Source organism: Carettochelys insculpta, chromosome 3 (genome assembly GCF_033958435.1).
Source record: "Carettochelys insculpta isolate YL-2023 chromosome 3, ASM3395843v1, whole genome shotgun sequence".
Lineage (NCBI taxonomy): Eukaryota > Metazoa > Chordata > Testudines > Carettochelyidae > Carettochelys > Carettochelys insculpta.
The window spans coordinates 129337688-129626045 of NC_134139.1; positions in this window are offsets into that span (position 1 = coordinate 129337688).

Below are 288358 nucleotides of genomic sequence, written 5' to 3' on the forward strand. Positions count from 1 at the left end.
ATTTCTTCTACTAGTTCTTCCCTGTTTGTGAGCAGCAGGTCAAGTTGTCCATGACCCCTGGTCAGTTTCTTCAGCTCTTGTACCAAGAAGTTATCCCCAACATTCTCCAAAAATTTCCTGGATTGTCTGTGTGCTGCTGTATTGGTCTCCCAACAAATGTCCGGCTGATTAAAGTCTCCCATGAGAACCAGGGCCTGTGATTTGGAAGCTTCACTAAGCTTCCTGAAGAAAGCCTCATGTAGCTCATCTCCCTGATCTGGCGGTCTATAACAGACACCAACTACAACATCACCTCTGTTACTTCCACCCCTAAGCTTAACCCAGAGACACTCAACTGGATTTTCTCCTTCGTCATATTGGAGCTCTGAGCAATCATACTGCTCCCTCACATAGAGTACAATTCCTCCTCCTTTTCTCCCCTGTCTGTCCTTCCTAAACTATTTATAACCTTCCATGACCGTGCTCCAGTTATGCGAATCGTCCCACTAAGTGTCCATTATTCTAACCACCTTATACTTGTTTGACTGTGCCAGGGCCTCTAATTCTTCCTGTTTGTTTCCTAGGCTTCTGGCATTAGTGTGCAAGCATCTTAGAGAAGGGGCCAATTGCCCCACTTTCTCCTCTTCACCCAGGAAACCCACTTGATTGTTCCCTCCTCCTTACCCACTTACTTCAGGGCTTGTGTCACTTTCTCCAGACAAACCTAGTTTAAAGACCTCCTCACTAGGTTTGCAAACCTGCCCACAAAGATGCTCTTTCCTCTTTTAGTGAGGTGGATCCTGTGTCTTCTCAGCAATCCCTGTTCATGAAACAGAATCCCATGGTCAAAGAAACCAAATCCTTGCCTGCTACACCACCTACGCAACCACGCATTTACCTCTGTGATTCGACGATCAGGTTTATTGCAAATTGCTACACCCATTGCAAAACAAAATTGCTACCTAATATTTTTTATTCATCAGCATGGAAATATTTATAGGTACATACAGTTTTCCTAATTGGGCCACCATAATCAGGAAGGAAATATTTTTGAAACTATACTGTTGTCTTTAGTATTATGTTTTTTTTCTGGGTTCATCATTCATCCCATTTTTATATTTAGGCATCATCTGCATGTTTCTTTAAGTTCTTCTGTGTGTTGCATTTCCATTCTTTCTTTTCCCCATGGTTGTTTATTTAGATTCAGGCTGGAAGAGAGTTATAATAATGCCTACAGGAAAGTGGCTCACCTGCACCATCAGGATTTCCAAATCTGAAGAAGTGGGTCTACCCCACAAAAGCTCATCACCTAATAAATTAGTTTGTTAGCCATGGGAATAAGGGGACTTCGAACTAGGTGGGGTCCTTTCGAAAAGGAGCCTCGTCGGGATGAGCCGTGCGGCGGCAAGCCGCATCAATTTCGAAGAGCCGCGGCCACCCGCATGCTAATGAAGCGCTGAATATGAATTTCAGCACTTCATTAGTAAACTTCGAAATGGCCATTTGCGTGGCCATTTCGAAGTCTGTGGCTAGTGTAGACATGGCCCATGTGTTTCTTATCTTGAAACTTTCTTAGGAAGGTATGATGGCCACATGGTGATATCTTAATTAATATAAGTGTGGGTATTCTTCTTATCCTTGTCATGCTTATTGCCTCTTACCTTTTGTACTACTCCATGTTGGGTGGGACCAGAATTCTTTTGTCAATGGTGCAGATGTCAGAAGAGCCACTTATGTTACTATCTTTGCTCAAATCATCCTCTGCATTATGATCCTCTTAATATTATTATGTGCACTTCATCCAGTGTGAATAGAGATTATATTTTTCCTGTTATGCAGCTTGATTGAGGGGAAAAATGAGGATTTTGTGACAAAGAGGAGTAACAGAAAGTCTTTCCTACCCATTCTGCTGATTTCTATTAGGTGTTCAAAACTAATTTCTTCCCCAGCAGGTGATTTCCAGTCAGAAACATCCCTGTTGACCTTGGTCTTCAGTTCCTGTTTAAACTGTTTGCGTGCCTTTTTTCCCTTAAATTCACAAGTCTAATTTCCTCCCCAGAGGGTGTTCACAGTTTCTTCAAAGCCTTCATTTCTTATCTGCTGGCTGAAATATTCTTTGACAACACTCACACTTTCTGTTTTGCAGGTCACCCTGGTCAGTCAAAGAAGAGGAGGTGGTTCTGGTTAGAGCTGCACTGAGTTAGCTGATTCTAATTAGGGGAGCTTAGAAAAACACTCCATTTCAGGCTGCTGCTTTCATTTCAGATCGTTTATCCAATATCTAAATTGGAAGCAGCAGGTATCTGATCTGAAAATAAATTGTTTTTCCTTACATCTCAACCTTAGTGTTGTGGTATTGTTTCCTCTATCTCATTCTGATTTAAAGGGAATAGCAGCATCATATTCTGTTTTGAAATTTAAAAGGGCAGTCTTTAGGTCTCACAGAGGGCTTTCAAGCATGTTTGGGTCATTATGTCATAAATGTGCATAAAATTGAACTGCTTATTAATTACTTTGAAACTCGTTTTCATAATAATGCTACCAGCAGTACAGATATAGTATGAAATCCTGACCTAGCTGAATTCAAAGTCAAACTTTTTATTGGCAACAGTGAGGGCAGGATATTGTCTATGCTACGTTGTGCTTATATTCTGCTACTGGCTGTTTCCCATTTTTAAATTTCAGTAAAAAATGTGTGGAACCAGTCAAGTGGCTCAGTAATAATGCTTTCTGCAATCAAGCAAGGATTCTGGGTTCAAATACAGCATCAAGCCTGCAATAAAGTATATTTGGGGATTCAGGCATGCCACAGAGGTGATATATTTAGATGGCAGTGATAGGAGTTGAAGTTAAATGGCTGATTTACTCTAAATTGCATTTATAATACTAAGATGAATGTGTTTAAACATTTTGGTCAAACAGAAGCCAGTGCAGACAGAAACATTTATGCAGAAATAAGTCCAGACACTACAACCTTATTGAAGTGAACACAAGTTAGCACTTAAAATAATACAGAAGGTGCTCTTGAAACACTCATTTGGGTTTAGGAAATACAGATTTTCAAGATATTCCCTATGTTTAAAATGTGAAGCACAACTCTCACGAATAGTATCTCTTGAACCAGAACCAGAACAAACTTTTTAAATGGGTAGTGTCAGCAGTTAAAAGGCATTAAGAGGAGGCAATCATAGCATCTTTTCATTCTGCAACATTTGGTTCTCTTTCTAGCAGAATGTCAGTATTGACTTCAGTAAAGCTACAGTGGTTTACACCAGGTGAGATTCTACATCTACATAAGACAGATTTTTGCTTTTGTGACAGGGTATTGCTGAAGAGTTTCTGATGACACTTTTAAAGAAGTGCCCACTCATTAGTAATTTATTTAGCATCTATTATAATAATAATGTTAATATGATGCTCTAATATGATTATTGTTGATGTAATTACTGTTAAAAATCCTCCATTTCTTGTTTCAATTTAATCACATTTGTCTGTGTTAGCATATCTGGATTTGGCAACATTCCAATCTTTTTGGTGAATTTGGTAGAAAGAAGACTTTGTAAGCAGGTACTAGTGTTTAGGGATGAGCAAAGCTGCTGTTCATCCAATTTCATTTAGGTTTTTTCTTATTTGGTTCAGGTTCGGCAGTTTGGTTTTGTGTAATGTCCCTTCTGTCTTCTACTTCTGCTGAAATTTAATTAGTTTCAGGATTATTAGGCTTGGAAAGGAGACCTTCACATTTAACATAAACACGTAACATTTCAGCTCTTTGCTGTTTTGGTGGAAAAGCCAAAAAGCTTTTCACAGTAATGGAAAAGCGAATTTGCATTTTATCAGCTATGTTTGCCTGTCCTGCAGCTCTCTTCCAAACATACAGAAAACTGAGAAGCCCAGTTCCAAAGAATATTTTCAAACCTACTTGTAAGAGCAGCACAACACCTCGAAGTCATCTCTTTTCCAAGATGAAAAGTCCCACTCTTTTTAATCTCTCCCCATACGGAAGCTGTTCCTAATAATATTTGTTGCCCTTCTGAGTTACTTTTCCAATTCCAATATATCTTTTTTGAGATGGGGTGATCAGATCTGCTTATGTTATTCAAGATATGGGTATATGGTGGACTTATATAGTGGTATTATGATATTTTTCTATCTTATCTATCCAGTTCCTAATGGTTCCTAATACTTTGTTCACTTAGGCTGGGTCTACACATGCCCCTTCCTTTCAAAGGGGCATGTTAATAAGCAGGTTTGAAATATGCTAATGAGGTGCTGCAATGAATATGCAGCACCTCATTAGCAGAATGGTGGCCACAGCGATTCAAAAGTGTGGCTTTTCGAATCGCAAGCTGCCCGTGGAGACGGGACCTTCCGAAAGGACCCCCCCAGTTTTCAAAAGCCCTTCTTCCTTCTGTGATAGGAAGGAAAACTGGGGGGTCCTTTCGGAAGGTCCCATCTCCACGGGCGGCGCGCAATTCGAAAAGCCGCATTTCTGAATCTCCATGGCTGCCATTATGCTAATGAGGTGCTGCATATTCATTGCAGCACATCATTAGCATATTTCGAACCTGCTCATTAACATGCCCCTTTCAAAAGGAAGGGGCACATGTAGACCCAGCCTTATTGTGATTGCTGCTGCACATTAGTGGGCATTTTCAGGGAATCATTCACAATGACTCCAAGATCTTTTTCTTGAGTGATAACAGCACTTTCTGGCTGGGTCTACACTTCGTGGCTTTTATGGCAGGTCCATGCTAATGAGTAGCCTTGAAATTGCAAATGGCTGCTTATTAGCAGAGTCCCTCGGCTCATTAGCATAGCTTAAAGATCTGGCGACAGAGGGGCTTCTTGCCGTCAGGGGCACATACAAACGGTCTCTTTCCTGCAGCACTCCCCCCTGCCAAGACCAAGACCAAGACCAAGCTCTTGCGTGGCTATGCTAATAAGCTGCAGAACCATGCTAATGAGCAGCCAATTTGCAATTTCCAGGCTGTTCATTAACATGCATCTCTGGGAAAGCTGTGCCATGTAGACCCAGCCACTAAGTACTGTTAGGGTTATGTTTTTTAGTGCACATTACTTTGCACTTACCAGCATTGAATTTCATTTGCTGTTTGTTGTCCCATCATCCAGTTCTGTGAGGTACCTTTGTAACTCTGTAGCTCACATTGGACTTAACTGTTTTGAGTAATTTTGTACTGTCTGCAAATTTTGCTGCTTCACTGTTCATGCCCTTTTCCAGATAATTTATGAATATATTGAGTAATACTGGTCATGATACACACCTCTTGCATCTGTTCATTTCTATACATTCTGAAAACTGACCATTTATTCCAACCCATTTAAGGTGTTTAGATAACTCCCAGAAAGTTTTTCATATAAGTTTTTTTTAACATTTTTTATGGACCCATGAATTTCACCTACTTGTAGTTAAACACGTGTTAGTTTACTCACATTAATAGTCCCTCACTTTGATTTCAGCCAGGCTACTCACACAAGAAAATTTATGCACATGCATAAGTGTTTCTAGGATTACATTTTATACTAGGCAGGAGGGCTTGGCTATAACAACAGTGTAGCTGCCTTCCTACACATCTATCCCAGAAATTTGCTGACCCAGTTATGTCCTAATCTAATTTTAGAAATAATCTATCTATTTAACAGCATATTGCATTTTGATTTTCATCTTTTGTGTGTTGCTTTAAAACTGGTGTTGGACATGGCTTTACAGCCTCAGGCTGAAGAGGGGCAGCAGGAAATGGAGAGGCAGGAGACCAGCATTACTTTTTTTCTGGATGCCTGTTGGCAATGCCTGAGTTAAGCAATGTTTATATCCCCCAAATCAGAGCTGAAAGCCTTCATAGTACAAAGCTGCAGTGGAGCAGCAGGAATGCAAGAGTCTAACTTTATTCAGTTTGACTACTTACTTGTTTATGAGGCAGCACCATGTGTATGGGCCATGGAAAGGACCATCCAGACAAGTCACCAGGAAGTTCTTTATTAAAGAATTTTATGTCAATATCTGACAAAATACAAAATAATAAAACTAGTTAACTGCCTGAGCTACAGGGAACAACCCTGATGGTAGGTTACTGAAATAAATAGAAATTTGCAATTGACTAGAGTGGGAGCATGGTTGGTTCCTAAAATTATATATGGCTGTCATGTTCCTCATTCAGGCATCAAAAATAACAATGTTAGAAAATTATTATTGTTTACTTTATGTTGCCCCAAAGGCTAGACACTTACCCTGTGTCTAAAGAGCCCCTTCCTTTGGGAAGGGGCATGTTAATCAGTGGATTCGAAAGATGCTAATGAGGCACTGCCATGAATATACAACACCTCATTAGCATAGTGGCAGCTGTGGTGATTTGAAAGTGCAGCTTTTTGAATTGTGTTCCGCCCGTGGAGATGGAGACCTTCCAAAAGGACCCCCAGTTTTCAAAAGCCCTTTCTTCCTAACACCAGATAGGAAGAAGGGCTTTCAAAACCTGGGGGGTCCTTTCAGAAGGTCCCGGTCTCCACGGGCGGTGCGCGATTTGAAAAGCCGCACTTTTGAATCACTGCGGCTGCCATTATGCAAATGAGGTGCTGCATATTCATAGCAGAGCCCCATTAGCATCTTTTGAACCCACACTTTAACATGAGGGCTCATGTAGAGCCAGCCTTACTGAACAGAATAAAAAGAGACATTTTGGATGGTACTGGCTGCTGAGTCACTGGGTTGAAATTGAAGAGAAACAAATTCAGAGGTTATGAAGTTAATATGTCAAAAAGGTTGTAGCATTAATACTTCACCTACAGATCGGACCTTTCAGGTCTGGCACCCTTGGAACATGACTGGTCCTTAACGAGGGAATTTGGTGGACCAGTGGAGGTCCTCTACCTCCATCCCCCAGGCTGACTTGGCCCCAGTTAAGCCCTTGATGGGCCCTCTACCTTCAGCCCAGGCCTGGATGCTTTCCCTACAGCCCTCTGCCACCAGCCCCACCCTGATTATAGCCTTCTTCCATGCCAGGGTCTCTGGCCTCAGTTGTGGCTCCCTGGCCTTGCTTTTGCCACTGAGGGCTTCAGCCAGGACCCTGATGCCATTGACTCCCACCCAGGATCCCCTGGTACATAAACATCCATGATACTGCCGGACAATAGATGTTGCCAGATCAGAGAATCACAGATTTTAGCAGGTACAGCCTATACTGGTTCTAAATCCTGGAGGCAGACCGCGACCTTCTTACACGTTCTGAATAAAGCCTTACACTGGTAGTGATTTTACTGAAGTCATACCCATGTAACTCCAAATGGCTAAGGAGGTTAATTGGAACTGTGGAAATATGGATTTAGTCTCTGGATCTCTCTCAGCATTTTTGTGCAGTCTTGGGGAATGTATTTAATGCCTCTGTGGGTCACTTTTTCTTCCCTGAAATTGGGATAATACTTCCTTTTCTTCATTCTTTCCCTGCCTTGTCTTTTCAAGCAGGAACTAGCTTGTACTACCTGTATGAATAATTCCCGGCAGAAGGAACTGCAAACTGCAAGAGTAACATATGCACTGCTATAATATAAATGAAAATGTGAATCATAAGAAAATTGGCACCTGCTCATCTTCGCAAGTTAAAATTTTCAGAAAGAGGGCAGATTAGTTACATATAAAGGAGTAATGAACACTATGTAATAATGATTTGTAGGCCAAAGGAACAATGTAAGGTCAATACCTTGCTTAACAGGTATTCAGTGTATTGATTAACAACTACCACTGATACACTGTGATTGCCTGCTTTCAGCCAGGGTAGCAGCATTGTGAACCATCTGCAAATGTTGGAGAACCTTATCAAAGTTGACAGCAGAGTTCCAGTAATCAAGCAGAAAAACTACAAAACACCATTGCAATCTCCTGTCTATTTTAATGTTAAGACAGTAGAAGAGGCAAGGTAGCATTTTAAAATGCATCTCAGGCAGCCAGATTGAATCAAGAATACAAATAATAATACTTTTCATTGATCCAGCATGCTGCATTTGTCATGGTTTAGACCAACTTCACCTCTTCTATGGTCAACCAACTTTTAGATCTTTGGGTCCCCAGTCTTTACCTCCCCATGCAAAGAATTACATTGCTGACCTTCCTGATTAGAGTTTCTCTAGGCTGCACCATTTCCAGTTTCCACAGTGATACCCACTTCAAAGCAACCTGCCTGTAAAAGCCTTCTTTCACTTCCGCCAACAGTTATAGAGTATCATTCAGCAATTTCTGCTTCATGTTTATTCTTCTGGAAAAAGCATTAGAGGGAAAAGATGTGCATGCTTATTAAGGGACTCAGAAGGGTAGCTGTATTGGTCTGTAGCTTCACAAATAACAAGCAGTCCTGTAGCACCTTAAAGACTATCACATTTTTTATTATACAATGAGCTTTTTGTGTGTGTGACCCACTTCCTCAGAGTTGGAGTGGACAAATAGAATCCAGGGTTTATATAGGTGAGGGAAGTGGGGCAGGAGGGAAAAAGGGGGTACCTGTCACCAAGAAGACTAGTAAAAGAAGAAAATTAAGTAAAGTGGGATGTGTGTCATTCCTGCAAATGGCAAAGGTGGGAAAATTGCCCTTGAAATGTGCAAGACAATTGAGATCCCTGTTAAGGCCTAATTTAAAAGTGTCAAATTAGCAAATGAGTTCAAATTTAGATGCCTCCCTCTGTAATCTTATAGTAAAATCCTTTTGTGGAATAATGGCTACTTTCAAATCCTTTATTGAATGTCCAGGGAAGTTAAAGTGTTCCCCTATAGATGTTGTGTATTCTACTTCCTGATGTTGGATTTATGTCCATTCATCCTTTGGCACAGAAACTGTCCAGTTTGTCCAATGTACATGGCAGAGGGGCATTACTGGCTCATGATGGGATATATCACATTAGTAGATGTGCAAGTGTATGAACACCTGATGGTGGGGCTGATGTGGTTACATCCAGTGATTTTGTCTCTAATATAGATATGTGCATAGAGCTGGTGGCGGTGTTTATTGCACCGGTATGTGTCTGGATTAGTGTGTGGCTGCTGGTGATTATGTTCTTGAGGTTAGGTTGCTGTCTATAAGCAAGGACAGGCCTTTCAGCCGATGCATGCCTATTATTAGGATCACCCCAACTCCATCAAGGACTTCTTTCTTCTGTTTACAAGTGCATAACTGTCTTGGCAAAATAAGCACACCTATGAAGCTGTCAACGACCTTTTATGTAGTTCCTGTTCTCATGCAATGAGATGATCAGCAGATGGTTTTCTTTCAAGGGCAAAGTCTGAGCTCTAATATTTAAGCATTAATCTTGACTTGCTCTCACACTCACAATTCATCAAGGTATGATGACAGAATTGAGAAAGTTTTGGTGGGAACAGCTAAAGGAGGAAACTAAATCTCTATTAGTATAATAGTGTTGTCCAATTGGTCCACAACTAAATTCTGCACAAAGATAAAGCAAATGGGCCTACATGGGGATTTCTGTGCATTCTGGGAAAAAAGGATAGAATTATCCTTCGATGTCAGGTCACTGAATACCAGAAAAATTTTGTCAAGACTGTGGTCCTCATCTATAAAATGACTAGGGACAGATTAATCTGTATACTGGCTGTGCGTCTATGAGCAAGCCCTCCTCCCCTGATGGTAGGAGTGCAAAGAAAACCAGGCCACAAAAGAGTGCTCCATGGAAATATAGTATGATGGCTTTCTGCTTGATGGCTTTATTGCTGGTAACTTCCCATGCCAGACCTACTCCTTCAGAGACCTCCCAAAAACTTCAGCAGCATGAAAAGTTTGGCTGCCAATGTGTGATGAGAGGTTTGCAGAAAATGATGAATAAGGGACCTAAAAAGGAGGGTAAATAACTGTGACTTGCCTAATTGAAAGGGATGGAAAATAGAGAAATATTTGTTCCATATGGAAAACTATAAGCATTTGGAAAGGGTGAATTGCTTCAGGAAAAAAAATGTACCACAACTACCTTGCCAAGCCTTTAGTCAGATTTATAACTAAGTTTGATGTGAGGTGTTTTTTGAGGTTGTGAAATATTCATATAAATGCCTTTCAACTTGTGATTTGGCCCAGAAGTGGAGTTGTAAAAACAAAGAAACAAACTTCTGAGACGTTCTTGTCCACTAAATTTTAAACACAGTTTTTAAGACTTACAGGGCTTGTCTACACTACCTCTCTACTTCAAAGGGAAGATGGTAAGTAGGGTATTGGGAGTTTATCAATGAAGTGCTGCGGTGCATATGCAGCACTTCATTTAGCAAATTCCCCCTGCGACAACTCCGAAGTGCTAAACTTTGAAGGGCCAGCTCCCGCCGATACTTCTAAGTCCCTGGGGAAATTTTTGAAGAATAAAGGGACTTTGAAGTAGCCCAGGCACTTCAAAGTACCGGCAGGTTAGCCACGGCTACACGCGAGCTGGCACTTCGAAGTTTAACACTTCAAAGTTTCCGTGGGGGGGGTGGAATTTGCATATGCACTGTAGCACTTCATTAATAAACTCCCAAAAACCTACTTACCATTCTCCCTTTGAAGTAGGGAGGTAGTGTAGACAAGCCCACACAGTTCCAATTGGCATACAGACTTTTGGATGCTTTCCCTGTTCAAATCCAAACCCTGACATGTTTGAGGTATATCAATTGATAATTAAATCTAGGGTAAGTCAAATCTAAAATGTCTGTGAGCCGTTAAAATAAGCTAATGCCCAGCAGCAGCAATCATGGCAACCATCTACACACTTAAACAGACATGGCATCAGAACTGCCCAGACAAGGACAGCAGCCCAGGCCATCACTGGCCGTTTCTACACAGGCCACTTCCTTCGGAAGTGGCATACTAATACAAGGAGTGAAATATGCTAATGAGGCACAGATGCAAATTTCCCACGCCTCATTAGCATAATGTCACATGATTTGTAGTCCAGAAGACCATTCTTCTGGATTCCAAAACACCATGTAGAAGCGTGGCCCTGGGGGCGCTTCCGGAAGGACGTGCTTCTTACAGAGCCCCCTTCTTCCCAAAAATTTTCTCTCAAGTCCTACTTATTTTTGGTCAAACTCATAATTTTGACCCTCAAGTGACACACGCAACTCCTCCATCTAACTTTTAACCTCCACTTGCCTCTTGTGTGCATATAGAATGAGGGCCCTGTAGTCTCTGTGGTTACCACAGTACACACTCTTGGAAAGTGGCTTAAATCAACCTTTTGATGGGTGATCACTATTTATTTGTTCCTAATTTTCTGGATGCCTGAGTGGAAACCCAGGGTCTGATTTGTGGAAGTGCTGGGTGCTCAAGCTGTAACCAAAGTAATGGAGAGCTGTTCTCTGAATATATGGGCTACATCTACACTAGCATTCCTCTTTCAAGAGATGCATGAAAATGAGGGAAATCAAAAATGCAAATGATGCACAGATTTACATATCCAGCACCTGATTTGCATATTCTTCTTTTGAAAGAGCTTCTTATGAAAGGAGAAAAGCAGTATAGACAAGGCTCTTCCACAAGTAATCTCATCTTTGAAAGAACCCTTCTTCCTATTTCTTTTAGGAAAAAGGATTCTTTCAAAGATGGGGTTTACTTTCAAAAGAGCCATATCTACGCTGCTTTTCTTCTTTCATAAGAAGCTCTTTTGAAAGAATATGCAAATGAAGTCCCAGATATGTAAATCTCCACTTCATTTGCATGCCTCTTTTGAAAGAGGAATGCTAGTGTAGACACAGCCATGAAGTGCCATCAGGTTGTCCAACAGGGGGAGGAAGGGGATAGTTGCTCCAGGGCATAGCAAGATCCTGGGTCCTTTAAATAGTCAGCCAAGCTCTGCACCTCTTGCTCCACATGGATGTCAGGGCAGGGGAGTGGGGTCGCCAGCACTGTGATGCAGGTGGCTGTGTGGGCTGGTTGCCCTGGCCCCTCCCTTTCCTTTGGTGGCCCTGCTGCTTCCAGGGGCAACGAGCCACTTCCCCCCCTGACCTTGTCTGGGAGGCCCGCAGAAGCTCTCAGCTCCTCCCCACTTCCCCGAATGCCATGTTATGGTATGTACTCCAAAAAAAAATAATAATTTGGGCACCCAGAATTCGTGGAAACTTTTGACTTCATTCACTCTTTGCCTCAGTTAGCTATATGTAAAACTGAAATAAGACCATCCACCCTCCCTGCCTAGGGCACTTGTGAAAATAAATTCCTCAATGTTTGTGAATCACTTAGATTAGATAGTGAAGAGCCTCATAGAAAAGCCACAGACAAATAAGGAGGGTTAGAAAAATATGTGGTAAATATGGCCTGGATATTACTGCACACAGAGAAAAAATGTTGCATAGCTGTGTCCATTCTGTGCACTGACTGAAACAGGAGCTCTCTGGAATAAAATAGTATGTGACCATGTAACTAAAGACTATATTATAATGCATATCCACAAAGGAGACACATTAATGTTGTCCAGAGAACCCAAATTCTGACCCTTCCTAGCTTTTGAGTGCTTGCCTTTACAACTTTAACAGAGCTATTGTAGTGAAGTTTTTTGCATTCAATTTTGTATCAGCAGTGGTAAAACAAGAGGCAGATTAAGAACCCTTTTACACTTAGTAACATCTTATGAGTGTAGAATAGGGTAGGCATTGTTACCTTATTTCCACCAAACACCACTGCAAGGTTACATGCATATGTATTTTACTATCTGACACTATTGAATTAAAGGAGAAAGGGGAATTAGCTTTCAATGACACATCCACACACACTCATACCCTCATGCAAGTACTCAGGCAAACTTGTGCAGGTGAAGAGTTGCATAGGGCAGTGGAGGGAGCCAAGGCATAGCGGGTCCAGTAAGTTTGGCTGCAGTCATGAATCCAGGGTGGTGAGCTGCTTGTATGGACCCCTTGTCAGTTTTGATCTTCTCTTGATGGGGCTTCTTTCTTTCTTGGGCAGATTCATTTGCATGTTTCAGCTCCTATTATTTGCTGGTCACCATGGTGCTTCTGACAGCTGGTTGTCCAGACAGGCTGGCCCCAGGGACTGATTCCATTGCACAAACACCCACATCCACGCTCTCCTCACTCACACAAAGAAAAGCTCACTTCAGAGAAAAACAATTTATTTTATAAAAGAACAGCCAGGATTTCTTACAGACTTAAGGTTTCTATAAACAATTTCTTAGTAGTTTATATTACTGAATATAGACCTAGCAGCTGCTACAAGACAAAGCTTACAGAAAGTTACAGGACTTAAAACCAGAGATGACTGGAAGTTATAGAACTTACAACTGCATTGTACTGGACTGAGCAGAGGCTTTATACAACAGACATGGAGTTGTGTATCAGTACACTGTACAGAATGCAGATCACCTTGCTGTTTTACTTTTAATCTAGATCATTTGAAGATCACCTTATGTGTGCAGAGCAAGGAATTCTAAAATGCTTTTCTGTTTAGCTTTCTCTTTGGAAGTGCAGGTCATTGATACAAAGGCAGGAAGGGGCTCAACCTACTTTCCTACACTGTGCTTTCTTTTCCATTCCCAGCTGAGAAAACTATATTTTCCCTTTCACACTTAGTAACATCTTATGAATGTAGAATAGGGTAGGCATTGTTACCTTATTTCCACCAAACACCACTGCAGGGTTGCATGCATATGTATTTTATTACTCGCCACTATTGGATTAAAGGAAAAAGGGGAACTAGCTTTAAATGACGCACCCACACATGCTCATACCCTCCTTCACTCATGCAATTACTCAGGCAAACTCATGCAGGTGAAGAGCTGCACGGGGCAGTGGAGGAAGCCAAGCCAAGGTGAAGAATGGTTTTCTTAACAATACATCCTTGACCTGATTGGGTTGAGCTAGTTGTGGGATGCATTCTATCCCAATTGTTTCTCAGGCCACCTCTCCCTGCAAAATAGTGCCGTCCATATGCATAACACAATTTTATGGTCCATAATTTCGCAAGCTGTTCTCAGCAACTCGGAGGTCATTGTCAATCAAAAACAGATTCATCCCACAACTGGAATTTGACTTGTACCCCAAATCAGAAGAATAAATTGTAAGACAGACATCTGGACCCAACCAGCCAAAATTCAGTGTTTTGGTTTAAAGTTTTGAAATCATCTTTAAGGGAACCTATTTTATGTTATATAAATTCTAACTGTAAATAGTTTACTTCCTTTCTACTAGGGATAGTCCCCAACAATTGAATACAGTACCTTTTATTCCCACCTTGAAAGAGTCCAGATATGCCGAGGCTCACTCACTGGGTATGAGACTCATGTAATAGCATGTGGTCTAACTACTCTACACATTACTAAGCTTATCTCACTCATTCTGAGTAAATACATATTTCAAACATATTAGAATCATAGAATAGAATCATAGAATTCTAGAGCTGGAAGAGACTTCAGCAGGTTATCAACTCCAGCTGCCTACCCAAAGCAGGATCAACCCCAACTAAATCATCCCAGACAGGACTTTGTCAAGATCAGATATAGAAACCTTAAAAAATATATTTACCCAAGAGCTGCAAGATACAGTACATCCTGGCACATGGCGCCATAAAGATTCAACCTACAGGAGCACAGAGGAAGTTTTCAGGGTGTGGTGGAACAAGGAAAGGTAACTGGATCCATATTGCGGTACTAGAGAACCCCTTTGTCGGGTGCAGAGTGGCCATAGTATAGCCGGATTGATTCTATGGGAAGTGGGATTATAAGGATTCTCCTCCATTCCTATTCATCCCATTCAGAGAACACTTTTTATTTTTTTGTGAGACCATTGTGGGAGAGCACAACAGATCACAAGAAGTTAATACCCCCTGTCTAGAAACAAATTAGGCTCATCTTTAAAATATGCCTGGCTTTTCTATTTCTTTTGATCTGTGGAGTTCATAAATTTATAATGTCTGGGGGTGTTGATTTTCTTTTTCTTTTTGTACTGTGATGCTTATATTCAGAAGCAAAAAAAAATCAATACAAGCATGAATACAAATGTTTTGGGTACCATAACCTGTTCCTAAGAAACAAAAAATGTATGCCATATTTATGTCCTCTGAAATCCTTTTGTTTTTGTAACAGTATGAACACACCATTTGTGAGATTTTTCTTTTTGCCAATAAATATTAAAGCACTTGAGTATGTGAATTTGTGTGTAAAGAGAAACAATTACTTCTATTGCCTGAGTGTTATAGTCAGAGAGAAATATCGTTTGTTTCAGCTACTCTGGTTTACACCAGTGTAGTGCCATTGACTTCAGTGGAATTCCTTTGAATTAATTCCCATGAAACTGAAAGTGGGCAGGTGCCTTCTGCCACTCATGAAGTATTTTTGCAAAAAGACTATTCATGATAAGCAATGCAGTTCTTTTTTATACTGTGCATGATGTTTTTAAAAATACAGGTTCTGACTATCCTACAACTCAGATTGAAACACTAGAGCTGCGTCTACACGTGCACGCTACTTCGAAGTAGCGGCACCAACTTCGAAATAGCGCCCGTCGCGTCTACACGCGTCGGGCGCTATTTCGAAGTTAACTTCGACGTTAGGCGGCGAGACGTCGAAGTCGCTAACCTCATGAGGAGATCGGAATAGCGCCCTACTTCGACGTTCAACGTCGAAGTAGGGACCGTGTAGACGATCCGCATCCCGCAACGTCGAAATTGCTGGGTCCTCCATGGCGGCCATCAGCTGGGGGGTTGAGAGATGCTCTCTCTCCAGCCCCTGCGGGGCTCTATGGTCACCGTGGGCAGCAGCCCTTAGCCCAGGGCTTCTGGCTGCTTCTGCGGCAGCTGGGGATCTATGCTGCAGGCACAGGGTCTGCAACCAGTTGTCAGCTCTGTGTGTCTTGTGTTGTTTAGTGCAACTGTGTCTGGGAGGGGCCCTTTAAGGGAGCGGCTGGCTGTTGAGTCCGCCCTGTGACCCTGTCTGCAGCTGTGCCTGGCATCCCTATTTCGATGTGTGCTACTTTGACGTGTAGACGTTCCCTCGCTGCGCCTATTTCGATGTTGGGCTGAGCAACGTCGAAGTTGAACATCGACGTTGCCAGCCCTGGAGGACGTGTAGACGTTATTCATCGAAATAGACTATTTCGATGTCGCAACATCGAAATAAGCAATTTCGATGTTGGCTGCACGTGTAGACGTAGCCTAGCTGTAATGCCATTTTTATTCATTAACTTTCCTCCTGCCAAGCTAAACAGAAGCTTTATAAATGATGCTAACAAAATTCCTAAGAATTTCATATTATTCAAGTATTAACCAACATGAAGACCGCTAGTGATTAACTGTGGAAAAATGAAGAGACCTATTGCTTGTCTTGAGAAGGACAGCCATACTGTTAAGTTGAGAAAAATCATATAAAGATATGAAATGGGACTCTAGTTTTATTCACCACTCTGGTTTCTGCAACTAGATCCTTTTGATGCCAACCTGCTTCCTCCTAACATGAATAATGAGAATGGTTACTGGATAATATTTCATACTGCCATGTTCCCATGGAAGCGCCTTCTACTTGTATGCATGATTCCAATGATTACACTTCGATAAAGTGGTAAAAAGAAAAGCACATAACTATCTAATTTCTAGATACACAAAATCCTGGAGCTTGGTGATATATCAGCCTGTGCAAAATTACTCTTTGCCAATACAGTGGACCGGTTTATTATATCAGGCTATGCTTATTTAATGCCTCTCATCCACAGGCACTTAGGGTGCTTTACAAATAATAGGCAATCGCCAATAATGTGTTTTTGCAGGATATAACTTTTACACAGATTCCATTAATAATCCAGAGTATGTTTCCAACTTACACTTAGAAATAGTCCAAGTTCTCTGTTCTGCATATGGAAAGGATTCTGCAAAGGACATGGTAGCTAACATCTCTCATTCCATAAAATTATTAATAGATCACAGGAAAACCAATAGATTCACTTTAGTTGTTTTTAGTAGGCGGCTGAGCATATAAAAATACATAAAATATATAAATACAGTAAACCCCTAATAAGCACGATTTAGAATTGTGCTTAAGTTGCATTAACTCTCACAGCTCCATTCTCTAGCCCCTGGCTCCCTGTTCCAGTCCTCAGCACCCTGATCTGGGGAAAGCCAGAGAGAAGCTTCCCTGCCATGTCTTTCTGTTTGCCTGGGGCAGGCAGACAGCTGTGGTGGCTCCCCTGCTTCCCCTAGCTGGGAGGAGCTGCTGCGCAGGAGCTGTCTGCCTGCGGGGCTCCCCCAGTGGCTTCTCCCTGGCTGTCGCCTTGTTCCCAGCTCCCACATCCCAACCTGCGCACAATTCAAGTTATGCGAGGGTATGCAGGAGCGCAACCCTGGCATAAGTGAGGGTCTACTGGATGTTAGAAGCCTGTAGGGCTTTTTGGATTTTTTAAAACAAGAGGCTTTAAAATCAGCACATTGTTTAAGCAGCAAGTAGTCAATATATTACTATTAATGTTCCCCTTTTTGTGAAGAATTTGACAACTGCATTTGCACCACTTGGCGTTTATACATGACCTTACTGAAGTAGGCAGTGGGAAGTTGCAATAATCAAATATTGAGGTGAAGAAAGTGAGGAAGCCCTTTTCAAAGTCTGAATAAGAATTAAATGGCCATAGCATAGGGAGAGTTCGGGTCGAAGGCACGCCTGTATATTTCTCTAAATCAAAGGGTTTCTCTAGATCACCCCCCATTCTTTTTGCTGTTTTCAATATTATTTATCATGCTTTTCAGAACAAATCTGTGACTCCCACACACAAGAATTTATCTTTAGACAAAGTTTACACTAGCAAGTTCTGCCAGCAAAACCCTGGTTTTGTCAACAAAACTGGTGGAACATCCAAAAACAAATGTGTTTTGTCAACACTTTGTTGACAAAACTTAGCACTTTTGCAGACAGTGTTCTGCCTCTCAGCTATGAGGCACAATGCTGGTGTCGACATAGTCTGTCAACAAAAATGATGCGTGGATGCCCTGTGCGGTGTTATCTCAACAGACACGACAGCCAGATCACTGGGCTGCCCTGTCTGCTGTGCTTCCGGGGGCCTGTTTTGTTGAAAGAGTGGCTGGGAAGTCCAGCCTCTCTGTTGACAGAGTGGAGTGGTCTCCCAATTGGCTTTTGTGTGTGGCCACGCTCTGTCCATAGAAAATTTGTTAGGAAATCTCTTCTGACAGTGACTTCTGTCCACAGATTGCTATAGTGTAACCTTAGACAAATTGGACTCCTACTGCAAACAAAAGTAACAAAGAACAGAAAGAGGATCAGATAAAGAAAGAGAAGGGTGACAAGAAATGAAAATCACATGATTATTCTGATTGGACATATGCACATGCAGATGGCTCAGTTAAAATACATTTATATATTTGTTAATAGTTGAGTCATCATGATTATCACAAACGAATTTTGTAGGTTAACAAAGGTTTGAATAAATGGAGTAATGAATTGGTTGGGCTAAAAAAATGAATGTGTTTCCTGCTTTGGAGACATCATGAAAAAATGGTGCAGAGAGAGCAGTGGGAGAAGGATGTTGTAGAGACAAACTAATTGCTCCCAGAGAGAACCATAGTTAAAGAAAAGTGAGTTTCAGAGAATATGGTGGTAAAAGAGGACAGGGACATTGGAATAAAATCTCATGGTTTCTTTACTGCCTGTTGTAGGAAGTTGCCTTGGTTAAAAATCTTGGTTTATGTTGTTTTGGCTTTAAATAACACATTGGTATTAATTCATGTCCGGTAGACGTTCCAAGAAGTGCATGTTTTCTATGGAAAACCAGCATAAACAAGGGGCTGCAAAGCACAGGTCATGATTTAATAAAAGGCTTAGTTGTGGAAGAAGACAATGTAATTCATCCTGAAAAGACTAGATACTGAAGAAAAGAGCTGGTGTATAAGGCTAGATGCCACTTCTGTCTTTGCTCATCTGAATGTGAATATTGGACTGAATGTCTATAATTCTAGTACTACCAGTGAAACCGCAGGACAAATATCAGAACACGTGCAACATAATTGGTAACCCCAAAAAGTAGTTCTTAAGGCAAGCAAATTAACAAGCTAAGATGCCTAGTGCTGAAGATTGAATCATGCTTTACATTAGAGTGGAACAGGAGCAAAAGGAATATTTGAGATTAGAAGCCTGAATTCCATCGAGAATCTGGGTCTAGTTGCCCAACTGTCATTGATTTCATAGGGATTTGGTCACTTTACCTGTCTAGGTATCTCCGATAACCAGAGCCATAACTATTAAATGAGAGCTACAAAAGGCAGAAAAATCAAGAGACAAGTCAGCATGGAGCCCTGAATACTTACAGGTTTGCATGTTCAATACTTGCCAGACTCAGAATAAAACCAGATCTATTCGGGGCAGGATTAACTCTTCTGGGGCCATTGACTATTATATTTTGTGCAGCTCCCATGCCTCTGGATTGGGTTGAAAAATGAGGGGTTTAGAGTGTATGAGGAGGCAGGGGTTGGGTGTGGGAAGGGGTGATGGTTACATTTGGGAGTTCAGGCACTGGGATGGCTGATGTTGAGGCATTTGGGGTGTAAGAGAGGGCTCCAGGCTGGAGACATATGCTTTGGCATGTGGGAAGAAGCTCAGGGGAGGAGGTGGGTGTTCAGGGTCTGTGGGGTAGTTGGGGTGCAGGAGGGGGCTGAAGTCAGGAGGTTGGGATGGGGGTGCAGGGTGTGGTCAGGGGTTAGGGTGTGGAAGGAGGCTCAAGGCTGGGGCATTGGTTGGGCTTCAGGGCTTCTACCTGGGGCATCTCCCTATTGGTTTCACAGGCCAATGGGAGCTGGCAGGTGGGGGCTGAAGCTTGCAGGTGAGGGAAGCATGCAGCTGGAGCTTCCTGTCACTTGCCGCTCCTGCCATGTCTCCCATGACCACTGCCAGGCAGGGAGCTACAGGCCAAGGCCTCAGGCTAAGAGGGCCCCACAAAAATATCTGCACTTTTGGTGGCCTTTTTGTGCCCCCCACACTTAGCCCAGAGCCCTGTGCTGCATCCCCTTAAGTCTCTTTCTTAATCCAGCCCTGGATCTATCCAAAAGCTGAATCCAGAAATGCAATGAAGATTGAATTTTAGCTGTCCCTGAGGTGGTAGAAAGGATTGAGAAGGGCCTTTCCTCCAGCACTTACGCAAACAAGTACTATAATTTGAGCATTCAGTGGTAGGATGGGTACTGGGGAAGGCTTGCCAACACTGCTTGCTGTGTTTGAAAGGACACGTGTGGGACAAGGCTTTCCACACAGCACACATTGCTCTGGTTGAGATATCATTGATATGACATCTCTGAGGCCATTATGACTCTCTGCCACCAGGAGACATTATACCATTCAGTGGAATAATGCCACTCTTTCCAGTGTTTAAGTGCTAAATCTGTTCCCCCTCAGCATTTTCATGTCTCACAAAAGCCATCATTCAGACGAACTATTATTTGTTGAGCTTCATTCTATCTCTCCTGGTCCTTAAGGAAGAGATTTCGATCAGGAGGAAATTCAGTTTTATCGGACTTAAGCTTATGAAATCTATTCTATTATATTCCATTCCATTCTAGTCTATTTTAGTTCACAGAAAAGCAAATTGCTTCTCCGGCATCTGAGCTTCAGGGAGGATATGCCTCTATGGAATAACAGCAAGATGGTTTTCCCTTGCTCCGGGAATTCTGAAGAACTAAAGCATCTTTAATCTGATGATAGGCTGGAGACGATGCTCATGAAATATTCTGAATCACAGCATGGAATCAGCTGCTCCGGCCCGACCTCCTCTCCAGCCAGTACTGACCACTTTGGTCGTGTCTACACTAGCCCAAATCTTTGAAATGGCCATTCCTTTGGAAGTGGCATGCTAGTACATGTAGCGAAAGATGCTAATGAGGCATGGCCCAGGGGTGCTTCTGGAAGGATATGCTTCTTCCAGAGGCCCCTTCTTCCCAAAAATTTTTGAGAAGAAGGGGCCTCCAGAAGAAGGACTTGCTTGTGGAAGGCCTCCTGGGGGCTGCACTTCTACACAGCGTTTTGTAGTCCAGAAGTACGGTCTTCCAGATTCCAAATCACAGGACGTTATGCTAATGAGGTGTGGGTGAACTTGTATCCGTGCCTCATTAGCATCTTTTGCTCCATGTGTTAGCATGCCACTTCCAAAGGAAGTGGCCTGTGTAGAAACGGCCCATGAGAAAATTAGTAGGGACTTTAGGAAAAGCTTCAGTGGAATAGCCCTGCAAGATTTTATTGATATCTCTGTGTGAATCAATGCCCTGCTTGAACATAACACTAAGTGAACCAAGCAGGGCTTAGCTAGCTGACAGAAACACAGCCACCAGTCACCCCATCTCCTCCCTTCCCACTGCTACAGAGCAATTTACCCTGCCTCTCTTCCCTGGCTTCATGTTCTACATCTAGCTGCTGCTGAGGCTCAACATTACCCTTGGGACTTGAGAGCTGTTCCGGGCTGCCAGCCACACTGGGAGCCCCTGCCATTAGCCCCCATCTCGTCATTAAGCTCTACCTTTTATCAAGATCATCTTCTTCCAGGTTACATCCTGTTTCTGCTTTCTTTGGGAATTATTCACAGAGTTTGTGGCTAGGGACGTGCGATCCCCATCAAAGATTGTTTCTAACTCTTTATAAAACTAACATGTCTTGGGTGCAGCACCGGAACAGCAGTTTGCCATCCTCACCTTACAATAAAACTGAGTTCCTTCCTCTTGACTCTGCATTCTAGGGTGTCTCACTCATAACCCTTCTCACAAACAGGGATCAAGAAACATGGTGTACATGTCCTAGTTCCTACAGGTCACTTGCGTTTGTGACTGAACTGTTTCTTCAATCCACACCCTGAGAAGATCCAAAATCTCTGCTGTTCTCCAGGAGAAGAGCATTTGGAGCAATAGCCACCCCTGAGTACCCAATACTATTTCAAGAGAACACTCCAAACTAATCCAGCCAGCAAGAAATGAATTTTAAATGTTCCCAGGTCTTGTAGGAGGGACGGGCACATTTCTGTTCGCCTGGCTACAGAGCAGCAGAGTTCAAAGCATTAGCCAGAGTGGCTAATTGGACATCGTGGGAAACATCCTAGAGTTCAATAAACTTGAAAAAAAACCATTTCCTGTGGTACACATGGCATGATTGTCAACAGTAAAGGGAAGAGGATGGACAAAAGTCCTTTTTGGAAGTGGAATTTTTTTGTTGTCAAAACTGGGTGTCACATTACAAAGTGAATGCACTCTGGTTTAGTCACTGAAAATGTTTTTTGGTGATGAAACTTGTGAGTTTCCAAATGTTCCATGTTGTTGAATAACAATAATGTTAACAATACCAATTTTGTATTTTAGAAAACTTAACTAAGCCGTTAAAAAAACACCTGAAAAAATTAAACTGATGTCATCCTTAATATGAAACACACTTCCCCTATTTGGGTCCCGGTTCACATGAATTTAAGTTGATGCACACAAGTGAAATCATTATAAGAAACAGTAAAAGTGGTCTATATGTATATATTTTAGAGGATTACACCAGTTTAACTAGATCAGTTTTTAAATTAGTCATTTTAGAATGCAAAGTCTAAAAGGACAATGCAAGCTTGTTGCAAAAACAAACAAAACAAAAAAAAATTGAAATCCAGTCCAAAGGTGTGATTTCATAAGTAGATAAGATTTCTGAATTCTTTTTCACTGGTATAAAAGAGCACAGTTCTGATACTTTTAGTATCATCAGATCCAATTTATTTTTCAATATAAATAAAAATAAATTATAAGAATATCTTTTTTTAGTGTAGGTCACAGAGATAATATCAATATAGTTATGGGGCATGAGAAAACCACAGGAAGAATGTTATATAGATATAATGGTCTATCTCAGTAGAGAAACAAAGGATGCAGATGAAAACAAATTACAAATGGGTATTTTAACAAAAAGAGTTGATGGTTCTCTGGCTATATAATTGACCTTTTCTATTAATATGATGAATGGAAGCCAGATAGTGCAGAATTTATTTCAAGTGTCTCTCTCCTGAGACTAATTCTCTTCGCTACCAATGGAGCCTATGCCTTAACAATCCACCTGTCCAGGGACAGGGCCCTTGGACTTCACCATTCAGTGATTATAGGCCATTCAGCTACAACAATAAAAGTCTTATCTGTGGTTGTTATCTATTCTTAAGCAAATTATTATCTATACCTCAAATAACTAAATCAGTTTCAGTGAAATTTGTTCACCAATAATTAGTTCAAATTGTGGGAAAGTCCTGTTATTTATTGTTTTAAATGAAGATCTTCCTTCCAGCACTGCTTATTACAGAATCTGCATGTTCTATTTTATCTGTTCGTCTTGAGGTCAGCCCTGTGCAATGTCTGATATTAGGTGATGAAGTGGATCGTGAAGACTGAGGTATGTACCTGTATTTTATGCACCTCAGTCAGAACAGAACCTGCTCATGCATCATATAGTGTCTAGCACATGCCAGATTGTCAAATGTGTGTTCTCATTAGCCTGGAATACTAGAAGTGAATGCAATTGAGTAATTGTCTCATATTATTCCTGATACTTTGAAAGAAAAGTCATATGAGGCCTGATTTTCAGTAATGTTGAGAATACATTTGGAGTTGCGTTTCCGCAATTGGAAGAAATTTCCAGCTGAGCCCTAGGAGGCAGAGAGTCCATTTGTGAGGAGGTTCCTTGCTGTTGTTTCTCACCTCTTTAACTTTTTCTTTATTTACCTTCTTGTTTGATAACTCTGTTTACTGCTTAAATGAAAATAAAGCAGACCACACTTTCCTTGGTTTAGAACAGACCTGTTTGCCAATATCTGTTTGGGCAGCTAAACTTTGTGATGTTTGGAACATGTTAATAACATGATTCTGGGAAAGCTTAAAACTTTACATTCAGTGTTTGAACACATATTTTATAAGGAAAATACCGAGTAGCAAATTATGAGCTTTCAAATGGTACCTTTCAAGACGTGCCTTCTACAAAATTATTGCAATAGTGTGAAGGCTGTGGATATAGGGTCTATTCTGGAACACTTGCATAGGTCCTCAAGCCTCAAACAAGCTAAATCTGTAATCAGGATCTTAACTTTGAGTATGAGAATATATACTCACTAACTTCAATGCAATTTAATTTCAGTTAGGACTGCTCATGCATGTAAGTACTTGCTGAATTCATGCCGAAAGCATCAGTTCAAGTAGCTAGGTCAGTAGCTTGGCATGGATGTTCAGGATGATTATTTTTCTGTTATGCTTATAATCATTGTGGGCACAGACTGTATGCTTACAAGCCAGCAAAATTTATAAGTCACTAAGGCCCAATTATTTCACTTCAAGGAGTTTACAGACTCCATCACAAAGTTCCTCAAGTGCAAAAAAAATCCAGAGTGAGTACATCTGAACATACCATGAAGCTTATAAACTTAAAAGTCAATATTCAGACATTAGAAACAAACGTTCCCATTAACATTAATTCAGACAGCATGTATATATTTTGTATTGTCTTTTGTATTCCCTTGTTGCTCTTTAGATAATTATGTTAAAATGGAAACATTCAATGCATACTAAGAAATATTCACAGTGGGCAACATTGCTGGGTTTATGTTGTTGTGAAATCTTTAAGTTTTTTAGCTCTTGATTTTTAGGTAGAGCTGAGTATAATAGGGATGTGCCATGTTGTTGGAGGCTCTCTTCTGGAAGCATTGCCATCCTATCACACCTCGTCCCAGAAAAGAAGCAGTGAAGGTGGATCTAGAAAGAATTCAGGACAGCAGCCTACGGGAGCCCAGCAGGTTCGGTTAAAAGAAGCTGCATGCCCTGAGCAGATCAGTTGCTAGCAAGGACCAGAAGAGCAAAGGAATGCCAGGGTCAAAGGAAGAACTAGAAGGTAGCTTCTGGTGATGCTGCTGTTGCATCAGGAAGAATTTTACCCCTGAGGTAAGGGAGAAGAAGATGGGACTATCAGGGAATTTGCCCAAACAACACCAGCAGCAGCAGCAGCAGCAGCAGCAACATTGGAGTTAAAAGAAGCATTACGTGGATGCTTTCTTTAGTAGTTACTGCTATTGCATTGCCTGGGCTGCTTCACACTGGATCCAATCACCTTCACCATTTACTTCATTCTTTGTGTTCCCTATCCATTCCCTCAGAGTCTCTCACTGGGCTCTTGTCCACTGGCTGGGTCCCTTTTTGTCCTTCTGCTCATACTCTCTGGTTTTCAGCAAAGCTGTGCTGCTGCTGGACTCACAGTCTTATTAACTCCTCCATTGTCCTCTTCTTTTCAGAAGCTACTCTGAAAAGACTCAACTGCCAGTACAAGGTTGTGATGGAGGACACTCACCTCTTGACAGTGCCTCCTGTCAGTGGGGGGGTGTGATCCTGAATTCTATAGTCATGGCACCCTCTGTTGGCTGTTAATCTCATCAAAAAATATCTTCAGTGGTTCAGTCCTCTACCTAAGTCATACATAGTCTAACACATTGTCACAAGGTTTGCATGTCTGTCCCCTGGGGAGATGTATGTTGGGCCTTTTCGGTTCCACAAACGGTGATCAACACCATATGCATACCAGGTTGGGAGTGGGACTGTACCTCAAGTCCTGACTACCCCAGTAGTTCATCGGGTCTACCTCAGTCCTTGACCAAACCATACTCATGCCAGTCTTCATGGTCTGGCAGCCAGAATTAATAGCAACATCCTTTAATCCACAGGGCCGTGTTGCCTAGGGGCCAGAATCAGTAGCAATTGAGTATATGACTGCATTTGGCCTTGGTGAAGATGAGGTAGAGGGACCTGTCCCTGGCCTCTCCACTGAGTCTCAAACCAGGGCCCTGGTATCAGCAGTGAGTTTGTCTATTACCATCTCAGTGGGGATCCCTCCCCCAAAACACACTCAGCTCCCAAGTTTCCACTCCTTGCCCTGGGCTACTTCCTACCCTTCTCTGTTGTGCTGTCTTCTAAGGCTCTTCCCTCCAGGCTGAGGGCTTCTATTACAATTCCCTGCCTACTGGCATCATCATCTGAGTGTACCAGTGGTTACTCTTCAGCAGCTTCTATGGCTCCTCATTGGCAGTCAGCCCCAACTGAGCTGCTCCATAGACCTTTATACCTGGCCTCCAGCTGTAGCACGCCAAGCAAGGCTGTAAGAGCAGGGTGTCCCCAGGTAGGTGGAGAGGGTTAAACCTTGTAGCCTCAGGGTAGGGTTGGTATGTCCTGTCACACACATCAACAAACAAAACTTCTTCATCAATATAACATCCAAGAGCACTTGTCCCTTATTACTATCTTCAGACCTGTCTCTGGGCTCAGTTTTCCACCCCTTCTGGGCTAGGTTTCAATTTGTCTCTGACATCTTACAGAACAATGCCTACAGGGCTTTCTCCCTGCAGACTGAGAGATGCTGTTCTCCTAGGCCCATAAACAACACTTGTCTCCTTAGGGCCTTGGCTATGTTGTGGCTGGTAGGAGAACCTGTGATCATTTAATCTGCATTCTAACCCCAGTGCCCTACAAATAGCAGTCAAGTAATGCTTCATTTAAATACATTGCTGCTGCTGTTCCTAGGACATTCCCATAAAGCTACTTCCTCTTCACTCTTGACTCAGGGATGAAGGTCGCTTTCACAGAAAGTCAGTGTCACCATAACCCATCTTCTGGTGTCTCCCTGATGTCCAGCAAGAACACCTTCCTTGTTCCTCTGGTCCCCACCAATAACTGTTCTGCTTAGGTCTTCAAATCCTTTGAACATAAACTGCTCGGCTCTGATAAGCTGCTTCCTCCCAGCCTTTTATGTAGACTTGGAGTACCACAGAAATAGAAATTCAGTGGTTTTTTTTAGTGTGAAAAATACCCAATAAACAACACAATTTTATTCACATCAAACAAAATATTTTGTTCTACTTAAAATGCTTTTTTTCTGCTTTTTTCTGTTACTCTGAAGACAAGAAAAAGTCATTTTAAGTTTAAAAGGAATCATTTTTAAGTTTTGATTCAGCTCGCAAACTGAAATCCATTATGCACTTGTCTCTTTTTTGAAGCATTAAAATACATATTGAATTCATGTAAATATGTACCATTAGACATAAAATATACCCAATAACTGATTTCACCTACTTTTTGCATATGTGACTCAGGCTATTTCAAACTACATACCTGAGAAAAGTGTTAAATTGTAGGAATGTTAGGCCTGGAAGGAGCTTTGAGAGGTAATTTAATTCACTCCACACTGTTGAACAGGACCAGATTTAGTTGTTCATCTGAGACAGGTGATTGTCCAACCTCTTATTAAAATCATTCGGCAAAGGGGATTCCACAATTTCCCTTGGAAGCCCATTTCAGTGCTTACCTATCCTCACAGTTAGACATCTCTTTTTTCTAATTGTCCCTTACTACAGTTTAATCCCACTGCTTCTTGTCCTACCTGCACTGGACATGAGGATCAATTGATTACTGGATGGCACTTTGACTTAATGAATTTCAATATGTTGATTTCAGATGAGATCTCCAATTTAGCTACATCATTTTGATACTATTCCTGTCCTCTGAAGTGTTTGCAACCCCTCCCAATTTAGTGTCATGAACAGATTTGATAAGCATACTATGCATCCCATTATCTGTTCCATCATTCCATGTCCGTAATGAATATGTTGAATAGCACTGTACTCCTGTAGTACCTCACTAGATATACAATTCCAGTCTGACAGCAGACCATTGATAACTAACTACTTTTTGAGTATGATCCTCCAATCAATCGTGCACTTCATAGTGTTTAATCCAGCATCAATTAATACTTATAAAATATTTTTAAATATTCTGATGAAATATGCTCTTAAAAGTATAAATTACTATCGTGTTATTGTTATTGTTTATTCATCAGTTTAGATTCCCTTATCTATTCAATTGTGAAGCAGTCTATCCCCACTTGCCAAATGCTATTGGTGATATGATGTTCACCTGCCATAGTGAGAATTCCATGTAAAGACAAGCATTCATACACAGATAGCTTATTACGAAATCTTGTTGACCAATATTAGTAAAGAAATGTTGTTCCTAATCAGAACAGACACTGGTATCTTTCTGATATAAATTATTACTTCTAAATAGCACTTCTCAAGTTATTACAATCCACTGTTGGATTTGCTGTGAGAACATGGAGTTGCTAAATAACATGATTGGTCAGCTGCTTTACTCTATCTGAGAGCTGTCTTTGAAACAAGATTTCTGTATTATTGTCTGAAACACAAAATATCATCTCAAAATTTGATTCCATATTAAAGATAAAGTTTCCTTTGAAATGACAAAAGCAAGAGTAATTACTTAAATTTTGCTCTGGAATTCCATCTTTTTCACTTATTGGGACAGTTTCCACTGCATTTGTTTGTGCACAAGCATAAGAGGACATTAATTAGTATGTTATTAGGATGTAAAGGGTTTTAATGGTGCAATTGGCAGGTTGCCCACATGTCCCTAGAAAATTATATGCAAAGATTTTCTAGATAAAATTTATAACCAGATGGATCAGAATGAAGCTAATGTTATTTCTTCTGGGGCCAAAATGTCAAAATGAATACTTAATTAGGGGGTTTTGGTGGCAGTTGTGTGTGGGGTGTGTGTGGAAAGTTGATGAAATTCCATGAACCACACGGAGCAAACATAAATAAAGTAACAGTTTAAAAATTCATCTGGAAAAATAGTAAGTATAAAAATCATTTAAATTTATATTAGAAAAATAGAGTGCATAGCAAGAGATTTATTATTATTGGAAATGAGTAAATAAAGTCATTAAGTGATTGTAGGCACGCTGGAATACTACTGAGTTTGGTTTCCATTAGAAATCAGTCCAAGCACTAAACCTCAGATCAAGATCCAAACTTTAAGGATGTCTCAGTCCAGGGTTTGGTTCAACCCAACTACAAGAGAAGGACTGGTTATAGAGGGGCTAAGTTTGATTTCATATCAATTTCACACTTGAGCAACTTCATTAAATAGGCTTATTTCAGATTTATGCTGCTATCTTAAATGGGTCAGAATCAGGCCCAGACTTTGGATACAGATCTGGATCTGTAATTTCCACAAATTCAAAGATACTCAGAAATATCATTTTGGTTCAGATCAGTATCTATGGGATAGTCATCAAAATGCATATCCAAGACATATCTGAAAGCACCTCAATAATAACTATAAATAATGGTTATGAGGTGACCATGTAGCCAACTTAGAAAAACTGTGGTATGCGCAACAACAGCTCATACACACTGCACTGCACACCAGCACTTGCATGCTTGATAGATGGCAGAAAGACAAGGACCTTGGGATTCAGAGAAATGAAGACAACCCAGGAAACTGAAGACGAGTCAGCCTGATTTCTGTACCAAGAATGATAATGGAGAAAATAAGTAAGGAATCCATGCAAACATCTAGAAGATAATAAGGTGGTAAGTAATAGTTAGCATAAATGTGTAAAAAACAAATCATGACAACCCCTCAACCTTATAAGGAGTCTCACCAGGAACCACAGGCTATACCACAATAATACCAGTCCTGGAACTTTTCCCTGCAACAAGCCCCATTGCCAGCTTTGTCTACATATCTATTCTGGAGATACCATCACTGGACCTATCCAGGTTATTCACAGAATCACGGGCACATTCTAGTGTTCCTTTACTAACATCATATATGCCATCATGTGTCAACAATGCCCACATACTTTGTATATAGGACAAACAGTAAACACACTTTGACCAAGAATAAATGGACACAAAACAGACATCAAAAACCTCTTAACTCACAAACCTGTCAGCCAGCACTTTAATGGAGTGGGCCATTCTGTTAATTACCTGAAAGAGAGAGTGCTGAGCTGAGCTCTCTTTTATATTCCAATTTGACACATTAACACGTGGTTTCAACTGGGACGCCAATTACCTACCCCATTATAAGGACTCTTTTACATACTTTGTTTTATCTGACTCTTGACTTCCTGGCCTCCTACCTCCCCTCTTCTCTGCTGATTTGCCCAACTTGATTACAATTATTCTGATTTGTCAACCTTGATAACTATTTTTGGTTCTCTGTGCCTTAAATATTGCGTCTGTTCTGGTATGGCTATGGTCTGAAGAAGTGGATCTATCCCATGAAAGCTCACCACCTAATGAATTATTTTGTTAGTCTTTAAAGTGCTACTGGACTGCTCCTCTATGAAGGACTATTTCAGAAAGGGATCTAGGGGTCATAGTGGACCACAAGCTAAATATGAATCAAGAGTGGGACACTGTGGAAAAGAAAAAAAACAAAGACCTTCCTGGGATGTATTAAACTGAATGCTATAAGCAAGACAGTAGAAGTCTCTAAATCTGCCACTTCACGCTGCACTGCTTAGGCTCAATTGGAGTATTGTGTCCAGTTCTGGGTGCCACATTTCTCGAAAGATGTGGAAAAATAGGAGAAGGTCCAGAGAAGAGCAAGAAAAATGATTAGATGAAGGAAGTAAGAAAGAATTGTGTTTGTTTAGTCAGGAAAAGAAAAGACTTGACAACAGCTTTCAAGTACCTACAAGAATATTCCAAAGAGGAGGGTGAAAAATTATTCTCCTTTAACTCTGATGATAGGACAAGAAGCAATGGACTTAAATTACAGCAAGGGAGCTTTAGGTTGTAAATTAGGAGAAACTTCCTAACTGTCTGGGTGGTTAAGCCCTGAAATCTGTTGGTTAGGGAGGATGTGGAATTTCCATTGCTGGATATTTTAAAAGCAGGTTAGACGAATAGTTTTCAGGGATTGTCTAAATCATGGGTAGACAAAATTCAGCCCACAGGCCACATCTGGCTTTCCCAACATTTCTTTCTGGTCCATCCAGCTGATTAGCAGAGTGTGCATATTTAGACTTGGCAGCATATGTTCAGCAGCCCCTTCCCTCACCTTTCTCTATCCTGCAGCTGAACTGCTCCCAGAACCCTCCTGCTAGCTGCTTGGAGTGTGTGGGCTGCAGGAGGGACGAGAGAAAGGGGGCAGTTCTGAAATCAGGGCATCTCACTGTCTCTGTATCCAGTCTCAACAGAGCAGTGGTCAGGGAGAGGGACACACACAGCTGAGCTGCTCCAGTCTAAAGTATGGTGAACGACTGAGAGGAGTTCCTTTTAAAGAGGCAGTTTACTGTTTCTCAGATTTTTCCAGTGTCCATCTCTCTCTGTCAGTCCCCCATACTGCATCTCTGCAGAGCTGGGGAGAAGAGACAACAGAGTAGGACAACTTTCCCTGCCTTAAAGAGAAAGTGGATGGTGTCTCAGAAATTTATCCACCACCCACCAGAACACACTCTGTGTCACATGTACACTCTCTCATATTCCTTGTCTCTGTGCCACACACACTGTCCCAATCTCTGTATCTCACACATGTCCACACTCACACATGCTCACGCTTTCTTTCTCTCTAGCCCTCCCCACCGCTTCCACCCAAGGTCCCGTTCCTTCTGCTCACCTGTAGCCAGCCCAGGAGAACTTACCAAATTTTTTGGAATGGCGCTCCTGCAAAAATTACTGCCCACCCCTTGTCTAGATGGTACTTGGTCCTGCCCTGAGTTCAGGGGACTGAACTTCATGACCTCTTGAGGTTTCTTCCTGTTCTAGAACTCTATGATTAATATTACTGTAGTAATACTAGGGGGTCTTTTAACTGCCATCTGTTGAGCCAGGCAAGCAGATGTGACCGAACAAAAGGGGCTTTCCTTTAAATTCTCATTTATGGAACAGCTGCTACCACAGTGTAGTGCCCTGGCAGTGAGCATGCTTGGTGAAAATTGGCACGATTTAACAAAAGAAAGTCACACCTTCAGAAACAGCTAAGGTACAAATTATGATCAGCCATATTATACCTACAAAACAAATCAAGGTAGACACATGAGAATTATTTAAAGAGGAAGATTCAGAATTCACAATAAGGTCAATATTTCCTTGCATCATCTGCACAAAGCGGGTCTTTGCCCACGAAAGCTTATGTTCCAAAATATCTGTTAGTTTATAAGGTGCCATAGGACTTCTTGTTGTTTTTGAAAGCACAGAAGGTCAATCAGATTACTCCCAATTGCATCTTATTGAAATGAATCTGAAGAAGTTAATTACCAGCAGTAATAATGTCACTACCCCACCCAACCCCTCAAGTATTACTCCTGTCTAGCAATGCTGTGGTCGTGGAGTGGTTAATTTCTAGGAGCAGTGCCACACGTTTGATTCCTGATTTTAACCTCAATGTGTCAAGACTAAAAGTTGTGCCACAGAGCAGTTGCTAACAACTGATACATTCTTCAGTGAATGGTGTGAAAGGTCTTTTAATAAGCGGATAGAAGTTCAGATCTTCTGCAGTTGTCACGATACTGCACATTGTGGTCCTTTAGAAATTCATGGGCATAGAAGGGAAACAATTCCTATCTTTGTGCTAAAAAAAGTATAGATGAAGGTGGGGAAACTCTGGTGCATGTGCCACAGGTGATTTGTAAGAGTTTGCCACTGGTGGGCCTCCAGATGGTTTGTTTATCCGAGTGTCCACAGGCACAGAGACTTGCAGCTCTCATTGGCTGGGAATGGTGAATTGGGGCCACTGAGAGCTGCAGGTAGCCATGCGTGTGGATGCTCAGGTAAACAAAGTATCTGGTGGCCTGCCAGCAGTTAACTCTGATGAACTGCATGTGTCCCAAAGGCTCAAGGATCCCCACCCTGGTACAGATCATTACAATCTGAGCTCAAGGGAAAAAAACTCATCTCAGCTACAGTTCAAGATATATGAGACAATGCTGAGTTGTTCTGAGCCCATCTGTTAAAGGGCCATGGGTCACATGCTCTTTAGGCAATTTGGTACACCAAGACTGAAATAATCTTTCAAGAACACTGAGATGCTGATTCTGCCTCCCTCTACCACCACTTATCACCCACTTGCCCCAATGCATAATCTGTACAAGACTTCCTCTCAAGAACTAACTCAGCTGTTGCTCTTGTTCTTAGTCCTAAACAAGATGCCAAAGTGAAGTAGACTGAAAATTTACCTTAGAACCATCTCCTCTCTTTCACTATCTCCTACCCCTATGTTCTATTTTTCACTACTCCAAAAATTAATTTTGGGATTAACATTTTGATTCAGTGGATCTGTCAAAGCAAGAGACAATCAGGACTAGTCCTCCTGACAGTGTGAATCATGGTGGTTAGCTTGAAATATCATTATCATTTTCCTTCAAAATAATGCCTTTGAACTCAGTCACTGGTAGTAAGATGAGAAATGTATGAACAGTGAAATCTTTGGTACCGGTGGAACCATTTTCACTAATCAAAGCTCTCTTATAGTTACCATTAATATTTAGAGAATGACACCTATAATAAACAAAACAAAACAGATCTCAGAAAAGATCTTTTACCAAGTGAGAAAGAATGAAAACTTGAGGGTAAATACAGATTATTTTGTCACCGAAAAGAATTATGTATACAAGAAAAAAACTGAAATAAAAACAATTAAAATTTACATTTTTTTGTTTTGTTTCTTATGCATTACTTCTGTTTAGTCTTTGCAATTGACATTTCATAAATGTCTCGTTAATGATGACTAGCATACCGGTTCTGATTACTAGAATACATGACACATGATGTATTTTAACTGTGCTAATTGGAAAAGCTTCTTTTCTTTTCTTTCACTATAATGGTAAGTTTCATCAAAGTTTTGCTAATTATGTGGGTGTCCAGAGTGAGGGAGAATTTCCTTATTCACATTTATGTGGTGATTCTTCGTTGTCCTTACAAATGCTGAATACTCATCAGCATCAAAGGAAATGTAACACAAATTAAAGTACCACAGTCAAAAATGGACATACAGATTTGAAAGCAGAATTTTGGCAAGAGCTATATACTTGCTTATGATTATTGAGAGAATTTCTCTTCTCCTCTAACAAGCGTTCTGGAGTGCATGCAGGAAGAAAGTAGAATTATTAATTAATTTTTAGCTTTTAAAGAAAAGAATTCTTTCATAATCACAGTAGAGAAGAGTGTGTGGCACCACTTGTTAAGTAACTACTAATTGCACTTCACTTGAAATGCTTTTTCCTGAAACATAAATGGAATATTTCATCAGCACAGGATTTCTTTCTGCCTAATGGGGTCATATTGTGGACTGAGCTTGCTGTTATATCACTTGAGGGCTTATTTAGCATGGCCCATTACCTCTCCCCACTGAGTGTCTAATGCTAAGGAGGGTGTTAGTGGGGAACAAACACTGTGCTCAGAAGAGCATAAAGACCATCTATATGTACAGCACAGAAAGATCAGATTACCCGTCCCTCCAACCACTTATGTGTCTTGAAGATGCCTAGGATCTGGTCTGAAGTGGTTGATCTAGTTGTGATTCCCCTTTAAGGGTCAAGGGGCCTGGGAACCCTGTTCAATTTATCAGACCCATCTAGGAAGGGATCAGATGAGCACTGTAAAGGACTGAGAAGGAGATGGTCTCTCATAGTAGAGTCATGAAGCAGAAGGAATGGAAGAAAGGCAAAGGGGAAAAGCTCAGCTCAGAGTAGGCCAAGAAAAAAAATTCATATTTTGCCCAAGTCTTATGTTTGGAGAATAAAACTGTCCCTTGAAAAAGATTCTGAATATGGCAGTGAGTCCTAAATTGCATGGGAAGAAAGGCCAGAAGTTTGCATGTGAGCAAGAATGTGGGGAGGTTATTGGCCCTTGCAAAGGAGACTGAGGCAGGTGCTAGCCTGAATTAGATTAGGGAAGGAAGTTCTGGGGTGTTCCAACAGGCTGAAGCCAAAAATAACCTCCCAAGAAACAAAAACACCTGCCACCAATAACCCCTAGCTTTTCTTGAAGAAGTGTTTTTGTGAACTCCAGGGAAAAGTCACCTGTGGCTAGGATAATTAGGCAGTACCTGTACAGGAGGTGAAATCCACCAGTGAAGGAGAAATCATTTTAACCCTGCCTCCCTTTCTGATGATACAACTGTAATGAAGAGCTCTGGTGAATCATTTGCAGTTCATCTCTGATTACAGAATCATAGGGCTGGAAGAGATCTCAGGAGGTCATCTAGTCCAGCCCCCTGCTTCAAGCAGGATCAACCCCCACTAAGTTATCCCAGCCAGGTTCTTGTCCATCTGGGACTTAAAAACCTCAAGGGATGGAGAATCCACTATCTCTCTAGGCAACGCATTCCAATGCGTCACCACCCTCCTGGTGAAGTAGTTTTTCCTAATATCTAACCGACACCTCTCCCTCTTCAACTTCAGACCATTACTCCTTGTTCTGCCATCTGACACCACTGAGAACAGTTTCTCACCCTCCTTTTTAGAGCTCCCTTTCAGGAAGTTGAAGGCTGCTATTAAATCACCCCTAAATCTTCTCTTCTATAAACTAAACAAGCCCAAATCCCTCAGCCTGTCCTCATAGGTCTTGTGCTCCAGCCCCTTAATCATTTTTGTTGCCCTCCCTGAACATGCTCCAGCAAATCCACATCCTTTTTTATACTGCGGGGCCCAAAACTGGACACAATATTCAAGATGTGGCCTCACCAGTGCCGAATAGTGGGGAATAACTACTTCTCTAGATTTGCTCGAAATGCTTCTCCTAATGCACCCTAGTATGCCATTAACCTTCTTGGCTACAAGGGCACACTGTTTACTCATATGCAGCCTTTCATCCACCATAACCCCTAGGTCTCTTTCCATCATACTGCTGCTGAGCCAGTCGGTCCCTAGCCTATAACAATGCTTGGGATTCTTCTGCCCTAGGTGCAGGACTCTACACTTCTCCCTGTTGAACCGCATCAGATTTCTTCTGGCCCAGTCCTCCAATTTATCCAGGTCACTCTGGATTGTCTCTCTACCCTCGAACGTACCTACCTCTCCCCCTAGTTTTGTGTCATCTGCACACTTGCTGAGGGTGCAAACCAGTCTCTCATCCAGGTCATTAATAAAGATGTTGAATAACACTGGCCCCAGAACCGAGCCTTGCGGCACTCCATTTGAAACCTACTTCCATCCAGATATTGAGCCATTGACCACTACCCGTTGGGCCTGACCCTCAAGCCAGCTTATAGTCCATCTTATAGTCCAAAGATCCAATCCATATTTCCTTAACTTATGGACAAGAATGTTGTGGGAGACCATATTAAAAGCTTTGCTGAAGTCAAGGAAGATAGCATCTACCGACTGCCCCATGTCCACAGAGCTTGTTACCTCATCACAGAACCTAATCAGATTGGTCAGGCAGGACTTGCCCCTGGTGAATCCATGTTGGCTACTTTTGATCACTTTCCCCTCTTGCAAGTGCTCCAAAATGGATTCTTTGAGGATTCCCTCCATCATTTTCCCAGGGATTGAGCTAAGGCTGACAGGTCTATAGTTCCCTGGATTGTCCTTCTTTCTTTTTTTAAAGATGGGCACTACATTTGCATTTTGCCAGTCATCCAGGATCTCTCCTGATCACCAAGAGTCTTCAAGGAGAATGGCCAAAGGTTCAGCAATGACCTCTGCCAATTCCCTTAGTATCTTTGGGTGCATTACATCCAGACCCATGGACTTGTGAACATCTAGTTTTTCTAGATAGCTCAGAACTTGTTCCTTCCCTACAGATGGCTGCTCTTCACCTTCCCATACTTCATTGTTGAGGACTATCATGTAGAAGTTGACTTTGTCCATGAAGCCTGAGGCAAAAAAAGCATTGAGTACTTCAGCTTTTCCTGCATCATCTCTCACTAGGTTACCTCCCTCATCCAGTAATGGCCCCACACCTTCTCTGATAACCTGTTTATTGTTAACATGCCTGTAGATACCCTTGTTATTACTCTTCACATCCCTTGCCAGCTGCAGTTCCAATTGTGCTTTCCCTTTCCTGATTACTGTCCGGCATTCTCCAGCCGTATGTTTATGCTCCTCCTCAGTCAACTGTCCATGTTTCCATTTCTTGTATGCATCCCTTTTTGAATTTAAGCTGAGTAAGGATTTCCCCATTAAGCCAAGCTGGTTACCTACCATGTTTGCATTTCTTACTATGCAGCAGGATGGTTTGTTCCTGTGCCTTCAGTAAGACTTCTTTAAAATACTGCCAGTTTTCTTCAACTCTTTTCCCCTTCATCTTCATTTCCCAAGTGATCCTGCTCATCTGTTCTCTCAGGGAGTCGAAGTCTGCTCTTCTGAAATCAAGGGTGTGTAAGTTACTGCTCACCTTTCTTCCTTTTGTCGGGATCCTAAAATCTACAATCTCATGATTGCTACGGCCCAGGTTTCCTCCCACTTCTATTTCTTCTACTAGTTTTTCCCTGTTAGTGAGCAGCCGGTCAAGTTGCACATGGCCCGTGGTCAGTTCCTTCAGCACTTGTACCAAGAAGTTATCCCCAACATTCTCCAAAAATTTCCTGGATTGTCTGTGTGCTGATGTATTGGTCTCCCAACAAATGTCCGGATGATTAATGTCTCCCATGAGAACCAGGGCCTGTGATTTGGAAGCTTCACTTAGCTGCCTGAGGAAAGTCTCATCTATTTCATCTCCCTGATCTGGCGGTCTATAGCAGACACCAACTACAACATCACCTCTGTTACTTCCGCCTCTAAGTTTAACCCAAAGACACTCTACTGGATCGTCTCCTTCCTCATACTGTAGCTCTGAGCAATCATACTGCTCCCTTACATAGAGCGCAACTCCTCCTTTTCTCCCCTGTCTCTCCTTCCTAAACAGTTTATAACCTTCCATGACCGTGCTCCAGTTATAAAATTCGTCCCACCAAGTCACCATTATTTGAACCACCTCATACTTCCTTGAGTGTGACAGGGCCTCTAACTCTTCCTTTTTGTTTCCCAGGCTTCTGGCATTAATGTACAAGCATCTTAGAGAAGGGGCTGATTGGCCCCTGTTCTCCTCTTCACCCAGGAAACTCACTTGATTGTTCCCTCCTCCTTCACCACTTACCTCAGGGCTTGTGTCACCTTCCCCCGACGAACCTAGTTTAAAGCCCTTCTCACTAGGTTTGCAAGCCTGCCCACAAAGATGCTTTTTCCTCTCTTCATGAGGTAGATCCCATCTCTTTCCACACAGTTTATTACCTGAGAATCAGACTTGTATGCCGTAAAGCTTTAATGCAATATACTGAGATTTGTGGGAGGAAGGATTTTCAAAATGTGGATCCAAAGTGGGAGGTAAAATGACTTACTTTCCATTGCCCCTTCTCATATAACCTCTTTCTTCCACAGACCTATCACCATAGGCAAAAGCTACACAGGAAAGTAGAATAGTAATGTGTAATAGGAAATTTTCCTCCAGCTTTTGTCTCCCTAAAGGGAACCATTGGGTCTTTCCCCTGTTTCCTTTTCAATAAGCCAGGCTAGGCTGGTAAGTACCATCAGAGCTAGAACTCCACCTATTCCCCTAGCTCATGATAATAGTCGTAAGTTCTGCTGTCAAGGGGCTTCTTGTATAAAATGGACTAACCATCTTTCACAATCAAACACAGCTCCTGGCATAAGGAAGGAGTGAGAAGATGTTTAGATCAGGTAGGTTAGAAAAGAGATATGGTAAGAGACTGATAAGCTGATAAACACTCACTGGGCCAGAGCATATCCTTTCTGTCCAATGTGCTCACATCTAGACGGGTTAAGAGGAAGTAAAGGCATAGAGAAGATAAAGAACAAGAAACCCCTATTCAGAGTTTCTGGGACAGCGGCCATATTTGGCCCTTCCGTCCAAGGAGTAATTGCTATTTCCAGAGAATGTCCTTTCTCCCAATACACATTTGCATATGTTTTGCTCTGACCATCTGGTAAATTAAATAATGCCTTATTTATTCTATTTCACCTTACACTTGTTATGATATTCCCAGTAATAATATACTGTAAAAAATTAGGGACAAATTCTCAACTGCATAAATTAGCACAGTTCTATTAACTTCATTTACACCAGCTGCTGAATGAGCCCCTTAGTTTCCAGTACACCACAGACTAACAGGCAGAACATGTTACAGACAGCAATACTGTATGAAATACTGTTGGCAAATATCTTCCTTAGGACCAAAATTCAGTTCCAAAGCAACTACAGCAACTCATGAGCAAATACCAATAGCTGTATGGCAAATTTTAGTGAGTTCCACTACCTGTGTATGACAGATTCATAATTCAGTACTTCGCTGTAGATTCAATTGTTTGTTTTGGTTCTGTTTAACCATTTGATAGGACTTGAATCAATCACTTCAAGCAGGCAGGAGGCTGTCTATTACTTTAGGTTTTCACTGTATGTAGCACAATGGGGCCCTGGTTTTGATTAGTTCCTAGTAGAGGTGGGAAAAGTATGCAGAAAGTTACTTGAATAAAAGCACAGTTGCTTTGAGTGGTGATGAGGGAAATGTACTTAAGTACAAGTTGCCAATTTCCCTCTGGAAAACTGCTTGAGTAAAAGTACACACACACGCACATGCACACACATCACATCTTGATTGTACTCAGGTATCCAGAAGTGAAAGCAGCTGCACTTTTACTCAAGTAACTTTTCGGGTACTTTTCCCACCACTCGTCCCTAGGCATTATCATAATGAATGTGATTAACAATTTGTTTACACCTATCTTTCAACAAGGAATAAATTGCACATTTCTTATAACTGTTTCAGAATGTCTCTCTCACACACATTACTATAATATAAAATGTAAGAAAATGATTGATGTTAAAGTGTGGCTTTTGGACCTTATAGTAAATAGTTCCAGTTTTAAAATAGTCTCCTCACCTGATGAAAATTGTCTACAAAGAGGGTATAGTTGGTGAAAGAGACTGATGGCCTTATTCACAACACTTCAATCTCCCTGTCAAAGATAGTTTAAAAATAACAAGACAGTGTTTTTGACACAGATTGCTGCCAGACTATAAATGTGTAGTTGCTATCACTGAATAGAAACCAGGCATTATGATCTGAAATGCATTTTCTTCAAGTATGTCTGAGGCACTTAGGTTGGAAAATAAATGTAATATTCCATACAAGAAATCTGATTCATATGAGCTATACTTAGGGTTGAATTTATAAGTGTGTGAGAAATTGCTTCTTGGCATTCCCAATCTATTTTGTTGTGCAACAGTCATGGAGGACTAAGTGCCATGAACAGCCCTTTAAGCTTAAAGCTAACTATATTTCTGTTTACAGTCACACAGCCCATGCTCTGTATCTTCTCAATTCAGTAACTATAAGTAGCAGATTACGGAGGAACTAGAGTAAACCCAAAAAACTTGTAATAATAATATTTGTGCAAGTAAGTTCTTCTGATATGTGTATCACATGTGTCTAATGGCAACACAAAATCCTCTCTATAGTAATGGATCCAAAGTGTTGCTTCCATCCTGACGACTCGAGCTAGGTGAATCTTCTAGTAAAAGGTCTGTGAGAGGAATGGAGATCCCAAAGCACTGGAGAAGGGCAAACATGTCCTGTCCTGCTCTACTTGGCATTGATGATGCCTCAGTGGGAGTATCGTGTTTTGTTCAGGGACTCACACTTTAAGAAAGACGTAGACAAATTGGAGAGAATCCAGAGAAGCCCAATAAATATCATGACAAGTTTAGAAAACCTCATCTATGAGGAAAGGTTAAAAAAAAAAGGCGTGTTTAGCTTTCATACAAAAATTTCTGGGGGACACCTGATAGCAGTTTTCAAACATGCTAAGTGATGTTACAAAGAGAATCAATTGTTTTCCATGCCCACTGAAGGTAGGATGAGTTGTAATGGGCTTTATCTGCAGCAAGGGAGATTTAAGTTACATATTAAGAAAAAGAAATAATATAAGCCTGGTTAAACACTGGGATCAGTTCCAAGGAAGGCTGTGGAATCCCATTATTGGAGGTTTTTAAGATCAGGTTGGACAAATATCTATTAAGGATAATGGTCTTCGTGTATGCAGTCCTGTCTTAGCACAGGCAATTGGACTAGATGATGATTCAAGGACCCTTCCAATCCTAGGTTTTTATTTTTCTATGGTTTTATATTTCTTTGAAAATTTAAATGAAGTCACTTTAAATGTGTTTACTTTCCATGAATATGCAGGTAAATGAGCATATTCAGACACCATCCCTGGCAAATATTAAGCAAATATTGAATAATAGAGGTAGGAAACAAATTTCAAATTCCCTCTTACAACTGTACACACAGAAAACCTGGATTTAACCTCCCCCAAGCCTTTATCAGAGAATCAGAGGGTTGGAAAAGATCCCAGGAAGTCATTGAGACCAACACCTTGCTGAAAGCACAACCAATCCCACCTAAATCATCCCAGCCAAGGATTTGTCAAGCTGGGACTTAGAGAGAAAGATGATTCCATGACCTGCCTGGGTAACCATTTCCAGAGCTTCACCACTATCCTAGCGTTCATCTACACTATGAACTAACTTCAAAGTTAACTTCAAAGTCAGCAACGAAGGGTCCTGTGGCACCTTATAGACTAACAGAAAAGTTTTGAGCATGAGCTTTCGTGAGCACAGACTCACTTTACCAGATGCTGGTCTTGGAAATCCGCAGGGCCAGGTATAAATAAGCCAGAGCAAGGGTGGGGATAACAAGGTTAGCTCAGTCAGCAAGGGTGAGGCTTACTACCAGCAGTTGATCTGGAGGTGTGGATACCAAGGTAAGGGAAGCTGCTTTTGTATTTAGCCAGCCATTCACAGTCTTTGTTTAAGCCTGAGCTGAGGGCATCGAATTTGCAGATGAATTGTAGCTCAGAAATTTCTCTTTGGAGTCTGGTCCTGAAATTTTTTTGCTGTAGGTTAGCTACTTTTAAGTCTGCTACTGTGTGGCCTGGGAGATTGAAGTGTTCTCTTACGGGTTTTTGTATATTGCCATTTCTGATATCTGACTTGTGTGCGTTTATTCTTTTACGTAGAGACTGTCCAGTTTATCCGATGTATATAGCAGAGGGGCATTGCTGGCACATGATGGCATAAATTACATTGGTAGATGTGCAGCTGAATGAACCCACGATGGTGTGGCTGATCTGGTTAGGTTCTGTAATGGTGTTGCTGGTGTAGATATGTGGGCAGAGCTGGCAACGAGGTTTGTTGCATGGATGGGTCCCTGAGTTAGAGTGACTGTGGTGTGGTGTATAGTTTCTGGTTAGGATTTGCTTCAGGTTGGTAGGTTATCAGTGAGCAAGGACGGGTCTGCCTCCCAAGGCCTGTGACAGTGGGGGATCATTGTCCAGGATGAGTTGTAAATCCCTGATGATGCGCTGTAGAGGTTTTAGCTGAGGACTGTAGGTGATGGCTAGTGGTGTTCTGTTGGTTTGTCTCTTGGCCTTGTCCTGTAGTAAGAGGCTTCGTGGCACACGTCTGGCTCTGTTGATGTCAGGCACTTCTGTTGATGTCAGGCCTACTTTGAAGTAGCCAACAGAGAGTCTACATGCATTTTTTCCCCTTATTTTGAAGTTAACGTGAAAGTATGGAGCCCAACTTCCAAGTCCTTGCCTCATTCCTGGGAATGGTGTGTGTAGACGAAGTAAGCAACCTTGAAGTTATTTTTGTAATGTAGATACAGTCCTAGTGAAATAGTTTTTCCTAATATCCAACATACTTCTCCCCTACCACAACTTGAGACCATTGCTCCCTGTTCTGTTAGTCCTCTTTGGAACCTCCTTTCAAGTAGCTGAGGCTGTTATCAAATCCCTTCTCATTATTCTCTTTTGTAGACATAGTAAACCCAAATCCCTCAGCCTCTCCTCATAAGTCATAGGTTCCACTTCCCTAAAAATTTTTGTCACAATCTGCTGGACTCTCACCAAGTTCACATTCTTTCTGTATCAAGGGACCCAGAACTGGAAGAACACCAGATGCCACTTCACCAGTGCCGAATAAAGGAGAATAATCACTTCACTGGATTTGCTTGGCATGCTCCTACTAATGCTCCACAGTATGGCATTAGACTTCTTGGCTACAAGAGCACACTCTTGGCTGATAGCCAGCTTCTCATCCACCGAGTCCCCAGGTCCTTCTAGAACTGCTGCTTAGCCAGTCAGTTCCCAGTTATAACAGTCCTTGGAATACCTCTGTCCTAAGGGCAGGACTCTGCACTTGTCTCCTTTGAACCTCAGCAGATTTCTTTGGACCCAGTCCTCCAATCTAACTAAGTCTCTCAGGATCCTAACCCTACCTTTTAGCATATCAATGTCACCTCCTAATTTAGTGTCCTGAAAATTTCCACCCGCTAGTCGACTGGTCATTAATAAAGATGTTGAACAAATCCTCCCCCAGAACCAACCCTTACTGTGCCCTATTTGATATTAGCCACCAGCCAGATATAGATACCTCGATAACTATTCTTTGAGCCTGACAATCTAGCCAGACCCTATCAAAGTTTTGCTTAAGTCAAGGTCTTTTACTTCCACAGCCTTCTCCATATCCACAAAGCCAGTTACCTTGTCATAGAAAGCAATCAGGTTGATCAGGCATGACTTGCCCTTGATGAATCCATGTTGACTATTCCTGATCACTGTCATCTCCTCCAAGTGCTTCAAAATGGATTCTTTGATGATCATCTCCATGATATTGCTGCGGACTGAAGTGAGGCTAACTGGTCTGTAATTCCCTGGATTCAAACCCTTACCTTTTTTAAAGATGGTCATTACATTTGCTTTTTTTTCAATAGTCTGAGATGTCCCCTGATTGCCAGGAGTTTTTAAGGATAGTACCCAATGGCTGTGCAATCACATCAGCCAACTCCCTCAGCACCTTTGGATGTATTTGATCTGGCCCCATGGATTTGTGTATATCCAACTTTTCTAATTATTTACTAACCTGTTCTTTCTCTACTGAGGGTGCCTACCTCCTTCCTATACTGTGGTGCTCTGGGAGCTATCTTGTTTGTGAAAACAGACATTAAATGCCCAGGCCAGTAACTCATGGTTTCTGGGCTTGTGCTTTGTGGCTGAAAATAGCAGTGTAGATGTTCAAACTAAGGCTGGACTTTGGGCTCTGAAACCTGAAGAGAGAAGAGGGTCTCTGAGTTTCACCGCTGCAGACTTTTTTTTTTTTAAGGCTGCAATGTAGTTTAAAAAGAATTTGGAAGACTATGGCTGCGCCTACACTGGGAACTAATGTTGAAGTTAACTTCCAAGTTAGGGACTACCTCAAAGTAGCCAGCAGAGAGTGTACACACATTTTCCCTACTTAGAAGTTAACTTTGAAGCCCAACTTTGAAGTCCTTACTCCATTCCCAGGAACGGAGTAATGCCCTAATTCAAAGTTTAACTTCCAAGTAGGGTGTGTGTAGACGCTCTACTTTGAAGTTGCTTACTTCGAAGTTATTTTTGTAGTGTAGACACAGCCTATATTAAACAGCACTTCATGGTGACATGTACAAGAACAATTGTAAATACTTAAATGTTTGCATAATTTTTTGTCACAGGAGAAGTCTCAACAGGTATTTAAGTGAGAAAGGCTATATATGTTTAAGTGTTTGCAGGCTGAGGACCTAACCAGGAAACAGAAGGAAACCACATAAACTATTTGGCCAATACTGAACAACAAAATATTAACAAAACTGATACAAACCAAGGAGCTGATCTTTACCTGTGTAAGTAATTTTATTTGCTGAGCAGTCCAAATATGACTCATGTCTTGTTTATGTTTATAAAATCAGACCTCCCAAAATAGTCACTGAATAATTACAGTAATAGCTATATTCCAGAAAATTGAAGTGAGCTTGACAACTTGTGAACAGAAAAAGATCAAAATCCATCCAATAATAATTTTAATGAATTATTTGCCAACCTCAACTGGGATCTTAGAACAAAGTGCCATAAATGTTATTCAGTGGAAATTAGCATGCAGTGCTCTGCACGAGGGATTTTCTACAGTATAAACTTTGTTCTTTTCATAACTAGCTTGTCTGCAGATGTAAAGGATTTGTTCAGTGAAATAAATTCCCATCTGAATTCTGTAACCATTTTGCTAGTTTTGTAAGATTAAAAAAAAAGGGGGTTTAAAGGTAATTTCATTCTACAGAGCTTGAAAAATCCTGTGGCCATTGGAGAGTAGGAAGTGTTTCCTAATGCAATTGAGGTGTTTAAACTATCATCATTTTCTGAAATGCAAGCCCCCAGAAACAAACAAATAGCCCCCCACAAATGTATGAGTGCAAAGATAACCTCCTGAATACACATGGAGTCAACACCATCTTCCTAAATTGTAGGCTATGCAGCTCCAACAATCCTGATGCAACAATGCAGCTGAGTACAACTGACATGACCCATTTCAGAATTCTGTGGACAGCAATCAATTTGACAATAACCAGGATAGTTTTACTGTGCTACACGCTAGGAGACACTAAGAGAAGTAGCAGGGTCAGGCTCTGGAAGCAATAAGAGGAAGCGATATGAAGGAACCAGACCCAATATTAATACTACTCTGTGTGCTCACCAGTAGCAGTGAGGAAGCTGGGAAGAAGATAGAAGAGTGTAATCTCTTCTACTTTGGTCCCTTCTTTATCTTCCTGGTAACCCACATAGCAATGGTGGAGAGAGTAATGGACCACTTCTGTGGCCACTGTGGCTTAGTGCATCATGAGCAAGTTGGAGAAAAGGCCAAAGCCGTGGATTTTTAACCTCCCTTGCAAGATGGATCTATGGTGGGAGTGAAAGATCTTCCACCACCCAGAAGAGATTTACTATCCTCATGCCTATTAAACATTTGCTGGGAGAACAAATGGTGGAGCACCCAGTGAGGTTTCACCCTCTCAGACTTTCAGACCAGTCAGCTTTGACACAGACCACTCAGTAGATTTAGACATCTAGGGTACAGCTAAATCTTGATATTGCTGATGCTGCCACCCTAGCGTTTCATAGTTCCCTATGTTTTGTTAATATTGTGCTTGCAGCATTTTGGTGGTTGGTTGTGTATGATCTTACAACCTATTATCTTCCTACAGAAAGACCTGTTGTTTTGGTAATATTGCAAGGAAACGTGATTTCTCAGAAGTCCAAAAGAAATAGCTACTTTATGCTGTCTTCATAGCCAAGAAAATAATTTTGCAACACTGGAAGCCAGACAAATCACTAGTACTGAAGATTGGTACAGTATGTGGCCCAGACTGAAACAGATACACTGCACAAGATGGCATTTTAGAAACTCAGTAAACAGCAAGGACATTTGCTCTTGAGATGTATACGCAAAGTGTAGCCCTTCTCTAAAAAGTAATTCAAAACAACATCCTGTGTGCTCTAAAACACACGATCTATATTTGTGTAAAAAACCAAAACCAAAACTTTTTAAACTCATAGCCATACAAACTCAGCTTAGAATCTGAAAATCAAGTTTTTCTTTGTTTTTCCTCTGGCTTTTAAAGTATCACTAAAGGCAGAAACCAAATAGGGATAAGGGGATTTCAAAGTGTGCGGGGTCCTTTCAAAAAGTATCCCTTGTAGACAAGCCGTGTGCAATCAAAAGTGACACTTTCGAAGTGCCGCGGCTAACATTATGCTAATAAGGTGCTGCATATTCCTAGCAGTGCCTCATTAGCACCTTTCTGTTAGGTTCATTATCATGCCCTTTTTGAAGTTTTGGGGCTAGTGTAGACATAGCACTTGTGTTACAAGGCTAATACAAATGTTGCTATAGTTCTTTTTTTCATTTTTGTAATTTCTTCCTCCATGCTCTCAGCTTCCTGCCACATGATCTCTGGGGCTCCCTGTGCCTTTAAGGTGTCCAGATGCATAGAGCATAGAGCTCCGACACCTCTGGCCAGGGTGTCTCTGAGCTCCAACTGGCCAGCACCCTGGAGAACTCTTCTTTTGAAAGAAGGGCCCCCAGAACATATAAACCTTTCTTTTTGAAAGATTCTTTCAAAAAAAAAAAAAAAAAAGCTCTCTTCCTCATCTGGGAGTGGAAAAGGGCACTGGAAAAAGTGCAGCGTTCTTTCAATTTATTATTCAAAGAAGACATTTTGTGTGTAGGCACTCTGCATTGTTTTTTGAAGGGCCAGCTTTAAACAAAAACAAAACAAAACACAACAAAAACATTAGTGTAGTTGTAGCCAGTCTGTCTACCTGCATAATTTCTCCAGATTTTACACATGGAGTGAGAAAGACCCTTTTTCATACAGAAGATCATAATTCCAAAAATGTATATTAGTCAAATACAAGACACAGATAAAAACAACAAACAATAACCCCAAAATCAAGAAAACTAATAAAAAATAATGGGGGTAAATGGGAGAGAAAATGTTCTGAAAGAAAATATATTTTGCAACTGAAAAGGAAACGGTACAGAATGCAGATAAATAAAGGAGAGAAAAAAATGACTTCATTTATACAATTGATGGTAAGGAAAATGGCAAATATACCTTATGGTAACCAATAAAACAACAGAAAAAAAGGAATTTAGGTAAAACATATAATCATCTTAGCAATTAATTTTGCATTTCATTTGTTTCCCTCTGGTGTAGCTCAAGATCACTTTAGGCAAAAGAAAGAAGCTCATTAGAATTAGGATAGTATTTATTTTCTTCATCCTTTTTTAGCTTAAAGCTGCCCAAGCTGACTGCATTTCTTTGTTATGAATATTTAGATTACTGCACATAATAAAAATTACATTTTATAACAATACTTCTTTAAAACATAAGGTAGGTTATATGATTTCTTCACAAACACAGACTTCAAAAAGCCACTTCCAAAAGCTCCTGTTATAAAGTACTTTCTTTATACTGCAGATCATCAGCAAAATAATATTCACTTTAAGTACACCTGCATTTGTACTAATGCTGTGTATATAGAATATGCAGCAATATCCATATATGAACAGAATCCAGCAAGCAGTTCTATGAATTATTGAAATGTCCCACTTTTCTCTATTTTATCTCCCCTTATTCTCATTTCTACTACTGACATTAAAATAAGCAGCTTTTTCCTATAGCTTTGATTCAGTGTAATTTTTTCTGCCAAATTTTATACTCTATATGGAATACAAAATCTTGATGCATTCTCTGACGGACTGTGTATAAAGAAGCTGTACAGACAAGAGCAGCTGACCTGGTAGTAGAAATCACACACTGAAATAAAAGAACTGCTGGGTGAAGTCTTTGATCCATAGCGGGATGCTGTAAAATGATCAATTGCCTGTCCAGATCTGCTCTGTTCTTATTATTTTTGTGGAAATTCTTTGTCTTGACTATACCTAGGTATTCTCTGCCTCATTCTGTGCCCCCTCCATATCTTTCAGAGCGCTAGCTGCTTCTCTGAGATTTAGTAAAATAAATCAAGCACAAACAGTGGCCTTTTGCAAGATTTTATTTTAGTCAGACTGCATTTGGAAATCAAAGCCATTCCTACAAACCTGTATTAGAAAATGTTGATTGCACTGAGCTTAATGGAAGTGCCCTACTTTCTAGAGTCATTTGTTTTGATGAGAGCCTGAGTGTAAATTCTGTGCAGAACATAGACAGCTATTATGCAGTTAATTATGCACAAAGTAAACATGTACACTTGCAAACAGCAAAATGCCACCTAATAATGGATAACCTGAGATTTATGGTATGCATGCCCAATCCGTAAAGGCCTGCACTCGTGAATCTAAAATGAATGGAACATTACCTAAATGATCCAGAATGAAGGATTTAACACTTCATTCTACCCTTATTGCTACTTATTTCCTGTCAGCAGATTTTTCAGTTTGCTTTAATTTATTATACATAAACACTATGCAAATGATTTGATCATATTTAAAAACACATGGCTTGTGCTTATAATTACTGGTTATGCATTTTACTACCAATTATTTGTTAAAGCAATCACTTTTTTAATTAGAGTGGTCAGTAGATAATGACTGTGTCTTCATTTACATGCAGCCAAACTGTAGCAAAGTTAGCATTAATATGCATACCCCAGAAAAAGATGGTGTTGTCTTTTTACACATGCTTATTAGTCTACAATTTTTACTGGACATATTCACTTCAGATATAAAGTTATTAATTACACTTGTTGTTTCAAGTTTCTCTGCAACTGGCTTTTAAAGACTCAGCCGTTTGGCAGAGTTGTGTCTGCAACCCCAGGCATTAGAGGGTGTGTATGCTCAGGACTGATTAGCTCTCCTTATTTTCTCTGTTCCTCACCTGCCAGGAAAGTGGTGAGTTAAAAATTTCTCACTAATTAGAAAGTTGCAAAGAAACCTTCTACGCTGTGAGACCAGTTTGTCTGTAATGGCAGCTGTTTTTATAATTTTTTACAGCCCTTTAAAAATAAAACTATGCACAGGAAACCAAATTTTGCAGTTTAATCATACCGGTGAGCTGACATGAATGGTAAGTCAGTGGGAGGACAGCCTAAATGTGCGGCAAGGCTGTGGGATCTGTGTTGTTCCAGTTGCTACAATATGTATTCTCCATTTATTTGAAGAAGCAGTAAGTGCATGTTCCTGTTCCTGTTGTGATCCATTTTGTCTTCGTATTTGTTTTGTTGGCTATGGGAGACTTAAAATAGTCTGCTGACTTGATTTTATTGTCTTGCACTTTTCATGTGGAGTATCATTAAACATGAGAGGAGAAAAATGGATCAGGAAAACACTTATTCTCATACACACAAAAAACATCTCTACAGAGTGCAGGGAGAGCAATCAGTTGGCATAACAAAGAAGAAAGGATTTTACAGGTACCTGGAGGGATGACTAGATGGAGACAACGCTCATCAGTGTAATATGAGCATGTGACAGAATGTGGGGAGCCTAAGGCTGACTCACCATCCTGGACACTTGGTAAGTGTTTCCACCTGGGACAAATTAGGGAGATAATTTGTTAGGAATTGAATGATTAACTAGTTAACAAGACAGCATGGCTCATTATCGGAGGACAAGTAAAAGAGAGACAAACTGAAGGAGAGGGGGATGCTAGAAGGAAGAACCAAGAAGATCTCAGAGAAGCGAGAATGCTTTCCCCTTATCCTGTCTCTAGGAAGATGTAAGACCCTTGAGCAGTGGGGAATTTGTTCTGTTATGGTCACACTATAAATAAATCACTTGTTGTTGAATTTGCTACAAGTTCATTGTGAGAACTGTTTGCAGCAAGGACTCTAAGGCTACGTCTACACGTGAAGCCTACATCAAAGTAGCTTATTTCGAAGTAGCGACATCGAAATAGGCTATTTCGATGAATAACGTCTACACGTCCTCCAGGGCTGGCAACGTCGACGTTCAACATCGACATTGCGCAGCACCACATCGAAATAGGTGCTGCGAGGGAACGTCTACACGCCAAAGTAGCACACATTGAAATAAGGGTGCCAGGCACAGCTGCAGACAGGGTCACAGGGCGGAATCAACAGCAAGCCGCTCCCTTAAAGGGCCCCTCCCAGACACACTTGCACTAAACAACACAAGATCCACAGAGCCGACAACTGGTTGCAGACCCTGTGCATGCAGCATGGATCCCCAGCTGCCGCAGCAGCAGCCAGAAGCCCTGGGCTAAGGGCTGCTGAACACGGTGACCATAGAGCCCCTCAGGGGCTGGAGAGAGAGCGTCTCTCAACCCCTCATCTGATGGCCACCACGGCGGACCCCGCTATTTCGATGTTGCGGGACGCGGATCGGCTACACGTGCCCTACTTCGATGTTCAACTTCGAAGTAGGGCGCTATTCCCATCCCCTCATGGGGTTAGCGGCTTCGACGTCTCACCGCCTAACGTCGATGTTAACATCGAAATAGCGCCCAACACGTGTAGCCGTGACGGGCGCTATTTCGAAGTTAGTGCCGCTACTTCGAAGTAGCGTGCACGTGTAGATATGGCTTAAAGGTGAGGAAAACTGAAGGATGCATTTTTACTAGTGTCATCCTCACCAAAATAAGCAAGGCACTGCTAAGCACAAAAAAAGGGTGTACGGCTGGGAAAAAAAAGCAGGAGGAGGAGGAATTAGGCAACATCTATTCTGTATATCAAGTCCCCTTACCAAATAAGTTTAATTCCTGTCAGAGATGAGCCGCACACATTAATGTTGCTCAAAGCAGTGCTAGTAAATCAACTTACATGCCCCATGGCTCCTTTCAGACTGGTCATGTTGGGGAAATCCATAAGGGATGATGCACAGAGTAGTTTTCACCTGTTTAATGTACTGATTTGCAGTGTGTTAGCCCTACTTTGTACAGCTGCAAATGACAGCCCACAGACCCAGGCACGGGGAAGCAGGCTCTTATTTTCTAACCAAAGAGCTTCCAGGAAGCCGCAAAGTCAATAGGCCTGAGTTGAAATCACAGTGACAGAAGGAGGCACAGCTGCAGCATTCCCCTCTGGCTTCATGGACCCTGTGACTCTAATAGCGTCTTCAGCTGCAGAAATGACTGCCATACAGTCATTTAGGGGTAAGGGTGACTGCATGGAGCCTCAAGCCTACAAACAGGTTTCCTCTGTTAATTAAGAGAGAACGAGGAGATAAAAGCATTAAAAGGTGTAAATTGGTATCACTGACAAATGTTAGCAGCATCTTTTCCCAGCTAAACCATTGAATATGTGCTGCCACCACCATTGGCAAAACTTATTAGGTTCTGTGCCTGAAGAGGACATGACAATTCCTCAGAATGGCGAAGAAAACAGCCTAGTTACACCTTAAGTGACCAGTTTGGAACCAGCTGAGACTGGAAGTGACTGAAAGTCATACCAGCTGATAGCCTATGTAAAATAAATTCATAATCTCCCACAATTTCCTAATTGGACAGCAGCCAATAGAATACACACTTGCTTTTAGAAGTGGTATTCTGCATGGCACAGAACGTAACATGCTGGGCTTGAGCTGACTGGTTGAAGGGCGAGTCTCCTACGATCCTCTTCTATGTGATCTTCCAGATCTCCCCAAACAAGGGTGTACTGAGAAAAGGTGATAGGGGAGCACAGAGACTCCTCCAGCCATCAGACAGGAGCAAGGGGTCCAACTGCTTGAGAGGCCCCTTGGCAAGGTGTGTGTGTGTGTTTGTGTGTAGATGGGGTCCTAGCTCCATGCTCCCAAAAGGTGAATGGCCTCAGTGCTGTCTCAAGCACACCCCCCAGACCTCAAAGCCTCCTAGAGTCTGCTTTGGTGTGGTGCTGTGGTGATTTAAAGGGCCTGAGGCTTCAAACACTGCTACACCTGCAGAAGTGGTGGCTGGGAACCCTAGCTCCCTTTGAAGCACTGAGCCCCAGCACACTTTCCCTTCTTTGCTCCTCCCCACTAAGCACGTCTGGACTGGAGCAGCCTCTGCAAAGGGAATAAGGAACCAAGCAGCAGCTTGAGGATGAAGATTCCCCATCCTCTCTATTCATCTGTTCAGCACCAATTGAGCATTCTGGGTGCTGGGCTCTGGATTTGAGCTTTGGCATCTGAATGAACATTTCAGGCACTAGTTTCATCAAGTGTCATGGATTGTACTGTACTCTGCATTTTCTGCAGCCATGTGTCAAAGTTTAAAGATCATTAGAATTTGGAATCTCTTTCATGTGTGAATGTCTTGTCCCACAAAACATTTAAAATTTCAACCTGAAACAAAAACTAACACCTTTATTTAAGGAAAACACTCAGAGTACGTGGGAAAACTGTTGCAATTATTATATTCCATCTATAATTTTGTTCTTACTGTGTTCTGAGAATCACATTGCAGCTTTTAGTGTAAAAATAAATAGAACTAGGGAGAAAAAGCTATCAGTGAATTTCTTTTACATTCTTTATATTTTAAAGTTTCATTGTAACTATTTCTACCAAACTCATACAAACTGAATCTCTGTCTCAAAGATAGATAACTATCATCTGGTTTTTTTTTTTTATGTTTCTCCTGTGGCTTTAGTTTTTTATCGTTTTTCATTTAACTATCATTATTTTAGTAAACAGTTTCTTCCTTTTATTGTGTTTCTTTACATTTATCTCTACTTGTAAAGCATTGGCCATTACATGCAGTTTCATTTCTGTCTTTCTTTTGTTTAATTTGACTTGTATTTGGCATCTGCCTTTGTTCCATTTCCATTGCTCTTTCTTCTTTTTAGGGTAGTGTGTTTTTAGTTTTTTAGCTGGTTTAACTGTTCAGTTTTAATTGCCTCCGTTCTTTTTGTTTAGCTTTTATTTTAGACTACATCTGTTTCTTTTTTTCATTACTCTTTTATTTTTAAATGTACCTTGTTTGCAGCACAGATCTTAAATGTGTTCTGCCTTTTATGTGGGCTTGAGTTAGTTGCCTCTGATGCTGATGGTATTTGTTTGTAGATATATCATCCCATTTTAAAGTTTATTTCATATAAGCTGTGTCTACACATGCACGCTACTTCGAAGTAGCGGCACTAACTTCAAAATAGCGCCCGTCGCGGCTACACGCGTCGGGCGCTATTTCGAAGTTAACTTCGACGTTAGGTGGCGAGACGTCGAAGTCGCTAACCTCATGAGGGGATCGGAATAGCGCCCTACTTCGACGTTCAACGTCGAAGTAGGGACCGTGTAGACGATCCGCGTCCCGCAACATCGAAATTGCCGGGTCCTCCATGGCGGCCGTCAGCTGGGGGGTTGAGAGATGCTCTCTCTCCAGCCCCTGCGGGGCTCTATGGTCACCGTGGGCAGCAGCCCTTAGCCCAGGGCTTCTGGCTGCTGCTGCGGCAGCTGGGGATCCATGCTGCAGGCACAGGGTCTGCAACCAGTTGTCAGCTCTGTGTATCTTGTGTCGTTTAGTGCAACTGTGTCTGGGAGGGGCCCTTTAAGGGAGCGGCTTGCTGTTGAGTCTGCCCTGTGACCCTGTCTGCAGCTGTGCCTGGCACCCTTATTTCGATGTGTGCTACTTTGGCGTGTAGACGTACCCTCGCAGCGCCTATTTCGATGTGGTGCCGCGCAACGTCGAAGTTGAACATCGACGTTGCCAGCCCTGGAGGACGTGTAGACGTTATTCATCGAAATAGCCTATTTCGATGTTGCTACATCGAAATAAGCTATTTCGATGTTGGCTTCACGTGTAGACGTAGCCATAAACTCATATCCATGGTCTACTATACATTTTAGAAAGTTTGACTGTTTCTTTGTGATCTCCTCCTAAATGGTAAGAGCTAGGACCACTAAATTCAGTATTCAGCTTCCCTTATTGTCACTTAAAGCAAGGTAAGGGTTTGGTTGTACCAGGAAAATGGGGTGTTCCTGAAATGGAATTGCTTCTCCTAAAAACAAACAGAAAAGAGACAGAATCACCAGCTCAAGGAAAGCCCTCAAAACTGACATAGCTGAGCAAATGTTGACAGAGACTGAACCAAAATGAGCCAGAAAAATAGGATGAACCTGGAATAGGATTGGTTTTCAAGAAATCTTACAGAAAAGAAATTAAATGGAGAAATTTGGAATAGTGCTGTAATAGTGCACGGCTAAATCATTTCTTAAAGTCTGGAACGTAGAAGAAAATGTTATTGGAAACCAAATTGACTACTGTCATTTTCATTTAAAACATAGGCTCATAAGAATAAGGTGATTTCGATGTTGGCGGGGTCCTTTCAAAAAGGACTCCTGTGTAGACGAGCCACACAGGAGCAAAACGCAGCAATTTCGAAGTGCCATGGCTGGCGGCATGCTAATGAGGTGCTGAATATGCATTTCAGTGACTTATTAGTATTCTTCGATCTGGCCATTAGCATGGCCATTTTGAAGTTTTTGGTAAGTGTGGACATAGCCATAGTGAATGATAAGTGTTTATAGTGATGAATTAAAAATACACTTATTGAAATTCCCATTTCAAAATTTACTAAAATTATTAAAGAGAACAATTTTAACGATCACTTTTTCAAAAATGCAAAATAAAAATAAAACTCTGGCAGTATCCTGCGGGGGAGTCTCATGGCCCCAAGGGGGCTGTTCAGATGTGAGAGTAGCTTGGGAGCAGCTGAAGCAACACTGCAGAGCACTGCCAGGAGTGTCTTCAAGATGAGGGTGTCCTTCTCCAGGAGCTGCTTTTGAGACTCCATCCTAGAGCACGAGTGGCCTCTGCTTGGCTGGGGACAGCTTGGCAGCATTCAGCTCGTGTGGGCTAGAGGGAGGGGTCGTTTGAGGTAGTGTGTGGCTGCGGCCCTGGAAGATCTTGTCGGCCATGGGACCCCGTCCGTGGTGTTTTCTGCCTCCCTTCTTTTGAAGAAGTGCTTGGAACTGTGTGGACGCTCCCTTTCAAAAGAATGCAGCAGCCCTGTGAAAGGAGAGATCAAACTGTTGAGTAACTGACAGCAGAATTTGGCCTCCTCTGAGTATAAATGGAAAATTGCCTACCTGAAGAATAATCCTGTGGATAATTACAAAATTAAAAAAAATCATCATTTACTTCACATTTAGAATGTATGCAGAATGTCAAATAAAGCAGCATGCTTCACAACATAGATTGTGCATCCAATTAAACAAAACAAAACAAACAAAAAAAAAAGCACATAGGCCGTGTCTACACTAGCCAAAAACTTCGAAATGGCCATTTCGAAGTTTACTAATGAAGCGCTGAAATACATATTCAGCGCCTCATTAACATGCGGGTGGCTGCGGCACTTTGAAATTGACGTGGCTCACAGCCGCGCAGCTCGTCCAAATGGAGCTCCTTTTCGAAAGGACCCCACCCACTTCGAAGTCCCCTTATTCCTATGAGCAGATGGGAATAAGGGGACTTCAAAGTAGCCAGGGTCCTTTCGAAAAGGAGCCCTGTCTGGACGAGCCGTGCAGCAGCGAGCCGCATCAATTTCGAAGTGCCGTGGCTGCCTACATGCTAATGAGGCGCTGAATATGTATTTCAGCGCTTCATTAGTAAACTTCGAAATGGCCATTTGCATGGTCATTTCAAAGTTTTTGGCTAGTGTAGATGTAGCCATAGAAAATCTTTCATGCTTCGGTCAGCCTTTAAAATTCAAGATTTGGGCTTAAGAAGCGTGCCTAAAAGATGGCCTAAAGATCCTAGACAAGAAGTACATTCCTCTGGCACAAGAAAATGTTAATAGAAAAGCAAAAGCTTGTCTGTGTAGGAAAGAGAAGTTTTGGGGAGCTCTTACAAGACTGTGGAACCAACTCCTGCCAAACCTATGCACCACCAAAAACTACACTGTAATCTGGAGTAATCATAGACTCACAGGGTTGCAAGAGACCTCAGAAGGTCATCAAGTCCAGCTCCATCCTCAAAGCAGGACCAATCCCGATAAAATCATCCCAGCCAAAAACCTCTAGGGAGGGAGATTCCATCAGCTTTTTTAGGCAACCTAGACCAGTGCTTCACCACCCTCCTTGGCTACATCTACACTAGCCAAAAACTTCGAAATGGCCATTTCAAAGTTTACTAATGAAGCACTGAAATACATATTCAGCGCCTCATTAGCACGTGGACGGCCACGGCACTTCAAAATTGATGCGGCTTGCTGCCGCGTGGCTTGTCCAGACAGGGGTCCTTTCGAAAGGACCCCAGCTACTTTGAAGTCTCCTTATTCCTATGAGCAGATGAGAATAAGGGGACTTTGAAGTAGCTGGGGTCCTTTCAAAAAGGAGCCCCATCTGGATGAGCCGCGTGGTGGTGAGTTGCGTCAATTTTGAAGTGCCATGGCCGCCCGTGTGCTAATGAGGTGCTGAATATGTATTTCAGCACTTCATTAGTAAACTTCGAAATGGCCATAGTTAGTTTAGACATGGCCCTAGTGAAATAGTTTTTCCTATTATCCAACCTAGACCCCTCTCACTGCAAACTTCTGGCCATTGCTCCTTGTTTTATCATTCGTCACCACTGAAAACATCCTCTTTGTAAACCCTCTTCAAGTAGTTGAAGGATGTTGTCAAATCCCCCACTAACTTTTCTCTTCTATGGACTAAATAAATCTAAATCCTACAGCCTCTCCTCATAAGTCATGTGCTCCAGCCCTTTAATCTTTTTTGTTGCCCTCCACTTGACTCCAATGTGTCCACATAATTTTTGTAATGGGGGGTCCAGAACTGGACACAATATTCCCAATGAGGCCTCACCAGTGCTATATAAGAGGGAATAATTGCTTTCCTAGGTCTGAGGGCAATGCTCCTACTAATGCAGCCCAATATACCATTATTCTTCTTAGCTACAAGGGGACATTGTTGACTCATGTCCAGTTGCATATACACTGTAATGCCCAGGCCTTTTTCTGAAGAACTGTTGCTTAGCCAGTTGTTCACTAATTTGTAGGAGTGCAGGAATCTACACCTGGCTCTTTTTAAACCTCATCAGATTTCTTTTGTCTGAATCTTCCAATTTGTATAGGTCTCTCTCAGCCCTATACCTACATTCCATTATATCTACCTGTCCCCCTCATTTCAGGTAATCTGCAAACTTGCTGAGGGTGCAATCTATCCTCTTGTCCTGGTCATTAATGAAGATGTTGAACAAAACTGACCCCAGGATTGACCCTTGGGGTACTCTGCTTAATACCAGTTGTCAACTAGACATTAAGTCATTGCTCAGAACCCTTTGATCCCAATAATCTAATGAGCTTTTTATTCATTTTACAGTCCATTTATCCAATCCACACTTCAACTTGCTGGAAAGAATATTGTAGCAGACCGTATCAAAGACTCTGTAGTTCCCTAGATTCATCTTCTTCCATTTTTCTCCTGCTACCAATTCCTACCTGTTTGTGAACAGCAGGTCAAGCTGACCCTGACCCACAGTTGGTTTCTGCAGCACTTGCACCCATTAGTTGTTCCTAATATTTTCCAGAAACTTCCTGGATTGTCTATGTACTGCTGTATTTGTCTCCCAGCAGATGTCTGGATGACTGAAATTGAAATCTGCTATGAGAACCAGGGCTTGTGATCTGGCAGCTTCTATTAGTTGTCTGAAGAAAACCTAATCTACCTTGTCCACCTGCTCTGCTGATATATAGTAGACACCCACCACAACATCACCCTTGTAAGTCCCAGCCCTGATCTTAACCCAAAGACTCTTAACAGGTTTTTCTCCTGTTCTATACTGGCTCTCTGAGCAATTGTACTGCTTTCTTACATACAGTGCCAGTCCTCCACCTTTTCTCCCTTGCCTGTCCTTCTTGAAAAGTTTATACCCTTTCGTGACAGTGCTCCAGTCATATGAGCTGTCCCATCAAGTCTCAGTTATTCCAATCTCATCATAGTTCCTTGACTGTGCCAGGACAATTACTCCTGCTTTTTTCCCCAGGCTTCTTGTATTCATGTACAGACACCTAAGATAACTACCTTATTGCCCTGCATTCTCAGTAGTGTTCAGGGGTCCACCTCTGTTGCACCTTCTTCCTTTGTTTCTTTTTGATATCCCACTTCTCTACTTACCTTGGGGCTTAGGTCACTGTCCCCCGATGAACCTGGTTTAAAGTCCTTCTCACTAGGTTTCCAAGCCTGTCTATGAAGATGCTCTTCCCTGCCCTTGTTAGGTGGATGCCATCTCTTCCTATAAATCCTTCTGCTCTGAACAGCATCCTATGGTTGAAGAATCCAAAGTCCTCTCTTCAACTCCACCTGTGCTACCATGCATGTACTTCCAAAATTTGTCAATCTCTACCTGTGCCTTTTCCTTCAAAAGGGAGGATGGATGAGAACACAACTTGCACCTCAAACTTCTTGATCCTTCTTCTCAGTACCACCTAATCTGCAGTGACCCATGCAACGTCATTCTTGGCAGTATCATCTTCCCAAGTGAAGATGTAGGAATGGGTAGCAGCCCAAGTGCTTGACCATTCTTAGAAGGATCTCAGTCACATCCCGAATTCTAACTCCAGGAAAGCCACACACTTCTCTAGTTTCCCAGTCAGGATGGCAGATGTGTGAGTCTGTCCCCCTTTGGAGAAAGTGCCTGACCACCGCCACCCATCTCTTCCTTTTAGGAGAGTTGGTCATAATTTATAAAACTGACTCATGGCTAGTCACCATCTGAGCACTTTACTTGAATGTTGTACTATTCCCCTGTTTTTCAACTCTGTGTTGCCTTTTTGGGGTGTAAGTAACATAGATCAGTGGCACGCAGAGACACAGAAATACACATGTTGTTCGTATATGTGGGGATGCCATCTATATGGTGAACTGGAAAGGAGTGATTAAAAAATGCTAGCTGAGCTTCTTTAGACAACACTGGGACTCCAGTAGATGCTATCAGCTAAAGGCTCACAGAGATCAGTGGGCTTGGCTGAGAGATTCACCCACTTGTGGATCCAATTGTTATTCTTCCACCATACCAAAATTGCTTTCCACTACCCTGGATGAAGCCCATAGGAGCATATATCTGCAGAGCATAGGAGCTGCAGATCTGCATGAGTGTCTTCCTTCCTCCCTTCCCGCCCCCAGCCCCATACCCCTTGATTTTGTGCACAGAAACCATATTGCCTGTGCTGCCTTTTGGCCTATTTCAATTTGGAGTAGGTTGGCAGATTTTGCTTCCCTTTTGAAAAGGAAACAAGCTAAGTGAGAGTGCCTTAGGAGATATGGATTTTATTGCTTTTACCATATAGCTGTGAAGGTTTTCTTATAACCTAAGGACAATAAATTGCTAGTTCCAGAGAAGGGTTCTGTGGATGAGGATATGACTTTGCTCATTTTGAATCATTAGGATGACAGTATTATGATCTAACTGTATAGAACAGAAGAGAAAGTCTGGTGCAAAGGGGTTAATATTGTTTATCAGGTTGGTTGGGAAGAACAGATATGTATACTGAATGCAAGTTACATGATAAATAGTTTTTTGAACTTGTTCTAATACATCACAGTTGAAACTGGTAGCTCCCTGACAGGGATTATATTACTATTGGTTATTGTTGCATTTTAAGTTTTCTTTAAAAATGGGTTCTTGGAATATCTAATGAAGCGAGATGGGACCACCTTCTCCAAAGCCAAAAACATCTTCAAATGTATTTGAAAGAGTTCTTTGGGCTGTTTAATGAATCCTTTCCTTGTGTAACCCTACAGTAGTTAATACAGATACCTAGTTTTATTTCAGCTTCTGAGTATATAAAACAAGCATAAAAAGACTGATAGAGGTGTAAAAATACCATAATCAGTCTAGAGGTAAAATGAGAATTAAAGGGTTAGGCTTCAGTGATTTTCATAATTTTGCCAAACTTTCTTTTTAAATTTAATATTTGTACCTTATAACAACATAGCAGGCTATATTTTGATTGCATCACACAAGAGCTAGCACTGATAATGGTATTTGTACACTGAATTTCTGAGTAGTGCTGTGGACAATTACCCTATCAGTGGCATTTCATGATGACACTAAATCTGCATACAGTTAACACTATGACTTGAACAAATCTCTGTTACAAATTTTAAAGCACCAGATGTACAGATGTATGATTATGTATCAACAAACTATGCACTGAAGCAACTCAATGGCTACGTCTACACGTGAAGCCTACATCGAAGTAGCTTATTTCGATGTTGCGACATCGAAATAGCCTATTTCGATGAATAGTGTCTACACGTCCTCCAGGGCCGGCAACGTCGATGTTCAACTTCGACGTTGCTCAGCCCAACATCGAAATAGGCGCAGCGAGGGAATGTCTACACGTCAAAGTAGCACACATCGAAATAGGGATGCCAGGCACAGCTGCAGACAGGGTCAACGGGCGGACTAGCGCTTCCGGGGCAACAGCTAGCCGCTCCCTTAAAGGGCCCCTCCCACATACACTCAGCCTGCATAGCACGCGGTCTGAGGAGCCATAGGCACACAGACCCCGGGCGCCGCAGTCATGGACCCCCAGCAGCAGCAGCAGCAGCAGCAGCAGCAGCAGCAGCTAGAGGTCCACCCAGCCCTCCCGGCAGGAGCAGGGCTTGCCCTGGCCCATGCCATGTGGGAGGCAGCTGAGTACCTCCTTGCCCCAGGGGAGGAGCTGCCCCCAGGGCAGCAGGGCTCAACCCCTACCCCTGCAGCACCCCGCTCCACCCCCCGCCTTACACGCCGGCGGCTGTGGAGCTACCCCACCAGCACCGACTGGTGGGAGCGGCTGGTGCTTGGGGAGTGGGACGACGACCGCTGGCTCAGGAACTTCAGGATGAGCCGGCAGACATTCCTGGAGCTGTGCCAGTGGCTCACCCCCGCACTCAGGCACCGGGACACTGCCATGCTGCGTGCCCTCCCTGTGGAGAAACGGGTCGGCATCGCTGTCTGGAAGCTGGCCACTCCGGACAGCTACCGATCCGTGAGGCAGCAGTTTGGTGTCGGAAAGGCCACCGTCGGGGCTGTCTTCATGGAGGTAAGAGAACCCAAAGGGGGAGGCCAGGGCAGGGCAGGGGGGCCAGGGCAGGGCAGGGGGGCCAGGGCAGAGCAGGGGGGCCGGGGCAGGGCAGGGGGGCCAGAGCAGGGCAGGGGGGCCAGGGCAGAGCAGGGGGGCCAGGGCAGGGGGGCCAGGGCAGGGCAGGGCAGGGGGGCCAGGGCAGAGCAGGGGGGCCAGAGCAGGGCAGGGCAGGGCAGGGCAGGGCAGGGCAGGGGGGCCAGGGCAGGGCCACGCACACCCTGCTCACCCCTCATTGGGGCTGTCCCATGTGCTTTCTCTGCAGGTCGTGCGTGCCATCAACGCCATGCTCCTGCACAGGCTCGTGAGGCTGGGGGACCCACATGCCACTGTCGCCGCCTTTGCCACCCTGGGCTTCCCCAACTGCTTCGGGGCTCTGGATGGGACTCACATCCCCATCCACGCCCCTCATCACAGTGGAGGACGATACCTCAATCGGAAGGGCTACCATTCTGTCGTCCTGCAGGCCTTGGTGGACAGCCGGGGACGTTTCCAGGACATTTACGTGGGCTGGCCTGGCAGCACCCACGACGCCCGGGTTTTTCGGAACTCGGGCCTGTGCCGCCGGCTGGAGGCGGGGACCTACATCCCCCAGCGGGAGATCCCTCTGGGGGACACCACCACGCCCTTCTGCGTCATCGCAGATGCGGCATACCCCCTCCGGCCATGGCTTATGCACCCCTACACGGGCCATCTCTCCGCTAGCCAGGAGCGCTTCAACGAGCGCCTGAACCGTGCGTGCCAGGTGGTGGAGCGCTCATTTGGCCGCCTCAAGGGACGCTGGAGATGTCTCCTGACCCACCTGGATGCGGGCCCCAACAACATCCCCCAGATTGTGGGTGCCTGCTGCGCCCTGCACAACCTCGTGGAGAGCAAGGGGGAGACCTTTCTGCAGGGCTGGGCCGCGGAGGCCGGCAGGGCACACGTGCAGCCACCTGCTGCCCCCAGTCGGCAGGTGGACCCCGAGGGGACCCGGGTCCGGGAGGCCCTGCGGGCCCACTTCGACCAACAGGCCGCGGGATGAACTCTGCCCAGGCCCACTACTGCCCGCCCCTTTCTCCCCCACACTCCTGCCCCAACGCCCACACCATGGAGCACCCAACCGCCCCCGCCCCCACTTGTCCTGGACAAATGACAGCACGAACTTGTGGCTGAACGTAAATTTTTTTTTTTCTGGCCAAACCTTTTTTTTGGGGTGTAAATAAATATGTGAAGCACAAACAGAAAACTAGGTACAAACGTTCAACCAAAGCAATATGTACAAAAATAAAACAATCCAAGGAAACAACTGTGTGGCATACATAATAAAAAGAAAACCAGGGAGGAGAAAGGGGAGAACTATTTACATGGGGGGGACGGGGCAAACGGAGGCACCAAAAAAACAGGGTCCAACTATATACAAGGGGGGAGCCACGTCCCGGGCCCCTCGCCCCTATAGCCCGGCACTGGGCGTGCCCGGCCGGGAGCCCTGCCGCGCCTGCAGTCTGGTCCGTGGCTGGGTGGGAGTGGGCTGGACCGGAAGGTATCGGTGCCGGCGAGTCTCAGGTGGCTCCAGGGGTCCCTCGGCGCTCTGGCCCTCGCGGGTGGGTGGTGGGGCGACGGCGGACGGGCTGGCGACGGCCGGAGCAGCTGGTGGTGGGGCTGCAGGAGTGTGCAGGGCGGGCGATGGGTCGGCCGGCACGGCATGGGGGGCCAGGTAGTCGACGAGCCAGTTAAATGTCTGCATATAGGCCCCCCATGCCTCCTGGCGCCAGGCCAGCGCCCGCTCCTGCAGCTGGAGGTGCTGCTCCGAGACCTCCAGCTGCCGGCGGAGGATGGCCAGCAGCTGGGGGTCCGTCGCCGTCGGTGGTAGTAGGCGCGGGGTCCGCCGTCTAGCCCTCCGCGGGGCCGGTCGTTCCTTGGCCGAGGGGCTGTCCTGGAGCGATGGTCCCGGAGGGCTCTCCGGAACAACTGAGGCCTCGCCGGCGCTCTCCTCCGGTCCTTCTGATGGTGCAGGTGCAGGTGCAGGACACAGGAGAGGAGGGGGGAAAGAAGAATGGAGACAGGCGTTAGTGTGGGCCCCGAGCCGTGGCCTTTGTCCCCCCCGCCCTGTGCTGCAGGTTCCCCATCCCCGTCCCCGGGAGATGCTGCTGAGATGGATGGGGTTCAGGGGTCCCCCTGCACTGCACCCCATCCCCTGGTGGGAGCGACTCTCACTTCACCCCGCAGGGTCTGAGAGCAGGAGAGGTTTCTTAGGCCACAGATGGCCAGTTTCTGCCAGGAGTGACAGCACCAGCTGTCGGAAGAGACAGTCCTTCCAACCCGTCGTGGGGAGAAGACCCCAAAGGGGGCCTCTCTGGGATGCAGCTTTCCCCCTCCTCAGGCTGGCTGCCTACCAGCTCTCCCTTCCCCTAGCCTCTACCTGTGGCCCCCGCCCTCGCCCCCCTATTCCAAGCCAGCTCGGCTCCTCCCTCCTGTTGCTTCAGGGCAGAGGTGTCACCTGCCAGCTGTAGCGCCAGGATCCTCCTTTGGCCCTGGGAGCTCTTCGGCTCTTGTGGCTCATATGTAGCCTGAGTCTCCCTTTGGCACTCCCCCCACTCCATCACATGCTGCTGCTGCGGGGTGTCCCACCCCCTCCGCCCGGGGGCCCCTCGAGGTTCCGCTCCCCCCTGGCCCGGGGATGGGGCATGGCACTGTCATGCAGGGTGTGGGGGGGCAGGGGCTGATGGCTGCAGTGCTGTGAGGGCCATGGCCCTGGTGTCCTTGGGGCCATGGCCATGTGAGCATGTGGGGGGCCCTGGACACATCTCTGTTACCCCCACCCCTCAAGCCCAGGGGTGTCCACCAGAGAGGGGTACCTACCTGTGGGTCCGCTCCCACGGTCCGGAGATCCCCGGGGGTCAGAGGCCCTGCTGCTGCTCTGGGATGGCAGGAGGAGGATCTGCAGGCTGGATTCTGCGGAGGAGGAGCCCCCCTCCTCCTCCTCCTCCTCCTGCCGTGATATCCCGGGGATGGCCTCCGGGGGTGGCCCCCGGGGTGCGGGGCTTGCCTCCAGGGTGGACTCCGGCTGCAGAGCCTTCTGGGGCTCGTCAGCCGAGGTGTCAAGGGTGGCCGGAGGGGAGGAGGTGTGCCGGGAGCCCAGGATGTCCCTGAGCTCCCTGTAAAAGGGGCAAGTGACGGGGGCGGCCCCAGATCGGCTGGCCGCATCCCGGGCCCGGGCATAACCCTGCCGCAGCTCCTTCACCTTACTCCTCACATGATCAGGAGTGCGGGCAGGGTGACCCCGGGCAGCCAGGTCATCGGCCAGCCGAGCGAATGCATCCGCGTTCCGCCTCTTGCTCCCCATTTCCTGGAGCACCTCCTCCTCGCTCCAGAGCCCCAGCAGGTCCCGCAGCTCGGCCTCCGTCCAGGAGGGGCCCCGCTGCCGCTTTCCAGACTGGCTGGCCCTCTGGCTGGGCTGGCTGCCCTGGCTCCCCTTGGGGGGCGTCCCCTGGGGGCGCTGGGGGGGCTGCTGGCTCGCCATCGCCGCTGGGTGGGTGGCTGAGGGTGCAGCAGGCTGCCCGTGTGTGCAGGCTGCAGCCTGCACGTTGCCTCAGCTTCCTGCAGAGTCAGGGAGGGGGAGGGGACCTTTAAGGGGCCGCTCCACGCGGCCACCAGTGAGCTGAGGGGCTGGAGAGAGCGTCTCTCAACCCCCCAGCTGATGGCCGCCATGGAGAACCCGGCAATTTCGACGTTGCGGGACGCGGATCATCTACACTGTCCCTACTTCGACGTTGAACGTCGAAGTAGGGCGCTATTCCTATCTCCTCATGGGGTTAGCGACTTCGACGTCTCGCCGCCTAACGTCGAAGTTAACTTCAAAATAGCGCCCGACGCGTGTAGCCGCGACGGGTGCTATTTTGAAGTTAGTGCCGCTACTTCGAAGTAGCGTGCACGTGTAGACACAGCTAATATGAAAAAGCAGCCCTGGAAAAAAATTACTTTCTTTCTGGAGAGACTGTCATCTTTGTACCCTTGGAACAATGCTAATAATGTAATAAAAAACATGATTTTGCATACTGATCTAAAAAAAAAAACCTGTCCCTTTCTTCCCTCTCCCTTAGGTTAAGGTTATGAAACCTTAAGTTTGATATTTAATGACTCTTGATCCATAAACAGTAAATTGATGCTAGATAGTAATTTTTTTATTTCTGTGATATTTACCTTGTGTCAGTTGACATGTGTCATTATTTTATTCCATATTTGTAAACACCTTTAATAATATTGCTAACAGATAATCAGAGTCCGTTCATAGCAAAAGCACAACCAATGTCAAAATCATGCAACTGACATTCATGATGGCAACTGGGATCTTAACAGATTCTCTTTATGGTTAGTAATGTAAATAAATTATGTTTTATTGGCTGTGCCATGCCCCTGAAGCAAAACCTGACATTTATTTAAGTGACTTAATTCTCTATTCAATCTTAGATGATATGCCAGAAATCAGAGTGCTTCTGTGGTTGTTTCTTATAAAGAAAAAAACAAAGAAACAGTGACATTAAAGGCAGATGCAGGAGTTTGGGCAAGACTCAGGTATAACACTTGAGGGGGACCTCAGGGAAATACTCTGTCTCACTGAGACTCACAATAGTCCATACTCACACTAATTTTGTGCCAGGGTCACCTATTTGCTTCAGCGGGAGCTGTCTCTGCATTACAGAGATTTTTATTGACACATCTTCCTCAATTTCATTTCACTGGTGCATTGATATACAGTGTGGCTTAGTTTAGAAATTTTCCTACTATTGATGTACCTTGAATTACTTCTGGTTTACAGTGATGTCAACGACAGAAGAATCAAGCTCATTGCCTCAAGAATGTCTGAGGGTATGTCTTCACTACCAGCCGGATCGATGGGCAGTGATCCATGCAGCTGGGGTTGATTTATAAAGTCTAGTATAGTTAGGTTAAATTGACTGCGGAGCACTCTTCCATTCACTCTACTGCTCCACCAGAATGAGAAGAACAAGGGGATTCAATGGGAGAGTCTTATTATCACTGTGGCAAGTAGATACAAGCACATCAAATGCAGCTACATTATCCGTGTAACTGAAGTTACATGACTTAGATCAACAGCCTGCAGTAATGTTGAGTAGGCCTTAGGAAGTGATGTTGCGCTCTCTTTAACATGTATGATATAGGGAAGCGCCTATTCTCCTTGCTGCCTTTTCAGAGAAGGTAAGTTCATTCGCTCTGTACAATCTTTGGCCTAGGCTCCCCCACATCTTTAACTGCTTTTAAACTAGAGTAGCACTATTAACATTAATGATGGGAAGCCACAGTCCTTGAGTTCAAGGACTCCCATGTACTTGGACCCTGTGTAAGATATGCAAGGGGTCTTCTTTCTTGTTGAACTTCCATGCAAAAGCTGTTGGCATAACCTGACCATCAATATTATCATTTATTCTTTTGCAAAAGGTCTGGTAATTCTTAGAGCCCCTTGGTGGTAAGACGCTGTTCCATTTACAGGATTGTATGTACGTCTGTCTCTGACATCTGAGAACCTAGGAGTAAGACTTAGACAAGGGAAGGCTTTACAGGCAATGGAAAGGGAGATTGGCAATTTGTTTGGAATTGTTAGGGAGAGCATGCAGTTTGCTGCAACAAGGTAATTCAGATCATAATGAATTACTCAAAACCCCTCAGCTGTGAGCTGGTTGGGGTTCAGAGCCCCGCCAGCATCCCCGGCTGCGGGAAATGCAGTGGGAGAACATCGATACAGAGGTGCTGGTACTGCATACCAGAATATACCTCCAGAACAAAAGCCCTGAAATGACTGCAGTCTTTTAACAAATCAACTGAAGGGTTTTAAAAAAAGGTAGCTGTTGTAAAGGACACCAGTCCTTGGGAATTCTGAAATTAAAATATGTTGGGGCTGTTTTAGCAAAAGAATATATTAAAGCTTTGCGGTCACAATAAATAGTTTGATCTATGTCTTACCATACTTTCCTCCACACATATTTAATCAGCAAATTATTCACAGAACTCAGTTCACTGTTACACAAATTAATGCTATCCTGGGATATGAGCTTTCAACAGGATTTTGCAAGGAAAAGTTATTAATACAGTGGAGTTTTGTTAAACTTTAGCAAAAGATGGGTACTAATGAAATATCACACTAATGGGACTTGCCAGAGTCTTTACGCAATAGGATTTTCACATAACAACTGAAAGTATTAGAGAACACTACTGTAATATGGGGCAAGGCCATTACAGCGAGTCATTGAACTACCTGAAGGGCTTCCGATCAGAATACCTGTTTGTGTTTCTTCCCATAGGGTGCTGGTGGAGAAAGAATGCTGGTGGAGGCCAGAATATTCCTGATTCAAGGTCAAGACTGAGCCTTCTCTACTGTCCCGTCAGATAGGTAAGGTGCCAAGAGTGCTAAGTGGTTGGCTGACCAACCCTCAGCACAACCTAACACAGGCATGTTTTAAGCAGAAGTATGGTTCTAAATGATTACTGTATGTAGATGACAGATGATAAATCTGAGGTACTCACAGTTAGTTGCTACCCCGTATACTGAAACCCTTTAAGAAGTTACTCTGCTGTTAAAATGTCTAAGGTTCCATGTCACATTATTCCTCAAACTTTTTTAACCTGCAATTTATTATTACTGAAATGAGGGTGGTAGAAAATATACTGCACTGCCTGCAAGCTCAGGGATAAAAAAAAATCTATCTTCATACTATTGTCCATCAAAACAGGATAGAATCTGCACAGAAAATTCTAAGGCTACAAATGTTTCCACTGGAGATGAGGGATATTCCCGCATGAGAATCAAAGGGGTGCCACACCAAAACACTAGAGCTGGGTCTACACGTGAGTGCCCTTTCGAAAGGGCGAAAATAGAAGTTCGGCAGTCGAAATAGCGGCCGTCAAAAGGGAACACCCGCTGCCATTATCTGATCGGCATTTCGATCTGCTCGTTTGAAGTGCCATTGCGGTCTTTTGAAAGAGAGCATCCACACAGCTCCAGGCCCTCTTTTGAAAGAAAGGAGGCAGGCAACTCCACAGAAGGGGTCCCATGGCTGACAAGCCCTCCCGGGGCCGCAGCTAGCCGCTCATTTTAAAGGGCCACTCCCTCTATCCTCCCCTCCACACAAGCCGAGTGCTGCCCAGCCTTTTCCAGCCCAGCAGAGCCCACCCATGCCCATGATGGAGGCACAGCAACAGCTTCTGCAGAAGGACACGCTCATTATGGACACCCTGCTGGCAGTGCTGTGCACCATTGCCGCAGCTGCACCCGATCTCATTAGGTGGCTGGGTGGTTCCCCTGGGGCTGTGGGGCTCCTCCACCCGGGGCACTGCTGGGCACCCCCCCAGGTGCCCCAACACCTCTGGACCCACCCCGGTACCATGGACAAGTGGGAGCACCTGTTGCTGGGGGAGTGGGGCGAGGCAAGGTGACTGTGGAACTTCTGCATGTTATTATTTCTTTAAGAAACTGTGTATAAATGGAAGGCCTCAAACTGCTGGAGGCACGTCAAGATACTCAAACAGACATTCAAACAAAGTTGAGGAAAAGAAAATTCATTATTAGAATAATTAGTAATTAGCTGTATCTGGTAATGTGGTTTTGGACAGACACTTGTAATTGTGGATGCTAATGGTAATGTTTGTTTGAACTGTAATGTACTTTCTACAGAGGTCATCCCAGCACCATCTTTCTCTAACGTAATTTTTCCTCCCCTCCTTTCAAACCCTAGGCCCTCTGATCTTTAATAATACTTGGTGGGGGGACATGCAGTACCCCTTGCCTCAAGGTAGCTCTTCTTCATGGAAAAGACAGGGATCCTTCTCCCAGGACGGCCTTCATGTTCAGCAACCTCTGTTTGGCCTATAGATGATCAATTCAAATTCTCTCAAGTGTATTTCATGTAAAGTGCTACTTTGACCCCATGAATTGTTTTTCTTTTTCATTGTCCTTTAGGCATAGGGACTGAGTTTGACTTCAACTGGGGATAAAATGACTGATGGAAAATCATGATAAGAGATGCCCATCAAAAATCATAAGTGAAATTAATACTTGAACTTTAAGCATAGTTCTCTAACTTGCCCAGGTATACATCAAGAAAGATTATCTACATTGACATTAACCTGCCAGTTTGGTACAGCAGGACCCATGACAGGATGTGTCAAGGATCAGGAATTTTATGTAGGACATTCAGGGGAGAAACACAGTGAAACTTCAGACACACTGAGCTGCATGTGGAGCAGCAATCTCTATGGCCGTGTCTACACTAGCCCCAAACTTAGTTTGCGGCTAGTGTAGACACGGCCTATAGCATGCCTGCCAATTAATTTCCTTTCACACATATATAAATTTGGAAATTTACTTCTAGCACTGAAATTTTAAGGGATTATTTCCTAGCAAGAAGTGATTTTCCTCCTTTTGCTTCCTTTTATGGAACATTGGAGGAAATTCCCCCTCCCCACCCAGTTATTGACAGGATAAAATAAATTCAACGTTTTCCCCATTGTATAAATGTAAAATTATTGCTCTTTGTTTTTGGGAGAATAGCTATAAATAGGTGAAACTTTAAGCTTCACATTTTACTTGGATCTAGTCTTTAAGGAGTTGTCTGCTTGAAAGAACAGACTGTGAAAAATAGAGTTACTGAAGGTTTTGAAATCCATCATCTCACATGACTCTGTGGAAGATAATCTTAGTTTATATGTAGCTATCTTAAATATATGGGCATAGCTATTAAATCACTAATAGAGAAAATGCCAAAATCTCATGTTATTGGCTATTTTTGCAGGATGGGGAGATTGCTGATTGATCTTACTATCTCTAATTTTGTGGTGTCTAAAACTCAAGTAGGAAACAACAGAGCATGGAAGGCTCTTACTATTGGAAAGGATCCCAGGAAATACTTCGAGAAGGTGAAATGGTCTTTTTCATGAAGATGAAATGCAAAACTAATCATGAATGTCACCCCAACCTTCCAGAATTTGACTTAAGTCCCAAAACAAAGATTAGTTATTGGGGAATCTGGCACAGTCACACTAGTAACCCTTGGGTTTTAGCAGGCAGTGAGGAACATGAACCGCTTTTTTTTTTCCATGAAGCTGATACTAATGCACCTCTGTTTTGTTTCCTGAAATTCAAGTTCAGAGATGATTACATGAATGTGTTCTCCCTTGTTCCCTAATTTTGCTTTATGGGAAATGTCACTGGCTATGTATCCCTGTAGAAAACATGGAACAGCTACTTTTATGGTGAAAAAATATAAATTTGAGAATTTCTTAGTTATGAAGCTACCCTCCCACAAAAGTAAATCAATCAAAAGTTTGAAAGTGTGTAGGGTTTAACTTTTTTTTATTTACAGAAATGCTCACTTCCGAAATGTGTTTGTAATTAATTTTGCATTTCCATAAAAATATATGTTTTAATTCCACCAGTTATTAGTGGTCCAGAGAACTGGAGAGACAAGGTCCTACTAAATTAGGTCCCCATGTGTCAAGTGGGATCCATCCACTGAGGAAGAGGAAGGATGGTTCAATGATCAGGGAATTAGTCCACTCTGACACAGGCATCCTGTGGGACCATGCAGCAAATCCCTTGACTTCTCTGTACCTCAGTTTCTGATCTTTGAAATTAGAATCTTTTTCTTCTTCAAAGCACCCTTGTTAAATTGTTGAGTTTGGATATATTATAGAGCCCTGCAAGTGCCTACAGTTGGGTTTACTCTCTACTAGCACTGAACATTAACAGAACTGTCTTGTGTCATCTCAACATTTTCATTACCTCAAAACTTGAGCACATGATATATATAACTCCTTTATAATAACTTTGCTGGAACAATGACATATATATGATTGGTGTGTCCAAAACAACAGGCAAGTATCCTCAAATTTGGTACCTGATTGAGCTGTTGTAAAAGCAGAAGTATTGATTCACTGGCCTTGACATATCATTAAGGAGAGTGTGGCAGGGCCAGGGCAGAAGGCCTCCTCAGAGGGAGCTCAAACAAGCAGAAGAGATGGCTAATTGGGGCCAGATGACTCCTTGACTGGTGTAAGATGAGGCCTTTAAAAGCCCTTCACAGTGGGAAGGGCAGGAAGAGAGTGTGAGAGGTGAACGGAGAGAGGTGAGGAGACCAGAGTAGTAGGAGACAGCAGGTTTGAGCAGAGCAAAGCAGAGGATCAGGAATTCCAGAAACCACAGAGGGAGAGGGAGAAGTTTCAGCACATCAAGAGTGGGGGGTCGCTGGAGCCTGGAGAAGGTACCAGGGGGAATCGTCTGGGGAAGAGGCCCAGGGAGAAGAGCTGCTGCACCAAAGTCTAAAGGAGTCAGCCCTTCCCACTAGCGGTCGCTTAGGATCCCTGGGCTGGAAACCAGCATGAGTGAGTGAGGACTGGGTTCCCCTCATACCACCTCTAACCCCACCAAGGGCAACTGGACCCTTAAGTGGAACCAGTGGACTGAATAGAGGCCAAAAGCCCAGGAACAAGACTGAGTTTGTCACAAGAGTAATTCATCTTCTGATATGCTGACACTGTAAATCAGTAGAAAAAGATATATGGTGGGTTACAAGGAAATCACTTTTGGGTAGGCAGAGGTAGACGTCTTCTTTTTTTTTTTTTTAATTGCTTGTCTGATTTTATTACTCCTCCAAAACCTATAACCCTCCCTCCACCCAAAAAACCTTCAAAGGTAGGCAATGCAATTCTTAGAAATCCTGGAGGGTCACTACAAACATTATCTTTCAATTGAAACTTTGACATTTTTTGAAAATTACCATTCTTTTAAACACACACACACAAACTGGCCGTTTCTACACAGGCCACTTTCTTCGAAAGTAGCATGGTAATACATGGCCCGAAATATGCTAATAAGGTGCAGATGCAAATTCCCCATGCCTCATTAGCATACGGTCATGTGATTTGGAGTCTGGAAGACTGGTCTTCCGGACTGCAAAATGCCGTGTAGAAGCGTGGCCCCAGGGGGGTCTTCTGGAAGGAAGTCCTTCTTCTGGAGGCCCCTTCTTCCTGAAAATTTTTGGGAAGAAGGGGCCTCCAGAAGAAGGACTTCCTTCCGGAAGACCCCCTGGTGGCCGCACTTCTAGATGGCATTTTGGAGTCCGGAAGACTGGTCTTCCAGACTCCAAATCGCATGACTGTATGCTAATGATGCATGGGGAATTTGCATCTGTGCCTCATTAGCATATTTCGGGCCGTGTATTACCACACCACTTTCAAAGAAAGTGGCCTGTGTGGAAATGGCCACTGTGTTTTAGTACCTAACATTCGCTGCATCAATCACATTTAATGGAAGTTTATAAGATGTGACTGGGATAATGTGATGGTTTGCAATCTAACTCCCTGGCAACTTTAACCAAAAAGAAAGGTGATTTCGAGGAAACTGAATCTAAATAAATGTCTTTTCAATCAAAACAAAATAATAGACCAGTGGACAGAACAAGGAGCTGGCATTTTGTATTTACCTGAAAATATATCACAACAGAGTCTCAGCTGCACCCAATAAGATTTGTCACAGCTTAGATTGTGAGAGATGGGGATACATGCCTCAAAAGAGTTACTGTCCGTGTAAAGTAAGGAACTGAAAACATTAGAATTGTCTAAAATGTGCTCACTCTCAAAGCAGTGATAAAACCACAAAAGAGAAGGGGTGGATTGTTGTTTTCTCACAGCTTTGGGAGTGTTCTGTCTTTGCAGAAATTCAGCATTAGTAGTTTTGCTGAACTCTTTGTTACCTTTATCATATCTAGAAGCACTAGTGATACATATTTTCTTGGGCATCTGTTGAAGTAGTATTTAGAAGCATTTTGCTAGAGTGGGAGTAATCCATGTCACATGGATGATTATTCCAGAACTTTTTTCTTCTCATTTGAGAAATGAAGACCAAATAAAGTTGCTGTGGGAAAAAAGAAGCTAAATAGTGTGTGGCATTTTTTTGTCTGACACCAGCAGATCAAATTATTTATTTAGAAGACTGAAGTTGAATGATTTTTGAGTGTATGTGTGGGAACTTCAGGAATCGGGCAAATAAATATCAGCACATTAAGAAAAAATATTTTCATCGCCTACTCTTCAATTTTGATTTAGTTTAAGTAAAATTAAAATCATACTTGGGACTGAATACATTGCATCTGGCTTGATATTGGTTTTTCTTAAATAGTCTTGAAAAACATCCTCCTCCTCATCATCAAACACACATTCACTTTATTTTTGGATCAAAACAAGAAGCACACTCCTAGGCTACGTCTACACGTGCAGCCAACATCGAAATAGCTTATTTCGATGTTGCGACATCGAAATAGTCTATTTTGATGAATAACGTCTACACGTCCTCCAGGGCCAGCAACGTCGATGTTCAACTTCGACGTTGCTCAGCCCAACATCGAAATAGGCGCAGCGAGGGAACGTCTACACGTCAAAGTAGCACACATCGAAATAGGGATGCCAGGCACAGCTGCAGACAGGGTCACACGGCGGACTCAACAGCAAGCCGCTCCCTTAAAGGGCCCCTCCCAGACACAGTTGCACTAAACAACACAAGATACACAGAGCTGAGAACTGGTTGCAGACCCTGTGCCTGCAGCATAGATCCCCAGCTGCCGCAGAAGCAGCCAGAAGCCCTGGGCTAAGGGCTGCTGCACACGGTGACCATAGAGCCCCGCAGGGGCTGGAGAGAGAGCATCTCTCAACCCCCCAGCTGATGGCCGCCATGGAGGACCCAGCAATTTCGACGTTGCGGGACGCGGATCGTCTACACTGTCCCTACTTCGACGTTGAACGTCGAAGTAGGGCGCTATTCCTATCCCCTCATGAGGTTAGCAACTTCGACGTCTCGCCGCCTAACGTCGAAGTTAACTTCGAAATAGCGCCCGACGCGTGTAGACGCGACGGGCGCTATTTCGAAGTTGGTGCCGCTACTTCGAAGTAGCGTGCACGTGTAGACGCAGCCCTAGATTCTCATCCTGCAGCTGGCTCTGTTTGGGTGAAAACAATCACAATATTTGATCTTTAATCTTTATAACAGCTTGGATGCTATCCATACAGTGTAATCTAGTTGCAGAATGCAAAACAGAGGACTCAGACTAGTTCTACACTTGCATTCTGCTTTTGAAAGAGGAATGCAAATGAGAGAAATAAAAAATTAAATGAGGCACTGAAATACATGTCAGGCACCTCATTTGCATATTCCCCTTTTGAAAGGAAAAAAGCAATGTAGACAGGGCTCTTTGAAAGTAAACTCCATCTTCAAAAGAACCCTTCTTCCCATTTGATTTCAGGAAGAAGAGTTCTTTCAAAGATGGGGCTTACTTTTGAAAGAGCCCCATCTACGCTGTTTTTTTTTGTTTCAAAAGAATGTCTTTTAATAGGAGAATATGCAAATGAGGTGCCTGATATGTAAATCAATGCTTCATTTGCATTTTTGATTTCCCTCATTTGCTTTCCTCTTTCGAAAGAAGAATGCAAGTGCAGACGTAGCCTCGGTGTTATATAAATGGGAAAAAATGGGCAAAAAAGCCCTCCAAATTCTCCATTAATTGGAATTATGCCCAATCATTTAATTTAGCTTTATTACACGTGAATCTAGAGGGACATTCCAGTGGCTGGGGAAGCCATTCAAACTACTGTCAAAACATTCCACCCATAAAATCTTCAATGAATGTAATGGATTTGTTCTTCTGAATGAGAATATATGAGATTGAGGGACTTCATGAATATATTACAGACACAAAGCCATCTTGGTATTCACTTCAGGTTCACACTCACTGGATGAAAACAGTACTGACTTGTGCTTCAGCTTGTTGGCAATGCACTGTAGCTATTTCCAAGGTAAAACACAGTCCACAGCAAATGTAGCTTTTACATGTTTTCTTTTGTGTGTTATGATTTCAGTTTTAATTCTGAGATGATTTTTGCATGCATGTAATTACAGGATGAATAATACTTGCAGGTTATTTTTATCCATTGCTGTAAGATGTCCATGCACATTCATTTTACTGTTGCTGAAGAACCTCAGAATAAGAGGTGAAAAACTTGCTTTATGAGAACCTGTATTACAACTGCTCAAAGCACAATGCTTCCTGTTACAGATAATAGTTTTTGTGAGGGCCCCATAGCATGGTGCTTGCAAAAGAAATGAATTTCAGTACACAGGAGAAATGCATTTCAAGAAAATACAACTGTCGAATATGTGAATTTCAGCACATGAGAATGAATTTGTATTGAGAACCCTGCTCCACTTCCCACTCAAAGCTCCATTAGGAATTATAAAGTTTCTTTGTATATAAATGAGTCAGAATAAATGGGAGAAAGAAAAAATGCAGCCTAAAGACGAGAGAGAAGTAAATCTTATTTTATAGAATACAGGGTTGCACAAATAAATAAAATAAAAATATTCTAAGTAAAACCTTGATGTTCCAATTGCCCACTTCCCTGCCTCTTGTGAGGTCGTTCATACCTGTGCAAACTCAGCCCTCTTGTTTATTGGTAGATTGCAGTTTTTAAACCAAAGCAAATTATAGAAAATGTACATCTGCCCAGGCATTTCAAAAGGGCCAAGGGCTCCCGGCTGCTACCAACAGGCTCTGCAGCACTGAGAAATGGGGGAGCTGAGTGCTTGGGAAGTGCTGAGGGCAGGCTGCCCCTGGCCTTGCTTCTTCTGGGACAGTGCAGCGCGGCACACCCATGTTGCCCATGAGCCTGGCAAGTCTGTCAGTCACCCTGTATCTACCACTCTTCCTTATATAAAGACCTTGACAGTACAATAGTCAAGGCAAATTACTGATTGCTTTCTCACAAAATAAGGTGGTAACATCAAAGATGGGTCACTTTTATTATGCAGTACGCAGTGTTTCAAAAGAGATTGCCCTTTCTTTTTCTCTTGCGAAATACAGGACTCTTTATGTTGCTCTGTGTGGCTATTACGTGCATGTGCAATGTATCCCCTAGATGTGGAGACTTAAGGACTGGGAAGAATTCTAATCCCTATGGTGTCAGGAACTGGGATGATTCTAGTGTCATGCAACAATGGGTGAATGGAGTTCTGAAAAGGTGAAGAAGCAACCAGAGAACATAGGCTCTGCCCATCTTCCATATCACTGTTTGAAGCTGGATCAGAAAAGTTGGCTAATACCTTGAAAGTCTTTTTCTTTTCCCCTCCACTCTCCACCTTCTTTTTCTTTTGAGTTTCCCAGAAAGAGACAGGGTGTACTACAAACTGGCTTCATATAGCTTTTTCCAACTTCAGAGATTAGGGGGTTATCAAAAAGACCGGGAAATGCTTTTAGTCATTTTGTATTTAAAATCAAATGGTATCTTTCACTGTGAAAGCATTTACAAGCAGATGTTGAATCAACCACAAAGGGAACTTGATACATTTTAACTTGATTAAGCAATGATTTCTTAGTAAAGCAGTTGATTCTTTACAATGCAGCTCTCTGATATGAGAAGCAGATAGTTTCCCTCTCATTTAAAGATGACATGCAATAAATCTATTTAATACCTGACAGTTTTATGGGATTCTAGTTGAGAATTTTCCCTGTATAAATGATACTCCAGAACACATGCAATGTTTGTTCATACTCTGGCTCATCTTCAAATTTGAGTGGTAACCATCTTTTATTGTATGCACCAGTCACTGAATGCAGGAACTGGAAATTTTTCAATGCAAGCACCATATAGCTGTTGTGCAACCCTATCTGCTTATTTATCAGATATTTTTCTCTACGAGCAGTTGCAATTGTGACTAACTGATATTTATCCACTGGGATCAGATGTTATTTTGATAAGTTTTTATGGCTTGTTTTAGTTTAGCTTGACGGCTACTATAATTACAGATAGACGCATAGTCCCTGTCAACCAATGTTTACAGTTCCTGCAGAAAAAATATTTTCTGTGATATTGTAAATCTGTTTCTCTCTTTCTCTCACCATCCCGACAAGTAATTTACAAATCTGCTGAAAATGGTAAGAGAAATAAATAAAACAGTTACTATTCTGAAGACACTGATCATTTGAAGGTCTGCACACCTGTATTGTAACATTCAGAAAACATTTCTTTCTCTATTGATGTATCCTAGAGGGACAAGAATAAGTTAAAATTAAAGTTCCCAGTATTTATTTCACTTTAGTTTTCTTTTTCTTTATAATTATTATCAGAAACTAAGCACCATCCCAGGTACCTTTCACAACAACAAACAATAAAGCCAGCAGAGTCCCATCTATTGCAAAATCAGAAAATAAATTATAGATGAAAATCAAATGCACACTTGAGCTAAAAGATGGTCCAGTAGTTAAAGCATTAACGTAGTAGTTGGGCAATGTGAGTTCAAGTTATCTATCTACTACCGGATTAATCTGTAATCCTGGCAATCTGTAATTTTAGCACAGTTATTCTCATCCAGAAATACATGTACTCCTGGGGTTACTCAAAGGTCTTCCAGGGGAACTCAATTATTCTATATCAGTATTTCTCAGCCTTGAGATTACAGTCCCCAGTGGGTCCACAGGACCTATTAGGTGTGTTGAAAATGCAAGACCAGAATTAAAGGATAGCAGGTTGGGCTTCATTCCTGAATATCAGGCTGTGGGCTTCAGAGAAGCCTCAAAAGTGAAAAACAGTCTCAAGTATTACACTGAAATGGAGATACAATAATTATATTTCAAGTATATGATAAAAGTAAGAAAGTAAGCATTTCTTCAGTTATACTGTACTTTTGTATTTTTATATCTGGCTTTGCAATCAAGTAGTTTAAGTGAGGCACATGGAAAGGCCCTGGCACAGTCACACAAGTATGAGGTGGTTGGAATAATGGAGACTTGGTGGGACAATTCGCATAACTGGAGCACGGTCATGGAGGGTTATAAATAGTTTAGGAAGGACAGACAGGGGAGAAAAGGAGGAGGAGTTGTGCTCTATGTGAGGGAGCAGTATGATTGCTCAGAGCTCCAGTATGAGGAAGGAGAAAATCCAGTTGAGTGTCTTTGGGTTAAGCTTAGAGGCAGAGGTAACAGAGGTGATGTTGTAGTTGGTGTCTGTTATAGACTGCCAGATTAGGGAGAGGAGATAGATGAGGCTTTCTTCAGGCAGCTTAGTGAAGCTTCCAAATCACAGGCCCTGGTTCTCATGGGAGACTTTAATCATCTGGACATTTGTTGGGAGACCAATACATCAGCACACAGACAATCCAGGAAATTTTTGGAGAATGTTGGGGATAACTTCTTGGTACAAGTGCTGAAGGAACCAACCAGGGGCTATGTGCAACTTGACCTGCTTGCCAGGAGTAGGCAACCTCTATGGTGACTACTGCCATATGCCATATGGTGGCTACTGCCCTCCCTCTTACCCCAGGTAATCCCCAGCCGTGCCGGTTGGGGACAGGGACAGGGATCAAGGTGAGGGCAAAGCAGGGAAAGGGTGGGGCCTGCAGCATGCAGGGACTGCTTGGGGCCCCACACCAAAGACATCGAAGTGGGTGGTTGCCTCAGGATCTGGCTCCGCTGTCCTCAGTATGGTCCTGCTCTAATGAGTTTCATGGTGATGTGATCTAATATTCCAAACTGTAAGGAATCTTCAGATACAGTCATTGCCATTGTTAACCAACCAGTAAAAGGTCTACTGTTTATTCCCATGGATGTAGAATTTCTCCCCTAAGATACATGCTTTCTGAGGGCTGGATGGGAGAGTAACTCATGGTCTATTTGTTGTGAGAAATTCAACATTCCTAGACTCATGTTGATAATACTACATGGAATATTGAAGATTTTTCCGGGCACTGCTGAGGGAGACAAATCAGGAAAAATTGCTCAAAACAGGGCTACTTACAGCCCAAGACTGGGGGTCTTCCATTATAAGGTACACCAAACCAGTCATAAAAAAAACCCTTCTCTTGCCATATTGGCCAGCAAGAAGTCACACAAGCAATTCCCTCAGACACTTCAGCTTCCCTTGTGCCAAAACCAATATCCTTCCTTAAACAGATCAGAGATAATGAAAACCAGCCTCACCAACTTAGAACAGGTTCTTCCAGTCCCAAAGGACCAGCCACATTCCCAGGTCAATGTATGCCTCAGATTTTACCCAAAAAAGCATGCTGTGCCAATCCTTTAGAATCTAAAATCTAAAGGTTTATTAATAAAAAGAAGGAATAGGGTGAAAGTGAAATTGTTAAAGCAATCAAGTTATACCTCCACAAAGTTCTTCATGCAGGCTTGCAGCAGTAGTGGAATAGGCTGCTATCTTAAAAGTCTCTGGAGTACATCCCTTGTTAGCATGGGACAGCATTCCTTCTGGGCTCAGTTCATATGAGAGATGCTCCTGAAGTGATGATCTGTATTGAAGACAAAAATGGAGAAACCACTGGGTCCTCTGTATAATCTTGCCCATGTGGAGGGAATTCAATTTTTCCTCCCTGTCTGGAAGCATGTCTGAGACGGAGCCTGTCACATGAGCAGGTCACCTGTCCAAGTCCTTTAGACAGTCAGCCATTGCCTGTCTGCTGGGTTACTCATTACAGCCAGATTCCTCAGATGTTGATTGGAATCTGATAAGGCTCTTTCTCTGTCTAGTACGACTTCACGTGACTAGGAATCCTTTCACAATAGGTTGTCAAGCCTCCTATTGCAGTCTCCCAGAAACTAAATCTTCAAATGCAAGCCCAGAGACAATGCTTATAACTCCAGATATAAAAATGATACAAGTATATGAGCAGTATAAATAGATTCAGTGAATCACCTGCTTTCATTGGATGACTCACTTGAATTTGGTGCAAACCTAGGAAAGTGGTTGCAGTAATGAATTGCAGGTTCATTTTAAAATCCAATAATGTCACACTACACCCTCCACTACTTCTTATAGGAAGAGCTGTGCACAAAAGGGAATTGGAAATTGTTGCCTCTGTGTTTATAAATGCTTCTATTACAAAAGCAAGGAAACAGTATTTTTATTCATCTTCACTAAGGGAACGCAGTACAAAAGTCCTGACCTGAAATCTGTCAGGGATTGAATTGTCCAGCTCGTACTAGTATACAGAATTCCAAACATCAGTGTATAAAATGGACATGACATGGCTGTGGATAATATGCTTTTTATTGGCACACGAGACATAATTTTGACTTTGAATGTGATTTTCATATAGTTGTGGCATCTCCCTCACTCTCTCATGTCAGTTATCACTTGCAGCAGTCTTTTCTAGGCATCTCTGCACAGTTTCATAGAAACTTATAGATGATATTTCAATTTACAAAACAGAGGCTATTGTCTATTGTTGCATATTGAAGGGATGTCAGAAAATGTCAAGTCTGTTTTATTCAGAAGTTGGTCACTTGTAAGTGGGTTGTGGAACTGCTCATTTCAGCAGCTGTTAATTATTCTCTGGATATTTTCTTAATGTTCTCTAATATTTACTGGTTTGCCTTGCAAGTTAAAAACATACCCATTTATTTAGGTGTATGAGATTTGAAGTCCTCTTACATTAAAGTCGGCTTAAGTCAGTAGGCTGCTACTAAATACAATATATATATATATATATATATATATATATATATATATATAATACCACATGTAGAAAGATATTGTGGACTTGTACACAGAAATTATTGCTCATTTGTATTATTATTTTGAAATGATGATACCTCACATATCATTCTGCAGCAGATTTTATAGAGCCTGGGGTGAATTTATATAATTAGCTTGGTTTTGTGCCACATTTCTCATAGGTCAAGCCAATTAAAGGATAACTAAGTGAGACAGAAGTCCAAACTGTGGCATATGGTACGATGGCATAAAAGCACAAGGGATATGGGGAAACAAATTGGCAGGGATTATAGTTTTGAAATTACATGAAATTAGATGTAAAACACTGGACTCTGTTTTTGGATTTCCTTGAAGTTTCTTCATTTCTTTTGAACTGTTCTCTTTAGACATAGTGCCAATATTGTCCAGTGGAGTGGACACTGGGCTGGGATTTATCAGAGGTTTTATTCCTTACTCTTCCATTGATGCTGTGTGACCTTGCATACGTCACTTTACCTCTCTGAGCCTCTGTTTCACCTGGCATCATTTTTCATAGATTATAAAGCCTAAAGGGACTGCTGTCTTTGTTTAGCTTGAGCCCCGTGTATAACACAGACCAAGAGACCGCCCTAAAATAATTCCCTTTCTAATTAGAGCATATCTTTTAGAAAACAAACAAACAAAAAAAAACAAACAAAGAAACAACATGGATTTATTGTTTCTGTCTTGACTGCTTAGATGCTCATGGCAAAGACTCTCTCTTTCTATGAATATAGACAGCGCCTAGCACAATGGGACACTGATCTCATTTGGGGCTTCTACACTAAACACAAAGCCTTAGGCACTTGGTCTCAACACAGGTCATTAGTCTCCAAAACAGCAGCATAGCTGGCTGGGCTTGGGCCAGAACCTGTGTTCTGAAAGCTGTTGCGGGGGAGGGCCTGGGATCCCAGGCTCCAGACCGACACAAAGCTCTACACTGCTTTTTTTTTTTTTTTCCCCCCATAGCTCTGCAGCCAAAGTCATGCAAGCTTGAGTCATCTGAAGCAGGCTTTGAGACTCACTACCATGGCTTTTTCTTTCTATAGACGTACTTTTAGTGCTACTGACTTTCACAAATATGATGATGGTGATGATTCAAATGTTGAACTTAAGTACTGTACTTTCTCTATTTAGAAGGTTCAGATTGTTCTTTAGCCTAGGTGAGGGGTTGGCAACCTGCTGCTCCAGAGCCACATGTGACTCTTTTAAGAGCCAGTTGAGGCTCTGAGTGCTTTCTGCTGCTGACACATCTTGCGGCTCCCTGCCCTGCCACAGCCTGGCCAACAGCTCAGCGCCCCTGCGGTAGTAAGGTGCAGCTGCCCGAGCACTGTGCGCAGACAAAGGAGCATAGCCTCTGCTGGGCTGGCAAGAACAGCCCTTCCACCCAGCCATGGAGCTCCCATCAGAGCCGTCCAGGAGGGTGGCACGGCCAGCTGGACTGCCCAGGAAGCACGGCCCCTGTGGCACAGTAGCACCAGGCTCCTTCCTGCCTGGTAGCAGAGCCACGAGCACCTGCTGCACCCCCAGTACAGCCCATCTGGGACCCACCAGGTTCCCACCTCCAGGGCAGAGGCTGGGGCCTCTCTCGCTGTGTCCCTGGGGCAGCCAGAACTTCTGCTCTGATGGTGGCTGGTGTGTGCAGCCAGCCTAGTCAGGCCCACTCCCCTTCCCAGGACAGCTCATTACTGCCAGCTCCTGAGGGTGTGGCTGCCCTTGCCCAGGCCAGGCAGGAGCTCTCCTGTGGTAGGGTACCCAGGCTAATGCCCCCAAGAGGCTGGGATGGAGCTCACTTGATGAGGGTTGCTGATCTTTGTACCCCCATCTCTAGGGCAGGGGGCAGTAGTTCCACCAGCTTGCCCTTGGGGAAGGTTAACTCACCCTTGGTTGGGAGGGGCTAAGCCTGGGGATGTGGGGGCAGGTTTGGGGCAGAGAGGGATTAAGCCTGGGGAAAGAGGGTTGGATTTGCGGGATGAGGGGGTAAAGCTCAGGGATGGGAGTGGATTTGGGGGCTGAAGAGGGTAAAGCCTGGAGATGGGTGGCAGTTTGCAAGGGGGGGGCATGGCCAGAGCCTGGGAATGGAGTGTTGATTAGAGCATTGCTCCTTCTTGCTTAAGAGCCTATCCCCAGGCGCAGTATTTTCATTGTCCTAATTTGCTCCCCAATCCAGGGGTGAAAGGAACTTAAACTTTCTAACTCGTACAAATCATTTCGTGTGCTCTGTTCTTAAAATTGAGGTTACAAAAAGTATGGTTTGACATTATTTATTAAGGACTGTCTCGTATTCACATGCATTGCAGCTCTTGAAGTATTGATTTTGTAACCGAATTTGTAAAAATGGCATTTCTTGCTATTTTGGTTGCAGAGCCGTGGCCTAGGTTGTCTTCTTAAATTTTGTGTCGACTACATAGCTTTGGAGGATATTTATATTTTCTTAAGTTTTCACATAAATCCAACTTGCAGTGGGTCTCACAAGTATAGCTACCTGAGCAGCTATCTTACCATCGCTTCATTCTTAAATACCCTAGACCTAAAAATTAAGCTACTGGGCCTGAGTCACTCCATTTCACAACAACATATGAAATAGTTTTGAATAACTATTGACAGTTGCACTAGTGTAAAAACAGATTAACAAAGTGGTTAACCTAGTCCATTAAATGCCATATGTTCTGAAAACTTTTCCAAAGAATTTGGAAACAAAATTAAAATAATAAATATAAGCATAATAAAACTCCTTTAACAGGAAGATTTGCTTTTTAAAGAATATGTTATCTATCTGTACTATTCACTATCCTGTGATAGTCAATATGTCACACAAATGGCCATTTTGAAGTTTACTAGTGAAGCGCTGAAATGCATGAGCAGATGGGAATAAGGGGACTTCGAAGTAGGTGGGGTCCTTTCGAAAAGGAGCCCTGTCGGGATGAGCTGCGCGGTGGTGAGCTGCGTCAATTTCGAAGCTCCGTGGCTGCCCGCATGCTAACGAAGCGCTGAATATGCATTTCAGCGCTTCATTAGTAAACTTCGAAATGGCCATTTGCGTGGCCATTTTGAAGTTTGGAGCTAGTGTAGACGTAGCCTATGAGCGTTATATGTACATAGGAATCTCACAAATAAGCACTGGGGGGAAAGCAAGACTGCTTAATTTTTAATCTACTCTGCTTGCTGGTCCATGTAAAATAATAATGATTATCAAATAAGATACACTGAAAGGATGAGCTTGTCAAACTTGCTTTATCTGCCAAGGCAGTTGATGTCAGTATAATAATCCTATTTCATCAAAACTGAAGTTAAGAATTTATCAGTGGCCCCATGATAAACTTTCAGGTTTTTTTTTTCCAATCCAGTTCATCAAATTTTGCAGGACTGACATTCAACATACTGTAATCATAGTTTTAATGGCTCTTTTGCCTTAGACTAACTTTAGGAATACTTTAAAAATGAGGGGTTTTTTTCCAGTGTGCACCATGACAATGGATCAAGTGGGTCTGATGTTAGCAAGTACACCCTAATGAGAAATATACTATAAAAATGCAATTTGGCAACATTGAGCTAAAGTTCCAGTGATGCCCCACTGCTCCCCTGGATCTCTGGGGTGTGCTGGGGACTCGAGAGGAGGCTCCATGTGCACAGCAGGGCAGGGAGTGAGCAGTAAAGGGCACAGAAGAGTCTATGCAACCAATCTGTTACTGGTCAAGAATGAGAGCTGATTATTTCTCCCACCTCTAGAGCAAGGGTAAACCCTTGGAGCAACTGTGACTCTGCTTTATACCTGGGGATATATGTAACATCATAGTACAGATGCCTTCTTTGATTTTGTCTCTTTCCTACTCACATTAAAGCTGCGTCTACACGTGCACGCTACTTCGAAGTAGCGGCACCAACTTCGACGTTAGGCGGCGAGACGTCGAAGTCGCTAACCTCATGAGGAGATAGGAATAGCGCCCTACTTCGACGTTCAATGTCGAAGTAGGGACCGTGTAGACGATCCGCGTCCCACAACGTCGAAATTGCTGGGTCCTCCATGGCGGCCATCAGCTGGGGGGTTGAGAGATGCTCTCTCTCCAGCCCCTGCGGGGCTCTATGGTCACCGTGGGCAGCAGCCCTTAGCCCAGGGCTTCTGGCTGGTTCTGCGGCAGCTGGGGATCTATGCTGCAGGCACAGGGTCTGCAACCAGTTCTCAGCTCTGTGTATCTTGTGTTGTTTAGTGCAACTGTGTCTGGGAGGGGCCCTTTAAGGGAGCGGCTGGCTGTTGAGTCCGCCCTGTGACCCTGTCTGCAGCTGTGCCTGGCATCCCTATTTCGATGTGTGCTACTTTGACGTGTAGACGTTCCCTTGCTGCGCCTATTTCGATGTTGGGCTGAGCAACGTCGAAGTTGAACATCGACGTTGCCGGCCCTGGAGGACGTGTAGATGTTATTCATCGAAATAGACTATTTCGATGTCGCAACATCGAAATAAGCTATTTCGATGTTGGCTGCACGTGTAGACATAGCCTTAATGTGCTAACTATTTGCATGCAGTTTCTTTATCTTAAGCTGTAGTATTAATTCTTTGTGCACCAAATTCCCCTACCTAGTTTTTCCACAACATATATTTCACTGTGCTATTGCATTTTATTTTCAAATTTCAGTTCTTTATAAATGTGCTTGTCTTGTTCTCTGCACTTAAACAATTTCAGTAACCCTGCCAGCATTGCTACCAATCTCAGACCCACTGTATCAGATTTATCTTCCCAGTCTTTTAGCTAATACATTACTTACCAGATTTGCTCCAACCCCTGCTCCCCTGGTATAGAGCAGAAAAAAAACAAAACCCGTGTATTGAGACAGTTTGTTTTTAAAACAACAATTCCCATAAAGCTCCACCTCAGTTGCTCGCAAGGGTAATACTATCATCTTTCACTGGGTTGTCTTGCTTTATGATATCAATTAGCAAACAATCTGTTTTGTTGTCAGGTGATTCAGTAAGGTTGCAAAATGGAAGGTCTGTGAAGCAAAACATTTTGCAGGTAGAATGCCTGTTCCCTCTGGTAGAAGAGTGGTATTGCCTTTTCACTGTGCCAAAGCTGACACGCACAAAAACATCAAAGACTACCATTAGGTATTATTACACAATATCTTGGAATTCTCTGGGAATTATTTTGCTTTACAATCTTTTTTTTTAAAAGTGCCTCTGTGACTGCAGCAGTCTTTTCATAACCTTTCCCCCATTTGCACTTCAAAAAAAAACCAGATAGCTGCACTGGGTACACTAGAGGGCAGTAGCAGGCTATAGATATTTTCTAGCTTACCAGCCACATTTACATTGTATGCATCTCCTCAGACACTCTGCAATACTAACGCTACCTACCTAAGAGACCATTCTCACCCACATAAATTGTGGCAAAATTGTGCCCTTTGATGAGGTTTACACATCTCACACTAAGCCAAAACAAAGTATGAGACTGTACTAGCCTAGGGAGGCCCCAACGCTCAGCAGCTGCAGGGTGTGCATCAGGTGCAAGGACAGTTTAAAAGGACGCTGACAGACCAGTGGAAGGAACTAAGGGTGCATCATAAACTGAGAGGCTGATACTGGGAGCTGTGGGTAAGATATCTCTGAAAGCAACTCTCTGGAGCACTCCTCTCCCCTTTGGGACCTGGGAGAGCCAGTGGTGGCTGCAAAGAGAGAGATGCTATTCTCCTGACAGGCTAAAGTGCTACTTAAACTGGCACCATTCCCCAAACCAAGCAGTTGTAGCCCAGCAGGAAATGATCCAGGGAAAACAGTAAATTTGGTTGGGTTAATGAGTAGTTCCGATATTGTAATGGCCTTTTAGTATTGGAACCACTGGAGTAGGCAGGCCTGGATATATCCTTCCCTCATCCTCTGTTGTGACAGAAGTCCAAGAGGATATCTGGGAGGGGCTGAGACTGTTGTGTATGACCTGGCAGGGCTACTGCAGAGCAGAGAACATGCAAAGAATTCTGAAGCCATGGCTTGGCTGCTAGAAATGTGGCCTTAGGTTACCACCTACACATCCCCAAAACACAGATTATGTCAGCCTGCTTGCATCACTATGCCCTGGCCTACATGAATTCACCGCATCATTGCCCCCCACTCAAACATCCTCCTGCATCCACAGTCTTCTCCTTCTCTCTTTTCATTGTCATTGGACAAAGTCACAAGGCCACATCCTTGTTTCCCACATGGGCAGTGCTGCACAAATCTAAGATAGTCTGGCTTTAAATTGGATGAATGGCCTCCTCACTCAGGACTGACCCAATACATGCCTGGTGTAAGGTACATTATTATTCCATTTGCATGATGTTTTGGTAAGTTTATAGTATTTAAATGAAATCGGTGAATTTCAATATTCATGGCACATACTCTAGAGTGAATTCTGGGCTTTAGGTCATGTATCGTCAAGTTTCCCTACAGAAACAACACCTCAATCACATTCAGAACTCTGTCGACTATACTCCCAGGCAAGCTAAACTAGTACAAGCAAATTTGTGATATAGATAAATGTCCCACTGGGATTTTTAAAATAATTTTTAAACCTTGTCTCCAGAAGACAAAGTCTAATATATGAAAAACATTGCTACTTAGCCTATGGATAATATTGATATTTTGACTGATAGAGAACATAAATTCATATTTAAGGAAAACACGAGAGCAGTTATATTCAGAGTCAAAGAATTTATTCCTGCTCAAAACTCAGATCTTTTCATTTAATTAAAAAGTTCCTTAAATTATTAAGGTGTGTACTAATTACCATTTCCCATATTAAGTTTCTTTAAACATAAATGCACAATGGCTTCAACTGATTGGAATTTCTAGAATTAAATAGTCCAATTAATCTAACTTTCCAGAAGTAGCATGGCAGTATGCAGGAAATACCAGCAGGACTAAACCTCTCCATTTACACCTAAAACCTCTTTCCCCTGCCGTCACATTGACTCTACTCTGTAGATACTGCCTGATAGAATTAAACTTTTCTGTGAGAGTCAGGAAGGCAGAACAGAGGTTTACTTAGATAGACTTGTAGCGATGACATGGAGCTTGTGTGGAGAGGGGAAGTACATTTTAAAATGCCATGTGGAACCGGCCTGGATGTGAAGGAAAAATGTAGGCCACTTTTAAGAAAAGCCTCAGGTTTACCTCTTCCCTGCCTCCCCATACCTATCTCATAGAACCAGAAGAGACCTTCAGAAGTCATTGAGTCCGGTCCCTTGCCCTCACAATGGGGCCTATCACCATCCCCGAGAGACTTTTTTTAACCTGTTTGCCCCAGATCCTTACGTGGCCCCCTCAAAGATTACCTTCACTACCCCAGGTTTAGCAAGCCAACGCTCAAACCACCCATGTACACACAGAACACCGAAGTCTCTCGTTTAAGCTATATGGACATAAAATACCATGGATTTAGCTTCTGCTCTCAGATCACTCCTTGCACTGTGTTATAACAATGTTATTTAAATTTCATCCAAAGAAGGGCAGTGAAATATTTTCCCATTATGAAGTTAAGATACTCAGTTTTGTATTTCTTCATCTGAAAGACTGCCATTTTGTGGATCACCTATTTCATTTTCTGAACTATGTGTGCCTCAGTGGTGTCTCATCTAAATTCTGACCTAGTCTATCCTATTTTGGTCAATTTTTGTCCCCCAAAATGTCAATAATCATTAGTTTGTGAGAGCTGACAAGATTGGTGGATAAGGTGGTATGACTGCTGTCCTTCAGTGTTTTTTGTCTGTATGTAGAGAGAAGGAAGGTGGCTATACCCAGATATCAGCCACTACTCAACCAAACTTTTTATAATTTCTAATAGCCGTTAAAGTTAACACTGTATCCTCTCCTTGGTCTTCTCCAGTACATCCAGTATGAGCTGTGATTTGCAACATGCACTCTGCTGGCTCCCTTATGCTCTTCTGTATATTGAAATACCTCGCAGCTTTTTGCTTGAGGAGCGAAATGTGATACAGCTCACTGTTTGGCTTTACTTCCAGCTGAGAATACTACAACAATTCATTCTTTTTGTCCCAACTCCCTCTGTGCATCTTCCAGTGAAGCTGTTTTTCTCACTCTAACCCTGTGGCCACCTTTCCTAGCAGCCACAGGTTAGAGCCTAAAAAAAAACAGTAAGGAGACTTGGAGTGGGCAGTATTATTATTTGTTTATTGTAAATGAATGTCTGATAGCAATGACCTATCGGGTTCTTTCTTCCATTGATGTACATTTTTAAAGATGTGGCTTCCTTGTGAGCTTTAAGTAGAAGAGTAATTAACGTTCGTGCAGAATTTTTCCATTTATTCCCTACGTAGCTCTTTGTGTTATCAGTTTATGCTGTCTAATTGGGGACCTGTTAAAATAAGAAAGATGTGGCCTGGGAGCAGAGGGCATGCAGACCAATTTTTTAAAATTATAATTTTAACATACTTGCTTTTGCAGCCAGGTCTATGGTATTTATAGCTTTTTCATAGGCTGAAATAGGTTATTCCAGCGTTTCCCAAAGTGTGGTCTGCGGCCCAGTTCCAGTCCTTGGAAAAAAAATACCGGTCCTCAGAAAATATACAAATTATTGCTCCGTACTATTTTTATTGTGGATAAATAATAAACAATGAAAATGTTATTAATTTTTCATTTTTATATGCACTTATATGTTTGGGCCACAAAAAAAGGTACTAAAAAAAATGGGTCCCCACCATATAAAGTTTGGGAAATCCTGGGCTATTCAATTGAGTGCCAAAGTAAAATAAATGGAAAAAAATTATCTCACTCAGTAACTAATGTGTTTGTTCACTGGTTTTTCACTATTTGATAATTATTATTATATATTATTTACCTCTGTGCCACAATTTCCTTAGCTGCTCGTATTTCTCCACATTCAGGTAGGAGAATATTTTTATCCTGAATATTCTCTCATCATCACTGAGGGTTCAAGAAGCACAGAGAAGTGTGAATATTCTCAGTGGGAGGAGAGTGGTGAAAGAGGCATGTTTGTCTCTGGCCTGCTCATCTCTGGCCTGCTCACTTGGGAAAAGTGTGTAGCCATACTAGCCTATTTCCCACATTACATGGTAGGGGAAAAGAACAATTGAGGCTCACTTTTCTCAGCTGCAGATGTAACTGTGTTATACCTCTGCCACTCTGTGACCATCAATAGGTCCAGACTAAGCTGATGGATTTTGGGCCACTGGACTGGTACTTCAAGGAGCCTGCAGGATGCTCTGCTCTTGATCATTGTCTGGTAGCAAAGAGCATCTATCCATGAAGCATTAGGAAAACTACCTCAAGCTGCACAACAGTACCATTTTCCACCACACACAATGCTACACTTTGACTTACGGCACGTGGCAGAGGCCTGCTGTTGGGTTGCTTCCTCCTTACTCCTGCCCCAGATGTGAGCCTTCTTCCAATCACATTGATTCCAAGGGGCATAGGGTATTCTTTCAATTCAGAATTGATCTCTTTTACGGCTGGTTGATGGGCAAAAGGAAGGTGGAAGCAACTCAATCCGCTTCTGTCAGAGTGCTCAGTCCAGTATTCCCCGCATACTGGGTAACTGTTGCAACTACCTTGCATCTTTTTGTTCAAGCCAGGATGAATACCATCCCCAAGTAGTTCAGTATGGCCTACCCCATTGCTGCTAACATACACATTGTCTCCCAACTATTGGGTCTTTCCCTGGTGAGACTTATCAGCCCAGAAATGTATTTTCTTCCGCCCAGTGTCCAACAAAAGCTTGTTCCAACCCCTGCAACCTGTACTTATTGAGGTAGACAGATTTACTCCTTCATATTTTCAAAACAATGTAAAACCATAATCCTAGTTGTTTCTCCAAACTCTTTTCATGGTTCATAAATAATATGATCTCATCTAATTTTTAGGGGGAAAATGAGACAAGCTGTTTAAATCTAAACCTCTTAGCAAGTCAGTGTCAGAGCCAGAACTAGGACTCAATCTTCCTTAGCTTGCAGCCTTGTACTCATTCCACCAAACCATGCAGCTTCTCCAAGAATAAGCAAACCATTAGTTTTGAAATATGTAAAAAATGCAACACCAAGGTCCTTGAGATGAAGCAGCAAAAGTACCAGAGAGTGACACTGTGTTATCTGTAGCAAAGAAAAGCAAATATCCAGTTAACAGCCATCTGTGCAGAGCTGGATTAAGACCACTGCAGAACTACTAAGTGATAATACTACCAGAATTTATAGTTTGTAGCAAACCATTCATTACATTTTTGGCTGAATTTTCTCTACATTCTTGTGTCCATTTTCTCATGTACTTAATATAAAAAGTTGTACTGCAGATTTATGAAGCCACTTGCAAAAAAATTATGCATGACCTCAGGCCAGCTGACAGGTGCATGTTTATAACTGCACAAATAGTTTGGCTAGTGATCAAAATGGCACAATGAGTCAATACTCTTGTCTTACAACTCTCCCAAACCTTCCATGCTTGTTAGAAATATGTAGCACTCCATATATGAAATGCTTACATTAACATATGCTGGCAGTTTGGCATGTTTATAACACTGTTTTGGGATTGTGTCAGATAGAATAGCCCACAACAAAAACCCAATACTAGTGTAAGTTTGTGCACCAAAGTTAGAGAATAAAAGTAATGATTCCTGCAACAATTGTAAATCAGCTTGCTTGTAAAACAAAGAGCAGAAAGAAAGGCAGATGGAGGTAACAGATTACTATATATATATCCTGAGTTATTCTTCATTTTAAGCAGCTTAACCCCACTGGTACAGTTTTCTTCTGTTACAGAAGAATAACCCAAAAGAATTTATGACTGTAAAAGAACTAAGATAAACATTTAATGTAAGTTGTTTATCAAAGATTCAAGCACAGGCAGAATGGCTCTTACAAGCTCACCATCAGTTGTGTGTCATCCTTGCAATGAGAAATGAATCTTTAAAAAAGTCCAGTTAAAAAGTCATTGTGTCTTCGGTTCTATGTCAAGTATCGGAGGGGTAGCCGTGTTAGTCTGGATCTGTAACAGCAACGAAGGGTCCTGTGGCACCTTATAGACTAACAGAAAAGTTTTGAGCATGAGCTTTCGTGAGCACAGACTCACTTCATCAGATGCTGGTCTTGGAAATCACCAGCATCTGATGAAGTGAGTCTGTACTCACGAAAGCTCATGCTCAAAACTTTTCTGTCAGTCTATAAGGTGCCGCAGGACCCTTCGTTGCTGTTATAGGTTCTATGTGTGAATCCAGAAGAGCTGTTGAATGCATCAAATAATCTTTTCAGTCAAAATACTGCAGGATGAGCTGGCTAAGGGAGAGAGGGGTGTGTATATATGTTTTGCTGTGTCTAGACTGCATGGAACTGTCAGCAAAAGATTTGAAAATTGCACACTGCAGTTTGCGTATCTTTTTCTGATAGTTCTATCAGAACCCCCACCCTGACCCCACACCCTGCCATTCAAGACATCCCTTCTTCCTTGTGGAATGAGATGTGTACAGGGATGTTCACAGCACCCTCCGGATGCGGCAGATCTCTTCTGAGAGATCTGCAGTCTGGACACACAATCTGTCGACAGAAGTTTTGTCAAAAGAAGCCTGCAGTCTGGATACAGCCTAGGTGTGTGAGGTCAGGCTTGGCTATCTGAGAAATTGCAGAAGCATGCAACTTAATGCTTTTATTTCTTGGAGATTGTGTACTTAACCTTTTATAACAATGGCCAGCAGCGATGAAACTTCAAGGACAAAGGGAAAAAATAAATAAACACAGCTTCACCTTCCTTCCCCCCCCAGAAAAGGCAAATAAGAATCCCAGTAGAACTTAAAATCCTGCTTGAAATGCACAGATGTGTAATATCTTTGGTCAAATGTGTACATGATCTTCTCATGTATTACCAAACACAAAAAAGACATTTGCTATTGCATCCATGTGTCACTTGTCACTTGTCTAAAAATGGTAAATCTTTTCTAGGTAAATAAGTGCCCAGAAGGATCTCTAATCCTTATAGATTTATATTGCCAGGCGATTACTCTAAACTGATCCTGTTCATTCGTTTCAGATAAATGTAGTTTTTCTTGTAGGTAGTTTACCTTATATGATATACCTTCATATAAGATAATAGAATGGAGGAAAACAAGAGAATAATCAACTTTAGAAACTCCTTGTCTCTTGTTTGTGAGAGGTGTCTTCAACAGATCTGTTTCTCCCATTGCATGTTTATGAGCTAAATTATGTACACCTGGTCATAACCCAGAACAAACATATAGGTGCAACAGTGATTATAAAGCTGTCATTACTGAGCACTGTTATTGCCTGGACTTCTGAGCTAGTTTGGTGCAGTGAATGTGGTGGGGGTGGGGAGCTGTGAGCATGCTAAACTGTGATTCTGTGCTGTTCTGAGTTCTGGCATATATTGGAGCAACCTGAAGATCAGAAAGGACTGTATACTAACTGAGTGTAGTTGCATTGTGGAGTTATCTGCCCAGGACTCAGGATACAGGGACCTGCTGCTGGGGCCACAGGGTCCAGTTCAGCATGAGAAATTTTCAGGTGTTCCAAAGGTCCTGTAATATAATAGGGAATTTGGCCTTATGTGCCCATATCCAACACACACGTCTGCTCAAATAAGGTACATTCTGTCATTCATTTTCTTTGTTGATTTGCAACTGTTAGAGAGAGAATGTGATGAGTGATTTATCTGTGCTCAATATTAATTAGGTAGAATGCAGTAAAAGAAGAAAAAAACCACAAGTTATAAACTGTGTGGTAAAATACCTAGTAATATTTTTGACCCAAATGAATTCTTCCTTGCTCTGAGCTCTTGAGCTGATAAACAATTTTTGATTGGAATTTGTTCATCAAAAATGCCAACTTATGAAAAACAAAACTATTTGCAAAATAGAGCTGCGATCAATACATTTCCTGACTTGAAAAGAATGATAAAGTAAAAAGTTTCTAAAGTGTCAAAATATTTCTTTATGGTATTTTTGAAAGGAATGACTTCTTTTTCAAACTCTAAGCTAATTATAGTGAAAAATTATTTAAAATCTTCAAATCTAAACTAAATGTTCTGAAATTATCAAAATGAAACATTTTGACCAGATATGAAAACATTTTCGGGGTTTGGGTTTGGAGGTATTTTTGAAAGTTTGATTTTTCATTCCTGTTTGAGAGGGAGGAAAAAATATAACTCAAAAATATTCACAGTATAGGAAAGCTCAGAAGGTAGCTTCACGACAATGTAATCTGACCTTCATTTTGCAGGCCATCCACTCACTCCAATGACAGACCCTTGACCTGTAGTTCAGATACTGAAATCCTTAAATACAGCTCTACTGAACTGCAATGCATATACTGAACAGACTTTTAAATCAGTGTTATATCACTGCAATTTGGCTGTATCTGTCTGGTTAACAGCATGATCTTGGCACACTTTCCTATACAGGGAATTTCCTAGATTCTGGCCTGGCCACACAGGGGCACAGGACACGTGCAAGGAATTTCCCATCTAATTCTCTCATCCAGGAATCAAGAGTATTTTTCAGTCCTTGTGCTCATATTGCATGGACACTGCACAAGTCTAAGGGCAGCTAGCCAACTCAAAGAGTGCATTATGGAGACAGGATGCTGACCCTGGCTACGTCTACACGTGCACGCTACATCAAAATAGCTTATTTCGATGTAGCGACATCGAAATAGTCTATTTCAATGACTAACATCTACACATCCTCCAGGGTTGGCAACGTCGATGTTCAACTTCGACGTTGGGCAGCACCACATCAAAATAGGCGCTGCGAGGGAACGTCTACACGCCAAAGTAGCACACATCGAAATAAGGGTGCCAGGAACAGCTGCAGCCAGGGTCACAGGGCGGACTCAACAACCAGCTGCTCCCTTAAAGGGCCCCTCCCAGACACACTTGCACTAAACAACACAAGATCCACAGAGCTGACAACTGGTTGCAGACCGGGTGCATGCAGCATGGATCCCCAGCTGCAGCAGCAGCAGCCAGAAGCCCTGGGCTAAGGGCTGCTGCACACAGTGACCATAGAGCCCCGCAGGGGCTGGAGAGAGAGCGTCTCTCAACCCCTCAGCTGATGGCCGCCATGGCGGACCCCGCTATTTTGAAGTTGCGGGACGTGGATCATCTACACGTGCCCTACTTCGACATTCAACTTCGAAGTAGGGCGCTATTCCCATCCCCTCATGGGGTTAGCGACTTCAATGTCTCGCCGCCTAACATCGATTTCAACTTCGAAATAGCGCCCAACACATGTAGCCGTGACGGGCACTATTTCGAAGTTGGCGCCGCTACTTCGAAGTAGCATGCATGTGTAGACGCGGCCCCTATGTCCTCCACAACTGGGCAGAGAAACTGGATTGCTGTGGAAGACAAAACACATCAGCTGGGTCTACACTTGAGGCATGCAAACAAGGGAAATTGAAAATGCAAATAAGGTGCAGATTTTCATAATAGGAAGAAACAAAATGGCTGTGTCTACATTAGCATTCCTCTTTCGAAAGAGGCATGCAAATGAAGGAAATTGAAAGTGCAAATGAGGTACCTGATTTGTATATTCTTCTTTCAAAAGAAGAAAAGCAATGTAGATGTGGCTTTTTCGAAAGTAAACCGCATTTTCGAAAGAACCCTTCTTCCTATTTCTTTTAGGAAGAAGTGTTCTTTTGAAGATGGCATTTTTTTTCAAAAGAGCTGCCTCTACACTGCTTTTATTCTTTCAAAGAAGCTCTTTCTAAAGAAGAACATGCAAATGAGGCACCTGACAGGTAACTCTGTACTTCATTTGCATTTTGAGTTCCCTTATTTGCATGCCTCTTTCGAAAGAGGAAGGCAAGTGTATACGCAGCCGGAGTCTCCTTTTAAGGGGTAGTGCAACAGCCCATTCTTCTGGCGTGTCTCTCTTTAGCACAATGCCACCTGGCACTCTGAATTTGTAGCATAGTACAGCACAGTCACAATATTGAACTACAACTTCCTATAAATCAAATTTCCAGATCACAGATTCCTGCCACCTTAGAGGAGAGAGAGAGAGAGAGAGACAGACAGACAGACAGACAGAGACAGAGAGGGTCTTCATGCATTAACAGATTGTAGAGGTTCTCTGTCTTTGTGCTTACAGTGTTTTATAGTGACATAACGCCATGGACATCAATGGAATGGATGTAGATTTGCAGCAGTGTGAGATTAGAATCAGGTCTCACTGAATATACACAGCATGAGCAGATTGACTTAATTTTAAAAAATATGTTGAACATTTGGATATTTATGTAAATCTTATCTCTGTGCCTCTGAATATTCTCCCTCCAGGAAACAAAAGTTCAAAGCCATGAGGCTATATACTGACAATGGTGACTTGATAGATCTTGTTTCAATTATGATCATTGAGTTCAGCACCTTATTCACTCCTAGCACAATGGGCCCCTCTCCTGACTGAAATGTTGTGCCACTGCCACATTAAAAATGGTATAATGATGTTAATCAGGGTTGAGAAAGCTTTTTACGTCTGGCCACACTTGTCATCCCTACAGTTAGCAGGGCCCTCCCAACCTTTTCATGTAATCCAAACCAACAGAAATTTTAGTTATGTTCATATTACCAAAAAAAAAATCTCTTTCAGCACATGTAAGAAAATAAGTATGTAGATGTAAAAACTTTATTAATCTGTATATAAATGTGACTTCTCATACGTAAAAACAGTAACATATTTCAATATTTTTAATGAGATAGATGAGCCTGAGACCCAGCAGCTGATTATGGTGCACCCCTCACAAAATTTCTTGCCCTCCTGAGGGGACCTGCCCTCCACTTTGTGCAGCCCTGATGTAAATAATGAAGAAAACAAAGATCCTAAGGAACTAAGGCAAATATATTTACATAGAAGGTGGGTGATTAATGTGTGGTATGGCTTATTGAAAGCTTCAAGAAACCGTGTAATTATAAACATTCAGCTAAGAGAAAAGCATATATTGCATGGAGGAAACACTACCAAGTGCAAACATAAACCAGATAAGTGAACAATTTGGATAGACTGTGTGGTCTCTTCCCATCCTGAAATCTTATCAGTCTTTTCCATATTAAATATTCAGAGCTTCACATGTATTTCGCAAGGTCTCACTCTAGAGCACGCCTTTATATTTGGGTTATTTGGGGAGGAGAGCGGGAGGAGAGGTTGGGAGATTACAGTTCATTGTTTTTGCTCTCGTTTTCTCTCCATTATAGATTTTGGAGGGCATGGGGATTTCACTTCTGCAGTCTCTGACTTTCACTGCTTCTCTGTGCATAAATGTGCCTGATACATTTAACCCTCTCCTGAGATACCTTTGAAGCTCCAGGCACTTCAATAGTATATTTGTGTTTTCTGTTGTAATGTTGAAAATATAGCAAAAATCATAAAGGGATGAGAACAAGCTTCTCAAGAAGGAAAAGGATTTTCCAGGTAAGATGTCCCAGCCTTTCTTATTCCTGGTATTGTTAGGCCCCTTTCTTTGCATGCTGCTTGAATGTGCTTATGAAATACCTATACGGTAACATGTGCAACTTACTTCACATAGAGGACTTTCTGTGTATTGATAAAACATTAAGGCATTTTCTCCTCAGTGGTTATGTACTTTCTTTTAGGGAAGTACTGCTGCCACCACATTCTGGCAATTTTCTAGAGCTGCATAACTTGTCAAAAAGGTTGCAACTAGACATACTATTCAAATTTGCTTCTATATTGGCTCAGCAGTTGCAGTTGAAGTATGGTGCTCTCTTATCTCTAACAAGCCCAGTTAGGCAAAACTTAAAGATCTTCCATTTACTGCCACTATAGTAAACCCTCACTTTAACAGACTTTGGAAATAATGAATGCTGTCTGCCAGCAATACCCCTCGTCCAAATAAATGCTGGCAACTCACCAGAGCTGCAGAGGCTGCTGGGGCCCAAGGAACCACTGGGGCTGCCACAGCAGCTAGGCCTGCCACCATGGCTGAGGACAAGGGAGAGTACTCAGACTCCTTCCAGCAGGGTGGGTGCCCGGACTGGACAGCTGGAGGGCATGTAGCCAGCCAGAGCCCTAGGCAGAGGCACGCCCATGTCAGGGAAACTTAGTTTCTGTGGGAGTACCCACCCTTGGGTGTGTGCTGAGTGGTTCAGGGCAGGCAAGCCAAGAGGCTCTGCTCTATGAACAGCACAGAGGTCCTGCTGCTGAGCTCTCTCTCCCGAGCCCACTGTGTTCCTGCGAGGTCTGAGACGGAATGCAACCTAGTGCACCTTGCAAGGTGCCTCCAGTCCTACAGATTTGGATTTAATGGACTTTCGGCACTAAAGGACACCCCATCCCCCCTTTAGTCTGTTACATCGAAGTTTACTGTATATAGGGTAATTTATTCTTCCCTTAACACACTCACTTTTAGAACTGTCTTCTGTGTTTTTTAAGAAATGACTGCAAAAATATAATAAACAGCTTGTGACTCAGTTACTAATGGTTTCATCTCCCGTTCCTTTGTGACTTAAAAAAAACCAAGTGTTTATTTATAAACTGCCTTCAGCCAGGCTACATTTTGGGATTTATTTTATGTCACAGATTAAATTATTTCTTGTTTATTCCCTTCACTTGAAATGCATAATTAATGTTCCACAGCATGTTTAGATTAGTAGTTACATTTTCTTCTTTACTTAATTTTAAAAGTCATTTAACATGATCTTAGTGAGACTTAGCCTGCATACACTCCCAGTAGAACCCATAAATCAGGTTAAATGTTTGAGTCAGTGAGCTCTAATGTTGCTTTTAAATCCAGAGCACTGGTAAAAATACATTTTATCTTGTGCTACAGTAGCTTGTCACTCACCAATAAATAACTGTGCAACTTTCACAGTTTTAAACAGACACAAATCCAGAATTTGCAAGGCATCTTTCATTAATTGCATGGTTACCCAGAATCTGAAAAGCCTTTTTATTATTCCAGGAGAGAAAGCACTTTTATTCTCTGATGCTGGAAGTTGCTGTAGATTTTTCTAATTGGAAAGCTTCAAAATGGCAGCTATATACCCATTGTGGCCAGGTCGTGGGTGGCTGGGTAGCTTAGTGGCTAGAACACCTAGTAGATAGCACAAAACAGGTGTGGGGGGTACTTGCCCCCTGCCCCCTATGCTCCTGGTCCAGGAACTCTGACCTACTCCTTCGTTACTCCTTGAGATTGGGGCATGGTCCCAATAGTCCAGATTCCCCCACAGTTGGGTTCTCTCAGGAGGTTCCCCACTTTCCCAGAGGGGTAGGGTAGGGGCTTATGTGCTCCTGTAGCATCTGGGCAAGCAGACTGTGGTTCCTCTGCTAAACATCCTCTTGTCTCCCTGCAAGTCCACCACAAACTGAGCCATACTCCTTGCTTTTCTCCTCCCTCCACACCTGGCATTGGTTACAAGTAAACTGGGGCAAAGCTAAATGGGTCCAGAGGCTCTCTTTAACCCCTGGGGTGCCAGGCCCTTATTTCTCCACTCCGTCATATCTCTTCCCATAACTCAACCTGCTTCAGATGTGCTCCACCCTCCTGAGAAAAGAAGTCTGCATTCATATGGGCACTTCCAGACCAGTGTTAGAGTTGGAATGAAATGGATTTGAAGGAAAGGTATCACTACATAATTCTGGAGTTTGTGTCTTTCATTGCAAACAGCCAGCAGAGAGGGGCACAGTCTATAACTAGAGTAAAGTGTCTGACCAGAAGGCTATAGCAGAGCGATTCCACTGCCCACTTCACTAATAGAGCTTCCTTCTTGACCATGGAGCAGGCCTTCTCTCTTGGGAGCATCTTCCTAGTAATATACAGGATAGGGAGTTCATCGTCTCCCCACTCCCACATCCACTACCTAGGAGACAATGGCTCATAAGTCCATATGGGAGGCATCATTTGTAACAAGAACTCTTTCATGAAGTTGGGGCTATAAAAGATGAGTTCTCAACAGAGCTGGGCCTTTAGGGCTTGGAAAGCTTCTTCACAGGCCCTGGTCTATTGGATCCTGTTTGGGCACTCATTTTTCAGGAGATCAGTGAGAGGGGCTATGATGGAAGAGAACCCTAGGATGAAGTGACCATAGTAACCATCCAGACATAAAAACTGGTGTCCTTGTTTTCTTTGTTTGTGTTTTGTTTTGTTTTGTTTTGTTTTAGGATGGAGGATCACATTGCTGAAGGGCTTGGACCTTTCCAACTAGAGGTCCAATGGTGCCTTTCCTCAAAGTATACTTGAGGTAGGTGATCTCATTCCTCCTCAGGTAGCATTTTGCAGGGTTTGCCATTAAGCTGGCCTCTGTGAGTGACTTTGGCATGGCAGCCACATGTTGTCAGTGGGTGTGCCAGTCTTGGTTATAAATGACCGCATCATTTAAATAAGCAAATATACATTGGCTGTGAGGGCAAAGAATGTGTCCATTAGCTGCTGGAAAGTGGTAGAGGCACCATGCAGTCCAAAAGGCATGGTTCAGAAAAGGAAAAGTTCAAAGAGGAGGGTGGAGAATGGTGTCTTCTCCATGGTCTCTGGAGTGAGGGGGATCTGACAATACTCCTGGGTTAATTCCAGAGAGGGGAAGTACTCTGTCTCTCCAAGCCAATCAAGCAGCTAATCTACCTGGGGCATTGGATATGCATCAAATTGCAACACCATGCTTACTTTCCAGAAATTGATGCACAAGTGGGGACTAGAACCACCTGGGTTTTCGAGTCACTGAAGGACTCTTCAATTATCCCCAAACCCCAGCATAGACTGCCATTTCTGTTTCACTGTTTCCCTTTGCTTCTGGGGAAGGGGCCAGGTTCTCCTGGACCCTGACCCATAGGTCCAACTGGATGTGATGGACTGACAGGTGAGTTCAGACAGGTTAACATTTCTGTTCAGAAGTGAGATTGACTGAATCTGAACTTCCCATGGTTTTGATGCATCTTCTCCCTGGGGGCTCAGGTCTGATGGAGGTGGGTGGGCAGGTGGGATTATTAATAAACCCTCTAGGGCTCTCCAGGGCTTTAAGAGATTCACATGGTAGACTTGTCAGCCTTTAAATTTGTTAGGCTGGTGTACCTCATAGTTTACAGGATCCACCCTCCAGATCACTTTTCATGGCCTCTGCCAATGAGCAAGGAGTTTTGACTCTGTTCTGGGAAGCGGCAGTAAGACCTAATTTGCCAGGATGCAACTTGTGGAGCCATTCCCATTTGCTATAGGTTGCCTCTTGAGTGCTTGGGCAAGTAGGAGGTTTTCTTGAGCAAATGTGCCTAAGGCTTTAAGTCCTTCTCTGAGGCTTAGTACAGCACTATATTATTGCCTCAGGAAGGCTGTTCCTCCCACACTTCTCAAACTAGGTCCAAAACCCCCTTGGGGTTGCCTCTTGTGCAAAAGTTCAACAGGTGAGAAACCAGTTGACTTTTAAAGTGGGGAAACTTCAGCTGCCAAAATTCGAAGAATATTGGATTAAAATGTTTTTGATTTCTTACATATGAAAACTTCCTCTTTTTGACACATCCTTAGCAATGTGTCCTCCCCTTGATAAATGTATGGCAGCAAAATGGCAGAGTAGAAGCTAGATCATTTCTATGTAACAAAAAGTAAACATATTTTCATAACAGTAATATCTAATACAGCTGAGATTCATATCTGGTGTCAATGAGGATATGCCTTTAAAATTAGGAAAAAGAAGAGGGATTGCTTAAAATCCCTCAGAAATTGAATATCTAATCTGGTTTGTATTTGGATCACAGTACTAGCGCAGTGTGAATGTACCTAGTTTGGTTTTTGTCTTGTCTGAAGTTCTTAGATTTTTCCTGGGGCACTAGTTCACGAACAAGATGCTGTTCCAAATGCTCCCATAATTTTCTAGATACTTTTGAAAATACCACCAAGTACCTCTCTTTGCACTTTCAGACACTTCCAGTCTAAGACCTGAGAATATGCATCTTACAACAAAAAGACTTTAACACGAGATTACAAAGGGAAACATGTAAACTGCAGTTTACGCTCAGAATTGATACTTTATTTGGTCTTAACAGAGAAAGAAATTATATCTCCATTCTTTGATATCCGTAGTGATCTCAGGCAGAACAATTACAGTTAGTAATTTTCTCTCCCTTCCTCCTCACACTTTGCTCCCATTTCTGTCTTATATATCTGATTTGTCAGTTTTTATTTATTTTTTTTTGTATCTCTGGCTACGTCTACACGTGCAGCCAACATCGAAATAGTCTATTTCGATGAATAACGTCTACACGTCCTCCAGGGCCGGCAACGTTGATGTTCAACTTCGACGTTGCTCAGCCCAACATCGAAATAGGCGCAGCGAGGGAATGTCTACACGTCAAAGTAGCACACATCGAAATAGGGATGCCAGGCACAGCTGCAGACAGGGTCACAGGGCGGACTCAAGAGCAAGCCGCTCCCTTAAAGGGCCCCTCCCAGACACAGTTGCACTAAACAACACAAGATACACAGAGCTGACAACTGGTTGCAGACCCTGTGCCTGCAGCATAGATCCCCAGCTGCCGCAGAAGCAGCCAGAAGCCCTGGGCTAAGGGCTGCTGCCCACGGTGACCATAGAGCCCCGCAGGGGCTGGAGAGAGAGCATCTCTCAACCCCCCAGCTGATGGCCGCCATGGAGGACCCAGCAATTTCGACGTTGCGGGATGCGGATCGTCTACACGGTCCCTACTTCGACGTTGAACGTCGAAGTAGGGCGCTATTCCTATCTCCTCATGAGGTTAGCGACTTCGACGTCTCGCCGCCTAACATCGAAGTTAACTTCGAAATAGCGCCCGACGCGTGTAGACGCGACGGGCGCTATTTCGAAGTTGGTGCCGCTACTTCGAAGTAGCGTGCACGTGTAGACGCAGCTTCTGTGTTACATAGTTGTCATGCCATTTCACTTTCAGCAACATTTCCAGTACAGCACTATCTCCAGATCTGAAGAAGTGGGTCTGTCCCAAGAATGCCCATCACCTAATACATTGTTTTATTAGTCATTAAAGTGTCACAAGACTGCTGTTTTGTTTTGTTAGGATACACACTAACACGGCTACCTCTCTGTTATTATCCAAGAAAGGGAGCATTTTTCATGCTACTCAGAGCATAAGAGCTGCTGTTCTTCCTTGAAATGTAAGTCAGGAAGGGATCTGGTAAAATCATCAAGTCCTGCCATGTGTAGGATGGAGTAACCTCAACCTTCCCTTAAGGGTTTTTGTCTCACCTGTTTACAAAAACCTCCTATCATGTGGACTCCCCTGGCTCCTTTGGAAGTCTGCTCTAGAGTTTAGCCACCCTAAGCTGGGAAACATTTTTTACCCCCAGCATCTAATCTAAATCTCACTTTCTGAAGATTAAAGCAACTATTTCTGGTCCTGACTTCAGTGAGTATGGAGAACAATCACATGTGGGTCATGAGAGGATGATGCATACAGACACCTGAATTCCACCCTCTTCTCTATGCACTTTGTTATAGGCTATACAGAATCCGCATATGATTAGTTCCAGTGTGAAGAGTCAGAGTAAAGACGTGTGAATTAGAGTTTACTGGAGTGAATCCACAGGCAGTGGAGCATGGAGTTATGTGTCCCCTCCTAAGCGAGCTAATTTGGATAAAACTCTATCTAGGATATAATGCTTTATAAAACACTTATAAGAGTTTAATGATTATTTATGCAACTTATTTTCACTAAGAGTATAAATAATATCTATGCTTAAATAATAACAGTAAAAACTAGAGCACCCTGCTCATGCCATATGGGTGACTAAAATGGAGACACAGAGATGATTTAAGCAGCAAGCTGTAACTTTACTAATTTAACAACAAGGAGGATGTGCTATCTGCCCACCTTTTCTCACACACCTTGCATTTAACTGGGTCCAGTGGCCTTCAGTTGCCTCATACCACACAACTGATCATTCATGTTTGACTCTCTTCAACCTACCCATCACCAACTCACTTGTGAATGCTTTCACACACACACCCTAAGAAGTGCATGAGTACGGAGAATTACTTCAGCCTACTAAGGTATCAGGTCCCCTTTTCTCCTCACAGGCCAAAGATCCATCAGTCATATCCCAGATCCTGCTTACTTCTGGGAACTGACCCTTTTAGCTTTTAATCACACCACACACTGGCTGTTAGTTGGAATGACCTGACTTTCTGTGCTTGGGTAAACTCAGCCCACCGTGTATGGGGAAAGGCAGAGGAAGACACACTGCCACATCCCTACTGGGCATGTTCCAGATGTAGCACCAGCAGAAGAGGGAGCAGCCCAGCTCAGTCTGGTCTAACTTCTGAAGAGGATACATACCCCTTACCTCTCCTGACCAGAAAACACTAGAGTCTGAGACTGCAGATGCCAGAGGCACCGAGACCTGTGGACATAACAGGGAGTTAAACAGATTGAGGAACTCAGAGACCCCAAAGATATGAAGATCATCAGCAGGAGCAACATGGTAGGAAGTAGCCAGGGAGCTGGGGAGAGGGGGTCACCATTGTCCTGGCTTGCCAATATAAAGCAAATGAGTCCCTCCTCTAAGCACACACTCACATATTTCCAAGGTACAAGAGGAGCCAGGCTCCAGCATATCTGAGAATGAATCTTCCCGTCACAGGAATTTGCCATCTCTCTACTGCTGATCTGACTAGCGTCCCAGCCTCTCCTTCCTACCTGACATACTGCAACAGAAAGGGGCATTTTCAAAAGCACCTTGTTAAAATGTAATGTGGCTTCCACTCTTCCTCTAGCGCTTGTTTACAATAATTGTCAGGTCTTCTGTCTTCTTAATTTCCAACTGTTGCTTCTTATTAATGTTACCATGGGAGAAAAAATTTCTGGCACTAACTATGTTGTTCTAGTCTCCCTATGTTCACGTTAAGACTAACACATTCTTGCTGCAATCAGGAAATATTTTCTTGCTAGCGGATGGCAAAGTTCACTCCAAGATAGGAAGGGCACAATTTCAGGAGGGCGGGGTAACTGTACTTGGACACTGCCTGCATTTCTTTCCAGTCCCCTGACCATCAGGAAGTGAGGGGAAAGTACATGCTTGTGTGCATGCCTCTCACTCCTGGTTGGTGAGGGGTGGGAGTGGAGGAGTAATTCATGTAATATGTATACTTTTCCCTTACTGTTGCTTCCCCCTTCCCCGCCATCTCAAAATGGCACCCTTGCAAGATAGAGGGCCTTCACGGAGCCTTGTATGTTACTTATCTAAATATCAAGGGCCAAATTTTCTAACGTGCTCAGCACACTCAGTGTTGGCAGGCCTGTGGAGGCCAGGGTTGGGGAGGGGACCAGTGATTCAAAAGGGCCCAGGGCCTCAGTTGCAGATACTGTTAGCGTGGCAGTGGCAGCAGCAGTGGCCCCTAAAGTCACAGGCCCTTTAAATCACTGTCACAGTGTTGCACGACACACTACAGGTGGCACTAAAGGCAGTCTGGGGAGGAGGGGCTGTGGCACATCCTGGGCAGCACTGATGGCCGGGTGCCTGGCCCCACCCATTTCACACTAGGCCCTGCCCCTTCTGAGACTGTGCAGCTGTCCTCCCTGATCTTGTCAAGGGGCCTGTCGAGGCTGTTATCTCTCCTGGGTGTTGGTCTGAAGATCCTTGTGCACAAACTCTTAATCCTGGGTCCCTGTCACTCTCAGGGAGAAAACTGATTTCATTTCTCTTAAAATTCCAGTTCAGTACTTGTCAGAAAAACAAAGATGATTTCTTTTTATTCCATGAATGATAATAATGAAATATGAGAAAATGAGTTATGATTACAGTGTTAGATTTTATGTGGTAACTTTACAGGAGATGCAAAACTGTGATTTACCCTTAGATGATAAACGTAGCAAGCATAAAGTTTTGGTAATATACATGTGATTGTGTCTGGCAAGGTAAGAAACAGAGGTGAGGCCCTGGACCAGAATAAGTGGAGAGCCTTGCCCATTCCTTCCACTTGAGCCCCTGCTCACGCCTCTTACCTTTTCTGCCCTTTCCCTGGGACTCATCCCTGTTCAATGGGGAGCCCAAGACAAAGCAGAGTATGCGCCTTATATTCAAAACATCTGCAGCATTTTAAGGTGCACAATGGGTTGTTCTAGTTGTGTCCACAGGACACATGCAGCCTGCTGATGTAGGGGCTCCTGGCAGAGGCAGAGTCTGTCCCCAGTTCTGTCCGCCACAGTGAGCTGATGATATCAGCCGAAGAGAAAGTGCACCATAGGATTTCTGCTACATGGTGGCTTGGGCTATGGTAATGTGGCACTTTGGAATATGCTAATGAGGTGCTGTCATGAATATGCAACACCTCACTAACATAATGGTGGCCATGCATGCTTCAAAACTGCCTGTTTTGAAACACACGCCGCCCGTGTAGCAGGGGCCTTTCGAAATGGCCCCGATTTTGAAAGCCCCTTCTTCCGATTTGGTTCTGGGAAGAAGAGGCTTTTGAGTTAGCGGTGTAGTTTCAAAAGGCCCCCAGTTACACGGGCACCGTGCATTTTGAAACTGGCAGTTTTGAAGCAGGCACGGCCGCCATTATGCTAATGAGGCTCTGCATATTCATGTACACACTTCATCAGCATATTCCAAAGTGCAATATTACCATAGCCCTTCTGAAAGTAGGGGCTAGTCTGCCCACAGCCAGTCACTGGTGGAGTGTACTCCATATATCCGTGAGCATCAGCAAGTGTTATTGGCTGTAAATTGATGATACATCTGTTAACTACATTTGGGTGCTGGATGTTAGGAAGAGGAGTATTGGCTAGGACTGGTAATTACACTAGCTTTGCTGCCTCAGCACACCTGTGATAGTTCTTATGGGATGATTAAACTATGGATGCCACTCAATTCAGCCTGGCTTTTCTGCCAGTTCCAGCACAGTAGGTTAACTGACTCTCGGGCCCACACAGCCCAAAGCACAGCCCCCATCACATAGCCATTTTAAAAGCCAACATTCAAGATCAATTTATCTAAACACAAACAAATTAAAAATAAATCATTTTGATTCTTAGCTTATCTTCAACAGACTGCCTGAGTTTAGAACCTTGCTTCCCTGCCTTAATTCAAATGTAGTTTCATGCCTTCAGATGTCATCTCTGAAGCAGCTATGCTACAATAGCACCTTTTCATTAGTTTTTATCAAATTAGCTCCATATTTCTCATATTTTACAGGAAGTGCACTCATTGATTGTTGTAGACCATTAAGATTTTTGGTCATTAACTTATTTCCTCAAGAGATCCTACTGAACAGTTTTTGAAGTGCTAACACTCACCCTCCAGGCCAGTGAAATGAGAAGCCTTTATTGGGGACATAACATTGTCAGACAGCTTGGTTTTCAGCTGAGTAAATTACTGCTTCAGTAGATTTTGCTTGCTGCTGGGCATTTTGACTTGGTCAGATGGGGAAGAAATCATACTAAAATAAAGTAAATTAAAAGAGGATTTTTTTTTCAAGTTGTGAATCCAAATATCAAATCCCAGTTTTAGTACAACAGTGGCCTTCTGTTTCTTTTTTTAGGATAGTGTTTGTATGTTTCATCAAGAAAAAAAAATGTGTTGGTTAAACCAGCTTTTGTTCCTGACATTGGTACATGACAGAAGAATTATTCCTCCAAGAGAACATCTTCTCTGTTTTGAGGGTTCTTGCATGTTATCTTTCTGATTTCTGAAAAAGAAAGCAATATTATGTTGCAACCTTACAGCAACATCATCTTATGTTTTTTTTATCTAATTCCTCTGCATGTATATTGTGATCATAACAATAGCTAATCTTTATCAAAGATCTGTGTGTGTGTGTGTGTGTGTGTGTGTGTGTGTACACACATAGAAATCATAACAATGCAGAACTGGAAGAGATCTTGATAGGTCATGAAGTCCAGTCCCCAGCAGGGCCAACAGACACTATGGGCCATGAGGCAAAGTGGAAGGGGGCCCAACTCTGTGCCCCAGAAGGCACGGGGCCAAGGGTGAAAGGGGTGGGGCCAAAGACATTCAGCCCTTAGCACTGTGTAGACTGCAGCACTGCCCCCTCCTCACAGCCGCACGGAGTGGCGCAGCCATAGCAGTTCAATGGCCCCCTATGCAACTGTTTCTTCTTCCTGACCCATTGGCAGGCCAGCCAGTTCCCAGAACTGAGGGAGGATTAAGTATTACCTAATGCGAACATGTACAAGGTACTTGTTTTTGATTGTTAAAAAAATGGTATGTTGAGCATCCAAATGGAAGTGTAGATCTTTAGGGTGAATCAAGCAAAGTGTTGTAAGGCTGTAAGACTCGAGTGACCATAAGAATGGCAAAAAAACAATCAGTCCTGTAGCACAATTTATTTGGTAATGAGCTTTTGTGGGTAAGACACACTTCTTCAGATTTGGAGTAGATAATTAAAATCCAGGACTTACACAGTGGGGAACAGGGGGAAAGATGAAAGATGGGGAAAATGTGTGTGTGGGAGGGTCACCTGTCACTACTAGGACCAGTGGAAGAAGTAAATTAAGTGGGATGTGCACCAATCCTGCAAATATCAAAGGTGGGGAAATTGCCCTTGTAATGTGCAAGGCTGTGTCTACACTAGGAAATAAAGTCAAATTTATTCAAGTTAACTTTATACCGCTAGATTTTATAAAGTCGAAGCTGAGTGCTCACACCTGCTCAAAAAGTCGACTTACGGTTTCCCCACTACATTGTCTAAGTTTGACTGTTGCAGCAGTGCATTGTGGGCACCTATCTCACAGTTTGTGTAGCCCTGTTGCATTTTGGGTTTTTTGCCAGTGTGTTAGGGGAAAAAATGCACTGCAAGTGGTTGTGGGTGTGTGTTGTCATCATCCCAGAGTGCATTGCCCTCACTCCCCCTGCCGTAGAAGACAAATGGCTGTTTTTCCAAAGCCTGACACTGAATAAGGATGCTTTGATGATTGCCACCGCCAGGTCTGGCTATTTGTGTGACAATCAGCCTGGAGCACAGTAGACTGGCAAAGCTGAGGAAGTAAGAGAGGACAGTAGAGCTGAGGAAAGTGAAACCCTTGACAGTGTTGTCAGTTGCACATCTGAGGGCATCTGCACTCCAGCTGACTCTGCCATGTTGACAGGTGCCTCAGTTTTCCTTTGGTGAAAGAACACCTTTCATGGGACAGGGCAGCACATCAGAGAGCTGTTTTCCCCCCATTAAAAATGCAGCAAACAGGCCACTGCTGGGACTGTGCGGCTCCCCTGAACCACACGCTTTGGAAAGGGAGACTGCTGTAGTGGTGTGCTTAGGCAGTGGGGCCAGCCCAAACTATAGATGTAGCTGGGGCTGTTCTCCCAAAGCTCAGCTGGCAGGGCCCAGCTGAGGCTCCTGGTAACATGGTGCTGTCACCCAGAGGCAGGGGGCCAGCCCAGAGTATAGATGCTGCTGGGGCCTGCCCCCCCAAAGGTCAGCTGGCAGCACCCAGCTGAGGCAACTGTTAACATGGCGCAGTCACCAGAATGTAGGTGTAGCCCTACAGGAGCCTGTGTGTTGCCTTACAGGGGTCAGTCAGACCCTGAAAATCTTTTCTGCATTGGGAGCCTTCTCCTCAGCAAGAATCTCCAAAAATATTTCCCACGGGGGGAGCCTTCACCCTGCACAGACCAGGACATGCTGCTTTCTGGAAAGCATGGTCCACAGTAAACTGCTGGCATATGGGGTGTGGTGTGGTGGGGTGGAGGCTAGCCATGTGGTGTGGTTGGGTGGGGACTAGACCCTCGACTGCAGAAGAGAAGTTTGAACTGCAGAAGAGAAGTTTCTCAGCCTCTCCTCCTACAAGCACAACCCCCACAGCCTAGATGTCACATTGTATGGTGTGGCGGGGACTAGACCACCAGCCAAACTGAGACATTAGATCTCCTGCTGGCTCCATCCTGGGGCTCTCTAAAGTGGCTAGAATCAATCGCCATGCTGATCATAAAGAAATGAATTCAAAATACTGGGGTTCCTGTTTCCTACTTCCTGTACACCTGGAGAGCAGCGGGGGTGGAGCAATGACCTGAAAGGACAGCCTAAGGGGCATTGTGGGATAGTTTAAAGGCTAATAAAATAGACCTTAATAATGTTGCAGTCTCCACTTGTATTATTCAACTTTGCAAATTCAGCCTCCAAATTGACTGCGGGGGGAGTGGGGGTGTGAGAATAAGCATTGCAAAAGTGACCTTAGAGCCCTTCATAATTGATCTGTTGAATGCTGGGGTGTAGATGGAGTGTTTATAAAATCAAATTTAGACCCCTAAATTGTTAAATGTCTCAAATTTGCAAATGAATTGCAATTCATTTATGTCTTTCTTTAATCTTATGGTAAAATCCTTTTGTGGAAGAGTGTCTACTTTCAAATCCTTTATTGACCATTCAGGGAGTGTAGGGTGTGAGAAGACTTTGTAATGGTCTCATGGGAGTAGTCCGACCCCTCTGTGAACTCTTAGAGGAATCATATACAGAAGCATGCTGCCAATAAACAAGAGATACCAGAACTGGTCTGTGCAAGGTGAAAAGTTGCAAAACAACTCACAACACCTGCGAAACAAGCCGCGCCTGCCAAAACACCAAAGCTACGCTGGTAGTAGGCCACCAGAGACAGTGATACGGAATGCATAGGCAATTTGAGGCAATCTTATGTTAATGAGCTCAGCTTAACAGCTAGTGTTAGGAGGCTTGTTACAGAACCTCTCCCCGAGCGAAGCTCCGACGCGTCGGGTTTTCCCCCACTGGTGACTGCGGAGTATCCGGGGCTCCCGTCGCAGGTGTCACGCGCTTTCAATAAACCAAATATAGCACTCGCCTTCTGGGTGCAGCCTCGTCTCTGGGGAACCCGAGCCTGGTTGGCTACAGGGAGGTTAAAATGTTCCTCTATAGTTTTATGTGTATTCCAATTCCTGATGTCTGACTTATGTCCATTCATCCTTTGGGGAAGAGACTGTCCAGTTTGTCCAATGTAAGTGACAGAGGGACCTTTCTGGCACATGATGGAATATATCACATTAGTGGATGTGCAGTTGTATGAGCCCCAGTGGTGTGGCTGATGTGGCAGTTTCATGGAGTTTTGCTTGCAAAAATGATCCTGCTAAACTTATCACTGAGGTGTAGGGAGCAATGAAGTACTGATAGGGAGGCGTGTACAGCTTTTGTGTGTTTTCATTAATTTTAAGGCTTTTTGACGATTGATTAAGTAAATGAAACAAAGTACTTTGTTGCTTTATGATGAAGTAAACAAAGACAGAACCATCCAAAAGCAGGAAGAGACTTTTGTGACCTCTCTGCTGTAACTTATAAATGGACATTTCTGCAGGGATAGGCATGCTGAGGGAAAGAGCGTCGCATCCTGCTAAGTTTGCTAATGCACCACTGCACACAGAGGCCCATGGAAAATAACTTTCAGAAGTAGCTTGCTGACTGGAGCTTAGCCCGGATGTTTTCAATGTATGACACCATCATATGTCTTATGTCTTATGTCACAAATATCCTGTAATTTTCCATAGAAAAATGTGAGAGGCCATAAAGAAAACGTCTCAGTAGGTAATAAGGGACATCATTCCCTGTTTGGACATTTTGAAGTTTTGCCCAGAGAATGGGTCAGTTTCTGAATGGTCTACATCAGTTTTGCCAAAAGCTGAAAATAGGTTGTGCCACACAGCAAAAGCATGTTTAATACACTCCGGGCTTGTCTACACTAGCTCCCTACTTCGAAGGGAGCATGGTAAGTCAGGTGTCGGGAGATTATTAATGAAGTGCTGCACTGCATAAAGCTAATTTTCCCCCACAGCAACTTTGCAGTGTTAAACTTCAAAGCGCCAGCTTGTGTGTAGCTGTGGAGTAAAAATTTTGAGGAGTAAAGAGACTTCAAAATCACCCAGGCACATTGAAGTATGGGCGGGTTCGCTGTGGCGACACGCGAGCTGGGACTTTGAAGCTGAACACTTTGAAATTGCCGTGGGAGAGAATTAGCTTAATAAAGTGGTGCATATGCAGTGCAGCACTTCATTAATAATCTCCTGACACCTTGCTTACCATGCTCCTTTCAAAGTAGGGAGCTAGTGTAGACAAACCCTCTGTGTCACTCACCTTATTGCTCCCTGAAGCCAGAACATCTGGATTTGAAACTGTGAGCGGGACTGTCATGGTGTCTGTGCCCCTTGTGTGGTGACATCTAATATCGTCTCACTTGCTAGCACTCTGTTGTCTCTCCTGTTTCCAAGAGGGACCACTGTGAAATGCAAAAACAAAATAGAAATGCAACTTTTATAACAACTTGAGTGAATTGACCAAATGAGTAAGATGAAAAGAATGAGAACTGAGGTGAGTACGAGGAATGAAAGGCCAGGAGTTCAGGATAAGGGAGATAAGAGAGAATCAGAGAGGAAAGATGGAAGATGAAGAAAAGGGAAAGATAAGAAAAATGAGAAAAGAGAATTAGGAGGAGAGAGGCTACGATGACTTAGTGAGCAAGCAGGGGATACAGTAAATGAGGTAAAACTGAACAGGGATAAATGAGAGTGAAAAGGGATGAAGAAGCAAAACTCATTGAATTTAGGACAGAATGGGGAGAGAGTGTGAGAACTATTGAGCAAATATGATTAGATAGGGCTTGTGAGTAGGGGTGGTGTGGGCAGAATAATGGTCTGCATTTGTCAATATAAAGCTTGTACTGACACAGCCAGTCTTCTATAGTCTGCAAATATAAATTAACAAGAACATTTGTGATGCCCCCTTTTCCTGGTTACTCTTTCCAATTTTAGCATAGACTTTCTTCTCTGCATATTGGGGATTGAATTGCTACTCCTCTTACAGCTCCTCCGAGAGTACCTCTCAGAAACATTAATTTTATATCAAGAATCATGAGTTTCTTTTCTTTTCTTTTCTTTTCTTTTCTTTATTTCTTTTTTTTTTTTTTTGGTAATTGTGAGCCTATTTTAATTGGGTTTTTTTTGGCTATTGTATGTAGGCTGGGCAATACAGACACTTATGTGATCTGAAAATGAAAATGGAGGGCTGTTTGTCAGAGTGCTCAGTCCCAATGATCTGAAGAGCCTGACACATTAGTGTAGTATCACATTCAACTTCTAAGTGGTCAGTATCGCTCAGAAGTCAGAATACATATTCTGAATATTAGGCTTGCTGGCAACAGGACCTAGGGCAACCACATAAGTTTACAGCTACACGTATATTCCCCATATAGAGTAAACCCTCTACATACGCTTCTTCATATTGAGTGTAACTCACTTTAACGTGAATGAATCACAACTTAATGATGCTCTGCAGCCCCTTCTCCCAGCTGCACAGCTGTCAGCTGCTGGTGGAAGGCAGGGAGAAGCAGCCAGGAAACTGACCAGCCCTGGTGGACTGTTCAGTTTCCTGGGTCCACTTGCAGAGGGGAGCTGGGAACCAAGTGGCGACCTGGTTCTCATCTCCCCCCTTACCCTGGCTTGCATGATAATTTGAGTTAGCAGGGGGTTGCAGGAACACAACCCCTATGTAACTCAAGTGTTTACTGTGTAGTGGAATCCAGCCAATGCACTCAAAGCATACAGCATGTTTAAAGTGCACACTGAGATCCACAAATAACCACCAAGAGTAACACCCTTGAGGCCAGGACACCAGAGCTACGTCTACACGTGCACCATACATCGAAGTAGCTTATTTCGATGTGGCGACATCGAAATAGGCTATTTCAATGAATAACGTCTACACGTCCTCCAGGGCCGGCAACGTCGATGTTCAACTTCGACGTTGCGCAGCCCGACATCGAAATAGGCGCAGCGAGGGAACGTCTACACGTCAAAGTAGCACACATCGAAATAGGGATGCCAGGCACAGCTGCACACAGGGTCAACGGGCGGACTAGCGCTTCCGGGGCAACAGCTAGCCGCTCCCTTAAAGGGCCCCTCCCACATACACTCAGCCTGCACAGCACACGGTCTGACGAGCCATATAGGCACACAGACCCCAAGCGCCGCAGTCATGGACCCCCAGCAGCAGCAGCAGCAGCAGCAGCTAGAGGTCCACCCAGCCCTCCCGGCAGGAGCAGGGCTTGCCCTGGCTCTTGTCATGTTGGGGGCAGCTGAGCACCTTCTTGCCCCAGGGGAGGACATGCCCCCAGGGCAACAGGGCTCAGCCCCTACCCTTGCAGCACCCCGCTCCACCCCCCACCTCACACGCCGGCGGCTGTGGAGCTACCCCACCAGCACCGACTGGTGGGAGCGGCTGGTGCTTGAGGAGTGGGACGACGACCACTGGGTCCACCACTTCAGGATGACCCGACAGACATTCCTGGAGCTGTGCCAGTGGCTCAGCCCCGCACTCAGGCACCGGGACACTGCCATGCGGCGTGCCCTCCCTGTGGAGAAACGGGTCGGCATCGCTGTCTGGAAGCTGGCCACTCCGGACAGCTAACGATCTGTGGGGCAGCAGTTTGGCATCGGAAAGGCCACCATCGGGGCTGTCTTCATGGAGGTAAGAGAACCCACAGGGGGAGGCCAGGGCAGGCCAGGGGGGCCAGGGCAGAGCAGGGGGGCCGGGGCCAGGGCAGAGCAGGGGGGCCAGGGCAGGGCAGGGCAGGGCAGGGTAGGGGAGCCAGGGCAGGGCAGGGCAGGGCAGGGTAGGGGAGCCAGGGCAGGGCAGGGCAGGGCAGGGCAGGGCTGGGCAGGGCAGAGCAGGCCAGGGGGGCCAGGGCAGGGGAGCCAGGGCAGGGGGGCCAGGGCAGGGCAGGGCAGGGGGGCCAGGGCAGAGCAGGGCAGGGCAGGGGAGCCAGGGCAGGGCAGGCCAGGGGGGCCAGGGCAGGGCAGAGCAGGGCAGGGGGGCCAGGGCAGGGCAGGGGAGGGTAGGGGGGCCAGGGCAGGGCAGGGGAGGGCAGGGGGGGCAGGGCAGGGCAGAGCAGGGTAGGGGGGCCAGGGCAGGGCAGGGGAGGGTAGGGGAGCCAGGGCAGGGCAGGGCCGGGCCATGCACACCCTGCTCACCCCTCATTGGGGCTGTCCCATGTGCTTTCTCTGCAGGTCGTGCGTGCCATCAACTCCGTGCTCCTGCACAGGCTCGTGAGGCTGGGGGATCCACGTGCCACTGTCGCCGCCTTTGCCACCCTGGGCTTCCCCAACTGCTTCGGGGCTCTGGATGGGACTCACATCCCCATCCGCGCCCCGGACCACAGTGGAGGCCGATATGTCAATCGGAAGGGCTACCATTCAGTCGTCCTGCAGGCCTTGGTGGACAGCCGGGGACGGTTCCAGGACATTTACGTGGGCTGGCCTGGCAGCACCCACGACGCCCGGGTGTTCCGCAACTCGGGCCTGTGCCGCCGGCTGGAGGCAGGGACCTACATCCCCCAGCAGGAGATCCCTCTGGGGGACACCACCATGCCCTTCTGCATCATCGCGGATGCGGCCTACCCCCTCCGGCCGTGGCTCATGCGCCCCTACACGGGCCACCTCTCCGCCAGCCAGGAGCGCTTCAACCAGCGCCTGAACCGTGCGCGCCAGGTGGTGGAGCGCTCATTTGGCCGCCTCAAGGGACGATGGTGATGTCTCCTCACCCGCCTGGATGCCAGCCCCAACAACATCCCCCAGATTGTGGGTGCCTGCTGCGCCCTGCACAACCTCGTGGAGAGCAAGGGGGAGAGCTTTCTTCAGGGCTGGGCCGCTGAGGCCGGCAGGGCACACCTCCAGCCACCTGCTGCCCCAGTCGGCAGGTGGACTCAGAGGGGACCCGGGTCCGGGAGGCCCTGCGGGCCCACTTCGACAACCAGGCCGCGGGGTGAACTGTGCCCAGGCCCCCTACTGCCCGCCCCTTCCTCCCCCACACTCCTGCCCCAACACCCACACCACCATGGAGCACCCCACCGCCCCCCCACACTTGTCCAGGAGAAATGACATCACGAACTTGTGGGTGAACGTAAATGTTTTTTTTGTCCTCACGATTTTTTTTTTTTTTAAATAAAAAAATATATATATGTGAGACAGAAACCAAAAAGGAGGGACAAACATTCAACAAAACCAAGATGGGCACAAATAAAACTATGTACAACAATAAAAATGAAAGCACTGTGCGCCATCAAAAGAAAAACAAAAAGCAAGGAGGAGAACGGGGAGAACTATGTACAGGGGGGGACGGGGCAAACAGGGGAAACACCCACACCACCCACCCAGTCCCCAAAGTCTGTCCCACAAGCGGGGGGGGCCACGTCCCGGGCCCCTCGCCCCTACAGCCCAGCAGTGGGCGTGCCCAGCCGGGAGCTCCGCCGGGCCTGCAGTCTGGTGCGCGGCTGGGTGGGAGCGGGCTCCACCGGAAGGTAGCGGCGCCGGCGAGTCGCAGGTGGCTCCAGGGGTCCCTCGGCGCGGTGGCCCTCGCGGGGAGGTGGTGGGGCGACGGCGGACGGCCCGGCGACGGCTGGAGCAGCCGGTGGTGGGGCTGCAGGAGCGGGCATGGCGGGCGGTGGCGCGGCCGGCACGGCATGGGGGGCCAGGGAATCAATCAGCCGATTGATGGTATCCAGAAAGGCCCCCAATGCCTCTCTGCGCCAGGCCAGCGCCTGCTCCTGCAGCCGGAGGTGCTGCTCCGACACCTCCAGCTGCCGGCGGTGGATGGCCAGCAGCTGGGGGTCTGTGGCCGCCGCCGGTAGCAGGCGCGGGATCCGCCGTCTGGCCCTCCGCGGGGCCGGTCGTTCCTCGGCCGAGGGGCTGCCCTGGAGCGAGGGTCCCGGAGGGGTCTCCGGGACGACCGATGCCTCGCCGGCGCTCTCTTCTGGTCCTTCGGATGGTGCAGGTGCAGGTGCAGGACACAGGAGAGGAGGGGGGAAAGAAGAATGGAGACAGGCGTTAGTGTGGGCCCCGAGCCGTGGCCTTTGTCCCCCCCGCCCTGTGCTGCAGGTTCCCCATCCCCGTCCCCGGGAGATGCTGCTGTGATGGATGGGGTTCAGGGGTCCCCCTGCCCTGCAGCCCGTCCCCTGGTGGGAGCGACTCTCACTTCACCCCGCAGGGTCTGAGAGCAGGAGAGGTTTCTTAGGCCACAGATGGCCAGTTTCTGCCAGGAGTGACAGCACCAGCTGTCGGAAGAGACAGTCCTTCCAACCCGTCGTGGGGAGAAGACCCCAAGGGGGGCCCCTCTGGGATGCAGCTTTCCCCCTCCTCTGGCTGGCTGCCTACCAGCTCTCCCTTCCCCTAGCCTCTACCTGTGGCCCCCGCCCTCGCCCCCCAATTCGAAGCCAGCTCGGCTCCTCCCTCCTGTTTGTTCAGGGCAGAGGTGTCACCTGCCAGCTGTAGCACCAGGATCCTCCTTTGGCCCTGGGAGCTCCTCGGCTCGGGTGGCTCATATGTAGCCTGAGTCTCCCTTTGGCACTCCCCCCACTCCATCGCATGCTGCTGCTGCGGGGTGTCCGACCCCCTCTGCCCGGGGGCCCCTCGAGGTTCCGCTCCCCCCTGGCCCGGGGATGGGGCATGGCACTGTCATGCAGGGTGGCGGGGGTCAGGGGCTGATGGCTGCAGTGCTGTGAGGGCCATGGCCCTGGTGTCCTTGGGGCCATGGCCATGTGAGCATGTGGGGGGCCCTGGACACATCTCTGTTCCCCCCGCCCCTCAAGCCCCGGGGTGTCCACCAGAGAGGGGTACCTACCTGTGGGTCCGCTCCCACGGTCCGGAGATCCCTGGGGGTCGGAGGCCCTGCTGCTGCTCCGGGATGGCAGGAGGAGGATCTGCAGGCTGGAATCGGTGGAGGAGGAGCCCCCCTCCTCCTCCTCCTCCTCCTCCTGCCGCGATGTCCCGGGGATGGCCTCCGGGGGGGGCCCCCGGGGTGCGGGGCTTAGCTCCGGGGCGGAGCCCGGCTGCAGGGCCTGCTCGGGCTCGTCAGCCGAGGTGTCAAGGGTGGCCGGAGGGGAGGAGGTGTGCCAGGAGCCCAGGATGTCCCTGAGCTCCCTGTAAAAGGGGCAAGTGACGGGGGCGGCCCCAGATCGGCTGGCCGCATCCCGGGCCCGGGCATAACCCTACCGCAACTCCTTGACCTTACTCCGGACATGGTCCGGAGTGCGGGCAGGGTGACCCCAGGCAACCAGGCCATCGGCCAGCCGAGCGAACGCATCCGCGTTCCGCCTCTTGCTCCCCATTACCTGGAGCACCTCCTCCTCGCTCCAGAGCCCCAGCAGGTCCCGCATCTCGGCCTCCGTCCAAGAGGGGCCCCGCTGCCGCTTCCCAGACTGCGTGGTCCTCTGGCTGCCCTGGCTGCTGTGGCTCCTCTTGGGGGGGGTCCCCTGGGGGCGCTGGGGGGGCTGCTGGGCAGCCATGGCTGCTGTCAGGGGCTGAGGGCTGTGCAGGCTCGCCGCCGCGTGTACAGGCAGGAGCCTGCACGTTGCCTCAGCCTCCTGCAGTCACGGCGGGGGAGGGGACCTTTAAGGGGCCGCTCCATGCGGCCACCAGTGAGCTGCGGGGCTGGAGAGAGCGTCTCTCAAGCCCCCAGCTGATGGCCACCATGGAGGACCCGTCAATTTCGACGTTGCGGGACACGGATCGTCTACACTGTCCCTACTTCGACGTTGAACGTCGAAGTAGGGCGCTATTCCTATCTCCTCATGAGGTTAGCGACTTCGACGTCTCGCCGCCTAACGTCGAAGTTAACTTCGAAATAGCGCCCGACGCGTGTAGACGTGACGGGCGCTATTTCGAAGTTGGTGCCGCTACTTCGAAGTAGCGTGCACGTGTAGACGCAGCTCAGATGTGCAGTATCTCACAATCAGAACAGCCTGGATCACTGTTAATGTGTCAAGTTGCACATGAAATATGAAAGAAATGGATAAAGCATTGTTAACCTCTGAATCGTCCTCAGATTTGTCATTTTCTGTATGGGGCCAGTGCAATGGTCTGTAAGGCAGATTGTGTCTGAGTTGTAATCTGCCTTTTGAATTCCCCATTGTTTCATATGCTTGACCTACTACTGCTTTGCCTGCTGGACTTCCCAAACTGACTCCCTCACCTCCTCCTTTTCCTGCTCCTGTCTCCAAAACAGTGGGAAACTGGTTCTTTGGAAGTGACAATTTCTTTTAGAAAAGAATAATTCTGAGTAGCAAAAAGAATCAACTTCCACAATTGTTTCAATTGATTCTTTGCAAGTGATCAGCTGTTCTCAAGGGGATGCAAATCTCTCCCTGCCCAATCTCAAATTTTGGGTTGTGTAAATCCCATTCAGTGTTTTGAATATGGACGTCATTGTGTGATGTGATAAGTAAATATCATTGTGCTTTCTTGGGTCTTAATATGTTTAATTTTATTTAACATTTTAAATAACTAGTCCCACTGACAGTAAACCAGTACACTTAGGAAATTCAGGTAATCAGCACATAAAATGAACAACTTAACTTTGTTTTCTTACCAACAGAATTGCTCCCCTGCATACTATTTTTATATTTAAATAAGGAGGCTGCTGTCTTGAGAACTTTCTACATGCTACTATTGCTATTTCATTTTTTACCTCTAAGAAAAATAGTTGCTCGTAAAAATTTACTTCATCTGCTTTCAGAGAGAAGCTCACATGACTGCATATTTTTCTAAATAAAAATAAAAGAGAATAATCATATCCATAGTCATATTTGTTAAGAAATGTAATCCCATTATGGTGATTCTAGATCTGCAGGATTGTATTCTAAGTCATTTTAAAGCAGCACATTTGTACTTGCCAAGTTAGAACTCATATAATCTAAACAGCATAACATTAATCAAAGAAGTATTTCTGTAAAATCCATAAAATGAATTGGATACTGTAATACTTGCCTTGACTTTAAAAGGACTATAAAGGTTAAGGTGTCAAAAGACAAATGTATCATTTTCCAAAAAGTTGAAGATATACACAGCTGATAAATTACTAATTACAAAAGACTCAAAAGTTTTGAAAAATAGCAAGTTCTTACTTAAATTGCATGTTTTTCTTCAACAAATGTTGTTACACAAAACAGGTTAGGAATTATTTTGGTGAGTTGTATGGGACCAATCCAGGGATAAATTTGTCCCTTCATTATGGATTCTTTCTCCAATTTCTTTCATGTGGCAAAAAGTCATTTCCCCTTTCATTTTAATTCATAAAAGAACAATGCATTCTTCTTAAATGTTCTAATACTGAACTACATTGTGAACAGCTCCCAAAATCATTAGGTGATTTTCTTCACCGTCTTATATCATAGTTCTTTACAGCACAATCATTGGCCGTGGAGACTTAAAGAGAACATAAATTTAACACCTTCTTTTAAAATATCTGCTAATAAAGATTTAGTCTCCTTAAATAGTTTTGACTTTCAAGATAGAAATCAGGTGGTTGTTTGCCTAGGATCCCACTATTGTTGGGCTTGCAGTGTTGCTACTCACAAACATACTGACGGAAGTCTTCAGTTATAAGCTCTTGTAGCAGGACTAAGCCAAAAGTGAAAGCAAAGCAGGACCATTTACCTCCTCAACATTCCTAAGGCTTGTTTGCATTTCCCCTTTATTGTAATCATCAGCTCCCCCATTACCTTTGGTGGGCAATCTCAGTCTCCATCTTGGACCAAAAATGAACCTCTAATACTCTTCCTAAATCCCCAGCTCCTGTTGGTATTTACTTTTGCTTATTTCCACTGCACCCCAAGCAGGGACTGTTATGAAACAATCTGGCTTTTTTTTTTTGTCAGTGAGCACCTGCAAGCTTATGCTTTTGTGGTTTTCTGTGTGTATCATGGATTGGCTCTGCCAACACTTTACCAGACAATCTCAATAAAGTCTAGAGATAACTTCACACACTTTTATTTATTTATTTTTGATAACTAAATATCCAATGTCCTTCAGTCTAGGTGAAGTCTATTAGAGTTTGGAATGCAATCTCAAATGCTGTGTCTACACTTGCATTCCTCTTTCGAAAGAGGTATGAAAATGAGGGAAATCGAAAAATGCAAATGAAATGCTGATTTTCATATCTGGCACCTTATCTGCATATTCTTATTTTGAAATAGCTTCTTTCAAAAGAAGAAAACCAGTGTAGACACTGCTGTTTCGAGAGTAAACTCCATCTTCAAAAGAATCCTTCTTCCCATAAAAAAGGGAAAAAGCTCCCACTCTGTCCAGGAAGGGGCCCTTTTTTATTTCTCCCCCTGGGAGCCCTGTGGGGGCTCGGAGGGGGTGCTGTGGGTCTCGCGGCAGGGCTGGCTTCTGGCCATGCTGTGGCACTGGAGCGTGAGGATGGAGCATGTGCAGAGGCTGCTCCTAGAACTCTCTCAGCTTCCTGCCACAGGTTTCCTGCCTGTGTGCGGCTTTAAGGCACACAACCACAGGGACCATACAGTCCCGCTGCTGCTGGCTGGAGCGGCCCAGCTGAGCGGCGCCATGGTGGACCTATATTTCGAAAAAGCGGACTGTGAAGTGTGTACATGTGTACTTTTTCGATTTAGTGTTTCAAAAGGAATCCATCTTCCTGGTATGGGATCGGGGTTTGGATTTCGAAGTCTGCGTCCTGTTCTTTCGATTTTTCTTTCGAAAGACGGGTTTACATGTGTGGATGCTGTTCCCGCTCTTTCGAAAAACGGCCACTTATTTTGATTTTTTGTGCACGTGTAGACACAGCTACATACGACATACACATGTCTACATACGGCATCTTTTGTAATCTTTTAACCATTTTCATGGCTTTTCTGTGAACCTTCTCCAACTGATTAACATCCTTCCTGCGTCTCAGACACCACAACTACACAGTATTCTAGCAGCCAAATACAGACACAAAATTTGCCTGGTGCTCCTACTCAGTGTTCCTGTTAATGCATCAAGGACCACTTTAGCTTTTTTGACCACTGCATCCCATTGTGGGCTCCTGTTTAGCTGATTGTCTTTCAGGATTCATAAATATTTCTTTTTCACCGTCACTATGTCCAGGAAAGAGCCCCCCATCCTGTAAGCATGGCCTACATTCTTTGTTCCCTGATATATATTTGTATTTATAGACATATTAAAATTATATGTTGTTGGTCACAGAATCTCAAAGGAAAAAGGCTTAGAGTTGCCAAATCTATTTGGTCAGGTTAACGCTGGTGGGAAATGCAGGCTGTAATTCAGAAAACAAGCCTCAGAGTGGTTTGATTCTGTCATTCCATCCTTGAGTGAGGCCTGTCATCTGAAGGGTGAACTAAAGAGAAACCAAATAGATCTAAAGTGCAGCTGCCCCTGTAACCATAGAAGCAGTGTTCTTCAGGGTTTTAAAACCCTGCGATGCTGTGCAGTTTTTAAACAGAAGGGGAATATGTGAAGATAAAACGACTGGAAATGTGAATCCTTGTCTCTTGCTGGTTGCTTCTGCTGTTGCATTTTATTGTTCTTTCTGGGGTTTTATTTTGTTTGTTTACTTCTTATGTGTCCTGAGATACTCACTCTTTCTGTATTGAAGATAGGATGTGGAAGAGAAGCTTAGAGTTACTTTAATGAAAAAGGATCAGAAAGCTGACCTTAATTTGCAACAATACAGAATGAAAAGATCCCTTTTATTTTCAAGGCTGCATATATTGCTGGAGAATAGGGATTTTATGAAGTTGCTTACTGTATATCTTGGTGCCATAAGTACTGAAAACTCATTGGAAACATATAATCCTATTTCCTCTGAGCTTGAAAAGTTTGTTCCTTTGTTTTCTCCTACAGAGAGTTTTGACTATATTTTCTGAGCAAAGAGAAATAATCTTTTATGTTAAAGGATTTAAAAAGTGCTTTTTCAGGAGAAAAAAATCTTACCATAAATGTAGCTTTATATTGAAAGATTAAAAAAATTGAATGTTCTCAGTTTTTTCAAAAGTTATTATTTTCATTTTTGTTATGATGGCTGCATAGCAAATCAAGGTGTGTTGTGTACTCATATAGAAATTCAGAGATGACCATATATGTTTATGTAATGCAAGGTCTGCATAAAAATAAAGGCTATCTCTCTCGCAAATGTTTTTAAAGTGGGAGGTGCAGTTTATAGACAAACTGATTTACATAATACAAATTTATCAAAGGAAGACCATCATTTCAATTAACATAGAATTAGCTTCTGAGCATATACACTATCATCATAATAAAAATATGTTTATGATTGATTTGGGACTTGTTTTCCCTTGCAGATTTGATTCTCACTTTTCAAGCAGCCCTTGTCAGAACATTTAAAAACAAAATCTTGACACTAAATCCCATTCTTAGTGCAATGAAAAGGTATTTAGCCAAAAACTCCCATCAACCTTAATAAGAGTCCTATGGCGAAATCCCCATACACTACTTGGAAAATTTACCCCTCAGTATAATTCCAGCTAAACTGAATTAATTCAGATTGTCTAATGATGAGAAGAACTGCACACCAAGGAATTCTGTAAACAAAATAATTGCAATACTAATTTACTTCTCTCCTGGAACTGATAAATTGCTTCCTATTTACACATACTATCAGTTACTAGATACTCATTCTCTCAATCCACTTCTTTTCCTTCTTCCGAATTACTTATTTATCTAGAAACATAAAAATGCTATCATTAAAGAAATCCTGACCGTAAGGGTTAGGAACAATTGAATAGCAAGGACTTATTGTCCAGCTGTGCTGGAAGAATGACAAGGGACTCTGGATGTTGCTTCATTAGGCCCAATGCTTTATTCTTACTTGGCTGGGAGAGCCTGGCAGCTAAGTGTACAGTGCAGGTAATTCCACAGTCATTTTCATATATATGTGGGGCAACACCTGTCAGCACAAACATTGTTGGGACCTCAATCTCCCACTCCCTAGATGGCCCTCCTTACAGGGGGCAACTGTAAAGGGGATTGGTTGGTTCCGGGCTGTACCAGTCATAGAAGCCCTTTAATTGCCATCTGTTTCTACTCCTTTAATACTTCCTTTGAATCCTCCCATTTTAAGTGGCCACTATATCCCTTCCCTTTGGAATACTTTCATTAGATACTTCAGCAAGGGAGGTTTAGGCTGGACATTAGGAAATAACTTCCTAACTGTCAGGGTGGTTAAACACTGGAATAAATTATCTAGAGAGGTTGTGGAATCTCCATCACTAGAGCTATTTAAGAAAAGGTTAAATAGACACCTATCAGGGATGGTCTAGATGGCACTTGGTCCTGCCATAAGGGCAGGGGACTGGACTCCCTCGAGGGCCCTTACAGTTCTAATATTATATGATTCTGTGACACCTGCTACAAGGATATGCCAGCAATTACCTTTGGTGGGCTCCCAGAGATTTCCTAATGTCCCCTTTAATACCTGCCAAAAATGTGTTGGTCCTCAAGTCTGAGAGCTGGGTTCATCTTGGCAGCATTTATAGTGTTAGCACCAATGAAACTCCGGATTCAGTTTTTTTTTTTTAAATGCAAAACTATTTGAAAGAATCATGAATAGACAGCAAAAAGGTTATAGAATGTTTCTCCCTAATAAGCCTTAATTCCCAAGCATAAACCCGCAGTGACTATTTTTGCCTCATACAGCGTCCTGATTGGTAAACAAAGCAGGTAGCGCTGCTTTTGAACATCTGCACAATCTGTTATGAGCAATGTTTCATTCTTGCAAATTACATGGGCAGTGCATGGAGGAATTTCACCACCTTTTTCTCTCTCCAATCTGGCCCCTGAACACACTCTGCTAAACAGGGTCACCACGGTTCCAGTGAGTCAGAGGCTTGCTTTTTTGAGAGGGCTCAGGAAGTCTGGGCGGCCAGTAAATCCTCATATTTAATGGACTTTCGGGTTTAACAGACACCCGTCCCTCCATATGTCAATTAAATTGAGGATTTACTGCATTACCCCAAGGCAGAGCTGGCTGGCCAAAGTGCTCTGCCAACTCTCTTTGCTCTTAACAGGGGGATCCCGTGTTCCCAGCTGTGGCTGCAGCTGCTGGTGTTGAGCTGGTGGCCCCACCCGTTCAACCCCTCACCTCCTTGACTTGCACGGATTTCAAGTTACACCTGGTTTTCCAGGAATTTAACTCTTGCGCAAATTGAGGTTCTGTTGTGCATTGATTTACATAAGTTTCTAGTTATGCTTATTTCTATTTTATATCTCCCTGGGAAAAACCAAAACATATTTTCACTCTGATTCCTGTAGGGAGAACAGGATAAAAGTAAAAAACCCTAAAGGCTCATCCTGTGGCATGCTAAGGACCTGAATCTCCCACTGACTTCCTTCAATGAAATCTAGGCCTATAACTCCACTAAATTCAGAAAGTATCATAGCTGTATTGAAAGTGGGCTCAATATGAATTACAACCTCCTTTTCTTGGGTTCTTGAAAAGTGTGCTTTGCTTTGAGTTTCTAACAACATTCAAAGCCCAAATATTTACTAGGGTTGAGCTCTCTAATAATGCAGTAAACCCTCAATTTAATGGACTAATGGGGAGACAGGTGTCCGTTAAACACGAAAGTCCATTAAATAAGAGGATTTACTGGCCGCCCAGACTTCCTCAGGCCCCCCCCCCCACCGCCCCAAAGTAAGCCTCTGACTCACTGGAATCATGGCTGCTGGAGGAGCCACCAGAGCTCACCACCACGGCTGAAGCTGCTGGACCTGCTGTGTTGTTGGAGGATCACTGCCACACAGCTGAAGCTGCCTGGGAGGGAGCTGCTGCCACTGCCACAGCTGGAGTTGCCATATGCTCCCTCCACCAGGGGTGGGCGTATGTGCAAGTGGTCTGCCCATGTACTCCCCACCCCCTCGCTGGGAGGAGTGTGTGGCGGCTCCGGAGGCAGTCCAGACCATGGTGGAGGATTCGGAGGCTGGAAGCAGTGGCTCCACTAAGTCGTCTTTCTTTTTTGGGGAGGATGGGGGTGTGATTTAGCATTTCATGGGCACCAATTAAGTAGACTCTGGGAACAATGGAGGTGGCAGCTGGAAGATGTCCATTGTTCCCAAAGTCTGCGAAATTGGAGTCTGTAAAATCGAAGATTTACTGTAACATAGTTCTGCACAACTCTGCTACTGATATCTCCTCTCTAGAGAGCACATACACCCCTTCTGCGGGGCAGCTAGCAGCTGCTAGTTTTAGATTTTCTTGAACTTATTCCTGATTTAGATCTACCAGTGAAAAACTCCTCTTGTGTTACAGCTGTGCCCAATGGCCTAGTTTCATTAAAATGAGTAAATTAATGGATTTAACAGACTTTAATTGAAAATGCATTCTTAGCAAAAATGAAATAATTTGGAGACCAACAGTGCAATGTTGTTTGGAAATGTCATGAAAGGATTTTATTTAAGCAGAACTGGAATAATTACATTTTTTATTAGTTTTTTTTTTTAATCAGGTCAACATTGTGTTTCAACTGCTAATGAATGACGCTTCAATTTAAATATGGGTAATGGTGTGAAGTCTGATAATCCATAATTATGAGGCTATAGTAAATGACAAACAGAACATATTTTTTAGATAATATTGGATTCCATATTAGCAAATGCTCTTGATATTTCTTATACAGTGAGGTCTCAGAGTACGCAAGGGTTCCGTTCTACACACCTTCACGTAACCCAGATTTTGTGTAAGCGGGGATCTGGCTTTTTCCCCAGCAGAACACACATTCTGCAGCTGGGGAAGCAGGAGAAAGGTAAGTCCTGGGGTGAGGGGGCAGCTGGGGAGAGTTAAGCCTGGCTGGTGGGTGGGAGCCATGGGAGGTGGGCAGAGGGGCTAAGCCTGGGGTGGGTTAGGGCTGCAGGGAGTGGAGTAGAGCTGGAGCTGTGTGCAGTGACCCAGAGCCCTGCTTGGGTGGTGAGCCAGGCTGCAGGGGGGTTGAACTGGGGCCACATGTGGGGGTGGGGTTTGAACTGGAGGGTGGTGGTTTGAGCTGGAGCTACAGCTGGGCATGGGGATGGAGGGTGAGCCACAGCCACACGCAGGTGGTGAGCCAGCAGTGGGTTTGAACTGGGGCTGGGCAGCTTGAGACGGAGTCACGCCTGAGGGGTGGTGAGCCAGAGCCAGAGGCGGGGGTGGGGGGGTGAGCAAGAGGTATGCGTGGGTGGTAAGCGGAGCTGGGGGAGCGCTGAGCTGGAGCTGTATGGAGCCGGGGGAGTTGAGCCAGGGCCGCAGGGGGGAGCAAGTTAAGCACAACTGGTAATCGTGTATTTCCAGGGTTTACGGTAGGAATCGGGGTCAGCCATGTAACAGCGGAGTCGAGTACTCTGGGTTTGCGTACTTTGAAACCTTACTGTATGTTAATGTATTTTAAACATACACTACAGAGCTGAATATGTTAACTTCTGCTTAGCTGTTCTCAAAAGCAATTTCAATATACAAAATCAACTTACTTTACTAATTTTCAAGTGAAAGAGAATTTTACTGTAGAAATATTAATCTAATCCCCCAATTGTTGTTTTTGGTTGGCAAATCTCAACACATTGTTTTGATGTTGGGACATTTTAATCAGAAAGGTGGAATTTAATTTCCATCATCTTAAACCAGATGTATATATGCTATTAGCATGTCACTTCTGTCTTTGTATTATCCTTTATTGACAGCTAAAAGAAAACATATAAAGTCAATTGGGCATTCAAGGGTTGGAATTAATTTTTAAAATCAAAAGGGGGATGGGGCGGGATTGATTTGACTATAATCTGAACATCTGAAATAAAAGCACTGCATGACAATCCATCTATACAGCTGTTATCAGTTTAAATACAAGGAATGAATCCAGAGGTTTATATTTCTATAAACTCTGTCTGATTCATGGAGAGACCAAATTGAATTATCTGAGGGGAGATAAAGTCATACAAGTGTAATTTATTTGCATACAGCAGCAGATGCAAGGTTTTCTGTATCTTTTGGGCCCCTCAGGCTTGAGCAAAATCTTAACTTGTTTCACACTGATGTGAATAGTCAGATAAGCTGATGTGATGCTGACCATGACTTGTGGCTGGTACAGAGCAGGATCAAGAGCATTTTGTCAGCATTTCAATCATGCAAATCTGGTATCGTTTGGTAATGTAGGCCATATGGCTGTACAATTGTATCTGAGTTTAAGCGATTGAAGTTTCTCCACAAGTATCTAGAGAAGAACAGCTGCTGAACTACCGAGTTACTATGCTTCAGCCCCAGAGTTCGTCTATGGTTTGTTGGGCTGGATATCACCTCACTCCTGTTGAGCCCCCATAAGCAGCCCCATGTGATTACGTTGTGACTGAGACAACCACAGCTGCTGCTGGTTCACCACCACCATCTTTCCCGTCAGATGAAACTGAATTCTGAGCTTTAAATAACTCCTAGCTGCAAGACCCTTTAAGGAACCATTTCACACTGCAGTATATTCACAATCCTTCCTGGTTTTGATATACCAGTTATATCATCTTGGGTTTTCCCATACAATGGTACTTCTCCAGTTTCATATAACTGAAGCACTATAATATAAAAGTTTGAGTTTGTGGCCTAGATCCCTGACAGGGCCAAATCTCTACCTGCAGTGGCTGAGCACAGGTACTGTTTGAAGCAAAGGTAGAATTAAATTACTTTGAATTTCCCCAATCCTTTGAGCTGGAATCTAATCTATTCCTCAGCACAGTTTGTAGCAGCCTAAGCTTTAAATAACTCCTAGCTGCAAGATTCTTTAAGGAACCATTTCAAATTGCAGTATATTCACAGTCCTTCCTGGTTTTGATATTCCACTTATATCACCTTGGGTTTCCCCATACAACGGTGCTTCTCCAGTCATCTAGTTCTGACTGATTTCACCCTTCTTCAGTTAAAGGAATGTCTTGGGAGCTATGATGCTGTGTGCTTAGAATGCAAGTGGTTTTGTAGTCTATTATAAGGTTGGCAACTCTTCTGGACTGGACACCATTTGCAGCAAGGGATTCCAGTCCATTCAGTCCAGGAGATTTGGCAACCTTGAGCCTATAGGGTAGCACGCTTGCCTGCTTATATATCTTTTCTTGTGGATTTCTTATGGTTTTGATATTGGTTTTATTTTTAATGGGTATAATGTCCATATACAGCAAACTCTTTGGGTTCGTCATCTAAATTGTATTCCCCTGTTGAAGTAGGAATGCAAATAAGGGAGATCAAGATGCAAATGAAGTGCTGATTTACAAATCTTGTGCTTTATTTGCATAATCCTGTGCAATCACATTTCCAGAAGAGGCTTTTCCGAAAACAACAGTCCTGTAGATGAGGTTCCTTCAGAAGAAGGGAAAAAAAAGTTTTTGAAACAACCGTTCTTTCTGAAACAAAATAGGAAGAAGGGCTCTTTCAGAAACATTTTCCCCCCAAAGGAACCCCATCTACACGGCTGCTTTTTTTCAGAAAAGCCCTACGTGTACCCTAACATTTTGTGGGTGAAGAAACAAAGCTTATACACAGAAGCTTAGCTGTCAAGCTGTATAATAGGGGTGATTCACCATGCCAAGGAAGTTTTGAGATTGTATGTTCCAGTTTTCCTCAGAAGTTGCTAATCTTCTATGTTCTCCAAGGCTTCTTTGTTTTTTAGTTTTTTTATTGAATGTTTTAAGTCATGAAAGTAAAAGTCAAAGTTAGCTATCATAGCTCTGTAGCTTCTTCTAAACTCTGTACCTCCCACTCAAGAATACAGGAACCTAACCCAGAGCTCTTTTGGCATGGCAGAGGAGCGACTGGTTCTCTGTCTCTTCTCAGCAGGATATCAAGAAAGTGCAAGAACATATTAATCAGAAAATTTATATGATATCATGTGTGACTCTAGAACAATATTATTGCATTTGTAGTTCTGATTATTCTACAGTTTACTGTTTGAGTCCCATTCTATTTATCTTAGTAAAAGTAATTAAGGCTATATTTGAGTGTGAGTGCTCCTGTACCCCTAAGTGCCTTTGCAAACTCTGTGTAGAACGATTCTGGGACAAGAACCTTCTTATCTTCTGATTGGACTAACTGATGAGCCTGTTACCCTTACTATGTAAATTAATATAGGTTGAACCTCTCTATCTGCCCCACTTGGAACCTGACCAGTGCCAAATGAGAGAATTGCCATTGCTTACTAGACCCTGAGAAAACATTTAGGGGTAAATTAGAGCTAAATAACTGCACAGAACACTGAAAGCGAGGATTGGTGGCTGTAAAATTTTATGGGACCACAGGAAATTTGGCCACATGTATGATAAGTGACTGTAGGGCTGACCAAATTCATGCCAGATTATGGACGCTGCAGGATGACTGTGTCACACTTGAGAGGTTCAGCCTGTATTAACTTCCTAAAATCAGGCAGCAGTTTTCAAAATTTAGAATTCTCTGAAAAAACTTTAGGATTTTTTTCCTCTGAAATATACAGTGGCCTAAACTTTTGGCATATAAAATAATGTGTGTTTAAATACATTTGAATGTATAAAATTATCAAGAGATTGGCACAGGAGATGAACAGGAAAATACTTACATCATTGGACATTACGACTGCAATACCTGCTTTTCCCTGTATTGTAAATTTATGTCTCTGTTGTTGCTTTAAGGAACATCCCATGTAGGAGAGGCCCTGCAATGAGCTTTGGAACCATTACGCAGCAGACAGGCACAATTATTGTGATGGGTAGCAGGCAGTGTGTGCTGCTGCCTGTGCGAAGCAATTGCAGAGACCTTTCAGCAAGCATGTGCAAAGGCACAACCAATGCCTGGCCCCACAACAGCCATAAGACTGGAAGAGATGCTTGCTCTCTCCCTCTCTCTCCCATCTTGCTCAGCCATAAAGAACGATACCAGCTCGGATTCTTCAGCTGTCAGTTAGAAGCACAAGGCTATTTTTCTCTTGTAGTGAAAGACTGTATTAATCTGGAAATGCTGCATGGCTGGACGACAGCAGACTCAAGTAGCACATTGCCAGCAGCTATTCACCCATGTTTCCTCCATTCAATTAAATAGCAAAAGCTGCTTGGTCCCCTGCTTGCACTTCACAATGCCGCAGCCATTTACAACATGTGGCACTGTGTGTGCAACCCTGTGAGCTGGTTATTGACAGACACTTTACAAGTTAGGTTTAAAAGTGCTTGTGATTGCTAGTTGACTCCTGGAGAGTTTATAAATGGGTCTTCACAATTTGGAATGTTGCATCTTGAGCACTGTGCTTGTAGTTCTTGTGGTGATGGCAGTCACCAAAACTGATTTAAGAATGACAAAGGCACTTGCTGATTCTGAGTTCTTCAGTGGACAAGATTAATACTTAGGACATTGTCACAACCTCAATAATCAAAACAAAAAAGCAGTCAAGTAGCACTTTAAAGACTAACAAAATAATTTATTAGGTGAGCTTTTGTGGGACAGACCCACTTCTTCAGACCATAGCCATACCAGAACAGACTCAATATTCTGGTATGGCTATGGTCTGAAGAAGTGGGTCTGTCCGACAAAAGCTCATCACCTAACAAATTATTTTGTTAGTCTTTAAAGTGCTACTTGACTGCTTTTTTGTTTTGATAATATATAGACTAGCACGGCTTTCTTTCTCTGTTACTAACCTCAATTATGTGTGCTAACCTGACTGTTTCTAAATGTCTGCATTGCTCCTGTTCCTTGTTTTGCCACAGGAATATTTATCATTAATATATATCGTCAAGGTAAAGTGTCTAGAGGAAAATGTTCTAGGTGAATATTGAATATGCTCTTAAGAGTTTCTATGAAATCCTACTATGCTTATTACCATGTTATCTGGGGGCTATATGGAAGCATCATTGCTATTAGGGCTCATGTTTACATTACTGTATATCATGCACAATTAAGCATGGAAGTTAAATTCCAAGGAAGAATGATGCAGATCATTGTGATGCATTCCTCACAGTATGGCTACGTCTACAGCATGAGATAAATTCAAATTTAAGGCAGTTAGCTTGATTGTACCAAGTGATTGTTTTCACTGTAAATACCACTAGCTGGATTTAGGAAGCACTAATATTGATCTCATAATAGCATTGGAACTGGGTGAGTGTAGCATCAAATTCCAATCTAACAGTTCAAATGAAGGCTAGTGTGGAAGCACCATATCTTTGAATCAAATTCACTCGCCTCCAGAGGCTGACTGATGTAGCTGCATGTGGCTATCGGCTCCCTGCCATTCCTGGGCGCCAGGAGACTCACCAGTACAGCAGCCCTGGTCAGTTTCCCAACTCCTGCAAGTGGGGGAAAGCTGGAAAACTCACAGGACTGCTGCACCTGGCTCCCAGCATCCTGCCACTTGCTGGAGCTGGGAAAACTGACCAGCACAGCACCTGGCTCCCTGCTCCCATGAGCTAGGTGCATCAGCACCGGTCTGTTTCTTGGCTCTTCCAAGCTTCAGGGACCTGGGAACCAGGCAGCAGGGCCAAGGGGGATGGCTCAGAATGTGGGGTTGAGGAAACTGTGGGATAGGTTCCCACAACGCACTGCTGCAAGAGTTGATGTTTGGCCACTCTAGTGTGGAGCATTTACTCAACTTTGTGGGAAGTGATGATACTCAAAATAGAATTTATAAAACCCAAAGTTATAAAATCAAGTTTATCTGGTAGTGTAGACATAGCCTAAGATGAGTGTTGCATTGTGTTCTGAATGTGTTGAGCAATGACTCATGAATGTCAGTGGAAGGATGACCAACATAACTACAAGTGGAAAGATCCTGTATATTCTAGGGCTCTCCACCAAGACAGTGACACCCATCCAATCCGAGCTTCTTTAGCGTTACTTTGTGAGTATATACCTGTTGATTACAGCACTCTCACTGGATTGCAGAGGGCAAGATAGTCCTGGAAGTATTCACAGTGAGGGTTAAATTCTGTTTGTCATTCATTGGATGGAGTTTGGAACTGCTGATGTGGTGTTTGTGTGTCATGTTATGAATGGAAATATGAAATGGTGTGCATGTGCACATTTCAGTAATATTTGTGGGTGACCCTGTTTAGCAGAGTGTGTTCAGGGGTCAGACTAAGGAGAGAAAAAGTCGCTGAAATTCCTCCACGCACTGCCTATGTAATTTGCAAGAATGAAACACTGCTCATGACAGATTGTGCAGATGTTCAAAATAATCATACAGCTATCTGAGCTCCATGGGGCTGCTTCACTTTGCCCTCCCCTCAATGACACTTCAGCAAGCTCATGGACTCTGATAGGTTCTTTGGGCTTTGGTCCTTCTTGACAAAGGCAGGGCCTGGGCCTGGGGAAGGGGCAGAATCAACCTCTTGTGTCACCAGATGACATACTGCTCACCAGTAAATCTATGAGTTGCCCTCTCCTCATATGGAGGATGAAATAATGAACAGTGTTGACATTCATATGATCTCAATTAATGAAGTGAATGGGGCAGCATATACTCTTCAGAGCTAATTTTTCAGGATCTGCAGATTCACAGAAGATGTCTACAATGCACAATGGGGCCAACAGACTTGCTGAGCTCATGGGCCAGATGGGGAAGCCATGCTCCATGTCCCTTGATAGGGCAATGCTGGGGCAGCCAATCTTCAGCACTGCCTAGACCACAGTGTGCGTATGCACATGCGCACACATGTGCGTGTGTGCGTGCGCGCACACACACACACACACACACACACCCGCCCCAAGTACTGCCCATAGCATGCTGCATGGTGCTCCAGCTGTGATTTAAAGGAACTCTAGACCCTTTTGTATCACTGGGCCCCGGGAAGTTGACCCTTTACCTCCTTCTCCACCGCCCCCTACTGGCTGGTCCAACAGTGCAGTTCTCAGCCAGGGTAGACAATCTTGAGCCTGCAGTGTTTGAACTAGCCTGATTTTTAAGTTGTGCAGAACTATTGTTTCTCAAATCCACCAGACCCCTTGCCTTCACAACCCAAGTAACATTGCTGCTAGGGAACCTGCACCCAGCACAAACCCCACTATTACAAATCTATCTACCTTGCTGGAAGCCTCACTCACAGCTGCATATAGACCTACCTACCAAAGGTTCTTTGCATCAGCAGCATTTGACTCTTCTTTGTGAAGCGGTATCAAGCAGAAGCTTCTCTCTGGCTCTCCTGAGCCTGTCCAGAACTGTTCTGTCCAGGGTGCTGTGCCTTCCCTGGCAGCCACTCCTGCTCCCTTTCTGGTTAAAACCCGACTGCCCTCTGCACCTCTGAGCCACTCTACTTGTCAGGCTATCCCAGCAAGCAGCCCTTTTACTGGCTATCTATAAGCCTCTTTCCAATTGGAGGTGTTTTGTGCAGGCTTCCTAAAGCCTGGTTTTAATCCCTCCCTTGCCAAAGCAGGGCAGCTGCCCCATTACAACATGCTACATCTATGTCAGCTGGGCAATTGTTGTCATTCTGTGCTGCTGCAACTTTTCCCTGATGCACTTTGCTACTAGGGAAACTGCACCCTGATTTATGCTTACAGAAAGAAGCATAAATGGGGAGAATTAAGACATTTAGGTTAGGCAGAAGGCTAGCTTAGTGGCTTGAATACTGGCCTTATAAATGGAGAGTTGTAAGCTCAGTCCTTGAGGCAGTTGGTTAGGAGCTAATTGAAAAAAAAAAGCCTGATAGGAATTGTGCTTGGTCCTTCCAAGAAGGCTCTGGCCTGGACATGATGACCTTTCAAGGTCCCTTCCCGCTCTATGAGATAGTGTGATCTAGTCACCAATTAACAACCACTAAACATTTCTGTATATTTGGTATTGAAAACAATCTTTTAAAGTATTTTGAAAAAGTGAAGGAGGGTATTCCAGCAAGCAGAGAGCCAAATTTTATCTTTAGCACTACTGCACAGGGGTAATTTACAGTAGAAACTGACAGTGTATATACAAAGAAATTCATTGGGGGCTAAAAGGTGGGAATTATTTATCCACAATCCAGCCCTCATTTTGGCTCCTAGATTGCTAAAGCTCATAGTCAAAAAATGTCACCATACACCAATACTTCACAAGTTGTTGACTTTAATTCCTATAAATTCCCCTTATTTTAATTGTTATGTTACAACTACAATCAGAGGCCCCAAACAAACCCTAATCCTATTCGTGTTAACAGCGTGCCAATATTTTTAAATAAATGGTCCTTGTCCCCAAGGTTATGTTGTTATGTGATTAACTCCTGTCCCATCAAGATACCCTAATAATAATATTTACATAATTAATATTGTTTATTTTAATAGACTAACACTTTACAGGGAATAGCATAGTCTATGTCAAAGACAATTATGTATTTTTCAGTGTTTTTATATATGGGGAAAACAAAAGCCTGCGTGCTGTACTGTTGACATGTCCTCGCGTTATATTAGTGAAAACGTGAGTTGACAAATGCAGTTGCTAGCTGAAGTGTGCCTCATAAGGAGGTGCTTGACATTTCCAGTTTGGAAACCTATTATTTGAATTTGAATAGGCTTTGTTTGTTCCTTAATTTGTCAGCATGAGTTGTGCAATTGCGGTTGGAAACAAAATTTGAAAAGTTGTTCTCTTGCTTCATGTTGTTTAACAAGAATAATAGTTAGTTTTTATGCCAGCTGTTTGCCACATTGTCTTATTTTAACTATGCCAAATCCAGCCAGAATGGAGCTGTTGGAGAATGGCTTTTACTGCCATGTGAAACAGAGGATATGATAGATTATAGGACGATTTATAACCACAGCTCTTGGACTGGTGAGAGCCATTATACAAGTACTGCAATATTTTTTCTCTTTTTTTTATTTTTCATATTGATTTGCATACCCTATTATTCATTATGTCATGTTTCAGAGTGTATCAATGCTAGTCAGTTCTAACTCTATCTTGAAATGAGTAGACAACAAAACTTCTTTTATGATCAGACTAGATGTGGGATTCTTTAAGAATGATAATATACATGCACATACAATGAGAGGACAACCACAAATGTCAGGTATGTAAAATATAAGTATGTAAGATGGGATTTTTAAAGTGCCCATGGAACTGATATCAATGGGGATTAAGCATCTACATACCTATGAGGATCTATGCATTGGTGCTTAAGTTCCTTATGTGTTTGAAAATGCTAGGCAAAATGCTAAGAACTGGCCATTTACACATAAAGGCATCTGATTTGCATAGGCAGGTGCATGCCTGTGTTTGTGAAAATCAAGGATATAGGGCAATAGTTTTGAAAAATAGTTAAGAAATTCGGGACCCTAAGTCTTACTGATTTTCACTGAGAATTGGTTGGCTAAATAGCCATTAAGGGCAACATTTTAAAAAGTTATGTCTATATTAGCCCTTTCCCCTTTCAAAAGGGGGATGCTAATGAGGTGCTGCAATGACTATGCAGCACCTCATTAGCATAATGGCAGTTGTGGCAGTTCAAAAGTGCCACATTTGATTGCTCATGGCTCATCTACACGGGGTCCTTTTCGAAAGGACCCTGCACACTTTGAAATCCCCTTATTTCTATAACCAAATAGGAATAAGGGGATTTCGAAGTTTGCGGCATCCTTTCAAAAAGGAGCCCTTGTAGATGACCTGTGCACAATAGAAAGCGGCACTTTCAAAGTGCCATGGCCGCCATTATAGTAATGAGGTGCTGCATATTCATTGCAGTGCCTTATTAGCATATCCCAAAGTGTCTCATTAGCATCCCCCTTTCAAAAGTGGGGGGCTATTGTAGACATAGGCAATGTGTTTTACAGACCCCAGTGCCTGGCCCAGATTGCAGGGCTTGGTACTGAATGCATGTTCAAGGGGGAGATGGGAAGAATCCCAGGCCACAGAGTAGCTATGGAGCTGCTTTGAAAAGCTTGGTTAAATCAATTGCTGGTGTAAACTCATCAGGATTTTTGAAGCAGCTCCATGGTGGAGAGAATAGGAGAATGCATGTTCCAGAGCATCCTCTGCCTCTGTTATGGACACCCCACAAAAAAAGTGTGATCTGCACCACATATGTATCATCTAATCTCCCCTTTTGGCACAAATGTGCAATAGTTTTGGTACTTGTGGAATCTCAATTACGTGGAAATGGGAAGTGGATTGCCCCATAAGAATAAGAATAATTGTCTTTATAGTATAAAATCCTAATGTTCATTTGTTTCCAAGTGATCACACGATGAAAAAGAACACGGTACTTAAGTGGCATCCAAAGCTGTGTACAATTTACTAATAATGGTTTTAGTTTTGTTTTCAGCTTTTCAGAATGACTATTCATGTTGATCAAAGTCAAAAGAAAAGAAAAAACGTGACTCTCATCTTCTACTGATTAATCCATGATTATTTCAATTCCTTAGCAGGTGTTTTGCCTGAAGAAAACTGGCTGGCATAAATATAAGCAAAAGTTTGAAAATGTGACGGCTAAAGGTTAAAATGGGAAAGAAAACAAATACAAAGGCCTAAATATAAAGACATAACATTTATTATTTAAAAAAATCTGATTTTCAGAGTCAGACTTTTGAATGCTTGGGGTTGGCAACACTAAAGCATGGAACCATTGGAGTGTGTCTGGCCTCTGAAGTTTCAATCAATGACCTAATAAGAGTTTTGCCACCGGCTTCAAAGGCATCAGGGTCAGGCCCATAAGCAATGCAAAAAACAGAAATGTTGACCTAGCTGATGGAGTTTAGGTACCTAAACACATAAATAGGTATTTTGTATATTCCTGTAAGTTGCTAGGTAGGCAAGGCTCCAGACTCCTTTTGTTATCTTCCCTGCTTAGGCTTTTCCCAAAAATCCCACTGAGCATCTATCTGCATCTTTAGAGACCTAGCTACTGTTGTAGATCTGGCTCAGCAAAATTAAAAATATGTTTTTATCTGCTTCTGCTTTTTTCTTCTTAGGGCTTGTCTACATGGCAAGATACTGCAGACCAAGATGGGGTGTCAATCTGCAGTGCAGCAACTTGTCACAACTGACTTGCAATGTGAACTTCTATGGGCAGAGTATCTCAAAGCATACTACAGAACTTTTAGTGTGCGGTAGTAGGGTTCACATGGCAAATTAGTGCACAGCGATTAGTGTGCTGGAGGCTTACGCCCTGGCTTGCTAATGCATCATGAAGGCAAGCCCTTTCTTTCAAAGGTTTAATTTGTTCAAACAAAAAGGGAAAAGGAAATATTAGAAGCTGTTTATGGAGTGCAAATAAATCACAGATAGGCTTGGAAATGTATGTTAATGAATATGATAGTGTGGATAAGTGTGATTTTGCAAATCCCAAAATTTTGAATTTGTTGAAAAACTGCTGACAAATATAATGGATAACGAGGGGCACCAAAAACTTGAAATTGTGAGTGTTCGGTAATTCGTTTGCTCTCATTTTTATTATGCTAAACTCCATTATATTTGAATATCTCTCAGGATCACATCCTATTAATCCAGTCAGGTTCTCCAGAAGTCTATGGAGAGACCCTTCTCAGTGGAAGATAGACTGGGTCCAGTGTTACCTTAGCCGCTGGATAATACACAGATCTTCATTTAAAAACAAACCAGCGGTCACATAGCACCTTAAAGACTAACAAAATAATTTATTAGGTGATGAGATTTTGTGGGGCAGACCCACTTCAAATCTGGGGAAGTGGGTCTACTCCACGAAAGCTCATCACCTAATTATTTTGTTAGTCTTTAAAGTGTTACGTGACTGCTGGTTTGGTTTATTAGAATACAGATTAACACGGCTACCTCTCTGTTACTATTCAACATCTGCGTTTAATGGCATTATATGCTTTGATTGCACTTCTGAAAATAATTTTCTTTCGTACAATATTTCACTGAAGTGAAACCTTAAATACACACTTTTAGAAAGCTATCCCAGTGTATTTATCATTACTCAGAAAAGTCAAATAGTAATAGGTCAGATATTGCTTGAAGTGTGGCTTCAGAAAAGAAAGTGATGTCCACTACTGTTCATAGTGTAGCTGTATCACTTTTCGGTCTGTCTCAGGGGTGTGTAGGATGAAGAAAATGTGATTTTTTTTCTTCATCCTTTTAATCCTGATTCATTTAGCTTAAGCACTCCTATATTTCAGGCTAGCTTCTTATCTGTGCTTTATGCCTTTGACTAAATTGCATTTCAAATAAAAGTGAAGAAGATATGTGACTTTTATAAATGAGCAATCAGAGTATGGAGATAATGTTTGGGGTGAAATAGCAGATTATAATAGCACATTTTATTTTGCAGTGACAGAATTTATAACAACAGGTAACACACTTGAAAAGGATAACAGATGGATTTACTTTACGTAAAATGTTACCATTTGAATTGCTTTCCCCATTCTTATTTGTTTGCTTCTTTTGGTAAAATATGTTGGTATAGGCTTTATGAAAACAATGTTTAGCTGTAACACTAAGTAGCTTTCCCTCTGTTGCAGTAGTTAACAAACTTCATCCACCCATATTTTTTATGCTAACTGCTTTAGCCACTAAATTTCTGAGATAGACAGCTAACGGACTCTCTTTGGCTACTGATTTCAGACCTGCCTTGAGGAGATGATGAGATACCCAACAGCCTCCAACAGGTGCTGGTGAATGCCATGACCACACTCCCTGTGAAGAATATGCATCTTCTACTGCTCTCCATTATTGGCTCATGTGTTTGAAAATGGTCAGAAAGTTAACCCTCCACAATGGTATGGGGTGAATGAGCCTTATTTTGTTCTTGTTTCTGGTTGTGAAATACTGAGCAGCTCTTGCAAGACTGCAGAACAGTAAAGGAACTCTCCATGTGCCCTTCTGCTACTTGTACAGCAATAAAGGTGCCTAGGAAAAGTTGTGCCATGCACATTTTCAGGGCAAATGGTTACTAAAACTTAAAACTCAGACTATTATGCTAATTTGCCTGCTTCTTTTGACAGATAATCGTGAATGTGGAGCAAAGGAAGAACTAGTTATGATGTTCCAGACAAGGAGACATCTGTGAGAAGTGACGTGAGTGATTGTGAACCTCACAGGATGGGCTTGAGATTGCCTTATGGGGTTTGTGTCCTGAGGCCCCCTTTTAGGGGCCTTTTAATCCTACCACACCACAGAATAGGTCAGTAGAGAAATCCTCCAAGATGCCTAGAGTGGCTTTTTGGGAAGCAGCCAGTCAGGGTCCAGTAAGCTAATGTAAGGATTACTGCTCAGCTAGAGGAAGTGGAAATCAAGGAGTGAAGATTGAGTCAGTGGGTGGTTGGAAAAGCAGCAATTCCATGGACAGCTCACTACAAACAGGGCAGAGCCCTGAAGTAACAGCAAAGACAGCACAAGACCATGGGGAAGTGGCCCATGGAATTAGAGCAGCAGTGGAACTTAAATGAACGGACAAGGTAGAAAATTGCTATCTACGGGGTCCCTGAGCCAGAATCCCAGCCTCATTCCCTGATTATTAATCCATGGTATGCCCATATCTTGAACAGTCAGATGTGGTTTGCTTGATCTCTCTCTCTCTCAGTCTCGCTCTCTCGGAATTGGGAAAAGTTCAAAATGGGCAACAAAAATGATTAGGGATTTGGAAGGGATTAAAAAACTGGGACTTTTCAGCTTGCAGAAGAGGTGACTAATGGGGAATATAATAGAAATCTATAAAATCATGACTGGTGTGGAGAATGTGAATAAAGAAGAGTTATTTACTCCTTCCATAACACAAGAACTAGGGGTCATAAAATGAAATTAAAAAGTAGCAGGTTTAAAACAAACAAAAGGAAGTACTTCTTCACATAATACACTGTCCATCAATGGAATGCTTTGCCAGGGGAGGTTTCAAAAGCCAAGACTTAAACAGGATTCAAAAAAGAATTAGATAAATGTATGGCAAATAGGTCCATCAATGACCATTAGCCAGGATAGTCAGGGATGGTGTCCTTAGCCATTTGTCAGAAGCTGCCAATGGGTGACCAGGGGTGGATCACTTAATGATTGCCTGTTCTGCTCATTTGCTCTGGGAAATCCTGCATTACCAGGAGACAGAATAGTGGAGTGGATGGTTGGTCCAGCATGGGGAACTGAACTATAGTGATGCAGCTGAAGGGCCAGGGCCAGAAAGCTCCTGAGAGAGTGAAGACACTGCCTCCAGGGAAGGAGGATAGGTCACTGCTCTATTCCAGAGCAGGATCACACAGGCTGGGTCAACATGGAGATGTCCTGCCAGCAACTTCGTGCTAATAAGCAGTCTCACAATTGTAAATGGCTGCTCATTAGCATATTCCCACATCTCATTAGCATAGCCACATGAGATCTTGCTGCTGGCAGTAAACAGGCCATGTCAATGTGCCTCTGCCCACAAAGCCTCCCTCTTTTGCCAGCCCCTTATCCCTGAAAAAATTCAGGGATAAGGGACTGGTGACAGAGGGGAGTTTAGCCATCAGAGGCATGTCTACACAGCCTCTGTACTGCCAGCACCTCGCTCTGCTGATAGTGAAATCTCACATTGCTGTGCTAGTTACCTATGTGAGTTTGCAAATGCTTGTCCATTTGTAATTTCTAGAAACCTCACTGATGTGCTGGTCAGTTTCCTGGTTTTAGTGAGTGGTGGGAAGCCGGAAACCAGGCAGAAACCTGGCTCCCAGCTCTCCTTCTCATGCAGGAGGCGGGAAACTAGCCAGTCGTGACCAGGTGGCAGTCTGGTTCCCAGCTCCCCACCAGTTTCCCAGCTTCTGCAAGCAGAGGGGAGACAGGAGCCAGGCTGCCACCTGATTCCTGTCTCCCTGACACTCCTGGGAGCCAGGATACTGACCAGCATTGCTGTGCCTGGCTCTGGCCTCCCTGCCCCTCAGGGGAGCAGGGCGCCAGGTGCAGTCAGGACCAGGGGACCTGAAGGCAGCAGGGCCCTCTCACATCCAGTCCCAATTTACATGAAATTTGACTTACACATGGTTGCCCAGAAATGCAACCTATGCATTAGTCAGGGATCTACTGTATTATTTCATTTACCTTGTCTCACATTATTTTTCATTTTATATGGTAATTTTCATGGATACTGAAGTTATAAGAATATTGTATGCTGGCAACCTTCCTCATAAGCCTGGGGAATTATTAAGCATCAAAGTCCATTTTAGCCCTTCTTTTCCATGTATCATCCAAACAATCAGAAACTCCTAAAAGAGAATCTGAAGGTTCACCATCTTGTATTTCCCCACCTCTATTTCAGGAGACTGCCTCTTCCTGATGTTTTAATTTACAATTCTTCCCCCACCTCTTCAGTCCTTTATAGATGCCTCTTAACTGTATCTGATTAGAGAAGTGAGCTGACTAGCCTCAGACTTTGGCCCTAAAAAAGAGCAGGCCACACTGAATTAAATATGTTGAAAGGAGAGTGTTTAGTGGAATCATTTTGATTATTTTGTTGACATGGATCTGGGAAATAAGTATTCAAAATGTGTACAAGGCATTATTTCAGTACAGTTTGAACCTCTCTGATCCAGAACTCTCTCATCCAGCAAACTCCATAAACTGGCATGATTTTAGTTAGCCAGACAACCACTTATCATGAGTGTGGCCAAGTTTCCTGTGGTCCCATAATTTTGCTTACAGCCCACAGTCCGGGCTCTCAATGTTCTCTGCTGTTAGTTACCCTTAAATGTCTTCTAAGAGTTCAAAAATGCTGGAAATAGTGCTGAAAGTGAATTGGCATGATGAATATATAGCAGAAACGTACAAACAGAGACATTTGAAAGAAAAACTGACAAATCAGTACATAGGACAGAAGGTTTTCATTTCAAAATTTTTGTTTGTATCCCTTTTATATAATCAACATGCCAATTCACTCTCAGCACTGTTTCCAATACAGGACTATCTCCAGGTCTAAAGACATGGGTCTGCCCCATGAAAGCTCATTACCTAATAAATTATTTTGTTAGTCTTTAACTTAGTCTGCTCTTTGGTTTTGTTAATATACAGACTAACACCGTGTGACAAAGTCAGTCTTGTTCCTGGGCTTCTGGCCTCTATTCAGTCCACTGGTCCCACTTAAGGGGGACCTGGCCCCTGCCCACTCATGCTGGGTTCCAGCCCAGGGACCCTACACAGCTGTAGTGGGGAGGGCTGACTCCATTAGCTCTTGGCACAGCAGCTCTTCTCCCTGGGCCACTTCCCCAGATGACCCCCGGTACCTTCTCTGGGCTGCAGCAGTAGCAACTCCCTGCTCTTGATCTGCTGAAGTACCTCACTGTCCCTCTGTGGTTTCTGATGTTCCTGATCCTCTGCTTTGCTCCTCACAAACCTGCTCTCTCCTACTACTCTGATCTCCACACCACTCTCCATTCACCTCTCACACTCTCTCCCTGCCCTTCCCCCTGTGAAGGGCTTTTAAAGGCCTCTTATTAGACTATTCATGGAGTCAGCTGGCCCCAGTTAGGCTGAGCCATCTCCCACCCAGCTGCTGGTGGTCCACAGACCCTTCTGCTTGTTTGGGCTCCCCTGAGGAGGCCTTCTGCCCTGGCCATGCCACAACAGCTTCCTCTCTGTCACACTTCTAAGAGCCAGTAAGCAGTGGCAGTGTTGGTAGCGTGCTAGAAAATATTGACATCCTGACGTCCATTAAATTCTGTCATCTGGCATGGGTCAGATCCTGAGGACGCTGGAAGACAGGTTCAAACTGTAGTACAAATTGATTTGGAGGTCAGAAATAAAATAAAAGGACATTCTGTTTCAACAAAATGATCATAAACACAACATTACATTGAATTATAAATGTTTCAGGTGAAGTTTTTGAGAGTGCTCAGCTTTCATGTAAGGACTTGAAATTAATAGGAAATTTACCATTTACCATATACTCCAAAGAGAGCTAATGAAGCCAGTTGTGAGTATTTTTGAAGATCCCACAGTACACTTATGGCACCCATTATTTTTTGTACCTCCCTTTGTGGTGTGTGGTACAGGCTGTCTCTGCTATTGTGTTTTTGTTAATAGAATGGGCAACAAAACAGAAGCACTATCAGCATCATGAATACTGTGTACAGATCCAGTTGCCCCATCTCAAAAATATATATATTGGAATTAGAAAAGGTACAGAAAAGAACAACAAAAATTATTAGACTTATGGAACGGCTTCCATATGAGGAGAGATCAATAGACTGGGAGATTTTGGCTTGTAAATAAGGACCAGTTATTTACTATGTCTCACCACACAAGAGCAATAAGGGGTCATCAAATAACATTCATGGGCAACTAGTTTAAAACAAACAAAAGGAAGTATTTGTGAAACTCTTTGCCAGAGGATGTTGTGAAGGACACAATACTAATTAGGTTCAAAAAGAACTAAATGAATTCCTGGAGGATGGCTTCATCAGTGGCTATTAGCCTAGATGGATAGAGAAGCAAAGGCACGTTCTGAAGTATCCCAGCCTCTGTTTGCTAGATGCTGGGAATGGGTGACAAGGGATGTTTCACTTGATAAATGCCTTTTCTGTTCATTCCCTCTGGGGCACTTGGCACTTTCCACTGTCAAAAGACAAGATACTGAGCTAGATGGACCATTGGTCAGAACCAGTTAGCTGTTCTTATGTTCATTAGAGTTTTTCCATTGACTTTAATATCCTACAATTAGGCCCAGGGGGACTGACGCTATGTAAAGATCATTGAAGCAGCCACACTAGGGTACTGGAAATGAAGCCTGGAAGTTTTATCTTATACAGACTTTTTCCAGTTGGTGTGCTGTAAATAAGACAACTTTTGGACTAGGCTGGATTTTGTATGCTTATGTTTATATATGTTTTTAGAAAGTAGTGGATGTTCAACTGTAATTTGCAATTTGGTCAATTTATCATACTTTCTTACCTCTGGTTTACTAGAGCTGATTGATGAAGTACTGTCCTGAACTCTCATTTGCAGAGGTGAAGTCAGTAACAAAGAACCTTGGCTCCTTAGGAATCATTTAGGTCCTGATACTGAATCAGTGGGGAAAAAAAATTCTTGACTTACGGTGACTTTGTAAGTGTTATTTGTCTTACCAAAATGCCGAAGACCACTAATTGTGGACCAGTACCCAGTCATGCAAGGCACTGTACAAACAGAACAAAAAATCTGCCCTTGCCAGAAACAGCTTATCATCTCATTATAAAACAAAAGATGGAAAAAGAAAGTCAGGGAACACAGGAAAAAGTTGAGGAAACTTGTAGGAAGAAAATTGAATAATAAAATGAAGAGACAAGAGATAAGCCAGGCTATGTCTACACTACAGCGATCCTTCAAAAGAAGCTTTCTCACAAGATCTCTTTTGGAAAAAAAAAAAGTCTTTTGAAAGAGCATGTCCACACACAAAAAATGGGAACTGAAAGAGCAATCCGCTCTTTCAGTAGACAGCATTCACACAGCCCCCAGTCTTTCAAAAGAACAGGCCAGGGATTGAAAAATCCAGTGCCAGAAGGATTGCTTTTTCAAAAGAAGGGACAGCGGAATGTCTATCCATGCTTTTTTCTGGAAGAATCTTTCAAAAGGAGGTGCTTTTCCTGATCCAGGAGCAGAAGAGGGCTTCTGGAAGAAGAGCTGCATTCTTTCGATTTCGAATCAAAAGAGTGAATTTTGTATGTATACTAACCCGTGTTCTTTCAAAAAAGGGCCTGAATTTTCCAGAAGAACTTGCTAACGTAGATGCAGCCCCAGTGTTAGTTGAGGAAGCCTTGTTACATGTAATAGTGAAAATATGTTAGAATACAAATCCAATCATGGGATTTGGTTGTGTGTTGTTTTCTTAGTTAGTCCTGCTGGGGTGGAAGCCTATTTCATATTTTTGAAACTGAAAGAGTGAATGGGTTTGTATCTTGACAAAATTAAGAACACACAACTCATTTAGAGACACAGTGTAGCAACATATAAACAAACAGGCAATATACAATGGTGTTAGGTTAAATAGTACAAAACATTTTTATGAAATAGCCCATTTATAACCATTAAACTCCTCATCCAGATTGCTGACACAATGTGATTTTTACATACTTCTATATCCTACAGTTTAATGAAGAAGAATGGCAAGACAGCTATATCCCTAAAGTAATTTTTTAGCAAGCGTAAGGATAAAATAGACAACACTGGTAATGAGGAAAAACGAGAGGGCATTAGCATTAAATTCATCTCATTATCAGCTCTTACAATGGAGATAAATGATAGATATAAGAGAGAGATGCATATCTTTTTTTAATTGTTATCCTGATTAGGCACAAAAGCAGAGTTTGATTCACATTTTGATTCTGAATACTAGAAGCCCTATGGCAATTGGAAGGTACGCAGACAACTCAGAATTAAGTTGGGCACGACCATACATATAGGCTAGATCAACAGTGCACTTTTTTTACTGCTGCCATGATCTGATTGCTTAAAATTATTTCACATACTTTACCTATAATTGAAGTTCAGCCATATTATTGGCAGTTCCCGGGTTTGCACAAAGCCTTTGCTTAAATAGCAGAAGGTTGAGTGAGAATCAGTGGAAAATATCCCATCAGTCAGGGATAGCTGCAGAACTACTAAGAACGTGCAGCTACAGTCCCATTGGTAATTGGAAAGGTGCAGAGCCATTTCACAACATGAACTACCAAAATGCATTTTGCTAAAATAAAGAGCCTTCCAAACAGCTGTTTCATCAAAATATGTAAGTGTATTTGGAAAGAGGATAACAATCACTGGACACAAATTACAACCAACTTATTAAAACACAATGGTTAGGGTAAAATATTTCTTTTACTGGACCAAATCTCATCTTATTGGCATATAGATATATTCAAGAAAATCATCTCACAGACATGTGTGGTTTCATTGCAAGAGATACATATTTTCCAGCCTGCTCACTGTAAAAGACAAAGACATATCAAATTTACTTCTCCTTTTTACGTAGGTATATATTTAGAATGTATTTGGGGAAAATTAATCATTTTAAAATCTTTCACTATATTTTCCATTTTATGATTATTACTGCATTACTCCACTTATATGTTGATGGCACTCTAGTGACATCAGTAAGACCCCAATCCTCCAATGAGTTGCTTATGGATGGTTTTCATGTGCAGTCCCATTGATATAACATAGTTGTAAGTTGGCTGAAGTCAATGTAAAGTCAAACTCGAAAACTGAAACAATGAAATAGTGTACTAGGCCATTAGTTCCTATGTTTTGGATGTATTTCATAATCATTTATAGACAAGAACATATGAATTATGAAATGGACAGCCAGTATTGCTTCCTCCTATACTATTTTAGTCTCAAAAGAACTTCCACATACACATGATATTTGTCCAGGAGAAAATATTTTGTTGTCTTCTTTATATTGTACTCCAAACTGACCTTTTAATTTTAAAGCCCAACAAGCAAAGGAATATTGCGAATCTGAAACAATCTAAAATGGAATAAGTGTGAAAATCTGGGGAAGCTATCAGATCCTGACTGCAACAGTTCAAAACTGCAGGCACAATATATTTTGAAGGAGCCTGTAATCTTGTGTCTAACTAGCCCCCTGGTCTTTGGGCCCTGACTGCAGATTTCAAAAGTTGTTCTCTGCTCCCATCTCTCTTCCTTTTCCTACAGAAATCATCTGAAGCTCCAGCCTCTTTCCTTTCCAAGTTGGTATTAAATGACCATGGGTACCAATGAAGTGATGCATTTTAAACCTTTTCTACCACTGTGGTGCATATTATGACATGGCAAAATGGCTGCCTACCTGCAAGACCAGTTCTCAGAAACTGAAAGCATCCCTGCCTGCTCTCCCATACCTTCCCATCTCTTGATATTATCTACAATCTTTGTATGACTTTCTGCTGTCTGTTTGATCATCAGCCACGAGTAAAATTACCCCATGGGTAAGTAATGCCTTCTGTCAGTTAAGTTTCTTCCGACTGTCTGCCCCTACTTTTTATTCCTCTAGGATTTATTGTGTGTCATCAGTTGTCAGTGGCTGCAATGGAAGTGGATCCACTGGAAATAATGTCTTGCAGAATCACATCCTGTCACAGCCTCTTCCAGGAAATCATTCCAGATTTCATGGCAGGTGTAAAATTAATGTGCCATTCTTTAAGGGTAGGTTTTGGTGCTATAAACACAGTTGGTCGAATTCAGCACTGGTGAGAGTGAACAAAAGCATTTCTTAGTAATGGGGTCATGCCCTAGGCTGATTTTTGGTCTTAGTACACAACTCTTACCGTCAAATATTTCCTGTAGATTCATTAATCGTACTCTCAGCACTCAAAAAAGTGAAGGGGAAAAAAAAAACCTTTGAGATATGCATTCTCAGAGCAGCATATTTTTTATACTCTTTATTCTAGGAATATGACTAGAAGCATATTATGCTTGAGTGGTTACCATTTAGTCAGAACAGTGTCAGAATTTTACCATTTGGATGCTTTAAGTGCCAGAGATTTGTTTTATTTTGTAGCATAACACCGTACAAAATACCACATATCTTAAGGAAGTAGACAAATATGCCATGCTCCTCATGTTAAGTAACTTTTAGATGTAGAGCAGAGTCTGTGTTTTAAGCAGTTGTAACAATCAGTTAATTAGCCATTACATAATTATGAAATCTTATTAAGGCAAGCATCATTGGATTCTATTGGCAAGTATTTTATCTTTAGGTAACTGACACAAATTAGCATTCTTATGGTCAATCAAATCACAGATTCTAAAATATCTGCAGTATAATGTGCAATTCTCATAATTCTGCCATGATTTGCTAACAGCTGTGAGGAGCAGAGTAAAAAATTCAAGAGACTCATGGTCTCATTCAGTTATTTAGGTATAAGCACGTACAATTCTCACTGAAATCAATGGGAGTATCAGGTATTTCAGTACATTTTAGAAATCATGTGTATATGTGTATTTGCAAGATATGTACAATAGAGATGTGTATGGTTATATAAAGAACTAGGTTTATTGTCAACAGAGTGCCCATGTAGACAGTTCTTTCAACAGAGAGAGTTTCCAGTTCCCTGGGCAGCCCTGTTTGCTGAGCTTCTGGTCAGCCATTCTGTCGAGAAAGGACAGGGCAGTCCAGCTGCTCTCCGTCAACAGAGCAGCTTGCTCTTTTGAGCTGCTTTTATGTGCAGATGTGATCTGTCGACGGAGGTGCTTCTGAGGTTTCGCTGTCGACAGTGACCTCTGTCGACCGAGGCTACCCATGTAGATGTAGTCGAAGAGAAAAGCAAACCCACGGTCTTTAAAGCTATCACCAACATATATTAAATAAAGTCACTAATAAACTCGGTAGATGATTAAAATTTTGTTTTGTGAAAGATTTTAATATTTCAAAATTTGCCTTTGTTTCAAGCTGGAAAGGAAACTGACTGTGCAAAACTCTTCATAAAGGAACATTTCAGGGAAAAAAATGCTTTGGATCAATCAAATGTTATTTATTTTGATTGTTTTGTATGTTTTAGAAATATAAAAACAAAATAATTTAACAACAAAATTGGAAGTATTTCATTCAGAAAATATTGATATGGGATGACTTTTTTCAGTTTATCTGTGAAATGAAATTTCAGTGAATTTCTAGTAATTCCAAGTGTTTCAATTTTGAGAGACCTGCACTTTTCAATGAGAAATGGTTGTCAAAGTTCTTCTGATGAGCTCTAGTTGCTAACAAAAGCGTGATGGTCAAAACATTGCTTAATTACTCAGTAAGGCATTTGCATACTTTAGTTAAATGGTTGATCTATTACTGATGGCAATTCAAAGGATACAAATATACACAGGAATGACAGAGTAAATCAGTCTGCCGGAGGAGCCCCAGTGTGTCTGAAAGAAAGCATAGTGTCAATTTCAGTAAAAATCTTACATGAATTAAAAAGCACCACTGAATATCTATGGACAGAAATTTCATACTGAAATAATGAGTATAGCAGTAGGACTGTATTCTGATCTGCCCGACTACGGTGGTGATGGTGATTGTGGAAAGCTCAAGGAGATTAGGGAGGCAATAAAAACAGAAGATAATGGACTTCAAATATTCCGATGTTGACTGGGCACATGTAGCCCCAGAATGGTACAAGAGGATAAAATTTTCAGGTACCATTAATGAGCACTTCACTGTAGAACCCACAAAGGGAGAATTCTTTATTGAGACCTAAAGGCCAAAAAGGGTGCATTTACACTAGCAAGTACCTTCGAAATTCAGGTCGGAAGACCAAGTTCTTTTGAAAGAACCCGTGAAGCATCTACACTGACGCGGTGCTCTTTCAAAATTAACTTCGAAAGAACTCCCCCATTCTTTTGAAGTTGGTCCGCCATTCCTGTGATGGGAAAAGTGCCCTCCTTCAAAAGAATATTTTGAAAGAGAGCAAGTGTAGATGCTGCATGCCCGAGTCATGCCCCTACCTCCTTGTGCTGCCAGCCCCGGCTGGGCCCCTGGACAAGGGGAGGAAGGGGTGGGTGTGGGTGACGGGGATCCCAGCCGTCGAGCTCTGCCGAGGGGTAAGGCCCCCATCCGGGCTCCCTGTTCACCTTCTTCCCTCCACATGTAAATAGTTCCCCCCGGCTTCCTGTTCATCCTCCCCCATCCACGTGTACATAGTTCCCCCACAAATCAAGGGGCACAGGTCTATTGTGCAGTAAACAGTTTATTTTTATGCTTTACCCTGTGTCCGCTGTGCATGTGTGGTGTGTGTGTGTGTTAAGGGTGCGGGTGGGGTGTGTGTATGTGCAGGGTCAGGGGAGTCACCGTGACGCCTGCTCGAAGGCCTGCTGCAGGACCTCCCGTACCTGCAGCCGGTCCTGCTGTGCCTGGTGGCATGGGGCAGCAGGGGGCTGTTTGTTACCGCACCCTGCCTTGATGGCCCCCCCCCGAATGTAGGGCTTGTGTTTTGCCTCCACCAGGTTATGGAGGGTGCAGCAGGCCCCGACCACTGCTGGGACGTTGGGGAAGCTCACCTCCAGCCTGGTGTGTAAGCATTTAAAATGCCACTTGAGGCAGCCGAATGCCCACTCAGCAGTGTTCCGGGTCCTGTTCAGCCTCTCATTGAAAAGGTCCTGTCTCAGCTGGGTATGCCTGGTGTATGGCCGCATCAGCCAAGCCTGCAGGGGATTGGCCGCATCCACCACGATGCAGGGTGGCATTGTAGTGTCCCTGATGGGGAGCTCCCGCCAGGGGATGAAGGTCCCCTTGACCATGCAATGTCCTAGCCCTGAGTTCTGGAAGACCCTTGCGTCATGTGCACTGCTGGACCAGCCCACACAGATGTCCTGGAACCGGCTGTCTGCATTGACCAGGGCCTGCACAACCACCAAGTGGTAGCCCTTGCAATTCACATAGGCCCCGTGGCTGTGCTCCAGGGCCTGGATGGTGATGTGGGTGCTGTACAGTGTCCTGAAGCAGTTGGGGAAGCCCAGCTCCTGGAAGCCCTGGATGGCATCATCCAGTTCCCCGATGCAGACCAGCTGCCTCAGGAACACCTTGTTGATAGTCCGGATGGCCTGTAGGACATAGGGGAGCATGACCATGAGCATGGGGTGAGGTGCAGCTTACCCACCCATCCCCGTCCTCAACCCTGCCCCTGTCCCTAGTGTGGGCTGCCCGCCCCCCATTTCCAAACAGTGCCCCTTGTCAGGGTGTCCCTACGCCCCTGCATGTGGTCTAGGTGTGAGCTGGGCACAGCTTACCTCAATGAGGGTGGCCCCAATGGTGGCCTTGCCCACCCTGAACTGGTGGCCGATGGATCGGTAACTGTCTGGGGTGGCCATCTTCCACAGGGTGATGGCCACCCTTTTGTGCAGGGGGAGTGCCGGCCTCAGGTGTGTGTCCCAGTGCTGGAGGACTGGGGTGAGCCAGTGGCACAGCTCCAGAAATGTCCCCTTGGTTATCCTGAAGTTTTGTAGCCACTGGTCGTCGCCCCAGTCCTCCAGCACCAGCCAGTCCCACCAGTCGCTATTTGTGGGGAAGCTCCACAGGCAGCAGATGACCCGGGGGATCGGCTGGGGACATTGCACCCTAAGGATGGCATCCAAGAGGGTGGCTATTGTGGTGGCCACCTGAGCTGCTGCAGCACAGCAGCCTGGATGGCAGCCAGTGCACTGGCCACAGCTGCGATGGAGGGTGGGTGCTGCTTGGGGTCCATGGGGGGCCCAGGATGCCTCTTCCACTCTCTGTCTCTGTTGATGCCTGGGGACAGGGTTGCTGGCCCTCAGCATGTGCACAGGCTGAGGCATGTGTGGGGGGCCTTGAAAGGGATGGTGAGCAGTGGCCCCAGAAGGGCTTGTCTGCCATGTGACCCTGCCGTGAAGCTTCCTGACCCTGCTCTTTCGAAAGAGTGCACTGGTATGTGTGTACACTCTCTTTCAAAATTGCGCTGGAGGCCTTTTGAAAGAATGGACCGAACCTTCGGTCCCTGCTGGCATGTGTGGACGCTCCATTTTGAAAGGCCATCTTTCGATGTTCTCTTTCGAAAGACATTCTTTTGAAACAGAAGTATAGTGTAGAATCACCCATAGAGAATGATGTTGAACAGCTGGGTAGCATTGATCATAACATGATTAAATTTAACATCCTTGTGAGTGGGGAAATACCAAAAAACCTCACTACAGGAGCATTTAACTTCAAAAAAGGGGAACTACACAAAAATGAGTAGGCCAATGAAATGGATATAAAAAAGATCAGACAGAAGAGTGAAATGCCTGCAAGCTGAATGGAATTTTTTTCAAAAACACAATAATAGAAGGCTCACACAAAATAGGTGTCCCTAATAAAGACAAACTGCCATATGACTGCTCCACCTATGCAAAAACAAAAAACAAACAAAAAAACCCACTATAGCTAACCAATGGAGTAAAAGAGGCTGTTAGAGACAAACTGACACAATTGGAAGTCAAACCCACTGAGGAAAACAGAAAGGGACAAACTCTGACAACTCAAGTATATAAGGTTAATTAGGCTATCCAAACAAGAATTTGAAAACCTACTCAAAAAAGGAACAAAAAATAACAGCAATTTTTTAAAGTGCAGTACATTAGAAACAGGAAACCTGTCAGACCTACACTTCAAATTAGCAGTTGAATTTAGCAGTGATTATAATATCCATATATCCATTCCATCATTTAAATAGTTTAATCTTTTCCTTGTGCTTTTGTATCCATGCTTGATTTGAATTCTACATGCATTTTGGTCTGGTTTTCCTGTTAAAACAGTTGAATATTCCAGGGCTATTCTTTTTTCTCTGCCTTCTGGGAAGGCAGTTATTCTCAAACTAGTTCTCATCTGCTCTAAGAACAGAGACTTAGGCTACGGCTACACTAGAATTTTTTCAACAATACCTGAGTTTTGTTGACAAAGCTCACTGCACATCCACACACAAAATGCAGTCTGTCGACAAAACTCAGCACTTCCCCCGACAAACTTCTGCCTCTCGCAAATGAGGAAGAGTGCCTTTGTTGACAGATTTTGTGGGCAAAACGCCATGTGGATGCTCTGGGGGACCTTCTGTCAACATACAGGACATCCAGGACACTGGGCAGCCCTCTCTGCTATGCTTCTGGTTGGCTTATTTGTTGAGAGAGCGGCCGAAGGTCCAGCCTCTCTGTTGACAGAGTGGATCGCTCTTTCAATCTGCTTTAGTGCATGGCCACACTCTGTCAATAGATATTTTGTTGGATAGCCTCTTCTGACAGAAATGTCTGTTGACAGATGCTTCTAGTGTAGCCATAACCTTTGAGTAAAGTGAGAGTTTGAGTTGCATATAGAAAGGAGAAGGGTTAGGGAATCAATGGAAAGCGATAGAGAACGTGGGGCGTAGAGAGAAGAGCACAGAAAGCGACATTGGCTATGGCCACACTAGCTTTTCCTTTCTGAAGCATTGAGGCACTTTGGCAGATGTTAATACCCAAGATCTCACCACTCAATGTCTGTGGCCACACTACCCTCTCCTTTTGGAGGGAGCATGTAATGAGGCACTTCAGCAGATATTAATGAGGTGCTTCCATGAATATGCAATGCCTCATTAGCATAATGGCGGATGCACGTTCTTCAAAGGTGCTTGTTTCAAAATGCATGCCATCCGTGTAGCCGGGGGCTTTTTGAAATGACCCCCTGATTTCAAAATCCCCTTCATCCCGTTTGGTTTTGGGAAGAAGGGGCTTTCAAAATCAGGCAGTGGTTTCAAAAGGCCCCTGGCTACATGGACGGTGTGCACTTCGAAACCGGCACATTCGAACTATGCTCGTCAGCCATTATGTTAATGAGATGCTGCGTATTCACGGCAGCACCTTATTAGTATCTGTGAAGCGCCTCATTACATGCTCCCTCCAAAAGCAGAGGGTAGTGTGGCCACAGCCATTGAGTGGTGAGATCTTGGGAAAACAGGAAAAGGAGAATAGTATGGAGGAAAGAAAATGGCATAAGAAGGGAAAACTATAGGAGGCAACAGCATGGTGAAGGAAGGAGAGAAAATAAAATAATCGAGAAACAAAAGAGGCACACTGTTTTAGAAAGAGAAAAATTATGTTGTCACAATATGCATTTATATTCTCATTCTGAAGCAGAAAAGAGAAAACTAAATTGTTGTGCTGTAAAGTAAATGGAAAAGTAAATGTCCTTCTTCTAAGAAATTTCCTTTAACTTTGTTTTATTATTATTATTATTATTATTATTATTTTTAGGCCTCTCAAGCCCCATTCACCTCAGAGCCCAGTTCCCTTTGTGAGATTGTATCTCAGTGATACACTATAGATTGAATTCAGAGTGACAGAAGTTTCTTCACACTATGGTGAGAGCATTCTGCATCATGGGAAATGCAGATTAGCTGAGAAGCCTAGCCTGTAGAAAAGAATAGAGGCATGACAGACCATAAAATACAACTTCCATGAGCCACTGTATTGACTCAGTCAGATGCGGACTTGAAGCATTTTGATTTGTATAACAAAATGAAATGTTTAATTTCAAGTTTTGTGATATGAAGTTACCCCAAAACAGAACTTTTTTCGTGGGAATTTTCTATTGAAATGAAATCTTATTTTCAAATGGCAACAGCTTCATCTGAAATTATTCAATAAGCTCTAATAACATGAAAGCAAAGTGTGGCAGAACATGGTAAGTGTACAAGAAGAGAAGATTCTTTAGATCAGTGTTTCTGAAATTTTTTGAGGCTACAGAATTGTTGTGAGAGCAAAACCAAGCAAACAAACAAACAAAAAACAAACGTATGGAGCAAAACCAAAGTAATTTCATCAGGTGTCATAACAATGAAGAAGTAACACTGTATCTAGTTTTAATAACATAAAATATATGCCAGAAGTGTATCATATCAAAAACGTGTCAGATGCTTGTCACAGAACAGCAGTTTTAGAAACACTGCCTTTAGACCAATCAGAATGCTGAAATGAATCGTGATTGAAATAAAAATAGACCAGAAGAAACATAACACTTTAAAGAACAACAAAATGATTTATTTGGCAATGGGCTTTTGTGGGAAGGACTCACTTCTTCAGATCTATTCTGTATTGGAAATGAAATTGATCTGAAGACATGGGTCTGTTCCACAAAAGCTCATCTCCGAATAAATCATTTTCTTAGTCTTTAAAGTGCAACATTTCCGCTGGTTTGTTTTGTTGGAGTACAGACTAACATGGCTACCTCTCTGTTACTATTTGAAATAAAAATACGTGTATGTGAGTTTTGGGGAAGTAAAGTTTATTTACCATGAAAAATATTTTCACCTGCTCCTTAGTCCCAAGTGGTTAGAGGCTTCTAATGGACCTCACTGGTTTCCTACCTCAAAAAAGTAAGGAAGAGCTGTTTTCATGGTGTTATGGTGACCTCATGAACCATGTGCTTTTTATCACCTGGCAAGCTGACCGATCTTCAGTCTGCCTCCACAGTCACATTCAATAATTCATTCCTGGTTTCCTCAACTTTAGCAGAGCTTTCTGCTTATCACAGCCTTATCCTCCTGGCTTTGTAGTGCTTTTAGGCAATGTTTTCATAGTGCACCTCAGAGAGTACAGTTCTTGCTTTATCGCTGAAAGTCCCATTTAGAAGAAAATGCAAACCAAACAAAATTTAGTTCAAAAAGTCCCAAACATAATCTCAGCCCTCAAAATGGATTTGAAACTAAATTCTACCTCCAGTGAAATCCCTGTTTATAGCCTACTTGGAGATATAATATTAATTTTATAGTTGCTAATATTTTAAGTATAAAAATCAGAATATATTCAGTGTAGAATTGCCATTAAGCTTATTTGAGACTCATGATTTCATGCTACAAACCAGCAAATATGCAGTTTGAAGAGAATGGAGTAAAATATTCCTTAAGGATTCCCATTGCAGAATGCACAATATTGTTGGCCCGGGGCAAAAAGTAATTATAATGGTGAGATTTCTTGAAGCAGAAAAAGACATATTGCCTATATTTATTAAATTGTATTAAAATAGGCAATTTGTAGGCAAAGCTAGAAAACAAGCATAAAAATAATAACATTGATTATGAAATTATGAGCCAGTTTTAATCCTGACATGTCTTTTTATTATTTAAACTTTATTTCTAGTGCAGTCTTTATTTAAAATTTTATATTGTTCACTTTTAAGACATGATATTTAAACTATCAAGCAAAGTACAAAAAGTAAAAATGTGCATTCTGTTGTAGAGCTACATCAATTTTCATACAAAAGTACTTCAGCTGTACACACAAAATGTATGTTTTTTACAAAGGTGTATGTCTTAACTTTCCAATAACCTGTGTAAATATTTAAATTTTCATCTGCAGTCATGATGACAATTCCTATGAATAACTTCATATCGCTCCAAAAGCACTCACTGAAAAAATCATCAAAAAGTTACTGTTATCAAAATAGGGAAAAATATCCAGTAATGCTATATCTTGTACTGTGAATTTCTGTATCCAACTGAGTGCCATGGCTGGGTATTTCACCTGCCTTTGCAAAATATTCCGAAACCTATTTACTTCTGATGACTGTTCATGAACATCAAATCTGCCTTGATCATCCATTTGTTTCTCCAAAATACATCCCATTAGACTCGTTTAGAAACTGTTCCCAAAACTTCATCCACCTGCACAGAAGCTATGTCTACACTTGCCCCCTCCTCTTGGAAGGGAATGTTAATGAGGTAGTTTGGAAGATGTTAATGAGGAACTGACATGAATATGCAGTGCCTCATTAGCATAATGGAAGGCACACCCAATTCAAAAGTACCACTTTTGGAATGCACACCGCCCATGTAGATGGAGGCCTTTCAAATGGACCCCCCCAATTTCAAAAGCCCTTTCTGCTTGATTTTAGCAAGAAGAGGTTCATTAAGTCAGGTGGGTCCTTTCGAAAGGACCCCATCTACATGGCTGCTTTTGCTTCCCAAAAAGCCTCTTCCAAAGCAAGACTGCATGAGAATATGAAAATGAGGTATGAGATATGTAAATCTGTGCCTCATCTGCATTTTCAATCTCTCTTATTTTCATTTCACTTCCAAAAGGGGAATGCAAGGTAGATGTAGCCTGTGTGTCTAGACATGCTATTTTGAAATAGCTGGGTGCTATTTCAAAATGCATTCTTGTGTGTAGCTGAGAGGGAGCCATGCTAGTCTATATACTATCAATATTGAGTCTGTTCTGGTCTGGCTATGGTCTGAAGAAGTAGGTCTGTCCCACAAAAGCTCACCTAATAAATTATTTTGCTAGTCTTTAAAGTGCTACTTGACTGCTTTTTGTTTTGTGTGTAGCTGTGTTTTTAAAAAAAGCTATTTCAGAAGAGCTATTCCAGAATGGATTATTTTGATATAACGCTGATGTGTAGATGTAGACTTAGTGGCCAAATGGACCTCCTGGAGCCCACCACTGAATTTGGTTAGCAGGCACTACTCAGCAATGTGTATCGTTGATCTGCACCATGGCTACAGCTTAGATTGTCTTAAAGACCCCAATAAGGCTGGTTGACTAATCAAAGGCCTTCCCCAATCTAGAAGTAGTTAAGAAGGATCCACTTATTTTAAAGATGGGAAGAAGATCTATATATCTTATATATCCGACTCTATACAGGGAATTCTATTCCCCAAAGTAAACCTTTCTCATAAATATACCCATCTGCCTCGTTAGGGAAGTCTCAAAGAAATATTTGTAACACAGTGAGCTTAATTGGAAACATAATTTCCTTTTACCCCTGCTGCCAACTCTTCTTCTCCCCTTTTCTGTGCCCTGACCTACATTCTATCCATGTACACTGTGGCTAAGTAGTAACAGAGAGGAAGCCGTGCTAGTCTATACACTATCAAAACAAAAAGCAGTCAAGTAGCACTTTAAAGACTAGCAAAATGGTTTATTAGGTGAGCTTTCGTGGGACAGACCCACTTCTTCAGACCATAGCCAGACCAGAACAGACTCAATATTGAAGGCACAGAGAACCAAAACCAGTAAGCAAGGAGGACAAATCAGAAAAAGATAATCAAGGTGAGCAAATCAGAGAGTGGAGGGGTGGGGGGGGAGGTCAAGAATTAGACTGAGCCAAGTATGCAGACAAGCCCCTATAGTGACTCATAAAGTTCCCATCACAATTTAAACCATGTGTTAATGTGCCGAATTTGAATATAAAAGCCAGCTCGGCTGTTTCTCTTTCCAAAAAGGTGCAGTAATTCCTTTTCAGTAACACACATACCTTTAGGTCATTGACAGAATGCCCCATTCCATTAAAATGTTGACTAACTGGTTTGTGGATTTGGAGTGTTTGGGGTGGCTAGATTTACCCCACCTATTTAACAATATATTGGGACCTCCCTCAAAAGCTATAGTAATTGTGATCTGTATGGGTGGACCCTGAAGCACATCTTACTGTCATGATTAAATTTGCCAAGTCTCTGGAAACACCTGTCCTCATTAGAAGCCTAGAAAAAGTTATTCAGAGCACCAGGTCTTGGCTGGGCTTGATGGGTAGTAAATAGCCTGTCCCTCATGGTGTCATCTATTCTGTCAAAGCAAGTGATGAAGCATGTATCACTCACTCACAGACTGTGTTGCAGGCATCAACTTACATGTTTGATCATAATTCAGCCAAGCTACCAGTAACAGAGAGGTAGCTATGTTAGTCTGTATTCTAACAAAACAAAACAGCAGAAATGTAGCACTTTGAAGATGAATAAAACGATTTATTTGGTGATTAGTTTTCATGGGAAAGACCCACTTCACCAGATCAATCGCATTTCCAGTACAGACTGACAGCTATAAGTACAGAGGTCCTAAAAAAACTAAAAAAAACAATAAAAACTGAAGTATCTGGTTTCTGGGTATTCATCTGGCCTGGTCATTTTCTTTTCAACTTCTCCTGGGAGGTAATTAAGTTTTATAAATGCTTGGTAGAGATCTTGAAGTTTTCAGTCTCTGTCCCATGAAACTTCATTACCAAATAAATCATTTTGTTAGTCTTTTAAGTGCTACATTTCTGCTGTTTTGATTATACCTAGTATTTGAATAATGTTCACTTTATTTCTAGGACCTATTATCTGTATAAAGCTGCTTCCCAATTTTCCCAGATTCTGACCACTCTTGGGCTGTTTCTACACGTGCCACTTTCCTCTGAAAGTGGCACGTTAATAAACAGCCTGAAATATGCTAATGAGGTGTGGATGCAAATTTCCCGTGCCTCATTAGCATAAGGTCACATGATTTGAAGTCCAGAAGATGTTCTTCCAGACTCCAAAACAATGTGTAGAAGCGTGGTCCCCGGGGGAGAGGGGGGGGCTTCCAGAAGGAAGTCCTTCTTCTGGAGGCCCCTTCTTCTCGGACATTTTTGGGATGAAGGGGCCTCTGAAAGGAGGACTTCCTTCCAGAAGACCCCGTGGGGGTCACGCTTCTACACAATGTTTTGGAGTCCAGAAGAACATCTTCCGAACTCCAAGTCATGTGACCTTATGCTAATGAGGCACCAGGAATTTGCACCCATGCCTCATTAGCATACTTCAGGCTGCTTATTGGCATGCCACTTTCGGAGGAAAGTGGCATATGTACAAACAGCCTTGGAGATTTGCCTCTCATAGCTTTGCTTGTTCTGCCCCTTCTTACTTTTTGCCTTAGCTTCCCAGTGGAGCAGTGATACATGTCTATGTATTCACATCTCAATATCTTATCTTTAGCACAACAGAAAAGGTGAATGCTGAAGGAATACCAGAATCCCACATAACCTTATTCTCCACTAATCTCTCCATAAAATTTTAAGGGTCCTGAGGCCCCTGGATACTCCCTGAGTTGTGAGTTTACCCATGAACTAATATACCCTGAGTGGGATCTGAATTTTTCTTCTCTTGCCATAGTTATGATTCCTACCCCAATGAGGGGCTACAGCACCGTCTGGCACTGCTAGCAGGCTAGCTGCACATGAAGATGCTGGTGATGCTGGAAGCCTGCAAATATTTGCTACTGCTGATACTCCTGCTGCTAGCCTAATCCAGTTAAAGAGGTCTATATAGGGCAACAGGGGAATTAAATGTTCCCTGCTGTTCTGGTCATCAAGGAGGGCAAAGCAGTGACCTTGTCTTAAGATGGCCTCACATGATTCTGGCCCTTACCCTTTCCATAATTTTCAACTTTCCCCCTTCTCCCCACCTGCTGTGAGGGAGCCCTGAAAGTGGGACACTCCTTTTCTTCCAGCAATCCAGCTAAAGATCCGCTCATCAAAGTCAAAGCATAATTGTTGTAGTTAGTATATTTATCTTATTTTGAGCAAGGCTAAGCAATCCCAGATGCTTCTGATTTAATCTGGAGACAGCATGAGTGACAGCAATCAGTAATTCTAAAACTGGACGGCTTATAGAATCATAGAATCCTAGGGCTGGAAGAGACCTCAGGAGGTCATTGAGTCCAGCCCCTTGCTTCAAGCAGGATCAACCTCAATTAGGTCATCCCAGACATGACTATGTCAAGCCAGGACTTAAAAACATCTAGGGATGGAGATTCTACCACCTCTCCAGGCAACATATTCCAGTGCTTCACCACCCGCCTGGTGAAGTAGTTTCTCCTGATATCCAACCTACACCTCTCATTCTGTAACTTCAGACCATTGTTCCTTGTTCTGCCATCTGTCACCACTGAGAACAGTTTCTCTCCAACCTCTTTAGAGCACCCCTTCAGGAAGCTGAAGGCTGCTATCAAATCACCCCTCAATCTTCTATTCTGCAAACTAAACAAAGCCCAAATCCCTCAGTCCCTTCTCATAGGTCTTGTGCTCCAGTCCCTTAATCATTTTCATTGCCCTCTGCTGTACCTGCTCCAGTGCATCCACAGCCTTTCTATATGGGGGAGTGTGTGCAAAAACTGGATGCAATACTCCAGATGTGGCCTCACCAGTGCCAAATAGAGGGGAACAACCACTTCTCTACATGTGCTCAAAATTCTCCTCCTAATACAGCCAAATATGCCATTGGCCTTTTTGGCTACAAGGGCACACTGTTTACTCATTTCCAGCCCTTCATCCACCCTAAATCCTAGTTTTCTTTCCGATGTACTGCTGCTTAGACAGTTGGTCCCCAGCCTATAACAATACTTGAGATTCTGTCATCTCCAGTGCTGGACTCTACACTTCTCCTTGTTGAACCACATCATTTCTATAGGTGTTTAATTATGGATCTACTTATAAATCCTAAAATGGGAAATCTGGGTGAAAAGTTTCACTTTAAATTGATCTTCCATTTTACGTGAGCACAGGGATTGATCCCTCCAATTGCCTTCTGAAGTGCAAGCCGTTTGAAAAGGAGCTCAGACCACGTACACACCCCTGCACATGGTTCTTGAAAGGACGGTGTGCCAATGCTGGACAGTGCCTAACAGTGACACAGAGATCTTTGTGTCTAAATAGTGTTTCTGGTGCTGTTATCTCTTAGGCTGTGTCTATGCTAGGAGGCTTTGACAACAAAACTAGTGTTTTGTCAATAAAACCCAGGGAGCATCCAGATCCCCAAGACATTCTGTCAACAGTAAATCGCCAGAACACCACCATTTTTTGACAGCCTAGCCCATGCCCCAGGAAGCATAACACTTCTCTCAACACAGATCTGACAACAGAAAGCCAATCTGGATGTTTCGGAGGGGCCCTCTGTCAACACACAGGACTTGCGGCACATGGGGTAGCCCTGGATGCTGTGCTTCCAACTGGCTCTTTTGGTGATAGAGCAGCTGGGCAATCCAGACACTCTCCTTTGACAGACCAGATTGATCTTGTGATCCACTTGGCAATTTTGCTGTAATCTGTTGACAGAAGTTTTTTCAGCAGTAGTAGTAGGCATCCTTCAGTCTGCATAGACTATGGATCGCACCCTTAAAAGTTTCAACTGAAGACTTCATTTACAGCATCTATTGTGACTATAAAGACCCGCACAAGAGTGACAGTCCTTGCTGCATCTCTTGCAGATGTAGTGGGTGTCTGGCAAGTCCTTATTGTGCTTTCTGTGCACTCGCTTCTCCTCTGCTAGCTGTCTGATCTTCAACTTGCCCTTCTGAAGGCCCTTGTGTAACCCCTGCCTCCATCTTCTGCGGTCGTCTGCTAGTTCTTCCCAGTTGTCCAGCTCGATGTCTACCTCTCTGAGGTCTCTCTTGCAGACATCTTTGTAACACAACTGGGGGCGTCCGGGGGGTCTTTTGCCAGAGGCTAGCTCACCATACAGGATGTCTTTTGGAATCCTTCCATCGTTCATCCTGTGGACGTGGCCAAGCCAGTGGAGCCGATGCTGCCTGAGGAGGGTGTGCATGGTTGGGATTCCAGCTTGCTCGAGGACGGCTGTGTTGGTAACTCTGTCCTTCCATGATATTCCAAGGATGTGCCTGAGGCAGCGCAAGTGGAAGACGTTCAGCCTCTTTTCCTGGCGGGCATACAGGGTCCAAGTCTCGCTGCCATAAAGGAGGGTGCTGAGGATGCAGGCTCTGTAGACTTGCATTTTGGTGTGAGTGTACAGCTTGTTGTTATTCCACACTCTCTTGCTGAGTCTGGACAGAGTTGTGGCCGCTTTTCCGATCCTCCTATTTAGCTCAGTGTCCAACGACAGGGTGTCAGTGATGGTGGACCCGAGGTAAACGAACTCGTGGACAACCTCTAACGTATAGATGTCAATGCTGATTGATTGGGATTCAGCAACATCCTGAGCAAGTACATTCGTCTTCTTTAGGCTGATGGTAAGCCCAAAGTCCTTGCACGCTTTGGAGAACTGATCCAGCAGTTTTTGAAGCTGGTCTAATCAGTGTAATCTAGATATAGCCCAAGTGTGTTCATTCCCACTGAAAGACAGATATTGGATGTCAGTTGTGTGTTGCTTTTCACTGCAGCTACTGGTTCATTATCTGGGTTTGAATAGTAATAAACGGGAATTTCGTGTATTCATTAATATTCCAGAAGTCAAACTTTACTCATTATCTCTTTGATGAATCCACCCTATTGTACCTTACAGTATCAATCACAAAAAATTCTGCAAGGTAATGAATTACTGGGTGACTGCAGGAAGCCATAAGGGATATTAAACCAAACTTAATCTTTTAAACTAATGATATCCTAAAATGAACATAGAAATTAGAATTTCTCAGTAAATGGAAAGAGTGGAAATCTTTAGTTATAAGCTTGAGCCGATACTTCTGTTGTCTTTCCCTATATTAAAGGCCAGTTTACTAAAGGAAAGAACACAACAAGTTAATTTGATTTTTCTGCAGATAAATAAAAAGGTCTAGAGAGACAATTTAAATTGCTAATTGTAAGAAATTTTACTGAAATGGACTTTTAAAAATAAGGTTCTCATAATCTTGTAAATGAATTATATACCTTCTGAATTTCACATATAAACCTATTTAAAGGGACAGAATAGCAAAAGGTAGAGGGCAGGGCACTAATTCACTGCATGCCACTTACAGGCTTCCCATAGACACACCCCAGGAGAAGAGGAACCAATGACGATGGCTTTCCATAGTCACCTGTGACATAATAGTAGACCTGGTGCCTTCTCATGCCAACTCCCCCTCAGGCTCACTTAAAACTGACAAATGCACATGTGAAACCAGACTGGCTTGTTTGCTGGCATTATTAAAATACGTGTTAAGTGTGCAAGAAGGTGTTCAGTGTTCAGATGTGATGAAATGCTTGTGAATTGCTGTGTGCAAAGGTCTCACTTATGTCTATATCCCTGTGTTGTAAGGTAACATTTAAGTATGTGCTTTAGAGCTATAGAAGTGTTTTCTTTAAGGCTGGAACTGCCACAGTCAGGAAAAAAAAACAAACATTACCAAGTGTGAAATTCTAATTCATCACAAGAGAAGGTCTATAATCTGTCAACGAAGCATTTTGGAACAATAGCGGACAAAGATTTGTTGATCTCTCTCCCCACATCCATAAAGAGGGGATGTGTACAAACATTTGTTCCAGCACAAAATGTCACTTCTTTAGAATGACAGCTCTAGATCCTGATGTTGTCGATTGACTCAGGAAGTCTGGGCCTTTGATAGGTGCCGGAGGTGACCAAGACATAATCTAGCTCAGGTCTCCAGTAAAGATTAAAGGACGGACAATTAGTTATTATGTTCTACCAGTGTTCGGAAAAGTGTATGGGGCAGGAAGAGATCAAAGGGAAGCTCTTTAAATGAATCACCCTATTCAACTTTTCTACCATCCATTAGTTAAATTGTGCTGGTAGATCCTTACACAGCTCAATGAGGCAGAAAATGAAATGCAGAAAGTTTGTTCCATGAGCATATTTATTCTTCTGAAATTCTTTGATTAACAGAGAATCTTTGCACACAAAAGTGGAAGTTTCAATAAAAGTTTTGCAAATAATGTAATAAAAAAGTGTAATAAGCTGTGGCCACACTACCCCTCCCTTTCAGAAGAGACATGTTAATGAGGCAGTTTGGAAGATGTTAATGAGGCACTGAACTGAATATTCAGTGCCTCATTAACATAATGTCATCTGTGCATGATTCGAAAGTGCCACTTTCAGAATGCACGCTGCCCATGTAGCCAGGAAACTTTTGAAAGGACCCCCTGACTTCGAAATTCCTGTCTTCCTATTTGGTTTTTGGAAGAAGAGGCTTTTGAAGTCAAGGGGTCCTTTCAAAAGGCTCTGACTACACGGGCAGCATGCATTTCAAAAGCAGCACTTTCAAATCACATGGCTGCCATTATGCTAATAAAGTGTTGCATATTCATGTCAGCACCTCATTTGAATCTTCTGATCTGCCTCATTAACAAGCTGCTTCTGAAAGGGAGGGGTAGTGTGGCCACTGCCATAGGCTGGTATGCAGCAGCTTTCCATAGACATACCAAAGGAAAGATGACAATTAGATTTCCAGAATTAATTTTGATTTTAAATTAGCCTGGTCTCTCACTAATAAGTACAGTAAAGCCTTGAAAAATGCGATTTCAAGTTGTGCTTAACTTGCATTCATGTGAGTCAAGCGCAACTCAACATCCTGCTCCCCCTGGACCTGGCTGAATCCCCTGACCCCATGCAGGCCTGGTTCAGCCCCCCACCAGCCCTGTTCACCACCCACACACGGATCCGTCTCACCCCCTGACCCCCACGCCCGGCTCTGCTTCCGGCTCACCACCCATCACGTGTGGCTCTGGCTCAACCATACCCCCAGCCCTGGTTCAAACCCCCTGTGTGCAGCTCTGGCTCACCACTCCCACATGTGACTCCAGTTCAACTCCCCACTGGCCCTGGTTCAACCCCCGCACCTGCCCCGATTCAAACCCCCAACACGCAGCCCCAGTTCATACCCCCTGCGGCCTGGCTCACCCTCTGAGTATGGCTCTGGCTCAACCACCTCCCACTCCATGTGGCTCCAGCTAAACTTTACTGCCCCTGCCCTCCCCCGCCCCTACAGCCCTAACCCACCCCTGGCTTAACACCACTGCTCCCCTGCCATGACCCCAACCCACCACCAGGCTTAACCTTCCTCACCTGCCCCCTGCCCCATCCCAGGACTTACCTTTCAGAAGGAGCTCCAGGTGCTCATGCTGCTTCCCTGGCTGTAGAATGTGTGTTCCACCAGGGAAAAAAGCCACCCCCCAACTTATGTGAAATATGAGGCATGCGAGGTTGTGTGGGAATAGAACCCATGCGTAAATCAAGGCACTACTGTACTGAAAAATGTGCCGCAATCCAGCAGCCAAATCTAGCTCCACTATGAGATTTGAAAAGCTTATTTCCAAAGTGCAGAGTTTTAACAGAAATTCTGGACTGCTGTGGCTTTTACTTGAATGGAGGCTAACCTGCTGAGTTTATTGAAGGAGGATTAGAGGAAAGTGGCATTAAAAAATCATGAAGCAGTTAAAGTAAACCTCTAGGCTAGTAAAACAACAGCTTGGATGCAAAATCAGCAGGACAAGATCCACAAGTTTTAACTCCACAGAGTATGAGATTGAATTAGTGCCTTCCATGTGCAGCATTGAGAGGAACACCCACTGAACTGAAAATGGCTGAAAACCCGAGATTATCTTCAATATGTTTTACACAACTTCAGGCAGAAGCATAAAAAGACCCATTTTGTAAAGTGCGGAGCCCCTTCAATTCCATTAAAATCAATGTGCATTCAGGGCACACAGAGCATCATGAGGAAGTACTCAGCATCTCGTGGAATTATCCCAGAGTAAGCAAAGTACAGTGCTGATGGGCACAATATTTATTTCTTCTATGTGCCCAGCTAGCAGGCAGAGGTTAGTTGACTGCCATACTATTTTAATGTGCCGAATTCAAAGCTGTTCAGATCAACAAAAAGGAAACATTTCTGGAGTTCATAGTGTTTTGCTTTGTGTTTTGAAAAGGAAAGGAAGAAACAAACCTTTGGTACAGCCGTAATACTGGAACCTCTAATTTATGGCCATCACAAACATATGCACATAGAGGCTGGGGCTACACAGTCCCCTCCCCCCCACTTTCGGAAGGGCCATGTAAATGCAGTCGTTCAAAAATGCTCGTGAGGTGTGGATTTAAATATATTTTGCCTCATTAGCATACTACTACGGGATCTCACTTTCAAAAGGGGCTGTTTTTGAAATGCAAGCAGTTGTGTACCCAGGATTCCCTCAAAAGGAAACCCTGATTTTGAAAGCACCCTTCTTCCCCCCAAAACGTGGGAAGAAGGGTGCTTTTGAAATTGGGGTTTCTTTTTGAGGGAACCGTAGCTACCCAGCTGTTTGCATTTCAAAAGCAGCCCCTTTTGAAAGCAAGATCCCACGGGAATATGCTAATGATGTGTGAGATATTTAAACCCACACCTCATTAGCATGTTCAAACGTCTACATTTACTTGCCCCTTCTGAAAGGGAGGGGCAGTGTAGCCAAAGCCAAAATCAGGTAATTCTAAAATTTGGTACCAGAAACAGTGAAAATGAGATATTCAGGATAAATTTATCTGAAACTGACCACCTAGGATTACTTATATTTCCATCTCAGAATCCTTTGGTACCATGGCCACACAACAAGAGGCCTCCTGACCCCAGGCTGGAGAATGTGCCCTGCACATACACACACACACATACATACACAAAGGGAGATAAAAGTATCATCAGAAGAAGCATATTATGCTGTAGGTATCAGGTCTCCTGAGGTGGTATACCAGCTGACCAGCACTGTTAGGCAGATCCTGGCAATACAGTGGTAAAGCTATAAGTCATATTCTATTCTTATCTCTTCTGCCAGCAAAGAAGGCCAGGGTAGAGAAAATGAGGTGTAGCCATGACACATTTCTCCTGTATTGATTGTTGGCTGCAGTGTTGTCCTCTTGGGGATGCTAGCTAGTGTGTAAGTTATAGTAGTCCACATGCAAGGTGACTTTCTGCAGGAACCATCCTCAGGATTCAAAAGTTGCAACAATGAACTTGATGCTGCAGATGAGAAAAATAGTCAATGTGTAGAAAAACTTCTTTATGAAGAGGGACTGAGATTTAGATGAGACTTGAATAAGAGGGGTTATGACTGATGTATGCAAAATAACAAGTAATGTGGAGAAGGTCAGATGGACATTCCTATTTAAACTTTTTGCTAATACAAAGGGGAAAGGACTGTCCTAGTATGTAGCTTAGATTATTGGCACTTTTTAGCAGGGTTTTTTTTTGTGTGGGGGGTGGGGGTTATCTGTGTTTGTGCAGTGTCTAACATTTTGGGAACCTGGTATCTCAGCACTCCTGGAATACCAAGAATCAGAAATGCACTGAATGTAATTTACTCATTTCATTTATTTATTTAACATGTGCATAGTCATCCAGACAAGAGAGCGCATGTTTAGAGGCATGATGTAGAACCTAGTCAGTGGGCACTGTGACAGAGTGAGGTCGGGGAGAGAGTACAAGAGGAAAAAGCAGGGCTGTTTTGAGCTGGCAGTCAGACAGTGTGGGAGAAGCTGGGGAGGAGACTTCCCTAAGTCAATTGGGGAAAGTTGGTCCCGCTTAAGTCTGCTTTTAAAAACCCTTTCCCTGGTAGGGCAGGGGGAGAGTGTGAGAGGTGAGTGAGGAGAGCATAGGTGACCCTGAGACTTGACTGGAGGCTGGAAAGAACTGATCACCCAGTGCAGGGATCAAGGAATGGGTGTGTACTGCTGCTGCTGCCACCTCTGCCACTACCTGGAGGAGGTACTGGAGGGGACATCTGGGGAAGTGGCCCAGGGTGAAGAGCTGTGGGGTCAAGGGTGAAGGGAGTCATTCCCCACTGGCAGCAGCCACACAGGGCCCCTGGGCCAGAACCTGGAATGAGCAGGCAGGACCCAGGTTCCCTCTATATCCCCCATCCCAACAAGGGCAATGGTGTCCTTGCCATGGGACCAATGACCTGAACAGAGGCCTGGAGCCCAGGAACGAGACTAACTGTGCCACAGCATTCATTGACAATGTGCATCATCATCTGTGTTGCACCACAGCTGCACAAAGGGCTATTGCAAAGGCCAGAGATACTGGTTGACTGCAGAGAGGCCTTGTCTGTTCAACAGAGACCACTGACAACAAGGCAGGTCAAAATGATATGGGCAGATTGTGGGGCTGTGTAGACAGACAGAACCCCCCTTTTCTCAACTCCGTCTTGTCTCTCCTGGGTGCTTCAGAGCACCAAAGGGTTAACAGCTCAGCCCTGGAATGCCTGAGAATGCAGATGTGCTTATTTCAGCCACAGTCTTTTGAATGCTCTGGAGCAAGAGACAATGGGCTAATAAACAGCCGGGCCTCGGACTGCCCTTGGCTAATTACCATCAGTTGATTCGCCTACACAAATGTCCCAGACAGAGGAAAAATCTCTGGCCCATAAAGAAAGAATGCCCTAAAATTATCTCCACCCCACAGGTGTGAACCAGCCCTGTGAGAACCAGTGTCTTGAGATGAGTTTATTCAATTGGCACCCTTTTAGATAAGGAAGAAGCGTATGTGATCCAATGGGTATAAAAAGGGCCTGGCAGACCCCCAATTGAGCTCCAATTACCCCCACCTGCCAGTCAGGAGGGTCATAGCTTTCCAAGGTCCTCGTTATTTATTGCTTCTTCCTGAGGGATTTAGTGAAATGCTGGCCACTCCACATTGGTAATGCAGGGGTGAGAAAAAGACCTGTGAAGTGTATTGCTTTTCTTTTGTTTTCTTTGTGCACATTCAATAATAGATCTATGAATTGTTACATGCTAGCTATTGACAACTAAAGAACAGAGTGTAAACCTTTAATCTTTGTAACAAAGTGTAAATCTTGTAAGTTTGCAGCAAAGTATGTATGTTGTAATCTTGTAACCATAAGAGCTTAACTCTTTCAGTTAAATAAACAAGTAATTGGTTAAGTGGTAACCTGAGTCTTCCTGTTACTGAACGCAAACCGAACACAAAACAAAGAACCCAGCTGCTTTTCAGCTGTAATAGCTTGGTCACTGGTGGGGTGTATTGTGAGCTGAGCGCTGAGTCGTGCTGCCTCCACAGACCAGACTCTTGAGGTACCTGTCAACCTCCCTGGCTGCCCGCTGCAAAGGGACATCGTCCTAGCTGGTAAAGACACGGGTGTAGGATCTCTCACTACAACCTGTGGGGCACCCGTCAGCCTTCTTGGCTGCCCGCTGCGAAGGGACTCCGTACTAGCAGTTGAAGACTCAGGACCCTGGGGCATCCGTCAGCTTGCCCAGGCTGCCCGCTGCCAAGGGGCTGTCTGTCCTAGCAGTTAAAGACTCAGATGAAAATAAGGGCATAGGTGGTATCTCACCCGACCATTGGCTAACAGGCTGGCAATGAGGGGACTGGCTGGCAATCACAGCAGATATCCACAGCACTGCCAAGAACCACAGTGGTTCAGGGGCAAAGTGGGAGTGGGGGGCCAGCTCTGTGCCCTGGAAGAGGGGTGTAGGGCATTCAGCCTTCTGCACTACTGGGACTATGATACTGCCCCCCCCCACCTGCTCCCTCTCAACTACACACAGTCAGAGCCATGTCGCCATGGCAACTCAAAGAGGCCCGGAGCCCAGGCACTGCCACTACTATCCTGGAAGCAGTGGTGGCTGAAGATCTGGGCTCCCTTGAAAAGCCAAGCCCAGGGACAACTGCCCCCTTTGCTCCCCTTCCCATTGGTGGGGTTTCGATATCCATTCCTCTTGGCTGAGTGTTTCTGCCCTTGCATCTTTGTATGGTGGGTGAGACCGTAAGGGGCAACATGATGGCAAATGTGTAGCTGGTGGTTTAAAAAGAGAATTATGTAACAAGAGGCTTGGGTTGGAGCATTCTTCCTCTGGTAATTTGTCAGTGGCAACCTCTTATCCAATAGGAGGAGAACCAATATTGCTAAGAACTGCCATTGCAGTGAGTCAGACATAAAGTGCCAGAGATGGTGCACCTGGTGACGTAACTGTGTATCCAGCCCTTTAGTATGTGACAATTGGCTCTATATTGGTGAGCGGTACTCTGCCACCAAAAAAGAATTGGAAAGAGCTGACCTTCACAGGGCTGAAGCATGAGCAGCCCATAATGAACCTATCAGTTTGCTAGGAAGATTGTTTTGTGTCTTAACTACAGCTGCATTCTTCCTCAGGTGTGCATAGCAACTCAGTATAAGCGTCTGCGGTCACACCTAGATACTTCATGCTTCGCCTTCTGAATACTTAATGGAAACACGTTAAAATACAATGCATTGCCAGAAAATGTCTTTGAAGAAAGTGAAGAGACAACCCCGATGAGCCAGCACTGAGGAGAGAGGGAAGTAGGTTATGCATCAGGACTGAGGAAATGGCATAGCAGAGCAAATGTACGTAACAGGTAACATTGCTCTCATACATCATTGAAAACTGTGATGACAACTGATAGGCTTTTTGTTTAATTTTTTTAAAGCTGTCCGTGTCTGAGAAAGTCATGCTAATAACATGAGATGTTTGCTGTGATTGTGGATGTTTCCCGTGAAAGAGCTAAACAACAGGGAGAGTACAACGTTAAAGCGACACAACCCCACTAGTGATATAGGTGCATCTGCTGCCTGCAGAAAATAAGCAGTCTAGAGATAGTGACAGGGAGATGGTTCTGCCAGTAAAAACCCCTTTGTTGGCAGCCCTTTATCCAAAAAAATTGTGAAGAAGCCTACTTTCAAAGCTGGGGTTTCCTTTGGAGGGAACCACAGCTACCCAGATCTTTGTATTTCGAAAGACGCCCCTTTCAAAAGCAAGATCCCATGTGAGTATGCTAATGAGGTGTGAGATATTTAAACCCACACCTCATTAGCATTTTCAAATGGCTGCATTTTGTGATGGAGCTCCAGTCATTCGCTACGGGTCCTGTGCTTCCTGGTGGCCTTTGAGCATGCCTCAGAGGCTCATGGCAACCTTCATGCTGCCGCTTGTCTTTCCAGAAGTGAAGGATTCCATTTACCAAGCCATTTTCATCACAAGCAAGTCTCTAGCCTGGGGCAAAATCCCTCTAACAGTTCTTGCTCCCTCTTATTCCTGTCAGTGGCAGCCCTCTTAGGGCATGGAGAGAGGTGGTGGGAGCCAGGACCCATTCACAACTCTTGGTTCCAGTCCAGAGACTCTGAACAGGGCCAGCTGATAGGGCTTCTTTGTTGCAATTGCAGCAGCTTTTTCTCTGTGCCACTTCTCCAATTGCTCCCCCACCACCTTTTCATTCAGGTACCTGGTTGGGCTTCCTCTTTCTCCAAACCTTCACTCCCTCAGCACTTCCTCCACTGCTGCTCTGCTTCTCTTCTCCTTCCATAGCCTTTTAAGGTGAGCCTCCTCGCTGCAGGACTCTAATTAGCTTGCTGCTACAAGCCAGCTCTTAATGAGTCTCACTTGCCTTCTGTGCAGGAAACAGGAGCCCACTCACCTAGCTCCTTGTGTATCAGCCCTCATTTAGGCTCCTGCAGCCCACTGCTTTGCGTCTACCACAACTTGTGTACAGTACCTTTAATTTAATATAACTGTGCTCACATTAGGGGATGTACCCATATAACAATTAGAACAACAAATCACATGCCGATCTGAAATAGTTACAACTGTACAAAATTTGTATGTAGAGCAGACTTATCTCAAATCAATGAGCTGTGAAATGGGCATTTTTATTGTGTTTTACATGCAAAGACAGGCTTTACCATGGACTCATTAACCAGTTTGTCCACAGATATTATAAAATCAGTGTTATAACTAGAACTGGTTAGAGAAGTCTCAGTTGAATAATTTTGCATTGGAAAATGCATTTCCTTCCAAACTCGGTGAGTATGCTGGTTTTGTTGAAATTTGGTTTCAAAGAAAAAAATGCAATAAATAAAAATCTTTCAGTGTTTCAATATGCTGTTTTGATGTTTTTAGAATGAAACATGTTGACTTTTCATATTGAAACATTATTTTCACTTTATTTCCTTTTGTATTATTGCACAGTACAGTATAAAATTTAAAAAGTCAACAGAAATGAAACATTTTGATCTGAAAGGTTTTTTCATAAAAGTCCATTTCATGGAGAATTTAAGTGTTTGTGTTTTTGATTTGGCAAGAAATCCAAACACAGATTTTGAAGTTTCAAAATCCTCTGATACATATTTCCATTCTAATCATGGTTGCAACCATGATCTTTGGGGAACCATGGATGACACTTACATGGTAACAACTATACTTTACTTATTTTTTTGAAGATTAGACATGTTGTTGAAAAGACTAAAATATATTTACCAAAATTGTGGAAAGTGACTGGCATTAAAATATGATATTACCAAAATGTCAGTGGTAAGTGCATGTGCCTTGGGAGCTGAGGATACTCAGGACCTTGGCGGCTATTGAACCTCTAGTGTTCCTTCAGCTTATCAAAAGATCTTATAACCTGATATTAATAGTCTCCCCTTTATGTATTCTAACAAGATAAACATCTTCAATGGTATTGTTAAAAAAAAAAGCCTTTATATAATCCACTTTGCTGCTTAGAACTAGTGTGCTTAGGTATTTGTTTGAATTTTTTTTTTAAAAAGAACAAAGATTGGTAGGATTTGAGTATATGTGGCATTTCTTTTTATTGCAAAGTGACATAAACCATAATGTGTTCCATTAAAGCCAATTCTATGAGCATGCCAACATGAAGAGTGGAGTGAAAAGATAGTTTTTCTTTGCTTTTGACTGTTGCTATGGTTACTGCTTTAAATTACTGCTTTGCTTCTTTAAAATGTTCCCTTTTCATTAGATTTTGTTAATATGAGGATCAGCGTCTGATAATTCAATTGGTGTTTAAATGCAGAGTGAAAGCTTGTTTTGTATTTTAAACATTAAATCCATGCAAAACTAAATACATATTTATAAAGAAGCAAAGGTCTGTGATCTGCCTTAAAACTGTAGAGTTTCACATGTAATTAATCCAAGATTCCAGATATATATTTAGGTGTACCACTAAGAAATTCTTAAAGTAAAGTCTTCTTGCATTCTTTTCAGTTTCATCACTATCATGCACCATTTATTATATTTCATTTTTTCTTAACTCTAAGATGCTTGAGCAAAATATTAAAAATAGAATTTTAAAACATTCTCAAATAAACAAGCATTACAATGCTTACAGCAACATCAGCTGCCAGGAAGCCCCCTACAGCAAATGGAAGAGTTGTGTGATGCTTGCTTTTGCTTTAAAGTACTTCTAAATCTGTGGAAGCCCTCTGTTAGGCCAGGTCTACATTATATCTTAAAGTTGGTTGTAGATACACAATTCCAGCTATGTCAATTGCATAGCTGTAATCAACTAATCTATAGTCAACTTACCTGGTCATCCTCACAGAGGAAGATTGATAGGAGAAACTCTTCCATCAACCTCCATTACGACTTGTAAGATTGAGGAGTACTGTTGACCCCTGGCAATTCAATTTAATGCTTTCCCACGCGGCACATAAAATTGAACCCCAGAAGACTGACCCGGACTGGATTGATCTTCCAGGTAGTGAAGATATACTCTAAGTCATCATTTCCAATCTGATACCATTTTAAGAATATGTCTCCAATTGCCAAGGTTCTAAAATTTTGGGAATTTGTTGTAATAATCAAAGATATTTTAAACATGGAGGAGTTGAAATGAAATAATGGCAATTGGTGAGTTTCACAGATTTTGTTTTAATTAAGAATTCCAGCTTTTGGAGTCAGGTGATTTTATGAAATTCAAAAGGGTAGATCTACACACCAGCCTTATTTTGAAATAAGCTAGTCTGTAAAATCTATTCCAAAACAGCTTCTTTTGAAATAACACAGCTACGCACAAAGGCCATATATTCACTGCATTCTGCTTACGAAAGTAGAATGCAAATAAGTGAGATTGAAAATGCAAATGAAGCATGGATTTACATATCTTGTGCCTCACTTGCATATTCATGCATGGTCACACTTCCGGAAAAGCCTCTTCCAGAAGTGTGATCCAGCAAGAATATGCAAATGAGGCGCAAGAAAAGTAAATCCCTGCTTCATTTGCATTTTCAATCTCACCCATTTGCATTCCACTTTCGTAAGCAGAATGCAGTGTAACCACAACTAAAATGTATTTCGAAGTAGCACTCAGCTATTTTGGAATACAGCATCTACACATATAGATCTTATGTAGTCATTGGACTCAATCTAGGACTACACTGAGCCATAGGGCCAGAGGCTTGATGCAAATGGGAGATCTCAACGTGCAAATTGACACTTTTTTGCATATTCACATGGTTAACTTGCATATCTGTGCAAGATTACCCTGCCGGCAGAGGCTGCTGCTTGCAGAAAACACGCAGTGTAGACATGGTTCTGCCAGCAAAACCCTCTTTGTCGGCAGCCCTTTATCCCTGATAAAGGGTTGCCGACAAAGGGTTTTTTGCTGGCAGAACCATGTCTACACTGCTTGTTTTCTGCTGTGAATAGGCAAATGAATGACCATTTGCAATGTTGTCAGCCCTCATTTGCATCGTGCTGCCGGCAGCCAGACTGAATCTAGATGCAGCCTTACTGTGGCTCTATTCCCTGGCTTAACAGCATCTATTTTAAAATAGTCATTAGTCCTTGCAGAAATTAGGTTCACCAATTTTGAAAAAAGCCAACTGCTATTTTGAAATGATTTTGGAATAGTGGTTGCATTGTGTGGATGCTATTTTTTTTTTCAAAATAACGGCCGTTGTTTCAAAATAACGTAGCTTTGTAGACCTACCCAGAGTTTGGATTTCAAGAAGTAAGTTTCTAGCTCTCATGGTTGTTGAGAAAAGTTTAGAAACATGAACCAGGTGAACTGTAAGTGCTCAAATACCAGAAAGCAAGTAAAACAATTCCCAATAGATTTATTTTCAAAACTCAAGATTTCAGAGACTGGCAATACTGTTCATGCCGAGTAAGGGTATTCAACTACAGATAATGGGCTTAGCTGTAGCTGAAGTTACTAGCTTTGCTCTTTGTGGCACAAAATAGCACTTCCCTGTGGGTACATCAGAAGCAATGCTCTTCCGTGAGAAAAAATGTCTTCTCATGAGTTCCCATATGCAGGGAGAATGTGCAGGTTTCTCCAGGCCTCCAAGGCTTTCCCTGGTATGCCATACCAGTGTAGAGAATGGGTATGTCCCAGTCTGCAGCCAATCCTTCACCATTTTAGAGGTTGCTAGCAATCAGAGGGCATTCTAACAGATTGTCATTGTGCCTACCTGCTGCAAAAGGGCACAACAAAAGAAGGCTTTTTGTGCCATGTTTCCCTGTGAACTGCCACTCAACTTAAAACATGAGAGCAGTGACCTTTGACTTACCAAACATGAAATAATTTCTCTGGTTAGAACAGTTATGTTGCTTTGCCATTATGTTCTTTAGAGGGGAATGAGTGTAGATAGTTTATCCATGAGGTTGCCAGTCACTTTGCTATTCTGTTACACTTATTTTTTTGGCTTCGAGGAGCTCTTATTTGCTCATCTAGTGTACAGTATTTTTATAGCCAGTTGAAAGGAGTCTTCCTCCACTATGACAGTTTATATGCCACTGCCACACGCTCCCTCAGAAAATACAGGGACAAGTCTGGGGCCCAGGACATAACAAAGAATGTCACTGAGGTTCTGGAGGAATTCTGGCTTCTGGAGATAACCATAGATGTAATTATGAGACTGTTGAACCTTATAGCTCATGTCAGCTACGAAGTTACTTAGAGGGCCATTGTGACCCCAATCTGCCTAAGACTTTGTAGGGGGAAAATGTTGGTGTGAAACTTTTCCCTGGCCTGTGTTCACCCAAAGTCCATTTGCTTATGTCTGTCTGCATTTGAAAAGTGGCTCATAACAGAAAAACCAGCTATTTACCTGATATAATGCCCTCAGTTATATTTGTTGTGAAGTTCTGTAAATCAAAAAATGCAAGGGTTAGATGTACATACCCCAGCATTCATCATGAGTAGTTTGCTTATTACTTCCTGACTTCTGCACTGTTAGGTATGCGTGTAGCCTTCTGCTGCTATAGAGAAATGAGTATGACCCAACTAAGGGGCTGAGACTAAATTATGTTTCTAGCAAACACAGAGCCAGCAGAGTCCTTTCCTGCAAAGGGCTGATAAGTGCTTACAATTTTTCCACTGTGGTAGAAGTTGTGGCCTTTCCCCTTTAACCTGGATAAAGTTCAAATTTTACAAATGCTGCATCTGTATTTTTTGTGATTAGATTGTCCTTGTGCAAACACAGCTAGCCATTTGTTAAGCATGTGTTACAGAAGAAATGAACAAAAACTGCAAGCATTTACAATTCATGCAGATCAGACATTTAAAAAAGCTCTAGAAAAATCTGTTGGTGGTGTGAGGTTATTCTGCAGCGTTCTTTCTCAAGTTTGCTTGTCAAGTCAGTCAGTATCATATGTGTTTGTTTTTATGCAATAGCATTTTCTATCTTTTTTTCCAGACTGTTTCATTTTGAACATATTTGTAGAAAATATTTTCTTCTTTCAGTCAACGTTCTAAGAGTTAATACTTTATGTAAAACAAATAAAATGAAGTTGAGGCATGGACATTAAACTGAATGAAAACTGCTAAATATTAACAGTACAAAGTATTTCTTTCGAAGTTGTAACCTTATTATCTCCCTTGCAGAACAATTACTACATGTGTTGATTTATGGCTTTATAAATTATTACCACAGTTAAGACTTTGGTAGAAAGATGGTGGCTTATATTTCCTTTGCCATCGCCCCCAAATGTTACATAAAGGCATAAAAGATATGTCCTTATTCATATAGCTCATATGCATGTGCAAACCCCTTGCCTATAGTTTACACTGGAGTTTTGCTGACAAAACCCTGGTTTTCGGTGGAAAGTCCACACACAAAAGGAATTTTGTTGACAGTATGTCAACAAAAGTTAGCATTTCTGCGGACAACCTTCTGCCTCTCTCAAATGAGGAGCAATGCCTTTTGTTGACAACTCCTGTCAAGAAGAAAGCTGTGTGGATGTTCTGGTGGGACTGCGGGGGCATGTCTCAAAAGACAGGGCATGCAGGACAATGGTCACCCCTATCTGCTGTGCTTCCAGGTGCCTGTTTTGTCAAGAGAGTGGCCAGGCAGTCCATCCACTGTGTCAACAGAACAAATCGCTCTCCCAATTGCCTTTTGTGTGTGGCCACATTCTGCCAAAAAGTATTGTTGGGAAACCTCTTCCAACAGTAATTTCTGTCGACAGATTCCTGTAGTGTAGACATAGCCCATAGGTGAAATTTGCCTCTGTGCAGAGATCCCACATGAAACATATACAATATAGGTCCCACTTTAATCCTTCTGTAGAGAGTATAAAACTTTCAAAAGCTTTATGGCAGTTCTCTATGAAGAGATGAATTTCACCCTTGGGTGAAAGAAATTTCATAGTCTAGGGCTCCTCCTGGATCCCTAACTGCTTTTCTAGTATTGTTCTCAGCATTAATACAAAAAGAATGTGTACTTAAGTAATTATTGTTTTATTCATTCATGATAAAGAGATTGTCAGGAATGTATATAATTTTCCACAAATGATCCTGAAGAAAATGAAATTTGTTTTCATTTTTCTTTTCATTTTTTCCCACAGGAACCAAAATTGTTGACAGTAATAGAACTTTTTTCATCTAAAAGCAATTTTGGTGGAAAAATGTTTACCCTGCTCTAGCAGTTGATGACAGAGAGCCTGCTGCTGTGCACACTTCCATCATTTATTTCTGTGGCCCTGAGATGGCCCTTTCAAAATGGAGGGTGACCTTCCTTCTGTGCATCAACACTCTATATTGCACAATAATTGCTGCTTCACAGAATTTCCAATAGTCCAGAATGAATATTCATTTTTTCCCTTTGGTGCTTGTCAAAGACAGTGTGATTTTTAAGATCCAGATTATTTCATACTCATCTACACCTTTATCACTATCTTACATTACTCAAATGAGTTCTATTTAGAAGTAAACCCAATGTCTTTTTGGAATCTTCAGCGAATGCAGAAAGTCATATTTCCTCAGGTAGCAAAACTTCCCACACGGGATGTATTACATCTATGGTCTGTAATCTGCACTTAATTCTACTGTTAAGATAGTCACAAGCTAAAACAGACAAGCTGCTTCTTTTCAGACATTCTTTTCCCTCAGCTAACATGAGTTAAGCTGAGTAAAGCAGCTGTCCAAATTCTTTCTGAGAACGCCTTTATACTGGAACCAAAACAAATCAACATGCATTTCTTTTATATTGCATGAGAAGCAAGATGCATGTTATAAGTAGGGTATGAAAGTGTATTTTTACATAGAGCATGTATAATAAATATGTTTACTACAGCTTTATGAATAAGTTTGCCCCTTTTTGACCCAAGCAGCTTTACAGTTTGGGGCTTAGCCTATATTCCAGCATAGAATCAAGCAGTAGAAATTGATGATGGAATCATGAATTTTCTATTATGTAATTGTGTTTGTTCACAAGTGTAAAGCTGATGGACGCAGGTCACTGGCACGAGGGAATGAACCTGTGACCTTAGGCTGTCCCACAGGGCACCATAATGACTCACATGAGCAAAACCAACTGCCCACCAGCTAAGGTTGTAGAACAGAGACTTCACTCTCCCTTGTCAGTGGTCGCAGTGCTTCGGGAGTTACACAAGGAATGCACAAAGACTGGTTTCACTAGAAGCAGCAGGAACTACAGAGCTTCTTTGCTTACATCCTCAACTCTCTTTAGTTAGCACTCAAACCCAAATGTTCTCCTTCTAACTTCTCCTATGGTCACTCTGCACTTATGGGTTGTTGATTAGTTTTTCTCCTCTACCCCTGAGTTTCTTGCCTGTTCTCTTGGCTAGACTTTTTTTCCCCACACCCACAGTTGAACCCCACCTGATCAGAACAACTCATGGTGAAAATCTTTACTGGTGCTAGTTTCTTTGCAGGCTCCATTATGACTTATTATAGGTATGTCCCCTGAACTCTTACTACTATTTTAAATTCATACAGCCATTTCAGTAGTGACAGAGAGAAAGCCTATGATCTGAAGAAATGGGTCTGTCCCACGAGAGTTCATCACCTAATAAATTATTTTGTTAGTCTTCAAAGAGCTACATGACTGCTTTTTTGTTTTGATCCAGGGTCGGCCAGCTCTCAAGCGTCCCTCTGTGGCTCAGGGCACTCTGTGAGGTCTTGACTGGTGCCTCTGAGTCCTGAGGGTGGGATCTACTATACCCTGTCCAGGGTACTGTCAGCTCCTTCACCAGGTTTGTGGCCCATCTCCGGCCACTGGGCTTGGGCCTTACCTAAGTCAAAGCTCAGCACTCACTTGGAGTAGTCCAAGGTAGATTCCCCATCCCTTGAGGTTTTTCAGTCCTGGCTGGTCTAGGTCCTGTCTGGGATGACTTAGTGGGGGTTGATCCTGCTTGAAGCAGGGGGCTGGACTAGATGACCTCCTGAGGTCCCTTCCAGCCCTCTGATTCTGTGTGAAGTGCTGCTGGGCTCCCAGACAGCATAGGCATCTGCCTGGGTAGAGCTCCAGCTCCTAAAAGTAACTGCCTGGCACTAGCCCAGAAGCATTTTTTTTATATTGGCCTGCAAGGCTCTGATTGGCTACCACTGAAACAGACACTCTATCTCCACAGAGGACCTCGTGGCTACGTCTACACGTGCACGCTACATCGAAGTAGCTAATTTCGAAGTAGAGACATCGAAATAGGCTATTTCGATGAATAGCATCTACATGTCCTCCAGAGCCGGCAAGGTCGATGTTCAACTTCGACGTTGCACAGCCCAACATCGAAATAGGCGCAGCGAGGGAACATCTACATGCCAAAGTAGCACACATCGAAATAGGGATGCCAGGCACACCTGCAGACAGGGTCACAGGGCGGACTAGCGCTTCCAGGGCAACAGCTAGCCGCTCCCTTAAAGGGCCCCTCCCAGACACGCTCAGCCTCCACAGCACGCGGTCTGAGGAGCCATAGGTACACAGACGCCGGGCGCCGCAGTCATGGACCCCCAGCAGCAGCAGCAGCAGCAGCAGCAGCCAGAGGTCCACCCAGCCCTCCTGGCAAGAGCAGGGCTTGCCCTGCTCCATGCCATGTGGGAGGCAGCTGAGCACCTCCTTGGTACACCGGAGGAGAAGCTGCCCCCAGGGCAGCAGGGCTCAACCCCTAACCCTGCAGCACCCCGCCCCACCGCCCCTGCCTCACACTCCAGTGGCTGTGGAGCTACCCCACTAGCACCGACTGGTGGGAGCGGCTGGTGCTTGGGGAGTGGGACAACGACCACTGGCTCAGGAACTTCAGGATGAGCCGGCAGACATTTATGGAGCTGTGCCAGTAGCTCACCCCCGCACTCAGGCACCAGGACACCGCCATGCGGCATGCCCTCACAGTGCAGAAACGGGTCAGCATCACTGTCTGGAAGCTGGCCACTCCCGACAGCTACCGATCCGTGGGGCAGCAGTTTGGTGTCGGCAAGGCCACCATCGGGGCTGTCCTCATGGAGGTAAGAGAACCCACGGGGGGAGGGCAGGACAGGGGAGGGGGGCCCGGGCACAGGAGGGCAGGGCAGGGCAGGGCCACGCACACCCTGCTCACCCCTCATTGGTGCTGTCCCATGTGCTTTCTCTGCAGGTTGTGCGTGCCATCAACGCCATGCTCCTGCACAGGCTCATGAGGCTGAGGTACCCAGATGCCACCATCGCGGCCTTTGCCACCCTGGGCTTCCCCAACTGCTTCGGGGCTCTGGATGGGACTCATATCCCCATCCGTGCCCCGTATCACAGTGGAGGACGATACCTTCCAACCCATCGTGGGGAGAAGACCCAAAGGGGGTCCCCTCTGGGATGCAGCTTTCCCCCTCCTCAGGCTGGCTGCCTTCCAGCTCTCCCTTCCCCTAGCCTCTACCTGTGGCCTACGCCCTCCCCGCCCAATTCCAAGCCAGCTCGGCTCCTCCCTCCTCTTTGTTCAGGGCAGAGGAGTCACCTGCCAGCTGTAGCCCCAGGATCCTCCTTTGCCCCGGCAGCTATTCGGCTTTTGTGGCTCATATCTAGCCTGAGTCTCCCTTTTGCACTCCCCCCACTCCATCACATGCTGCTGCTGCTGCTGCTGCTGCTGCGGGGTGTCCCACCCCCTCCTCCCGGGGACCCCTCGAGGTTCCGCTCCCCCCTGCCCTGGGGATGGGGCATGGCACTGTTGTGCGGGGTGGGGGTGGGGCAGGGGCTGATGCACTGCTGTGAGGGCCATGGCCCTGCTGTCCTTGGGGCCATGGCCATGTGAGCATGTGTGGGGCCCTGGACACATATCTATTACCCCCCGCCCCTCAAGCCCAGGGGTGTACACCAGAGAGGGGTACCTACCTGTGGGTCTGCTCCCACGGTCCGGAGATCCCCGGGGGGCGGAGGCCCTGCTGCTGCTCCGGGATGGCAGGAGGAGGATCTGCAGCCCGGATTCTGCAGAGGAGGAGACCCCCTCCTCCTCCTCCTCCTCCTCCTGCCGTGATGTCCCGGGTGTGACCTCCGGGGGGGGCCTCCAGAGTGTGGGGCTTACCTCCGGGCCGGACTCCAGCTGCAGGGCCTGCTGGGGCTCGTCGGCCGAGGTGTCAAGGGTGGCCGGAGGGGAGGAGGTGTGCCGGGGGCCCAGGATGTCCCTGAGCTCCCTGTAAAAGGGGCAAGTGATGGGGGCAGCCCCAGATCGGCCGGCCGCATCCCGGGCCCGGGAGTAACCCTGCCGCAGCTCCTTCACCTTACTTCTGACGTGATCAGGAGTGCGGGCAGGGTGACCCCAGGCAGCCAGGCCGTCGGCCAGCCGAGCGAACGCATCTGCGTTCCGCCTCTTGCTCCCCATTACCTGGAGCACCTCCTCCTCGCTCCAGAGCCCCAGCAGGTCCCGCAGCTCAGCCTCCGTCCAGGAGGGGCCCTGCTGCCACTTGCCAGACTGGCTGCCCTGGCTCCCCTTGGGGGGGGTCCCCTGGGGGCGCTGGGGGGGCTGCCGGGCAGCCATCACAGCTGGGTGGGGGGCTGAGGGATGTGCAGGCTGGCCGCGTGTGTGGGCTGCCGCCTGCACGATCCCTCAGCTTCCTGCACAGGAAGGGAGGGGGAGGGGACCTTTATGGGGCCGCTCCATGCGGCCACCATTGAGCTGATGGGCTGGAGAGAGCGTCTCTCAACCCCTCAGCTGATGGCTGCCATGGAGGACCCGCCAATTTCGACGTTGCGGGACACGCAACGACTACACGGTCCCTACTTCGATGTTGAACGTAGAAGTAGGGCGCTATTCCTATCCCCTCATGGGGTTAGCGACTTTGACATCTCGCCGCCTAACGTCGAAGTTATCTTCGAAATAGCGCCCGACGCGTGTAGCCGCGACTGGCGCTATTTCGAAGTTAGTGCCATTACTTTGAAGTAGCGTGCACGTGTAGACACGGCTCTTGTCTGCTCCTCACTTGGTGCAGCAAGGCCTTTGGCCTCCTTTAGAGGGCATTGGGGCTTAGCCCACACCAGCACGTAAGGTTAACTATACTTATAATAATAGAATAAAGAAAAAAAAAGTGGACATATTTAGCATTTTGTTACACGGGTATTTTTCTTTGATTATTTCCTTAATAGCTATATTTAGATTTGGCAGAATTCATTTTTATATAATTTTGACAATAGTGGAGTTTCTTTTTAAATTTTCCTACACCCTATTTTTAATTGTTTAAATTTACACAAATGCAGGAAGGGGTGGTGGAGTCAGACAATAGGTGGGATTGAAAAAAATAAATATTTAATGACAGTAGCTCTTGACTTTCAAACAGTTAAAGCTTTGCAACTGTTAAATTATAAATTGTCAATATCACATCAAATACATAAATTAAATATCTTTAAATCAAGCAAATAAGTTCTTAAGCAGCATCTTTCTTTGCCTATCTGTACATTTTCTTCATTATAGTTGGAAATATGTTTTCATCAATGTGTGTGTATTGTGACATCAATATTTACCAAAAATTTACCAAGGTCAACACCTTCCAAATCTAGCTATATTATTCAACTCAATGGCTACGTCTACACGTGAAGCCAACATCGAAATAGCTTATTTCGATGTAGCAACATCGAAATAGGCTATTTCGATGAATAACGTCTACACGTCCTCCAGGGCTGGCAACGTCGATGTTCAACTTCGACGTTGCGCGGCACCACATCGAAATAGGCGCTGCGAGGGTACGTCTACACGCCAAAGTAGCACACATCGAAATAAGGGTGCCAGGCACAGCTGCAGACAGGGTCACAGGGCAGACTCAACAGCAAGCCGCTCCCTTAAAGGGCCCCTCCCAGACACAGTTGCACTAAACAACACAAGATACACAGAGCTGACAACTGGTTGCAGACCCTGTGCCTGCAGCATGGATCCCCAGCTGCCGCAGCAGCAGCCAGAAGCCCTGGGCTAAGGGCTGCTGCCCACGGTGACCATAGAGCCCCGCAGGGGCTGGAGAGAGAGCATCTCTCAACCCCCCAGCTGATGGCCGCCATGGAGGACCCGGCAATTTCGACGTTGCAGGACGCGGATCGTCTACACGGTCCCTACTTCGACGTTGAACGTCAAAGTAGGGCGCTATTCTGATCCCCTCATGAGGTTAGCGACTTCGACGTCTCGCCGCCTAACGTCGAAGTTAACTTCGAAATAGCGCCCAACGCGTGTAGCCGCGACGGGCGCTATTTCGAAGTTAGTGCCGCTACTTCGAAGTAGCGTGCATGTGTAGACACAGCTAATGTACTTGATAGGTTATTCAGAATATTGTGGATTGGAAGAATGCTCCACTCCCTGCCTCTTACATCCTGTTTGTTTAGTGGAAGTACTACCCCTGCATCTGTTGCGTCTGTTGTGATTCAGTTAAATAAAGCACTAATTTCTCAGCTCTGGTTTTGTAATACAGACTTCTTTTGTTGCACTGACCACTACCTTTACAAAATTGATGAGAGAAAATATAAGAATGATAACTTATGGGAAAACAGAGGAGTTTAATACAGAAAATAAGGAATGACAACACTAAAGACTCGACCAATAGATAGATAGATAGATAGATATAGATATAGATATGTATTTCAAATGAGATCCTAGATAAAGACAAACAAAAGATGTTTTTCTCATCTTTGAAAAATGTACTGCTTTCATTTTTGTGTCATGGGAAGCAAAATGTCTTATGCGACTTTATCTGCTTTGAAAATTTGTCTATTTTAATCATAGCAGAGTAGTTAAAGTTTTACTTATTAAAACTTTCTAGGATGAAAATAGACCACACAATGCTTATAGCTCTAGAATTTATTACTCTAACCTGCCCTGCAAGGGAATCACTTTGGTATGGTGCAGACAATAGAATAGACTTTCTCTTGCAATTACCATCATTTTCCCCAGTTTCTGATTATTTGCAAAACAATAAACATTTGGGCAGAAGTTAATTGTTCCTGTTCAAACATTTGACACATTCTTCATTACTTTTAGAGCCTGTGAGTCTTTCACCAACTCACAGCAATAATTAAGACTGATGAAATCATTAGGCTTGTTATAAACATTCAGTTTATCCAAATAGAGTTTGGCAACATTTTAAAGGTCTACTGTCAGGTTCAGTCAGCGTTTGCTTATTTGTTGTTGATACTGAATTCCAGTATGATTGTTGTCATTTGTCATTATACTCCTGTGCAGGTACCTCAACTGATTTTATTTATTTGGTTTTTGTTTCCAAGAAAGGCTCCATCTATTCCAAATGAACAATAGAGATACTAATATACTCTAAAAAGTTTAAAATTGCCTGGTGGAAGCAAATAGGCTTTGTTTTTTCATGAGTCATGAAGCATACCAATGAATCATGTCAGTGCAGCATACAAAATGCAGAAACAAAACATATTGGCTTTTCTCTGTAGTTATGACTACAGAAGAAACAAACCATGTTAAGCTTTTTAAGGACTAGAATTCCAACACTTTATGTACTGATGTTTTTTAAATATTGAATAACTTGGAAGACACAGAACTGGTTGTCATGGTTAAAAGATCCACAGAAATAGCTACGGAAAGGTGCCATCTTTTGCTTTGCTTTTAGTTCTATGAAAAACTGGAGGAATTTCAACTTGCAAAACCTTACTATATTTTAGCACCCTCACTAAACTGATACCATTAGAACTGAAATCCAGATAAAGCAATATGACAAGAATATAATTGTACTGAAAATATATAAGCCACCTACTTTGTCCTTTGTCTTTGAAATATTCTTTATGACACAAGTGTCCCCTCACCCTCACTACAACCACTGCCTGATCATGTTCATTGTATATTGCATGATCCTTCCTGGACTATACGAATGACAGTTGATTTCAGCAATACTCATGATTACCAAAATAACTTTTTTCAACTTTTGATTTCTTTAAATTTTATTTATTTTCTTTTCAGTAGGAATAGGTACAAAAGGCACTCTCAGGCTACATCTACACTAGAGAGTTTTGTCAGCAAAATTGGGGTTTTGTCGACAAAAGTCAAGGAGCACCTACCCACAAAATGTGTTTCTTCAACAGAAACTGTCAACAAAAAACCCATGTAGACGTGCTGGGAGCAGGTCAAAAGATTATCCGCTTTTATGTGTGGATGCGATCTGTCGACAGAAGTTTGTCAGAACATCTCTTCCAACAGTAACTTCTTTAGACAGATGCTTCTTGTGTAGATGTAGCCTCAGTATCCAGTGAATCATCTACAGAAAGACTGGCATATCTAAAATTTGCTCAACCTTTGCTTATTTACGTCAAGGACCACGGACCAGGTTCGCCTCAGACAAATACTGTTATGATTTCATTGATGTAGTTCCTGAGTTACTGATCACTTACTCCCAGTAAGTTATCATTCAAGACAGGGTTCCAGAGGTCCATTAGTAGACCCAGTATCTTTGAGTCTGTTCATTTTCAGCCATATAGATGCTAAGACAAAGATTTCCTTTCTGAAACTTCTTGCTTGTTCCATTACTGTTCTAATCTTTACTTTGAAAATGGTCTTTAATGAAATGACCTTTCCTGTAGCTACAACTTCCTCATTTACAAAGAAGAAACTCATATCAAATTGATCAGAATGGATATTCAAAAACAATTAACCTGACGTCTGGATACATTTCTATACTTTAGGTGATACATGGCTATCCTTGCAAATACTTCCAGATAATGCCTCTGTACATAATTGTCTGAGCTCCTAAGTGCATTTTCATGTGTTTTCTAAAATTTACATATCTGATATGCATTTACATAGGGTGTTGTGATGTTTAATGCTTGTAAACTCTTTATAATCCTAGGTCTAAAGATTATTGTAGTCACTTAATATCTTGGCCCTTGTCTGAGACCCACATTCAAAGTTATATCAATATTTAAGACATTTCTAATATGGAGTACATTGAGTAATGAGGTAACCTCTGTTTATGATGAAACTGGCAAGCTGTTAAGAGCAGAGAATTGTTAATAATAGATATAGCTGTGTGATGACTGTGAGAGGAATTTGCACATGTGCACTTCAGAGACACATACTCCACAAAGTTTCTATAGGTCTGTCTTCAGGGTTTTTTAATTCATAGCTGTCATGTATCCACACAAAATAGTGTGGGACTGCATTTGTCAGCACCATCTGCAAACAGGATGGAGCACAGGGGATGCATGACTTCGGCTTCTCCTGAGCAAGTGGTCATGGAGTAGAAGAGGCATTGTCCTATTCCTTCCCTCACCAATCCCATGCACCAGGAAACAGAGCTGGCACAAAAGAAGTACTACAGTATTTCATTGATGCAATTTAATTCACTAATCCAAATTGGAAGCAAGAGCAATGAAGAAATTGCAGGTCTGTCATAATTCCATTGCTGGACTCTACCTGTGTTGGGGTGCCTAAATGGTGCCCCCCTCTCCAGGCACAAGCAAAGACTCAGTCTAGCCACCTGTGAGCAATGCAAAACACTGAACCACTTCAGCTCTGGGAGGATGCAGTTCAAGGGCACTCATGAAACCAACCTCAAAACCCCAATAAATCCATTTTTCTCTTTGTAAAATTTAACACAGAGAAAGCTCATGAGGTAAGCTTGATTTATCAATAGAAGAGAGATGGAAAGTGGTTGCTCCCCCCAGGTAACACTTATTTACACTGGGCCTGATAATAAGCCAGTCTTTTCATTAAGTACCAAAAAGTAATATTTAAGTGGCAGCAAGTGAAAACAGACAAATGAAAGTAAGCCACTAAATTAAAATGAATAGAGAGCAACACAGCTGAAGTCAACATACTTGAGGTTAAGTTACCATGGGATCTGAAATGAAGGGAGTTGATGAGAGAAACTTTCCCATTGACTTCCTTTACTCTGCTCATCTGGACTAGAGTTGACCAAACAATCATCTGCAGTCGATTCGGCAGGTCTTCACTGGACCTGCAAAACTGATCATCTATAGATCAATTTCAACTTGATGCCTGTGGCAATGTAGATGTCACCTGCAAACAGACCAGTCTGCTTAGCATTCATTTTCAATCACCACACTGCGATGTCAATCCTAGATAATGTGTAAGTCTGGCTGGCACATAACTTTACTTAATGATATCATCTCTAGATTTGGCTACAGTATCTCAGCATTTCACGTGTCCCAGAGGTTATCATCCATATACTCCAGAAAATAAACATGGCAGCTTCGGGGGTTTCATTTGATGCTGAACCAATGTAATTCCTGCTCTTACATCTCTTCACAGGTGCCCAGTGAATTCCCTTGTTGGTTTTAAGGTTCTTTTACTTAATTACAAAACCTCCACTGAGAGCATGTTCTTATTTTCCTCTCTGACCTTTCCTTGCTCCATCCATTCACACAGATCTGCTACTGCTGATTATCTGTCATGTTCTCGTTACTGATTTAAAACTATCTTCCATAGCATACTAATTATACTTAAAGAATTATTAATATATTATAGTCAAATAATATGAAATTATTTCACACCTGTGGTAATAATTATGGTTGCTGATTATGGATTTCATCCTCAGATTATATTGAACAAACTAGAGGCATTCAAAGTTGAATACATATGGGAACAATACTGTTTTATTTGTTTTAAACACCTTCAGAACTTTTGAAAAAGGTTCCCTGTAATTTTGTGTTCTACTACATCATATTGAAATTCAAATATAAGACCAGCTATTTTCAGGGGGGAAGATAGACTAACAATTCCCTACGAAATCTCTCAATGGACACCCACCACTTTAAAGTTTAAATAGGAAAGAGGTTCCCAGAAAAATCACTATGTTTAGAACTCATTTTTTCTTTTCATCCTATACAATCTTAGTGTGAATTTAAAGGACTTTGCAAACAAAAGGTCTTCTTTTCTAAATTTGTTGCTGTTGAAATATAATCAATTGCTCTTAGACTTTTGACTTGATGATTTTCTTTAAATAATGTTTGATTACTTATTTCCTCACACATATGATCACTTGAAATCATCATTCTTTAGTTCAGTGTAAACCACAGGAGGAGAAGGAAGGTTCTTCTTTCATAACCACAAAACTTTATGATAGTAGTGACTTCATCTGATGTTTTCTTCATTTCGTGAAACCAAAACAGGCACATCAATGGGGAAGCAAGGGGGACGACTGTATAGAGGCCCTGCATTTCAAAGAGGCCTAGAGCTCCTGGCTGCAGCTGCTGCTGTTGCAGTAACAGTGGCTGTGGCTGGGAGCTCCAGACCAGTTTGAAATGCCATGGGAGCATCAGTCAACCACTCTGCACAGCTTCTGAGAGCTGGAGTGGAGGAGCAGCACTATGCTCCAGGTGGCACTAAGGGCTGCCCCTGCCAACCCAAGGTGTCAGTTTGTGCAGGGACATTGAACTGTTCCCCCACCCATGTTTCCCCAGGCTCATGGTGGCTGTGGGCCCTGCTGAGTCTAGGAAGTGCCTTTTTTTTTCTTCTGTTCGGTAGAGAGCTGATAAAACAGTAATATTTTTATATGTGTGGCCAAAGGAAAAAAAAATGGAACGTTCATTATTTTGAACCAAAATTGATTTTTTTTAAAATAAGTTGAACAAAATGCAAAGCAGAAATATTCCTAGTAGTCAAAATTAAAAATGTTGAATGTTCAGTCAAAGTCACTTTTTCAACAATCTTTTGGAAACAATTTTTATTTTAATTATATGTACTAGCTTCTTATTTCCAGCGTGCTTTGATTTAAATTATTTCCAGATTCCACCCAAATTTAGGAATAATTCTGTGTCATGAACAATGCATGTTTTAGTGAATTTAGAATTTCTTGAAAATATTTGTCCGTTTTAAAGGTGCTTCTATGTGTTTGATTGGTCAAGTACTTTGTTATGTCTCATCACCACTATTAACACAGAGCTACAGAGACAATTAGGGTGAATTTTTCTAAAGCATGTAAGTTCCATTTTTTGAAAATGACATAAGCCTTTAGAAACTCACTCTCACTAAGGCTATGTTTACACTTCAGCTGTCGGTCGACAGAAGTACTGTTGGAGGATAACTTCTGACAAAACTTCTGTTGACAGATTTCAGCCAGACAGCAAAGTGGATCGAAAAAGCGATTTACTCTGTTAACAGAGAGCAGCTGGACTTCCTAGCCTCTCTCTCGACAGAATGGCCAACTGGAAGAACAGCAAACAGGGCTGCCTGGTGATTCATAAGCCCTGTCTGTTGACACAAGCCCCTCCACCCACCCAGAGAATCCACACAGCTTTTTGTGAACAGATTCTGTTGAGAAAGGTGTTCTGCATCATGGGGTCAGAGGCGGAAGGCTGTCGACAAAAGTGCTGTGTTCTGTCCATTTACTGTCAACAGAATGCATTTTTAATGGGGATGCTCCAAGAGTTTTGTCAACAAAACAAGCATTTTGTCATCAAAACTCTCTAGTGTAGATGTAGATTAAAGATCATGTGGACTTAGGTTCTTATGTGTCTTCTAAAACTTATCTTAACAATATATTTAAATAGCTGTTTAAATGCTTTATGTTTAAACATCCACGTTTGGCCCATGTCAGCAGACTAAGCCTCACAGAGTTGTTCTCAAGATTGCTCTTGAGCAATAGGAAAAAATTCTGATATCAGAGACCAAGCACAAGGAAACATGTGTACATTGCAAGTAAACAGCTTTGCAGCCTGAGACCTGGGAGCTCTTGTCAGCTGACACAGACCAACCAAGGGTATTTAATTTCTGTACAGGAAGACTTGCAGTGACTTGGCTGTGGTCACACAGGAATTCTGTGGCTGAACAGAGACCGCCCTGGCTTTCTGTGCCTAGAATCTGCAACTCTAATCCCTATGATATGTATAATATTAATAACAGAACCCACATCTTCATTTCTCCAATATTTTTGAACATATTCTTAAATTGGATCCTACCATCCTTCCCTTCCACACATACATAGGAAATGAAGGAATTGAGCTACACATTGTTAATTCTGTTCTTTTCTAACCTTCCATGCTTTTTTTCCTAGTGAACTTCAGGAGATTTTTTGTGCAGCTTCACAATTATTTTGCTGCAAATCTCTTTATCTCACACAGTTATATTCCTATCAGATTATCTTGACCTATAGCTTCTATTTTCATTTCTGGGTAACCATTATTTTTCTTCTCCTTGCCCTTCTCTCTCTATGCCTTTTTTTTTTTTTTTTTTTCGTGAAATCCAATCCTCACTGCTTTGGTCAACAGACAGAAAATACTGATTAACTTTACCACATTAATCTCACTCATATTGCTGATTACATTCTTCCTTTTTCGGGCACTCTTGCCCTGTGTTTCTTCCTGAAAACATACAAATAATCCTACAGCATCTACCTCTAATCAAAAGCTTAAGGGGCAGTGAAGGATCTCTGGATTTTAAGTTTATTATTTTTCCTGGAAAGAGTCTAAGCACCTTTATCTGAGTGCCATTTGGGCAAACTTCCTTATAGGCAGGGTTAATTGCTGCTAGAAAGAGCAATCTCAGGGAAACCTTTATAGCTACTGATAGTAATCTTCACCCATTAACTCATACAATCTGCTTGCAGAGAAGTGCGGCAACCAATCAAGATTTGTATTATTTAAATTGATTTCATTAACAGAATGATTTTTTACTAACACTGTTTAAAGCTAAAGCCTCTTCTGCTGGTTTCTGTTGTATCTGTTACTTTATTATGTAAAATGCTTGACTGGAAATCTAACTATAATAGCTATATGTGCTAGTCATACAAAGACTATCCAGTCCTTGGTATTCTTGAGCTACAACTACAATTCTTCACATATGGCTCAGTGAGTTGGATTTTACATGGCAAATTCATACAGTTAAATGACTTGCTAACTGAATCTGTTCTGTTCTGTTATACAAAGCTGTAAAAAATAGATTTAACAATGAACATGTTGGCCTTTTTATTTCAGTGTCATTATTTCTAATAAGATCTTTTGACCAATAGGCTACGTCTACACGTGAAGCCAACATCGAAATAGGCTATTTCGATGAATAACGTCTACACGTCCTCCAGGGCTGGCAACGTCGATGTTCAACTTCGACGTTGTGCGGCACCACATCGAAATAGGCGCTGCGAGGGTACGTCTACACGCCAAAGTAGCACACATCGAAATAAGGGTGCCAGGCACAGCTGCAGACAAGGTCACAGGGCGGACTCAACAGCAAGCCGCTCCCTTAAAGGGCCCCTTCCAGACACAGTTGCACTAAACAACATAAGATACACAGAGCCGACAACTGGTTGCAGACCCTGTGCCTGCAGCATGGATCCCCAGCTGCCACAGCAGCAGCCAGAAGCCCTGGGCTAAGGGCTGCTGCCCACGGTGACCATAGAGCCCCGCAGGGGCTGCAGAGAGAGCATCTCTCAACCCCCCAGCTGATGGCTACCATGGCGGACCCGCCAATTTCGACGTTGTGGGACGCGGATCGTCTACACGGTCCCTACTTCAACGATGAACGTCGAAGTAGGGCGCTATTCCGATCCCCTCATGAGGTTAGCGACTTCGACGTCTCGCCGCCTAACGTTGAAGTTAACTTCGAAATAGCGCTCGAAGTGTGTAGCCACGACGGGCGCTATTTCGAAGTTAGTGCTGCTACTTCGAAGTAGCATGCACGTGTAGACACAGCTATATTGACTTTAGGTATCATTTGGAGTGAATGGTGGTGTCTAAAATACACCAATCTCCACAGTAGCCCGAAGAGAGAATTTGGTTCAGATCTTAGCTTGCACATATTCCTCGACACCTGGATCTAATCTACAGGCAACTCATGCAGGCTTTCTTATTCCTCTTAACATGGTGTAGTAAAGTAGTCTGAGAAAGTCTGTCCCTTGGGTAGAGAAATGGAAACTGAAAAATGTGGCATTGGACTCACAGGTCTCACAAACATTTCGTAAATTGTCACGTCATCTTTCCTTTCCATTTCAAAATGCACAGAAGGCAGGGCCTGGCTTTAAAAGTTCTGTATATTCCATTTCTCGTACCACCATCCCCACCATGAGGCAGGACACTGGTGATATGCATTAGGCAGTGGGTAAAAAGTAGACACACATTGAGTCATCTTCATGAGCCTCCTGCTTCTGAACCCGTGTAATCCCATCATTAGCAAGAGTAGCCTGGTTAGGAAACCAATAACATTAGTTCTCGCATATTGGAACATATTGATGGCACATAGGAGTTAATCAGTTTGCCTGAAGATCCTATAGTGATCCTATTAGTGATTTCTAATGGGACTATAACTTGTAGAACAGAATGTCCCATGGATCCTTTCCTATTCTCCTCATCTTATCCCAAAGCCTGTCCAGTTTATTAAAAAAATGGAGCAGTGACTCTGCATGTGGTAACTTGGTAGGAATAGAGATGAAGGAGATGGAAAGCAGTTTTCTTTCCCTGGCTACTTTGCATGATGTTTCCATGCTTTTGTTGAACATGAAACAGAGGGGAACACATAGGCTCATATTTCCATTGAAAAATAAACCTTCTGCCAGCGATTCAGTGTCATCTTCCCATCCATATAATTTTGGAATTCTTTCCTCAGTGTATTATTCGAGTTCCATTGCATACTATGTCCTAATTGCTATTAGTAACCATAGCACAGCTGTCAATATGTGATCCTTCAACAGACTAAAGATTTCACAAAAATATTTAGATAAATCAAACTCAGTGGCTACAAAGACTAGGCCATTTTGTTTTGAAAATATTTTAAGAGGCACTCTGAGTGGGATTAAAATGCATTTGAATAAAATCAAATAGAAAAAGCCCATTAAAGCATCATCCCCGTTATTACGGTTTACATTTCTTTCTCAAACAGAAATAAGAAAAAATGAAACTTATCTGAGAGGCAGAGAAAATATTTGCCTTGAAGGAGAATGTACCAGAAGGAGAACAGTAAAGTAAAGTTTCTGTCTTCCTCAAGAGATTGATTTCATAAGACACTTTCTATGATGAATGAAGCTGTAGGAAATTTTACTGTCTAGCACCGCTTTCTCACTCATTTCTATAATAGCATTTAGCTTCTGATTGACTCAGTTGGTGGAGTTGATGTAAAATGGAATTTAAGAAAGAAATAATCATTTCTCAACATTTCAGATGCTGTCAAGTAATTCCTGCTTAAAAACTATAATACTTAGACAACAGTAATTTTTAATTGAAATTGTTGATATGCCTCTTCACCAGAATATTGAAATTGGGTAATTTACATGATAATAATCTAATTAGCATATTTATTAGTTTCATTTAACGTGTTGCAAACAAAGTTTTCTAATCTGCTTTTAGTATGATCTCTAACCTCCCACTTCTACTATTCTTTATGCATGCCTTTGTATGAATTTTTTGCAATGTGAATTATCTGAATATGAATTTGAGGAAAAAACATAATTTTTTTTTACAAATATTACTGAATGGTTGTTTGTGAAAAAAGGAAATCTCATAAACCATCATGTTAAGCTAGCTCTCTCAGCAAAGGTATTTGCTAGCTTTAGAAATGGCAAAATTGTGTGGAGAACAAGTTATTTGTAGAATGTTAGATTTTTGTTTACACACTTTCATGTACAGATTCTGATTTTTACAAATTTCATCAAATTTTAAAATGATCTCATAAATATTTTATGCAAGCCTCCATTCAGCTTCTTCATTGCTCATGAAACATTTGCAATAGTAATGCTGATCCATGTCATGTTATGGTATCTCAATTATTGGTGATTTTTAAGAGCAGCTTAGACAAACTCTTGTCAGGGATAGTCTAGTCTGTGGCCCATAGGCTGAACATGGCTCATCAGGCTGCCAGACAGATTGTTTACTTTGGATCTGTAGATATGTCTGCCTGCACCCGTTGCCTGGGAATGGAGAACTGTGACTAACAGAAGCTGCGAGTGGCCATACCTGTAGATATAAGGTTTATGACTTCTTTGGCAGCCCACCAGAAGCTTACTCTGATGCTCTACTTGTGCCCTGCAGGCTTCAGGCTGCCCACTACTGCTCTAGGTAGTATTTAGTCCTACCATAGCTGTGTCTACACGTGCACGTGACTTCGAAGTAGCGGCACTAACATCGAAATAGCGCCCGTCGCGGCTACACGCGTTGGGCGCTATTTCAAAGTTAACTTCGACGCTAGGCGGCGAGACGTCGAAGTCGCTAACCTCATGAGGGGATCGGAATAGCGCCCTACTTCGACGTTCAATGTCGAAGTAGGGACCGTGTAGACGATCCGCATCCCGCAACGTCGAAATTGTGGGGTCCTCCATGGCAGCCATCAGCTGGGGGGTTGAGAGACGCTGTCTCTCCAGCCCGTGCGGGGCTCTATGGTCACCGTGTGCAGCAGGCCTTAGCCCAGGGCTTCTGGCTGCTGCTGCTGCAGCGGGGGATTCATGCTGCATGCACAGGGTCTGCAACTCGTTGTCGGCTCTGTGTATCTTGTGCTGTTTAGTGCAAGTGTGTCTGGGAGGGGCCCTTTAAGGGAGCGGCTGGCTGTTGAGTCCGCCCTGTGACCCTGTCTGCAGCTGTGCCTGGCACCCTTATTTCGATGTGTGCTACTGTGGCGTGTAGACGTTCCCTCGCTGCGCCTATTTCGATGTGGTGCTGCGCAACATCGATGTTGAACATCGACGTTGCCAGCCCTGGAGGACGTGTAGACGTTATTCATCGAAATAGCCTATTTCGATGTCGCCACATCGAAATAGGCTACTTCGATGTAGGCTTCACGTGTAGACGTAGCCCATGAGTTCAGGCGCTGGACTAAATGACCTGTCTTCCAGACCTGCAAGTCTATGCTTCTGTATGAATCGGGCCAGGAAATAATGTCTACATGAGGTGGAAACTTGTGAAAATTGTTGAGTCAGAATCTTATTTTTCTGTCAAAACCCAGCAGTACTTACAAATACACACACATAGTGCGATCTTTGGCTTCTTCCATGGGAAGTTGTATGGTTAAAGATTGGGAATTAGGAGCTCTCTTTTCCATTCTCCTCCTGTGCCACAGACTTCTTTTGTGGCCTTAAGCAAAACATTTATGATACAACCCCCTGGAGCTGAAAGTATAATTGTCCCCTCAGCTAGAAATATGCACACTATCTTTTTAGAGTGCTAACTTGATCAAATAGCAGTGAAGACACAGCAGCAAATGCATTGGGATGGGCAAGTCCTCCAAGTATGTATCTAAGATCTCAGGCAGACTTCTGCCAGGGGTAGCTCGTGCAACATGGGAAATAGTTACCTCTACTATGTTCTCTCTGATACCCTAGGTACTTGAATTAATTGCAGCTAGTGCACATGCATCCACCTGAACTAGAAATTGCACTTTCAGCTTCAGTGCAGAAGTACCTGTATCTCTCTGTGCCTCTCTTCTGCATTTGTAAAACCCTTATATCTCAGGGTAGTTGTGAGTACAGCCCAGCATGGATATAAATATCTTCCCCTGGATGCAGATATCTGTGGATAGACATTTGTATCCGCTGACCGGCAGGCCTCTCATCTGAGAAGATGCTGCAGCCAAAGGAGTGTGGTGCCACTGCTCCCAAACTACCTCCAGCCCTGGCCCCAGCCACATCTCCTGTCCAGCACCCCATGCTAGAAGCTCACCCCAGCCACATGGCTGTACTGCCACCACCCCCGTTGGCAGCAGGGCTGGGGGCAGTCCAGTCACATGTCTGGGAGGAGCTTCCACCATAGGGTGCTGGCTTCTGGGAGCAACAACAGTACACTCCTCTACTTTAATCACAATGTCTCCTGGGAGGAGAAACCTGTGGATCAGCAGACACTGATTGCTATCTGCATTCATGGATACATATATGAATCCACTCAGGACTTTAGTTGTGGGGATAACTATCAATGATGTGATGTGATCAGATAAACAGAAGTACCTTAACAGAAATATCTTAATAAGGGGCAAAGCCCATGTTCTAGTTCCACCTCCTAGTGGAAATATTCTGAAGTTTGGTCTACACCAGACCTTACAGTTGACTAGAGATATGCAATTCTAGCCACAGCAATTGTGTAGCTAGAATCTATGTCTCTGCAGTCAACTGTAAGGTCTGTCCTCACTGAGGAGGTCAGTAGGAACATTTGTCCCATTGACCTCCCTTACTTCTCACGAGAGCAGGAGTACAAGGGGTTGACTGCAGACTCCAGAGAGATCGATTTTGTGTGTCTTTACCAGACAAGTAAAATTGAATTCCAGGAGAGTGACCCACCTGCCAGATAACTGTAGACCAGTGTTTCTCAATTTTATTTGGTCATGGAACCTTTTTAAACTTGAAAGAATTTTGAAGAACCCCATTACTAAGCTCTACCCATACCCCAAAGCTGCTCCCCATCTCTAGACTTAACCCCTCTCAGCCTCAAACCCATCCCCTCATCCCCAGGATAAACCTGCCTCAGCCTCAAACTGGCCCCCAGGACTAACCCATCCATAGCCCTGGCTGGGCAGCCTACATTGGGCAGCCGAGTGCATCCAGTAGAATGAAGGCTGGAGCTGATGTGTTCCTCTGGTGTGAGTGAACCTAGCCACATCCTCTGGAGGGCCACTTGGGTAGTGGGCTGAGTGTAGGGCTCTCTGTGGCTCCCTGCCACGCTGCTGCTGAAATAATGGAAATAAATTCAGTTGATTTAATGGCTGGATCCCTCCTGCCACCTTCCTGGTCTTTAAACCAATTAAATTTAGTTCTACTGTTTCGGAGGTGGCAGGAAAGGGAACTACAGGGGAATCGCCTATTGTAATGGATTTTTTTCTCAGAACACTTATTTTCATTTTGTGGAACCCCAGGGTTTCACAGAACACCATTTTGGAAACACTGGTGTAGACATAATGATGGTGTCTACACTGGCTCCCTGCTTCTGGAAGAGGCATGGTAATAAGTGGAGCAGAAGATGTAAATGAGGCACAAATGAAAATATCATGTGCCCAGTTAGCGTATTCCCACAAGAGCTCACTTCTGGAAGATCCCCTTCTGGAAGCAAAGCTGCTGTGTAGATGGAGCTCCTTTGGAAGGAAACTAGGGTCCTTTAGAAGGAAATCCTCCTTCCAAAAGATGCTTCTTCTGCAATTGGTGTAGATGCAGCTACTAAGAAAAGAGTGAGTTGAATCATGCCAGTTATTTGCTCCAGTAATTAGAAATAAACCTTACGGTGGAAAGAATGAGGTTGTCTTGAAACCATATGAAGGGAAAATCTATAATTCTGACCAGACAACCATCTTGTGAAAACCAACTACTAGACAAGGGGAGTCTAAAACTAAAAAAAAAAAACAAAAAAAACAAAAAAACACTATTTCTAAACCTTTAACGGGGTATAAAGTAATCTCTTTGGTTATACTCTGTAAATGTATTCTGAGCATTTCTCAGTGAAAAAAAGTTTTTGAAAAGAAATATCTCTCTGCATAAATTCATTATGTGTTCAATAACTTAACTAATGTCATGACAAGGAATTCAACTGTCAGGATTTTTTACAAAGGAAATTATTTTAGCTTCTACCTAGATATCAAAGGTTATGATGGGAGACAGTGCAACCTTAATGATTAAAGGAGGATTAAAGGAAAAATTCTTTCTGAACCAAAGTGCAAATTTTCTAATGAAATGACAAGGCTATCTTTTTCTTGAGAAAGCATTTTTGACAAAGCTTCACATCTAAGGTTAATAGCATGTCTAAATTGTGGGAGTTTTGGAATAAATGAAAAGTTGGCTCAGGAAATCATGTAAAATGAAAGGAAACAAGGAATAAAGTAATTACAACACATGCTACTATGTTGGTAGGTGTAATAAATAGTAATAAACATACAAAAAAACTAAGCAATTTTAAAATTGTTCACCACACACTGCTTGACACAAAGCCCATTTAAGCAAATGGAAAGATTCCTATACATTTGAAAGGCCTTTAGATCAGACCTTACAGGACAAGCTGTATAAAATGTTGTTTCAGAGAAAATATAGGAAGGTGGTGATGATTGATAATTAATTAATGGGTTAGCCTTACTGGAGATATTTTTATAGAAGGGCTGTGATATTAGAGTACCAAAGGTAACCATTGTAAGCACTGATTATATGGAACAACTGTATGAACTGTTCATATAGAACTCTGGCCACCATGTTCTTGCCAAAGGGTTATGGAGGGGTTTTTAGGCACATGTCACTACTCAGTAAAGGGAAACTGATGTGTTGCTTCATGTGGTTTCTGGGAAATGTGTCAAAAAATAAGTTAAAGGCACCTTTAATGACATTGGCATTTGGAACCATATAAGAGAGACTGAAAATATTTGTTGTGTGGAAAATACCCATGCTAAAGCTGTAACAAAAACCAAGTTTTCTGACAAAGTATGACCATTTTAGCTTTTGATTATTGGTTTATTCAGGGAGACGCTCAGATCTGAAAGACATATGGATAAACACTGAGACTATGTCTATGTTAGGGGGTTTTGATGACAAAACTGGCATTTTCTTGACAATGCCCGCAGAGCATCCAGTTACCAATATGTTCTGTCAGCAGTAAATTAACAGAATTCAGCCGTTTTGTCAACAGCCGTTTATCATTCCCCCAAGGAAGAATGCCTCTCTTGACGGAGATCTGTTGTCTGAAAGCAGGTATGGACATTTCGGGGGCCTTCTTCCAACAGAAAAGGCCTCCAGGGCACTGTGCACTTGCTCCAGGGAATGCCCTGTCCACAATAAGCAGTTCTCTGTGGTCCCTGCTTCTGGTGATTCTTAAAGCCACTGGGGGCACTGGAAACCACATGGCAGGCAGCTGAGAGTGTAGAAGCAGCAGAGGCGCCATCTGCGCTCCCTCACACCCTTGCAGCTACTCCCTACAATCAAGCCTTTGCAGATGGCAGCAAGCCAGGCACCCTGGAACCCCCTTGGCACCTCAAGGAACCAGCTAGAGGGGTCCCAGGAGTCACCCCAGGGCACAAAGAAGTGGGCCCCCTCGTAGACTGGGGCCAAGGCCCAGTCCCTCTTGGACATGTGGAGTGAGGAGGATACCCTTATACCCCAAGGCCAAGCACTACAATGCCCCTGTTTAAACTTGGGTGGCCACCACAATTTTGAAATGGGTCCACCCTACCTGCACCCTGGAGGAGGTACAGGTGAATTCAAAAGAGCTTTGCCACAGCTGCACCCAGGCCTGAGATGCTTCTTCATGCTCCTGGTCATTACCTGTCACCTGCCCCTGTTGCAACAACCTACACTACATCCTCCGGGGAGGGGGCACATCACCCATGAGCCACAGTGTAGACATGGCTCTGAGGGCCCCCCCACTGGAACTGGAGCACGACCAGTAGAAGGAGGAGGCCTCTGAGCCACTGGATCCAGAGCTGGACATGGTGTCAGAGGAGAGTGACAGCCTGGTCATCCTCCTGGAGTTGGTCTCCACCAGCCAGGCCACCTCTCGAGCTTTGTCAGTGCGGGGTGAGTGTCTCTCCATTGAGCACCCTATGCAGTGAACACCTCAGGGTATGGGAGGCGGGTGCAGATGGGGCATGCTGTGAGCATCACCTGGCGGGCTCAGGCTTGACCTCCTGTTGCGGTCCTGGCACACAGAACCAAGTGAAAGGTACCATGTGCCACCTGGACACAGCTGGCAGCCACCAGGTACAGGTACCAGCCTGCTGCCAGCCTTACAGGAGTCTGGATGAGTCCCAGACCACAGGGGAAGGGGAGCTCTGTCAGCATCTGCCTCCCCAGCTGGAAGCGAGCTAATCCCAGTGGAGACAGTCTGACCCCATAGCCTGAGGCTGATGACACTTGGGGTTTCACTTCTTGGGTGTGCACCCCACCATGCCCTCCATGGACTGAGGCCTCCCTGTTCTGAACCTCCCATACAATTTCTGATGCCCCCCACCCTCTGTCCCAAGCCTCCTCCACTGTATGTAGTTCATTGGTTATGCACGTTGTACAGAGTTTCTATTACAGCATTTCTTTTCCATACATTTTTTCTTTTTCTTGGCTATGTCTACACTAGACAAAAACTTTGAAATGGCCATGCAAATGGCCATTTTGAAGTTTACTAATGAAGCGCTGAAATACATATTCAGCGCCTCATTACCATGCGGATGGCCGCAGCACTTCGAAATTGACGCGTCTCACTGCCGTGCGGCTCGTCCAGATGGGGCTCCTTTTTGAAAGGACCCCAGCTATTTTGAAGTCCCCTTATTCCTATGAGCAGATAGGAATAAGGGGACTTCGAAGTAGCCGGGGTCCTTCTGAAAAGGAGCCCCGTCCGGACAAGCCGCGCGGCGGCGAGCCGTTTCAATTTCGAAGTGCCACGGCCACCCGCATGCTAATGAGGCACTGAATATGTATTTCAGCGCTTCATTAGTAAACTTTGAAATGGCCATTTGCATGGCCATTTTGAAGTTTTTGGCTAGTGTAGACATGGCCCTTGTGTCAGTAAACCAGTTATTTGAACAGAACCCCATGTCCATGTTTACAGATAGTGATGAGCTGGCAACAGGAGGGGTCATAGTGGGGATGGGTTAGGGCTGTGAGGGCTGTAGGAGAAGCTCTCCCTCAGGACCTCATGGATCCACAGCCCATCCCAATGAACTTGGCAGATTAAAGCTACACCTAGCTGCTCATAGCCATGGCTGGCATCTACCTCTGGCCCTAGCCGTGTCTACACGTGCATGCTACTTCGAAATAGCAGCACTAACTTCGAAATAGCGCCCGTCACGGCTACACGTGCCGGGTGCTATTTCGAAGTTAACTTCGACGTTAGGCGGCGAGACGTCGAAGTCGCTAACCCCATGAGGGGATAGGAATAGCGCCCTACTTCGACGTTCAACATCGAAGTAGGGACCGTGTAGTCGTTGCACGTCCCGCAACTTCGAAATAGCGGGGTCTGCCATGGCGGCCATCAGCTGAGGGGTTGAGAGATGCTCTCTCTCCAGCCCCTGCGGGGCTCTATGGTCACTGTGGGCAGCAGCCCTTAGCCCAGGGCTTCTGGCTGCTGCTGCGGCAGCTGGGGATCCATGCTGCAGGCACAGGGTCTGCAACCAGTTGTTGGCTCTGTGGATCTTGTGTTGTTTAGTGCAACTGTGTCTGGGAGGGGCCCTTTCAGGGAGCAGCTTGCTGTTGATTCCGCCCTGTGACCCTGTCTGCAGCTGTGCCTGGCACCCTTATTTCGATGTGTGCTACTTTGGCGTGTAGACGTTCCCTCGCAGCGCCTATTTCGATGTGGTGCCGCGCAACGTCGAAGTTGAACATCGAAGTTGCCAGCCCTGGAGGACGTGTAGACGTTGCTACATCGAAATAAGCTATTTCGATGTTGGCTTCACGTGTAGACGTAGCCCCTGTGAGGAAAGGCCCCTGCGCACTATGTTGTGGAGAGCACAACAAGTGGTCAAAAGTATGGATTGGATCCATGAACTGTAAGATAGACAGAAAGCTTGCTTTACGGTTGGGCCCAACAGGTAGTGGTCAATGGCTTGAATCGGAATCGTGGTCAGTTTCAAACAGAGTGCCACAAGGCTTGGTTCTGGGGCCAGTGTTGTTCAATATCTTTATTAATGACCCGGATGAGGGACTGGATTGCGTGCTCAGCAAGTCTGCGGATAACAGAAAGCTAGGGGGAGAGGTAGATACTTTGGAGAGTAGACATAGGATCCAGAGTGACCTAGATAAATTGGAGGATTGGGCCAAAAGAAATCTGATACAGTTCAACAAAGAGAAATGTAGAGTCCTGCACTTGGGACGGAAGAATCCCAATCATTTTTATAGGCTGGGGACTGACTGGCTAAGCAGCAGTACAGCAGAAAGGGACTTAGGGGTTCTGGTGGATGAAAGAATATGAGTAAACGGTGTGCCCCTTGTATCCAAGAAGGCTAACAGCATATTAGGGTGCATTAGGAGGAGCATTTCGAGCAGATCTAGGGAAGTGGTTGTTCCCCTCTATTTGGCACTGGTGAGGCCACATCTGGAATATTGTGTCCAGTTTGGGGCCCCCCAGTATAAAAAGAATGTGGATGTGCTGGAGCAGGTTCAGCGAAGGGCAACACAAATGATTAAGGGGATGGAACACATGACCTATGAGGATAGGCTGAAGTATTTGGTCTTGTTTAGCTTACAGAAAAGAAGACTGATGGGTGATTTAATAGTAGCCTTCAACTTCCTGAAGAGGAGCTCTAAAGAAGATGGTGAAAAACTGTTCTCACTCGTGTCAGGTAGCAGAACAAGGAGCAATAATCTTAACTTACAGAAAGGTGTATCTTCGATATTAGACAAAACTAATTCACCAGCAGGGTGGTGAAGCGCTGAAATGCATTGCCTAGAAAGGTGGTGGATTCTCCATCCCTTGAGGTTTTTAAGTCCCAGCTTGACAAGGTCCTGGCTGGGATGACTTAGTTGGGGTTGATCTTGTTTGAAGCAGGGGGCTGAACTAGATGACCTCCTGAGGTCCCTTCCTGCCCTGTGATTCTATAATTCTATGTCCAGGTGGGTTAGCAGGTACCTGAAATGTGCCTTCAGGTGACCAAAGGCACACTCAGCGTGTATCTGGGCCTGGTTGACTCAGGCATTGAAGAGTTGCTGGCTTGGGTCCAACTGCCTATTATAGGGCTTCATAAGCCAGGGCATGAGGGGGTAGACTGCACCCCCCACAATGCACAGTGGCATGTGCACATCCCTGACTGTCCTCTCATGGATGGAGATGAAGGTGCCTGCTTCCAGCCTCTGGCACAAGACAGAGTTGAAGAACGTTTGCATATTGTATGCCCTGGCCAACCACCTGACGTAAATGTCTGTGAACTGTCCTCAGTCATCAACCAGAGCCTGCAGCACCATGGAGAAATATCTCTTGCTGCTGATGTAGTTGGCCGCACTGTGGCCTGGGGCACAGATAGGGATGTGGATCCCGTTAATAGCCCTAAAGTAGTTCAGGAACCCCAGGGCAGCAAATCCAGCCATGACTGCGTCCATGTCTGCCAAATTGATGACCCTCCACAGCAGGATGGTGTTGATGGCCATCACGACTTGCAAAGGGAGGGGACTGAACACACACATCAGGGAATGAGGGAGGGAGTGCCTGGGCCCCTGGGAGGTCCCCTCCTCCCTGAGCTTTCTAGGACCCCCACATGAGGCCTCCCCCCACCCTGGCAGCAGGGCTGTGTAAGGGTGGGATAGTAAAGTCCCCTGGGAATGGTGCTTCCCCACAACCCCAACCTCACCCCTCATACCTCAGACCCCACTTCCCAAGAGCCCCTCTTGAGATGGACACCCACCCCACCCATAAGAGGAACTTCAGCCCAAAACAGTCTTAATTTCATGAGGAGGGCCCCAACAGTGGACTTGCCCACACCAAACTGGTTTGCCACAGAGCAGTATCTGCTGGCAGGAGTGAGCTTCCAGAAGACAATGGCAACCTGCTTCTCCACAGGGATGGCTGGATGCAGCCAGGTGTCCTCTCTCTGGAGGGTAGGGCAAGCCAGGGGCAGAGATTCTGGGAGGTGGCCTTTTGCATGCAACAGTTCTGGAGCCACTGCTAGTCATTCCGCTGCCTCACGACCAGATGGTCCCACCAATTGAACTAGTGCAGTGCCCCCAGATTCATCTCTGCATGTATGGGGGCAGGGGCAGGTGGGACCATGCAGCAGCAATGGTGAGTTCCTCAAATATGGTGTCAGGATCACCTTCCCAGAAGAAGAGGAGGATGGCCATGAGGAGATGTAGCTGGTGCTGAAGCACCTCTGGGTGGGCCCAGTGCAAGCCTCGGAGCAGCTCTGGCATCATGGCTACCTGGAAAGTTCTGTGTCTCTAAGCAAGTATTAGTCTCAGCAGCAGCAGCTGTGCTGTCTCTCCTGGAGGTTGACAAACCTCACCATGGGCAGGGAATGGGTGTCTGGGGCTCGGGGGAACCCTTTAAAGGCTCATCTCACCAGGGTTCCCAGAAGTGATTGCCAGGCATGCAACCCTGCCTGGCTTGGTTTCAGGTGGCCATTTTGTTGACAGAGCAGCCAGGCAGTCTGGCTGCTTTCTGCTGACAGAGAGGATTGAAAGAGCGATCCGCTCTGTGGCGTGGATGCGATCTGTTTACAGAAGTTTTTCCATAGATATCTTCCAACAAACACTTCGGTTGACAAATCCCTGTTGTGTAGACATAGCTTGAGTTACCTGTAACTAACAGGAAGATTTGTTAAGGGAAGTGAGTGTTGTATGACGCTGTGCAGCTGTCTCCATCTAAACAATTTTTCTATGAACATGGGAGGGTTTGTTTAAATGTGTGTCTAAGTAAGATACCTGTTCATCTTTGCAGAAAAGCAGTGTGTTTGTGAACGAGATTTCTGAATGCTGGTCTACTGTTTCAGAAGTGAATCTGGAATTAGATAAGGCACAAGGAAAATTCAGTGACCAGAAGAGTGTTTCTCTAAAGCAAATTGAAGTTAATGATCAAGTTGAAACCCTACCCATGGGAAACAATAAAATTTGAGAGGGTGATGAACTGCTGACTGATAAAGCTTGTGAAAGTGAACCTAAAGAAGAAGATAACTGTTTTTTTTTAAAAGGGAGCTTAATGTAATTAGACACTGTTTGTGGAGCCTGGCAATTTAGTTGATGGGATTGTCTGTGAAGGAAGCTGTGTCAATTTCCAGTTGTGTGTCTGAAATCAGCCAGGGTTTCTGTTGTTTTTTGTCCGTGTTGTGTAGCAGCATACCTATGGAGGAAGTTTCTTTCTAGTTCTTTGTGTATGTAAGGTGCCTCTGTCAGCCTGTGGTGGCTGAGGATACTGCAGTTGTCCCAGAGTTGATTCTGGATACAACCGAAGCCCAGAAAGGGAATGGTTCTAATATTACTGGGGGAAGGAAAAAATAAGTAAGTTTAGAAAAGGTATGAAAGATTTAGAGAATATTTTAATTTTTTATAAAAACATAGTTTTAATGAAAATCATCATTTTCCTGCTATTTCTGATTGTTGGTTACTTCAGCTCCATTTAAGCCAGAAATTTTATCATTTTATTCATCTAAAAGATTAATAAAAACAGATAAAATATCATATACTATACCATATATGAACTTTCAAAAAAGACAACACCCTTGAGAGGGAGTGTATCTCTATCAGTATCTAGCTACTTTACTCCTAAGTCTTTGCTGTCTGGATTTGACTGCATACAGCCAGCAGAGTTTAGACTTTCCTTTTACAAATATTCTGTCTGAGTGCAACATTCTGCTAGCTTTCATGATCTTTACACAAACCTCTACTAAAGCAGAAGTGAAGTGTTGTGAATAAGGCCACATGACAAGATTCAATGAACCAGGAAATTTTCTCTTTTTGCCAGTTCTCCAAATATTTAAAATGGAAAATACCTATTTTCCCCTGTCAGATTCCCCAACAACCATATCCTTAAGCACATGCACTTACAATAAAAAGAAAATATAAGTATAATTGAAGCTTAGAGCATCCATTGAAAATAGTTATATGTTATTCTCAAATGCTATACAAATTCATATTAACTGAAAATCAATATTAAAACTATGCATAACATTAATGCATATGAATATTAAGTGAGTCAATGGCAAAATTATTTCTGTTCCTTCTTTATTTTCTCAATAACTTTACAATCACAGGTCAGAGATTCCTGCATTACATGAAAATTATAGGCATTCTTCACATAATGGTTTCCAGGCATTTCAGAGGTTATGAGTCATTACAGCAAAAGTTTTCAGAGACTTGTAGATAATTATAGGTTTGATTTCTGACTACCTGTCTGGATAGTCTTATCCTTGTGCATCTCTTTTTTAAACCTTATGTTTCTCTCTTTTTGTAGAAAGTGTTGCTAATTTCATCCGTGAAGCTGTCTAGATTGTTGAGAAGTGTTGGCAAAAGATATGCAAATATGCAATGAATTTGCATATCTCTGGCCGACAGGTCTATTGGGAGAGAATTTCCTGACATTTGGCCCATCCACATAGGACCAAATGTTGGGAAAGCCCCTTCTGCCGAGACTTTCCTTCTTTCTCGTGGAACAAGGAAGACAGGGATGTCAGCAGAAAAGTCCCAACATGGCAGATTTCTGCAGAGAGACCTCAGGTCTCCTGACAGAAGCCTGCAGTTTAGACATAGCCTGAGTGTAGAAAATCTTGAAGCACCTGAAAAATTTTTTATACTGGGTCTGCTATTATAAAAGGAAAAAAAAAATCACTATGCCTATCTGCAGTAAGTCTCAATGCCATTCAATATAGTACAGGTCTTCATGCTAACTACTCCTCTTTCTCACAAGTACAGTAAGCAACATACTGAGGTGGTTATTATATTTCTTACCAAGCAGAAATAGTTGTATAACCTTGTTTGATCTGAATGAAGTAAACATTTAGACTAGCACATCCCACTATAATTTTCATACCAGAGAAATTCAGATATCTTTTTAATAAACCTACAAAATTACCAGGTTAGAATGACATTAAGAAAAGAGAGAGAAGGTAAAATGAGGTTCAGAATGTGTAGCCAACTATATAAAACAGGTAAGAGAATTTAAAACATTTGATTCAACAACATTTCTATACTGCATAATAAGATTTACAAAGCAATGTTAATCAATGCCCTTCTCCAGTTGTGTGAAATGCCTAGTCTGCTACGATGTGGTTGCCTTTCACCCAATGAGTAAACCACTGAGCCACCCTTTTTAAATGATGTCTGCACTGAACACAACATTACCATTTACGGAAAGCAATACAGAAAGCAAGACAACAGCACATGAAGTGATAACGTACCTTGAATTGCTATTTTTCATTATTCCTCTTGGTTGGGCTTACAAACAAGCCACCTAGTAGCGGAATGAATATTTTATATTTAACTTATATACTAAAAATAACCCTTTTGAAGTGTTATTAGCAAGTATATATAAAATTATAAATAATCACATATTGCTCTGAGGGCAAGTATCAGACAGGTAGTCGTGTTAGTCTGTATCTTCAAAAACAACAAGAAGTCCTGTGGCACCTTATAGTCTATACGGTGCTACAGGACTTGTTGATACTGCTTTGGGAAATCCTGACTCCTTATATCAGGGCTTGTAAGATGCAAACTACGCATCATTTCTTTTGGGTCTGAATGCTTGCTGTCTATAGGGAGGTTGGTTCACTCCTGCATCAAAACATCACTCAAAGCATTAGATAGGGTCATGAAGAGTATTCTGGCTCCTTGATCTGCAGGACTAGTTCACTGCAGATAATGCTTGGAAATGTTGCCAAAAATCACAAGGCAAGTCCAAAATGTCTTGAGCCAGTTCTGAAATATCACAAAACTGTTGTAAAAATCATGAGATTTTAAGGTAATTAATTTGGGGTTCTTTTCTGGTTTTTGATTCTTAAGGATTCACATATTCAAACTTTTCTCTGCAGTCATGAGGGCTAGAAACTCCCATTTTTATGACTGAAAACTGTGACTCTCATGTAATGTCTTCACACTGAGTTTAAGCAAAATGCCAGGTACCACTAGACTTGTGATAAAATTGCAATATGTTAGCAACACTTCATAATTTTTATAGTACTGAAGTGCCCTGACAGACAGTTAGACATTACATACAAATCTGAAGTTTGTGATGGGGAAACTTTAAAAATTTAGTCTTACTATGTAGAAGTTAGAATTGGGGTGTATTATTTGGTTTGTTTTCAGCATATGTGAAGTATTACTTAACTGGAAAAGAAAAATTGTAATTCTTTTGTATATGAGATCTAAAAGTGTCACATCTAGGCAAGTATTAATAGTTTATTTGTGTCATTTGCTGTCATTTTCTAACTTTACTTTTTTAAATGGAGATTTTGCTTGTTAAAACTTTTGTTTGTTTGTTTGTTTGTTTTATGTAGTGAGATTTTCCAGTCTTAACCTTTGGTAATGTTAAAACTCAGAGTCAGCCAAAAAGGAATGATGAATCTGTTACCTGCAATCTCACTCTACAGATTCAAGTGACACCTACAGTTCCCATGTTTAAACATTCATTAAAGAGATGACTTTTGGGCAGCTCCAATATAAAAACACTTAGGCAGCACTTCATTAAGCAAATTCCCTGCCCCGCCCCTAGCAACTTCAAACTTTTAAACTTTGAAGTACCAGCTTGCATCTAGCTGCAGCTCACCTGCTGGTACTTCAAAGTGCTGGTGCAACTTCAAAGTCCCTTTACTCCTCAAAATTTTGGTAGTGTAGACAAGCCCTTAAAGAAGTAGAAAATGGGTTTCAGATACATCAGATCTACTTTTTTATTTTGTCTATTAACCAGTTGTAAGTTTATTTTGCCTAATTTAGCTATTCAACAAAGGAAAGTTAAAGGGGATTTGATTATAGTCTTCTAATACCAAGATGAGATGTAAACATTTAATAGGTTCTTCTATCTAGCAATGAAAGAACTGAAGTAGACGGTCTGTTCCACAAAAGCTCGCTTAATAAATTGTTTTGTTAGTCTTTAAAGTGTTACTTGACTGCTTTTTTGTTTTGCTAACAATGAAAAGTTTAATGCTGTCCATTGACTGGAAGTTGAAGCTAGATAAATTCAGATGGGAAATGAGGATATTTAACAGGGATAGTTATTAATCATTAGAACAATTTTCCATGAGTTTTGGTGGATTTTTCATAATTAACAATTTTTAAATCAAGGCTGGATATTTTTCTAAAAAGTTGCTTAAAGAATTATTTTGGGGAAGTTCTACGGTCTTTGCTATACAGGAAGCCATATCAGATATTGAGATAGGTTTTGGTGCTGGACACTGTTGATCTATTTCAAAATACATTAAATACTTTTTTGTCTATATTTAACTCTAGCTTTTTATGTTAACACCAACACAAATTTATACTATGCAGATTAAGTGAGTAGGACAATTCTTAGGATAAAGGATGAGAAGGGAAGAATTACATGTATCTTTAAGTAATTTCCTACAGTACTAGGGATAGCAAGAGTACAACATTGAAAAACTACGGAATTCTGAAATATCAGACAGGGTGAATTGAGAAGACTATCTGGGGCATTTTATGCAACAAAACACTATGACATATCAAAATGTTTGTTACTTTTCTTTGTTCATTTTGTGCCTTCACTCATGATAATCAGACCAGGCCATGAAGTTTGAGAATGAATATGGTGACTTTTACAAAGTGCTTTGTGAGGACTAAAGTGTCTAATCTGAAAAGCACCAATTTCTTTATATTATTACTTTCAATAGCATGGGCAGGTCTTAAAGCCTGCTCCCAACACATCTTGCAAAGTGCATCTCTTTCGTTTCTTTCTCTATTGATTTTCATTCCTATGGTGTGACCTGTCCTCATTCTCATAACTGTTGATGTTATTTTCCTAGATTCACTGAAATTGGAGGTTTTATCCTTTGAACATTTATTTCAGGTAATAGGGTGTCAATATCCCTAACCATTGCTATTCCAACTTGTGTTTCTGATCTTCCAGCTTTGGTCAGATCATCAACTACTTCACTTCCGTACATCTCAGCATGTGATGAAACCCATTGAAACGTCAGTATATTGGCTCACTCTCTGATCCTCTATGAATTGCATTGTCCATACATTTCTGGTTCCTTTGAAATGAAGAGATGTTTCTCATTATGAGTTCAGTGAAACTTTTCATCGATGGACCATCAAGGCAGCTCAGCCTTTCTGTATGGGGTGTAAGAGCTGCAGCAGAGTGCTCAAAATTCAGCACCTTTTTGCTTGACACAATATTGATTAGAAGTCAATGAGAGGAGGCTTCTTTTTCTTGGCATAATTGCCTGCAGTTCTTCATTTTCATTATATTCAACTACATGCTGATTATCACCATGGTATTGCCTTACCCAAGGAATGAACTGTAGGAAAGAAAGAGAAAAAACTTTGCTATCTGCCTGCTTCCATGCCTCTGCCTTATTACCCACAAATTGTAAATCTCCTAGTGCTTGATGACATTAAGTCAGGGATGGCAATTAATGAAGAGCAAGTCAAAGCTCTTAGAATACATACTGAGCTCTGTCTTCTCAGTTCAGGCCCCCATATATGGTATTCAGAGATACTTAGTTTGGACAGCAGTCCAGAATAGTTTCTCTTTCTTATGTATGGCGTGAGCAATTACTGTGTATTTACCATTACTGCTTTTACTAATGCATGTTTCATTGGGAAGAACCTAGAAGTGTGGTAAAAATGTGATTACAAAGGCTATACAAAAGTTTCCTTTATCCGCACTAAATAGCTCCCACTTTCATGAGGGTGGGGAAAAAATCAACTGTTTTAACTGTGTGCTGCGACAGTATACCACATATTAATAATTATAACTGCTGGCCCTTGCTTTTCATTTTACCTTTCATCTTATTCTCCTTAGAAGCATTTTGCAAAACATTGTTGAGAGTTTTATGTACAACAATAATACGAAGTAGAAAAATGCATGCCCAAAGGTAAACTCAGTTGCAAAGGTTAAGGAGTTTGCCCAAGGCCATATGACAAAGAGCATAAATAAGAACAGGGAGGTAGCCGTGTTAGTCCGCACTCCAACGTCACAGACCAATTTCAGCATAGTCAGAGATTTCAAGTACACATGAAGTATCTTCCTCTTGGCTCTTAAACAGGAATTCTAAATGAAGTAAAAACTGAAATAGAAATGTCCCAAAATGTGGTTTACGTAAGGCTATGTGTAATGTGTGCTTAAAAAAGAATACCTGACTTTCATACTTGCATCATAAAGAACTGTAAATACCCAACAGATCTGCAAGTATAAGTTCTCTTCTTTTCTGTTCCGTTCTCTTTTCTCGATGGTCACTAGATAGCAAGTAGGATGTCTTCATGTCACCATTCTATTTGTGAGTCCATTGATGGCTGATCAGCCCGATTCTGGAGTCAGAAGTCTTATCCCAGAAGGGGCAGGCGCTGGTAACTGTTGGAGGCATATGGGTCAGTTTTTGCCTTCCTTTTCTTCTTTTCTGACTCTTCCCATCTGCACTACTGTGGGACATCTCAAATTGTGCTTTCCCTCAAAGATTACCCTATCCACTGGGGACCATCCTGAGCGACATTCTCCTAAACATCAACACAATGCTATACTTTTTCATGTGTTCCTTTAGCACATCCTTATATCGCTTCCTCTGGTCCCCAACGAACCAAGTATAATGTTTAACAATCAGAGCAAATATAATAAATGCAGCATGCAGTACCTCTTGGATTCTCCACAGTGAATTAGATGTTCACATGGCTGTAACTTTCCCCAGCTGCAAAATACAGGTAATAAATATAGAAGACTATGGCCGCGTCTACACATGCACGCTACTTCGAAGTAGTGGCGCCAACTTCAAAATAGCGCCCGTCACGGCTACACGTGTTGGGCGCTATTTCGAAGTTGAAATCGACGTTAGGTGGAGAGACATCAAAGTCGCTAACCTCATGAGGGGATCGGAATAGTGCCCTACTTCGACGTTCAACGTCGAAGTAGGGACCGTGTAGACGATCCGCGTCCCGCAACGTCGAAATTGCCGGGTCCTCCATGGCGGCCATCAGCTGGGGGGTTGAGAGATGCTCTCTCTCCAGCCCCTGTGGGGCTCTATGGTCACCGTGGGCAGCAGCCCTTAGCCCAGGGCTTCTGGCTGCTGCTGCGGCAGCTGGGGATCCATGCTGCAGGCACAGGGTCTGCAACCAGTTGTCGGCTCTGTGGATCTTGTGTTGTTTAGTGCAACTGTGTCTGGGAGGGGCCCTTTAAGGGAGCGGATTGCTGTTGATTCCGCCCTGTGACCCTGTCTGCAGCTGTGCCTGGCACCCTTATTTCGATGTGTGCTACTTTGGCGTGTAGACGTACCCTCGCAGCGCCTATTTCGATGTGGTGCCACGCAACGTCGAAGTTGAACATCGACGTTGCCAGCCCTGGAGGACGTGTAGACGTTATTCATCGAAATAGCCTATTTCAATGTTGCTACATCGAAATAAGCTATTTCGATGTTGGCTTCACGTGTAGACGTAGTCATTGAGCGAACAAAGATAAGTAAACGTGTCCCTCATTTAAGCGAGTACTCATTAGTAAAGTACTCGTTTAATGAGGGATAAGTGTAATATTGGATATAGGAACAAAACCTACAGGTGAACACTTAAACTTGTAGAAATAATACTTGAGTCTAAACAAAAAAGAGATTTTCTCCTACTGCCCCGCCCACTTCCTCTTAAACAGATAAATAAACAAAGAAAATGTACGAGCTATATTTTAAAGCTGAAGGGTTAAGAGGCACACATATGAATGAAGTCTGGACATAATACTTTCATCTTATTCAGCAACAGGCCCTGAAGTTGATACTATGTTTTTGTTTTGTGTGTGTTTTGTTTTCTGAGTTTTGTTTTGTTTCAGTTTCTCTGCTGTGTTCAGGGGAGTTTATAAAGGGGAGATAACTTGGCAACCTGCCTTTGTGTCAGACAATATCGAGTACCAAAGAACTCCAAAACATCAAACATCTTTCATAATTAACGTCTGATTCTTGGGTACATAACTGATATAAGAGTTTTTTAAAAAAATAGGTTTGGGAAATAAAGTTTTAAAGTCCTGTACCTGTTAATCTGGGTTCTGTCAAGCACAAATAGGAAACTACATTTTACACAATGTTAAAGGGACTCTAAGCATCATGTGGGAGTAGAGTAACCTTTTTTGTTTAAATGGAATAATAATTCACACATTATCTTTCATGAATATGTTAACAAAATTTTAACAACTGACAAATCCTTTTTATAATGGCATGTTTAAATCAGCAGGGTATAAAAACCTATTACAATAGATGTCATCCTCTTAGTGAAAGGTCACAGTTCATCCCCAGTGTACTTCATGCCCTTATAAATGCATTAAAGGCTTTAAGTTATACTGCTACCCTCATACCCTGCAATGAATTTCCTTATGAATTTTTAATAGGGACAGTGAGCAGGGAATGGAGAGAAGGACAACATGAGGCAACACATACTGCAGGATGTAAGTCAGATGTCTTACAACATCTGAATTTCTTCTAAATTATGTGAAATTCATGTTCCTCAACAGAGACATTCCTTTAATTGCATAATGGACAATTCTCCTGGCATCTCCTTCTTCTGTAGCATAGATCACTTGTAGGTTTAAATTATTATAAATGGTGAAGAGTGGATTTTCCATAACTTGGCTTTTAAATCATGGTTTGAGGTTATGGGTCTTTTACAGGAGAGTGTGGGTGAGTTTCTGTGGCCCACAATACACAGGAGGTCAGATTAGAGGATCACAATAGTCCCTTATAACTGTAAAATCTATAAGAGACTCAGATTGGAATATGCCTAATATTAGTGAAATAGGTAGCATTCCATGCTTGTGAATAAACTTTACTTTGGCTGGGTCTACACTTGCTCCCAGTTTCGAAGGGAGCATGATGATCAGGCCGGTGGGAGATTGCTAATGAAGTGCTGCAGGGAATATGCAGCACTCCATTAGGCTATTTCTCTCCCACAGCAACTTCAAAGTGTCAAACTTCAAAGTGCCAGCGTGCATATAGCTGTGGGCACTTTGAAGTGCCTTTACTCAAAGTGCGTTTACTCCCTAGGGCTACCCGCATACCGGCGTTTCAAACTTTGACACTTCAAAGTTGCCGTGGGGGAGAATTAGCCTAATGAAGTGCTGCATATTCACCGCAGCGCTTCATTAGTAATCTCCCATCACCCTGATTAACATGTCCCCTTCGAAGTTGGGGGCAAGTGTAGACAAGCCCTTTGATAAATATAAAACTTGAGAGGCATAATTCTCACTTAGCTCAAGATCAATTCATAATTATGATAAATTCTGCTGTGAGCATAATTATACCATCTTTTAGTTCTCTTTATACAGACTGAGAGGTGTGACAAGCTATGGGAAAGTCAATGGCTATAGTTACACTACAGCGCTCTGTCAACAGAAATCACTGTCAGAAATGATTTCCAGACAAAACTTCTGTCGACAGGGTATGGCCACACACAAAAGCAAATTGGGAGAGCGCTCCGCTCTGTTGACAGAGCAGCCGGACTGCTTGGCTGGTCTGTCAATAAAAAAAGGCACCTGGAAGCGCAGCGGACAGGGCTGCCCATTGCTGTAGATGTTTGAGAGAGACCCCCTGTGGGTGTTACACTGTTGTTTTGTCAACAGAAATCTGTCACTGAAGGCATTATGTCTTAGGGGCTGTGTCTACACTAGCCCCAAACTTCGAAATGGCCATGTAAATGGCCATTTTGAAGTTTACTAATGAAGCACTGAAATACATATTCAGCGCCTCATTACCATGCAGGCGGCCGCGGCACTTCGAAATTGACACGTCTCACCATCATGCGGCTCGTCCCAATGGGGCTCCTTTTCGAAAGTACCCCGCCTACTTCGAAGTCCCCTTATTCCCATCTGCTCACAGGAATAAGGGGACTTCGAAGTAGCCGGGGTCCTTTCGAAAAGGAGCCCTGTTGGGACGAGCCACGCGGCGACGAGCCGCGTCAATTTCGAAGTGCCGCGGCCACCCTCATGCTAATGAGGCGCTGAATATGTGTTTCAGCGCTTCATTAGTAAACTTCGAAATGGCCATTTACATGGCCATTTCGAAGTTTGGGGCTAGTGTAGACATAGCCAGGGAGAGTCTACACAAGCCCCCTCCTTTTGGAAGGGGCATACTAATGAGGGAGTATGGGAGATGCAATGAGACACTACCATGAATATGCAGCACCTCATTAGCATAATGGAAGCCATGGTGATTTGAAAGTGCCACTTTCGAATTGCACACCACCCATGTAGCCGAGGGCCTTTTGAAAGGATCCCCAGTCTTCAAAAGCCTTTTCTTTCTATCTGGTGTTTGGAATAGCTGATAGGAATAAGGGGATTTCAACGTCAGCAGGGTCCTTTCGAAAAGCAACCCCGTGTAGATGAGCTGCATGTGAGCAAAACGTGGCACTTTCAAAGTGCCAAGGCTGGCAGCATGCTAATGAGGCACTGAATATTCATTTTAGTGCTTCATTAGTATTCTCTGATTTGGCCACTATCATGGCCATTTTGAAGTTTTGCCCAAGTGTAGATGTAGCCATAATGTCACATTGGTAGCTATAATTCATTAAAAGGACAAATGCATTCTTCAGCCCCACAAACATCTTCATTTTCTACCATGCACTCAAGCTTTTAGTATTTATATTTCAACCATTTGTTTGATGGTACTCATAACATTTGTCAAGATTGTGTATATGTGAAGTGATTGAATGAGACTTTTCTGTTTGTCTGTTTCTCTTTGATTCCTTTCTGTAGTTTATCAACTTCTCTTCTCTCCTTTATATGAGGAAATCCTTTAGCAATTCTTCCCAGAAGTGATATCTCTGTAAGACCATGTGTTCCTTTATACCCCTTGGCTGTGGTTACACTAGATAGTTTTGTCAACAAAACAGGGGGTTACAATCAACACCTGAGCTGTAGGCTAGTAGCAGCTGAAGGTCGTTATTCCAGAGCTTGTTTGGATGAGCTCAGAACTATTCGGCAGTGGGATCAGCTGCTTTTGAGCTGCTGGAGCTCCAGCCCATGTACTGCCAATGTGTAGGAAGAGAAATGGATCATAGGGACTCGTGCTGAATCTTGGTCACACCCAATATATGCTGATCTTCACCAAAGGTGATTTTAATGCTGGCAAGTATACTAAAGTCCACCACTTGACAATGCAGAATAAATTCCAAAGCCAGTCAAAGACTACCTTCATCATGATAAGCTCTTGTAACACCTCCACTTTGTATTACAGAGGTATATTTTATTACAGAGGGAGAGAGCAAAACTATAGGGAAAGGATGAAATGTGTATCACTTGTGGACTAATGAGTTGGTAGCATGTTAAGAATTCCCTTTGAAGAATCTGTTGTTGTAACTTTTTTTACAACATCATGGCTACGTCTACACGTGAAGCCTACATCGAAATAGTTTATTTCGATGTAGCAACATCGAAATAGGCTATTTCGATGAATAACGTCTACACGTCCTTCAGGGCTGGCAACGTCGATGTTCAACTTTGACGCTGCGCAGCACAACATCGAAATAGGCACTGCGAGGGAACATCTAGGCTACGTCTACACGTGAAGCCTACATCGAAGTAGCCTATTTCGATGTGGCGGAATAACGTCTACACGTCCTCCAGGGCTGGCAACGTCGATGGTCAACATCGACGTTGCGCAGCACCACATCGAAATAGGCGCAGCGAGGGAACGTCTACATGACAAAGTAGCACACATCAAAATAAGGGTGCCAGGAACAGCTGCAGACAGGGTCACAGGGCGGACTCAACAGCAAGCTGCTCCCTTAAAGGGCCCCTCCCAGACACAGTTGCACTAAACAACACAAGATCCACAGAGCCGACAACTGGTTGCAGACCCTGTGCCTGCAGTATGGATCCCCAGCTGCCGCAGCAGCAGCCAGAAGCCCTGGACTAAGGGCTGCTGCCCACGGTGACCATGGAGCCCCGCAGGGGCTCGAGAGAGAGCGTCTCTCAACCCCTCAGCTGATGGCCGCCATGGTGGACCCCGCTATTTTGAAGTTGCGGGACGCGCAACGACTACACGGTCCCTACTTCGACGTTGAACGTCGAAGTAGGGCACTATTCCTATCCCCTCATGGGGTTAGCGGCTTCGACGTCTTGCCGCCTAACGTCGAAGTTAACTTCGAAATAGCGCCCGACGCATGTAGCCGTGATGGGCGCTATTTCAAAGTTAGTGCTGCTACTTCGAAGTAGCGTGCACATGTAGACACGGCTCATAACTGAAGTGACTTCATATTGTAACTGAAACCTCATTTTAAACAGTTAATACAGTGAAACAAAAGTGACTTCACAGTGTAACCAAACCCCTATTTTAAACTTTGTACTGCTTTAATTCTGTTTAAAAATAGGTGCACGTAGTCTCATTTAAAAGTGTGAATGTGAGGATGTGTGTAATGGGATCAGTCCCAGTGCTAGTCAGTCGATATTGCAAATGCTACAGACTATCCTGCCCTGAACCAACAAGTCTGACAAGTCCCAAAAATTACACATCAGAGCTGGTGTGCATAGGCTGGTAACTTCCTTACTGTTCAGAGTGATTGGTAAAGAAAACCCTGTGTTGCTTCACTGTTTTGTTCTGCTTTGGGGAGCAACAGATCCCCAGGGCTTTTAGGGCTATTGAGAGGTTTGAGGTAGTGGTGAGCCTCAGAGTGCTTCAGACCTCTTTGCCTCTTTCTCCAGCAAGGTGAAGGAACAGTTTTACTTTCCAGCATTTGTCTTCCTTCTGTGTGTCTGTGAAGTGGCAAAGACCCACTTCGTCAGACTCCCACGAAAGCTTATGCTCCAAAAAATCTGTTAGTCTAGGCTATAAGGTGCCACAGGACTTTGTTGTTTTAACAGTGAAGGATATTTTCATTTGCTCCCAACTGCAATGAGTACTGTCCGACTCAGAGAATGCAAGAAAGTACGATGAAGATCTAATACCAGCCAGCTACTTATAATAACCCAAATGAACTCCAGTACCCATGAGCCAAAAATCTAATCAGTAGATCTACTAGAGACCTACTGGAGATAGCAATGCCAAGTTCTAGACTTGGTGAGAGAGGAAGAGCCAATCAGCAGGCTGGAAGGGTATGGGGTTTCCAGTCCAATCAGAAACCCTCACCAGCATCTCCAGCTCATCGGCTTCATGATGGGTTGATAGATGTCCCCACTCTGGCCCCGCTTTCTAGGAACTGCCAAACCACACCCTTGGGACATCATATGCCTGATTTTTGTTCTCCCCCTCGCTTGCAATGGACTAAAGGTTCACACTGCAAGGAACATTTGTCAATTTCTTATTATTATGAATAAGTATTCAGGCTTTGTGTTATCATGAAAAGTAGATCAGCTTGACACACCACATGACATTTCAGAAGATAGTCCATTAAAGAGAGAATGTAAGCTTACATGAGATATAAACCTTGATCACCATGGCAAAGGGCCAACTGCACACAGCTGAATAAGTTGGAATCAAGTATTCACTTTTAGAGGGTACCCCAGGGTGGCCCAACATCCCAGATTCATGCCCTACTTCTTCAAAAACTGACATTCTGAGAACTGTTGCCTCCACTGGGATCATTCAGTGCCAGGCTGGAAGCAAGGAAGGAGCAGGACTGTTTAGGGAACAGTCTTTCTCTTCTTGGAGCTGAGAGTAGGAATGAGGTTAAACCTGCAGTAGGGCTAAGCAGTACAGGCTCTGAGAAAGTGGACTAGGAAGGTCTCTGGAGAAGTCCCCGTAAGAGGCAGCACACCCAGGGAAATATAACTTGTACAAGACCTGGACTCAGGAGACAGAAGTCCTGGTAGGAAGCCTGTGAAGAGGCCTAAGTATCAGTACATCTAGCAGAATGAAGTGTCAAGATGGGAACTGAGTGCTACCTTCCTGTTTGTTCCATGGTTGGGTTGGAGTAGCCTTCCTTCCAAGGTTCCCTCTACTTTTTTTCCAGCCACGGATGCAATACATTTTCTTATGCACATCAAAGCATGTGGTGATGTGCATCACCAGTAGAAACATATGTTGCTGGCTGTGGATGACTGTAGGCCCTCTGGTGATCAGCTGGGTGGCATCTGAATTTCTCCTGGATGGCCATCCAAGAGCTCAGCTTACAGGAACTCTGCTTTCTTCACTCTTCTGCAACATGGGGCAAGCCCCAGGGTGGTTCTTGGAGAAAGAATTATTCAGCTTTTTACCCTGCAAGGAGTGGGAAGAAATGTAAAATCCACATTAGGGGCTGAGGGTATTAAAAGAACCCCATCGTTTGGGCATTTGTTACACCAGAAGCAGTGGCTTCTGTATTGACCAGAGAGCCGAATCACCCTACCAGTTGAGGGAGATGGTAATACAAAGCATGGATAACTTGATGCTGGACTTTTGCAAGCAGAGTTTCTCACAGGTACTGATTGGCCCAGGGGATTCATAATGACTGGCCTTGAATTTGAAAATCACTGTGTCTAATCTGCACCAAGTTGAGAGAGGCACAGACCAGGGCCTTCATTGAGGTGCTTTGATTTTGTTTTGTTTTTGGGTGGGTTTCATGCACTGATATAAAATTAAAATATGTTACACCCTTCCCAAACACAATTTTTTTGAATAACAAAAATAATAAACCTCTTTACTTTCCCCCAAGTTGTAATTGAGCAGAAAACTTAAGTCCTTGATATTTAAATGTGTTGCAAATATTCTGAAACATTTTATTCCTATCTCTGCTAATTTAAAAGCCAGCTTTAGCTGCTTGATTAGAGAAGCACTAATAAATTCTCAGCTTCATGAAGAAAGGGTAACCTTTTAATACTAGTTTTATTTCTAAAGAATTCAAGGAACATTGCAGTCCAACAGTGCACAGAAAGCTTGTTCTTCTAACAGGAACAGATGAATTTTGCTATTCATTAAACTATTATATAATGAAGAAGGCTTTTTTTTTTACTTTAATGTTTACCATTTGTGCATAGATAAATCGTAAATAGTTTTTCTATTTCTTTGGTAGTTATTCATGTGAGTTCCATTACAGCCCTACTGCAGGCTGTGATGTACTTCAAGGACTATGCTGATGTTGATGTAATAAACCAAAAGGACAAAGTTTAAATGGTCTGAAAATGTCAGCAGAATCCTGAGAGTAAATTATGACCTTGCTCTTGACTCCTGAGAACCTTTAGTTACATCCTGAGTGTTTCACATAATGCAGGTGTAATGTTATTCAGATGACATAAAGGGATCATGATTAACCAAATTCATGAACCAAAAGCGAATATTGGGTATTTATTTACCTTTTGCTATGTGAAGTTGTGTATAGAAGTTCAAACCATTTTCAGGAGAGCAAGACTATGCAGGAAACAGTTACAAGAAATATTAGTATCCATGTGCTCAGCAGAATTAAACTTTTTTCCATTAAAGTTTACTTGGTACAGCTTTAAGATGTAGAACAATAGAAAGCAAGATATTTCTTCAGACTGTAAAATTGGAACTTTTTGGCATACTTGTAGCATATATCAAGTCCCAAAGCCTCTTCAATATATTAGTACTTACAGTAGCGTTTGTTTCTGGCACACTCCTCCATTGAATTAAGGGCATAAGCATGCAGATCAATTTGATAATTCAGAATTGTTTGTGGCAACAGAATCTCAAAGACACAAGCATAACAAAAACCTAAGGGACTCTGTAACTTTATCCACTGGTCTTCTTCTTTATTTTTTTTTTTTGTGTCTTACAGGACACATTATAAAATCTTTGAGACACAGATCATGTCACCCCTTACCTATATAACATGATGATGCTTACCGAGGTCAGCAACTTTTCTGAGGCAGAGTGGTGAAATTTGACCTTCTGACCTCTATGTAGGTTAGAGTGCTGGTGATACTTTTTAGAGTCACTAATAGTCCTACTTACAACGTCTTCATTAATAAATACATAAAGATACAGAGCTTTGCTGTTTAAATGGTGGTTGGTAGCATTAGCTGGTCTTTTGTTAATCCCCAGGTGACATGTCTTTGAGCAAGCTCCTGGCTGCATGGGGGAGGCTTTGGCACTCATGCTGGGAATTGCTGACCCCGATGTATACTAACCCTACAGTAGATTATAAGGGATTCGGGGTAGCCTGTGAATCAGTCATCTTTGTCCCAGTATACCTACAATAGGTGTCACACCCAGAGGATGGAGTTAAAAGGGTGAAACCTGAATGAACTGGGGCTGACCAGGAAGGAGAACAAGTTATTGGCTGGCAGTCAGTGAGAGAAGCCTTGCTGGAGTAAAGGAGCTGAAATGGATGCTGGCAGGCAGAGCCTTCCTGTAGGAACAAGGAGCCCAAGGCAGTTGGCAAGAAAAATGACAGGATATGACTCAATCCAGGGTTCCCTGTGCTGGTGGAGGCAGCAGGAACCAGGCATCATAGAATGGGAAGATTCCTCAGAATCTCTCCTAAAGATCGAGCTGGGTGGCAGAATGTGCTAAGAAACTCTGCCCAGGAACTGATGAAGAAGCTGAGAGAAACAGATAATTACTCTGCAGGCCTGGGAAGAGGCTGTGAGAAAGGTCCAACACAGGCAAGACAGGGAGAGGTATTGTAGCCAGACAGAGTCTCCCCCTTACAAGCCAGCTTGCTCGTTGCCCCCCCACCCCACTGAGGAGCACACAGGGCACGGAAATGGCTGCTGACAGCACAGTCTTTGATGCCCTCATTGAGGCCCAGATATGCTGGCTTATCGTGACCCTGAGAAGCAGAAAGTACAGCTAGAAGGCTAACAGGCCAGACTATCAACATGAGAGGGGGCGGGACCCTCAGAAATCACCCCAGCTGGCATTGATCAATATGATGCACACACACAATCACCCAGAAGGGGAAGTGCCCCGCCCGCACAAAAGAATGTCCTGTATTCCTAAATTGTTTATCTCTTGTCTTACAAGTGCAAACTAAGTAGAAATGCCCTTGTAATAAACTGGAGTCACAAAGACAGACCAGTATGATCTGGCACCATAGATAAGAAAGAGAATACATAACCCAAAAGGGGTATAAAAGATGGGTCCAGCAGAACTCTAACTTTGAGTGCATTTCAACCAACTACCTGCTGGTCGGGTCAGGTGATTGCCTCCCGAGGTCCACAACTGGGGACGCCCAACCTCGTATTTGTCTTTCCGCGGAATTGAGTGACCGATCCGGCTTGGCTACGCTGGTATCGAGAGACGCAGAGAGGGTAAGATACACCCATGCTAGGTCTCTGACTTTTTTTTGTGCACAGCTAAAGAATTAGAGCTCTGTAACTAGATGTCATTGTGCCAAGATATCATTGTGTTAGATGATCACAGATATCTTTGTATTGGATTGTAACGTAACTTGTTAACACCTGTACTTTGCTAGCATATAAGAAGTAAACAATAGCCTTTTGTAACCACACGCTTATAACTGTAGCTTAAATAAACTTGTAACTAGTTAAGATCCAAGCCTAACCATTTTGTTAACCCTTTTGTCACTGCAACACAGCCGGCACAACAAAAAGAACTTTAACCGTTTGGTTACTACAGCCTGGCCGTGGGTGAGTGTGCTAGGAGCTGCCTGCTCTAACAGTAAAAAACTGGGTTGTTTAGAACCCAGGGGAGTACCTCACCGCACATTACCTGGCCACCGGCTAACAGGTATAGGGATGCAGTAAGAGGTCTGTGCAGTTTGGCCTTTCCTTCTTATTAAAGGGTACCTGGACCAAAATCCAAGTTGAGAGGGAAGGCCTGGGTTTCCCTTCCAGACCTCCTTGAAGGTGAAGTAGAACATGTGTGAGAAAGTGGAAGTAGCTAATGAAACTCTCTGATATCAGGTGAGTACTAATGAGTCCAGAATTTAGCCAAAGAAAGTGCGGTCAACAAATTATTATTTGTTGGACTGCGTGTTTACCTGGTACTGTATATGGTTATAGGGCTAAGGCTCAAGAAGAAACAGACTGCAGTAGGGCCCGAGAAGTTTCCAGGGTGAGGTGCTAAACAGTGAGAACCTGCTATGCTATGAATAGACACCAGGGTATGCATAGACATCACAAAGAACCTATCCTGTTTTTAAGTGCTTTTAAGATAATTTGCTCATCATTCAGGACATGATGATTTCTTTTCACCTCATTTCAGACTCTTGTCTCTAACACCTAAATAGGAATGAAAAGTACATACCAAAAGGGATGGAAGAATTGCTAGCTTAACTTATTTTCTTTTTTTCCAGTGACTCTAAATCAGTTCCACCCGGGCTCATTCCCTACATCTCCTCCAACCTCTGAGCTATGATTGCAGGTTGAGAAGCTAAAAGTACTTTTGTAACTTGGGACCCAAAGAGGCTTAATAGAAAGTTGCTGGAGCAAACCAGGTAGGCTGCTGATTCACTGCTGTTCTTCTTCCCACTACAAGGTGATAACACTGTGGCAGTTCATCTTGAAGACTGGTTCAGTAATAGGAGCTTGAACCTGTTCTCCAAGATGGGAGGAGGGACACTGGATAGAGTTCAGCTACAGGCAAGGAGGGAGAATCTGGAAAAGACTAAATGGGATGGTTAGAAAGATGTGGAGAACGGTCAACATTTAAAAACAGTGGACATCAAACTCCTTTATTTTCTTTATTAGAGAGAGACGTTTTTTCCACTGCTAATGATGGCTTAAAATGTTCATACCATTATGCTGTAAATTATTGAGTGAAATATATTGCCTGTGATGTTAGAGGACATATTAATTCTGTAAGGATGAAATCGGCAGCTGCCTCTCATACTAGAAAAATTCTATCAAGGCTATAAAGTTTCTGTTAAATTTTCTGCTGCTGAAAGCCAGGTAAGAACAATGTGAGAATGTAAGAACAATCAGAAAACAAAGTGTATGTACTTTGAAATGGAAACCATAATCTGTCTAGCATTTGATAAATGTTTACAGGAAATATCTATAACAAAGGTATTATTTATTCAGGCAAATGACATGTGGGAATGGAAATGTTTGCAGATTATTTTAAAAATCACTGAAATAATTTATTTTGATGACAACCTTTGTGCTTGTCTACACTACCTCCCTACTTCCAAGGGAGGATGGTAAGTAGGTGTTGGGAGTTTATTAATGAAGTGCTGCACTGCATATGCAGCACTTCATTAAGCAAATTCCCCTCCTTGGCAACTTCAAAGTTTTAAACCCTATGGTACTTCAAAGTCCCTTTACTCCTCACCCTGGGCACTTTGAAGTACTGGTGGGTTAGCCACAGCTAGACGCAAGCCAGCACTTTGAAGTTTAAAACTTCGAAGTTGCCGCGAGGGGGAATTTGCTTAATGAAGTGCTGCGTATGCACCGCAGCACTTCATTAGTAAACTCTCAACACCCTACTTCCCATCCTCCTTTCGAAGCAGGGAGGTAGTGTAGACACAGCCTTTATTAGTTGCCAATCTGAATATTGTCATGCTTTGGTCATGGAACAACTTCTCTGTCTTTATGGGTGGGGTCCCACCAAACTCACAGCCATGCAAAACACACCATGGACAGTGACATCTGGAGTCTTCCCATGAAATCTGCCCTTACATGTGCTTTTTACCCTGTACTATACAGATTTCACAGGGGAGACCAGCTTTTCTCAAACTGGGGATCCTGTCCCAAAAGGGAGTTGTAGGGGAATCTCAAGGTTATTTTAGGAGAGTTGTGGTATTACCACCTTTACTTGTGCACTTCCTTCAGAGCTGGGCAACTGGAGAGCAGTGGTTGTAATGTTAGCTTGGTTCCCAGCTCTGAAGGCAGCACCCCTCCAGCAGCAGTGCAGAAGCAGGAGTGGTGGGAGTGGTGATAGCATACCCATGTCACATTTACCTCCATACTGCAACGTTCAGAGCTGAGTGGCCAGAGAATGGCAATTGCTAATGGTCCAACTCTGAAGGTAGCTGCACAGAAGTAAAGGTGGCAATAACCTACCAAGCCACCCTTATTTCTGCACTGCTGCTGGCAGTAGCTCAGCATTCAGAGCTGGATTCCTGGCCAGCAGCCACCACTCTACAACTATCTCTGAAAGTAATGCTGCTACCAACAGAAGCACTGAAGTAAAGGTAGCAGTATCTCAACTCCCATACAATAACCATTGAGTAACCTTGCAACAACACCCCCACACTCCACACCACCAATTGCTCTTTGGGTCAGGACTCCTACAATTACAACACTGTGAAATTCTGTGAAATTGCAGATTTAAGTATCTGGAGTCATGAAGTGTACCATTTTTAAAACCCTGTGACCAAAATAAACTGTGAATTTCGTTGGGCCTTATCTATGAGACACAAGGAAACAAACCAGCCACTTCATCCTTCACCTCCTCCCATTCCAATCACAGTTTCTGCTCCTCAGGTGCAATTTTCTTCCAAAGCTAATTCCAAAGACCCATCTTCCCTGTGTATATCCGTCCCTCTTGGAGACCCACTTTTACACTGCTGCTTTTGAGAAATCTGGTAACTTCATATCCCTACCTTATAACCTTACATATTGTAACCTTTACCTTTAGTTTGATTGTCTGTAGATAGTATGTTCTTCAGAGCGACGACTGTGCCTTACTCCTATCTGGAAAATATATTATGTATATTATGCTCTGCCAGAAGCATTAACAATTGCTTAGCATCAGATAACAATCTGCAGACCAACATCAGTATCAGTTGTTCATGTTGCATGGGACTGAACACCCCAGCAATGGCTGCATGAGTGTTATTATATTGTCACTGATGTTGCTTGTGTTTAGGCAATGCATTCGCTCCTAGCAATAGGCAAGTGCAATCACAGTTCTGTGAACCACCACTAAGAGAAGCACTTCTGATGCTCCTCAGATGTAGCTAATATGAGTGTGCTCTCCACGTTGCTCATATTGTCTGCCTCTAAAAGACAAAGTGTTCTCCTGGGCCATGGCTACACTATCTCTCACCTTTCAAAAGGGGGATGTTAATAAGCCAATTCAGCAGATGCTAATAGGGAGCTGTCATGAATATGAAACACCTCATTAGCATAATGGCAGCTGTGCGTGTTTCAGAAGTGCTACTTTTGAAACACACACCACTCGCGTAAACAGGGGCCTTTCAAAAAGACCCCCTGGACTTCAAAAGCCACTTCTTTCTAAAACCAAATAGGAAGAAGGGGCTTTCGAAGTCAGGGGTCCTTTCGAAAGGTCCCTGTCTACATGGGCAGCGTGTGTTGCGAAGATGGCACTTTTGAAATTTGCACGGCTGCCATTATGCTAATGAGGCACTGCATATTCATGGCAGCACCTCAATAGCATCTGCTGAAGTGGCTCATTAGCATCCCCCTTTCAATAGGCGGGGTCTAGTGTAGCTACGGCCCTGGTGAATTCTTAGGGGAGAGAAGCAGGGAAAATATACAATATGAGACATGTAGCATTGTAAGTGCACTAATGTATAGCAACACCTACACATCTTGGACCATTGATTTAGATACCATTACCTTAGTATTTACAGTACACACTATGCAAAATATAGCACAGACCATAGATAAAATTATCAATGGCAACCGTGGAAAGCTTTTAGTGAGATCTCCGTTTTCTGTCCTTCTGTAAGCATTGTAATGGAAAATCATTTACATTTTGCAACAACTTTTGCCAATCCACAGTATCAAAATAATGTAAAATATTTAGACAAAAACTAACATTTCTGTTATGAAGGAAATCTAGGACACATTCTCTATATTTCTATAGAAGAAGCATTCATATAGTCTACCTCTGCTAGCACAATACACATGCTCAGGTTGGTCAGGAGTCCTGCTGTGCACAAGCCAAGTGGAAAAAATGAAGATTTTTTTTATGTTATTTCTTAAAACAAATTTACACCAAGCATGAACTGAATGGAACTGCAATGGTTTTGTATGCTCTTGAGCAGAAAAGGGAAGACGGAAAAGAGATAATGTCTTTGGAATAGGTTACTGAATGGTAGAACTCTCATATACACTGAGACTCAAGAACATCTCTGTACTTGTAAGAAGGAAGATTAAAACCTTTTGTATGTTACACAGACAACTCGAGGCAAATTTGCCTGCCATGAAGACACAAATGTAGAGGAGAGAATGGCAGCAGGATTCCTTGTCAGTCATCGCAGATGAGAGCAGAGACACGAATGCTGTGAGATTTGAATTGCTGGAATGAAACACAAGGAAACAGAAAAATACTACTGCTTGTTATTTAAGAGCAAATGGAATTTTTTTAATGAGCGTATAATCACTGTTTCAGGACTGCAAATCAACCATGTTGAATGTGAATAAATACAATAAAAATAAAGAAGGGCTGTGTTGCCTATCTACAGACACATGGGTCCACACAAGCAAAATTATCATTGATTTTAGCGTGGGTGTTTATACAAGGATTCCAGCATCAGGCCATGTAAGCTTTGTGGCCTGCAAGCTGAGAGAGAGAAGGGAGGTCTCTATTGTCACCTGTTGGTGGAATGGGAGAAGAGTGGTCTGGAGTTGATTAACAACTGAATATGCTCCCCTGGCATCTGCTAAGGAGGAAGGAAAACTGATTGGGCCAGGCCTCATTTACATTCTATTTATGTGACAGTTTGGGGCATTTTGGCTAAAATACAGTTAAGTTTGGAGTTTGAAAGAAACAAAAGACAAGAAAATGACACTGAAGGAGCATGGGTTCCTCCTCTCCCGACCAAGATTACCATCAGGCACAATCGGGCAAGGGAGCCTGGACAGACCTAAAAGGAGTGGGGGAGGGTTCTTATCTTCTGGTGAGGATTCAGGGGGAGGGTTGTAAACTCCACTAAGCCATCTCTAGAAAGCTGGGCTGAGACTGCTTCTGGAGAGTGGATGGCACAGAGCTGAAAGTGACTTCGAGAAAATGGATAGCAAAAATTCAATCTGCAGCAGGGCAGAGTCAGTGTAGGCTGTAGCCAAAGACAGAGGAACATTTTACACAAGGCACTCTGGTTTGACTTGACTATCCAGCAGTTAGTACTGAAATCACCCACCTGGAGCAAGTAGTATAGCCCCTAGAGCAGTCCAGGCATCACTGGCCTGTCAGTATCCTTGGGCTTCTTCATCCCAGGACAGCTCACTGTGAATGGGGAGTTGGAGAAGAAGGAAGCTGTTAGAATGTGCGAATCTCTCACAATGGCCAAGGGGAATGAGGTTAAGACTGTTTATTCAACTGAAAAGTTTTACTTGGAGGTAAACTCTTTAATACCTGGCAGCCCTGGGACTAGGAGGTTGCCTGATGTACAAATACTATGGATAAAAGAAGAGTAACCCTAGCAAGGGTCGGATGGATAGCTCAGTGGTGGCCTCCTAAACTTAGGGTTGTGAGCTCAACCATTGAGGAGGCAATTTAGGGAATGGGGGCAAAGTTTTTTTTTTATTATGATTATTTTTATATTATTATTAAAAAAAAGGGGTATGGTGCTTGGTCCTGCCAAGAGGGCATGAGACTGGACTTGATGACCTCCACAGGTCTCTTCCAGCTCTATAAGGTGTGTATCTCCACAAATTTAATGCATAACACTAAAGAAAATCAAGATTAGATATTAAGAAACAAACAACTCCCTCCCACCTGCATGCAGCCCAAGCTGCACTGCTTTGGCAATTCAAAGGAGCCTGGAACTCCAGCCACTGCTACTTTGGCAGTGGTGATGGCTGAAGTTCCAAGCCCCCTTGAAAGGTCTGGCCTGGCGGTGCCTTGTCTCTTACCCCATCAGTGAGCCTGAACTCCAGTGAAATTGATAGTTATATCCTGTTATGTTGTGGAAAACTGGGCCCTCTATCTAAGCAATATTTTTCTAGCAAAAGTTTGTTAATTCTTTCTCTCTCTCTCTCTCAATCTCAGAAGTAGACTTCATCAGGTAAACAAAGTTGTGGTGAGCCATTCACTGCCTTCTTCCAAGGACAGAGTTGGTCAGATCTCACCAGAATAAAAACATCTGATTTGTGAACATTTTTAAAAAGAATTGGATCTACGACTTTTAACAAATAGTTGAAATCTTTTTCTTTTCAAACATTCACATATCTGACCTTCTGCTTTCACAAGGAAGCAGCCCACTGCTTTGAGCCAAGGCTTATATGATTGATAAATCAATTAGCTTACCTCTCGCTAGCTTCTAAGTAAGACAACTCAATACTATAGCTTCCAGCAACATCCCTGTTCCAGCAGGACCACAGATGTTGCTGGACCAGAGATCACCTAGAGAGAGAGCTCCAGCTTCATTGCTGCAGTGGAGCTCTGCTGGAGGCAGAGAGAACTGCTCGTTGCCTGCTCTGGAAAACCTCAGAGACAGCTCTAGGATGGGGAGCTGGGTCTAGAAGCCCAGCTGCAGGAAGCCCAGCCTGGGTTGGGGAGTCCTACTGAGGAGACCACAGTTGGGGTCAGGAGCCCTGACAGGAGCTCTGTAGCAGGGATACAGGCAGGGAGCTCAGTTACTACAGGGAGCTCAGGCCTACCCCTACAGTCGGGAGCTGGTTGGGAAACCCACCTGGGACATGGACCCTTTCAGCATCCCCATAGTAGCAGTGATCCAGCCAGGTCGGGGGAGCCCCATAGCAGTGGGGAGTTGGCTGGGGAGTCTGGTTGGGGCATGAAGCAGTAGGGAGCCCATCCAGGGCAGGAGAGCCCCACAACCTCCCCCCATCACTGGGAAGCCATCCCGGGAGTCTTGCTGGGGCATGGGCCTCTCTTTCAGTCCCGTGTCAATGAGGAGCCTGGTTGGGGATCCTGGCTAGGCTGTGTTCTGGACCATTCAGGTTCTGGGTGTGCCAGACAAAGGAGGTACAACCTTTATTGTAAAATAAACATCCTGCTCCAAAATGAAAAACAATTTTTTAAAAACTGCAGGAAAAGGGATCTTATTATAATGAGTCTCCAAAGTCCTACATTTGACATTGTTATGATAATTAACGGTTGAAGGAAACTCAAAAAGTCACCTAATTCATCCCTGCCCTGTGCTAAATCAGGATTAAGTATACATAGATCAGTGCTGACAAGTGCACGTGGAACTTGTTCTTAAAAATCATTATTAATGGAGATTCTGCAGTCTTTCAAGGCAAAAGCAGAATCATAAATACTAGAGCCAGAAGAAATCTCAAGAGTTCAAGTCCCGTTCTTTGCCCTCCCAGCAGTACTTAACTGTACTTAGTTAATTTTTCCCTGCTATCCAACCTAAATCTCCCCTGTTGCACACTAAGTCAATTACTTCTGATCCTAATTTAGATGGACATAGAGAACAACTGATCATGTTTCTAAGTGTTTAGCATATTCAAAGACTGTTATTGTGTCCCCCTCGGCCTCCTCTTATCTAGATGAAACAACCACAATTCCTTATATTTTATGTTCCTAAACATCATTTTTTATTCCTGTCCTCTAGACTTGTTCCAATTTGTTCACATTCTTTTTAAAATGTGGCACTTAAAACTCGACATTCCACTCCAATTGAGGCCTCACCAGTAAAAACTAGAGCAGAACAATGATCTCCATATAACACAGCTGTTAATACATCCCAGAATGGCATTTGCTTTTTCGCAGCAGTATCACAATTTTGACTCACATTAATTTATGATCCATTACAATTTACAGGTCCTATCCTATCGTGCAGTATTTGTATATTTGACTTTTTCCTTCCAAAATGTGGTATTTTACAATTACATTATCGGATTTCATTTTAGTAATTTCAGATGAATTATCCAGTTTATCAAGACCACTTTGAAGTGTAATCCTGCCCTCCAAAGATTTTGTGACCTCTCCCAGGTCAGTATTATATTCACACTTTATATCTATACTCTACATTCCATTGCCCAATGACACCCCACTTAATGGCTACGTCTACACGTGCAGGCTACATCGAAATAGCTTATTTCGATGTAGTGACATCGAAATAGTCTATTTCAATGAATAACGTCTACACGTCCTCCAGGGCTGGCAACGTCGATGTTCAACTTCGACGTTGGGCAGCACCACATCGAAATAGGCGCTGCGAGGGAACGTCTACACGCCAAAGTAGCACGCATCGAAATAAGGGTGCCAGGAACAGCTGCAGACAGGGTCACAGGGCGGACTCAACAGCAATCCGCTCCCTTAAAGGGCCCCTCCCAGACACAGTTGCACTAAACAACACAAGATCCACAGAGCCGACAACTGGTTGCAGACCCTGTGCATGCAGCATGGATCCCCAGCTGCCACAGCAGCAGCCAGAAGCCCTGGGCTAAGGGCTGCTGCCCACGGTGACCATAGAGCCCTGCAGGGGCTGGAGAGAGAGCGTCTCTCAACCCCTCAGCTGATAGCCGCCATGGTGGACCCCGCTATTTCGATGTTGCGGGACGCAGATCGTCTACATGTGCCCTACTTCGACGTTCAACTTCGAAGTAGGGCGCTATTCCCATCCCCTCATGGGGTTAGCGACTTCGACGTCTCATCACCTAACGTCGATTTCAACTTCGAAATAGCGCCCAACAAGTGTAGCCGTGACGGGCGCTATTTCAAAGTTGGCGCCGCTACTTCGAAGTAGCGTGCACGTGTAGACGCGGCCAATATGTCCTCCCAGCTGACAGTGAACCAGTACTAATTACTCTTTGCAAACAGTCTTTCAAACAGTTAGGCATCAGCCCAGGCCTGGTGGAATTTCATCTAGACCATACTGTTCTAGTTTGCTTTTGTCTGGTGGGACTCTGAAAAAACCTCACTAAGTCCACCTAAAACAAGTCATCTCTACCTAGTGAGCCAGTTACCCCATTAAGGAAGGAAATTAGGTTGATTTGTCATGATTTGTTCTTGACAAATCCGTCTTGGCTGTTATTGGTCACCTTATTATCCTCTAAGTTGAAAGAAATTGATTGTTCCATAATTTGTTTCAAGATTTTTTCATATATCATATACATAGGCACCCTGTTGTATAATTTCCCTAGTCTTCTATTACCTGCTTTTAAATAATGTTACTGTGCTTGCCATTCTTTAGTCTTCCGGGACCTCACCCATTTCCAGTGACATCTCTAAGATTTTGTTTATACTATGAAGATTCATTTTATGCATGTGGTAAAGACATGCAAAATTCACCTGTCTAGGGTTGGCAATTGACTCCTGTATGCCTCACTATGGCCAAAAGTAAGGGAGGTTGATGGGAGGAATGCTCCCATTGACCTTTCTTATTGAACACTGTCCAGTAAGTTGATTTCTGATATGTTGATTCTAGCTATGCAATTGCCATAGCTAGAATTGTGTATCTGAAATCAACGTAGTCCCCTAGTGCAGACATAGCCTCTGAAAATCACTAATCGTTCTGATATTGCTTCAGCACTCTATGGTGAATTTAATCATTTTTGATTAAACTTTTACTTTTTATATCTGGGCAAAGTGGCATGGTGAAAATCTGTCACTTAATCCAACATAAAAAAATGAGCTTGTTGAGACAATTTGAACAGAGTTGGACATTGTGTAGTGTGGGAGGGCTCTGGTTTTGTTGAAGTGAGTTGGACTTTTAGACAAAATGGTTCCTCATGCCTCTTGATAATGCCCAACATTACATTAGTTCCTTTCAAACTGAGCATCAGTGCAATCACTTATGTGCTCTTGAATGTCCCATGCCTCAGTCTATATGTCTAACATTTTCAAATTGGAGTGTTTGTGTAGACACATGTGTGACTTGTCTCTTTGGCCTATTCATTTATGTTTCCATTATTCACCCCTCCTCTTTTGGATCAAAGCATCTCCACTCTCTTGTGTGCCAGAAGAATATCTTATATTGAGAAAAGTCCTGGGTGGGAGACCATCAGTTTGGCAGATGCTATCTGGCAAAGTCATTTTGGGGCATTTTTCCATCTGAATTATGAGACAATTAGACTAGTGACGTGAGGCAAGTCAGCGCAGAATACAGCACGAAAGCTAGGCAGCAATAAACAGTACCAGTATTTGAAAGGAGGGGAAGGAAGGGGGAAGATTATTTTTAAAGTTCAGGTAGAAGTCTGTTTTAGTAACAAAAGTGCAGTTAAGTACTAATGTAATCCACACTGTCACTCAGTTTCACACATTGTGTTAACAATAGTTTGGATAATTAGTTAAATTATTAAGTGACTATACTTTGAGAAGGCTGAACAAGTGACAATTGAGTTTCAAAGAGGAAACTGTGATGGTTCAAAGTCTGGATCTACACTCAAACGTCCAAATACTTCAGATCATTCTGATTTGGAGTCAGCCAACTACATGGAGATGGCTGAGCAGTGAACTTGAACACTAACCTGAATTTGGCTCACACCTATCTCTAGAATAAAATGCAGTAAGTGTTTGTTTTGTAAAGTGAGTTTTCTATTACTGATCAAACAGCAAGTCTTTGTTTAAATCTAACATAAAGCATATTCTACATAGTAAACCTCTTGATTTAAGGGACTAATGGGGGAAGGGGTGTCTGCTAATGCTGAAAGTTTGTTAAAGCTGAATCTTCAGGACTGGAGCCCCCAGCCACTCCAGCAGCTCCTCCAGCCTTGGTGGCCCCAGCTGCTGTGGTGGCTCTGGCCCTGCCATCAGCTCCTCCAGCTAGAGTGGATCCGGTGAGTGGGCAGAATTTATGGGGGATGGGGGGAGGGAGAAGGGGCCTGGTAGACAGCGACCATTATTTCTGAAGTCCATTAAATCACAGGTTTACTGTACAGTTACTCTTTCAAACTGCCTTCCTTTTTATCTAATTACTTCACATATATAGGCCTTTTCAGTTTACAGTAACCAACTACTCTATCATAAATACAGTAACTCCCAACTCTACCCTTCATTAATCTCTATCTCTGCCTTGCTCTTTATTCCAATTTGACTTTTATATACAACATCTTAGTTAAGTGCTGAGAATCTTTTGGACTCCCTAGACCAGGTTGCTCCTAGCTGCTATGTGTAAGCATACTTATATAGACTGGAAATGACTTTATTTCTTGAATGGAAGGAAGTAGATATTAGAGCTTTTTATATTGAACAGAATGATACCTGCTTTATTCTCAAATATTGCAAATCCAAAAAAATCTGGAAATCAAAAGCTCAAACAGATAAAGGACAATGAAAACAATTGTCTTGCAATTTATCTACCTGTTTATCTATTGGACCATTTCCATCAATGAGTTGGCCCAGAAGCATAATGATTCAGATGAACCAGGAAAATTTTGCAATGTGGTTGTAGCTGTGTGGGTCTAAGGATAAATTTGCATGGTTTCACTCTCTCCTGCCTCATCTTCCCTTCTGCTTACTCTGTTCCTCTCTAGGGAACTGTCAGAATTCTTATTAAAGAAAAAATCAGAATGCTACAGTATTAAATCAGGATCCTGTCAAATAACCAATCTTAAGGCACCAGATCCTCAGCTGTATAAGTGTCCATCCTTCTGGTCATGGCTGGTCTTCCTCCTGCAGCAATTAAGCAAAGCCCTGGATACACTGTGGACCACTGTCATCTGTCAATACAACTTATTATTCACAGTTCCATCTCAAAGCCACATTAAAAATGCCAGTTACTGTCAAGATGCCCCTTTCTGGAAGTGGATGAGCCTCTCAGACTGTACCTCAGCTACAACCTTTTAAAGAGTAGGGCAACTGGTGGAGCAAGCCTGTATTTTGGATCAGTGACACTTTTCTTGGCACATACACAACTCTGATTTGTGTCCCCTTATGGCAACAGATCAGCTCTTGCATCTCTCTCAGAACAACCATATGACCTGAAATATCTTTCTTCATTACAACAGGATACCTTGTGGTCAAAGGTCATTTAGCACACATCCTTACTGTGAGGAGTTCTTGAGCACTCTATTCGCTCTATTTTGCTACTGTGGAGATTGAGATCAGATCAAATGATGTATCATTTGGCTGTAGACTGTCCTCCTTATCATCTCCATGATGGAATGATGTGCTTGATATCAGCAAATTATGCTGGCATGCACCACTCACCCAACATTTTAATCATCATTTGTGTCATCAGAAGCCATATGTCAAAAGACAAAGGAGTTACACAAATAAATGCAAAAGATAGTATGACAAAACAAGGCAGAAATACATACCTAGCATCCCTTTACAGTAAGAAGAAAAGTTGAGGGCCTATGTTTTGTAAGGTACTTGGGACAAGAGAGTGTTTTGTGGTGGCACTGTTTTGAAGCACCTAGCTTACTTTTGGATGCCATGGAAATAATGGATATTACCAAATTGCCACTGAGCAGCCGTGGCAGCAATGACTCACCACACTTCTATGTCCTTTTGGCATTTCCAGATGATAATTGTGCCTCTTAAATTAGTGCATTAGTAAGGCTTTTTCAGATTACATTTTAGGCAATAATTTTCTCCCATATATGCTATACTGATTCTTAATTGACTGCGCAAGATTGAATTAATCTGTCATCTCAGTCTATCTAATCTAATCTATCATTTTAAAGACTCACAAAATGATTTATGCAGCGTTGAGCTTCCATGGGACAGACCCACTTCATCAGATCCAATACAGACTGCTGGGGCATTGTTGGCACATAACAACATATATAATGTTGCTGGAAGCGCATGAGAATGTGCCTTTGATCTTGTATATGCCATTATGTGCCAACAATGCTCAGCCACTATGTACATTGGACAGACTGGGCAAAACCTTTGCCAAAGTATAAATGGGCACAGAGCAGACATCAAGAAATTCAATAAGCCGCTCAGTGAACATTTAAATGGAGTGGGCTATTCTGTCAAAGAGCTGAGAATTTGTGTCCTAGAACATAAAGAATTTAAAAGCAGATTGGAGTGATAAATTTGTGAGTTGGAGTTCATATTCAAATTCAACACATTAACACGTGGTATGAAGAGAGACATCAATTATCTCACACATTGCAAGGACTACTTCCCTCCCTTTGATGTTTGTAATTATCTCAGACAGGACAATTAAAATGCTCCCACCCCTCACCCACCTCCTTCAATCCTATTTGATTTGTCAGTTTTTATTGCAATTTTTTTTTGGATCCTCTGTACTTATAAATGTCAGTCTGTATTGGAAATTAGATTGATCTGATGAAGTAGATCTGTCCCACGAAAACTCATCACCAAATAAATCATTTTGTTAGTCTTTAAAGGGCTAACAAAAAAAAGGCAGTACATATATTTTAGATTTTATTTAGGGTTTTGTTTGTTTGTTTATTTTTGTGAACAACTATGCAGGGGAAACTTCTTCCACTATCATGGAAATATCCCTCACTGAGGCAGAAGGGCATTAAACTGTCACTTTGTATTTGTAATAGTAGAATTAAAGAGAGGGGGAAATTAAAGAAGTTTGAATCCATTCTTTTTAAATTTAGGTACATGGCTGATGGCCCATGGGTTTCAGGTTTACCTCTAGCAAGGAAGAGTCATGTATAAATATAGATTTTAGCTAGGACAAAAGAGACAGTAGTCTCTGCAGTGCAGGATACAAATTTAGAAATATGAGGATGGACTGGGAAAGAACTATGTGTATGTTACCTTCAAAATTGCCTAGATACAACAGGAAAATCTAGAACAAAAACTCTTACTTGCCACTAATAAAGTGTATCCTTAATAAGAACATTAAGAACAGATGGGGGCCATATAAGTGCTTTAGGTAGGATAAATCTGGGACACAACCAGTGAACATTTCAGAAGGGAATGGTCTGCACCATGTAGATATTTTTATGCATTAGGTTACAGGCAGTTAGACCAAGCTATCCAAAAGGGCGAAACTGTTGAATCCAGGGAGGATAAAAACAAAAATAGCAGTTCAGTACTACTTTAAGGACTAACAAAATAATTTATTAGGTAACGAGCTTCCGTGGGAGAGACCCACTTCTTCAGACTCTTTTCATGGGTCTGTCCCTCAAAAGCTCATCACCTAATAAATTATTTTGCTAGTCTTTAAAGTGCTACTGGACTGCTTTTTTGTTTTGATAGTATATAGACTAGCACGTCTTTCTCTCTGTTACTATTCAACAGGGAGGATAAAGACCACATAACACAATCTATACCAAAGATTGTCTCTGGCATGCTATCTCTCATTAGGAACAGAAAAAAAGAAAGGATAGTCATTCTACAAACTAAAACCATAGCTTCTTTTTTTAAAACAATGAATGGAAGTTGCTCCCTCTAATCAGGACTCTCTTTGGCTCTGTATTAAGAAAACAAAAAAAAACAAAAAAAACCAAACAGGCGAAAAAGCAAAAGTAGCTGTGGCACCGTTTCTATCATGTCACTTCTTATTGTCTCAGATTTACCTGGCTCTCACCATGCCCATTGTCCACCTGTTTGTTCTTGTCTTATACTTAGATTCTAAACACATGGGACAGGGACAACCTTTTTTTATGGTTGTACCATATGTAGAATTATGAAATCCTGATCCATGAATTGTGTTGCTAACTGTTACTGCAGTGTAAAAAATAATGAAGTATCCTTCTTAATTGCATAAGGCTATCTATATGACGCGTGGAGTTTTTTTGGGGTTTTAGATCTATATTTAAATTCTATATTTTAATCTGATATTACTCATCTCCTTGGGGTTTATTTGTTCATTTTATACTCTTCTTTAAAAACATTGTTCAGACTGTCCTGAAGAAGTGCAACAGTCTTCAACTTCCAAGCCAAATGAAGAAAGGAGTCTTTTTGGTGCAAAACCTTCCACCCAAAAATACATGTATTTCTCTTCTGGAAGATGTGCAATTGTAAGGAACACTGTCCAAAGGAGGCATGAAAAGTTTTTGATGACCAAAAATGAAAATCAAGTTTAAATCTGTAAGGAAATCCTTGTGTCTTAAGTATGAATTTTAACATGTCATTAACTTTTTTTACATAACTTGTCTAACACTACCATTATCTCAAGTTAGAGGTAATGGAATTCATTGAAAGCTTTACATTTCCTCTCTAAAGATAATTTATTGTGTTGTTTATTGCTGCCAACTGATTGCTTGAAATTTCGTGGAGTGGGGGAGACGAGAAGACTGGGTCCTTAAAGGTGCTGAAGCAAATGGTTGTGTTCCTCTATGTACCTTGTAAGGTGGCATGTAACAAAACAAACTGGAGCACAAACTGTCTGCATTGGTAATGCACAGGAACAAATGTCTTATGATGACCTTACAAATTCTAACGAAAAAAACCTGGAAAGATCAGCTCTTAAAGTTCTTTATAATTAAACAATAATTAAATTATTTTAGGAGTTGATGACTCCTGTTGCGTATCACTTCCTTTTCAGACAATTCTATCAGCCACATAATTCTAGCACAGAGGTAGGGAGGAAACTCATTTAGACTGGCTACTTGTTCTGAATGCTCTATGAATGTAATACTTTTCCAGTGACTACATGTGCTATGGATAATGTCTGTCTCTGCAACGGAGTTAAAAACTCATTTGCAGAACCATTTTCCTCTTAAAACTCCAGGATGCCCTGCCAGCTTTAACACTCCTGTGGGTTCTACTCTTCTTTTAATCTGAAGAACCTGAGTCTGAAATATATTAAGATGCCCTGAATTTTCATTTAACAGTTGGGTAACTTCCTATGCAAAGGAATCAGTTTGAAACCTATTTTTCTTTAGAGGACATCCACCCAGCCACAGATGGTTTAAGGAAGCTGATTTACACCACTGTCGAACCATTTACTTAACCACTAACCATAAAGTTACAAGCATTTTCATAAAATGAATGATTACATACCTTATATTAAGTGCAAGTATATTAGAAGCTTCATAAAACACATACAGGTCCCTGGCTGGAAGAATTATAATCTAAAGCCCATTTCTGCAATCAGCTCTCTGAAGATGAAGACCCATGCAGAGTACCATCAAAGTCAAATAATATGCAATGTAAACGCAAGGTTAGTGAGACTTGAGAGAACATCAGAACTGGCAGTTTGAGCATCTACATTGATTCTTAATCCAACATTATGACTTTTCTACCTAGGTTGAAAGCCAGGTCTCTGGCATCCACACTAAAGCACACAGACCCTAGTCAAATCACCCATGCCCCTGAGCCACTATCTCATTCCCGAGGTGTGACTGCTCTAAGCCCTGTCACCAGGGTGCACTTTACTGCACGTTACAGGCAATTTGAACAGACCACCAGTGCTGCCTGCTGAGGAGAATTTTTGGTCTGTGCTCCACAAGCTGCTGGAGCCACCAACTTGCAGGAAGATTCTTTGAAGAATTTCTCTTGTTTGTACTTTCATTCCTGTGTCATGTCAGGGAATGGGTAGCAGATTCATGAGATACCTGTGGACATTTCATGGTCTTTTCTGACCCACCAAATGTACCTAACAGATTTCACAATGGAGAAACTGAAGGAGCATAAGACAGAAGAGGAAGATCACCCTGTCCAGGCAGACTTGCACTGTCAGATGATGCTCAGTATAACCGGCATAGCCGCTGGTTACTAGGCATCATCATCACTGTATTTGCCTTGGTGAGATTTATTATTTCTATATTGTGTCCATTTCCAATGTGAACAATTTACAAAATGTTGAAAAATTGGAAAGTATGCACAACATAGCTTCTATAGGTCTAGACAACTTACTTTTACAGTGAAACACCAAGATGCTCAATCTATGTAATTTGTCTATAAGAAAGAGATAAGTTGACTCTACCTTAGGCCATGTCTACACTTGGCCAAAATTTCTAAAGGGCCATGCTAATGGCCAAATAGGAGAATACTAATGAGGCACAGAAATGAATATTCAGCACCTCATTAGCATGCTGCCAGCCACAGCACTTCAAAAGTGCCATGTTTTGATTATTCATGGCTCATCTACATGAGGCCCTTTTCGGAAGGACCCCACAAACATTGAAATCCCCTTTTTCCATTTCAGTGCCTCAGTAGTATTTTCTGATTTGGCCATTAGCATGGCCCTTTCAAAATTTTGGCCAAGTGTAGACACAACCTTAGTATTCAAGTACCTATGTCAGGAGAAAGCTTGTGATAGTAGAAGTTTCTTTTAATCTTGCAGACTAAAGTATAACCGATGTAATGTTTGGAACCTGAGCTAAAAAACTGTGTCTGGAACTGAAGTGCAAGTGTTTAATAGTAAATTTAAACAATCCACTTAGGGATGTGCTGGTTTTTCCATTTGTTAACAGCCTTACATCAAAACCTAATTCTTTTGTATGGGTGTGTCTATACTTGCATTCTGTTTTCAAAAGAGGTATGCAAATAAGGTAAAATGAAAATACAAATGAGGTATAAATTTGCTTATGATATTTTCTGGAACTTTCATCAACATATTATCAACTTTTGTTTAAAAGTTCCTATCACCATGACCATCCTGTCACCATGACTAACTGCACTTTTAAGGAGGAATTCCTTCATGAAGGACTCTAACTAGCTTTAATCCATCGTGCTCACCCCTCCCCTTGAGAATGTCATGACATCATCTTTCTATACTTTTTGTCATGATATCTGTACTTTTCTTTCTCTCTCTAAAGTATATGGTCATTGACGTGTGTTCACAAGTGGCTTTTCAGGTTATGACATGTTTCTGCCTTCATTTGAAATATAATCCCCCTTAAAACCAATTTGACTTTTACACTTATCCACTATAACATTATTTTTTCATTAGCCTTACACTGAGTTGGATAAAAAAATGGGGACTTAACTGTGGAATCATTGATAGTTTTCAAATTCTGCACCATTCTCACTGGAGAAGGCTCCAATCTTTTTGATCAGACTAAAGGGAAAGCAGATCAGGTTCACGCAGATTCAACTGATTTCTATATCCTTAAAAGTTGCTTGGAAGGCAAATTAATTGTCATGCAAGCTGAAAACATGTTTTTTTTTAATCCAACTGCATAGGTAGAATTGTGTTCCATCAGGTTTTCCATGCAATGGAAGGATTCTCATTGATTATACATACAATATACAGAGAAATTCCTCTTGGGAATGTGTTACTTCTGTTGTACTTTTCTTGTTTTTGCACTTATGTAACAGGCTAAAACAATTGCAATTTCTCTTCATGGTTTTATTTTGATAAAAATCAGGAGGCAGGCATGTAAGTCAAATCATACATAAAAAAAAAAAGAGCTAGGCCCAGAGCTGTGCCAAGTTGGACTCAGTACTGTAGGCCTGAAATCTAATCAATCCCATCCTGGTACTCCCGCTCTGGAACTCCACTGGCAAGTAGGGTGTTGGGAATTCCAGGGTCTAAAATAGTCATGTAGAAACACAGGCCTTGGGGGATCTCCCAGAAGGAAATCCTCCTTCCGGAAGCCCCATCTTCCTGAAAATTTTCCTAAAATTTTGATTAGGAGCTGTGTCAGAGAGGGTGACTGTAGAATTTTAAAAATTCTGAGGAATTCATTTATCATTTACAAAAAACATATTGGCTGTGTCTATACTAGCCTAAAACTTTGAAATGGCCATGCAAATCACCATTTCGAAGATTACTAATGAAGCACTGAAATACATATTCAGCACCTCATTAGCATGCAGGTGGCCGCCGCACTTTGAAATTGCTGCGGCTCGCTGCCGCATGGCTCGTCCAGACAGGGGTCCTATCTGCTGATAGGAATAAGGGGATTTTGAAGTTGGTGGGGTCTTTTCAAAAAGGAACCCTTTCTGGACGAGCCGCGCGGCAGTGAGCCACAGCAATTTCATAGTGCTGCGGCCACCTGTATGCTAATCAGGTGCTGAATATGTATTTCAGCTCTTCATTAGTAATCTTCAAAATGGCCATTTGCATGGCCATTTTGCAGTTTTGGACTACTGTAGATATGGCCAATATGTTTTTTGTAAATGATAAATGAATTCCTCAGAATTTTTAAAATTCTACAGTCACCCTCTCTGACACAGCTTCTAATTAACTTATTGTAACATAACATTCCTTCTTTAACAGCTTTGCATTCAGTGTATTATTTAATGTATTCATTTAGCTTAGAATTCTTCCTCTCACATGGTTTGTTTTTGTTACAATGGTCATGCAAGTCTTCATAAAAATGAAACAAAGAAAGAGTGTCAGTCACTTAAAGATTAGTTTGATCAGTTACCTAATAAAACTAAAATGACTAGTGTTGTTCTAAATTTGGAGGTGACCTTTCCAATGTTTTAAATAATGAAAGAAATGATTTATGGTGATGCATCCCATGCTATTACTTTTTGACATGTGTAAATGATGTGCTGAAATTCTATAATGCATCAATTTCCCCATGTTATCCGAAGGTACAATACCTCTGCTTGAAAGGAGATTGCATTTATGTACTTTGTGGATATACAAATTATTAGAAACCAACCTAATTGAAAAACAACATTTATTATTCCAAAACCCACCTTTGATTTGAAGGATATTGTATGTTAACTGTTTCATAGTTTATTTTTATAATTATTTAAGTAAAAAGTATGAGCTTTGATTGTTTCCCACATATATTTAGGTACTATGCCTGCCTGAGTAAAAATATTCTTTGGACAAATATAAGTTGATGAACTGTACCTGTTCAATATTTGTGTTTTATCCTTCCTGGCAACAGGTCACACTCTCATAAAGGCAGTTGGACATTTGTTAGTTGTTTCCATTTTGCTCTTACACCAAATCAGTTAAATTTAAAAGGATCTACTGCAGAGCCTAAAAGGTGTGACTTAGCTGTGATTAAACTGTGACTTAGGTGAGATTCCAAAAGCACGTATGAGAGAAAAGTGGAGCAGGCCAAAACATGGAGTTTCAATTTGTGTGGGGGGGAAAAAAGATATTTCAGTATCTGATTTCATTCCATTTCAGAACAGGTAGTACCAGGAGATAGCTAGCCAACGAGTCTTAATGCCCTGAGGTAGCCATGTCTACACGTGCATGCTACTTCGAAGTAGCAGCACCAACTTCAAAATAGCGCCCGTCACGGCTACACGCATCGGGCGCTATTTCGAAGTTAACTTCGACGTTAGGCGGCGAGACGTCGAAGTCGCTAACCCCATGAGGGGATAGGAATAGCGCCCTACTTCGACGTTCAATGTCGAAGTAGGGACCGTGTAGTCGTTGCGCGTCCCGCAACGTCGAAATTGCGGGGTCCTCCATGGCGGCCAATAGCTGAGGGGTTGAGAGACGCTCTCTCCAGCCCCTCCGCTCAATGGTGGCCGCGTGGAGCGGCCCCTTAAAGGTCCCCTCCCCCTCCCTTCCTGTGCAGGAAGCTGAGGGAACGTGCAGGTGGCAGCCCAGACGCGGCCAGCCTGCACGTTCCTCAGCCACCCAGAACAGGGCCAGCACCTGCGATGGCTGCCCGGAAGCCCCCGCAGTGCCCCCAGGGGACCCCCCCCAAGGGGAGCCATGGCAGCCAGCCAAGCCAGGCAGGCAGCCAGGCTGGCAAGCGGGAGCGGGGCCCCTCCTGGATGGAGGCCGAGCTGCGGGACCTGCTGGGGCTCAGGAGCAAGGAGGAGGTGCTCCAGGCAATGGGGAGCAAGAGGCGGAACGCGGATGTGTTCGCTCAGCTGGCCGACGGCATGGCTGCCCGGGGTCACCCTGCCCGCACTCCTGATCACGTCAGGAGTAAGGTGAAGGAGCTGCGGCAGGGTTACTCCCGGGCCCGGGATGCGGCCGGCCGATCTGGGGCCGCCCCCGTCACTTGCCCCTTTTACAGGGAGCTCAGGGACATCCTGGGCCCCCGGCACACCTCCTCCCCTCCGGCCACCCTTGACACTTCGGCCGACGAGCCCCAGCAGGCTCTGCAGCCGGAGTCCGCCCCGGAGGTAAGCCCCGCACCCCGGGGGCCCCCCCTGGAGCCCACCCCCGGGACATCGCGGCAGGAGGAGGAGGAGGAGGGGGGCTCCTCCTCCGCAGAATCCAGCCTGCAGATCCTCCTCCTGCCATCCCGGAGCAGCAGCAGGGCCTCCGCCCCCCGGGGATCTCCGGACCGTGGGAGCGGACCCACAGGTAGGTACCCCTCTCTGGTGGACACCCCGGGGCTTGAGGGGCGGGGGGGTAATAGATATGTGTCCAGGGCCCACCACATGCTCACATGGCCATGGCCCCAAGGACAGCAGGGCCATGGCCCTCACAGCAGTGCATCAGCCCCTGCCCCCCCGCACCCCGCATGACAGTGCCATGCCCCATCTCTGGGGCAGGGGGGAGCGGAACCTCGAGGGGCCCCTGGGAGGAGGGGGTGGGACACCCCGCAGCAGCAGCAGCAGCAGCAGCAACAGCAGCAGCAGCAGCATGTGATGGAGTGGGGGGGAGTGCAAAAGGGAGACTCAGGCTACATATGAGCAACAAGAGCCGAATAGCTCCCAGGGGCAAAGGATGCTCGTGGGGCTACAGCTGGCAGGTGACACCTCTGCCCTGAACAAAGAGGAGGGAGGAGCCGAGCTGGCTTGGAATTGGGAGGGAGGGCGGGGGCCACAGGTAGAGGCTAGGGGAAGGGAGAGCTGGAAGGCAGCCAGCCTGAGGAGGGGGAAAGCTGCATCCCAGAGGGGACCCCCTTCGAGTCTTCTCCCCAGGACGGGTTGGAAGGACTGTCTCTTCCGACAGCTGGTGCTGTCTCTCCTGGGAGAAACTGGGCATCTGTGGCCTAAGAAACTTCTCCTGTCAGACCCTGCAGAGTGAAGTGAGAGTCACTCCCACCAGGGGATGGGGTGCAGTGCAGGGGGACCCCTGAACCCCATCCATCACAACAGCATCTCCCGGGGACAGGGATGGGGAACCTGCAGCACAGGGCTGGGGGGACAAAGGCCACAGCTTGGGGCCCACACTAACGCCTGTCTCCATTCTTCTTCCCCCCTCCTCTCCTGTGTCCCGCACCTGCAACGTCAGAAGGACCGGAAGAGAGCGCCGGCGAGGCATCAGTGGTCCCGGAGAGCCCTCCGGGGCCATCGCTCCAGGCAAGCCCCTCGGCCGAGGACCAACTGGCCACACGGCGGGCTAGACGGCGGACCCCGTGCCACCACCATCCGACGGCGATGGACCCCCAGCTGCTGGCCATCCACCGTCGGCAGCTGGAGGTCGCAGAGCAGCACCTGCAGCTGCAGGAGCGGGCGCTGGCCTGGCGCCAAGAGGCATGGGGGGCCTAGATGGAGACGTTCAACCACCTGGTGGACTACCTGGCCTCCCCATGCTGTGCCGGCCGCCGCAGCGCCTGACGTGCCTGCTCCACCCGCCGCACCACCAGCTGCTCCACCCGTCGCCGTCCTGTCCGCCGTCACCCCGCCACCCACCGCCGAGGGCTGGAGCGCCGAGGGCCCCCTGGAGCCAGCTGAGACTCGCTGGGCATATCTTCCGGTCCGCCCCGCCCCCAGCCAGCCCCGGACAGGGCTGTGGCCACGGCAGGGCTCCCGGCTGCCCACGCCCAGTGCCGGAGTTTAGGGGCGAGGGGCCCGGGACATGGCCCCCCCCTTGTATATAGTTGGGACTTATTATTTTGTTCCCCCCGTTTGTCCCGTCCCCCCATGTAAATAGTTCTCCCCTTTATCCTCCCTGGTTTTCTTTTTATTACTGAGCACACTTTTTTATTACTATTGTTTTATTTGTACATATTACTTTGGTTCCACACATGTTGCATATAGTTTCTTCTTGTTTTATATTTATAGTTAAAAAAAAAAAGTTCTAAAAGAAAAAGCAGTTTAAGTTCAGCCACAAGTGCGTGCTGTCATTTGTCCAGGAAAAGTGGGAGGGGGGTGCGGTTGGGTGCTCCATGGTGTGGGCGTTGGGGCAGGGAGTGTGGTGGAGGAAGGGGGGGCAGTGGGGGGCCTGGCAGAGTTCACCCCTTGGCCTCATCATCAAAGTGAGACCGCAGGGCCTCCTGGACCTGGGTGCTTTCGGGGTCCACCTGCCGACAGGGGGCAGCGGGTGGCTGCACGTCGGCCCTGCCGGCCTCCACAGCCCAGCCCTGGAAAAAGGCCTCCCCCTTGCTCTCCACCAAATTGTGCAGGGCGCAGCAGGCACCCACAATCAGGGGGATGTTGTTGGGGCCCGCATCCAGGCGGGTCAGGAGACATCTCCAGCATCCCTTCAGGCGGCCAAATGAGCGTTCCACCACCTGGCGTGCGTGGTTCAGGCGCTGGTTGAAGCGCTCCTGGCTAGCGGAGAGATGGCCTGTGTACGGGTGCATGAGCCCGGGCCAGAGGGGGGTATGCCGCATGTGCGATGATGCAGAGGGGCATGGTGGTATCCCCCAGAGGGATCTCCCGCTGGAGGATGTAGGTCCCCACCTCCAGCCGGCGGCACAGGCCCGAGTTCCGGAAAACCCGGGCGTCGTGGGTGCTGCCAGGCCAGACCACATAAATGTCCTGGAAACGGCCCCTGCTGTCCACCAAGGCCTGGAGGACCACAGAATGGTAGCCCTTGCGATTGATGTAGCGTCCTCCACTGTGATGCGGGGCGCAGATGGGGATGTGAGTCCCATCCAGAGCCCCCAAGCAATTGGGGAAGCCCAGGGTGGCAAAGGCGGCGATGGTGGCATCTGGGTCCCCCAGCCTCACGAGCCTGTGCAGGGGCATGGCATTGATGGCACGCACAACCTGCAGGGAAAGCACATGGGACAGCACCAATGAGGGGTGAGCAGGATGTGCATGGCCCTGCCCTGCCCTCCCCTCCCCTCCCCTGCCCTGCCCTCCTCTGCCCTCCTCTGCCCTGCCCTCCCCCCGCCCTCCCCTCCCCTCCTCTGCCCAGGCCCACCTCCCCTGCCCTGCCCTCCCCCCATGGGTTCTCTTACCTCCATGAGGACAGCCCCGACGGTGGCCTTGCCGGCACCAAACTGCTGCCCCACGGATCGGTAGCTGTCGGGAGTGGCCAGCTTCCAGACAGCGATGCCGACCCGTTTCTCCACTGTGAGGGCACGCCGCATGGCGGTGTCCTGGTGCCTGAGTGCGGGGGTGAGCCACTGGCACAGCTCCATAAATGTCTGCCGGCTCATCCTGAAGTTCCTGAGCCAGCGGTCGTCGTCCCACTCCCCAAGCACCAGCCGCTGCCACCAGTCGGTGCTGGTGGGGTAGCTCCACAGCCACCGGCGTCTGAGGCGGGGGGGGTGGGGTGCTGCAGAGTTGGGGGTTGAGCCCTGCTGCCCTGGGGGAGCTCCTCCTCCGGTGTACCAAGGAGGTGCTCAGCTGCCTCCCGCATGGCATGGAGCAGGGCAAGCCCTGCTCCTGCCGTGAGGGCTGGGTGGACCTCTGGCTGCTGCTGCTGCTGCTGCTGCTGCTGCTGCTGCTGGGGGTCCATGCCTGCGTCGCCCGGGGTCTGTGTGCCTATGGCTCCTCAGACCGTGTGCTGTGCAGGCTGAGTGTGTCTGGGAGGGGCCCTTTAAGAGAGCGGCTAGCTGTTGCCCCGGAAGCGCTAGTCCGCCCTGTGACCCTGTCTGCAGCTGTGCCTGGCATCCCTATTTCGATGTGTGCTACTTTGGCATGTAGACGTTCCCTCGCTGCGCCTATTTCGATGTTGTGCTGCGCAACGTCGAAGGTGAACATCGACGTTGCCAGCCCTGGAGGACGTGTAGACGTTATTCATCGAAATAGCCTATTTCGATGTCGCTACATTGTAGGCTTCACGTGTAGACATAGCCGTATCTGTCCCTGAGTGGGAATAGAGTGGGTAGGGCTGCCCAGAACAGTGGATCCTGGAATCCCATCCCAAGATATCCAAGCTCCCAAGTTTTCCTGTAAGCATGTGGTTGGTCCTACAACCTCCCTCTGCACCAGATCCTACAAAGACATGTGACAATGCCACCTTCTGCTGGAATCCATCCTGAACCTGGTATTTTTCCATGGGGATGGGAAGAGAAAACAAAGGTTTCCCACCCTGTGGAAATTCTATTTAAGGAATGGGAAGCAATCAATGTCATCTTCAGCTGGCCTTTGAAATGACTACTCTCCCTCCCACTAGAAGCATACACACAAAGATATATGAAAACAAAGAACTCTAAGGCTATAAAGAGCTGTTAGACCCAAGCTAGGAAAAAGATCAGCTCTGTATTGAACGGCTATACCTGGAATAAGAACTAGGGTGAAATATCTGCAGGTATCTCTATTTCATTGATAAAGAGAGCAAACCTTATGAGTATTTACTGTGTAAACCTTTTATATAGAATAAGACTGATTTATTCTGAGTTTTGCCCCCTTTTGCAGGTTGTGTTCCTGGGTGCTATCAAGTCCCTTAACTGATCCCTTACAGCACAGCTGTTTCAGCATCTGAGTTACTCTGCTAAGGGCCTGTTACCCCAACTCTGCTTTTCCTGGGGGAGAGCAGAGCTTCTGGCTCAGCAGGACAGGGTGGTATCATGCCCCAGAGGTCAGGTAAGTAGGCTCAATACTGTAATAAGCACACAAGGGCCATTTCTACACATGCCACTTGTTCTGAAAGCGGCATGCTAATGAACAGTCTGGAAGATGCTAAAGAGGCGTGGATGTAAATTTCCGACACCTCATTAGTAGGGTGGTCAGAAATTTCCGACACCTCATGAGCAGTCACCCTCTCTGACACAGCTTCTAATTAAAATTTTAGGAAAATTTTAGGAAAATTTTGAGAAAGACGGGGCTACCAGAAGGAGGATTCCCTTCTGGGAGATCCCTGGAGGTCTGTGCTTCTACACAACTATTTTGGACTCTGGAAGAGCGTCTTCCAGAATCTGAATCATGTGACTGTATGCTAATGAGGTGCTGGAAATTTACATCTGTACCTCATTATTATTTTCCAGGCTGTTCATTAGCATGCCACTTTCGGAACAATTGTCACATACAGAAATGACCAAGGTGATAGTCCCAAGGGGATCTCTGTGATCCAACCCGTCACACTGAAAAAACCTCTGTTTTAGCAGAACATTCCTGACCATCTCAAGAGATAAGTTTCCTGCTCCCAGTCAGTTATGTATCTAACTCTTCTAGCAGCTTTCAGGATGTTATCATGGATGATTTAGAAAAATCATTTTTAAGTTAAATTATAATACATTTTCTCTTTTTAATCTGTTTAATGTGAAATCTGAATTTAATACATTATAACTTAAGGACTAAACTAATAACTTAAGGCTGTGTTTATACTACAACCCTTCTTTGAAGGAAGGATGCTAAGTAGGGTGTTGGGAGTTAACTAATGAAGTGCTGCACTGCATACATAGCACTTCATTAAGGAAATGCCCCTCTCCCCGTGGCAACTTCAAAGTTTTAAACTTCAAATTACCGGCTCGCGTCTAGCCATGGCTCACACGCTGGTACTTTGAAGTGCTGGAGCAACTTTGAAGTCCCTTTACTCCTCAAGGGCCTTATTCCCTTCCCCTCAAGGGAATAAAGGGATTTTGAAGTTGGTGGGTTCCTTTCAAAAAGGACCCCTGTCTGGATGAGCCGCATGGCAGTGAAACGCAGCAATTTTGAAGAGCCGTGGTCAGTGTCATGCTAATGAGGCTCTGAATATGCATTTCAGCACCTCATTAGTAATTTTCAAAATGGCCATGCTAATGGCCATTTTGAAGATTTGGGCTAGTGTTGATGCAGCCAAGGAGTAAAGGGACTTTGAAGTTGCCCCGGCACTTCAAAGTTCCAGCAGGTGAGCTGCAGCTAGACGGGAGCCGGCACTTCAAAGTTTAAAACTTGGAAGTTACCGCAGGGGGAATTTGCTTTATGAAGTGCTGTGTATGCGGTGCAACACTTCTTTAGTAAACTCCCAACACCCTACTTACCATCCTTCCTTCGAAGGAGGGTGGCAGTGCAGACAAGCCCATAGTCTTTTAAAATATATTAATAAAGAATAAACACGGTGACTTCACGAGCCTCTGTCAAAAATCTGAGTTAAAGGCTTTCTATGTACAGAAAGAAACAAAGGTCAACACATGGGCTGTGCATGTGGGGTCACACGCACTCGCTCAGTGCCCACCCCCGCTACACTCACTGTCATCACTGTCTACACTCTCACCTCTTCCTCCCACAGCGCCATGCTGCTTCCAGTGTTCCATGGAGTGGCCTAGCCCAAGATCAGTGTGAGCTAGACCTGTCTCGCTCTAGCTTGTGCTGCTCTAGGGCTGTGCCCCTCTGGGGGAGGGGCACGACCACCCTCTCACTCTCTGGAAGCAGTGTGGTACTTCCTGAGGAACAGGTGGGTGGAGGCATAGAAAGGGTAGAACAAAGGCAGGATAGGGCAGAGCTTGGTGCAGAGAAGGATTGCTCCAGCCCTTCCCTGGGGTTGGGGGAGGAACGTGGCCAGCTGACGTCCCTCCCCCAAAAGCCCTTTCAGCAGTTATTAGAGATACACATCTCCTAGAACTGGAAGGCACCTCAGGAGATCATCTAGTCCAGTTTTCTGCCCCCTTGGCAGGACTAAGCACCATCCCTGACATCTGTTTTCCCCAATCCCTAAACGGCCTCCACAAGGATTGAACTCATGAACCTGGGTTTAGCAGGCCAATGTTGCCTGTGGGAGAAGCATGCCTCATGAGGCCAATCTTTAGAGTCACAATAGGTCAACCTAAGCATTTTAGGAAACTGTTTCATTTATGAGAAACTTACACAAGATTATAAATTATTTTACATTAGCCTTATTTGACCATTTTTCCAGATTGAACTCATATAATTAGTTTAATTCACTGACTATATTTAATACTTTTGTTTAAAAAATTAAGTTACAATTTGTGAAGTATGTTTTGATAATAGAAGGTTATGTATATAAAATAGTTAAGGTTGTTTTGTTCAATAAAAATAAATTGTATATGCCATATTGTATGTTCAGTTACATTGTAGTTACATTCCTAATGCAGTTTGACTCAAATCATCAGCAAAAAGTTGTCTTCTAAATAATCAATATATAGTTCACAATTTTCTATCATGCTAAAAATATACAATTAAAATGTATCAGAAAATATTAAGCTATGTATTTGCTTAAATAAAACTATATATACGTCTAAGTAGCAAAATGTGCCAAATATAGTGCAAATGCTTTATTTAGATATAAATCAATGTTTTAATGGTTACATCAGCCAATCAGACTGCATCTTTTTTTAGAAAATATCTGAAGTACAAATGGAGATGCTGATTAAAAGTGATGATTTATATTTACACTTTCCACTTGGTGATTTAAATCATGATTTAAACTGCTGATTTAAATCACCTTGATTTAAATGAGTCCACCCTGAGAGCTTGCTCAAGAAATAAGGCATAAACCTCAAAGTAATTCAGAAGTATAGTTTGAATATTTATCTGATGAGAAAAAGGACTGAACTAAACCCTCAAATCTTGATATTTCACCCAAATTGTGAAGGACTTCAGGTGAAAATATCTATCTCAAAACCTTCACACTATGAAACCATTTTGCAGCAAAATCTGTAAGGTTTCTCTAGCACTTATTTGTATTCTCACAGGCCATTTCTACACATGCCACTTTCGGAAAATGCTGATGAGGCACTGATGTAAATTCCCAGTGCCTCATTAGCATCGGGTCACATTATTTGGAGTCTGGAAGAGCAAAACAGCGTGTAGAGGCATGGCTCCTGGGGGATCCCCCAGAAGGAAGTCCTACTTCTGGAAGCCCCTTCTTCCTGAAAATTTTCATCATCAGAAAGAGGAAGATCACCCTGCCATGGAATATCAGTGGCTCAGTAGTTAGTCCAATTGCCTGGGAGGTAGGGAATCCAGTTTTCTTTATGTTTTTACAGTCAGTTTCTAGTAAGTGCAGCCACAATAACTTCTATCCAGGGCACCTAAAATCAAGGTCACTGTCCACTAACTCTCTTCCATAACTTTCTGTCCCATGTTTCCATTCTGATTAACAAATTACAAATATGCAATTGTCTAACATTGTCTCCTAGAGGCCTAAAATTATTGAGAGCTATGTGTTGTTTGGATTTCAGCTGGCAGCAGCTGAAAACACAAAATGGCAGACTGCAGGCCTGTTGAATTCTGGGGTACATGCAGGAAAGTCAAATTCTGTGGTAGCAGAGCAATTATCTGTGCTCTTCAGTAGTGGCGGTTGTGGTAAGTGACGCTCCAGTGAATCACCAGGGGTTTCTTCAATTATGGAACACACTGAGCCAGGATCCAAAACTCAAAGGATTGGTGGTAGAAGAGCTTCTAGAGGTCTTCCCAGGTCATGTTCAGATGTTGGTACACACATACAAACAAGCTAACTAGCACCCACCATCCAAACAACAGAGAATTTCCATGATGGTGGGTTGGCCTAGTAAGAATCGTTGATCTAAGCCTGGCGGTCTCCAGGCCCTGTCAGCTGAGGATTCTGTCTGGGTTACAGGAAAAGGTAATGGTGCTCCCAGAGAAGTCTTGAAGAAAGGGACAATCTTTCACTAGATCCCAGGAGACACCCTGGGTATGTCTACACTACCACCCTGCTTCAAAGGAAGGATGGTAAGTAGGGTGTTGGGAGTTTACTAATGAAATGCTGCGCTGCATATGTAGCACTTCATTAAGCAGATTCCCCCCTGTGGCAACTCTGAAGTTATAAACTTCAAAGTACCAGCTCGCGTCTAGCCGTGGCTCACCCACTAGTACTTCAAAGTGCTAGGGCAACTTCAAAGTCCCCTTACTCCTCAAAATTTTGCAATGCAGCACTTTATTAGTAAACTCCCAATATCCTACTTACCATCCTTCCTTGGAAGGAGGGTGGTAATGTAGACAAGCCCCCTGAGACACAATCACAAGACTTATACACTAAAATACACCCACAGAGATCAGCTTGATCATTGTGGTCAGTGAAAAGAGTTTCTAGTAAATTTAGTGTATATAGTGTCAAGAAGATAAAATCCATACATGGTCTTCCTTCTCTACTTTTGCTCCCTTTCACTCAATAATGGTAACCCAACATTATTTTATGTCCTAATTTCTAAATACTTTTTGTGTAAAATGTTTAAACAATCAGATTTACTGAGGAAATGGTATTAGCAGGAATATCATGGCTTTTGCTTGTCATCATCAATATGATCAGCTCCAGTTTCCCTCAAATTTGAAAATGAAAGGCCAATTTCAGACTTATACAGAAGGCCCACACTAGCCCAGTTTGGTATTTAAATTGAAGTAGTAACAAAGAGTGGTAAACATATATGATACACATTTCATCCTTTCTCTATAGTTTTGCTCTCTCCCTCTGTACTAAAATATACCTCTGTAATACAAAGTGGGGGTGTTACAAGAGCTTATCATGATGAAGGTAGTCTTTGATTGGCTTTGGAATTTATTCTGCATTGTCAAGTGGTGGACTTTAGTATACTTGCCAGCATTAAAATCACCTTTGGTGAAGATCAGCATATATTGGGTGTGACCAAGATTCAGCGCATGAGTCCCTATGATTGATTTCTCTTCCTACACATTGGCACTACATGGGCTGGAGCTCCAGCAGCTCAAAAACGGCTGATCCCACTGCCGAATAGTTCTGAGCTCATCCAAACAAGCTCTGGAATAACGATCTTCAGCTGCTACTAGCCTACAGCTCAGGTGTTGATTGTTTGTGCTGTAAAACTGCAGGCTGAGATTCAGCTCTTGCTTATTTAGTTTGAATTTGTTCATGTAATTAAAGATAGTATAATGTAGCTATGCAGGGGCCAGAAATAATGTTAAACAGAAGATCATAAATTTGGCATTTCCTAATTTTCAAGAGTCTGACTTTGAAACCTAAGTAATGTGACTTTTGTATTTATTTCATAGCATAGATTGAGTTCATGAACATCATCTTCTAGCTGAGTAACTCTTCTCATAACAATGTACATGTGAAAGTATCCTTGATTATGTCTATTTTTAGTTTTTCCTGATTAATGGGACCCATTATCTTTACCCCTAAGTCATGGTACAAAATTACTAATTAAACTGAGACTCAACAGCCATTATTTTTGCTTCCGCTCCCTCATACTAATATTAATGAAGATATCTCTGACTCTGTATTGCATGGTTGTGAGTTCCATAGATAAATTATGCATAGTGTGTTTATGTGCTTTTCAAATCTTAGCACTGGCAATTAATTGCTTTTTAATTTTCTTGTACGCTCTCCTGTTTTTGTATTAGGAGACGGTAAATAGTAGAGCATGTCTACCTACTCTGCCATTTTTTATGCTCACGGCACAGGCCGTGTAAGTGGCCCTTGAGTGTAAATGCAATTTATGACCACTTTATGGTCCATTTACACCTTGACATTTATGCTATCAAGACCCTTGTGTTGCAAATGCCTGCAGGTGGGGAAACCTCATTAGTCTGCACTCCCTGGACTATAAAAGTAGTGCCTTTTGAACTTGTTTTTTCATGCTATCACTGCTTTGGGGGCTGCAATATTGAAAGCATTATAAGGGTTATTAGATTGAAATATATTTGGGGAACCAGAAGACCACAATTAATTGGGTTGCAGTTAGAGGTTTTTTTATTTGTGCAAGGCCTTATGCAAGCAGTTATATGAAGACTGAGTTTAAGGTTAAAAAAATGCAGGTCCAAAATGTTAACTCCAAGACATGAATTCCACATTTTCAGTTTGTGAGATAAATTAGTGACCACAAGTATAGGTGGAGTCTCTATAGAATTACAGAAGTAATTCTGTAATAAGGAGAAACTGGGGAGGGAAGTTTTGGCAAAATGATAATTAGGCACTAGTTAGGGAGTTAGGCTGCATAAATGTATAGCCTTTGTAATAAAAGGATTGACACAAACCATTAATATTAATTATTGGAAGTATAACCATGGGCAGGTGGAATACCACATGGAAAATGGACAGGTATTGTTATGGTCAAAGAAAATGAGCAAAGATTATTGCAGGAACTTCTGAACTGGTGTAATTTGATCTGGGGCCTTCTGTAGTGCTGTATGCCAATGTATTCATCTCTTTATTTTTTGTAATTGTTAATATACTATGGTAGCTTGTGACTTAAAAGTATGTTATATATGAGGCTTTATACTGATGAGTGGCATGAGATTTTTACGTATGGGTATAATTCAATACACATGGGTTGCTCATACGTCTCAGCAATCCCACAATTTAAAAAAAAAATTTGCAACAGAAACTTCTGAAAAGAATTTGTGATAATTAGTAAAGGTCATGTGTGAGTTATTAGTAAATGTTAGTGTTGAAATGTTTATAGTTTCATTACGTGGTCAAGCTACAAATGCAGCCTGTGCTAGGGATGCAGTAAGTACTGACAATAGAATCCCCAGGCCAAGAATATTTATTGAAAATGTAAAATGTATAATTCATTGGTATTGGGGGCTGCAAAATGAAGGCTACGTGACCTCAGATAACACAAATGTACCTCAGTTCTCTTCTGCTGCTTTGTTTTTGTTTTCTTTTTGGCACGTAGATGGCATATTGTTTACAGTGGTTATACTGAAGGTAAGCTGGTAATGTTTTGATGGATCCAAACCCCAGAAATGTATTGGTTTCAATGAATATTTCACCTGAATAGTCGTCTTAGATCCAGAATGGAATTTTTGGTCTAAAACAGAAAGAGGAAGAGCACCCTGCCATGGAATATCAATGGCTCAGGAGTTAGTGCAATTGCCTGGGAGGTAGGGAACCCAGTTTTCCCTACGTCTTTACAGTCAGTTTCTCTCTGGTTCAGTGAATATTTAATTGTACAAGATGATCAGCTCCAATAGGAGATATTGACTCTCTGCTTCCATGTCCCACATCAGGCAGAACACGGACTTTAACCTAAACGTACCACATGCCAGTTGAATACCCTATGCTGCCAAGAGATGCTGCAGGACCTGAGGAAAGGGGGAGGAGGGGCTCTACTCTGTGTCCCAGAAGGGGTGGAGCTAGGGCATTCGGCTGTCATCACTGCCAGGACTGCAGTGCTTCCCTGCAACTCCCTCTAAACCATATGCAGCCAGAGCTGTGCTGCAATGACAATTAAAAGGGACCTGGAGCTCCTGCCACCACCTCTGTTACTTTGGCAGCAGCAGGGTCTGGAGTGCCAAACCCTTTTCAAATGTGGGACCTGGGAGCAACTGCCCCCCACCTCCCCAGTACCACACCCCCTCCAGGGTTGGCAGGCCTGGAATGCCCTCGTGTCTCTCTTTCTCTTTTTTTTTCTAAACTCACAAAGGTGTGTTTCATCTTGATGTGGAATGAAAACAAATTCCAAGGCCCCAGAGTTTTGTGCAAAACTGAATTCCTGTTTTTCCACAAGTCTGAATTTGAATTCACAATAATGTAATGAATAGTAACAGAGAGGGAGCCGTGTTAGTCTATATACTATCAAAACAAAAAGCAGTCAAGTAGCACTTTAAAGACTAGCAAAATAGTTTATTAGGTGAGCTTTCGTGGGACAGACCCACTTCTTCAGACCAGAACAGACTCAATATTTAAGGCACAGAGAACCAAAAACAGTAATCAAGGAGGACAAATCAGAAGAAAATGATCAAGGTGAGCAAATCAGAGAGTGGAGGGGTGTGGGGTGGGGAAGGTCAAGAATTAGATTAAGCCAAGTATGCAAGAGTACCTACAGTGACTCAGAAAATTCCCATCCCGGCTCAAACCGCATGTTAATGTGCCAAATTTGAATATAAAAGACAGCTCGGCTGTTTCCCTTTGAATAGTGGCGTGAAATTTTTTTTTCAGTAACACGCATACTCTTAAGTCATTAACAGAATGGTCCACTCCATTAAAATGTTGACTGACTGGTTTGTGGATCTGGAGTGTTCTGATGTCTGTTTTGTGTCCATTAACCCTTTGTCTAAGGGAGTTAGAAGTCTGTCCAAGATACAAAGCATCTGGGCATTGTTGGCACATGATGGCATATATGATGTTAGGTGAGGAGCATGAGAAAGTGCCCGTGATTCTGCGAATAACATGGTTAGGTCCAGTGATGGTATTTCCAAAGAAGATATGTGGACAAAGCTGGCAGCGGGTTTTGTTGCAGGGAAAGGTTCCAGGACTGGTATTCCTGGGGTATAGACTGTGGCTGTTGGTGAGGATCCTCATAAGGTTGGGAGGTTGTCTGTAGGAGAGAACAGGCATGTCACCTAGGGCCTTCTGGAGTGTGGTGATGACCAGTGGTGTTCTGTCCTTGGCTTTTTGTGGCCGATCTTGGAGTAGCTGGCCTCTGAGTATTTGTCTGGCCCTGTCGATTTGTTTTTTTACTTCTCCTGGTGGGTAATTCAAGTTTATGAATATTTGGTAAAGATCTTGTAGCTTTTGGTCTCTGTCAGTTGGATCAGAGCAAATGCGATTGTATCTAAGAGCTTGTCTGTAAACAATGGATCTAGTTATGTGTGCAGGATGGAAGCTAGAAGGGTGTAGGTAAGTATAGTGATCAGTGGGTTTCTGGTACAGTGTGGTACTGATCACAAGAACAGAGCGCCACTGGTTATCACCTACAGCCACCAACTCAAACCACTGCAACAAATTATTAAAGACCTACAACCTATCCTTAATCAGGATGCCACACTCCAGAAGGCCCTAGGTGACGTGCCTGTTCTCTCCTACAGACAACCTCCCAACTTTATGAGGATCCTCACCAACAGCCACAGTCTATACCCCAGGAATACCAGTCCTGGAACCTTTCCCTGCAACAAAGCCCGCTGCCAGCTTTGTCCACATATCTTCTCTGGAAATACCATCACTGGACCTAACCAGGTTACTCACAGAATCATGGGCACTTTCTCATGCTCCTCAACTAACATCATATATGCCATCATGTGCCAACAATGCCCAGATGCTTTGTATCTTGGACAGACTTCTAACTCCCTTAGACAAAGGGTCAACGGGCACAAAACAGACATCAAAACACTCCAGATCCACAAATCAGTTAGTCAACATTTTAATAGAGTGGACCATTCTGTTAATGGCTTAAGAGTATGCGTGTTACTGAAAAAAAAAATTCACACCACTATTCAAAGGGAAACAGCCGAGCTGTCTTTTATATTCAAATTTGGCACATTAACATGTGGTTTGAACTGGGGTGGGAATTTTCTGAGTCACTATAGGGGCTCATTTGCATACTTGTCTTAATCTAATTCTTGACCTCCAACCCCACCCCTCCACTCTCTGATTTGCTCACCTTGATCATTTTCTTCTGATTTGTCCTCCTTGATTACTGTTTTTGGTTCTCTGTGCCTTAAATATTGAGTCTGTTCTGGTATGGCTATGGTCTGAAGAAATTAGTCTGTCCCACGAAAGCTCACCTAACAAATTATTTTGCTAGTCTTTAAAGAGCTACTTGACTGCTTTTTGTTCTAATGTAATGAAAATGCATTTGCTGGCAACACCCCTCCAGTATGTCCTAGTGGATGAGGCAGTGGGTCAGGACTCATGATAGCTCAGTTCTACTCCTGGCTATGCCATAGATTAGCTGAATGGCATCAGACAAGCTGTTTTCTGTGTTTCAGTTTCCCCTCTCTAAAATTTGATTAAATGTTATCTACCTATTTTATAAACCACTTACAGTTCTATAGCTGAAAAAAAATCTAAATAAAGATGTATTATTTTATGAAAACCAACTTTCCAGTAGGCACAGATTAAACAAATTTAGTTAAGTGAAGCAGTTCTACTTATCTTAATCCTGGCTGCTGAACAGTGGAGCAGAAACAAATGGAGTCTGCAGCAACGGAAACCAGAGGTTAAATCCTAGGGGGAAAGGGGGAAAAAGAAACCTTGCCTTTTGATCTGTATAAATCTTTCTGAAGGGATCTGAATCACTAACTACACATATTTATGTTGTGATGTTTTGTAAATGTGTGGTTTCTATGATTGTTTTATTGATTCATGATCAGAAATTGCAAAGTGTTTGCACCATGGTCCATGTCTCCAAAACCTGATTTGGTACCATAGTTTCCCAACATGGGAAGCCATCAAAATGTTCTATCATGGCGTCCTCTGTGTTTCTGAGAATCAAATCCAGGAATAGTTGATAACTGCATCCAGGACACTAATCATGGAAAGTTTTTACTGTGGGGAAGACAAAAATAAATCATTGAAACTGCCTGCTGAGTACACAGCATCCATTAAAAAGGCAAGTGGGACAATGGGCTATATTAGTAGGAGACACTACAAAGCAGAAGATTGTACTGTGCATTTATCTGTCTTCTTCAGGAACAGCATTAGAACTATTAGTCACTTCTATTCCTGGGTTATCATTGTCTTGTCCAGAATGTGACAATTCTGATATCAATTTTCAAGAGTCTATTTCATGAAGAAAATTTGAGGAGCTTTCAATTATCCTAATTTGAAATGAGGAGACCTAATGGGAACTTTTCAAATTGACATGAGTTGGTACCCTTAATAGAAAAATAGTTTATAGAATGGAAAAAGTTAGAACAATTAAATTCACATTAAGGATCTACTCTAAAAGCTAGAAAATGTGAAGCAAATAGATAATTCTGGGAGAAGTGTTTAATAAGTTGATAGGGAATGTGATTGAAACAGTAAATTGTTTCTGAAAAAGCAGGAAAATGGGACTAGGGTAAATTAAACAGATCTGCCATGTAAACTGAGATTACTTTTTTGCTGTAATTAATTATGTTTTAAACTGGAAACCAAAAGATAATCTTAAAACATCCCCTCCAAACCTACTTGCAACACCTCAATTTTTTCACAGCATTGTGTTCAGTTTATCTTTCGAAGGCTTTCTTCATGCTAGTACAAGCCACTTTCATTCTCCAGCTTCTGCCCCTTATATGTGAGAGAGCTACTGATTGTGTGGATATTTATTTACAGAAACATGTAAAAACAAATAGCATGTATCCTTTTTTACTCCATGTCCCACTCCTAAGGATTGATTTATTACTAAAATAAAAAGAACGAATCATAGGCAAAAAACAAAACCTGACACCATTTTCAAAACTGCACGAGCAAAAAAGGAATATAATCCTTCGTCTTTTAATAAAATGAACAAAAAGTCAAAGCTTCCAGGAATTACTTTTGATGCATAACTCTTCACAAGATTAGAGGAACTGACCTTTCTAAGTCGAGCACATTCTTCTCTCTAAATATACTAAAATTTATTCTTTGGCTGGATCATTGTTGGATTCACATATCCAGTACTCCAAATCTGTTTTGAAGGTACGAGGTGGTGACTTTTAGCATCTGCTCTGTGAACATTGCAACTGAGTTTACATCCTGTCAAAAATACATGTTCATAAGGCCAGCACTGATAGTTTCTAATCAAATAAATGTTTATTAATGTCATCTGTGACATGGCTTTACAAGCTTATGTAGGAAGGAACTGGTTTCTTTGATTCTTTACAATGTTGCATCTATGTCAGTGCCCAGGAAATATATTTGAGATGATTTTTCAAGGGCACCAGTGCGTATCTGGAGTAGTCCTTTGCCCTTCAGCTTCACAACTTATATTGCTATCCTAGTCATGAAGTGACATTTATGAAAATCACTGTCTGTTGTAACTCTGCTTGATTAGAAACTTCTACATTATATTATTGCTGCTTAGAAAAATGAACAGTGTAAAAACAAGCAACCAGAACTAAATAAATGGTACCAATTCTGACCTCAATTTCTGTCTTGGATACTTATTGAGTTCTGTGAAGTTGCCAAAGTGTAAATGATGGTGAAATTTTTCTCATTACTTTCCTGTCTGAATGAAATTTGCAACAGAAGAACAGGTTAAATGAAAGGTTTAAGGACAAAGGAATCTGTGAGACAAACCAGGCCTTTTCACTAGCTCACATGTCCTAGCAATTCCCCAAATGGCTATTTTTAAGCTCCTGGATATTTGTTTTTGTGCATCAGAATTTACAACAGTAAACAATACTGAAGATTTTTTTTTAATGAGAAAAATATGCTATTTGGTGTCATTCACAAGGAGGCAAGGTTTGGAATAAGTATAATCTAATATTGGGGTGTGGAGCCTATGGCACACCAGCCACACAAGTAATCACTAACAGGATGCCAGACACTTTTCTTACCTGAGAATCCTTCAGCACAGAGCCCTGCAGCTCCCAATGGCTACAGTTTGCTGTACCTGGCCAATGGGAGTTATGGGAAGCACTGCAGGCTGGACTATTGCTTCATGTTGCTCCTATTGGCTGGGAATGGCGAAGCATGGCCAATGGGAGTGGCAAGAAGCCAGGCCTGTGGATACTCGGGTAAACAAATCATCTGGTGGCCTACCATGGGCAAACCCTGACAAATGTGTGCAACCAGTGCACTGGCAGTTCCCCATCCCTGTCTTATTTGATTAATGAATCAGCATTATTAGTAAAGAGGAATGGCCTTATGTTAAAGCACTGATTTTAAGACTGAGGAGCTCCGGGTTCAATTCTTGGGTCTTTGCCCAATGACCTCACACAAGCCATTTGTTCATATTTTCTCATCTGTTAATGGGACTTTGATTATAAGCTCTTCAGGGGAACGATTGTCTTTTACTATGTATATGTATGTTAGGAACCATTAAGAAGGGGATAGATTATAAAACAGCAAATATCATAACGCCACTATATAAATTCATATGTGAGTCCACACTTTTATACTACATATAATTCTGCATATAATTCATTGGAAAAGGTACAGAAAAGGATAACAGAAAGGATTAGGGGAATGGAACAGTTTCTATAAGAGGAGAGTGTTATGGACACACCTCTTGCTTTTTGGAAAATGGGTTATGAATATAAATATGTAAAGCACAGAAATACTTTGAACAAAAGGTGTCTTGTGACCTATCACTTTAAAGTTATAACCTGCTGGATCTGTAAATCCTATCTTTGTACATGGCCCATTTTTGTAGTTGAAGTTACAAGTATTGTCTACATATCTGTATTCCAAATGTCGGTCTGCGTAAAGACCTCAAAAGGAGGTGTGGCCACCCTTTTGTCACAGTGTGGTTTATGAGGGGATAACAGTGTTTAGACAACTTAATGGGTGTCAATCTGTACCTGAGGAACTTGTCTGTGAATATGCGATCCAGGAGATTGGCCATGGCTGGTTGCCTGAAAAGGACTTTGACAGGTGACCTGCCATGTGACTAGTTCCATCACAGAGGTGCTTATACACTGTGAGACCAATGGATTTCCCGCCAAAGGAGAAAGGTATAAAGAGACCCTGGGGGTTCCTCCTTCTTTTGTCTTTTGCTTGCTACATCTTTGTCTTGAGCCTTCCTTGCAAATTGCCTGACACACTCTAAGCAAAACAAGAGGGCTTTACTGAATACCCAGGTCAGAATAACATCATTTGTAACCTGAAGATTTCACCTGATATAAAAACAACTGTTTAGGGTAAGGTCTCACAATAACTAGATTTTTTGGGGCATATAGTTAGCTATATGTTTCCTCTTTTATTTGATTTGGCAAAGGTTTTTGATTTGCTTGTCATTATCTAACGCCACTTAAATCCTACTGTTTTGCTTCATAAAATCTTTTGTTTATAATCAAATCCAGTACAAATTATTACCTGGAGTGAGCTATCACAGTGCATAGCTCTCTTTTATTGATCAAGGGGGCTTACCCAGTGAGTCTTCCCCGTGCAAATTTTTTGTATAAAGACAAAATTAATTTAGGGTGTTTGATTCCTTCTGGTAGTTGATACCCTGGGTGCTGTAGCCTAGGACTGCTTCTACTCTGAGCTGTGTTTAAATAGTGTTTGCATTGCTCTGCAGGGGGGTGGTAATTCCAACTCTGTGCCTTGGCAGGGGGACATCAGAGGATCTGGCTTAGCAGGACAAAGAGCTGGGAGAGCCCCAAAGAACAAGAAGATGTATGTCAGTGGCGTGATCTGCACCTGGGGGAACATCCCAGGAGACCTTCTGAGACTGCACTCCATCACAGAGAGATTGATAAGATTGGGACTTTTCATCTTAGTGGAGAGGTGACAAAGGAGGGTGACATGACAGAGGGGTATAAATCATGAATAGTGTGGACAAAGTTAAAAAGATGTATTATTTACTCCTTCACACACCATAAGGCAAATCAATAGGCAGAAATTAAAAAAAAAAAGGAATTACTTCTTCACACAATTCAGTCAACCTATGGAACTCATTTTCAGAGGATATTGTGAAATATAACTGGGTTCAAAAAGAATTAGAAAAGTTTGTGCACTCTAGGTCCATCAATGGCTATTAGCCAAACTGGTCAAGGATGTAACTGCATAGTCTGGGTATCCCTATCATTTGACTGCCAGAAGCTGGAAATAGATCACTTGATGATTGTCCTGTCCTGTTCTTTCTCCCCAAACCACCTGACACTGGGTATTATTAGAAGAGAGGATATTGGGCTAGATGGATCACTGATTTGATGTAGTCTGGCTGTTGCTATGTTATGTTCTTAGGTACAGGTATGTCTATGCTTAAGGGGAGGTGTCATGCTGTGAACCATCTTCTGGGAATCGATTTTTGCTGTATGTGTGAAGATGCAGCAAACTCAATCTCTCTTGGCTCAACTGTTGACCCTGGTACTCCACACTGACACATGGAGTGAGGGATGTTGGTGAGAGCGCAAAGATCCCTGATCTACAGTAGGGAACAAAATTGATCCTGATAAGTTGATTCTAGCTATGCTAATAGTGTGGCTAGAATTACGTATCTGGGATCAACTTTGATCCTTAGTGTGGACCAGGCCTACCTGTTTTCTGTTCACCAAATGGAAAAACAAAACAAAACCAAACAAACAAAAACAAGACAAAAAAAAAAACCTTTCAGGTTCAAAATGATGATGCCTGGAAGATATAGAGATGAAACTATCAGGATGAGGCTTCAGGGTTTCTAGGAAGACAGCTTATGATCCTGACCTTGCAAATGCATCTTTTCATTAGCTAACCTTTGTGCTGCGAGGAGCCTGACTTCAGAAACGGGCCCTAAAATTGCAGCTCATAGCACACCCAGGCCTGTGCCCTTCTCTTGTAAGGTTATGCTAGCTCTTTGGCAGAAGGACTGTGGCAGACATTTTTTGCAAGTACTATCTACTACTGGCAAATATTCTGCTAATTAGAACCTCTGCTAGGGCCTGTGCTAGTGGAATTCACTTTAGACCCTCTTATGAATTTGGGCAGGTGGTTTGTCTGACTGTTCCTGTGGAGACTAACTGGTTGCAGTGTAGTGGTTGGACACTTCCAACAAGATCAATCAGGTTATGTTAATTGGAGCAAGATAATTTAAAAGTGGTGTAATGGGAAATGTATTATCTTGGGAGAAGTGCTATATTTTTAACAGTGAGGGGTATCATTATTATTATTCTTTTGAACAGGTGGTCTAGCAGCATGGAAGGAACCATGCTGGGAAAAACAAGAGAGAAGGGGAGGAGGCAGAAAAAAGAACCAGCAGGAAATGTGGGGTTTGTTTAGATAATTCAAATAACTTGTTCTACTAGATAGCTGGTCTGTACCAAGAAATACAACACTTTAAATATAAAAAGAGGGGGAGAGAGAAGGTGGTAATGCTGTAAATTGTTTTGTCAAGAAATGCGATCATAGGATCTGCCTTTAACCATAGCAAAAATAGCATGAAAGTGTATAATGTAAATAAACCAGCTGGTTGAGAAACTTCACGATGCAGCTTCTCCTTTATCTTTTGGAAGTCACAAACAGAAGAGAATCAAAGTTTGCGGCACAGTTGGAAAGAAAAAAAAAAGTAGGCCCAGTACATCAATGATGGGAATCTTCCTATTGCTTTCCAGGGGCTTTGGATCAGGCTTGTAACCTTCATGGAGCACCTTCTACATGAGCACAACGTATGTAAATTAACAGGGGAATTACACAGAGAGGGAAAAAATCTCTTCCCTTTCCCCCACCCTATTTATTGAGGCTACATCTACATGAGAGGTTTTTCCCTGCAAAACTGGGCTTTTGTCAGGAAAAACTGCAGAGCATCTACACACAAAATGTGCTTTGTGATCAGTTTGTCGACAAAACCCAGCACATCCACCAGCCACGTTATACCTCTCCCCATTCAGGTATAACACTTTTCTTTATGGTATTCGTTGACAAAAGAGCCATGTAGATGCTCCAGGGCCCTTTTGTCAACAGACAGGGCTTCTGGTTCACCAGGCAGCCCTGTTTGCAGACTTTCCGGTCAGCCATTCTGTTGAGAGAGGGCTGGGCAGTCCAGCTGCTCTCTGCCAATGGAGCAGATTGCTCTCTTGATCTGCTTTTATGCATAGATGCTATCTGTCAACAAAATTTTTTCCAGGAAATCAATTCTGGCAGTGTCTTCTGTCTACAGAGTCTTCTTGTGTAGAAGTATCCCAAGACTGCAGACTATCAGTATAGCAGTTATACTCCTGCTTGAAACCAAGGACTCATCTTCACAGGAAAGTTGTGTCTTTAATATCCAAGATGTGAATTTAAACTGGTGCAAATCCCAGTGCAGGTATTCTTATTCTTGTTTAAGATCAGCTTTTATTAGTTTAACTGAAGTAAGTCAGTAGTAGGTTTACTGGGGTTTGCAGCAATTAACTACGTAATATAACGATCATCATCATCTCTAAATCAGTGCATCTTTAGATGAAGTCTACAAGTTTCTTAACTTCTCTCTCCTACTGGCCTCTGTTGTCCTGTGATCTATGGATCCATGAACATATTCCCTTCTCCCCAAATCCAATCTCTTCTGCTCTTTTTGTGACAGTGTATTGAGAGACCCTGAGAGAGAGAGAGAGAGAAAGAGTTCTGCAGTAAGTACTTTTGTGTAGCATCATGCAAATCTCAGCCCTTGTCTCCTCCCCACCAGAAGAACAGCACAAGCTCTTCTGCACTGGAGGGTTTTGGGACAGAAATCATATATGTCTCTTATCCATTTGTCTAAGTGCAAAGAAAAATAATACAAAATACATTATATATACACACACGCACATATTTAAAATAACAAATACAGCTTCAGAGTAGCATTCCTCTGCAGGGAAGCAGTTCTCACATCTGTATGTGATCACACTGAGGGTACGTGTACACTGCATTTGGAGGTGTGATTGCAGTTGTGGTAGACATACCCTGAGTTAAATGGTGCTGCTTACATGATTATATACTAATCAAAGATAGAATTGCAGGACTGGGTCTGAAGATACCTGGAATATTCAATCAATATTTTATTATGTCTTACAGTGTGAATGTTATACCCAGTATGATAAATAAATGACAACCAAATTTAAAAAAATACTGTGATTTTAAAGGGTTTATTTGCTAGTGTTGTGCATAAGAAAGATATCCCACACACTGCCTGTGGGAAGCACAGGTGATCAATACACATCATAGATTTGGATTCATTTTCTTCGCATATTCACTGTCAGAATAAAAGTATTTGCAAACACAGTGGCTACATAGTTTATTAGGTGAGCTTGCGTGAGACAGACCCACTTCCCATGAAAGCTCACCTAATAAACTATTTTGCTAGTCTTTAGAGCGCTACTTGACTGCTTTTTGTTTTGATAGTGTATAGACTAGCACGGCTCCCTCTCTGTTACAGTGGCTACAGTTACACTACAGCACTCTGTTGACAGAAGCCACTGTTGGAAGAGGTTCCCTGACAAAAATCCTGTTGACAATGTAGCCACACAACAAAGCCTGTTGGAAGCATGCTCTGCTCTGTCGACAGAGCAGCTGGACTACCTGGCTGCACTCTTGACAAAACAGACACTTGAAAGCACAGTAGACAGGGCTGTACATTGTTCTGGATGCCCAGTCTGTTGAGAGAACCTAACCCCCGTCTTCCCCACCCCAATAATCCACACAGCTTTTCTGTCAACAGAATCTGTCAACAGCAGCATTATGACTCATGGATGACATACAGAATGCTGCCAGCAAAAGTGCATAATTTTGTCAACAAACTGTTGATAAAACACATTTTATGAATGGTCATTGCACCAGTTTTGTCTGCAAAATCAGGGCTTTTTCGGCAAAACTTGCTAGTGTAACCACAGCCATCATGCAAATCAGAATATAGTACTATTCAAAATAACAGGGACAAAACATAGAGAAGCTATATGCCTTTAGAATATAAAGTATGCCACAAGGAAAGAAAGAAGGTATGGGTAGGAGGAGGCAAAGTGAATAGCAAATGAAGTCTCTAGTATTTATCAATGGCAAAGACTGCCATTCATCATTATAAAAAGAGAGGCATATTTTTAATAAAGGTTTTTTTATTTATCATGTTTATCCAACTTTAAAAATATTTATGTTACCAGCAGTTTTCCATCTTTAACTCATAAGGATCATTTATTAAAGTGTACTAGGAAATGGCTATTGCTGAGATTATAGAAACTATCCCATTAAATATCATTTAATAATAAAAACATAGATTTCTATGATAACCTTAAAAAAGATGCAGAGATTTGATAGGATCACACAGACAGAGAGACCTGGTCAAATGTTATGAATATTTCTGTGTTCTGTAGGACTGTATTTCTGTTTTTATGAGAGCTAGATTATGAACTGTAAAAACAATATAGTTCTCACACTGCCTGTAGTTGTTTTTCCCACTTTTCTGATTCAAAAATCATCAGTTAAAACCTGATTTTGATTCTTATCCAAAGTCCAGTAAAGTCAGAGTGAAATCTCTTTGTTGACGTTAATAGGCTTACATTAGGTCCCTAGTGAATTACAATGCCTGCAGTTGGTGGATTTTTAAATGGCATCTGTAATTGGCTCTGCCAATCAAGGGTTGTATAGTTGATCACCAAAAGCATCAGAGAAGATGAGATCTGTTGATCTGTGTCTCAGTTCAAGCAGAAGAAGAAGAGTTACATAAATAGTACAGTGGAAACTTAAGATTAACTGATCTAATTATCTTCAAGGGAGTCCAGTCCCTCCACGGATTTAGTGTTCAGTCCTGCTCCCTAAGTCAATAGCAAAACATCTTTGATTAAATGGAGGATTGAGTCCTATATAATAGTGTAAGAAATATTGAAGAATCTGAGCAATTCTGCATCCTTAATCAGGTTGAAAAGTCAATCTTGAAAATTTGTACACATCAAAAACCTCCTGCCCCAGTGGTTTTGTTCAATCAAAATATCTTGTTTTGTTTATTTTGATATTTCAATTTTGACCCTAATTTTTGACCGTTAACTTATTTTTTCGCTCAAATTAGCTTATCTTTCTAAATAAAAGAGACATTTTGAAACAGAAATCTGGATGTTTTTCTCTATCTTTCAACAATTCTGAAAGAATTACAAAAATAAAAAACTAGCATAAAGAACTAGCACTTCAAAAATGACACTTTCCTGAAAACAATTTTTTTGATAAATTTTCATTTTTTGATAAAAGAAAACTTCTTTTAACCAGTTCTTCTTGTCTTATACCACAATGTACCCAGTTTCATTGGATACAATCTTACATATCTTCCAACAGGGGTAGTAATTTCATTACCTTCTTGAAGTGTATGTCAAAATCCAAAGCACATCATAAAAGCATAACCCTATGCAGATAATCACATTTCAGATATGGAGGTGAGCAACAAATGCAAGAAGTTGATGGAAAACATTAATTCCATATGTCATGTAAACTTTTAGATATGGCAGTAGAGGTTTCTCACAGAGTGAGATTCAGAAAGCTGTACTTAGTATTCCAGGAATCATTACTAATATGATTAATGAATTGCTTTGTTTGCAGAGTGGTCCCACCACACATAGGGAGCATGGGGGTGGAAACAGATAATATCCTATTTTAACTTCACACTATTGCCATTAGATTGATCAAATGTGAAACAGTGCATAATAGCTAAAAAGCACTAAGTACCAGATGCAGAATGCAGTGATTGACCTTATCAAACATGTAGAAATTGACCTTATAAAGCACGTTAAGTAGTCTCAGCATTATATTAAGAGGCTGATCTCCATTAGCTGTTGTATTCATTTAGCACTTTTCATTTTGCTCCGTTGCTTGAGAGAGTCATTACTTAAACTTCAAAGCATCCATTACATTTCAACATTTGTACATAATTAAGTAATAACATTCAATGGACTTTTTCAGGAAGTATAATACTTCCACTGCTACCTATGAATATATACCCTCAGAATTTTAGGGTGTTTGCTTTTGTACATTATCTGAGCATACTGCCAGACAAATCCTCAATTGAAATTAATAGCTAGAAGAGTAGAGGAAATTATCATAGATAACCACTGAGGAAATGAAAATATTGAAATCATCACATGAAAGAATATAAAAACGTGTTATAGCCTTGAACTATAGTCTGTTTAGATAGTAGGATGTAGAGCTCTCTATTTTATCCTAGAGTTGTGTGAAACTACCTAACTCTGACATGGCCATTGTGATTCCAGTTTTACAGACTGTAAAACTGAGATATGGAGAGAGTAAAGCATTTCCACAGGAGACAGAAAGTCAGTATGAGAGCTTGGGACTTTTTATTTGTACTGAACTATATTCTGGCCCCTGAAAAAACACGCTTTTTCTTCTATCCTTTATCTACAGCTAAATGAAGTATAATGCCATTAAATTGTGGGAGGCTTTGAGAGTTTTTTTTTAATTTTATTTTGTTTTTTTCTGACAATATATTCTGTAAGAGCGAACTTACTTGTTTACCAGTAATTCTAGAGGTATCTAATTAGGCTGCTAAATGACCAGTGGTTAGCCCTTAGATTGCAGGCATTTTCTAGAATGTGAATTAGAAGGAGAGATGAAAGTTTCAGAATTTCTGAGAGTTTAATAGTATTTATAATGATTTTTTGCAGGAGAAGAAAGGCAATCCCACCACTTTTTAGCAGATGTATGTCGAAGTTTAGAACAGAAATTTCCAGGCTAGATGGGTCCTCTGCCAGCCCAAAAGGAATGCCCCTTGCCTCCTAGCTAGTTGTGAAGTGGTGCTCTTGGGAGTATGCAGGAGGAGAGAGAACCATTTGGTTCTTTTTACTGGAAGGATTATGTGCATGGGGAACTTGTGATGGGGAAACTGTAAGACGGGATGAAAAAGACTGGGGAGCAGAAAAAACTATCAAATTATCAAACACCGCATTTCACAGGAGTTTTTCTAATTGATTTCATTTACATAAATATCAGTGTGTGCATCAATATGGATCTTAATTGCTTTAATAACAAAAGAATATTTGGAGTGCAATATTCTCATCATAAAATGGAGATGCATGGTTAACATACCACAGAATGAAAAGCGTTCCTTACAGTGATAGGTAGTATGTGAAATCCTATTATACGTAAAGGGTACGTCTATGTGAGAGGCTTTCCCAGTAAAACTGGAGTTTTGTTGGGAAAAACCACAGAGCATCTACACGTGAAATGCGCTTTGTCAAGAGTTTGTTGACAAAAACCCAGCACATCCACTGGCACCATTATACCTCTCTCCTTTCAGGTAAAAAGCCTCTCTCAACAGTGTTTTCTCCACAAAAAAAAGCCATGTAGATGCCCCAGGGACCTTTTGTCGACAGACAGGGCTTCAGGTTCACTGGGCAGCGCTGTTTGCAGAACTTACAGCCAGCTGTTCTGTCGAGAGAGGGCTGGGGAGTTTGGCTTTTCGCTATTGACGGAGCAAATTGCTCTTTCGATCTGCTTTTACGTGTAGACCAACCTCTTGACGAAGTTTTTTTCTGGGAAATCCTTTCCAACAGCATCTTCTGTTGACAGAGGCTTCTTGTGTAGATGTAGCCTGAGAGAGAGAGAGAGAGAAAAAGAGAGCGAGGATTCTCAAGGTCCTACAAAAGGTGTGTTTGCAGCAAAAGCTGCAAAGGATTCCTTCTGATGATGTCTGCATTCTTCCCCCTCCCTTTCGATGCTGTTATTCATACAGGCTATGTCTAAACTACAATGCTGGTTTGAAATAACATTTTCTGGAAGAGATCTTCTGTAAAATTGTCTTTCAAAAGAAAGCATCCACATACAAAAAGTGGATCAAAGGAGTGATCTGCTCTTTCAAAAGAGAGTATCCACACAGCTCTCACTCTTTTGAAAGAGCATGCCAGAGATTGAAAAATCAGATGCCTTGAGGACTGCTCTTTTGAAAAAGGTCCTGTGGAGGAAAGAAGATTTCAAAAGAAGTCATTCTTCCTAAAGAAGAGTGCTTTCTAAAGGAGCACCACTTCTTTCAATTTAATTTTGAAAGAACGCTTTTTGTGTGTAGATGCTCTGCTGCATATTTCAGAAGAGCCCCTTCTTTCAAAAAGTATTTCAAAAGAACTTGCTAGTGTAGATGCAGCCACAGGGATTGTGTTTGTAGTGTCCCATCTCAGAAGAGGGAAAATAAGTCTGTGTCTGAATTGTAGATTACACACATAAAATTTGTGTCCTGCTCACATTCAGACTTTTAGACTTTCTGTAATCTATATTTCATTTGGATATACTTCCCCAGTTTTAAAGAGAGCTCTCTTTGTGCTGCTAAATTAAAAAAAAAAAAGTCCTGTAAGCCAGCCAACTCAATAAGTTCCAACATTGTAACACCACCTGAGCCACTGTCTCCCAGAAACAAAAAGCAAGCCATGCACCTTTCTGATGTTTCATTCCTGTGAGCAGTACAATGGAAGAAAGAGGCTACCTAGAAACTGACAGAAAGCCTTTATACAGCTGTGTGTGATTTTGAAAGCTTTAATGCAACAAACGGAAAGCTATTTATCCCATTGAAAGATGTTACAAAAGCCAATTAATAGACCACAAATTAACTCTGAATTTCTTTCAATATATTTTCAGTTTGAACAAAACTTACTGGAGCCCATAGTGAACTTTGATCTTTGTCTTCAGAATGTCTTTCAGGTACACAGATAGGATTGGAATCTTCCCTAGTGAAGAAAGGTAAAACATAGTAACAAATTTTCTCAAATGGAAGGTAAAAAGTAATGATTGAAACAAGTTGGCTTTCACCCCAACAGTGACACTGGAGTATCAAATTACCATTTTTCTTGTATTTTCTGCTCTGATACACCTGCTTGCATACATCCAAACATTTGTAAGTGGAAAGAGTAATGGAGTGTAAAGGTCTCTAAGACAGAACGATAAGAAATGTAGGAAAGGTCAAAACTGCTAGAAAAAGGGCATTTCTAGTCTAAATTATCCAGCAATTAGTTTATAAACTCCCTTGCCCTTTCTTTAGGAGAGCTGATCATTTAAACAGACTTCAGATATCTGGGGGCGGAGGGACAATTAACACTCAGATAATAACATTGCAAAGCACATGCAACAAATGCAACTGAACCCACAGCAGATCTAAGGACCTGTTTGGAAAGGGAAATCCAGACACAAAGCAGCTGTTTGAATATTCTTGTAAATATCCTCCTGCAGCTGTGCAGCCACAGCCATGTGGGCCTAAGGGCTGAAGGAGCATTAATTCTTGATTTAAAATCCTGTAATCAAAAGGGGATAGAATGAAGCAGTCTGAATCACAGATCTCCAGTTCCATGTACCTCTAGAGAAACTGCCACAGGGGATCAAAAAGGGAGATCAATGTGATGAAGGCAGCGCTATTCCTGTTCGCTATTTTCATGTCACCTTGGCTATACTGTGTTCAAGTTGCCTCTAGTAGCAGATGTGAAAGAATTAAGCTGAGGGCTACTAGCTTGACAGGTAGGAAACTGTCCCAAAATCAAAGTCTATGTTTGTTCCTTGGAAGTGTTTATCTATATAGACAAACTGCTACATGGAATTTATTGTACCTGTGAAAGTAGTGTAAAAAGTGTGAATATTAAGTGTGTACAAACATATAATGCTTTTGCTTCCTTTTCTTGGATACCACTAGTGAGTAAGTGAACACATGTGCTTTCAAGAGATCCTAATTAGGATCTGATCCAAAATCCATTGAACTTTAATGGGAGATTTGCAATTAAGTTCAGTAGGATTTGGGACAAGCCCTGACTACATAATACAAATTAGAATCACTGTAACTGGCATCAACTTCTAAAGCTTGGATTATTAGAGTCTCCTCTTGATAGACAGCTCCTAAATAGGTTGTAAATGATAGATCTGCTCACTGGGGACTGAATCTCCAGTCTGCCAAATCTTGAACACCAGTTTCACAATTGGCAAAGCAGTAGTAGGAGAATCTTTCCCTTTTAATGATACAGTAATATTTCAAGCGTGGCAGGTGGGATGATAAAATAAGTGTTTCCAATTCTGGAGACTGAGACAGACATCAGCAGTAGGCAGAGACTATTTTGAATGGGCTCGTTGCATAGTATCTAAGGGTTCACTAATAATCTCTTTAAAGTAATGTAAGTATGATATTATAGGAAGGTGATACGCTTGGTTGCATTTGTTTTTGGTGGAAAATGTGTACCTGGTACTGGGAGCTGGCAATCATCGTGTGACATACCGCACCAACCGAGACAATGTATATTTCTGCTATAGTTTGGCTGTATGTGTATTTTTACAAGTGCTCCATTCCATCAACATCTTCTGTTACCTGAATAGTACATATTTAGCAAATTTAGACATCAGTATAAAATTATTGATGTGATTACTCAAAATATTCTATTGATACAGATTTCTATTAAGAAATTATGGGGAAATATGCTCTTGTAGCAAAACTAACAGAAAGCAATACATATTAACCTTTTTATAACATTTTAACCATTCAATAGAATTTCATATCCAGGCAACAATTCTCTATTAACTTATTTTGTATAGCTTAGAATCATACAGAAAGAATGTGGAATTCTGTAAGATTTTAGAGTAACACCCATACTACACTGTTTGCTTTAATCCTTCCTAACACAAATTTCCCCTCTGGGGGGAAAAAATACTGAAAAATTTAAGACTGAGACTGAAAATGGGATGGCCTTCAGGTTGAAACTGCAACAAAAAACAACTATAACCGATTAATGAGAAAATACCTTTAACATACAAAGAATATTTATCTTGAGATGGGCTGTTAAGCAATGAAAAAATCTTTTTGTAGAATTAGGTTGTGTATAATATGGTTCAGTCCAATACGGCTCTGTGAGAAGATCCCTGGAAGGCTGGATTCCTCAGTTTGCTCAGTCCACTTTTCATTTTTGGAGAAATTTGAGAATTTAGTTAATAAAATATATGATTTTTTTATGTAGGTGTTTTAACACTTTCTCTAGGATTGTATATCGGGTATATAAGTCCTTCATCAATAGGATGCATATGATTAAAAAAAAACTCCATATAAAAGGTACCATCCTAATTCTAAAGGACTTTCCTAAGAGGGTAATTACTAGTGCAGCAGGGTCAAAAAACTTTTGAGCTTTTGCGGACATTACATACTATTGAAGTCATTGGAAATCATTCATTGAGAGAGGTATTAATTTTCTGTGCCAAGAAAAAGTGGACTTTCCGAAGTTCACCACTTTTTTTTATGGAAACACACAATCTGGCACTTGTGCTGTTACAGTAGTTCATATAGAATGACGCATACAGCCGTGTGTTTTGTTTGATTTATTTTCATCCTTGTCATGTATGGATAAACATGTTATGCCTACACTGCAATAGGAGACTCCTAGCTGGCTTGGGTTGGTTGATTTGGGTTTTCAGAACTCTGGTGGTGTTGATATAAAATTGCATTGTAGCCATGTGGCTTGAGCTGGAGGGAGCTTGAACAGTGAGATGCTGTGAAAGGGGAAGGTCCCAGAACTGAGGCTCCAGCCTGAATGGAAGTATGTACATTGCTGTTCCACAGCCATATAGCCCAAAGCTTAGCCACCTGACCCTAGCCATTTTAGATATACTTGCTTACTCATATTGTAGTTAATTACATAGTATATAATTATCCATTTTGGGGACTGATTATTTGTCTAAGGAAAAAATACCATAACTCAAAAGTCCTAACTCACTGAATAGCCAATAATAACCTTTCTATGCAAGAATAGTAACAGAGAGGGAGCCGTGCTAGTCTATATACTATCAAAACAAAAAAGCAGTCAAGTAGCACTTTAAAGACTAACAAAATAATTTATTAGGTGAGCTTTCACGGGACAGACCCACTTCTTCAGACCACAGCCAAACCAGAACAGACTCAATATTTAAGGCATAGAGAACCAAAAAGAGCAATCAAAGTTGACAAATCAGAAAAAAATTATCAAGGTGAGCAAATCAGATCTCACCTTGATCATTTTTTTTTCTGATTTGTCAGCTTTGATCAAGGTGAGCTTCTATAGATTGAGTTAATAGAGAAGGGAATCCTTGTACAATGACATAGGTTTTTGCTCATTTCTGTAGAATTATATTTAATTTCTATAGTACTCCATAGAATCTACAGGGCACTTACATAAGGGTATGTTGGTAGTTTTAGGGGGTGATCCAAATCCCATTGACCCCAAGGCAAAGACTCTCTGGCTATGTCTACACGTGCACGCTACATCGAAATAAGTATTTCGATGAATAACGTCTACACGTCCTCCAGGGCTGGCAACGTCAATGTTGAACGTTGACGTTGGGCAGCACCACATCAAAATAGGCGCTGCGAGGGAACGTCTACACGCCAAAGTATCACACATCGAAATAAGGGTGCCAGGAACAGCTGTGGACAGGGTCACAGGGTGGACTCAACAGCAAGCCGCTCCCTTAAAGGGCCCCTCCCAGACACACTTGCACTAAACAACACAAGATACACAGAGCCGACAACTAGTTGCAGACCCTGTGCATGCAGCATGGATCCCCAGCTGCAGCAGCAGCAGCCAGAACCCCTGGGCTAAGGGCTGCTGTACATGATGACCCTAGAGCCCCGCAGGGGCTGGAGAGAGAACGTCTCTCAACCCCTCAGCTGATGGCTGCGATGGAGGACCCCGCTATTTCAATGTTGCGGGACGCGGATCGTCTACACGTTCCCTACTTCGACGTTGAACGTCGAAGTAGAGCGCTATTCCCATCCCCTCATGGGGTTAGCGACTTCGACGTCTCGCCGCCTAATGTTGAAGTTAACTTCAAAATAGCGCCCAACACATGTAGCCGAGACGGGCGCTATTTCAAAGTTGGCGCCGCTACTTCGAAGTAGCGTGCACGTGTAGATGCGGCTTCTGAGTGTCAATTGTTTTGATTCAGGCCTTCCGTCTTCAAATTATGAAGAACCTGCTTTTATTTGTGAGTGAGCAAGGCATCCTTATTTATCAAAGTACATTATAGTCAGAGAGAATTAAACACACTTTTATAACTAAATAATAATAATTATGGAACCATAGAATCATAGGGCTGGAAGAGATCTCAGGAGGTCATCTAGTCCAGCCCCCTTCTTCAAGCAGGATCAACCCAAAATTCATAATTAATGAAGCTTAAATGCTTTTGCTCATTTCCAGTCTTAAAGCCTATCTCATTCTTCAGCTGTTAGGACCAGTTACTGCTGGCCCAAGGATTCAATGGCTGTAGAGAGTAAAATGCTTAGGGAACTTTACTGTAGAGCAGAAGTTACATTAATAACACAATGTGGGGCAATCTTACATTGAGACAGCGAATATGGTACCTGCTGGTGTTTTAAGGCCTTCAGAAATGTCAATCTGGCATCTTTTGCAAACACTAATTTCACAGTTTTAAAATATGTATGTGATAATTGCTGTAGGTTTCAAAAGTTTCAAAAGACACAATCCCATCTTTCTATATTCAGAGAGTCACCTCCTTCTTTTTATTCTGTACACATTTGTTTTATAGATTATGCTTTTCAGAAATACCAAGAAGATGACTGTTTGTTTAACATTTTATTTGTATGCATATTTTATAGTGTGTGTGTGTGTGTGTGTATATACATACAATATACATTATAAAATATGCATACAAATAATGTGTACAACTAGAAATTTGATCATTTGATCATAAGATTATGATTGAATTGGTTTCTTAAAAAATCATCTGGATAATAAAACATTTGTTTCTATTTAATGATATTGATGCTTCTATTTTCAGGGGTACCGTATAGTATTTCAACCCATTTAGAGTTCAAGTCACCAGTGATCTTAGAGAATACTTGATTTTTGTGAATACCACATAACATTTGGTATTTGCTTTCTCCAAGCATCTTTGTCTGTGGCTGGTCATAACTACAGACTGCAAATGAATAAGTTACACAAGCCTGGGTCTAATGTTAAGCATGTGGGTAGTTTAGTTGTCTCCTGTCTGTGGGTTGAAATCCTGGCCCCACTAAAACTCCTATCAGTTTCAATGATTTCACCTGTAGTCTTTTGTGAGAATGTTGGAGTAGATTCTTCAGTGGTAAACACACAGAATAAGATAAAAAAAAATCCTGCTGTTTATAGGAAATATGTACATATAGTTCCTTCTATTGTGTTTGAAATTTAGCCATTAACTGTACATTTTATTTTATTTGTAAAAATATCAATGCTGTGAATCACATCACGTTTAATACAGAATACAAGATAGTAAGAAATATGAAAAATCCAAACACCACTGACATTCATCATCATACTTAGTGGGAAATGGGCAATCCTGGCCCTTGTGTTTCTAAAAGCATTTTGTCTTCTTGAAACTTAAAATTGAGGCTTTCCAACAGTAATGAAGGAAGTATGACATGCAGAAAAAGGATGATGGGATTTATAGTACAGTTTAGGACAGCTCCTTTATTGGTACACTTGATGTTGTGCCCTTGTGTGCAGCTTTGCCTGTTTCCTTTATCATTCATCACCCACCCTTTTTCTATAACCTTTTGAAGTAAAACAGAGAGCATTAGCCAAAGAAATTACATTATATAAAAAGATATTATCAGATGAAAGGTTCCCATTTTTAATTTACTTTGTGTTGACACAGATTTCTATCTGCTATCTCTTTTTCTTATCAGGCTGATGAAATAGAATTTGTGCAGTAGATATATAGAAAATACAGAGAACAGCTATCTGTCATAGTCAGAAAAGGTGCTATCTGTCATCAGTGGAGACTTTATTTACTCTTGAAGGTGTTTGCCTGTACATAGAATCATAGTTATAGTGTCCTTGTCCTTTGTTATAAATAGGATAGTTATTACACATAGGCAAGCAAATACTGAATTATCTAACCTATCTGACTGCCCACAGGTATTCCCTCAGATACTAAAGCTTTGCACTGAACTAGTATGAGAGAGTAAAACTATGCTATTAAGATAAGAGAGGCACCAAGGTTCTTATTCAGAAAGACATTTAAGTATTTGGCTAACTTTAAACTTGTGAGTAGTCCTATTGTCTTCAGTGGAGTCAATCGGACTATTCATATGGTTAATGATAGGCATATGCTTTGCAGAATCAGGACATAGTAACTACTTTTTATAATGCTTTTATAATGCTTTTTATAACAACAATGCACTGAAGAACATTTGGCATTTACCATAGGCACTAATTCAATTTCATTAGCAATTACACTTTCTGTAAAAGGTACCAACCACTTTCTCTGTTAATGTATCTTTTTATCTTGACATCAGATTTTATGACTGAGGTCAAAGACTTTGGTATTTTTTTTTAAAGTGCAGTATATTCAAATATACAAATGCATGTTGGTCAGTTATAACTACTGACTTGTTTTAAAATGGTGTTTCCTACGTAAGGAAAAAGTTTAAAAGGTAGGTGTAACACCTTTTCCACTGGAAATTGTTAATGATGCAGACATATACTGGTTTCCTTTAAAATTGAAAGAGGGTGGTGTTTTAAAAGCTTTGGCTTTTGGTTGCCCTCAAATAGTGCAGAATTTTTTTTCCCAAGAGCATGGATATGTTCATGACTGTCCAGACATTTGTCACACAGAAGCTGTGTCTACACATGCAGTAAACGTTGAAATATGTGGCCCTCTTTCAAAAGAGCGGGAGGAGCGTCTACACGTGCAACACCTTCTTTGGAAAGAAAATCAAAAGAAAGGGACACAGACATCGAAATCTGAACTCCAGGAAGATTGTCCCCTTTCGAAAAACTAAATCAAAAGACTACATGTGTAGGTGCGCCACATCCTGCTTTTTCACAAGGGGGTCCACCATGGCACGAGTCAGCTGGAGCGCGGGGCCATTCCACCTGGCAGCAGCGGGGCTCTATGATCCCTGTGTCTGGCTGCCTTAAAGATGCGAGCATGCAGGAAGCCTGTGGCAGGAAGCTGAGACCATGTTAGGAGCAGCCCCAGCTGCCCCAGTGTGTTTTAACTGCACACTCGGAGAGATGCCTGGGAGAAGCTGCAGGCCATGATGGCTAGCACACAGCTCCCGCATTAGCCCTAGCCACCCACCTCCCCCCGAGCCCTCACAGGGTTCCCAGGGTTCTGGGGATGTGGGGGGAGAAAAAAGGGTCCCCTCCTGGACAGAGCAGAATTGGTGGGACCTCCTGGACCTCTGGAAAGAGGAGGAGGTCCTCCATGAGATGAGCGTCAAAAGGGGAAACACCATAGCATTCACCCGCCTGGCCCAGGGCCTTCTGACAAGGGGCCACCCTGAGCATGCCACAGAACAGGTATGCAGTAAAGTGAAGGAACTGCAGCAGGGCTATGCCTAGGCCTGGGACCAGGTCAGCCTCTCTGGGGCATCCCCAGCTACTTGCCTCTACTTCCAGGAGTTCCAGGGCATCCTCAAACCCTAAGACAGCTCCTCACCCTTGGTGGTCCTGGACACATTAGCTGCGTCTACACGTGCACGCTACTTCGAAGTAGCGGCAGTAACTTCGAAATAGCGCCCGTCACGTCTACACGCGTCGGGCGCTATTTCGAAGTTGAAATCGACGTTAGGCGGCGAGACGTCGAAGTCGCTAACCCCATGAGGGGATGGGAATAGCGCCCTACTTCGACGTTCAACATCGAAGTAGGGACGTGTAGACGATCCGCGTCCCGCAACATCGAAATAGCGGGGTCCTCCATGGCGGCCATCAGCTGGGGGGTTGAGAGATACTCTCTCTCCAGCCCTTGCGGGGCTCTGTGGTCACCGTGGGCAGCAGCCCTTAGCCCAGGGCTTCTGGCTGCTGCTGCTGCAGCTGGGGGTCCGTGCTGCATATACAGGGTCTGCAACTAGTTGTTGGCTCTGTGTATCTTGCACTGTTTAATGAAAGTGTGTCTGGGAGGGGCCCTTTAAGGGAGCGACTTGCTGTTGAGTCCGCCCCGTGACCCTGTCTGCAGCTGTGCCTGGCTCCCTTATTTCGATGTGTGCTACTTTGGCGTGTAGACGTTCCCTCGCTGTGCCTATTTCGATGTTGGGCTGAGCAACGTCGAAGTTGAACATCGACGTTGCCAGCCCTGGAGGACGTGTAGACGTTATTCATCGAAATAGCCTATTTCGATGTCGCAACATCGAAATAAGCTATTTCGAAGTTGGGTGCACGTGTAGACGTAGCCATTGGTTGATGAGCTTCAGCTGGAGGCAGAGGAGCAGCCTGGACTGAGAACCCAGGAGGCCAACGTGACTACCGAGTGGTCAAGTGAGGAGGGGGAACCTCGTGATCTACATCCCCTCCCCCTCAGGAACTGGGAGCAAGGCATCCCTGGATGTCTGCAAGGGACCCTCAGGTATGTACATGGTGGAGCGTGCACCCCAGCTTATGGGGTGGGGGCAGTGCACTGGCCAGCTGGATGCACACAGGACTAGTGGTCCCGAGCTGCATACATGCTGGCCCACTGTGGTACATGGTAACTGTGGCAGGCTGCTGGCAATGGCCAGCACACACCCCTAACAGACAGCGCCGTGAGCCATACACTGTATGGCGGCTGGTTGGTACAGGGCAGTACCCAGGGACCATGCACCATGAGCTGGGAAGGGCCACCTGACTGAGAAGCCCCCCGACCTCAGTACTGTCGGATGGGATGCCCAGCCTGTGGTGGGGGTGAATGCCCCAGGAGTGGGGGCATGGCCAGACCTCCCCAGGCCATAGTACTTTACCGACATGCTGTCCCACTCTTCTTATAGCTGTACCACCCATGGACTGGGGGAGCCCAGCACCGTCCCTGGTCCCTAAAAGCCCACCAGCAGATGTCGAGGGTGGCCAGGCCCCACCCCATGCCAGGCACCATTGGGGCTGCAGCCAAAAGGCCCCCTGCTGGGCCAAGAAGGCTGCAGCCAGCCCCTGCCAGACCAAGGTGGCTGAGTGGCACCTGCGGTTTGTGGACACCAAGCTGGAGTGGCAGAGGGCAGCATGGGAGCGGCTGTTGAACACCTTTGAGGGCATTGGCACAACACTCCTAGCTGCCTCCCCCCCACAGAGCCTGCTTCTGCTGCCCACCAAGCCTGCTCCCACCCGCTACTGTGCCCCCTCCCCTGGCCTTATCTGTGGGTGCTCCCTGTCCTCTCCCTGCCCTGCCAAGAACCCCAAAACTGGGGAGGCAGGGGATCCTAGGTCCAACAGGGCTTGCAGCCCACCACCTCAGCTGTGGAATGACCCCCCCCATCGCTATCCCAGTTAGGTGACCCCACCACCCCTCTCCCAGTTGACAGACTCCCTGCCCCTCTTGGTTAGTTGCCCCCTCATCCCCCTCCACACCACGTCCCCTCCATCTGTACATAGTTGCACATAATGTACAATTGTTGATAAATGTTTAATTATCATACAGCCCCTCATGCTGTGCTCCTCAGGGAGTAATGGTGGGTGGCGGATGTGCGGGTGTGGTGCTGGTGGGGGCCATGGCAGGGGTGGGGATTGGGATGGTGGGTGGATGAAGTGCATGGCGTGTGGGTGCAGATCACAGGTGGCCATCCACAAAGGCCTGCCTGAGGACTTCCCTAATGAGGAGGCCATCCTGGTGGGCCTGGCATATGGGGGAGGCACCCAGCTGCTTGTAGGCAGCACTGGCCGCATTGCCCCCCGACCCCTGCTGCACATAGGTGTCCCCCTTGCCATCCACAATGTTGTGGAGGATGCAACAGGTGCCCACCACCTGTGGCACGTTGAGGATCCTGACCTCCAACTGCATGTGGAGGCACCTCTACCACCTCTTAAGGGGCCTGAAGGCCCGCTCCACAACATTTCAGGCATGGTTGAGGCACTGGTTGAACAGCTCTTAGGTGGCATCGAGGTGCCCCTTGTACAGCCCCTGGAGCCACAGCTGGAGTAGGGATAGGCTTCATCTGCCACCATGCAGAGAGGCATGGTGATGTCCTTCCCCCACAGTAGGTTCTCACACTGGGAGGTGAAAAGGCTGGCCCCCATGTGCTGGCAGAGCCTGGAGTTTCTGAAGACCTGGGCGTCATGGATGTGACCAGCCCAGCCCACAGAGATGTCCATGAACTGGCCCTTAGCATGCACCAGGGCCTGGAGGACAACTGAATGGTAGAACTTTCTGTTGGCATACTGGCCAGCACTGTGTGCTGGGGTGTGGATGGGGCTGCGCATGCCATCCAGCATGCTGAAACAGTTTGGGAAACCCAGGTCCTCGAAGCCCATGACAGTGGCATCCAGATCACCCAGGCAGATGACCCTGAGCAGCAGCATCACATTGACGGCTCTGATGACCTGCATGGAGGGGAGGGGGACGTGTTCCTGTGATTGTGTGGCAGGACATCTCCCCCTGCCCCGGCCTGCTTCCTCCCAGCCTGCTCCCTGTCCTCCTGAAGCTGTGGGTTCCCCTCACTCCAAGCCCCACATCTGCCCGTGGGGGGCATGTGACCTGGGCCTTCCTTACCTTCATAAGAACAGCCCTGATGGTGGCCTTTCCCATCCCAAACTGTTGTCCCATGATGCTGTAGGAGTCTGGGGTGGCCAGTTTCCAGGTGGCGATCTCCACCATCTTCTCCAGGGTGAGAATGGGTTGCATGCAGGTGTCCTGGTGCCCGAGTGAGCCAGTGGCAGATCTTCCTGAAGGTCTGCCTCAACATGCGGAAGTTCTGCAGCCACCGCTTGTCATTCCACTCCCCCAGCAACAGGTGCTCCCACCAGTCAATGATGCGGGGGTGGCTTAAGAGGCACTGGGGAACCCGGGGAGGAACCTGGCGGAGTCCTCAGCAGGGGGGTCCCATGGCCCTGGGGGACCACTCAGCCACCTGAGTAGATGTGGGGTGGCTGCAGCACCAGTGCACAGCACTGATAGCAGGGCCTCCAGAATGAGGGTGTCCCCATGCAGGAGCTGTTGCTGTGCCTCCATCCTGGATCATGAGTGGGTGGAGGGAGTGGCTCTTTAAGGGAGCAGCTGGCTGTGGCCCCAAAAGGGCTTGTCAGCCATGGGACCCCATCCACAGCATTTCCTTCCTCCCTTTTTTTGAAGGACTGCTTGGAAGCATGTGGACGCTCTCTTTCAAAAGACCACAGTGGCCCTTCAAATGGGCAGATTGACCCAACAATCCGTTACTAGTGTGCAGTCGCATCCTTTCGATGGCTGCTATTTTGATCTCCGCTTGTGGATTTTTCAGCCTTTCAAAGGGGTGCTCATGTGTAGACCCAGCTAGAATGAAAATTATGAATAAAGGCTGTTCAAAGAAACATCTGCTATGGGACCAAATCTGCCCTCTGGGACATGAGCACCACTTCCATTCACTTATGTATATAGGCAAAAATTGTTCCCGGGTAGAGCTTCTACTGGTGTCAATTGCCAGAGCTCCACTGACTTCAGTCAATGGAGTTGTGGCAAGTGACACAGGCTGAGGATCTGCCATCTTGTCTGTGATCCATTTAGAGGGCATAACGGGCATCTGGATGTTGCTCAACTGATGAGACATAATAAAAAGCTTGTTTTCGGATGTGTGTTCTAAAGAAAATGGAAGAACCATCTGTATGCTGAGAGTTCTCTGCCAGCCCTATAGCAGCACTCTTAGGCTATGTCTACACAGCAGTGTTATTATGGAATGAGGTACTCCAGAAGAGATTTTCTGGAATAGCTTATTTTGAAAGAGTGCATCTACACATAAAGGCGGTGGCTACACTTGCCCTCTCCTTTCAGAAGGGGCATGTTAATGAGGCAGTTCAGAAGAGGCTAATGAGGCACTGACATGAATAGGTGGTGCTTCATTAGCATAATAGCAGCTGTGCACAATTCGAAAGTGCCACTTGCAGAGCATACACTGCCCATGTAGATGGAGGCCTTTCAAAAGGACCCCCTGACTTCAAAAGCCTCTTCTTCCTATTTGGTTCTAGGAAGAAGGGGCTTTTATAGTCAGGGGGCTCTTTCAAAAGGCCCCTGTCTACAAGGGCGGCGTGCATTCTGAAACCAGCACTTTCAAATCATGCGCAGTCACCGTTATGTTAATGAGGCACTATGTATTCATGTCAGTCCCTCATTAGCATCTTCCAAAATGCCTCATTAACATTCCCCTTCTGAAATGAAGGGGCAAGTGTAGACATGGATAAAATGCCTATCAAAATAGTGCTCAGCATCCAGATACAGTACAGCCTGTTTCAAAATAGAAACCATGGACACACTGGAGCTTATTTTGAAATAGCCCCTATTCCCTGGCCGTGTCTACACTAGCCCCAAACTTCGAAATGGCCATGCAAATGGCCATTTCGAAGTTTACTAATAAAGTGCTGAAATGCATATTCATGCGAAATTGACGTGCCTCGCCTCCGCACGTCTCGTCCCGATGGGGCTCCTTTTCAAAAGGAACCCGCCTACTTCAAAGTCCCCTTATTCTCATGAGCTCATGGGAATAAGGGGACTTTGAAGTAGGCGGGGTCCTTTCAAAAAGGAGCCCTGTCGGGACGAGACGTGCAGTGGCGAGGCACATCAATTTCGAAGCGCTGCGGCCGCCCGCATGCTAATGAAGCGCTGAATATGCATTTCAGCGCTTCATTAGTAAACTTCAAAATGGCCATTTGTGTGGCCATTTTGAAGTTTGGGGCTAGTGTAGACGTAACCCCTGTCTATACAACCCCTATTTCAGAATATGTATTTCAAAATAGGTGCTGTTCCTCCTAGGATGAGGTTTACCAAATTTGAACAGTGTCTGTTATTCCAAAAAAAGCTTTGATGCATAGGCACACCCTTAAACAAGTGTTTTCTCCAGGCTACACCTAGACTGCAGGCTTCTGTTGACAAAACTTCCATCCGCAGAAGCTTTGTCAAGAACATGCATCCAGACTGAAGATCTCTCAGAAGAGATTTGTCAGTTGGGAGCATTCTGTCAACATCCCTGTACACCTCGTTCAATGTGTGGATGGGCCAAATGTCAGAAAAGCATCTTCCAACAGAACTGTCAGCAAAAGATACGCAAACGCGTTGCACAATTTGATATCTTTTACCAACAGTTGTCGGCACGCTAGACACAACCCTAGAGTTGTATACTCCAGCGTAACTGTTTTATGCCTTCTTTTTTTGTATAAGGGAACCTCCAATGAAATCATTTTAATTAAAGCATCCCACTTTCAGTCCAACACCCAGAGTCAAGATTTAATTTAAATATTAACACCATGCAGAACATCAGCAGAAATATTAAACAAAAGTGGGAGGCTACACACCTGCAATGTTTGAAGGTTACCTTTGCAAGAATGGTAATGGCATATTATAAAGGTCCAAAAATTAGGCAGGAAAAGACAATCATGGAAAAGCAGTCAACTTTTGATGAAAACAATCAATCAGAATTAAACAGGTAGGATTAGAAATACCACTGCAACTTGCATGTACTACAAAGGGGGGGAAAAACAAAAACTGAAGGAAATTGACTATAGGTAAGGTGAAATAAATAGGAATAAAAACCAGACCCTGAGAAAGACTGAGAAACTTCAGTCCCTGTTGTAGTAAATGTATTGTGCATGCCCAGTGCTTTGCAGGATTGACGAGGTTAATTAGATACATATATGACAAAACATGTCTTATGCACATACTGGGTCACGTTGCTCTCCATTGTGCATTAAGAAGAATTGCAAATTGTGACAGAATTGGAGGTCATGGTGAATGAATGGCAGTAGCTTTTTGCCTAGTACTTCTGTCTCCTTGCCCTCCCGGAGTCCGTCCACATTTTTGGTCTCCTCAGCGACCTGGAGCCATCAGGAAAAAAAAAATTGTGAATATCTACACTGTGTGGAAAGTTCCATGCCCATCCAGAAGCTACTTTGTTGCTTATAATAATGATAATTTTTTCTGCCCAACTCCACTGATAGAAGCCCACAAGGAAGACATGACGTAATAGACTTGCAGCATATTAGGGAGCTATGTTGAGGTCTCTATCTTGTCTGGGTACTCATAGATATACATGGACTGTAGTCTAAGAGTTCAGAACCTCTTTCCATTTCCATAGGGAATTAATTCCTGCCCTTCCTGTGCTGACTGAATCCAACTCTAAAACTAAAAATTTTGTGAGGGAAGCAGGGAAACAGGCCTATGGACAACTATATGCCCTAGGTTAAAAATAGAGACTATATCATAAATAAAAAGAACTAGAGTGAAATGCTGGCTTTCTTGGGGCCAGTGGGAGTTTTGTCATTGACTGTAACAGGGCCAATATTTCATCCCACCTATTCACTGGAGTACCCGCACAAACACAAATGAAATGAACACTTCTGCGGAAGAAAACCAGATATGAGTCAAAATCATGCAATCCCAGAAGGCATATGGGGAGGGCCTATTCATGTATTTATGCAATTGTCCTTCCAAGGAATGGTTGCTCCCTAAAGTACAGTGTACAATAGTCCCTCCAGTTATGTGAGGGTTGTGTTCCTACCCACCCTAGCATAACTTGAATTCCACATAAGTCAGGGTCTTTTTTCCCCAGTGGAACACAAGTTCTGCAGCCAAGGTAGCAGCAGGAGCACCTGGAGCTCCTTTTAAAAGGTAAGTCCTGGAGTTGGGGGGGGGTTAAGCCTGGTAGTGGGTTGGGGCCATGGAAGGGGGGCACAGTGGGTTAAGGCTGCAGGGGGGGCAGGTGAGTGGAGTTGAGCTAGGGCTGTGCCACAGGAGGGTGAGCTGGAGCTGAGTTCAGGAAGGTGGATTTGAGCTGGAGCCAGGTGCAGGGAAAGGGTGATCCAAAGCCACATGAGGGTTGGTGAGCTGGAGCCTCAAGGGGTGGGGGTGAACTAGGCCCACAAGGGATTTGAACCTGGAGTCTGTGGGGTGAGGTTGAACTGGGGCCAGAGGGAGGAGTCAGGGGTTGAACCTGAGCCACATGGGGGTTTGAACTGGGGATGCAGGGGGGCTGAATCTGAGCAGGGGGTGTTGAAGCGGGGCCACACAGGGTCAGGGAGATTGAGCCAGTGCTGGCAGGGAGCAGAATTTTGAGTTGCGCTTAACTCGTATTAATGTGAGTTAAACACAACTCAAAAACATGCATTTTAAGGGATTACTGTGTTATTCAGTGTTTTGTGCACTTATTTAAATGAGGGACTTCCACCACCACAGAACAGCAGATACTCAAACCTTTGCATAAAAGATGAACATGCACTCCATATTCATGAATAGTCTTTTACTCATGCGAGTAATCTGACTGTGAGTAGTAGTTTCCAAGGTCTGGCTAAGCTTTTGGGTATGCATCCACGTATACCATGGTACAACCCAAAATAGGAACAGGCATGGGAGAAAATCATATACAGCAACTCATCAGCATAATGGTGGCCGTGTGTGTTTCGAAACTGCTGCTTTTGAAACGCATGCTGCCGGTGTAGCCGGGCCTTTTGAAAGGACCTCCGGGTTTTGAAAGCCCCTTCTTCCTGTTTGGTTTTGGGAAGAAAGGGTTTTTTGAAATCTGGGGGGTCTTTTCCAGAGGCCTGTCTACAATGGCGGCACATGGTTCAAAAGCAGCACATTTGAAATGTGTGCTGCTGCCATAATGCTAATGAAGCGCTGCATATGCATGGCAGTACCTTATTAGCATCTGCTGAAGTGGCTCATTAGCATCCCCCTTTTGAAAGGAGGGTGCTAGTGTAGCCACAGCCTGAGAGGAATAAGGGGATTTTGAAATGTGTGGGGTCCTTTCAAAAAGGACCCCCATGTAGCCACACTGAGCTGTGCGCGTTTAAAAGCAGCATTTTCGAAGCACCACAGCTGGCAGCATGCAAATGCTAATGAGGCACTGAATATTCAATTCAGTGCCTCATTTGTGTTCTTCGATTTGGCCCTTAGCATGGCCATTTCAAAGTTTTGGCCAAGTGTGCTCACAGCCTAAATTAATGAGGTTCGTTCCCCTGTAGAGATGTGCTGTGCTCACATTGTTTCTGGTCTTACTCCCTGCTTCTCTCATTCAAAGCACAGGGATGTGAACAAATTTACTACTTGCAGTATGTCTGTTGTCTGGGATTTACTACTATACAACAAAACGGAATTTGAGGGCAGAAATGTTGCAGCCTAAATAATACTTTAAACAAATTCTATTATATGTGATTACTCTGGAGAATTTTAGTAGTTTATTGGGGATCTTGTGCAACCCAGTTACAGCCATTTCTTAACTTTGGAAAGCTTCACTTTGCAATGTAACTAATATTCTCTTAATTGGTTGTGATTTTTTTAAAAAAAACCATGTAATTTCCTAAGTGATGAGTGCATGTGGGTGTGGGTGTGCACAGATGCAGCTTGTTGTTTTGTTTTGTTTTGTTTTGTTTTTAAGGATAATGACAAAAGCAAGTTATGTTATCTATAACTGTAACAACCCCTGGTGGTGCCTCACTGAGCTCTGGGGCTTTCAGCTTCACAACACAACTTCAGCTACAGGGTTAGATGCTTTAGTCATCAGAGCTACGTCTACATGTGTATGCTACATCGAAATAGCTTATTTTGATGTAGCGACATCGAAATAAGCTATTTCGATGAATAGCGTCTACACATCCTCCAGGGCTGGTGCCGTTGACGTTCAACGTCGACGTTGGGCAGCACCACATCGAAGTAGGCGCTGCAGGGGAGCGTCTACACGCCAAAGCAGCCCAC